At 47.0% G+C, this 286,919-nt stretch overlaps 7 protein-coding genes and 1 non-coding gene across 12 annotated transcripts; 5 read left to right on the forward strand and 3 right to left on the reverse strand.

Moving 5' to 3' along the window:
- Positions 1–2,287: 2,287 nt before the first annotated feature.
- Positions 2,288–6,127, reverse strand: BTG2 (BTG anti-proliferation factor 2). The gene is made up of 2 exons (XM_008154234.3): positions 5,893–6,127; positions 2,288–4,647 (listed from the first exon to the last, which is right to left on the reverse strand). Exons 1-2 carry the CDS (start codon positions 6,044–6,046, stop codon positions 4,313–4,315), a joined length of 489 nt encoding a protein of 162 aa, XP_008152456.1. The 5' UTR covers positions 6,047–6,127; the 3' UTR covers positions 2,288–4,312.
- Positions 6,128–40,602: 34,475 nt separating this feature from the next.
- SLAMF7 (SLAM family member 7) lies at positions 40,603–59,626 on the reverse strand. The gene is made up of 7 exons (XM_054711608.1): positions 59,509–59,626; positions 50,077–50,409; positions 47,456–47,728; positions 47,134–47,241; positions 46,614–46,714; positions 44,711–44,773; positions 40,603–43,687 (listed from the first exon to the last, which is right to left on the reverse strand). Exons 1-7 carry the CDS (start codon positions 59,561–59,563, stop codon positions 43,616–43,618), a joined length of 1,005 nt encoding a protein of 334 aa, XP_054567583.1. The 5' UTR covers positions 59,564–59,626; the 3' UTR covers positions 40,603–43,615.
- Positions 59,627–75,943: 16,317 nt separating this feature from the next.
- CD48 (CD48 molecule) lies at positions 75,944–90,217 on the forward strand. Its single transcript, XM_008154237.3, has 4 exons — positions 75,944–76,081; positions 78,878–79,186; positions 87,336–87,602; positions 89,749–90,217. Exons 1-4 carry the CDS (start codon positions 76,003–76,005, stop codon positions 89,826–89,828), a joined length of 735 nt encoding a protein of 244 aa, XP_008152459.2. The 5' UTR covers positions 75,944–76,002; the 3' UTR covers positions 89,829–90,217.
- A 32,504-nt stretch (positions 90,218–122,721) lies between these two features.
- SLAMF1 (signaling lymphocytic activation molecule family member 1) lies at positions 122,722–160,485 on the forward strand. Its single transcript, XM_054711891.1, has 8 exons — positions 122,722–122,889; positions 130,208–130,221; positions 132,355–132,678; positions 134,942–135,226; positions 146,902–147,000; positions 152,524–152,597; positions 158,491–158,583; positions 160,380–160,485. The coding sequence occupies exons 1-8, from the start codon at positions 122,810–122,812 to the stop codon at positions 160,428–160,430; spliced, it is 1,020 nt and encodes a 339-aa protein (XP_054567866.1). The 5' UTR covers positions 122,722–122,809; the 3' UTR covers positions 160,431–160,485.
- A 21,540-nt stretch (positions 160,486–182,025) lies between these two features.
- On the forward strand, positions 182,026–210,564 carry CD84 (CD84 molecule). Its single transcript, XM_054711890.1, has 8 exons — positions 182,026–182,077; positions 182,212–182,339; positions 198,198–198,542; positions 203,409–203,660; positions 204,008–204,121; positions 204,766–204,804; positions 206,787–206,884; positions 209,505–210,564. The coding sequence occupies exons 2-8, from the start codon at positions 182,294–182,296 to the stop codon at positions 209,571–209,573; spliced, it is 963 nt and encodes a 320-aa protein (XP_054567865.1). The 5' UTR covers positions 182,026–182,077; positions 182,212–182,293; the 3' UTR covers positions 209,574–210,564.
- Positions 210,565–221,398: 10,834 nt separating this feature from the next.
- On the forward strand, positions 221,399–254,112 carry SLAMF6 (SLAM family member 6). Of its 5 annotated transcripts, none has more exons than XM_054711729.1 (8): positions 221,399–221,485; positions 242,931–243,257; positions 248,467–248,730; positions 249,181–249,288; positions 249,622–249,660; positions 251,376–251,455; positions 253,167–253,241; positions 253,801–254,112. In XM_054711729.1, the coding sequence occupies exons 1-8, from the start codon at positions 221,437–221,439 to the stop codon at positions 253,801–253,803; spliced, it is 945 nt and encodes a 314-aa protein (XP_054567704.1). In that variant the 5' UTR covers positions 221,399–221,436; the 3' UTR covers positions 253,804–254,112. The 5 variants fall into 5 exon arrangements, with proteins under 5 accessions (XP_054567704.1, XP_027985158.2, XP_054567703.1 ...); XM_028129357.2 differs by having other exon boundaries at positions 253,819–254,112; XM_054711728.1 differs by having other exon boundaries at positions 251,379–251,455; positions 253,819–254,112.
- Positions 233,769–233,875, forward strand: LOC129148044 (U6 spliceosomal RNA). Its single transcript, XR_008555234.1, has one exon. It is a non-coding gene; the product is annotated as a U6 spliceosomal RNA (small nuclear RNA).
- A 13,302-nt stretch (positions 254,113–267,414) lies between the features above and the next one.
- On the reverse strand, positions 267,415–277,819 carry VANGL2 (VANGL planar cell polarity protein 2). Its single transcript, XM_008154241.3, has 7 exons — positions 277,652–277,819; positions 277,398–277,518; positions 274,884–275,491; positions 273,950–274,086; positions 273,307–273,442; positions 268,564–268,795; positions 267,415–267,703 (listed from the first exon to the last, which is right to left on the reverse strand). The coding sequence occupies exons 1-7, from the start codon at positions 277,720–277,722 to the stop codon at positions 267,443–267,445; spliced, it is 1,566 nt and encodes a 521-aa protein (XP_008152463.1). The 5' UTR covers positions 277,723–277,819; the 3' UTR covers positions 267,415–267,442.
- Positions 277,820–286,919: the final 9,100 nt, after the last annotated feature.

Below are 286,919 nucleotides of genomic sequence, written 5' to 3' on the forward strand. Positions count from 1 at the left end.
TCGATGTTTCTCTCTCATCCATATTTCTGTCTCTCTATACCCCTCCCTTTCTCTCTCAAAAAATCAATAAAAACATTTTTTAAAACATGTGAAATGCTTTTTTTTAAAGTACATACATTCATAGGCCCTCATTTACCTATGATGCACCTGGGACCACCTGGGTGTGGGGATGTGGGGGTTTACAACCCGCCCGCCCCGCCCCCCCCCATACGAGGAGTGAGGCTCTGCATCCAGCACATCAACAGCAGGCTGTGGCCATGGCCACGGTCTCAGGAAGGAGCACCCAGCATGTTCCTGATAGGACCAAGGGCACGCGTGGGATCCTGCAAGGATTCAGCTGGAGGCAGCTCTCCCCACCCTCACTCAACTGGTGTCCACTACTCTGTGCCTGGGACTGCAGCCTCTGGGCCTTTGCTCAAGGAATTCCCTGCCCCCTTCACCCACCCACTTTTTCCTGGTTAACTCGTCTCTCAGACCATCTCGCCCAGGCACCTGTCCAGTGGCATCTCCCCCTTCCCCCTACATGTGCTGCCATGATGCTCAGTTCTTCCCTCTGTCCTTGTCCTTGTCCGTTTCCAGTGAGCCAGGCTTGGTTGGGTGGGGTGCTGACACTGGCCTGGAAGCCTGGAGGCCCGTGTTGCTTCCCAAAGGCTATACATGATCAGATGTCAGGCTCACAGCAATGGGTCTCTTCCTGGAGCTTGTTTGTTGCAGCCTCATAGACGACCCCACCCAAACCTCCTTATCAGGAGCCGGGACCGGCTCTTAATCTGCAGCTCCCAGGGCCTTGTCTACACTCTCTGGGAGGTGCATTATCATCCAGAAACAGCTGACTGAGCGAGCACAGGTCTCCCAGGGCTCAGTCAGACTGCAGCTGTTTACCAACTGGGGAAGCTGGGAGCAGAATGACCGACTGCTGCTCAGTCCTCGACACAGCTACCACCTGCAGCTCTGTAGGCAGCTCCTGTCCACAGCCCCTGCACCCCAGCTGGCCAGGGGCACTCTCCACGCCTCCTGAACTTGGTCAGATCTAAAGCAAAGAACACATCGCTTGGTCACAGACCCTTTCATGAAAATTGAGGGACTGTTAGTCTGCCCCGAGCCAAGAGCAGCCCCGTGATGAACCTGCCATCCTGCAGTTTCCGTGGCGTGGAGACGGGGGTTTGGGATGATGTCCCCTGAACTTCTAGACAAGCTCCCCTGAACTTCAGGTTTTCTACTAAATGAAATACCCATCATGAGTGGGGTCTATTGGGAAACTAGATAGATGCTGACTTTGTACCAAACAAGAGAAGAGCACTCTTGGATGGGAGAACATTCAACCTTAACACTGGGTCCTTACACCCAAAAAAGTAGGTCCTTATAAATGAGTGGATAAGACACTTGTATTAGGAGTTACAAATGAACCTGGGACCTTCCTTTAAGTCACATTTTGACACAAGTGGGTCCCCATAACCAATTATATTTATGACACAAGTGAGTGGGCTTCCCCCATCCCCGTATTCCGGCTCACCTACCCTCCCAGCCTATCCCACAGTCTCCAGGTCCCACCTGCTACCTAGCACACCTAGGTCAAACTACATGTTTCTTGATGAGGGTCATGGAGGAAACGAAGTGTGTGTGTGTGTGTGTGTGTGTGTGTGTGTGTGTGTGTGTATGAGGGGATCCCATAGTTCATGAGTCAACATGTTTAAATTTTAAAGACAGCACCGATGGCCAAGAAAAACAAAACAAAAAACTAGCTCAGGTCAAAAATGCACTTGCGTCTTCAATAGCAACAACTGAAGTCCCACCATTCTGTCTAATGAGACAAGAACAGTGGGCAGCAGATGGTAGTTCCAGAGAGCTCAGGAGAGCCTGCACCAGGAATTTCTAACAATTCTGCCCCAACCTGAGAAGGGGTGAGGGGTTCCCTGCTCACCACCCCGTCTGTGAGAAGAGAGGCTGTGTCTAAGCACCTTTGATGTTTCCAGCGTCCAGAACTTACTGACAATACATTCTTGCTGAATGGAAGGAGTGCATACAGCTGAGGCCTAGCAAGGATACATCAGATGAATCCTCTCACATCTAGCATTTTCGCAGAATATGCATCAGAGGAAGTCAATATGGAGCTACTTCCTGGAGAAGAGGAGATGCTTGGAAATGCCCTCACCACACAACTTAAGATTTTCCTTTTATCCGGCCACATGCTATAGGTTTTCTGAGTGCAACTGAAGACACAGAGGATGTGGATCTGAAAGACCCAAATGAACGATGTGGGAATTTTACCTTCTCTACGCCACACAACTTCATCTGCTACAGTTTTATTAAAGTAACAAAACAGTGTACATTTGTCCATAAAGCTGTACATTCTTCCATATAAAAACACTATTATACAATTAGTAACCTTTGTCTTTTCTTTCAGAATAGCTTACAAATGCACTACTATTTATTTTTACCTAATAGGAGAGACAGGCCTGCTCAACAGTCCAGCTCTGGGCATTTAGTTTTTAAAGTGAACGTCAAAAAGAAGAGAGAAAAGATTGAGCATGAGACCATGAGGCTGCTTCTGAAAAGGCAGGACCTGTTTGCAACAACGCAATCTTCAGGGATTCACAGCTTCGTTTCACCCCACAGGCCAGGATATACGCTCCTGGGTCTGTGGGGCCCCGAGTCCCCTTTAAAGCAATTAAGACTGGAAACAGGGTCTGGGAAAAACAGCTTGGATCTGGAGAGTTGCAAAGGAGGAGGCAGGATAGGCAGGAATGGGTTGGGAGAGTGTTTGGTAAATAGCACCTCTGAGTCAGAATTGAGTAGTTAAGAAACCCAGGAGAGGGGGGTGCAGTGGGGAGGGGACTTTGGGGGTTGGGGCAGAAGGTTCCTTACTAAGGGTCAATAGCAGGAGGGTAGCCAGGTTGACCAGATGGCCCAGCTATGTCCTTTTTAAGGTGATTCAGGTTTGAGAAACTCAAGGCCTTCCGAGAACCCCTCACTAATGTCACTGAGAAACCAAAGGTAGTTTTCCATTTTTCTCCAACCCAAAACAGTAAATATTGCACACGTCTACAGACAAATTTGGATTGCACTGAGAGAGACAGCAACCTCTCCCAGCGGCGCTCTGAGCACCAGGGAGAAAAAGCAATGCCCAATGTTTGGTGTTTAGTGTCAGCCCTACAAGAATACCCAGTAATCCTCCAGAACTTGGGCTTCCCGGGGTCAGCCAAGGACACCTGCCAGGCTGAGCAGCCAGCCAGTTCGGAGGACAGAGGGAGTGAGGCTCCCCTACCCCGCTAGAGCGCCAGGAGGGTCTGAGGGCCCGTTCTCCACATCCTCCTGGGACTGGGAGGCCATATTGCACAGTGACTGAGAAAACAGGATCGCTCCATGGCCCAACCAGAGGGGAGGGGAGCGGGGAGAGTGAGAGAGGAGTGTTGTGCTTTTAAAAAGAAGGCAGTCATAAAGGACTTGGAGTTCCCTGTAGCTTTTGAGCCACCTCTCAAAGGGATAATGGCAGCAGCATTAGCACTTTCACGTGGATCCAGAAAGAAGGGTTTTGTAAATACCCAGCGGACACTCTTTGGGTCTTAAAAGTCCATTGCAAATCACCCCCGAGTTATTCAGCACTTACGCACGGAGCAGCACATTGCAAAGCGAAGGTTTTGTGCAGAGTACCCTGCCACCCCAGCCCCCGACACCTCCAACCCTGCCCCACTCCCGTGACTCCCACAAAAAGCTTTCGATTCCTGGCTGGGAAGCAATACCTACAGGCCCCTGAGGATAGAATTAGAAACGAGCGATGATTTTAAGGAAAGCGGTGTGGGACAAAAGGAATCACTCTCTGCCCAGGATCTCATCAGAAAAATAAAAGTGAAGATTAGGCAACATGAGTTACGTCCAGGCTTGAAGGGCCCTGAGGTCAGGGATGCGGGTGTCCGGGTGGGGAGAGGGCGAGGTCCCATCTCATTCACAGCTGCTAACCACGCTTGTTCCCTCTCACATCTTGAGGTGCTGGCCCAGCTTCTCCCACCTCCCCACCTTGGTCAGGCCCACCCCTAGCGGCTCCCCCTCCCACAGGCAGACACTGGCCCCCCAGACTGAAGCCACCACAGTTCTCTCCAAAGGCACCTGGGGAGGCCGCTTCCAAGCAGCACCCTTTAAGGATTTTTTTTCTTTAAAAAAATCTTTACGGTTTTTTTTTTTCTCCCCTTTTCTTAAAAAAATAATATATATAAATAGCTCTTCATTTAAAATGCAGTTCCCCAGGTTGAGGTATGCTGTGGCCTGTGGTCCCCGCAGGCTGAGTACAGTGGAGTGCGGAGCGGGGGCAGGGGAGCTAACTGGAGACGGCCATCACGTAGTTCTTGGGGGGGCTGCGCCTGCCCAGCATCATTTGGTTCTTGCAGGTGAGGAGCCCGTAGGAGGCGACCAGCGGGGCCTCCTCATACAGGACGCAGATGGAGCCGTCCTCCCCGATCCGGTAGGACACCTCGTAGGGATCCACCCACAGGGTGAGCTCTCGGGGCAGCAGCCGGTGCAGCTGGGGCTGGCTGAGTCCGATCTGGCTGGCCACCTTGCTGATGATGGGGTCCATCTTGTGGTTGATGCGGATGCAGCGGTAGCCGGAGCCCTTGGAAGGCTTCTCGGGGAACCAGTGGTGTTTGTAGTGCTCTGTGGAGACAGGACAAAGGGGAGACCCCTTGGTTAGAGCCGCTGGGCCAGGGGTGCCACGCCTGCAAGGGGGGGAGGAAGGGGTAAAGGAGGGGAAGCCACTCAGCGGTTTTAAGTCAGCAAGGTGCTTTGCCATGACGTCCAGTTTCAAACCCAGGAAGACAAGCGTCGTGGTTGGATCCTCAGCAAACTACTGCGCCTCCCACTCCCACGCTGGGCCCCAGAGGTTCCCTCTACCTCCTTCAAAAGTCAGAGACCCTCGGCCACGGGCTGGCTCGGGAGTCCCATAGGGTTGCTTCACTGAAACATGATGTTCCCCAGCAGGCGGGACCTGCGTGGGCACAGTCAGGGCCGGCCGGACGCCGCTGGCCAGGGGCCTGAACAGCTGGGAGACAGGTCTCCCCCGGCCGGCCAGCAGCTGCTTATCTCTCGTCCACCTCCCCATATCGCGCAGCACCCGCCCCCATCACACACTCCCGGGGAGCGCAGTTGCTTTCTACAAGGCTCGGTCGGCCCCCTGGTAGGTGGCAGGGGGCTCCGGGGACTGGAGAAACACAAAAGGAGCCCGATTCCAACTTGGAGCGAGTCAACAACCCGCCCAGAGCCAGGCGCGCACAGCCGGAAGCAGGGCGCTGGGACTCGGGCAGCTGAGAAGGCTCAAGTGCGCCTCCTCTCCCGAAGGGCTCCCTCCCCAAAGGGTCCTCTCCCGAAGGGCTCCCTCCCCAAAGGGTCCTCTCCCGAAGGGCTCCCTCCCCAAAGGGTCCTCTCCCGAAGGGCTCCCTCCCCAAAGGGTCCTCTCCCAAAGGGTCCTCTCCCGAAGGGCTCCCTCCCCAAAGGGTCCTCTCCCGAAGGGCTCCCTCCCCAAAGGGTCCTCTCCCGAAGGGCTCCCTCCCCGGAGGCCGGATGGGTCCCCGCAGAGTCCGGGGCGTCTCGGAGTCCAGGGAGGGAGATCGGCCCGCACTCGGACCAGCAGGCACCCCTCTTTTCGGGCAAGAGCCGGGGTCAGACTCGCACTCCAGGACTAAGAATCTGCGCCCGCTCCGTCCCCAAGAACCACCAGGGACCGAGACCTGCGCGCAGGGCCGGGAAGGGAGACGTGGCCCGGGGAACGGGAGCCTGTGGACCGCCCCGGGCTGGAGGGAAGCCGAGTCCCGAGCGGCTCCCCTGGCCGAGGAGGAGGAAGGACGCCAGGCGGGGAGGCTGAGCCCGGTGGCGGGGTGGCGGCCCGGACCCCGGCGCGCTCACCTGTGAGCGCCTCCTGGAGCGCCCCGCTGAACACCTTCAGCCGCTGCTCGCTCACGCAGCCCCGCGTCCGCAGGAGCCCGGAGAGGAAGCCCACGGCGGCGGCGATCTCGGGGAGCATGTGTGTCCTCTTCCCGGCCCAGCTGTTATGGCTCATGTGCGCGGCTCCCGTGCGGCGGCGGGGGGCTGAGAGAGGGTTCGGGGGTCCCGTAGCTCCTGGGGTGCTCGCTCGTCCGCGGCGGGGGCTCTGCCCGACGGCACCCGGAGGCGCCTTTCATACCCTGCGGAGAGGCGGGGCAGCCACGGCCTCGCCCATTGGCCGCCGCCAGCGGATGGGGGCGGGGCCGGAGCCGCCCGCCCCGCCCCCACCGCCCCCTCCGCGCTGAGGTCACTGCCCGCTGACGTCAGTGCTGGGAACCCGAGCCCCGCGCCAAGGCCGGGGCGGCGGGAGGAGAACTGGGAGACCTGGAGGGGCCGGAGGAGAGCGCCCCAGGGAGCGGAGCCCAGCATGCGCCCGGCCGGGGATTCCCCGACCTTTCCTCTCCGCCCTTCCTGACAGGCTAGAGCCACCTCCTCCAGGAAGCCCTCGCTGATACCATCTCTCCCAGTGGATCCCCCTTTCGGACGCCCACATTTCCCAACCACTCACTGACAGAATCACTCACCCAGACTGTCACCATTTACAGCGGCCTTTTCTCCAGCCTGGAAATAGCCAGGCTCGCCTGTGGGTGGGTGGGTGGGTGGGTGGTGTGGGGGAAGCTGGCAAGGCTTTTCTGTCCCCTCGAGTTATTTTTCTAGTTCTGGTTTTCCTTTAAATGCCAACATTTTTTAATAAGGAGTCTGCTCTCAACGGTATGCATTTTGCCATCCACTCCCCCTTTCTCCTCTCCCCCTTCCCCACCCCTGGTCCTTCCTCGTTGTGGACAGAAGCTTTTGTAAACAGGGCTCCTCAGGGGACAGAATCCAGCCTCAGGATCTCCCTCTTCCACACACAGGACCGTGCGCAGGGCCTGGCTCTCCTGGACGTCGGCGGTGACTTCTTACCAGCATCCCAGGGGCCGGCATGCATATATGTTAAATGAGGCAAACCCAGTGGTCTCTGTAAATTCTTGTCCTTGAACTCTGGGCCCTGCTGACCACCTTTCCTGGGGGAAGTCCCCCTTCCTTTTCCTTGATAGGTATGCGGGCTTCTCTGCCAAGGTCCGCGGCTGGCCATGTCTGCCCTGGATATCTTCCTGCCCCTGTCCCCTCACCTTGCACGGTGTCCACCCCTCGTCCCTTTCCTCTCATTTTCTTTCCTCAGAGAGATCTTATTGATGCGGCCCGTGTTGATGTTTATTGTTTTTACAACTGACTTTCACATCTGCACAGTCCAACCTGGTGCCCCTTCACGCTGCTCCTCCTCCTACCCGGGCGGTCCCTCCCCCTGGATGTCCGGCCACCAGCTCAGGTCAGCCTCAGCCCACTTCTCTTCTCCAGAACCAGCTCTTCCTGATCTCCATTGTGTCCGAGATACCATCATTTATCCAGTTACTCCACCCACAAAACACAATCTATTTTTGGCTTTTCCTCGTACCTTGCTCCTCAGACCCAGTCCCTAGACGTGTTGCTTCTTCATAACTAGAGGATTGCAGTGGAACCTGTCAGATCATCGGTCCCACGGTTAGTCGAGTCCTGCATTCACTTTCTCTTCCTATGCTCAGATCGTCTGAGGTACCTCCACCCCTTTATCGACTGCATTAAGTCTGGACTCCTTTGCCTCATAGTTAAGATCTTTCATAACTTGGCCCCATCTGCCTTTTTAGGTTTTTCGTCACTTTATACTCCAGGGTCACTCTCCTTACTGTTCTCTAAGCATCACACCAGCTCTGCAGCCCAAAGGCCTCAACGTTTTGCCCATGATCCCCATCCCTGCCCTGTATCCTGGTACCCAATCCCTGCATGCCTGAACATGCCTGCCCTGCTGTGCTATAGCTCATGTCTTAACCTCTTAGATTCCTCACTGCCCCCTTCCCACCCCCCTCCCAGTCCTCCACACTCCTGAAGGCACAGTGAAGCTTGGTCTCCCACCTTGAAAACCTGCCCTGACCATTTTCCCACTGCAGAATTCATGTTAGTCGTACCACCCACACTTGGCATTTATAATCTATTGTTTGGTATTGTCGGTGATCATTTGAGAAGTTGACATCTTGTCTCCACAGTTTGCAAGCTGCTTGAAAACAGGTTCCTATGCTCATGTACCCTCCATTTCCAGGACAGTTCAGGCTTCAGATGCCCTGCTCCACTGCCGCATGCACTCCTGGAATTCTCGTGTTTGCCCTTGAACACATTTCCTAGTTGTCCTCTTTGCTGGCTCCTTCCCAGAGCTGGATCAGGCCAGGTGAGACTCTTACCTCTGCCCATTGAGGGGGAAACAACTTGTTGCAGGAAACAGGGCTGGAACTGGATATAAGACGACCAAGAGAGCATCAAACCAAAGAGACCAGGTGTCAGCAAGACCAGAACTGACCAAGGTCAAACACCAAGGAAGTCAGGAAAGCAGCTATAGACAGGTGTACAGTATCATTCAGCACCTAAATCTGAAGACACTTAATCTCTTCCTGGGTGTGCTGTTGACAGGGATCTGGTGTCCGGGCCTTGCTTTAGTACAGAATTGATGAAAAAAGTATTTTGACAGGCCATCCCCTGACTGTTTGTTTTTTGCCTGAGGAAATAGAACTGAGTCCTTATATAGGTTTTTGTGTCACGCACCAGGTCACACAGCTGGTTCTCAAAAAGCCAGAACTAGGACCATATCTGCTGACTTCAAATCAGACCAGGGAGCCCTTGTGCTGTTGTTACAATGGCCCAGGGTCCCACATGGTCCTACAGAGCTGTTATTCCAGATGATGATGATGCGATGACCCAGGGGAGATAGTGTGCATTTTTGCGACAGGAACAGGAGAACTTATCCCCACCTTGCCCATTACCCAGGGTGTGATAGCTGCATCGCTGGTGGCTAGTTCCTGAATTCTGTGGAGAGCATAGATTATCAATAAGAACCAGAAGGCACACCCCCTACTTTCTCAGCCTCTTTTCTTTCTTCACACAAACCTAGGAAGAGGAAGCTTAATTTATCTTACAGTCAAAGTCCCCAAGTCACTAACAGTGTAATTGTACACAGCTCCCAACTCGGGATTTGGGTCTCAAATAAGTTTCTTATAAGGTCAAATACATTATCGTACAAATTCCTTTTGAAATTTCCTGAAACTGCCCTTAAATTGCTAGGACCAAGATGCTTAAAAGCTCAAAGGTCCAGATTTCACTTCTTTTTGCCTTTGTGTGTTACCTGCTGCCTCCCTCTCCCTGGCACAGCCAAGAAGTAGCTTGAGCATCAGGATAAGGACAGTGGGTCCTTCCCCTCCTCCTCTTCCGGCGTTTCTTCCTCCCCTTCCTCCTCACTCATCTCTTCCCCTTCCCCCAAGGGCCTTGAGTTGAATTTTGAACCTGAAATGTCCTGGCACACTGCACTGACCCGTGACTCCGCCCATTGCCAGAGGGCAGATAGTGGCGGAGGTGGGGTTGGACATAAGTGTATGCCTCACCTGGACCAGAAACTTCTGTGCCTGTGACCCCGACCCACCAGCTCCCCTGGTCCTGGAGGCCCACCTGTATGGCCCACTCTAGAGTGACCCAAAGCATCCCAACTGCCCCCCTCAGACCAAATCCCCATCCAGACGGGTTCTCTCTCCTGAGGAATCAGCTCTGGCCCTGTCTGTAGGGTCATCACACATGCCTTGCTCTCTTCTCCCGGTCAGGAGCAACAAGAGGCTGTATGTTACCCTTGTCTTCCCAGCGTCCTGTTGGGCCTGCAGGGCCTTGGCTTGGTTGCCAAGGTTACCTCCCACTCTCCTGACCTTGTGTAGAAACCTGAGGTGGAGTAAAGCCCATGTGCAGGCAGGGGCTGGGCTGAGATATTCTAGGAGGATGACATCAGCTCACTCCTACACGGCACAGTGTGTAGTTTTGTAGGTGTGTGTGTGTGTGTGTGTGTGTGTGTGAGTGTGAGTGAGAGAGAGAGAGAGAGAGAGAGAGAGAGAGAGAGAAAGAGAGAAAGAAAGAGAGAGAGAGAGAGAGAGAGAGAGAGAAAGAGAGAGAGAGAGAGAGAGAGAGGTAAATACATGAACAAGCATACATACTTAAATGTGCCTGCTTGCTCTGATATTTGTGGGTAGGAGTGATTGCGAATGTGTGTTTGCAGATGTTAACATGCACTATTATATATCGAAGAGCATCATTGTCAAGGGTGGGTATTTGGATGCGTGTGTATTTTGGCGGGGAGAGGACGTTTTGGCAGAGTATGTCTGAGTGTGGCTGGTGTAGATGCTAATTTGACCTTCTTTTCAGACCTTGTTGGTGACAGCCTTGCTGGGCTGCCCAGCGCTGATAAGAAGCATCACCCAGGGAGGACCAGACACCTCTTCTGCCCTTCCTAACCAGGGTGGGAAGACGGCGAGATATACTCGTACCTCTTTGCCAGCCTTGCTGGGCAATGGACTGGGCATCTTTCAGGTTCTCTATCATCTTTGCACAAAATTGTGCTTTTCCAGGTTGGCTGTAGGCCAGCCAGTCTAGGACATTTTCTTTAGAATGAGGAGCAGGAATCAAGGACAGAAGAAAATGACATTGTTCCTCAAATCTGTTAATGAAGAGTGTGAGAAAGTAGGGGTATTAGTTATATTACAAATTTCCGTCTTTAAGCCCCTTGCCCCACTCCGAAGTGAACTGAGACAGGGACAGAAATAGATAGTGCCAAGGTGATTGGGGTTAAGGGAAGTGGAACACCATACACCTGGACGAAGGAAGACTTGGTAAAATATGAATATGCAAAGGCCTTTCTAATCTGCAGGTTATGATAATTTTTAAGTCCCAAGGAACCAGTTCTGGGAACCTGTCCAGGGCGGGAGAAAAATCTGAAAGCTAAAAAGTAATTCACTCCTTCAGCTGCTCTGAAGATAGAAGCGGAAAGGAGATTCAGTTATACAAAAAGCACCTAAGCAACGAACACCCTGATTGGAAAGGGAGCATCCAGAATGTGCTAAACGCAACACCTGCTCCAGCCGGACTGTGACTCTCTGAGGTGCTGGGCCAATTCACGTGGGGATGAAAATGACCGTGGAGGGGTTGGAGTGAAGGCTGCAGGCTCCTGCCCACGGTGCATCCAACCTGGAGAGTAGCAGAACCCCAGTGGCTGCTTACACAGTTTCCAGGTGATGAGCCGATAGAGCTATGAGAGATGCAGGTTCCATTTGCTGCCACCAGCATGGAAGGCCATCAGATAGCCAGTGGCTAAAAAAATCAGGGCCTAAGCCCTGTTTTTACCCAGAGGCAAGCTTGGGAACCTGGGGGGATCCTAGTTCTCCATGGCATAGTCCCTGGATTTCTTTTTAATTTGCTCAACTCTCTCCTGAATCCCATCTGTGTGGGTCTGATGTCACAAACTGGGAGCCTGTGGGCAGAGCTGACTCAGTCACAGATATATATGGTTTGATCTGGATGATGTTTCAACAGTTTAAAAATTAGTTGTCAATGTTTATGAAGTGTCATATTTTAAAAACATAGAATTATGATTTCTCTTTAAAACCAGGATGTCTATTAACACTGGTCCCTTATGTCTGTCTAGCAATGACTGACACCTGAGACAGGAGTGTGTCCTCCAGTTTGCCACAGTCCCCACCACTCTCTATCGATCCTGATAAGACCAAGTGGCATTACTGTTTACCGTGGACATAGGTTGGGTTTTTTAAATTATACTTAATCCTTGTTTTCATTACCTGTCTTGACCCTGGAGGTATTTGAATTTGCAACTCCTGATATGCAATAAATCTCAAACCATTGTCTCTCTCTCTCTCTCTATCTCTTATATATATATATATATATATATATATATATATATATATATATATGTATATATATAGATTTCAGAGAGGAAGGAAGAGGGAGAGAGAGACATAGAAACATCCATGATGAGAGAGAATCATGGATCGGCTGCCTCCTGCAAGTCCCCCATTGGGGATCGAGCCCACAACCCGTGCATGTGCCCTTGACCAGAATCAAACCTGGAACCTTTCAGTTCACAGGCTGATGCTCTATCCACTGAGCCAAACCAGCTAGGGCTCAAACCGTTGTCTCTAACCCCCACATCACTACTGAGCTCCCAACTATTTTTTTTCCCCAATTGAGAACTGGACATCTGTAAAATATTTTTTCTGGTATTTTAATCTCAACATACAACACATCAAGATACTTTTCTCCCTTCTTCCCCACGTGTGATTTCTTTCTCTCTCTCAATAGCACCCCCATTCTTTCTCTAGTCACCAGGCTCGCACCCTGGCAGACATCTTTAAACACCCCCCCCCCCCCGCCCCGATAATCAGTTGTCAAGGCCTAGAGAGTCCGTATTTGCAATGTCTTTCCTGTGTTTGCCTCTTGCCATGAGCACTGCCTTCCTGGCTCTGATCCTTCTCTCCCCTCTAGACTATTGCCATAGTACTGGCTGGTATTCTGCCCTCCCGTCTCTCTTCACTTCACTCCATGCTGAGAACTGGTTGCCAGAGTAATTTTTCCTTAATTAATAATCTAATTGTGTTACTTTTGGCATGTGAAAACCTCCAGTGGCTTCCCATGGCCGACATTCAGCATTAATTAAAATCTCTCACCCAGCACTCAAGTCCCTATCCCATAAGACTGCTCAGGACAGTGATTCAAATCACCTGGGGAATTTGGTAAACATTCAGATTAAAGAGCTCCCCCGGAAACTGTGATTCAGTGAGGTGGGGTCCGGGGCATCTGTATTTGTAATGAGAACCCAAGCCAGTCTGATGCAGGGACCTGGGGACCCCACTCAGCACACCCTGTCCTAGAGGCGGTCTTAGAGCTCCAAGCCCACAGTTGCCAGGCATAGCTGCCCAGACACCAGGAGCTGTCCCATCCCCATTGTATCCCCTACAATGATCCCCACCCCCCACCCAGCCTCTCCTGCCAGCAGCAGCAGCACCTGATTCACAATGCTGGCTGAACTGAATGGTGGGGAGCAGGCCCACAGAAAGGGTGGGATAAGCAGGGCCTTGACCCCTAGCCAGATTTCTGAAGGCAGCCCCCCGCCCTCTCCGAGAGACCTTCAATAACCAGAAGAGCATACAGCAGTCCCTCTGAACACAAGACCTCTTGGACCTTAAGACATGGGTCGTTTAGACATACTTGCTCTTGTTAACTGACCTGGATTCTAATCCTGAACCTGCCACCTATTATCCTATGACGAGGCAAATCATTAATCTCTCTTATTCTTATCTTTAAGATGGGACAATATGTTCTTCACAGCTCCTGGGTAGGTGAGTAATAACATACAGAGAGTGCCTAGCACAAGGCCTAAATATCACAGATGCTCAATGAACTATAGCTCTTATTATTGTCAACTGTCAGAGGTGAGCTTTTCAGAAATCATCTACACAGAATTTCTAATTTTCCAGATGAAGAAAAGGAGGCCGTGAGATGGGAATTGATGCCCAAAGTCACACGGCTACTTAGTGGCAGGCTGAGGAGTAGAAGGTAATCTCGCCCCCAGTCTCGTGCTTTTTCCGTTATGCCAGACTCCTGTCTCGTGACACTCCATTCACTTGCTCAGGAAATACTAACCAAGTTCCCCTGGGCGGCTGGCTCTAGAGATACAGTGGGGTTTTAGAGCACCTGCCTGGGGTGGGTATGAGGCTGAGAGCAGAAAGGTCACTTGGCAACAAGGACTTAGGAGACTGAGTGTCCAGGAGGCAGTACGAGCTCCTCGGCTCACACAGCTGTGGGTGTTTCCCTGGGGGGTGGCGGGAGTTAGGGGTGGAGAGGCACGCTGTGAGCCGTGCAGAGGCAAGATCTTGGGTCAACGAGAAGGCGTGACCAGGAGGGTCAAAGATGATGGTAACTGGGACAAAATGAACTTCAGAGAAGGCGCTGGGGAGTGATGGTTGGAATAGGCCATACAGAGCAGGGAAGACTCTGCCCTCCACGTGAACCTGAGGGATGTGGGGTGACTGAGTAGCAAGCTCTCCCTGAGAGACCCCCAGGGAACAGGCTGTTTCAGTAAGTGAGGAGGTGGAGAAGTGCTGGGAGGAGGGAGGATGCAGGGGGCTTTGCTGGATCCAAAGGAGGCTGAGGAAAGGGTTTGGAGGGAGGTGGCAGGAGTCAGATGAGCGGAGCTCGTACACAACGTGTGGGGATAAGAGCATTCGCCCCTCAGACAGTGGCCAGTGTCAGGAGGAGGAGGCAGGATTTAGTTCTGGCTGGGCCTTGGGGACAACTGAATGCGGGGCCCCAGGAGAGAGACTCGGCCACAGAGACGGGGCACTCCGAGTGTTGGGGTGTGGGGGGCAGATGCTGCCACTTTTGCTCTCAGGGACCAGCCAGGAGACCGCAGGGTGACCTCTGTGACTTGAACAGTCGAGGCCCCCAGGTTCCTGGACTCATACAGACTAACTCTCCTTCCACCGGGAGGAGAACTGGAAGTGTCACTAACTCATTAGGCTTGTCCCTGAGGCTGACTGCCTACCAGGCCCCATCCAGGGAGGGAATCTGCCCGCCCCCCCGCCCCACCCCGCCAAGACAGCTATTCCCTGAGGGTTGCTTCTCGGCTTCTGTGCCCTGTTGACCCACTACTGTCCACAGACAGAGAACATCTGGTTTCCCTCCCCTCCTTTGCCAGCCTGGCCCTGCAATAAAGGCAGAGCAAAGGCAGGCTAGAGGGCCTAGGCGGTGAGAGAGAGAAAGAGAGACAGAGAGAGAGAGAGAGAGAGAGAGAGAGAGAGAGAGAGAGAGAGAGAGGGAGATGAGGGAGGAACTGGGGGAGGGGAGAGATGTGGACAGATGGCCAGACCAGTATTTGGCTACAAAGGTCCCCAGTGCTGTGTTGTGTGACTCCCTAGGTGTATCTCAGGATGGAAACTATCTGTTAAGGTCTATTATCCGGGAGGCCTCCCAAGAATGTGACCTCCCACACCTGCACTCTCCAGGCCTCTCTGGTGGTACCAGGAGGTGTGACTGAAAGTGCCAGAAACTCAACAGGGGACACATGGCCTTGGGGCAGTAGCAGATCTGAAGCCGAATTTATTGCCTCTTTCCCAAATTTAGAGGACAGACATGTTGTAAACCCTCCTCATCCTCACTCCCGGGGGGCACAGGATAAACCCCTTCATCTCCAGACAGAAAACAAGAGAAGAGGCCCTGAGACTGTGGGAGTTCCCCCAGATGTTGTTTCCGCAGAGCCATAATGGGGCCGGGCCTCCTGGGCCGAGTGTCTGGGGCTGGCAGGAAGCTGGTGTCACAGCTGTGACAGCCAGAGACGACCCTGGTGTTGGGGCCAAGGTGTGGAGAAAGACAAACCCAAGAAAGAGGGAAGAACCTGAAGAAGAGGTCCTCCCGTTTCCCATCACCTCTGGCCTCCTGGCTCCGGGCTCAAGGTATTGTTCAACGGCACCACGGCTCAGACCAGGAAGGCCAAGCCTCTGCTGCGTACGGTTGAGAGGAAGGAGCCTGGTGGCCAGCCTGGGAGTCAGCCACCTCCCTGAGCCTCAGTTTGCTTATCTGTAACCAGAGAGTGGTCCACCCTGTCTCGTCCTTAATCTGCCATCCATGGTCCACACTGATGACTTTGCTCATATTCTTTGCTCTGTGTAGAGTTCGGAGAGTCCACTTCTTTGCCCATCCAAAAGCCTACTCACCCCTCAAGACCTGGCTTCTGTGTTGCCTCCTGGGTGAAGCCTTCCTGCATCCACCCTCCCCGACTCCCCAAATCCCCATGGCGATTAGTCCCTTTCTCCTTTGTTTGTAACTCTATTAGCGCATATCCTGGTATTAACGTTCCCTGTGTAGACCTGTGAGGTTGGGATTCCGCGAAGGCACAGACCAGGTTACAGATTTGTACTTCACTGCCTCGCACATCCCTTGGCCCTGAGCACAGAGTAGGTGTTCAGTGACCCTTTACTGAATTTGCTTAAGTCAATTATCTCCATGATAGAATGATGGGCATGTAAGAAAAGACACTGACAGGGCCGGGGTGGGGAGGGGTTGGGGAAAGGTGGCAACGATTCTAAATCTTACTGTCTCCAACCTTCCCATTAAGAATAAGGTTGGTGGGGAGGAATGTTTCTGTAGATGAAGAATGGGTGCTCTGAGCTGCTTTTATCAGCCTTGTTCTGAGGATGACTGACCCAGATGACTCATAAGCTTTTGAACTAGTTTGTAATTTACTTATTCTAGTGTGAAGGTTAGAGCACGTGCGTTAAAGCCATACTGCCCAGGTTCAAATACTAGCTGCGTTATATTAAGCAAGTCATTAAACACGCTGTACTTAGTTTCTTTCTTAGAAACATCAATGATGAGAGAGAATCATTGATCAGCTGCCTCCTGCATGCCCCACACTGGGGACCCAGCCCCGAAACCTGGGCATGTGTCCTGACTGGGAATGGAACGGTGACCTCCTAGTTCATAGGTCAATGCTCAACCACAGAGCCACACCAGCCTGGCTGTATTTTGTTTCTTTATCTATAAGGTGAGGCTAATAGTAGTTCTCACCCCATAGAGTTGTTGGTAAATGAGTCTACAGTACTTAGATTAGCACCCAGCACATTAATAGTGGTCAGTACTTGCTAACTATTATTACTTATATACTTTGATTCCTTCCAAGAGGAATTTGAGACAGCTTAAAATTTTAAACCACATAGAAAAGAGGATAAACATATGTGTGTGTTTATGTTTTATTAAAGATCAGAAATCAATGAGTAGTAGAGACAAAAGTAGGTATTTGGTAATGTGTTTGGATTAGTTACTTCATTGACACCTAAATTTATCTCTGGGCTTCCAGGAAGACCTGGCAAAAAAAGGAACACAAGCATTGCATAATTTTCATTGTGAAATGTAAGCAAGTATTCAAATCAGCTTGTCAAAATAACACCCCCCAACACACACACACACACACACACACACACTGAACTCAAGGAGAAATTTATGATGTGAAACACTACGTTGGATCATTGGAGACAGTGATATTCTCAGCTGGCATTTAGTATCATACTCAGGTTTTAATGAGAGGTCATAATGACACTGGGAGCGATCAGGGTCAGGATGATAGCTGAGAAAATAACAATCAACATCCTTTCCATGTTTCTTTCTTTTAAAAAAAATCCTCACTCAAGGATGTTTTTATTGATTTGAGAGAGAGAGGAAGGGAGAGAGAGAGAGGCATCGATCAGTTGCCTCCCGTATGCACCCCAACCGGGGATCAAACCTCAACCCAGGCATGTGCCCTGACCAGGAATCAAAGCCGAAACCTTTTGGTGCATGGGACGATGCTCCAACCAACTGAGCCACCCGGCCAGGGCATGTTTCTTTCTGTGCTCAGCTCAGGGCTTCCTTCCCTCCTTCTTGGCTCAGGAAACTCCCTGGAGGTCAGTCCTGCTGAGTCAGGCACAGGGTCAGGTGGCCCCAGGGGTTTTCAGCTACCCCAACTCCTGCAGTAGAGTTGTGTGGAAGCCAGGTGGGGTCCATGTCAAAGCTCCTGAGGTGAGTGGAGAGATGAATGTTATGAGATAGAGTTAAGGGTTTGGGGAAGGTGGAGCCCCCAAATTAGATCAGAATGATGACTTAAGTGGCAATGAGGAAGCTCCTAGAAAGATACTCCCTGCTCCTTCTGAATTTAAGAAGAGTTTGTTTAAAGTAAATTTTCTTATGTAAAAAACCGCTGTATAAGTCCAGGGAGACCAACACCCCCTCCAGCCTGGCCTGGCTTAGGAGGAGGGATTGTGCCCAAGAACTCACACACAGGAGCTTTGGACCCATCTCAGAAGGGTCGTGAGGGTTAGAAAGAGCTGAATTACTCTGCACGAGAAAACAGAAGGAACCTGCATTTTTGCTATTGGAGAGAGCAGCAAAGAGAGGGGAAGCGGTAGAAGAGAGAGCTAAGAGCTTGAGTAACGTTAAAGTGGTGTGGGACCAGCGCTGGAGCCAGGGTTACAGAGGAAACAGGAAATTTTTAAAAAAATGTTTTTATTGATTTTAGAAAGAGAGGAAGGAAAAGAGAGAGAGAGAGAGAGAGAGAGAGAGAGAGAGAGAGAGAGAGAGAGAAACATCGATGAGAGAGAAGTATTGATCTGCTGCTCCTGCATGACCCCTCTCCCCACTCCGGGGATCCCGGGCATGTACCTGACCTTTGATCTCTTGGTGTATGGGTCAACACTCATCCACTGAGCCACACCGGCTGGGCCAGAGGGGATTTTTAAGAACAGAGAAGTCCATTTTGAAGCTATTTGCGTTTTGCAGTATTAACCTCTTCATAGACACCAGCCATTGGTAAGCCTTTGATGCATGTAAAGGTTGTATGGAGTTCACCGTATGGAGTCAGGAAAAGGGCTGAGATCCAGAGCTCACAACAGCGGGAGCACTCATGGATCAGCAGGAGGATTCCTAAACTGATCGGACTTGAGACACACAGGAGCTCAAAGCCAGAGGCAACGATGAGAAGGAAGTCCTCCCCTCCCTCCATCCCCACACCCAGAGGAATCGTGAAGTTTTGAGGACTAGCATTCGATCTCCCATAGGTCTTACACTGAATCTTTTAAAAAATATATATTTTTATTGATTTCAGAGAAGAAGGGAGAGGGAGAGATAGAAACATCAATGAGAGAGAATATTTGATCGGTTGCCTCCTGCACACCCCCTACTGGGGATCAAGCCAGCCACCCTGGGCATGTGCCCTTGACCAGAATCAAACCCGGGACCCTTCAGTCCGAAAATTGACGCTCTATCCACTGAGCCAAACCGGCTAGGGCTTACACTGAATCTCTGAACCAGTTTTAGCCAGCGCGTCAGGAGCAGCTGACCTCAGCTGACTGATCAGCCATTGGCAGTGTGGCCTAGGTGTCACCCTCAAGTGCCTTGCCTGTAATGAGGACAGCCGCCTCCAAAGGGAGGGTGCCTGCAACCCCCCAGCGGATCCTCCCTGGCAGGGGGCGAGGGGGGTTCTGTGGGGACCACCGAAGGCCAAGCCGGGGAATGGGGAGGAAGAGTGGGAGAGTGAGCGCTGCCATTTATATATGGGTTATAAATCAATCACTTGGCCTCAGGATGTGAACACCGTTTGTCCTCCTTGTTTCTGAGAGATCAAAAGAAGGGGACTTGGTGCCTACACTCAGGGTGGAGGGTGGGGCTCTTCTGTCTGGTTTGGAGAGAAATGGCCCCTGCCCTCAGGAAACTCCAAGCGCAGGAGGAGGAGGAAGAGGAGGAGGAGGTGGGGGGAGGAGAAGAGGGAGGAGGAGAGGCAGGCACACAGACGACAGACATGCAAAGCAGCTGGCACACAAAGACATGTGAGCAGGTGAGCCTTGGGCAAACTCAGTGGAAATCAATGGAGGGGCTGAGGGAGACCCCAGACAGCTGGGGTCCAGCAGGAGGCAGCTTGTTGGGGCTGGGAGTCGTCAGCCTGGACTGGATTTGGGAGGATGGAGGTCCGATTAGAGGGGCAGCAGACAGACAGGGTTTGCACAGCATCTGCTGCCGGAGGAGAGGCACACAGGACCGCTGTCCCCCCACCCCCTCAAACCCCCCCCACCCACACACACACACACACACCCTGGCTTTGAGCAATTCTGTTTCCTCCCTGGCTTCACTGGAAGGGTCATGGCGAGCAGGCTCACCACGTGCTCACTAACCCAGGCCCCAAACAGCTGCCCACAGTCAGGGGAACAGGAGGAGGCAAACCCCAGATGACTTTGCTGACAAAGCTTAAGCTGTTCACCCGGCTCAGAGGGCGTTCCCAGAGCAGCTGGGAAGCCCCGGACAGGCAGGTTCTGGGAGCCTGGGCACCTGCCCCCGCTGCTCCTGTCCTGGGAAGGGGCACCTGGGCAGGCTCCTCCAGGGCACCGAGTGACCCCCCCCCTACCCTCTCCCCCATAATTCTGCGCAGCACTTCACGCTCACAAAGCTGTTTTACACCAACAAGTGGGAGGCTCCTCTGACCCGCGCCCCCACCCCTGGCAGGTGTCCCCTATCACGTATGGGTAAGGAAACGGAGGCCTGTTGACGGTCAGGGGCGGAGGCCTGGCCTCTGGCCTGGAGCGTTAGGGGCCCCCACGCATTAAGGGGCCCAGTGCATCCACTCCAGGCCCATTAGTCATCTGTCTTTCCGTCCAGCTCTGATCGTTTGCTGAGAAGCCCGAAGAGGCGGGAGAGGACATCTGAGCAGGCTGCCTACGTGGCCTCCAGCTCCCAGGGAGACCGGAAGGCCACCTCCTCTCCCCACCCCGGCTCACCTTGGCCCGAGCTGAGCCGAGCCGGGGCGGTTTGGCAGCCCAGGACCTGGCAGGGCAGCCCGGCCGCCCCGCCCCGCCCCGCGCGTCTGCGCCCAAATAAGGGCAGCGCTTCCCGCCGCGGCCGTGACGTCCCGAGGGCCACGTCAGCGGCGGCAGGAGGGCGGGGGCTCCCCGCGTAAACAAGTGACCTCGGCGGCGGGGCGGGCGGGGAGGGGAGAGCGCGGGAGAACGGAGGTGGGCGGGAGGGAGGAGGCTAGGAGGCAGCGAGGGAGGGTTGGGATGGGGGGGAAGAAGGGAGGAGGGCGGGGCCCGCGGGTGTCCCCCACCCCCACCCCCACCCTTACCCCCGCAGCACCTGGCCCACCCAGAGCCTCTGTTTTTCCACCGATGAGGGGTCTGCCTGGGGCCGGCCTTGTCTTTGGACACCCAAGTGTTGGCGGTCTGTCTGTCTCCAGGCGTGGAGGGTGCGTGTTCCCCCTCCCAGCCAGGACCTGTGTTCACTGTGGAGGCTGGCAAGTTACTTGGCGATGGGTGTTTAAAGGCGCCCACATCTCCCCACCTTTTTCTCTTAAACAAACAGACAAGAAGACCCGTTGGCCCTGTGCTTCCGGAGACCCCCAGAGCGCCTCCCTGCAGGACTGGCTCCCCTTCTTACCCAGCGCCTCCCTCCGCTGCCCCAGCCCAGGGAGAGAGGAGATCTGGCTCCGCTGTCAGGGCCTGGAGCAGAGAGGAGCAGAGGAGAGGAGCTCAGGCTCACATTTCAGTCGGGGTTCTCCCTGCAGCCTTGGTGGTGGTAGTGGGGGGTGGAGGGGTGGTAGTGGGGGATGGAGGGGCGGGAGGGGGAGTCCAGCTTCGCTCAGGTGCCGCCTGTTGAGTGGAGCCCTGGTGGCCCGCCTGTCACCTGACATTGTGAGGGAGCCCCTGGGGAAGGGAGCTGCGAGGAGCACCAGGACTCCAAGATCTAGGGAGAGGGATGCACTGCCAGGGTGTGAGAGAAATGAACTAGATGGGAAGAGTCAGAAACCCAACCTGAGCGCCTGGTTGGGTTTCTGACTCTTCCCATCTAGTTCATTCCCCGCACAGGGCCATTTCTGTGCTGTGTTGGGGAACTGGGCTGCCCTGTCTGGGGGAGGAGCTCAGACTTGGGGAAAGTCCCCGGGGCCTCCCAAACTGTCCCTCACACCCACGGTGCTCACTTCTTCCTCCTCCCTCCTCCCTCCTCCCTCCCCTATCTGACCCACTTCCTCTCTCTACTTCCCCTGGTAGATAATTGGGTGAAAACCTCACCCACCCCAAGCTCTGGGCACAGTGAGAGGGGGGAGGGGGGGGTCCAGGTCTTGGAAAGGGGCGGGGCTCTCCTTGGGAGGGGTCTGCCCAGGATGTGGCCAGTTTGCCTTGGCGATGGGCACCTCCCTCAGGCCCAGGCCCAGGGCAGTTGGTCAGAATGGTTGTGAGATTGGGAATGTAAGGGGCTGCAGAAGAGAGGCCTCCTCCTGGGAGCCAGCGCCCTGGGGCTGACGGTGGTGCCCACGGTATTGAATGAAAACCAGGGGGCAGCATTGTGGTGCCACCTGGCAGGGCTCTGCCAGGGGCTGAATGGGGGCTCGGAGTCTTCGCTCTGCCTTTGCTGTGAGGTCTCAGGCAAGTTCCCAGCCTCTGAGTCTCCGTCTCCCCGTCTGAAAGTTGAACCAAAAGTTGGGTAGTAGCAGTGATCAGAAAAGTGCCCTCCAGGGCCCACGGGGGAAGTGAGCCAGAGCCATCAGGTTTGCCTTTGGGGGCTCCCTAGCCCCCAGCTTCTCCCTCTGAGGTACCTCATCACCTCAGCCACCTCCTTCTCCACCCCCCTCCCAGCCTGCCTTGAAGAAAGAGCGGCAAGCATGGGAATATCCATAGGTGTGTGCATCACAGCCGCCCCTCATGGAAGCGGGGAAAATACTCTGGCTGGCTTCCTGATTGTGGGAACGGAGGGAATAAACTGTGTGAGACTTTGAAAACTGCCCCCTCCCCGCCCCCCGAGTTCATCACTTGGGGAATTCTTCCTTCCTAGCCTCACCACCTCCTTTTACTTTTTCTCCTCAAGCAATTCTCCCCGCTGTGCGTTTTCACAGCCTCCGGCATTTTGTCCACAGCTCGTTTACCTGGAGGACAACTCAGGGCAGGAAATGTCAAGTTCACTGCGTGACCACGGTGCCAGGCCCAGGGCAGGGCACACAGTAGGGGCTCAGGGAAAGCCAGTTGTCAGTTGTCTATCAGCAAATCCTAGTGATCGGCCAGAAGGAGGCGGTTCCAACAGAATCGGGGAAGCAGGCAGAAGGAAGGAAGGAGGGAGGGGAGCCTGTTCAGGCTCAAGGATTCCTGCTGTTTTCACCTCACAAAACCAAGATCACCCCCACCTCCCCAGGGCGACATTGTGCCGACTGGCTTCAGGGCTGAAAGCAACCTCTAGCCCCTGCCACTCCACTGAAGGAAGTCCTTCTGGCCGAAACCGTTTGGCTCAGTGGATAGAGCTTCGGCCTGCGGACTGAGAGGTCCCAGGTTCGATTCCGGTCAGGGGCATGTACGTTGGTTGCGGGCACATCCCCAGTGGGGAGTGTGCAGGAGGCGGCTGATCGATGTTTCTCTCTCATTGATGTTTCTAGCTCTCTATCTCTCTCCCTTCCTCTCTGTGAAAAATCAATAAAATATATTAAAAAAAATACTTCTGAGTTGGTTTAAAAAAAAAAAAAAGAAGTCCTTCTGCAACAGGTTCCACTTCCTCCCAGTCCGAGCTCTAACTCCACCCCCATCCCCCCTCCCCCACCCCCGTCACAGGCAGCCCGGTTTCCTCTTCTGCTGGCTCATGGAAACAAAGAACAGCTGTCCTGCCTTTGGTTGGTTTAAAAATGAGAGACAGGCTTATCTCATCCTCACCTCTGGTGACTGAAGATCTGGGCACACAGCTATGTCCACCAGCTCCTGGGCACAGCCCCGAGGCCTGCCCTTCTCGCTGGGACTCGTTGCTAACCACTGAGCCACACCTGTCCTCCGCTGGAGATCTGCACCCGACTCGGCCCCTGAGTGCCCCTGGGTGCTCTTGCTACTCCGGCCACCAGCTCCCACCCAGCGGCCCCTGCGCGCTCACTCTTTACCACCAGGACTGAGTCTGCAGTGGGCCTTGCACAGGCTGGGAGGGAGCTGGGTCTGTGACAGCGAGGTTCTCCCTGGCTGAGGCTGACCCTCCGGGAGAGAGTGTCCTGGCTCCCTCAGGCAGACTGCCCTGGAGGGAAAGGGTATATGTGAGTCACCAGCCCTGAGTCACAAGCCCTGAGTTCAGGGCCTCTCACAAGCCTCTCTGAGCCTCAGGTTCCTCACCTGCGAGGCGGGGGGGGGGGGGGAGGGAGGCGAAGCCTGCATGCAGGGTGGCAGCAGGACAAACGGCACTGGCAGTAGGGCCACCACACCTGTTACTTCCGCCTGCCACCCCCACAGGCCGCCAGCTGCCATCTCCTCAACGGCCCTGCCTTTCTTAAACCCAAATCCAGTCTCCCCTCCTCGGCAGCTAAGTGCACCCCAGTCTGCCTCCTCAGCGCTCACTTATTCCAATTGTGCCCCTGTGCTTGGGGGTGTGGGAAGGCACAGCGTGTCTTCAGAGGGTGTGTGCTCACCTGCTCCTGCCCCTTCCTGGCATCAGGAGGGAATGAGCTTGTGCCCTGTTGATCCTTGGCTGGTACCTCTTTGTTCCCCACAGCGCAGGGGAGCAGTGAATGTACCGAATCGTGGTGTGTACCTGGGAGAGAGCACACAGCCAGACAGCTTCTTGGGGCAAAACTTTAATGTTACCACACAGGACTTTGTAGACAGAGTCCTAGATGGTTTTGTGTATTTTCCTCTGGGGAAGCAAGCTCATTTTGGATTCACTGGGCATTCAAAAGGCAGCTGCCTGCAGGAGGAGCCAGGGAACGGAGCGGAGAGCCCAGCCCCCAGGAGAGGGGCTGGGGACAGCCCTCCTTCCAGAGCCGGACAAAGGGCGCAGGTTTCCAGCTCTTGGCAGGCCGTCCTTGCCGGGCCAGCTGGCCTCTCAGAGGGCAGGCGTGCCAGGCAGCGTTCCGTCGGAAAACTGCCTGGCCTTGCCCACCGTCACTGGGCAGATGAACTCTTGAGGTGGGAAGCCCCGGCCAGATAAATGCCCTGCTACTCCAGGGAACAGAACGTTCTGGAAGACACCAGAGAGCGCTAGTTCTGGCTGATGGAGCAGGCCTAGACCTGAAATGAAGCGGGGCTGTGAGTCTCCCTCTGCAGGGCAGGGCCAGGGAAATGTCCTTGCTGTTGATCATGGTAACAAGGGTTACTCACCCCGGCAAGCTCCGGGTGCTCGCCTCCAGGGTAAAGAGGGGCCAGGGGTCCCGGCTGCTGTGCCCAAGGGCTTGGGTTCAAGCCTCAGCTTCAACAAACGGCCTGATCGCCTCTGTGCCTCTGGTCCCTCATCGGTCAAGTGGGAATTAGCAGAGTGTCTGTAATGTTGGTGCCTAGTGAGTTATCGCGAGAAAGCCCGTACTTAAGGGGCCGTCTGGTCTATTTCTCTACCGCGATGGAAGGCTCTGCCCCTGGTTCTGGCACCTTTGGTCAGGCCAGTGTATCCTATCTAATAAAGAGGGAATATGCTAATTGACCCTCATGCCGTCACAAATATGGCGGTGCCCACAGCCAATAAGGAGGGAATATGCTAATTGACTGTCCCCACCCTCAAAGATGGTGGCGCCTACAGCCAATAAGGAGGGGATATGCTAATTGACTGCCCTGCCCTCAAAGTTGGCAGCGCCCACAGCCACAAGATGGCAGTGCCCAGTCCCCTCAGCCCCCCAGCTGCTCAGGGCTGGCCCAAGGCACAGGCAAGCTTCAGATGGCAGCCGCCCAGGGCCACCCGAGTCTCAGGTAACCAGGGCCAGGCCGAGGCTTGTGCTGCCAGCAGTGGCAGCAGCAGAGGTGTGATGGGGCATCACCTTCCCCTGATTGCTGGGTCGCCTCCTGCCTCTGAGGGCTCCCAGACTGTGAGAGGGTGCAGGCCGGGCTGAGGGACACCCCCCCTCCAGTGCATGACTTTTCATGCACCGGGCCTCTAGTATATAAATATGTGTGTATGTTTCCTCTGGCCACTGAGCTCCCGTGTGGCAAGAGGAGAAGACTCCGCTCCTTCCTGGGGGAGAGGCCCCCATGGGATCCCACCAGCTGTTCTCCACCGGCGCTGGGGGGCCAGCAGCCAGGCGGGGGACAGGCAGTGGGCACCCTGAGAGGCGTCTTAGTGTAAGGAACCTGCCTGGGCCAGTGCCCCTGACTTCAGTCAGTCAAGTGCCTCACCTGCCCAATGTTGTTTATAACAATAGAGTTTATCTCCCAGCACTTTCACATTTATTGCTATTTAACCTCACATCGACCCCGCAGAAGAGGCTGTAAAGATCTTATCAGAGGGGCCAGCTGGACCTTCCCTCTCCCCACCCCTGCTCTGGCAGGCTAGTCCCCAGTGAGGTGGGGGTGGCTCCCCGGGGGCAGAGTTCAGGCCTCACGGTGATAGGGTGGCCTAATGACAGGTTGATTCAGTGGGTTATTTGGGGAAGACACGCTTCAAACATTCCCACCTGGAGTCTAGGAAGTCCAGGACACTGTGGCTGGGAGAGCCGAGCGCCCTTCTAGCCCGCAGACAGGAAACTCCAGGTGCCTCGGTGGCACGGCTGGCCTGGGCGTCCAGAGAGCCACCTGGGCCCAGGTTCACCCTGAGCTGACTGTGTGACTAGGGGTCACTCACACAACTCTCCAGGCACCCGGGCAGGGAGCAGGTCCTGCGCGCTTACAGGGACGGGGCAGAACCTGTGGTCCCTGCCCCAGCTCTCCAGCATGAACAGGAGTGGGGGAGTTGGGGGGGAAAGGAGCTCTGCCATCGACTTGCTGGGCCTCAGTCCCCCTCGATCACGGGGTGAGGGCGTTGGCTCAACTGTACCCAAGTTCCCTGTGAGTTTGGACCAGGCTGTGATGGCCTCTGTGCAAAATGATATCAATTCCTTCCCCATTTTGCCATTTGTCTTCAGTTTGTTGACCTCATTTACAGCCTCTTACAGGAATTTTTTCCCCCAGTTGAGTTCATTTCAACATTCTCTAAGCAACTAGTACACGCCAGACAGTGAGGTGGGTGCTGGGAAGTCAGTGGGCTCCGGCTACTGTTTTCCAGGTGCTTCCGGTCCAGTGGCGGACAAGCAAGCCGGTAATGACGCCAGGGTCTCCGGAAGCCCCAGGTGACAGAGAGGATCTCCCTGAGGAGGCTGAAACCTGGGAAGAAACTCACCCCCTTCTGGGACGAAGGGGAGGGAGGCCTACCCTCCAGAAATCACCTCTCTTGGCCAAATTACCGTGCTAGATAACATAGATGCTATCTTATTCACTTCACCCTTACAGGAACCTAGAGTAAGTATGAAGCCCATTTCACAGGCTGAGAAACTAAGATACAGGTGCCGTACTCTGGGGTCCAGCTGAGACTCACATTCAAGTCCGCCTGACTCCAGAGCCCATGCTCTTTTCCGCCCAGCGGGCAGACTGTGAGGGGCCCGAGCAGTTGACCCTGAACACTGCTCGGGGTCTGAGCCCTGCTGGCCTCTTCTGAGTCCTTCTGGTCCCTCCCTGTGGCCAGCGGGAGAACTGCCGCTTTAAGAGACACAGCCCCTTCTCAGAGGGCTTGGTTTCCATTCATTTTTAATGGCCCAGCTGCTGCGGTCTCCCTGCCTCCGTGCTACCAGCCAGGGAGTTCCTCTGCAACTGAGCACCGCGCTCCGGCCCGTCCATGCTTAATGGCACCAAGAATCTTATCTGTCACTCTAGTCGTTTAGATTACCCTGGCACAGAGACCGGGGCCCGGGAGGCAGCAGATGGCAGACTCACCAGGCACCTTGTGCTTGCTGAGGGAGGAGAGATTATTGGAGCAAAAGGGTGAGGGGGTGGACGACATGAGGGGGGAGGGCTGGGATGGGGGCATATAACGGGGACAGAGCACCCAGCCACATGTCCCTGTGGTTCGGGCCATGGTCCCCTCCACTCTGCCTCTTCTCGGTGACCTCCAGGGGCGAGCACTCAAGGGCTGCTCATGGCCCCCTCTCAGAGCCTTCCTGGGAGACCCAAAACACAGGAGGGGGATGAGTGGGTGCATTTTGGTAGGGCTTAAACACAGAGTTCCTTTGGGCCCACTCTGCTGTCCCCTGAACATCTGATTCTCTGCTTATTTTCAGGGAGAAAACAGCTGTATGTGTCACCCTTTTTTTAAAAAAATATATTTTATTGATTTTCTACAGAGAGCAAGGGAGAGGGATAGAGAGTTAGAAACATCGATGAGAGAGAAACATCGATCCTACTGGGGATGTGCCCACAACCAAGGTACATGCCCTTGACTGGAATCGAACCTGGGACCCTTCAGTCTGCAGGCTGACGCTCCATCCACTGAGCCAAACCAGTTAGTAGTATGTGCCACTCTTATGAACTGCTGCAAACAGGGACCTTGAGTGTTCCAGGGACACAGGCACGTGGCAAAGGTCACAGTGCCCACACCTTCAGCCAACACCCCCATGTGCCTGTGAGCTGGGGGTGCTCATGCCCGGGGTCCTGACTCCACAGTCCCTGGACGGGGAGGGACAGGTTCCAGCCCCTCCCCTAGGGGGCCATGCGATGCTGGAGCAGACCGTCAATGCCTATTTGGGGAGCAGAATGTCATGGTTCAAGCGCAGCTCCGAGGCCACTCAGATGTTATTTACAGACCTTGCCTAATGACCCAGCCTCTGAGCGAGGAGGCGGGGACTGTACCTGTGGCCAGGTCCAATTTCTCCTGCTCGCTGACTTTCTTACACCCTGTCACAACCCCTCGATGTCCCACCCTCTTTCTTTCTTTTTTTATTTATAATATATTTTATTGATTTTTTTACAGAGAGGAAGAGAGAGGGATAGAGAGTTAGAAACATCGATGAGAGAGAAACATCGATCAGCTGCCTCTTGCACACCCCCTACTGGGGATGTGCCCGCAACCAAGGTACATGCCCTTGACCGGAATCGAACCCGGGACCCCTGAGTCCGCAGGCCGATGCTCTATCCACTGAGCCAAACCGGTTTCGGCAGTCCCACCCTCTTTCTACCCAGGATCACCGGGTTCCCCTGTATGGGAGGTGCCACTCCCAGCTGGGAGCCTGGATAGTGTTCTTAAGACAGAGGGAGGGGCTTGGGAGTGGGGCAGAGGGCCCACCTGAGGACCAAGAGGGGTTCCTCGTCATGAGGGTAGGGGGGCAGGAAGGGGCAGACAGGTCCCCTTGAGTGGAATAGACATGGCCCTGCCCTGTAGGGGCTCCTGGAGCTGGGGTGGGGGTGGGCAACAGGACAGGTAATGGCGATTTCATAATTATTTCCCTCCTCATTCAAATGGGAGGAAAGCTGGGTGGATGGATAGAAAATGGCCAGCATATCAGACAAATGTTCACAAAGCCTGGACCCTTGACTCCTAGGTTGGTTTTTTGACGGTTGAACTTCTGGAGACTGGAATCTGAAGGGCATTCCTGCGACCCCCTGGCATCAGGGCTGCAGGCGTGGTAGGGATGAAACTGGTCTCTGCTCTCTACGTCGGTGTCCCTGGGGTTTCGTGCTGATGAAGCCCTTCTATTTACCCCTCGGCATGTGCCCTATGGCCTCCCCGTCAACCACTTCATAGCCTTTTACCCCCAATGCAAGTGCTCTGTATAAAAACAGTCCCTGTCTCGAAATGTGATGACAATTAAATGAGAAAATCCTTGTGGAATGTTTGCAACAACAGCATTAGCACCCAGTAGGCACTCATCAATGTCGCTATGGTTACCAGAGGTCATGGTACGAGGACAAAGGTGGCCAATGCAGCTCCAACATCAAGGCACTCATGTAGTTCCTCAGTCCACGTGCCGGCTTCCCAGGAAAGACCATCCAAGAAGGCGGCACTGATTCCCCCGGGAAGGCCCTGTGGGAAGCCCCAGACAACTGGGCACAGGGCAGCTAAGGGCATTGTCACTCCTTCTAGCTGTAGGGCATCACATGCCACTCCCTCTTCCCCGGCCTCAGCCTGTGCCCAGTCTGTCCGGAGAAAAGGAGGAACTTGAAGTCCCCAGCCCCACCCTCCACCAGAGGCCTCGGGTTGGGCTGGAAGAGGGGAAAATCCAGGCTGAGACAGAAGCGTGGTTTGGGGTTTTGCCTCCTGAATCACAGTGCTGACGGCCCAGGGGCAGTGAGGACTGGCCCGCGCCTGGCCCTGAGGCTGCGGTCCCGGTATTTCACAGCCCTCTAAGCTCTCCCCTACTCTCATCACTGCGGTCACGGCTCCGAGCTCTTATAGCCGCGGGGAAGTGGACTCTAGCAAAACCTCCCAGGATGATCTGTTTCTTCCACAGAATACGTGCTGAGCATGTACTTCGTGCCAGACAACGTTGTGGATGCCGGGGAGCAGCAGTGAGCAAAACCGGCAGAATCCCTGCTCTCTAGGAGCTCATGTTCTATGGGGGAGAGGGGTGAACAGGAAAGTAAATTTGAAAATGTAAGTTTCTATTAATGATAAAGGCGAATAAAGACGGGAGCGGGATAGAAAGTGTCAATGGTGAGCGTGTTATTGAGATGGAATGGCCAGTGAGGGCCTCGTGGAGAAGGTGACTTCTTTTTTTTTTTTTTTTGTATAAGACGACCTTTTAACCCAGGAAAATCTCAAAAGTCGGGGGTCTTATACGCCAGAAAATACGGTAATCCACCCATCATTTGGCAATAACTCACTTTAATTCTAAATTGTAAATACCGTATTTTCTGGTGTATAAGACCCCCGACTTTTGAGAAGATTTTCCTGGGTTAAAAGGTCGTCATATATGCTGGAAAATACGGTATTTCTTTATTGATTTCAGAGAGTTAGGAAGGAGAGAGAGATAGAAACATCAATGATGAGAGAGAATCATTGACTGGCTGCCTCCTGCATGCCCCCCAATGGGGATCAAGCCTGCAACCCAGGCAATGTGCCCCTGGGCGGAATCGAACCTGGGACCCTTCAGTCCGGAGGCTGACGCTCTATCCACTGAGCCAAGCCGGCTAGGGCAGAAGGTGACTTCTGAGTGAAGCCTTTAAGTAAGCAAGGGAGGTCCGAGGACTTCCGAGGGAATAGAATGCCAGGGCCAGGAAATGGCAAGTGCCAAGGTCCTGGGCCAGGTGGGGTGGCGCAGGTCTGAGTTACAGCACCCTGGCCAGTGGGGTGCCGCCGGGAGGGCGCTGGGACGTGAGGAGATGGAATCAGAGGCCGCAGGGACTGATTGCATCGGCCCCGAAGGCCATGGTGAGGACGTGGGCTTTTACTCTCGGGGGGGGGGGGTAGGGGAGGGGAAGCCAACGGAGACTTTTTGGCGGAGGAGTAACCTGATTTGACTTGCATGCTGAAGGGATGGCCTGCGGAAGCAGTGCTGAAAATACAAGTGGACAAGGGTGGAGGCGGGGAGACCCGGTAGAAGGCCATTGACACACGTCTCGGGATGAATAGTGGTTTGGACTGGGCTGTGAGCAGTCAGACGGTAAGAAATGGTTGGATGTTTTAAAGGAAGAGCCTACAAGATTTGCTGATAGACAAAAATGAGGGCTGTGAGAAAAAAGTATATGTGCCTATGCCCGGTACAATGTAAAATCCTTTCTAGAATAGCACAATATCACAATAATCATATAAATGAGGTTCCATTGTAATTTGCCATGTTACAGATTAGGGAAATGGCACGGAGAGAGGCTAAGTAGCTCGGAAAATCATGTGGCTGGGAAGTGCTAGAGCTGGTCTCCATCAGAACCCCGCAGCAGCCACAGGGCAAGTCTCATCCATTTATTTAACGTGCTTCATTGCGTAGCTACTCCGCAGCAGACACTGGACTAGAGGTGAGGGATGCAAAGATGAGTGAGGGACATCTTGACCTTGAAGAACATGTGGTTTGGAGGAGGAGGCAGATATGTATAGACATAACAACGGCGAGGTAGGTGTGTAGAATCCTAGCCCTCAGAGGGCTGGGTGACTAAGTGTGCCCGGGGATGGGGTGGGGAGGGGGAGAGAAAGCACCTCAGAGGGGGTGATGTGTAGGGAGATGGCGCAGGGCTGAGTAGGGTTCTGGCCGAGGAAAGTGTGCCAAGGCCAGGAGGTAGACAGCGGTCTGTGCACTCCGAGGACCGCGTGCAAAGGCTCTGGTTCGGGAGGTGTGGAAGGAGGCCTGGGAAGGCAGAGGTGAGCTGCCGTCGTCAGGCAGGCCCGGGAAAGAGCTTGCCCGAGGGCAGGGGACATCACTGCAGGTTTCCAAGGGCGAGAGAAGCCATCAGATCTATTTTCCAGAGATCTCATGTAGTGGGTAGATGCCAGGAGAAGAGGACATAGTTTTCCCTGTTTTAGGATGACGCTACCCGGGGAATCTGAGAACAGACGTGGGAACGTGTATACACTTCCAGGAAACAGTACTTTCTGGGTGTGCGTGTCTATAAATATACTCGTACACAGTGCCTGGCTTGAGTCTCACTTGAATCAATGACAGCACTTGCCACACTCCCTGAGCTGCTGCTGCTGCCCCCTCCTGGCGAGGAGCCCTTAAAGCACCCGATTTCACCACCTAGTGGACAGGGCCGGCTTCTGACCTCTGTCTTACCATCATTCCCTAGGGTACCAAGGCGCGTCTCTACAGGGCAACACAAATGATGTGCGTTTGGCCAAAGGAGGAACTATGGAGACTGCAGATCCAAGCTGGGCATGAACTGACTACGCAGTGGAGTGAGAAGTGGGATTTTACTTGAAAACCTGACCCACATCTAATGGTTCAAGGACCATCCTGGTCAGAGGTAGTGAATGGATGAGATAGATGACCCTTATCCCATCCAGCTCCATGATCCTTCAAGTCAGAATAGTGGCGAGAGATGGAGACAGAGAAAGACAGAAATGTATATCTGCACATATATTCTCTCTCCATGTATATATGAATGTATATACTAGTACATGTAGATACACACACACGTGTGTGTGTGTGTGTGTGTGTGTGTGTGTGTGTGTGGAGAGAGACAAAGGCAGACAAGAAACAGGGACAGAGACAGACAGTTAGGGACAGAGAGACAGGGCAGCCAAATTTGGGTTTTAACATGATAATCTTCAAGGCCCCAGCGGGAGCAGACCTACTAAAAATAGGATATAATGTTGGTATGCAGTGGAGCCCAGCCCAGCTCCCCTTCCACATCCCCAGCTCAGGAATTTGTACCAGCGTTTCCCCTTGTCAGCCCTGGAGGCAAACAGAAAGACAGAGGGACGTGGAGCAGGAAAAACCCAGACTCCCAGGGATTCAAACAGAGGACAGCCTCCCCCCCCCCCGCCCCTGCCCTGCCCCGAGGGCTTCCTCACTCCTCTGTGCCCGTGGAGGGGAACCCAGGTTGCTGGCAGCTCTTTCTGAGGCTGAGTCCCATTCCAGGGCCTGAGGGGGGCAGGGCCCTGGGCGCCCAGCTGCCCTCCGGAGTATGAGGAGTTGGCCTGTCTCACAGGGCAGCTAAGCTGAGCCAGCACATCAGCCAGCTGCCTCCTTCGCCATCCGGCTCAGCAAGGGAGACAGCTGAATCCTGTTCTCCACAGGACTTGAGAGTCAGGGAAATGGTCCCTTCCCTCCTGGGCCCCAGTCTCCTCATCTGTAAAAAGAGAATAAAAACCTCTGCTACTGCCCTGGCCCATGGCTCAGAGAGTTGGAGCATTGTCCCATACATCAAAAGGTTATGAGTTCGATCCCAGTGGGCGCATATGGGAGGCAACAGATCGATGTTTCTTTCCCACACTGATGTCTCTCTGTCTCTTTGTCTGTCTCCCTTCCTCTCTCTAAAAATCAATAAACATATCCTCAGGTGAGGATTTAAAAAAAAAACAAGAAACATCTCCTACTGTGTGATCTCACTTATATGTGGAATCTAAAAGGAAAACAAAAAATCAAGCTCACAGGTAGAGAACTGGTTGCCAGAGATGGGGGTGGGGGTGGACAAAATGGGTGAAGGTGGTAAAAAGGGACACTTCCGGTTATAAAATATGTAAGTCCTAGGGATAAAATTATGTAAGCATGGTGTCTATAGTATATAATACTGTGTTACATATTTGAAAATCATTGAGAGTACAGTAAACCCTCGCTTTTGTGGACTCAATTTAACGGACTTTGGGTTTAACAGACAAAATTTCTGGTCCATGTATCATATGTGAAAATTAATGCCCTGTTAATTTTAAAATGCTTTTAACCAAGATTCAGTTATAATTAAATTAACAGGTTATTTTGTTGTTGTTAATTCACTGTTATTTTGAACAAATTTTAGCAAACAGGCCATATGTTGGAAAAAACACTATAGTAATAATGCAAATAGAAATAAATATTGCATATCTACAACTATAGTCTACATATTTAAATCCAGAGTCACCGCTCATAAACAATGTAAATGATTAGCAGGTGATCACATCGCACAGTGAGCCATAATTAGCTCTGTTGTCACGTGGCATGACTTTCTGCAGCAGTTTTAACAGATGCCTCGCTGTTCCCAGGGGCGCCGAGCCACGCCCAGCCGTGTACATTCGTTTACTCAGGTGACTGGTGAGTGCACGCATTTACCAGATCTATTCAGTATAAACTTAAAATTACAGTAATGCATATGGAAAATGTTTCTGTGCAATTAAACTTTCCATACAATTACACAAACATGTCTACATAAGTAAAAACAGGGAAACTAATTAGTCAATTTTGTAACATACACGTTCAGAAAACCTACTTTATTATAGAAAGGACTTTCGGCTTTAATGCCTGAATTAGTCCGTTACATCGGGGTTTTACTGCTGATCTTAAAAGTCTTCATCACGAGAAAGAAATAGTTTTGTCACTATGTATGGTGATGGATGTTAACTAGACTTACTGTGGTGATCATTTCACAATGTATGCCAATACTATACACTTCAATAAAAACATCAACAAGTCTCCCGTGTTACAGCTGAGGAAGCTGAGGCACCGAGCAGTGAGGGGGCTGGCCCCGGTCACTGTCCTGCCCAGGATTTGGACCAGGCAGCCTGCCTCTGGGCCGTGCTTTCACCACGCTTCTCGGCTGCCTCTCCGGCGTCGGCGAAGGGCTCTGCGGTGTGGTGAGAGCTTTTGCTCAGGATGGGAGACTCCAGGACTGAATAGAGTCATTCACTTTGACTCTAAGCTTAAATTCCTATTCCTTCATTTGCAAAGACAGTGGCCTCCATGTTGAGCTTGGTGCAAATCTTTGTTGCCCAAATGTTCAAATACAGAGTCTGTACCCCTTCCCCAAGTCAGAGCACTGCCCCTGTGAGAATGAGGAAGCCAGCAAAACTCACAGCATTAGGCAAGTGAGATGGTTAATACAATCTAGAATTTGGTAGACTTTTAATTAAATGCTCAAGACATTAAGTCATTATCCTTTCAGCACTTTTCAGAAAACCCCTTCGACTCTTGTGGTGTAAGAACTATTAACAAGCCCAGCCGGTGTGGCTCATGGTTGAGTGTCGACCCACGGACCAGGAGATCATGGTTCAATTCCAGGTCAGGGCACATGCCTGGGTTGTGGGCTCAATCCTCAGTAAGGGGTGTGGGGGAGGCAGCCAACCAGTGATTCTCTCTCATCACTGATGCTTCAATCCCTCTCTCCCTCTCCCTTCCTCTCTCTGAAATCAATAAAAACATATTTTTAAAAACGTTTCTGAAATGCAAAAAAACCCCACCCTCATGAAAACAAACAAACAGAAACAAAACATCTGTTGTGCTTACCCCCCACGAGTGAGCAGGGATTGGGGGGACAGTCTGAGGGGACTGTAAGCTTTCTTGGGCACCACAGCACAAGGGGCCGTGGTTGTGTGTCTGCCCGGGGCTGTGCCTGCTTCCGGGCCCCGGCGGCTCCAGGTCGCAGCGGTGGGGAGCAGGCTGTGTGCTTTCTTAGAGCTGTGCCTGAACTGGGGGTCCCGGGGAAGACCTGCTTGGGACTTCCCGACTCTCAGGGGATTGTGTAGAGAGTGTATGGGGGAGGGGGGGGATAAAGGCTGGGAGGGTGCCACTGGGGAGAAGAAAGGCCCTTCAGAAAGGCCTCTTCTCCATTCACCCGCCCCCAAATCTCCCGGCTCCTCGGGACCCCTGAGGCCTCCAGGCTAGAAACACTGTGGGGTGCCGGGGGCAGACCACTCTGCAGGGTGTCCTCCCTTTCCCCTTTCCTCAGCCTCCACGCTCTGCCCAGAGTGGACACTTGGAAAGGGGATCAGCGGGATCTGGGACACTGACCTGAGGGCGGGCCCGGGAGGGAGGGACACAGCAGGCCTGGTTCAGATGTCCGCAGGAAACCGCCCCTGTCACCCTGCTTGTGAAGTTCACCCCCAGCGCCATGGGCTCTGATGGTAATCCATGTAGAACGTCTCACATCAGCCCAGCCGGCCTGTCTCCGTGGGTGAGCATCAGCCTATGAACCAGGAGGTCACGGCTCCATTCCGGTCAGGGCCCAGGCCCAGGGTGCGGGCGCCATCCCCAGTGTGGGGTGTGCAGGGGGCAGCCTATCAGTGATTCTCTCTCATCATTGATGTTTCTATCTCTCTCTCCCTTCCTCTCTGAAATCAATAAAAATATAGTTAAAAAAAACAAAACAAAAAACAAAGTCTTGTCATTAGTCAGCCCTGGTCACACCACAGTTACAGAGACGAGATCTTTAAATTGAAGCTTATGAAACCCGCCTCACTCTCATGATAGCAAACGTTGCAGTTTACCGAGTCCCCCCGCATGCTGGGCAAGGCGGCAGACATCTTACACATTTCAAGTCTAATCCTCCCAACCGCCTAGGGGTGGCCGTGCCCCAACTGACAGGTGTGGAAACTGAGGTCCTACGAGGGGAAGTCACGTGGCTGATGTCACTACAGGAAACATGGGGACAGGTTGGCACCCAGGTCCCGAACTGGAAGCCGGGGGGGGGGGGGGCGTGTGGGTGAGGAGAGTGAGGTGCAGTGTCCTCCAATCCTGAAGAACAGAGAGTCTCCGTGAAGTTGAGTGGTGAACACCCTCGGGAGAAGAATGTCACCAAATACAGTGGCAGCCCCGTGGCTTATTTGGGCATCTGGCTCTCAGGAGAAACTCTGTGTAAGAGAAGGGCTCAGAGGAATGGCAAGAATTCGTGGCAGATCCAGCGCAGCCCGGCCAGGAAGCTCTGTTTGCAGAGGCAGCTGTTGTGAATGCCCCTGGCTAAGGACGGGGCGCTGCCACCGCCCCAGATGCAAGGGCTCCTCGTGATTGCACGTTGTCATGCGCGCATGGTGTCTTACACTCCTCCCAGCGCTTCTGGGTTGTTCTGTGATCAGCTCAGGTGGCCGATGAAGAAGCTGAGGCGAGAGGACTCTGCCAGGGACACTGTCAGCCCAGAACGCCTTTCCCTGAGGCTCGCTGGCAGGTCACCACCTCCTGTCCACTCTGACAGATGCGCGTCCTCCCGGCTGGGCTCGCTCCCTTCGCCGGGGGCCGCCTGGGTGAGCCGGGTGGCTCCAGCAGAACCCCACCACAGCCTTAGTGACAAGTCCCAGTCCCTCTAAACAAATATGCTGGCATTCTGCTTGCCCATCTGCCTGCTGGGTGTTTGGTTCCTGCGAGCCAGGCCTCCAGATGCCACCAACTCTGGTGACCTGAGAAATAAAAACAACAAGTCCCAGACCCGTTGAGCAAAGACAGGCTGTTATTGTCACCAGTGTTCTGCCTGGGGGAGTTGGGCGGTGAGGGGCACAGGCTCCCTAAAGACCCAGTGCAGCCTTGGGCTGTAGAATCCGAGATCCTTGCTGTGTGTCCTGGGGTAAGTTACTTAACTTCTCTGAGCTTCGTTGTTCTTTTACCTCACAGAATAAAGGTATGTGAAATCACTGTAAGTTAAAGTGCTCTGTGGTCTTTTCCTGAATAGGCTCAGCCACTATTGCTGCCACGGTGCGTGCCTGCCTGCCTGGCCCAGGGGTCCTGAGTCACTTTGGGGCAGGAAGTAGAGGGAAGCCTTGCTCCTGTCATCTGCCAGGCAGTTCCTCTGCTTCCTTCAGTCTCTGGAAGGCAGGCCCTGCATCCAGCCAGCCCTCTGGACACCTGTCCCCAGGCAGGAGGCTTCTGCAGGGCTTGTCACTCCTAAGCTCCTTGTCTGTACCCCCAAGTTGGGAAGGATGGTCACATGGTGGCCCTTCAGTAAATGTTTAAAAGGGGGGCTCTGGGCTGTCAGGAAGCAAGAGGAGAGCCACCGACTGGGTGGGAGGAAGGGCCCCACACTTGGTCTGCCTCCCAGTTTGAGTTCATCCTCTGCCAGTATGGCTGCAGGCCCCTCTCCACCAGCCTGAACCATCCTGGTTGCAATAGCATCTCTGTTGTGGTTCCCCAAGGGGAGGTCAGCATCCCCTCACCCCCCACCCCCAACCCCGCACTAGACCAGGGACTCGGGTAGAAGCCATGCTTTCCTACCTGCCCCCATCAGATTGACCCCCAGCTGGGCAGGATCCATTCTTGGGGCTCAGCCGGCGACAGAGCCCAGGCTGGTTGATCCGATGAGCAATTACTTGCCTCTGGCTAAGACAGTGATCTCGCTGAGCTCTTGTTTTGCCTTCTTGTCTAAGAACCTAAAGGCTGTTTTGCAACCTTCTGGCCCCTTTCCTCTAGCCAGAGAAGTGAGCGAGACTTCCCCTGCCCCTGACCCCTCTGACCTGGAGGACAGGGGCACAGGGAGGGGTCGCTGCAGGACATGGGGCAGGGCTGACTCCAGGGGCCATCTCGGGAGACCACCCAGGCGGATCCTCCCCATGGCAGGGCCTACAGAGCAACTCCTTCCGGGGCTAAACACGGGTGAGTGGTTCTGGACCCTCCCCAGCCCCAGCAGCACCCTCTGCAAGCACAGGCCAGGCCAGGCTGCTGCAGGAGAAGCCCTCCACCACTGCGGACAAAGCCCAGAGACAGACACAGGCGTTCCCGCACAGAGAGAGCTCCTTTGGCCCAGGTACTTCCACCTCCCCCCTATCCCCCTGCCCCCCCTGCCCCCCCCCCCCTGCCCGGAGGAAGTCAGATGGTGAGAAATGGTCACTGGCTTTAAATAATCACAACCGGCTATTTTAGGCCTCTGGGGACCGGGTATATTTTCTGAGCTGCAAGAAACACACCTTGCAAGAAGCAACACCTGTTGAGGCCTGACTTCCTCAACCGCCAGCCCTGCTCCCAGGCGGGGCAGCTGGAAGATAAGACGGAGGCCTGCCTCCCCCTGCTGGCGAGCCTGAGGACCACACCACCTCTACACTGGATCCTCTGGAGCAGGCGTCCTCAAACTACGGCCCTCGGGCCACATGCGGGTGTTTCTGCCGTTTTGTTTTTTTACTTCAAAATAAGACATGTGCAGTGTGCATAGGAATTTGTTCATAGTTTTTTTTTTTAAACTATAGTCCGGCCCTCCAACGGTCTGAGGGACAGTGAACTGGCCCCTGTTTAAAAAGTTTGAGGACCCCTGCTGGAGAGACAGAGATGAGCAGTAACACTGCCTGTCTCCCTCCCTCTCCCTTCTCCCACCCAGGGAACCAGAGAGCTTTTTTTTTTTTTTTTTTTTTTTTTATATATTTTTTTTTATTGATTTTAGAGAGGAAGGGAGAGGGAGAGAGAGACAGAAACATCAATGATGAGAGAGAATCATTGATCGGCTGCCTCCTGCACATTCCCTACTGGGGATTGAGCCCACAACCCCAGGCATGTGCCCTTGGCGGGAATCGAACCTAGGACCCTTCAATCCGCAGGCTGACGCTCTATCCACTGAGCCAAACCAGCTAGGGCGGGAACCAGAGAGCTTTACTGCAGCGAGAAAGAGATTTCTGTCTCCCAGAGGCAGGATTTCCCACCCTGCGGGGCGGAAGGAAAGATGAGGCTCAGTAAGTGTGTGACTCCCCCAGGAAGTTGGAGCCTCCTTCTCTGCAGAACCCAGGAAGAGGCAGGCGTGCCCTCTGACTCCCCAGGAGCACCGCCCCCACAGGGCCCTCCTGTGTCCTCTTACCTCCACGGGCCACGGCCTCCTCCTTACCGTGTTCCCCATCTCTGTCTGCCCGGCCACTCCATGAGCATCTGGGCTAAACGAATGGCCGACGTTCAACAGATCTGCAGCCAGAGAGACGCAGCGGGGCAAGGTGGTCTACGTGCCTCGTGGGTTGGGGGTCCTGGTGCTGGAACCAGGGGTCCACGAGAAGGGTCCTGCAATGCCTCTCCCATGGCGGTTCCCACTCACGGGGGAGACAAGCCAGATGACTTTACCAAGAAGTCACATTGCTGCCCCAAGCAGGGAGCAGCGCTGAGTGTACAGCTGGAGGGTAAGTGGCCCCACGGGTGAAGGTTGGAGGACTCCCGGAGCTGAGGCCACGCTGGGGAGCTCTGTCGGGGAGCAGGTGCCCTGGCCTAGATCATGGCTTCCTTATGAGGAAGCTCCTGTGTCACGCTTCCCTCCATGCTCAGCATCTTCTGGATTACAGGGGGCGCTTGCCTGTGCTTCTCGGAGGGCCCCTCTTCCTCTCTCCTGGAGAACATGTGGGTTGAAACAGTGTCCATGTTCGGCTTTCCTCGGACCCTGACCACCTGGGACACCCCTGGGCTCCAGCCGAAGCGAGTCCTGGGGACTGACTGCAGCTCACATAGGAGCTATTTCTTCCCAGAGTTGTTGGCCAGGGAGGTCTCCCCACCCCCACTTGGCCCAGGCTCTCTGCCCTCCCGGCCAGGGCAATAGGAGAAGGAATGTGTGGGGAAGTCCCATGCCCGCTGTCCTGCGCTAGTCATAGCAGCTCTCCACCCTCTAGGCATCTTGCTGGCTGATTTGGTGGTAACTGCTGGAGTCAGTGGCCCTCGGTCCCCAAAGCTGCGTCTCCTCACCGAGGAGAGGGCTTCCTTCATGGTGCCCCTCCTTGCTAATTCCCCCGTGTCAGCAAGATCCCTTAGCAACAAGTGCCATCGCTGGGCAGTGGGTAAATACCTCCTAAAGGGAAACCCCTACTTACCGAAAAATGATGATTCTAGGACAAGGATCTGGAGCCAGATGGACCAGGATCTGAATCTCAGTTCAACCCATTACTGTCTGTGTTGCCTTGGGCAATCAGAATAAGCTCTCTGAGTCTGTTTTCGAATCTGCCAGTGGGATCATGGTTTGTATGGCATGGGGTTGTGCATGGGGACTGAAAGGAGATACTACAGTGACTTCAAGTGGTTTAAATATTGGGTCAAGGACAAGTGGAGCTAAACGCAGCATAGTATATCTTACTGGAAATTTAATACTACTAGAAAATTTTAGGGAAATGTATTTTGAGGTAGACTACCAAAATGTGAACTCTGAATTTTATTTTATTTTTAAAATAAATATTTTTATTGATTTCTGAGAGGAAAGGAGAGGAAGAGAGTTAGGAACATCAATGATGAGAGAGAATCATTGATTGGCTGCCTCCTGCACACCCCCCTTACTGGGGATCGAACCCGCAACCTGGGCATGTGCCCTGACCAGGAATCGAACCCTGACCTCCCGGTTCATAGGTCGATGCTCAAACACTGAGCCACGCTGACCTAGCATGGGTTTAAATTTAAAAAGATGAAATAAAAAACTGAAAGGAATGTTTTTACTTGCTTTGGGTTATGCTCTAAACTAGAGGGTCAGGGGTTACCTGGTTAAGAGTCTGCCTTTGGGAGTATTTCCATGGAAGAGTCTGCAAGTGATGTGTGTGAGCAGCCAGCTCCTGCCGGATGCACAGTGGGGTGGTCAGGACTCATCTGTAAACGTTCCCTGATGAGTCCTGGCTCTCCTGGGCTTCAACCACCGGCACCAGGATGAGAATCAGGCCTGGCACGCCAGTGAGGGGCCAGGGCAGGGGTCCCCTCTTGCAAAATTACTAGGAGCATCAGAAAGGTGGGCGGGAAGAGTCTCTTTTCACATTCCAGGGTGATAGGCCTGGGGGAAGATAAGTCAGTCTGTTCCATGCTTCAGTGCCTCTGTTTGCATGTTGTGCATCCATTTATTTTGCCTATTAGATTCCACTGATAAATGAGATCATACGGTCTTTCTCTTTCTCTGACTGGCTTATTGCCCTTAGCATAATAATCCAGGCCCATCCCTGCTGTTGCAAAAGGTCAGATCTCCCTTTTTTATGGTCGAATAGTACTCCATTATGTAAATGTACCGATCATCTACTTTTTTATCCACTCATCTACTAATGGGCACTTGGGCTGTTTTCAAATCTTGGCTATTGTAAATAATGCTGCTGTGAACATAGGAGTGCATATATTCTGTCAGCATAAGAAACATTCAAAACTGTAGAGAATTTTGATGAGTTTATTTGAGCCAAGCTGACAATGATTGCTGGAAAGCAAAGCCTCGACAGACCGAGAAAATGCTCCAGAAAATGGCAGTTCAGCACTCTGCTTTATCCATCACCACCAAAAAAGCAAACCGAAGCGGGTTGCTGGTGATCTCTGGCTCTGTCTGCGGTGCCTGAGCTTTGAGGGGTCCGGACAAAGGGAAATTACTTTGTTTCTGCGAAGGGATGTTTATCAGGTATGTTATTCCAGATGCAAAAAGACAACAGTCTTCGTTAAGGTGAAGACTGGCCTTTGTCAGGGGAGAGTCTAGCGTTAGGGCATGGCCACCTGCCATAAACTGCTTTCAGTCCAAAAGTTTTAATTTGAGACCATCCTCTGTGGTTACTCTCGGTCTCTGAGGCCTCCCCAGAGCTTGTCAAGTTTAGCACGTGGCCCTTTTTGTCCATAATGTTTCGCATTAGTGTTTTGTGAAACACTATATTCCCAGAAGTGGGATCATTGGGTCAAAAGGCAGTTCCATTTTTTACTTTTTGAGGAAACTTGGCACCGTTCTCCACAGTGGCTGCACCAGTCTGCATTCCCGCCAGCAGTGCACGAGGGTTCCCTTTTCTCCGCCTCCTCCGGGCACGCTTCTGAGTTTCCATCCAGTGAAACCTGGCTTCTCTGTCCTTGTGCACTTTGACCCCCACGTCCTGTGGACCCGGGGCTGACGTCCTGGGTGTTGGGAATCGGTGGCCAGGCCTCCTGGGACTGCCACCAAAATAGTTCATGAGGGGCCAATTGCAAGAGAGAAGAGGGCATGACTGGCCAAAACCAGTGTAAGCTCAGCACAGCGCCAGGCACGCAGTTAAGGAGTTAGTTAATGAATCTGTTTCCGGCTGCTATGTCTGCTTCTGCTCTTCGTACATGTTTGCCTCTTGACAACCAGACCCTTGAACTATTCCCAACCTCCAAGCCCTGGGGTGAAGCCATTATTCCTTTGTGTGACACTGCACTTGTATTTCAGCAGAGACACTTCAAGCTCCTTGCTTGGGTTTGGCTGACAAATTCACAGTCACATATCCAGGAAGACATAATTACATCTTCTGGGTTTGAGGAGACTTCCCTGGGCTTCTGAGGTCCCCCTCCCTTCCTCGAGGACGTGTAGCTGGAGTTTCAGTGAAGCTAAATCAGAACTGGGGTGCAGGGTTTCTGTCCATATTGCAGCTGGGTCCCGCTCAGCATCAGGCTAGTGACAGTCCATTAGTCCATTGTGTGTGGGGTCCACATGGCCATGGCAAATGCAGGAAGCAGGAGCGAGGGAGCCCCACAAGCCAGGAGTCAAGAGCAACCAAGAGAGCGAACGTCTTTGTTCAGGGGAATAAATATCCCAAGTTTCAAGCCCTTGCAGTGGCCACACCTATTCTGGCCAGTGGTCTAGTCTGAGGTGTGACTGACAGCAAGCATTTTCCTTTTGTCACTCTCAGTTGACTGGGCATGTGTCTATTCTCCTCTCTGTCCAATCTGCGGGAATAGACCGGTGGCTCCCTAGAGAGTGCAAAGCTTTAGCGTTCTGGTGAAACTGCCCAAATGACATTCCCGTAATATTTGGCCTCCCCTTTGCTCCTTTCCTGTTATTAACAACTAGAGGCCCGGTGCACAAAATTTGTGCACGGGGGGTGGGAGGGAGGGGCCCCTCAGCCCGGCCTGCACCCTTTCACAATCTGGGATCGCTGGCTCCTAACCGCTCGCCTGCATACCTGCCTCATCACCCCTAACCACTCTTCCTGTCTGCCTGATCACCCTTAACTACTCGCCTGCATGCCCGATCGCCCCTAACCTTCTCTGCCTCAGCCCTTGCTGCCACGGCTTTGTCCAGAAGGTCGTTGGGCTGTCCGGTCTAATTAACATATTATGCCTTATTATTATAGATTAGCTAATTCAAAAGGATAGTTTTCCAGGAAGGAACTCAGTGTTCTTTGTTCTTCCTCAGTCTTTCTGGTTGTGTCAGTGAATTCGTTTGCTTTCTTTGTGATGACACAGGAGGGAGCGCAGTGCTGTTTAGATGACTTTCTCATAGATAAAGAGCGTTGATTTGTCTGGCGACGTGGGCAGTGAGTGAGGTTTCTCCATCTGCCAGGCAAACACAAGAATGCAGAGCGCTGAAGGTAGGCAGGCCTCCGTATCCCTCACAGGTGAGCCCTCCACCCCAGATACTCTTTACTGCCAAGATTAACCCAAGCCTCCCAACTGCGCCTGCTCCACCATGTGATCACTCTGACCTTAGAGAAACCATGCTTTGAGGTTAACCCACATTTATCTTGTTGAATGCTTAAGGCAGTGGTTGGCAAGCTCATTAGTCAACAGAGCCAAATAGCAACAGTACAACGATTGAAATTTCTTTTGAGAGCCAAATTTTTTCAACTTAAACTATATAGGTAGGTACATTGTTATTAACTTAATTAGGGTACTCCTAAACTGGCCTTTGCTAAAAACTCAAGGGGCCAAAGAGCCGCATGTGGCTCGCGAGCCGCAGTTTGCCGACCACTGGCTTAAGGAGCTGAACTTTTCTTCCGATAATCCACCAGAACCAACCTTTCCTTTTACTAAGTAAACTGCTTTCCCCATTCTCATCTTTTCTGATCTGGTCCCAAGGGGAGACAGAAGGCCTCACTGTGTCTGCCAAGTGTGATCTGTGAAGGAATAAACTTTAAAGCTTACTCCCTTCGCAGTTAGACTCAGGGGAGTGTGCAGACCAGATGCATCGTAGGTAGAATACGGAAAAGCAAAGCACATCTCTCCTGCTTCCAGCTTACTGGTGGCTCAGAAGCAAGCTGGTACATAGCCTTGCCACGGCCTTTTACCTTATCCGTGTCCCCAGTCAGGGTCCTGCTGAATTTTCTATCATTCTTACGTAGAAGCTCTCTCCTACTCTGTTTTGTTCCACATTACCCCCATTTGATTCCTAAGCATAATTCTCTTCTAGTCTCTATATTCTATGTAATTGTAAGCAAAGGGAATGGGGACATCCTGGGGAGCTTCTAATTCCAGACCAGGAAACATGAAATCACTGGGGCCCAAGAAATTTTAAGCTAAGCCTGAACTAGCAAAAGTGATAGAACAACTAAGATGAAATTTGGCTCTCATGATTCTTACCTTTTGGGGTATTTGCACTGTGGAATAAAGAGAATTTATTGAATTTTCCTCTGGAATAGTTGTCTGTTAAAAAAGAAGAAGAAGAAGAAATCATCATCCATCCTTGGGTCACATAAACAAGGCCAAAGAGATGCCGAGAATCCAAAGGAAAGAAAGCAGAGAAGAGAGGAGAAAGCAGGAGGGACAGAGGGTTCGGGAACAGGAATGGGTAGTGGGAAGTGCTCTTGTTGATGACTGTAATTATAATTATTAATAATTTGTTTACAAAATAATTAGATTATTTTAAAACTGTGTTGTGTTTAAGTGAACTTAAAATATATAAGATATAGCACTAGCCAGTTTGGCTCAGTGGATAGAGTGTTGGCCTACGGACTAAATGGTCCTGGGTTCGATTCTGGTCAAGGGCACATGCCCGGGTTGTGAGCTCGATTCCCAGCAGGAGGCAGCTGATTGGTGATTCTCTCTCATCATTGATGTTTCTCTCTCTCTTTCTCCTTCTTCCTTCCTCTCTGAAATCAATAAAAATATATATTTTAAAAATATATATTTATGTAAGCTATATAAGTCCCATGAGCTATGAGCCTCCAAGGTGATTAAAGGATAATTTTTGAAGTAATATTTGCAAATAAACCTTGTCATCAGTCAAAAGGGCCTTTGGAACCAGTCCGTAAAGATGACTGACGGAACAGAACGAAACAAAACAATAACGGCAATAACAAAAGCTCCTTCTAGGCTGGTGAAAAGTCTCCTGGATCAATGAAGTTTATTCCTGAACATCCAGGACATCCAGTCCTGTGGTCTCCTGGGAACGTGTCTCCAGCATGGAGGATGCACCAGAAAGTGATCAATTCTGACAGAAGCCAGGCTGAGTGCAGCACAGAGCAGTCTCTCTACAGGAAGAAAAGCTCTCGGGACACTAACACCTTCAGAGAGGACATGTAGGGTCTCCTCTTGGAAAAGCTGTAGGTAAGAGTAGGAGGCTGGAGTGAAAGTGGCATCCGGAGGCTCTAAGGCAGGGGTCCTCAAACTTTTTAAACAGGGGGCCAGTTCACTGTCCCTCAGACCGTTGGAGGGCTGGACTATAGTTAAAAAAAAAACTATGAACAAATTCCTATGCACACTGCACATATCTTATTTTGAAGTAAAAAATCAAAATGGCAAAAACACCCGCATGTGGCCCGCGGGCCGTAGTTTGAGGACGCCGGCTCTAAGGTGTTCATTTTATTACATGGGCCTCTGGGGAAAAGCCCCCCATGACCACGGAGGAGCCAGTTCAGCCTGGACTGCAGTGATTGTTCTTGGCAGGGGGAAGGGAGACTTTCAAAGTTCTCTACTTCACGTCTCCAGATTGCCTCTGTTTATCTAGCTTTTGCCAAACGTTATCTTCATACTCTTCTTTTCAACGAGTTTCCTTTGGATTAACCTTGTGTTCATTTACTGTAGTTTGGTGACCCACACTTGGGAAGCCTTGAGTGTGGCCCAGAGCCACCAGGGGCCTTCTGAGTCCTTTTCTGATGGCTTCTTGAGAAAAAGGCCAGTCTGCTGGCCTCACAACGCAAACGTCATGTCAAAACCACACTACTCTGCCTGGTGTCCTATGCAAACGGAAGCAGGCCTGCTGAGGAGCTGTTGAGTAGCTATTGTGAACTGTGGGGAGAAGGGGTAATTCCACAGATCACAGTGTGAGCATTACTGGTTGGATCGGAACCAGGTGACCCAGAGGTCACCAGCTTCTGCATAAGAAAGAATCCACAAAGACTCGGGGGAGACACGGTGCGTTGGGTTTCAAGGATTGTATATCCTCATCTCCCATGTTGTCCAAATCTATGGGAAAATCTCAAGTAAAACAAGAAGGGCCTCAGAGAGGAGGATAAGGCCCCCAAAAATATAGGAATGGACTCACATTTGGGTTAGAGATTGTATCATACTCTGAGGTCTCTCCAGAAGGGGGATAGCAGTTAAGAATTTCCGGATGAGTGTCCATTCTCTTCTCTTCAATGGACTCTACAACCAAGTTGGAAGAGAATCAGAGTTGGCCCCTCCTTCCACTCACTACCCCCATTGGCTCACCACTCCATCTGACAACCTACTTAGAGTAACCACCTATACTGGTTTCCCTGTAACTAAAGGGTTATTCCAGGGCATGGGACTTTAAGTGCTAACCCCAGGAAAATCCCAGGATTTTCTGGTTACCCTCATTACTTCCCAGGCTCTGAAAGGGGTAGGTACTGGAGAGAGAACTGGAAGGACCTTGGCCTTAGGAGAGAAGCCAGAACTAAGGGATGCCGGCTGATGGTGTTCTCCCTGAGGCAGAGAGTAGGGCCTCTTCATTTCTGTATCCTTAGGCCTACCACCAGTTTGTTGAATTAATGAGAGAGAAAGTGCATGAATGAAGGAAAAGACAAAAATGGTACATGCTCTACCTTTTCCTCTTTGTCTCCATATCGTCAAAATAATTAACACCAGTACGAGGACAATGAGCAGCAAGGGAATCCACAGGTACATGGTGACATCTAGGTTACCAGCAACACCTTCAAAGAGAGAATGGGTGGAGGCCCAGGGAAGGAATCAGTCAGCTAAGGAAAATGACCCAACTTTTAGAACAACTGCTACTTTTCTCCCAGTCTGGTGACTTCCCACGGGCCCCCCGTTTTGACACAGGGCCCATTCCCATGGGGACCAAGAGCTAAAGAAGGCAGAGCTCCTGAGACTTTAGGCTTCTAGAGAAAGGGGAGAGACAGTCACCTTCACAGAGCTTCCGGGCAAAGACGGGGTTTGAAGAGTTGCTGCTAACGGGGTTCCTGGCCACGCAGATGAAGCTCATGTCCTTTTCCTCCAGCATCCAGGTTATGGGGAGGATGGAACCATTATGGGACTCATTGGAGGTCTTCCCCAAGGACTTCCAGCTGTAAGTCACATCCTCTCCTCCCCGTTCCACGAAGCATGTCAGATTGGTCACACAGGTGCCATTTTTATTGTTCTGCAGACCCGAGGTGATTTTGGGCTTTGATAGGTGCTCTATAAAAGAGAAATGGACAACCAAGGTGGAAACTATGCCTATAGCACTCTTTTCCTAAATTATTCTATAAGCTCTGGACCTGAACCTCTTCGAGGTGCTGCAGAGTGGAGCAGAAGTGGCAATTTAGAGCAGAATTCTCATTCTTATCTGGAAAAGAGAACTATCTAGGTCTGCTTGTCCATAGCTATACAGCAGCAACAACAATAGTAATATCTATAATAATAAAAGCATAATATGCTAATTAGACCTAACAACTGAACGACCTTCCAGACATCATTCCGGACATCCTTCCAGAGGAAGCCACATGGCAGGGGCCAAGGCAGAGGCAGTTAGAGGTGATCATGCAGGCAGGCGAGCAGTTAGAGGTGATCAGGCAGGCAGGCGAGCAGTTAGGGGTAATCAGGCAGGGAAGCAGAGTGGTTAGGGGCAATCAGACAGGCAGGTGACTGGTTAGGGGCAATCAGGCAGGCAGAGGTGGTTAGGGGTGATCAGGCAGGCAGGCAAACAGTTAGGGGCGATCAGGCAGGCAAGCAGAGGGGTTAGGGTCGATCAGGCAGGCAGGCAAGTGGCTAGGGGCAATGAGTCAGGCAGGCGAGTGGTTAGGGGTGATAAGGCAGGCAGGTGAGTGGTTAGGGGCAATCAGGCAGTCAGGCAAGCAGTTAGGGATGATCAGGCAGGCAGGCGAATAGTTAGGGGCGATCAGGCAGGCAGAATGGTTAGGGGTGGTCAGGTAGGCAGGCGAGTGGTTAGGGGTGATCAGGCAGGCATGCAGAGTTGTTAGGAGCAATCAGGCAGGCAGGCAGAGTGGTTAGAGGCGATCAGGCAGGCAGGCATGCCAGCAGCTAGGAGCCAGCAATCCCGGATTGCAAGAGAGATGTCCGACTGCCAGTTTAGGCCCAATCCCTAAACTGGCAGTCAGACATCCCCCAAGGTGTCCTGGATTGTGAGAGAGTGCAGGCCGGGCTGTGCCCCCTCACCGCCTCGCATGAATTTCATGTACCGAGCCTCTTGTAAATAATAAGTCAACAAGAATGCAGCTGCCAGTTACTAAGCCCAGCCATATGGCAAGCGTTGTGTTAAATGTATTTTAGATGTAAGCTAATTTTATCTTTTTTAGAGGCTCTCCATTTCTTTGTCCTTAGACTTCCTTGGAGAGACTTTGCCTGAACTCTTCTGGATGAACAACACTTCTGAGGCCCCTTCCTACTTGGTGCTCACTCCTCTCCCTCAGAGGATGAGCAATTGGTTCATTGCTGAGATGGTCTATCATCCGCATTTCTGTACTTGTGGGTTGAACTGTGAAGATTGCTGCTAAATGTGGTTTGCCCTTTTCCCCCTCCCCCTAGCTAGTGTGCCTGCAGAATGCATTCTTCTGTTCCCTTCAGCTGTGTATGTATGGAAGACACACCTGGATCAAGGTGAATGGCCTACCTCCTACAAGTAAACCTGGAGAGCCATCTCCTGGTGTCTGTGATATTGCATCTCAGTGAGTGAGGCAACTATTCTTGTAGCTAGTGGTTGAATAATTGTTTTATAAATTCATCTTTCTTGAATGGGCTCCAAGGTCTAGACTTGGGGGGAAATATTTCTCCTAGATTGCTTTAAAAGAAAAAAATAATGCTTTTTTAAAATTTGTTTTTTATAATCCTCACCCAAGGATATGTTTTTATTAATTTTTAGAGAGGGAGGAAGAGAAGAAAAAGAGATAGAGATAGAGATAGAGATAGGGAGAGAGAGAGAGAGAGAGAGAGAGAGAGAGAGAGAGAGAGAGAGAGAGAGATCAATCGGTTGCCTCAAGTATTTGCTCCCACCGGGGATCAAATCAATCTACGTATGAGTCCTGACTGGGAATCCAACCTACAATCTTTCAGTGTGAGCGAAGATGCCCAACCAGTTGAGCCACCTAGACAAGGCAAGCTAGAGCTATTTTTGTCTTTCTAAATTCTTATGTCTATTTCTCAATTGATTGGAATCTGAGGAGGAAGAGGTGTGATTGACGTTTATACCCAATAATCTTTCTACCACAGGTATCACTTTCCTCCCTATTACAATTATGGAAACTAAGTTTCAGAGAGATTAAGTAACTTGGCTAAGACCATGCAACTAGTAAATAGAGAAGCCAGCATTTGACCTGTGTGATTGCACTTCCCATTTCACCCACCTGTTGCACCACACCGCCTCTTACAGAACCTCTGAGCGGAAGGGGATTTCAGAAGTCAGCTACACCTACTTCAACCATGCAGGAGTTCCATCTTCCACATTCGTGCCAGGTGTTTATCCTGCCTTTGCTTAGACATCTCCAATATCAGGGAGTTTACCACATTACCTGGGCAGTCATTGTACTCACCATAGACCCGCAGCCCGTACTCCTGGGTGATGGGCTCCTGGAGGGACGAGCTGTGTATTTGGACTGAGTAGGCACCCGAGTCATTCTTGCTCAGTTCGCTGAGCTTCAGGGAGTAGTTCCCGGGCAAGAAGTATACCCTTTTCTTGTTATGACCTTTAGTCACTATGACAGTGTCTGGATTGTTTGTCGTTGTTGGCTGTACGGTGCCAAGAGTAATACCTTCAAAGAACCAGATAACGCTGTCAATCCGATCTTGTGAGTGTGTCAGAGGGAAAATCACACACCCACCAACGGCACCAACCAGCTCCTTCTGGGCTCCAGAGGCTGCGGGTCCTGCAGACACAGAGAACCATAAAATAAATGCGAGTCCCTGCTCTTTCCAGCAATTACTCGGCCCCTTTGGGCTCTAGAAAGGTCCCCAGAAAGCCTCTCCGTCCAACCCACCCGGCCCCTGGGAAACCTTTTGGAACCTCATTCACCTGAAGGCATTGAGGCCAGAACTCCTCCTGAAAGGAGTGGCCCGGTGAACCACCCCACTCCCAGAGGCCTCTGGCTGAAGACAAAGCTCTGAGGTAGAGCACGAGACCCAGCTCCATCCCTGACACGCTCCTGGAGGAGAAGACCTGGGAGGTTACAGTCCAAGTCTCTGCCCACTGCTCCTGGGGGAGAGTCTCCACTCCAAACCTCTGCCCCAAGTCAGGAAGGCTCTCCTTCCTCACCCGCATCTAGTTCAGCTCCCCCAGGAGCAGTGGGCGGAGACTTGGACTGTAACCTCCCAGGTCTTCTCCTCCAGGAGCGTGTCAGGGATGGAGCTGGGTCTCGTGCTCTACCTCAGAGCTTTGTCTTCAGCCAGAGGCCTCTGGGAGTGGGGTGGTTCACCGGGCCACTCCTTTCAGGAGGAGTTCTGGCCTCAATGCCTTCAGGTGAATGAGGTTCCAAAAGGTTTCCCAGATCAAGGGACTAGGTTAACATTTGGTAGCATCAGATTCTCTCTCTCTCTCTCTCCCCCCACCCCCCATTGATTTTTAGAGAGAATGGATAGGAGAGAGGGAGGGGGAGAGAGAGAAACATTAATGTGAGAGAGACACATCAATCAGTTGCCTCCCACACATGCCTCAACCCGGGCGGGGATTCTGCAACCCAGGTATGGTCTGGGATCTTGACCAACATTTTTGCTAAATTTATTTTCAAAAGAACTGGTTCCTCTCCCTGGGTAAATAAATGCCTTTTAGGAGGCAATTCCTGTTTTCAAACATTATTCTCCTGGATGGGGGGAGAGGGGAAGGAGGGGGAAGGGGATAGGGAAGGCTGTGCGTGTGGGGGGAGGGTGTCAATGGGGGGCGGGAAAGGGAGTCATCTGTAATACTTTCAATAATAAAGATAAGTTAAAAATAAATAAATAAATAAATAAATAAATAAATAAATGCAATGTGGAGTATTTTCGAAAAGCAGAACACACACACACATACACAAAACACACACATTATTCTCCCTATAATTTATCGGTCAGTGGATATATTCTTTGAGTCCCTCAGGCCTTTATCAAATCATCCTGTTAAGAAATCTGATTTTTCAAACAACTGCTCTCCCTGCCTCCTTAATGCTAAGGTAGGATGGTTTTTCAGTTACTCTCTGATCATCTCAAGGGTACCAAAGTAGTTACAGATGAAATAAATTTTATTTTTAATTACTGATGGATCAGTTAATGCATTTATTCTTTCACTTCAACAACAGAGATGAAGGAATTAATATTTTACAGTCAAATAAAGGTTGGGTATCACTTGCCTTCAAGTAGGTGTAATTCCTGCATTTAGGGCAACTGTGAGTAACTTTTTCTTCACCTGAGGTTTTAGGGAGATGTTTAAGTTAAGGAGGTGGCAAAACTGCAAGTATGTGTGGCTTTCCTGCTGTAGCACACAAGCTGTATTCTCAGGGTAAATGCCAAAAAGTGTAAATTATGCGGTGATATAAGAAAACTAGAGGCCCCCCTCGAAATCCCCGCTGCTGTTTGCAGCCCCACCCACCTGCCCACCGCCTGTCCGCCAAAAACCTTGCAGCTCGGAGCCTGTGGGATGTGGGGGAGGGAACGAGAGATGCTCAATACACCTCATGGTGACCAGTCATTTGGTTGTCCTGGTTGTCATGGACACTGGCTTTATATATATAAATGTAGATAGATAGATACATAAATAGATAGATAGATAGATAGATAGATAGATAGATAGATAGATAGATAGATAGATAGGTAGATAGATGTCTCCACATTCATAATTCAAATGAAACTGGAGGATGACAGTACAAATTGCCAACACGAGTCTAGATAGAGTATATTGTTCTATCTTAATTGTATCTTCAGGAGGGAAGAGGGGTCATGAAAGAAGAAAGTAGCCCCATGCCAGTCCCTAAACATGAGTTTAGAGAATAAGGGGGTGAGTCCCAACAAGTTTTGTGTCCCCTTCCCAATTTACTGTGAAAAGTGATGTAGAAATAAAAGACTTCTCAAAGCTGTCCCAAACTCGACTGCATTTCCCCTTTCTGTGATGGCTCCTCTACCTGCCAGTGTGACCCTATAGAGTTTACCATGACTAGGTAGGTCATGCTTTTTTCATTCAGTCATTTCTCTCTTTAACAAGAATTTTTTTGGTTCCATATTTATGCCAGGCACTGTTTAGGAGCTGAGGATCTAACTGGGGGGCAAGCCAGCCATGGGGTTGGGAGATTATCATCTGATAACTATGTGTTATAAAAAGGAGAGTATAACCAGTGCTTGGGGAAAATACAATGGGGGGACTTAACATGACTGTGGGATCAGCTGACTCTCGAGCAGTGGTTCTCAAGCTTTCTAATGCCTCGACCCTTTAATATAGTTCCTCATGTTGTGGTGACCCCCAACCATAAAATTATTTTCATTGCTACTTCATAACTGTCATTTTGCTACTGTTATGAATTGTAATGTAAATATCTGTGTTTTCCGATGGTCTTAGGTGACCCTGCTAGTGGTTCTCAATCTGTGGGTCCCAACAGGTTGAGAACCATTGCTGTCGCAACCCACAGGTTGAGAACCACTTTTGTAGAGCCTAAAACCATCGGAAAACACAGATATTTACATTATGATTCATAACAGTAGCAAAAATGACAGTTATGAAGTAGCAACGAAAATAATTTTATGGTTGGGGGTCACCACAACACGAGGAACTGTATTAAAGGGTCACGGCGTTAGAAAGCTTGAGAACCACTGCCTAGACCATGAGTGGCTACTAACGCCTACAAGACCTGGGAAGATTTGGCCCCATGACACTCATCTGACCCTCACACTGCGTCAGTGCAGTGAGTGGTGTAACTTGCCTCATTTGCATCCATTTCACCCCTTCCTCGTGGTGTGGCCTCCCGGGTGGTTGGGTAAGAACGGCAGGCTCCCAGCTCGGGTGGCAGCCTTCCTTGGGCATGGTAATTAACCCAGGGCAATCACATAACCTGGGTGGATTGTCTCTGAGAGAAGCCCAGACTTTGGCTCTAAGGCCAGGATGACCACAGGATGCTGTGAGAAGATAGGAAGCCCAGAACTGCCACCCACCTGCTACCAACAGACAAGCAGCCAGTCCTCTCTCCTCACTGGATCCCATTTACCTCCCACCTCACAAGCTTGTGTTTGTGCTGTGTCATTCTCTCGGCCTCTCCAACTGCATTCAAGACCCACAATGCCCAGCTCAAAGCCCTTCCCCGAGGAAGTCTCCAGCTCTTTCTCACACCCACCCAGTAAGAATCCACCAGTCATTTATTTTTTACTTTAAATTCTTCAGAAGGAGGTGTTCCTCAGGGTGGCTATTGGACAGAGCCTTTTGCTGTGAATTAGCCAAAGTCTATAGGCACTTGGTTCCAGATCACCCAGGAGGGTGGGAGCTGGCTTCCTCTCCCAGGCACGTGGAGTGCTGTGAACGCTTTAGAGCTCTGGGTCAACCGGAAGTCAGGAGAGCCGGGTTTCCTTCTGGTTCCTTCATAATAATAACTCCAGCAACAAACACTAGTGTAATGGGCATTATCTTTCTTGATCCCCAAAGCAATTCCATGAGATGGAGGTGAAGCTGCACGTTATAGTTGAGGACACTGGGGCTACAAGATGCTAAGTAACGTTCCCAAGTCCCCAGACTTGAAAATGAGAGAAGTGGGATCTGAAGTTAGTTAATTCCTCTGTCTCAGAGGTCTGCGTTCTGTCCACTACCGCCTCACCGCTTACCACTTGGAGTTTCGGTGTTCTCAACTTTCATAGGAGAAAGAGAACAACCTTTATTTATTGGCCAGGACTTGGGGGAGGATGAAGTGTGCATACGGTTTTGGGGAAGTACAGAGCAGTCTGCAACAAAGTGGAAGCAGGAGAAGGGGCGGGGAAGGTGTTTATAAGGAACACACCTTAAAACTACTTCTTTTTTATTTGTCTCATTTTCGTAAGGAAGGCTGAGACTGAAACACAAAAACAAAAACCCACAGATTTTAGTTTTGGCATAGCTTCTTGGCAAAGTAAGCTTCTCAGGAGGCTGGTCTGGAACCTGATGCCTGCAGACCAGTCACTGATTACTTCACACCATGCAGGGAGCAGTCACTAATAGTCCTGCCTTCAGAGGTGAAGGGAGCCGGGGCAGGAGACACTTTGCCTTCTCTTCTGCTCTAGCCAAGACACTGATACTTTTGGTATCAGAAGAGTCCGCTTTCAGATGCCCTCCAATGTAGAAAGAGCTCCCTCCCTTTGCCACTTGCCTTTACTTCGGGTTATCACCTCCACCCCTTAACCTGCTCCCCCAAGTCTGCCCACAGTTCAGGTTTTAGGTGAGTACCCGCCATGTCCTCCCCCACGTCCCCTTCTCTAAGTTTCATATTAATCACTATTTCTGTTCAGGGAAAAAGTTTATAAGGTGAGAACCTATTTTAGGATCAACTGCTTAGAACCGGGGGCTTCCTAAATAAACTTCTAATGAACTCAAGGAGGGCGCGTGTCTGCTCATGCTGAACAGCTGGTGAGGCCAGGTGGTGGGGAGGAAAGGACTGGGCGTGCTGGCTGTGTGGTCTTGGCCAGATCATTTCACGCAGGCCTGGGGCACGTGTAAACAAATCAGCTCTGTCAGATTCAGAGAGACATCTGCTGGAGGTATCCCCGGAGTCTGATGACCGGAGGCGTACTCCTAACTTATATGGAGCTCCTGATCTGTTCTGAGATCCCTGAGGGTAGTAAAATGTTCAGACCTGAGTACTGTGACAGGCAGAGGAAGTTTCCAGTCCTTCATGGCCTTAAACATAAAGTACCTACAATATGTTATTTTTTTTAACATATTTTATTGTTTTTTTTTTGTTTGTTTGTTTTTACAGAAAGGAAGGGAGAAGGATAGAGAGTTAGAAACATCGAATGAGAGAGAAACATCGATCAGTTTCCTCCTGCACACCCTCTACTGGGGATGTGCCCGCAACCAAGGTACATGCCCTTGACCGGAATCGAACCTGGGACCCTTCAGTCTGCAGACCGACACTCTATCCACTGAGCCAAACCAGTTAGGGCAATATGAGTTTTTATTCCCCCCCCCCCCGCCTCCTTTTTTTTTTTTGGTTAATCTTTACCCTAGGATATTTTTCCTTTTTTTTTTTTTTTTTTTAAGGGAGAGTGGAAGAGAGAAGGAATGACAGAGAGAAACATTGATGTGAGAGAAGCACATCAATTGGCTGCCTCCTATATGAGCAATGGCCAGGGCCAGAGCCGGGGGAAAGCCTGCAACCAAGGCATGTGCCCTTGACCAGAATCAAACTTGGGACACTTTGGTCTGCAGGCTATTGTTCTATCCACTAAGCCAAACTGAGTTTGTTTTGTAGGACCAATATGAGTTTGTTTTCTACAAAGGGACTAATTAAACTCTGGGTTAAGCCCTGGCCAGTGTGCTCAGTGGTTAAAGCGTGGGCCTGTGCACTGAAGAGTTAGGGGTTTGATTCCCAGCCAAGGGCACGTACCTGGTTCACAAGTGCGAGAAGCCACCAATAGATCTCACACTGATTTTTTTTTCTCGCTCTCCACACCCCTCCCTTCCACTCTCTCTCTTAGAAACAAACAACAACAACAACAACAACAAAAAAAACACATTTCTCAGATGAGAATTAATGAAACAAACAAAAATGCTTGGTTTAAGAGATAAAATTAGAGAACCAAGATGGTGGCCTAGGTAAATGCTGCCTCCCACAACCACATCAAAATTACAGCTAAAATACAGAACAACCATCATTCAGAACTGCCTGAAATCTGGCTGAATGGAAGTCCTACACCTAGAGAAGTAAAGAAGAAAGCTCATTGAGACTGAAAGAAATAGACTTACAAGTCCAAGAAGCATGGAGAGTCCCAACCAAGATGAACTCAAAGAGGCCCACACCAAGATACATCATAATTAAAATGCCAAGGGTTAAAGACAATGAGAGATCCTCAAAAGCAGCAAGAGAAAAGCAGTTAGTTTCCTACAGGGAGTGCCCATATGACTGTCAGCTGATTTCTCAACAGAAACTTTGCAGGCCAGAAAGGAGTGCCAAGAAATATTCAAAGTGATGAGAAGCAAGAACCTACAATCAAGATTACTTTACCCAGCAAAGCTATCATTTAGAATTGAAGTTCAGATAAAGAGCTTCACAGACAAGAAAAAGTGAAAGGAGTTGATCACCACAAAAGTAGTATTACATGAAATGTTGAAGGGTATTCTTTAAGAGAGGAAGAAGAAGAAAAAAATAAAAAATATGAACAATAAGATGGCAGTAAATACATATCTATCAACAATTGTATCTAAAAATCAAAATAAACAAAGAAGAAATGTAATGAACAAAATACACTGATGAATAAAATAGTGTCAGAGGCATGGAAACATGAAACAGACTGATGGATCTCTGAGGGAAGGGGTGTGTGGAGGGGAAGGAAGAGGTTAACCAAAGATCTTATATGTACACTAGGGGTCCAGTGCACGAATTTGTGCACCTTGAAAGGAACTGTGGGAGGCAAGGCTGCAGTAGGCACAGGGGCGGGTTTCAGCCTGGCCCTCCCACCCTCGGCCCCCAGTCTCTTGTCTGCTGGAAGCCCTGCTCCCGCTGCCACTGCTCCCATGCGAGGACAGTGCTAGCCCCACTTGCACCCACTGACTGTGCAGAGCGATTGGGGCTAACACCAGCAGAGGGTGCGAGTGGTGCCGGCACTGTCAGTGGGTGCAAGCAGCGGCTGCTGCCCTGATTGCCCCTCAGGAGCAGGGGGAGGTGGAGAAGCCCTGAGGGGTGATCGGGGCCAGCAGCCGCCACTCGCACCCACTGACGGCACTGAGCGATCGGCGCTGGCTCCAGGTGCCAGCAGCGGGTGCAATAAGTAGCTCCAGCAGCAGCAGTGAGTGTGAGCGGGGCCAGCGCCAGCAGGTGTGAGCTCTAGGTAGCTATATACCGTGGCACATGGGAGCGAAGAATTTTCAGTTACCACAAGAGGCTTGCCCCGATGACGGTGGGTTGGTGGAGCAGGTGAGCTGGGGGTGCCAGACCCGCACCCCACCTTGGTCTGGCACCCCCTGCTCACCTGCTCCACCAACCCACCGTGGCCAACACCTGCCATGTTCTGCACATGCCCCCTGGTGGTCAGCGCATGTCAAAGTGACCAGTTGTTCGGTTGTTCCACTGTTTGGTCTATTTGCATATTAGGGTTATATATATATATATATATATATATATATATATATATATATATAGACTAGAGGCCCAGTGCATGAAATTCTTGCAGAGGGGGAGGGGGGGTCCCTCAGCCCGGCTGCACCCTCTCCAATCTGGGACCCCTTGGGAGATGTCTGACTGCTGGTTTAGGCCCGATCCCTGTGGGATGGAGCCTAAACCAGCAGTGGAACAGCCCTCTTGCAATACGGGACTGCTGGCTCCTCGCCACTCACCTGCCTGCCTGATCACCCCAACCACTCTACCTGCCTGCCTGATTGCCCCTAACTGCTCCCCTGCCACCTAGCCACCCCCTAACTGGCCCCCTGCTGACCTGGTCACCCCCTAACTGCTCCCCTGCCAGCCTGTCTGCCCCTAACTGCCCCCCTGCTGAATTTGTTGCCCCCTAACTGGTCCCCTGCCAGCCTGCCTGATCACCCCTAACTACTTTATCTGCCTGCCTGGTCACCCCCTAACTGCCCCCCCCCACTGCCGACCTGGCCACACCCTAACTGGCCCCTGCCCTTGCCAGCCTGGCCGTCCCCTAACTGCCCCCCTGTCCCTGGCGGCCTGGCCTCCCCCTAACTGCTCCCCTGCTGGCCTGGCCACCCCCTATCTGCCCCCCTGCCAGCCTGGCCATCCCCTAACTGCTCACCTGCTGGCCTGATCGCCCCCTATCTTCTCCCCTATTAGCCTGATCTCCCTAACCACCTCTGCTTTGACCCCTGCCAATGTGACTTTGTCTGGAAGGAAGTCGGACATGGTCTAATTAGCATATTACCCTTTATTAGTATAGATATGTATTATCAATGGGAACAGAAAATAGGGTGGTAAAGGCCTGGAGTGGAGGGGGAACTGGATGGAGGGGAGCAATGAGGTGGGAAGGACCTGTAATACTCTCAACAATAAAGAGAGATAAAATTAAAATATTTCCTTTCACCAATATAATTGTTTTATATATCATTTAAAAATATATTTCTAAACATAAAATATATAAGTATCTTATAAATGTATTTAAAGGAAATATCTTAAATATATATATATATATATTATAATCCTCACCTAAAGATATTTTTTCCATTGATTTTTAGAGAGAGTGGAAGGGAAGGAGGGGGAGAGAGAGAGAGAAAAAAAAAAAGAAGAAGAGAGAAACATTGATGTGAGAGAGACATATTAATTGGTTACCAACCCCATGGGCCCCGAGCAGGGCCAAGGATCAGGGATTGAAACTGTAACCCAAGTGTGTGCCCTTGACTGGGAATCTAACCTGTGACCCTTTGCAAACTAACACTCTAACCACTTAGCAACATAGGCCAGGGCTAAATATATATATTTATGAAAAAATAAACATACACCCGTATAATATTATTTTCTTTTTAAAGATGTCCTCCAAGGGAGAGAGGGCTGATGTCCAGGGAAGATGACATTCTTCATCTAATCCGTGGCAGAAATTGTGAGTAGAACACAGGTCCTCCTGATCCCCAACACCACTCCTTCTAGCCCTTCCTTCCCTGGACGCTCAGAAGGGGAGCCGGTCCCCGGAGTCCGTTCTTTTCCTCTCTCTTCAGCCTCTTTCTGCCCTCTGATTCAGAGACAGGAGGATGTGAAAGGCAATATTAGGTCAGGGAGCAGGGCCTCCGGAGTGGAGTCACAGCCCCAGCGTGGACCCAGGACCTAGAGCTACGCCTCTCGGGGGAAGGCAGTCAGGAGAGCAGGAGGATCTGCTGGACTCACCTGTGAGCTGGCAGAGGAGAAAGATGAGGAGGAAGCTAGCTGGGGAAGCAGGCATACTGCTCTCTGGAGGGCAGCCGTTCAAATGGGCGACTTCCCTCCTGAGGCGTTCAGGTTTCTCTCCAAGGGGGTCTACAGAAAGGAGGAGGGTCATGAGATTGACAAATGAGAATGAGTCATGTCTAATTTTTTCTTTCCTTTTCGGTGGCTAGTTAGTACATGAAGGGAAAAAGAAATTGAAACCCAAAGGTGATGAAAGAAACCGCAGGCTCAGAGAAGTTAGGCAAGCCACATGGTGGGCAAAGATATTTGTAATACATTATTCCACAAGAATCTTGTATCCCTAATATATAAAGAAGTCGTATTCATCATTAAGAATTAGGCAGACAAGAGGCTCCAATCGGTACTTCATAAAAAACAATATTGAAGTGGGAAATCAAGAGAAACCACGAAGAAAATAAAGCAAATAGGAATAAAAGGTCAACAGAGACATTACAGTGATTTGTGTGTGTGTGTGTGTGTTAATGTTTACCAGAGGATTTTTTTTCCATTGATTTTTTTTTTTTTTTTTTTTTTTTTTTTTTAGAGAGAGAGTGGAAAGGAAGGGGAGGGACACACAGAGAGTAAGAGAATCATCTATGTGAGAGACACATCGATTGGTTGCCTCTCACATGTACCCCGACCAGGGCCTGGAATTGAACATGAGACCCTTCAGTCCGAAGGCCCAAGCTCTACTCACTGAGCCAACCAGCTAGGGCTAAAGTGAATTTTTTAAAAGAAGGAAGCAGAAGTGGTAGACCTAAAGCCAATCAAACACAAGAAAAAACATTGCAGTCTGCCCTAACTGGTTTGGCTCAGTGGATAGAGCATCAGCTGCGGACTGAAGGGTCCCAGGTTTAATTCTGGTCCAGGGCATGTACCTTGGTTGCTGTCACATCCCCAGTAGGGTGTGTGCAGGAGGCAGCTGATAGATGTTTCTCTATCATGGATGTTTCTAACTATCCCTCTCCCTTCCTCTCTGTAAAAAAATCAATAAAACATATTTTTTAAAAATAATGCAGTCAAAACAGGCAGTAAAAACAATGTATGAGGCTGCTGCTGCTGCTGGCTTAACATGGCATACAGTTAGACAGCGAACTTTTTTTTTTTTTTTTGCAAAAGTAGAAAAAGTACATCCTATATAATAAAAGGGTAATATGCCAATTGACCCAAATAGTGGAATAACCAGAATGACCGCTCCAGTCACTATGAGGCGCAATGGCCACCTCTCGGTCCCTTTCCCTGGCTGGCAGGCTCTGATTGCCCAAAGGTGAACGGGGAACCAAGGATGGTGGTGGGGGAAGCAGGTGGTGCCAGGCCAAAGCCCCCACCCCACCAGTCGCTCCACACACAGAGGGGCGGGGCCGATGAGCCGGCAAAATGGCAGACCTTTTGGTTTCTCCCCCCAGCCGGCAGGCTCCAATTACCTGATGGCGATTGGAGAACTGGGGGTGGGTGGCAGTGGGGGGCACAGCTGGGGAAGATGGCCCTCATCACAGGCCAGGCCTAGGGACTGTACCAGAGCATGAATTTTGTGCACTGGGCCTCTAGTTCTGTAATAACAGTATAGTAAATACTAAGATTGTTAGGGGTAGAAATAGAATAATAGGGAATAGCTATAGTTATAAGAATAGTTATAGTTATATTAATAGCTATAGTTATGTTAATCATGCTCTGTTAACTGTGATTGTTCTATTCTGATTAGAGAAGGCACATTCTAACCTGGCTGAGAGCTGTACACCCTGGGACATGAAATGCTAACACTGGAATGCAGTTCATTCTCCTGAACCGAGAACTTCCCATCATTATGGAAGAATTTACCACCTCCTGGCTGAAACAATCTATTCCTGGAGGTACACACATTTCCTGTAACCTGTAACCACTGCCAACTTCCTCATGCCTGTAATTTCTACTTTCCCATGTAATCTTTGTCCTTCTACCCACCCTTTACTCCCCTACCCCCCACAATCACCACACTGTGAACATAGGGGTGCATAGATTCTTTGAAATTAGTGTTTCTGATTTCTTCAAATAAATTCCCAGAAGTGGAATTGCTGGGTCAGAAGCTTGTCAGTTTCTTTAAAAACTAAACATATATTTACCATATAACCCAGCAATCACACTTCTGAACATTGATCTCAAATAAATTTTTTGCCTTTTGTATTTTGAAGATCTGTTATTACTAGTAATGCACATTTATGATTGTTATGCCTTCCAAATAAATTGATCCCTTTATCATTATGAAATGCCCCTCATTATCACTTTGTCTTAAAGTCTACCTCAGTTTCAGGCTCGACCCCTGGCCCTGGTCAGGGTACATGTGGAAGGCAACCAATCGATGTGTCTCTTTCACATTGATGTTTCTCTCTGTATCTTCTACTCTCTCTGAAAATCAATGGAAAAATATCCTTGGGTGAGGATTAACAACAACAACCAAGTAATCTATACTAATAAAAGGGCAATATGCTAATTAAACCAGACGTCTTCCAGACATCCTTCCGGACAAAGCCATGGTGGCAGGGGCTGAGGCAGAGGCCGTTAGGGGTGATCAGGCTGGCAGGGAGCAGTTATGGGGCAGCCCGGTCAGTAGGGGAGCAGTTAGGGGGCAGCCAGGCTGGCAGGAGGGCAGTTAGGAGGCGACCAGGCACCGGGCCTCTAGTAAGTAAATAAGTGAATAAGTAAATAAATAGATTAGAAAATGAGAGTCAAATCCATCAATTTAAGATCAAATCCATCAATTTAAGATCAAATCCATCAATTTTTTAAAATCTGCAGATAAATTGCAAGAACCAATAAAAGAACGAGCAAGGACTCCAGCAAACAACTGATATTTTTCTAACTTCAAATCCAGTGATTTTTCCATTATGAGGTACTGTCCATTTGTAAATCATACTTGTACAAATGTGGCAATGGTAGAAATAGCAGTTTTGAAATGTGATTTTAAAAATATATATATTTTTATTGATTTCAGAGAGGAAGGGAGAGGGAGAAAGAGATAGAAACATCAATGATGAGAGGGAATCATTGATTGGCTGCCTTCTGCATGCCTCCTACTAGGGATCGAGTCTGCAACCCAGGCATGTGCCCTTGACCAGAATTTAATTCAGGACCTTCTAGTCCACAGGCCAATGCTCTATCCACTGAGTCAAACTGGCTAGGGCTTGACATGTGATTTTGATTTCTGATATTCTTAGCAAACAGAATAAAGTTGGAAAAGAGGTCTTTTGTAAAAACGGGCTCAGTGGTAGATTGGAGAATATGTTTCATTTTATTTCAAACAATTTCACTTTTGTGTTTCATGTAATGGCTTTCCTTGTCCCAGAAATGATTAAGCCAAGTCTTTTGGGAAAATATGGAGTGAAGCTGTCTTAAGACGGGAAAAGGCCCGAATAGGGTGGAATGAGATCAGTAAAAAAATCCTCAAGCTACCCCACCAAGGCATTTAGAAAGAGAAACAACAACCACAAACAAAGTCTCTGCAAAAACAAATTGCCTTTGAAAAATAAAATGTATCAGCAGCATTTGTTAATTATTTCTTTTTTCTTGAGACATTTTGGGCCCACAGGACTCCATTCTCTCTTTGTTCTCTCCTACCCAAGGCTTCTCACGCTCCTATGCTCAATGTTGGGAATCTCTCCCATCTATAAACGTTGAAAAGTTTCTGGGTTTGGTTCTTAAACTTACTCATTTTCTATCCCTATATTTTAATCAATTTCATGCAGTCTCTTGATTTGAAATACCCAGTTTTATTTCTAACTCTGATCTCCTTCTTAAATTCCAGTCATGTATATCCAACCACCTATTCATCATCTCCATTTGAATACTCAACAAGCATCTAAAGCTTCACATGTGCCAGATCAAGCTCTTGCTTCCCTGCCCTCTACTTTCTCCACCTGTCTTCTTCATCACAGTAAATTCTTGCTCTAGTCATTAAGTTTTTCATGCCAGAAAATTATAATTATCTTTGACTCCACTTTCTCATATGCCATATCCATTCATCCACAAATTCTATTGTCTCTTCCTTGGAAAATGCCTGGAACCCAACCTCTTTTCATCACCTTTACCAACCTTTGCCACTACCATCCCTTGCCAGCACGATTACAACAGCTATCTTACTAGTCTCCTTGCTTCCACCTTGGTCCCTTATACTCTGTTCTTCACAGGCCACTACAATGATGCTTTTAAAATATATATATATTTTTTATTGATTTCAGAGAGGGAGAGAGAGATAGAAACATCAATGATGAGAGAGAATCACTGACGGGCTGCCTTCTGCATGCCCCACACTGGGGATCCAGCCCGCAACCAGGGCATGTGGCCTTGACCAGAATCGAACCCGGGACCCTTCAGTCCACAGGCTGACAGTCTATCCACTCACTCAAAGCAGCTAGGGCTAGAGCAATACTTTTAACACATAAATCAGATCAAGTTATTTCTTTGCTTGCCATTCATTTCCCATTATCTCTGAGGATAAAATGCAAAGTCCTTGCCAAGGCCTCCAAGACCCTACATGATGGCTCTTGGCTACCTTATTGGTGTCCTCTCCTACTTCTCTCCTCCTAGCCTCTCCACATCTGTCACATTAACCTCCTCACTGCTCTGAACATGGCAAGCACACTCCCACCTCGAGGCCTTTGCACTAGAGAAAAGCTCTTCCCCCAGATATCCACACAGCTATCTCTGCCTTAAGATTTACTCTTTTACCTATTAGAGATGACGTCCTTGTCCTCTCAACAAACCATTACTCTCTGAAATTTCTCTCTATCCCCTCCCCCTGCTTTATTATTGTGGACCAAGGGAACGAACAGAGAACCCAGAAATAGACCCAAGCCATTATGCTTAATTAATATTTGACAAAAGAGGCAAGAGCATACGATAAAGTCAAGACAGTCTCTTCAATAAATGGTGCTGGGAAAGTTGGTCAGATACATGCAAAAAAAAATGAAACTAGATCACCAACTTACACCATACACAAACTCAAAATGGTTAAAGGACTTCAATGTAAGATGGGAAATTATAAAAATCTTAGAAGACGCCATAGGCAGCAAAATATCAGACATATGTTGCAGCAATATCTTTACCAGTACAGCTCCTAGGGCGATGGAAACGAAGGACAAAATAAACAAATGGGACTACATCAAAATAAAAAGCTTCTGCACAGCAAAAGAAACCATCAACAAAACAAGAAAGCCCACTGCATGGGAGAACATATTTGCCAATGTTATCTCCAACAAGGGTTTAATCTCCAATGTTTACAGGGAACTCATACAACTTAACAAAAGGAAGAGAAACAATCCAATAAAAAAAAAAATGGGCAAAGGACCTAAGTAGACACTTTTTAAAAGAGGACATGCAGAAGGCTAAGAGACATATGAAAACATGCTCAAAGTCACTAAACATCCAAGAGATGCAAATCAAAAAGACAATGAGGTACCATCTCACACCTGTCAGATGGCTATCATCAACAAATCAACAACAAGTGCCGGTGAGGATGTGGAGAAAAAGGAACCCTCGTGCACTGCTGGTGGGAATGCAGACCGGTGCAGCCACTGTGGAGAACAGTATGGAGATTGCTCAAAAATTGAAAAATGGGACTGCCATTTGACCCAGTAATCACACTTCTAGGACTTTATCCCAAGAAACCAGAAACACCAATCAGAAAGGATATATGCACCCCTGTGTTCATAGCAGCACAATTTACAATAGCTAAGATTTGGAAACATAATAGTACTGTTACAACTACCTGGTTTTAAAATAGCTTGTTCAATAGTTATTTCTTTTTCAAAGGAACTATAATTAAGGTATGTTGTTCGGAAGTGGGTATATAGCAAGCACAGCAGTCCTTTTTCTTATGTTATTTTTGCACTCAATCATCATTTAAATTTTTCTTCATAAATTAACCAAGTATGATATTAAAGTATGAAATAGAGAACTTTAAATTTGAAGCTAACAAACTATGAGAACATTTTGATCCCTTTCTCCCTAATACATTTTAAGCAAAATTTGACAAAATTTTTGGACAACTTCAGGAGAATGTTGTACATCTTCTTTCAACTTATTCTGAAATACTCATATTAATGTAAAAAAGGCCCCTGGGACCACCTGCTGTGTCTCAGTGGTTGAGCGCTGAGCAATGAACCAGGAGATTATGGTTCTATTCCTGGTCAGGGCACAAAACTGGGTGGGGCACAGAGTAGTTTTAATGTAGGATCTGCTACTGCTAGTCATCTCACTGCTGCACGCTCCACCCTGGATCCGGGTGAGGCCTCTCGCACCTGGGTCTGGGAGAGGCCACGCGCCCCTGGGTCCGGGTGAAGCTGGATCCTGGGTCCAGGTGAGGCCACGTGCCCCTGGTTCTGGGTGAAGCTGGGTCCCGGGCCCGGGTGAGGCCACGCGCCCCTGGGTCTGGGAGAGGCCATGCGCCCCTGGGCCCGGGTGAGGCTGGGAACTGGGTCGCGGTGGGGCTGGGTCCCGGGTCCGGGCGAGGCCACATGCCCCTGGATCTGGGTGAGGCCGCACGCCCCTGGGTCCGGGTGAAGCTGGGTCCCTGGTCCTGGTGCCTCACCCGGACCCAGGATCCAGCTTCACCCGGACCCAGGGGTGCGTGGCCTCACCCGGACTCAACTCCTAAGTGAGTTGACTTAGTTGCAGGCCCGACCCCATAAGTTGCAGGCCCGACCCCAGGGTGGAGCGTGCAGCAGAAAGCCTATAAATGATTCTCTCTCATCATTTCTGTTTCTGTTTGTTTGTTTGTTTGTTTGTTAAAGAAAAAAAAATGTCCCTGGAAAGGCCCAGAACTGCTTAGTCATCTTGCCTATTCGCACTGGTGGTCATTTTCCGTTACTTTATTTGACTATGAGTAATTGGCTAGGGTGTTCTATAACATTTTCTTCTACTGTTATTAGACCTCACATCTCTAATGTACTTTCCAGTTTCTATGCCCTTCTCTCACATCCTCTCTCTCTCAGTCTCACCAATCATGCTCCATGTCTTTGGGGAAAGGGGACTCTGGATAGGAAGGTTACCCTTTTGCTAAGCCCAAAACAGTGCCTGATGTGACTATACCCAACACACTGACCCAAACACCCAAAGATCTACCTCAAATACAGTGGTGGAGATCCCAGAACCAGAACCTGCTGCTCCTCATTTGTCATAAACACAACTTGCATCATCCACTGTGTGTGTGTGTTATGGATTTCAGAGAGGAAGGGAGAGGGAGAGAGAGATAGAAACATCAATGATGAGAGAGAATCATTGATTAGCTGCCTCCTGCATGCCCTCTACTGGGCATGTGCCCTGACAGGAATTGAACCTGAGACCCTCTATCCACTGAGCCAAAACTGGGTAGGGCACAGAGTAGTTTTAAAGTAGGATCTGCTACTGCAAGTCATCTCACTCCTATGGTTCATAATTTCTTCCCGTGTAAATTTAGAATAAAACTGCCTTCTCATGCCTATGTCATGGGTTATTGTGGGAGCAAAACTATCAATGGGTATGAAAGCAGGTTGTAATTCTAAAGGGCTATACTAGAGTGACTACAAAGCATATAGAGTGGCAGAGAAGGGCTTAGTTTTGTGTGGGAGTTTTGCAGGTTGCATTGAGTTTGGGCATTTAGCCAGATGTCTAGTGCTCAAAGCCTATCCTAGCCCAGTTTCACAAGTTCTGAAATGTAAAAAGCAGGACAGACAGAGGAGAGCAGAGGAGTCCCAAGCACCCCAGGTCTTGTACCCATAACTGTGGAACCTCCACCAATCCCAATGGACTGGAAAATTTGGCCTTGGGCAAGGTGACTTTAATGTTCCATGCCTCAGTTTCCTCATCTGGGAAATGGAGATAATCATAGTTATTAGTCTGGGTGATTGTAAGTATTAAATGAGATAATCCATATTAAAATAGCATAAGGACTACCTCCTAGTAAGCCCAAGTAAAATTAGCTAATACATAAATATATTAAAATCCTCCCTCAAGGATATGTTTTTTTTAAATATGTTTTTATTGATTTCAGAGAGTAAGGGAGAGGAAGAGAGAGATAGAAACAGCAACGATGAGAATCATTGATCAACTGCCTCACGCATGCCCCACACCGGGGATCAAGCCCACAATCCCGGGCATATGTCCTGACTGGGAATCGAACCGTGACCTTCTGGGAGAGGGAATCCAGGGTTGCAAGTACCCAGAATACTTTTTTAAAAAGACATATAGGATCTGACTGCTTCCCATTTACCTGCCTTTTATTTTTAATAATAATAATTCAGCCTTGAATGCCATCTAAAGCTATGGTCTTGCCCCATCCCCAGTGGTCCACCTGTTCAGCAAGACATGCTGACACTGAGACTTCCTAGGAATGAGCCTTCCTAGCATCATGGGACTCCATTATCCAACCAAAGTTTGGTCATCAATTCATCCTTTGGGTTGATTTATGATCAAAAGGGGGATGTGTGGGTGAAAAAGGGTCACATGCTAACCTGACTAACTCAGGAAGGCCTGCATACTCCAGAGACCTCAAATAACCACAAAGTGTTAGCAGGAAACCCCATGGTGCCCCCCCCCCCCCCCACCACCACCAGTTGGGTTTGGGCTGCTTGTTGCTGTGTTCAATAAGGAAGGCAGAGTTGAACCATATTAGGTATTTATTGAGAAGACTGCCAGGTGTGGTTGCTAGTGAACACCCACAAACAGAAACAGAAGTCCAGGATGTGGCCCAAAAGGCTGCCTATAATTGTGCACTGATTAAACGGAAAAGAAGACATGGGATGTGGCTCAACCAAGAAGACAGGGCACTTACAAGCATTAAATCCTGCCTCCCAGCAAGGTACAGGGGACAGGATTATAAAGGGGAAGGGGCTAGGGTGAGGAATGCAGCTACATGCAGGCCTGGGGGTCCACAGATGCCAGCTATGGACCCCCAGGCGATGAGATGATGTTGATGAGATGATGTTTTGACTCCTGGTGGGTTGGCCTGACTATGCTTGTCAGTTCTGCTTGCTGGATTCACAGCTGAGTCACCTCTCCAATTGCTTTACACAGGCCTTGAAAAGGAAACTTTAAGGAAAACTTAACCCCCTATTCACATGAGTGTTCTAAGATTTAAAATAATTTGATTATTTTTCAGATTAATTCAGCTGCTCTATCTATCCTATATAATACAAGGCTAATATGCAAATTGTCCCCTGGGCAGGAGTTCAACCAACCAGGAACTCAACTGGGAGCTCAACCACTTGCTATGACGTGCGCTGACCACCAAGTGGCAGCGCAGAAGGAAGGGAGACCCAGGCCGGTGGCCTGAAGCCCCTAGGGTCCCTACCCATGCACAAATTTTGTGCATTGGGCCTCCAGTTAGATTATAAATCCATTCTATCAAAAGGATGAACTAAAATTAAAACCGCCATCGTGTTCTCAGATATAAAGAATAAGGTGACCAGATTTTAACATTGGTAAAGCAGGATACCATTAACCGGAGGGGGGGGGGGGGTGTTCTTGATTAAAAATTTGGTCTATGTGGAGCAACAAAAATTTTCATAGAACACAAAAATAGTATTGTAATATATTTTTTTAAATTTCAACATAAGTACAACTTACAAATATAATAAATAAAAAATATGTATAGTATTTTATTCTTTGGCATATTTCTCATTTGAGTGAATTTTTTTTAGTAGATTGCTGTCGTTGTTTAAAAGGTCATGAAATTTTTCACAAGAATTTGTTAAATTATATTTCACACATAAAATGGCTTTCAAAGTCTCAACACTTAATTGTGATTTTTCCAATGTCTACACTTTATTTACCGTAGGAAAAACGCGTTCAGTCGCAGCATTAGTTCCTGGTAAGGACAGCGCGTATTCCACAATTTTTAGTGCATTATTGTATGGAACATGGTTTGTTTCAAAATGATGAAATATTTCTAACCATTTGTTCTCTATTGTGATTTTTGCTGATGCCCAAGATGTAACCTTTTCCTTATCAATATATTTTTTTAATAATGATACCTCATTAAAAAGATCATTTTTGGAAATATTACTATACTAGAGGCCCAGTGCATGATTGAATCATGCACGTGTAGGGTCCCCTACACACTTTCGCTTTCTATCACAGTGGAGCTGGGTGCCTGTCTGCTGGTGCACCAGGCTTCCAGAAGCCTCTGGCAGGGCGGACAGGCACCCAGCTCCCCCACTTTTGATGGTCTGCGGTGGGACGTGAGCTCGCTGCCCCAGAGGCCCCTTCTGTTCCACAGCACAGCCATGGCGCAGACCCTGAGCTCGCGCCACCACTGGCGAAGCGAGCTCAGCGTCCCGCTGGCCCAATCGGCTACCCCAGCCACCCCAAGTCCCGCCCCCTGCGCCTCCCTCTGGCCCAATCCTGGGTGTAGCGGAGTGATGGTAATTTATATATTACCATTTTATTAGGTAGGATTGAGGCCTGGTACAGGGGTGGGGGCCAGCTGGTTTGCCCTGAAGGGTGTCCCTAATCAGGGTGGGGTTCCCTTGGGGCGTGGGGCAACCCAAGCGGAGGCCCTGGTATCTGAAATTTATTTTCCTTCTACAATTGAAACTTTGTAGCCTGGAGCAGAGCCAAGCCTGGGGCTCCCTCCGTGGCAGCAGCCATTTCTGTTGGGGTTATAATTGAAACTTTGTTGCCTTAAGCGGGTGAGCCCGGCCAGGGTGTGCGGAAAGCTTTGCTTCCCCTGTTGCCTGTGGCAACCCTGGCCTACTCTCTCAAGCTCTATTATGACGCCATTTCTGTTTAAATTTGTTTACCTTCTATAATTGAAACTTTGTAGCTTGAGTGGAGGCTTAGGCCTGCAACGGCTGGCGGAAAGCTTATTTCCCTCTGTTGCCTGGGAAACCTTGCTCTCTGTGGCTGTAGCCATCTTGGATGGGTTAATTTGCATACTCGCTCTGATTGGATGGTGGGTGTGGCTTGTGGGTGTGTTGGAGGTATGGTCAATTTGCATATTTGTCTATTATTAGGTAGGATGGGAAATTTTGAGTTATATGATCGAATGATTTTTGCACATCATTCCAATTAAGTTTTTGTTTTAATGTAACCCAATGAAAATGTTCAATATCATTGTAATGTACCGTCCACTCTTCAAAATAATCTATGCAGTTACTATAGAACTTTTTGACATGATTCATGATATCTGCACGATTTATTGCACCTTGTTCTTCTAGCTGGCTTATACTATTATGGATAGTTAATGAAAGAAAATTATTTTCTAACTGCTCTTGACACTGAAATTTTAAATTATTAACTTCATTTGCTACTTCGATTACCGAAATTTTGTCACCTTCAATAAGTTTTATAGCATTTTGAAAAAGAGCTGCTTGATTGTGTACAAACTCTAGCCAAATTTTTGAAGATTCTTTTTCAAAAAACTCTTCTAAAATTCTAGGACATTTATCCTGTGATAGAAAGTAGGATTTCAAAGGACCGTATATTTTCAAAATTCTTTCAACAGCTGGCAAAAGAGCTAACCAGCATGTTTTACTGTATCCAAGTATTTTCTGATATTCGACTTCCACAGTTGCACAAAATTCTTTAAGCATTTCAACACTCACAGTGTATATATAGAAATAAGAATATATTTTAATAACAATATTTTCTGCATCTACGGGCAACAAGTCAGCAGCTGTTTGAATGGCGTTATGTATTATGTGCGCTGCACAACCAACACCAATAATGTTTTGATTAAGGTTTTTGTTTAATTTATAAAAAATATTATTTGTACCTCTTCTCGCTTTTCCTCCAAAATTTGCATTCGTGCTGTCTGCACAATATGCAATCATTTTATGTTTTAAATTGTTTTTTCCAAAATATTAATAATGGAACTGAAAATTATTCCAGAAGTTTCGCCGGGCAAAGAAACGAAATCTAAATTTCTAATTTTTATTCCAGTTTCCGAATCAAAAAATCTAATAATGGTTGGAAATAACTTTATATCCTTATGATTAGATGCGTCAGAATGTATGGATATAAAATTAATTTTTCTAGATTTTTGTTTAATTCTGAAAATGCATATGGGGAAAGCACATTACACACAATTGCCTCGGATTTTGTTCTAGCACAGGCAAATTTTTTGTTGAATAAGTTTTTGACAACTTGTGATGTACAGTCCATAGATCTGAAGGAATGATTGTGATTAATAGCATGAAAAGACATAAGTCCTTCTGCTAATGCTAATTTCTTCTCTTCGTCTCCATAAGTTGTTTTCCAAAAAAATCCCTGTATTTTGGAGGAAGATGCAGTGTATTTAAATATCTTTTATGTTTCTGTGTCTCCAAGTGCTTTGAAATATCATTCTTCCCTCCGTGCGAAATAGAAAATTCACCATTTCATTTCTCACATTTTACCATGTAATCACTTTTGGTTTTTTTAATAAAAGGAAATTCACTTCTTAGATCATCGTTGAATTTGTATCCTCTTTTCTTACTCATTATGTTAAAAATCTAAAAAAATAATTTAAAATTATATTATAAATTATTATATACATATTGCTTAAAAACACAGTAAGTAGGTACATAATTACATGAACATATTTTATTGTTAGTTTATAAATTAAATTAATTTGATTGCTATAAAGTAACTATATTTTAAAAATTTATTTTAATTTTAATCCTATATTTCTTTCTAAATAATAACAATACTAACTTGCATTATTTTTCCTCTGAATTTGCCGTAACGTAAGTCGTAAGTGTCACTTTCAAGGCCAGGGCTAGACTTTTTGCCGCCACTATAAGATATAAATAATACGAGTACTGTCTGCTAAATTCAAGAACATTTATGTATTTATGCAATAAATAAATAAATTACTTACCTAAATTATCTGAATAGCTGATTTGTAATGACATCACTTGTTTAACTAGTTTACTAGCACGCAGTACGATGTGTATCGTCTGAGAGACAGTTACAAAATGTTTTCGTTGTTGCCAATCCCAAAAAATGCCATTGTTCATTAAGTCCAAACAATGGTGGTAGAATTCTAACAACGGATCAACAATGCGAACTTTGATAAGCAGTTCTCGATAATCAGTTCTCAACCATTATTTGTTTTTGTGTTTTTTTTAGTATTATATGAATATTTATTAGTTCTATTCTTTTTTTTTAATTTCTTTATTGATTAAGGTGTCACATATTTGTCCTCATCCCCCCATTCCCATCCCACACCCCTCCCCACAGATGCCCCAACCCCCTGTTGAACTTAACCATTGGTTAGGCTCATATGCATGCACACAAGTCCTTTGGTTGATCTCTCCCCCCTTCCCCCACCCTCCCCTATCCTCCCTCTGAGGCCCGATAGTCCTATCGATGCCTCCTTGTTTCTCGTTCTGTTCTTGTTCATCAGTCTATGTTGTTCATCATTTCCCCTAGATGAGCGAGATCATGTGTCACTAAAGATATACTTATAAGAACTGAATGTGAGACGAGCAATAATAGTTATGCTGACCGGCAAATGAATCAGTCTGTAATGAGTTTCTTTCTGGACCAACAGTTCTTTTGAGACCCAATATCAATGTCCACCAGTTCCTTATGTGTACATGTCGGCACTGACTTTTCAGCTCTGGATGGTAGACAAATGGTGGTAATGCAGGTCCGACTCCCTCTGGTTTGGTCTTGGCTGGACCCAGGGGCACGGCCTCACCCGGACCCAGGGGGTGTGTGGCCTCACCTGGACCCAGGTGCGCGCGGCCTCACCCGGACCCAGGACCCAGCCTCACCCGGATCCAGGGGCACACGGCCTCACCCGGACCCGGGATCCAGCTTCACCCAGACCCAGGGGCGTGTGGCCTCACCCAGACCCAGGGGCGCGTGGCCTCTCCCAGACCCAGGGTTGCGCGGCCCCACCTGGATCCAGGGGCACACGGCCCCACCCGGACCCAGGATCCAGCCCCACCCGGACCCAGGGGGGCGGCCCCACCTGGACCCGGGACCCAGCCTCACCTGGACCCAGGGGCGTGCGGCCTCACCTGGATCCAGGGGCATGTGGCCTCGCCTGGACCTGGGACCCAGCCCCACCCCGACCCAGTTTCCAGCCTCACCCGGACCCAGGGGCACGCAGCCCCACCCGGACCCGGGACCCAGCGGGGTTTCGTCTTCTTGATCCCAATTCCTGTTGGTCAGCAATTCCCTCGGCAATTCCCTCGGCCATCCCCTCAGAGCTCCAGGGCGGCTGCCGCAGAACTTGCTGGGTGGCGGGCTTGGCGAAGCTCCGGTGTGCCCGGTGCGCGGCGGCGGGCCGGCCAGGGGTCGCTGCGTCGGCCCTTGGGTCTGCAGCGGTGGCCGGTCGCCGAGTGTGCGCACCTGGCTGCTTCCGGGGCGTTGAGATTCTTGAAGGACTCAGAGGTCAGCAAGTGCGGAGTCTCCCACCCCATGTCTCCCAGGGGCTCGTCTGTCCGTGCTCAGCAGCGAGTGGAGCTGTCCCCTCAGCCGGAGACCGCCAGGGGAACTACGCCGAGCACGTTCCAGGCTGCCATTGTGTCACCTGAGCCGTAGATCTTAAAGTGTGATCTTTGGGTCACCGGCATCAGCATCATCCCGCGTACCCCTCTCTTTTATTCTAGTTGTATAGCATCTGCTCAGCCAGCCCTCTGGTGGTTCTGGATGGTGTCTGCTCTGCTCTCCCGTCGAAGTATCAAAATTGTTGTGGCAGGCAACAATCAGGCTTCCGCCCTATGCCTCCATCTTGGTCCTCCTTTGTGTAGTTAAGTCTTGATTGTTGTTGGTGTCACTGGGAGGAATTGTCCTCCAGGCCAATTGGCCATGAGGACCCTCTGTGTCTATAAAGGAAGAGTTGCTGTGCAGGAGACACATTTATGGGCCGGGTCTTGTTGCAGCAAGGCTTTGGCGCTCACTGAGTCTGCCTCTTGAATGTGTCCCTTATGCGAGTGGTTGAAATCTGGTGTCATCTCACACCGACCACTAGATGCCCTCGTTTCTGGGTCTCCAATGGAGTGTAGGTCAGCTACTGCCTGAGGCCACTCAGCAGGAATTACAGCAAAAACTGAGCAGCCCTGGAGCAGTCCGACTAGAACCGCAGTTCATCTGGTCAAGCTGCCACAGGGCAGGCCACCCACATGCAAAAGCCGCTGCTTGGAGCCCAGGTGGGCCTGCAAAACATGCGGGGTGGGTCTGCAAAATGTGCGGGGCGGGTCCCAGGGCAGGGCAAGCCTCAGGGCGGGGCGGGGTCTCAGGGTGCCACCAGGCCATGGCGTGGCGAACTGCAATGGCTGCAAGTCTGCTTTTTCTGCTTTCCACATTTCTAAGCCCCCTCGTTCCACACTCCAGCGCAGCAAACACTGATTGCTGGGCGCACCTCCGCAAGGAAGTTACTCCCACTCTCCGACACGAAGGCCGAGAGTCCAGCCTCTCCCCGCAGGCGTCTGGGTCTCCCGCGAGTCCCCAGAAGCTGGATTTCAGGGTTTGGGAGCTAATCTCCCCTAGGGTTGGAACAAAAGCCGCACAACCCTTCCCCCGCCACCAGCCCGACCCACTCGCCTCCGCACCTTTTCTCTTCCGAGTTCGCTCTTTCCTCTTCCCTCTTAGCTGTAAATCTACCATTCAGCCAGCTCTCCTGTGGTTCTGGGTGGCAGACGCTCTGTCCTCCAGTTGTATTTTTGAAATTGCTGTGCGCGGTGCAGTTCATTTGTTTAACTTTGCCGCCTTCTTGGTTCTCCTCTCTCAAAATGGCTAAAGGACTTGAATGTAAGACGGGAAATCCTAAAAATCCTCCAAGTTGGTGTCGGCGGCCTCCGGGGCCCCGAGGATCTCACTGGGCAGCTCGGCCAGGTCGGTGACGCGGATGGGCCCGTCCTGCAGAAAGATGGTCTCTTCCTTCACCGAGAGCCACTGCACCGAGTCCACGGCCGCCGCCACAGCAGCTGCCGAGGCACCCACGAGCCCATGGCCCCGGCTGCGGTGCTGACTGAGAGGAGCAGCCGCCCGGCCTGGGGAGACGTGAGCAGGAGTCGCCGCACTCACCAGTCCATCTTTTAGTTGTATTTCCGAAACTGCCATGCGAGGCAACAGATCAGCCTTTCACCTCCACCGCCATCTTGGCTCCTCCTCATCAACCATTATTTGTTATTATTAAAGTTTCACATTATAAAATTAACAAAAATAATATAAAACTCATATCCTGGCTAAATAGTCACATGGCCACTGAAAACCGTATATTCCCTTCCTGTTCTCCTGCCATTCCCTAGCTTGTCGTGCATTCTTTCCAAAAATCGGGACTTTTTTAAAATGCCACGGGACGCGGGACAAATTGTTAAAAATCGGGACTGTCCCACCAAAAGCGGGACGTCTGGTCACCTTAATAAAGAAGCTAAACCTATGGGACTTCCTGTTTCTCAAGCCCTTACCCATAAGCTACTGCGAAGGGAAGTCGTTGTTTTTTTCTAACCCCAGGCAGAACACTGAAGACTCCCTGGCTGCAGCGTTCAGGAAGCTCTGGAGAGAAGCATGTACTCCGAAGGGTTGAAGTGGTGTCTGGCTCTACAGCTTCTACTGCCTCATTGCTTCTTGGAGACCAGGATTCAAGGTATTTTCCACAGATTGTCTGCCTATAGTTGTGCACTGGTTGGACGGGAAAGAGGACATGGGGTGTGACTCAACCTGAGTTCCATCTCTTTCCCCCAGGGGACCATAAGAAAGTAGGCCCCCTCTTAGTCACCTGGTTTTCGTCCTGTGAAGTACTGGTAGTTTCCAAATTTTGAATAAAAGGAAGTGTTGGCAGCAGTGGGAGGGAACGAGCTGGTGTTAGATAGGTGGGGTCAGACCAGACCTGCACAGGGTTCAGCGACCTCGGCACTTGAGTTCTGGCTGGGAAAGGATTCAGAGCCAAGACCCAAGTTATAAGAGAACGTTTATTTAGAAAATCACAGAGGTAGGAAAAATAATTCGTAGAAGAAATGGGCTGAGGAAACATGTTAAAGAGGTAAAGGAAGGGCCCTTGGGAGGAGGAGAGAGGGAAGGGAAAGGTGAGGGTATGCTTCTTGGAGGAGAGGGTACTGGGTCCTCCATCCTAAGGGTTTTAAGGGTGGAGATTTTAGGGGAGGTTTCAGGGGATGATTGATTGATTGATTGATTGATCTTTATTGTTCAGATGATTACAGATGTCCCTCTTCTCCCCCCGCCCTCAGCTCCTCTCCAACTGGTTCCCACCCCACCCCAGGCCCTCGCCACCCCACTGTCCAAGTCCATAGATACTGCATACATGCATATAAGATCTTTGTCCAATCTCTTCCCGCACCCCCCTCCCCCACACACACATCCCCTTTCCCCCCAAGAATTGTCAGTCTTCTCCATTTCCATGCCCCTGATTCTATTACATTCACCAATTCATTCTGTTCATCAGATTTTTTATTCATTTGATTTTTAGATTCACTTGTTGATAGATATGAATTTGTTGTCACTTTGTTGTTCATAATTTTTTATCTTTACCTTTTTCTTCTTCCTCTTCTTAAAGAATACCCTTCAGCATCAATAGTAAAAATCATCTTATTTAATTATCTGTACCCACTGGAATGCAAGTTCCTTAAGGGAAGGAGCTATATCTCTCATGTCTCCCTGTCCACTGGCTCCTTCCCTTGACCTATCACAGCTTAGGTTTATTTATTTATTTATTTATTTATTTATTTATTTATTGTTAGTCCTCACCTGAGGACACTTTTTCCATTGATTTTAGAGAGAGTAGAAGGGAGAGAGGCAGAGAGAAACACGGATATGAGAGAGACACAGAAATTGGTTGGCTCCCTCACACACCCTAACTGGGGCTGGGGAATTGAACCTTCAACCCAGGTATGTGTCCTGGACTGGGAATTAAACCAAGACCCTCTGGTGTGCAGGCCAAAGCTCTAACCACTTAGCTTTGCAAGCCAGGGTTCCTCTTTAAATAAGATTAAAAACTAACAATCAAAAACTCTCTTTACCTTTCATGCTCCTTTACATAATGCTCTACCATTTTCCTTCCCATTCACATTAATATGTCTTAAAAGAGTTGTTTAGGCCTTGACCCATGGTAATCTGACTTACTGAATTCATTCGACTTCCCATCTCAGGAAATGGTACTCGGTTTATCTTGTCACTCATGACACAAATCTTCAGTCTTGAGATCTACTGCCAAATAACTTCCCAAAAAAGTTTGTAGAGGTTTGTAAATAGTTGATCTCACCAGAGAGTCTCAATTTCATAACAATATTTTAAACATGCACCTCTTTAAAAATAAGTCACATGATCTCTAGTAATACTGAGTATTACTAGAGATCATGTGACTTATTTTTAGAGTAATCAGAACTTCCTATTTAGAATATCTTTCTTTTTCCTGAATAGATGCTTTGGCATAAAATTATGACTTCCCTTCATCTAATTCCCCCATTTAAATTTTTTTATGAACAAGAATCATGGATAAGCACAGAAAATATCTGCTTTATTTTCTATTGTAAAGGTAGGGTCCCTAGCAGCTGCCGGCTGCCAACCAGGGCCTTCCTTCGTTCCACACATCATAGCATTGGTTGAACTCCCGCCTGAGGGGACAATTTGCATATTAGGCTTTTATATATGTAGATGGGACCACTGCTGTATATGCAGTCCTTCATTGACTAAACTCAATTAATGTATATATGTACAGCATTTACTTCTCCCAACCTACAAAAAGAGTCAACAGACCTCCTTTTACCTTGCATCTTGTAGGTATCATTTTTTCTTTCTCCAACTTAACCAAACCTGAGTTTTTACAGCTGAGGCTTATACAATTTGGGGTACCCTCATGAAAGAAAGAACAAAACTGTATGTAAAAATAAGAATAAAAATAAATTTAGTTAGAATAAGAAAAGAAATCCCAGTGTATCACAAGTTTTAAAAAGCTTACAAACACTACCAGTATCACTAAAGCCAGCAAAGTAGCATAAAATATTGGTACTGAAATGTGTTCATGCTTTTATTATGCTTTGCCACTAATTAGCTCTGTCTCCCATCCACTTTAAACCTTGTTTCTCTCCACACCTACTGCTGGGAAACTAATCGAACCAGCAGGGAACACAAGCCCAGAGAGGAGATGGCTTGTCATTATTTTATTTTGAAAAATCTACTGGGCCAACCTCATTGTCCTTTTTCTTTATCATCTGAGGCAGAACTGGATGGATTATAAGCAACATTTCCTGTCCTCAAGCCCACTTCCCAATCTCCAACTTTTATTGAATTCCTGATCATGGGTCCAGGCCCTCTGATAAAGACCATAGTCATGGCTGCAAGCAGAAATTCCTTCTTTCTTCCCTGACCTACCAGCCCAGGCATCTCTGCCTTCTCTATGTTGGGTCTCACTCTGTCTCATTGGCAGGTCAATTAGCAAATCCAAAATTCGCGATCTCTGGCAGCAATGTGAGACTTCAAATCCCCAATTTGCCTAAGAGCTACCTACGTCTCGTCTGGTTTTACACTGCCGACCAGAAAATTTTAGAATGGGAGACCAACCAGCCTACTCCTGACTACTTCAAAACTAAGTTTAAGGACAGAGTCACACTTGATCTTCAAAATGGCACACTCTACATCTATAACGTCCAGGAAGAAGACAGCAGCATCTACACGCTGAAAGTGGTGTTGAAGTCTGGGTTTGAAGAGGGATGGAGCATCCCATTGAAAGTGTTTGGTGAGTTTGGGGAACCCAAGGGCAAGTCCCCACTCTGGGACCCTGGATGGACCAGTGGGAGGCTTCCTGGTAATCATGGGGGCTCTCTTGGGATGAGGAGAGAAAAACCTCAGGACAGGCTTAATTTATTTCTCCTGAAGCCATTTCTTCTTGGGAATGAGCCTGGGCTGGCAGAGTCCAAATTGATAGTCTTGGGACATTTAACACCTCTTCTGATGTTAATGAGTCTAAGATTTGAAGAGAAGAAAAACAATAGAGGTGGTTTCCTCTCTATTCTCTTGATTTTCTCCTGAGATAAGTTCTGAGCTCATCTTAACAATATATTTGAACAAAGACTTTATCAGACTTAAGGAAAAAGATAGAAGAGATAAAGGATGGAGCAGGATTTAAGGAGAATTTTTAGTTTTTCCAAATGTATAGGCCAACAACTTCTCACAGCTCCAGCTTAACCAGTATACTTGGAATAAAGACCAGGACATTATACATGGAATCAGACATTCCTGGGTTTAAAACTCTGGCCACTTACTAATTATGTGACCTTGGAGCAAGATTTTAACATTGCTGTGCCCTTTATTAGGTAAATTTCTTTTGATGGTGTTAATGTAAAAAAAGCATTCAGACCTGTAAAGAATTTTTGTGAGTTTATTTGAGCCAAATTGTCGACAATTGCCAGGAAGCAGAATCTCAAGGTACTGAGATAATAATCTAGAGAATGGCAGTTTTTCACCTTGTTTTATACATTACAATCAAAGGAGGAGACGTAAGTGGGTTACGTGAACTCCATTGGTGATAGATTAGCGGGGTAGGAGAAAGCACAGCGGGGAAGCCTCTCGGATTGGATAAAAAGTAAAATGATAGACACATGCTTCTTTTTCTTAGGTGGGTGCAGGATAGTGAACAGTCAACAATTAACTCAATGACAATGAGGGGATTTGTGATCTCCGAAGAGTGGTGCCTGTGCTTTGAGGGGTCTGGAAAAAGGGAAATTACTTTGACATTCCCATGATATGTTATCATAGATGCAAAAAGACAATAGACTCAGTTATGGTAAATATTGACCTTTATCAGAATGTGACTATCCACCATAAACTGCTTTTAGTTAAAGTTTTAATTTCAGACCATCGTTTGTGGTTCCCTTAGGTCTTTGGGTTTGCAAAACCCCCCTACAGGCCTCCTCTGAGCTAATCAGGTTAGCATGTGGTCTTTTTTTCGTCCACAATGGCAAGTAAGAGAAACCAATTTGACGTACCTTTAGCAAAAAAAAATGAGAAATTATTTAAGGAACAAGGATTATTTAAATTAATTGAAGGACTTTGGAAGATTCAAGAAGGGCTGAAGGGGAGGAAGACTGAGAACTAGGGCCAGTCTAGAGTCCCCAGCCGCAGGAATCTGTGGACTAGGCCTGTGGATTCCTGCCATTTACATGACTTATCTCTCAAAGTCTAGACTTCTGTATCTTTCCGTTTCAATCTCAAGGGAGAAAAACTGGTTGTGCTGGGGAAGATGTAGCAGCCTCTTCTCCAAACCACCTCTCTGCCTTTGGACTTCTCTGGGGCCAGCAGCTCCCTCACCTGACAGGCCCAGGAACTCGGGCGTAGCCAACTACCATGGGCTCTGTGCTGAACCAGCAGTTTGCAGAATAAGCTGCACGTGGAGGGCTTTTGGAGCATGAAGGAGGGTGAGGCCGTGGAGTTCACCTTTAAGAAGTCCACCAAAGGCTCTGGCCAGTGTGGCTCAGCTGGTTGGAGTGTCATCCTGTACACCATGTGGTGGCAGGTTCGATTCCCCATCGGGGCACATACCTAGGTTAAGGGTCCGGGGTGCATATATGAGGCAACTAGTTGATGTTCTCTCTCACATCAATGTTTCGCCTTCTCTCTTCCTTCCTCTCTCTAAAAATATTTATTTTTTAAAAAATAATAAAAAAGGAAGTCCACCAACTTACTTCTGCCTGGAATCTGAGTCACCAGCTCTGGAGGGCTGTCCTGTATTGGGAGTGAGAGGAGGCCAAGAGGGCAGAACATGCAGAAGTGCAGGTCAAAGGGACAGGTGCTCCAACTGTGCAGGTCTAGACCGTCATGCCAAGGAATGCAAGCTGCCACCCCAGCACCATTGGGCCACTTCTGCCAGAGCATTGGCCATATGGCGGCCTCCTGTCCACTGAAGGCCCAGCAGGCCCCCAGCTCACAGGGAAAGCCAGCCTACGTACAGGAGGAAGAGAAAGAGATCCGTAGCTCTGATCCGTTCCCAGAGGCCCAGCATTGAGCCCACGGTGTGCGTGGGGTATCCTTTTGTGATCAGGAAGTGTCAAAGAGCAGGTGGGATGGAGAAAGTGGAAACAGGGTGGGAAGGGGGCAGCTGGCACTGCTATGTATCTCAGTCTGGAGTCCACAGCATCACCCCCTCTTCCCTCTTGGAGGGTAGGCAGGGAGGGGTGGGGGCAAAGGAACTCCAACCACTCTCTATCCAAATGCATGGGCGGGCTTTGGGGGACACCCCTCCCTATATGCTCTGTCTGAGTCTTCAGCCCCAGAAGTTCCAGCTTGGAAAGTGATCCGGATAGGGAAGTAGTTTTTTCTTTTAAAGAAGGATATGTAATAATACTATTTCTTGCGCCAGAGTGAGACAGATTAAGCATGAGACCAGACTGATAGACCCAACCCACAAAGTACTACATCCTGTGGGAGGGCATCTCAGGCAAGGCAGGGTTTCTCCTTTCTCTTCATAACCCACTCTTGGGATAGGGTTCTGAGAACTGTCCCAGGCAATGGGTTGTGATGATAGGCAAAGGGGTGGTTGGGAAACCAGTTGCAGACCAGCTACTCCTAAGCTCACTCCCATCCCCATTCTGGGCCAATACCATTGTATTTACTTGGTCCCTTGGAAAACTGCTCCTTGTGCCACTTCTCCAGGTTGCCAACTGCACAAGCTGTGTGTGGATGACCTATCTGTCTTATGCACTTCAGCTTTTTTTTTCTACTTTTTAAACTTTCAGGGTTTTTTTTGTTTGTTTGTTTTGGTTTTTTTTTATACAGAGAGAGAGAGAAACATTGATGTGAGAGAGAAACATTGACTGGACTCCCTCCTACATGTGCCTCCATTGGGAATCCAACCAGTGACCTTTGGTGCATGGGACTACGCTCAATCAATTGAGCCACACCAGCCAGGGCCACTTTCAGGTTCCTTCTCCAATATTTGTTTATTTATTCTAACCTCAGGATATTTTTTTCATTGATTTTTAGTGAGTGAAAAGGAGAGAGAGAGAGAGAGAGAGAGAGAGAGAGAGAGAGAGAGAGAGAGAGATGTGATTGAGACACATCGATTGGTTGCCTCCCGCATGCACCTTGATGGTGGCAGGGGATCAAACCTCCAACCCAAGTATGTGCCTTTGACTGGGAATCTAACCCAAGACCCTTTGGTATGCGGGCTGATGTTCTAACCACAGAGAAACACAGGCCAGGGCTTAATTATATTTTATTGATTTTTTACAGAGAGGAAGGGAGAGGGATAGAGAGTTAGAATCATCGATGAGAGAGAAACATCCATCAGCTGCCTCCAGCACAACCCCTACTGGGAATGTGCCCACAACCAAGGTACATGCCATTGACTAGAATCGAACCTGGGACCCTTGAGTTAGCAGGACAACGCTCTATCCACTGAGCCAAACCAGTTAGGGCTTTAAGCTCCTCTTTGTAAGCTTCCTTTATTTTATTATTACTTTTTTATTTTTTAAATATATTTTTATTGATTTGGGAGAGGGAGAGAGAGATAGAAACATCAATGAAGAGAGAGAATCACTGACTGGCTGCCTCCTGCACACCCCTTACTGGGGATGGAGCCCGAAATCCGGGCATATGCCCTTGACCGACATCGAACCCGGGACCCTCCAGTCTACAGGCCAACGCTCTATCCACTGAGCCAAACCGGCCAGGGATTACATTTTATTTTTTGATTACGGTTTGCATTCAACACCTTCTTGTGTTAATTTCAGTTACGGCCCAGCGGATAGATATTCATATAGGTTAGTAAGTGATCCCTCTGATAATTCAAGTGCTCACCTGGCACCATATGTAGTTATTAACTATATTCCCTATGTTGTAACTACCAATTAGTACTTCTTAATCCATCACCTATTGTCCGCATCCCCAACATCCCTCCCTTCTAGCCTCTATCAGTTTGTTCTCTGTATCTATAAGTGTGTTTCTATTTCATTTGCCCATTTGTTTTGTTCTTTAGATTCCACAAATGTGATATCATATGGCATTTGTCTTTCTCTGACTGATTTATTTCACTGAGCATCCTACCCTCTAGATCTATCCATGCTGTCACAAATGGTAAGATTTCATTCTACTTTATGGCCGAGTAATATTCCATCACATATATGTACTACAAATTTTTTATCCACTCATCTATTGATAGACATGGGTTGCTTCCATATCTTGGCTATTGTAAATAATGCTGCAATAAACATAGGAGTGGATATATTCTTTCAAATTAGTGTTTTGGGTTTCTTTGGATATATATCTAGAAGTGGAATTGCTGGGCCATAGTTGCATTTGTAATTTTTTGAGGAACCTCCATACTGTTTTCTATAGTGGTCGCATTGGTCTGCATTCCTACCAATAGTGCATGAAGGTTCTCTTTACTCTAGATCCTCACCAACACTTGTTGTTTGTTGATATTTGATGATAGCTTTTCTGACAGGTGTGAGGTGGTATGTCATTGTGGTTTTGGTTTGTATTTCTCTGACAATTAGTGATGTTGAGCATCTTTTCATATGTCTATTGGCCATCTATATATCCTTTTTGGAGAAGTGTCTATTCAGATCTCCTGCCCATGTTTTAATTGGATTGTTTTTCTGGTGTTAAATTGTATGAGTTCTTTAGAAATTTTGAATATTTACCCATTATCAGATGTACCATGGGTGAATTTCTTCTCCCATTCAGTAAGTTGTCTTGTCATTTTGTTGATAGTTTCCCTTGCTTTGAAAAACTTTTTAGTTTGATATAGTCCCACTTTTTAATTTTTTTAATGTTATTCCCCTTATCTGAGGAGATATGTCAGAAAAATATTGCTAGAGAAATGTTTGAAATCTTGTCTATGTTTTCTTCTAAGAGTTTTATGGTTTTGAATCTTACATTTAAGTCTTTAATCCATTTTGAAGTTATTCTTAGGTATGATGTAAGAAGGTGATCTAATTTCAGTTCTTTTGCATGTCTGTCCAGTTTTTTAAACACCAGTTATTGAATAAACTATCCTCTCTTTTTATTCTCCTTCCCCTGTTTCCTATTTTGGACCAGATCTTCTGTCCTAAAAACTTGACTCCTCTTTTATCCACCCCCACAAAAGAGCTTCCCCCATTTAATGTCTCCCCAACTCTTTTTAAAATATATATTTTTTTTATTGCTTTTAGAGAGGAAGGGAGAGGGAGAGAGAGATAGAAACATCAATGATAGAAGAGAATCACTGATTGGCTGCCTCCTGCACACCCACTCTGGGGATCGAGCCCACAACCCGGGCTTGTGCCCTGACCAGGAATGGACCCGTGACCTCCTGGTTCATAAATCAACACTCAACCACGGAGCCACACCGGCTGGGCTCCCCAGCTCTTAAGTGATATGTATGCAAAAAGCCTGAAGAAGCTAAGAAGACTCCATTCCTTGATCCCAAACTCCTGAGTCAAGACCATTTCTTGATATGTGATTAATGCCAAACACTTAGATTGCTGCATGTAGATGGATCAAGAGTACTTTAATCTCTAATGTTCAAGTAGAGAGGAGCAATGAGGGGGCCTTCCATTTTGAAAGTGGGGTTGGGAGACCAAGAAAGGGAAGACGAACGTATATCCAAGTCACTCGGGAATTTTATGCAGGCTCAAGAAACTTATGTCAAAGTAGCCACACGATAGTTTAGAAGGAGACAGATGAGTGTAACTCCATCTTTACTGCTGGAAACCAAAGCTTTGTGTGAAATCTTAAATTTATGGGGAGGGAGGGCAAGAAAGCCTGTACCTATCTGTTCTCTCCCTGATCCCTCCCCCACATCTTTGTCTGCAGGAGACTGAGCCTCCTGGGGCTTTGGTGACCCCCATCATTGGGGGCTGCTTATTTGATGGCTGATTTTGCTATGCATTAGTCATTTGCAATCTGTCATTTCTAATACACACACTGACCCTTTCCCTTCTTTTTTCCCCTGAGAAAATAAAATGGATAAATAAAGAACAGAAGAGAGAGAAAGAGAGAGGCTAATTAACCCAACTTGGTTCAGGTATGTGTACCTGATCTAAACATTAACGGCCAAAAGGGTTAGGTGATAAGGCAGAAGCATGGTCCCTTCTGGGGTAAGAAGTTAGAGAAAAGAGTTTGGGCAAACATCCAAGAGAAGTGTGCACCTCAGAGCCTTGAGTTCCTCATCATAGTATAAGGATAACTATATCTACCTTTTAGGATGCTATAAAAATCCAAGTGGGTAATTTTTAAATGCTAAAATAGTGCAAATAAAACGCGTTGTATGTATTTAGGTCCCACCAGCCAGATGGTCCCAGTTCTAAGAGGCTAGGTTCCTCTTCTTGCTCACTTCTTCCATGTCACATGGCCTACAAATTCAGGAGGTCCTGAGAACAGGAAATGTTCAAAGTCTCTTATAGTGGTGTTTAGAAAAAACAACTCCAAATTTGTGTCCTTTACCAATCTGTGTGGTAAATACTCCCATCACAGCCAATTCTAAGTTACTAATGGTTTCGCAACCAGCTTGCAAAATTTCTGAATATTTTAAAATCCACCATCTAGTTTGGCTTCAGTCCATCTGCCTGAAGATAAGACCCTCAGGATGTGTTTAGAAGAAGAATTGTCCTTTAGTCCAGCCCAGGAATTTCTGGTAGCTCAAAGGGGGCATCTTGGAACCAGATTACCCCAATTGATTCAATAAATCCCACCCACAAAGCGCCTAGGGCTGAGCTGCTCACCATGAGAAATGAGGAAGGAAGTCTAGACATGAAGCTAGGAAGTGGCGGAAGAATTGCATAAAAATTGCTCAGTTAAAGCATGCAGGGTGAGTTGAGTAATCTGAGAGATGATGAGTCTAGGGTTCAGGGCACCAGCCTGGTAGAGCTCCCTCTGCCCCTCCACACACATACAACCCAGAGGCAAACTCTGACCTGGTCAATTCTCTGTCACATTTAAATCCTGTGACATCTGACTCTGCAGATGGTTGACCCTTGACCAGAATAAAAAACCCCAAGAGAATTTCAAGTGAAGTGACCCTAGCACAGGAAGGAGCAGATGCTGGGATTACGTTTTCGCCTGTCTGGCAGCAGGACGATAGCTGTGGTGATGACGTGACCTTCAGCATGCTTATAACACAGTCTGCAGAAAACCCCTTCCCATGGACAATGTCATTTTGCAAATGAGGAGGAAATTCAAGGCATCCATTATCTTGCCTAATGTCACTCCACCAGAGCCAAGTACAGGATCCAGGCTGGTCTCAGTTCAAGGCTAGTGTTTTGTCCTTTCTATCTCACAACTGCTCCATCCATCTACTCATTAGATACTTCTAGAATACCTGCTATGTGGCAGGCACTGCACTAGACACTGAGATACCAAAGTGAACATACACAGTGCTGCTGGTCACTGCTGACAGGTGCTGGGGATTACATGAGGTTCTTCTCCGTAGCTCCGCCAGAGTCCAGAAAAGAGCTTTGCCGTGTGCAGGGCAGAATCTCTTACCCCAGGACTCCTGCTGAATCTGAATCCAAAAGTCTTTGAAGGACAGACAGAACAAGGTATCAACTAAGGGCCATTGCTAGAGAAGGGGCCCTGAGCAGTTCAAATAGTTGGGATACCAACTCTGACCCTAGCAGATCTCTCTGCCAACCCTCTGCTGTTCTTTCTGGCCCACAGACTGTCATAAACCCATTTTGTTTCTGAGTGCATAGCTCCTCCTCCTAAACCTCTCCCAGGCTGAAGCTTCCCAGAGGGCCAAGCTGCTTACTAGTTCCCTCTAGAGGGGCTTCTGCTCTATGACTTCAATTCCCACAGCACTTGTCACTCCTAGCTTCCTTTGTACATTGTTGGCTAAACCTTCACAGCATAAATGCCCCACAAATGCATAAATCCAATGTCTCATCTTATAACACCCTCCTCATTTTCAGATCCTGTACCTAAGCCTGACATAACAATCGAGAAGACACAGGAAATGAACAACAGCTGTCATCTGATCCTGTCATGTATGGCCCGAAGTCCGTCTGTCAACTACACCTGGTATGGGGACTCAGGACCCATTTCAGAACGGCTCCAGAGTGGTGTGCTTAATATCACCGTTATACCTCAGAACTCCTCCAAGTTTTACAGATGCGAAGTCAGCAATCCTGTGAGCCAAAACAATGATACAGTCTACTTCATTTCACCCTGCGAACTGGGTAAGAAATATTCCCAAGGGAGCTGAGATGGGTTCAGGGTCACTAGTTTTCTCTTGAATGAAGAAAGGTGTGGGGACCCTTTCAAATTCTTCTGGCACAGAATTTGATGGAGAATCCCAAAGGCATCTGGGAGACTCAGGTTCTACTCATGGCTCTGCTAACACCTCCCAGTGAACTCACCTCATTTTGTGGAGATCAGTGTCCTTATCTGCAAAGGGCAGTTGCACAGGATGTCACCTCCTCGCCTGCTCTAACAATGCATGGTCCTGGAATCTGAGGCCAGGGTAACTGTAGGACGATCTGAGATATCAGGGTGACCAGAGAGAACAGGGCAAGTGGGAGGGTAGGCCACACACTGTGGAGCAGGCGCATTGAGAGGTTTCTGGTAGATAGTCTAAATCAACAACAGAAGAAGGGCCAAAGAGATGAGCATGAGGGAGAACAAGTAGTGAACAGAAGTGAGAGCTTTATCCTAAGGTAGAGACTCTGCTCTCCCCAGCTGTGTTCTTGGTGAATTTAGGCAGACAAATTCTGGGTTTAATGGTTCAGATTCCTCCATCTCCTGGGAGAATCTATTCACTCACTTGAGCATCACTCCTAAATCTCTATCAGGTCTACACAGAACCCATAGTGGGGAGCTAACATTGGGTAGTAAGTCTGTGGGTTTTGGAGTCAGACACCTGGGAATTAATTCTGGGAATGTCACTTACTAACTAAGCAAGTTACATAGCTTCTCTAAGTCATGTTCCTCTTAAATACAGACAAAATAATAGTTCTTATCTCGTGTTGTTGTAAGGATTGAATGAGACAATATAAATGACCTAGCACAGTGGTCGGCAAACTGCGGCTCGCGAGCCACATGCAGCTCGCGAGCTGCGGTTTGCCGCTCTGTTGACTAATGAGTTTTCTGACCACTGACCTAGCACAGTGCCTGACAAGTCTTCAGTGAATGGTAGCTAAATTAGGCAGTCCCTTCAAGTTGGGAGACACTAGGGGTTTTCGGGGTCCCCTTAATAAACATGAATTGCTATCACCAGCATTCAGCTCTCTCTTACTCTCTACACCCCTGAAATCACATCCCTGAACCCTGGTGTACACATCCTTCTAGAATAACTCATCCCTGTGATGTCAACATTTACCTGAGATCCCTGTCATGCCAAGTCATCAGGGACCATGGCCCCCAAGGACATTGCTCTTTCATGGTCTTCTTGGACCCAGTCTACTTTCCCCCTATCTGTGCTGATTTCTTTATCTCTATTGCTACAGGTGGACTATGGAAACTGTATGTTCTTCTTTATTCTTCCCAACCAACTGGTCATATCTCTTCTAGCATCCTTGTATTTGCTGCTTTTCTGTCACCTCAGACTCAATGTGAAGTTTGGTGTCTGACCTTAAGACCACAAGTTGACTGGGCAGTTCCAGCATCACCTTTACGTCAACACCTTATCCTGAGATCCAGGAAAAGGAAGACACACAGTCTCTGTCCTTTATAAAAAGAGGGTGACTGCTCAATGGCAGCAAGGATGAAAACAATAATACTTAAATTTTTTGGAAGAGTTAAACCTATCTTGTCACTTTTTAGCTGCCCAAATTATCCTAGAAAAGCATTCCTAATCTCCCTTCCCTATTTTATCACTCATTGTCTTTCCCTTATTATTTTTTACTTCCTTCCTTCTCCTCCTGGCTGTCTCCTCTCCTCCTCTGTTTTTATTCCCTTCCCTCCCTGTTTCTCCCTTCCCCCCTTTTTTCCTTCTAGTTGGTACAAATGGTTAATGAGATGGAGAAACAGGAAGTAGTCCTTCCTTTCCTAAGGTCATCTGTGCATAGCATTAAATAGTCATCTGTCTATACCTGGAGCTCTGCCCTACTCAATGCTGTCTGGTGAAGGAGAGTGATTCTTTCCCAGGCCCACAGACATGCAAGCACAGCACTCAGCTGAGCCAGTAATAGTTAATCAGTTTCTGCACTCTTTATACTTTAATCTGGGGAGACTGAGCTAGTCTGGGGTGAGGATATCTCAGGCACAATGAGACTGGATTCAGGGAGGAAATACACTTTCCTGCTCCCATGACAATGTCCACACCACCACCCTTTCTCAATGTAGTAATCATACACCTAAGTATTTGGGATTTTCTTGCCTTTTCAGCCCAATCCTCTGGAGTAGCTTGGATTCCAATGTGGCTCATGGTCATTGTACCCACCATTCTTGGCCTCCTACTGATCTGAGACAAGCTCTTCTAACTCAAGGGTGAAAGTAGAAGACTACAGGATCTTGTCTTCAACAGCAACCATGCTCTTAACCCGAGTAGAAGCTCCAGTTCTATGGGATGGAGAAAGTGTTTTGAAGCACCTATAAAGAGTTTCAAATTAAACTTTTAAAAATCACGACTACAACCCAGCTGGCATGGCTCAGTTGTTGAACATTGACCTATGAACCAGGAAGTCATGGTTTGATTCCTGGTCAAGGCGCATGCCCAGGTTGCAGGCTCCATCCCCAGTAGGGGGGCATGCAGAAGGCAGCTGATCAGTGATTCTCTTTCATCATTGATGTTTCTATCTCTCTCTCCGTCTCCCTTCCTCTCTGAAATCAATCAAAATATATTTTTTAAAAATCATGACTACAGTATGGTGATTACCAGAGGGAAAGAGTGGGGGAGGTAAAAGAGGGTAAAAGAGGGGTAAAAATGGTGATGGAAGGAGACTTGACTTGAAGTGGTGAACACATCCTCTCTAATAAAAGAGAAACATGCAAATTGACCGTACCTTCGCTACACCCACAAGCCACGCCCACCAGCCAATCAGGGCAAGTGTGCAAATTAACCCAACCAAGATGGTGGTTAATTTGCATATCCAGGCCAGAGCAAAGACTGAAGACAGCGTAGAAAGAAGCCAAGCGCTGCAGAAGGGAGCGAAGCTGCGGAGAAGAATGCAAGTGGGATGGCGGAGAAGGAAGGGAAGCAGGCAGGGCAGCGGAGACCGCAGCAGGAAGCCCTATTGCAGGAATCTTCCTGAAAGGGGCCTCTAGTGATACAATATAGAGATGATGTATTATAGAATTGTTCACTTGAAACCTATATACCTTTATTAACCAATGCCACCCCAATAAGTTCTAACAAAATAGATCCAGAGACATAGAGCCATGGAACAAACTGATGAATTTCAGAGGGAAGGTGGGGGAGGGGTACTTATATGCATATATGCACAGCCCATGGACACAGACAATAGTGTGGTAAAGGCTTGGGAGAGGCAGGTGTTGGGAAGAGGGGGGTTAATGGGGGGAAAAACACACTCACAAAGGCAACATCTGTAATGCTTTCAATAATAAAGATACATTTTTTAAAAGTAATAAATAAATAATAAAAAAGAGAAAAAATAAGTTGAATTTCACAATTCCATTTTTTAGACCTTCCATAATGGTATGTTGAAGTGGTCTATTTACATCTACAGAATAATAAATAAATACTTGCAAGAAGAAGCACATCAAGACTGGTAGGAGGGGCAGAGACATGGGATAGAATTGTAGAACCAGCTGGTCCCACTCCCACGTGTGGCGGTTTAAAATCAGAGGGATATCTTGGCTATGGAGGTTTCCCTGAGTAACAAGGGGTCCCTGCCCCATGCCAGGCCCCCAGTCCAGGATTCCAGTGTTGGGAAGAGAAGCCCCCACAACTTCTGGGTGTAAAAACCAGTGGGGATTGTGGCTGAGGAACACAGAGGCTGGGGGAATCCCAGGCCATTCCTCTTAAAAGGACTTACTCATATTCACTCCCTCTTAGCTCCAGTGCTAGGCCAACTTGAAAGGACCTTGGGACATTTAGGGAGGAACTGCTTTGTCTGGAATCAGGGCAAGAGCTGGGGGGGCAGGCTTCTCCCAGACAGAAGTGCTGGCAGAGGCTAGTGTTCCTTTGTTGAGCCCTCTCTGCCACTGAGCTGTCAGGCTGCATCATATCTGAATCTCCATCAACCTGGTTCACCCTTTCCCTCTACCCTGGTGATTCCCTGAGACCCTGCCCCTCCCTACTAGCAGGCTTATCACATCATTTCCAGTGGCTTTTCCATACAACTGGCCTGTGTTGCCTCATTTGGACTTTCCTAAAATCTCTCAAACAACTATCAACTGGCCTCAGCAAGTCTCATAACTCTCAATAAGTGGCCCCAGGCCTGGAACTAGCAGCAGCCCATCCTGGTTCACAGCTTGGCCTCTCCTGGGCACCTCTGAGCTCAACACAAGTAACAGTCATCTACAGATTGCTTTGTAGCTCATCCTGGGTGGCCCTGGGAAGGGCACAGGGAGAGGCTGACTCTGAACCTCCTGGGAGGCCCCAGAGCCAGTGCATCCAGTGGTCAGCTTCGACCATGCTGGATTACACCCCACCACCTCCACAAGTGACATACTCAAGGGTTGGACTCGGTGAGCACCAGAGCTCCACTAAAAGAAGTCCTGTTCCATAGGGTGGGCTCCTGCACAACAGCAATACTTCAGTTGTAGTCATAGCCAATCCTTACAACCAATTGGCCTGGGGGCGTCTATCCTTCCCAGTGATGCCAACATAAATCAAGACTCAACTATAATAGGACTGTGCACACAGCTCACACAGAGGTGCAACTGGAGTGCCCAGCTCAGGTAACTGGGGAAGCTGAGACACTGGGCCCTTCAGGACACCTACTACACGAGGTGACTCTACCAAGTCTGGGAGACATAGCAGATCTACCTAATACATAGAAACAAACACAGGAAAGCAGCCAAAATGGGGAGACAAAGAAACATGTCACAAATGAAAAAACAGGAGAAATCTCCAGAAAAAGAACTGAATAAAATGGAAGGAAGGAAACTACTGGATACAGAGTTTAAAACCATGGTTACAAGGATGATTAAGGAACTGAATGAGAACTTCAAGGAACTTAGTAAGAATTTCAAGAAAATTAGTGAGAATATCAATGACATAAATAGGATCAGTCAGAAATGGAACATACATTATCTGAAATAAAGAATAATTTACAGTGTCCCAGCTGGTGTTGGTCAGTAGTTGAGTGTTGACTCATGAACCAGGAAGTCATGGTTCAATTCCTGGTCAGGGCACATGCCCAAATTGCAGGCTTGGTCTCCAGTGGGGGTATGCAGGAGGCAGCTGATCAATGATTATCTCTCATCATTGATGTTTCTATCCCTCTCTCCACCTCCCGTCCTCTCTTCAAAATAAATAAAAACTTTTTTTAAAAGAAAATATTTATAGGGGATCAACAGTAGAGTAGAGGATGCTGAATTTGAAGGAATCAAGAATTTGGAATATAAAGATGCAAAAAACACCCAATCAGAACACAAAAAGAAAAAAGAATCCAAAAACATGAAGATAGTGTAAGGAGCTTCTGGGTTGACTTTTGCATCATGGGAGTACTGGAAGGAGAAGAGAGGCATGAAAACCTATTTGAAAAAATAATTACAGAAAACTCCCCTTACCTAGTGAAAGAAATAGACATACAAGTTCAGGAAGCACAGTAAGTCCCAAACAAGAGGAACCCAAAGGGGCCCACACCAAGATACATCATAATTAAAATGCAAAAGGTTAAAGACAAAGAGAGAATCTTAAAAACAGCAAGAGAAAAACAGTTGGTTACCTATAAGAGAGATCCTCTGAGACTATCAGCTGACTTATCAACAGAAACTTTGCAGGCCAAAAGGGAGTGCCAAGAAATATTCAAAGTGATGAAAAGCAAGGACCTATAATCAAGATTACTCTACCCTCAAAGTTATCATTTAGAATTGAAGGTCAGATAAAGAACTTGCTAGACAAGGAAAAGCTAAGAAGTTCATCACCACCAAACCAGTATTACATGAAATGATAAAGGGTCTTCTTTAAGAAGAAGAAGAACTAGTCCTAGCTGGTTTGGCTTAGCGGATAGAGCATTGATCTGTGAACTGAAGGGTCCTGGGTTCAATTCTGGTCAAGGGCACATGCCCAGGTTGTGGGCTTGATCCCCAGTGGGGGGTGTGCAATCTCTCTCTCTCTCTCCCCCCCTCTTTCTTCCTCTCTAAATTAATTTATATATATATATATATATATATATATATATATATATATATATATAATGCCTATCTATCAACAGTTGAACCTAAAAATCAAATAGGTGAACAAGGAATCTAATGAACAGAATAAACTGATGAATAAAATAGAACCAGAGGCATGGAAATATGGAACAGATTGACAAATCTCAGAGGGAAGGGAGGAGGGGGAATGGGAAGAGATTAATCAAAGATTTTATATGCATACTAGAGGCCTGTTGCACAAAATTCATGGCAAGGGGAGGGGGTCCCTCAGCCCAGCCTGTGCCATCTCACAATCCAGGACCTAACTTCCCACCTGCTTGCTCCTTACAGCTTGGCTCACCGCTCCTTAACACTGCTGTGGAGGCAAGAGAGGCTCCAGTCACTACCGCTGCGCTCACCAGCCATGAATCCGGCTTCTGGCTGAGCAGCCCACCAGCTGTGGGAGCGCACTGACCACCAGAGGGCAGCTCCTGCATTGAGTGTCTGCCCCCTGGTGGTCAGTGCGCATCATAGCGACTGGTCATTCTGCTGTAATGGTCACTGGGCTTTTATTATATAGATATGCATTACCTATGGACACAGACAATAGGGTGGTGAAGGCCTAGGGCAGGGCAGGAACCAGTGGAGGGCAGCATGGGGGCGGAAATGGGGGCATCTGTAATACTCTCAAAAATAAAGGTTTTGGGGAGAAACCAGGATGACGGCCTAGGTAAGCACCTAAACTGCTGCCTTGCACAATGATTTCAAAACAACAACCAAAAGACAGAACGGACATCATCCAGAACCACAGGAAAGCTGGCTGAGTGGAAATTCTACAACTAGAAAGAAAGAGAAAAGTCACGGATCAGAGGAGCTGCAAAGCGCTGAGGTACGGAGACGCACGCAGAGAGGAAGGGCGGCTGAGTGCCTGGCTGGCGGGAGGGGAAAAGAAGCCCCCAACTGCACTGAACCCCAGTTCCGACTGCACTGAACCCCAGCTCTGGCCGAAACCCCGTGGACCCAGGCTCATACGGGTGGAGTCTGGACTGTAGAGAAAGGCACATGGAGACTCAGAGACTCGGGGGAGCCGCAGTGGGCAGGGGTCTGGAGGCACGCACGCACATGAGTGAGCTCAGAGAGGTCTGACTGCGGAGGTTGCTGCAGGCTTTCCATAGCGGAAGGAGTCGGAAGCTCCTGACTGCACTGAAACCCAGTTCCAGGCGAGCCCCTGGGGGACCCACGCTCTTACAGGGGGAATCTGGACTGTCAGGTGGAAACTCAGGGGATCCGTGGAAGGCAGAGGTCTGGAGGCACGTGCACTAGGGCAGGGATGACAGGAAGCCAAGACTGTCTGCTCAGCCCTGAGACTCTGCCCCATCCAAGCTGAGCACAGAGGCTTTTGCAATTTTGCAAGTCTGGTCCTACAACAAGGCTGTACACACAGTCCACAAAGGGGAGCACCAAGAGTGTCCACCTCAGGTAACTGGGGAGGCTGACCCACCGGCCATATAGGAAACCTAGCACACAAAGCTATCCTACCAACTCAGGGAAGCAGTGAAAATGTGGAGTCAAAGAAACAGACCACAAATGAAAGAAATGGAGAACAAACGACTGGATATAGAATTCAAAACCACAGTTATATGGTTTTTCAAGAATTTCCTAGAAAAGGCCTATAAATTTAACAAGACCCTCGAGGATATGAAAAAGGACCAACTAGAAATTAAACATACACTGACTGAAATAAAAAATATTATACAGAGACCCAACAGCAGACTAGAGGAATGCAAGAATCAAGTCAAAGATTTGAAATACAAAGAAGCAAAAAATACTCAACCAGAAAAGCAAAAAGAAAAAAGAATCCAAAAAGTTGAAGATAGTGTAAGAAGCCTCTGGGACAACTTCAAGCATACCAACATCAGAATTATGAGGGTGCCAGAAGAAGAAAGAGAGCAAGATACTGGAAATCTATTTGAAGAAATAATGACTGAAAACTTCCCCCACCTGGTGGAAGAAATAGACTTACAAGTACAGGAAGCACACAGAACCCCAAACAAAAGGAATCCAAAGAGGACCACACCAAGATACATCATAATAAAAATGCCAAGGGCAAAAGACAAAGAGAGAATCTTAAAAGCAGAAAGAGAAAAACAGTTAATTACCTACAAGGGAGCACCCATATGATTGTCAGCTGATTTCTCAACAGAAACTATGCAGGCCAGACGAGAGTGGCAAGAAATATTCAAAGTGATGAACAGCAAGAACCTACAACCAAGATTACTCTACCCAGCAAAGTTATCATTCAGAATGGAAGCTCAGATAAAGAGCTTCACAGATAAGAAAAAGCTAAAGGAGTTCATCACCATCAAACCAATATTATATGAAATACTGAAAGGTATTCTTTAAGAAGAGGAAGAAGAAAAAAGTAAAGATAAAAATTATGAACAACAAATACATATCTATCAACAAGTGAATCTAAAAATCAAGTGAATAAAAAATCTGAGCAACAGAATAAACTGGTGAATATAATAGAATCAGGGACAAAGAAAGGGAGTGGACTGATAATTATCAGGGGGAAAGAGGTGTGGGGGGGTGCAGGAAGAGACTGGACTAAAATCATACACTTATGGATGAGGACAATGAGGGGGAGGTAAGGGCAGAGGGTGGGATGGGAACCGGGTGGAGGGGAGCTATGGGGGGGGGAGGAGAAACAATTGTAATAATCTGAACAATAAAGATTTATTAAATTTTTAAAAATAATAAAAAATAAAGGTTTTCAAAAAAATAAATACTTAACAATACATGGGTAATATAGCCATAATTATGCTATTTAGTCAAATGCTGGGTGTGAATAGTCTTCTTTCTCAAATATGAAGGATTTCTTTTTGACATGCCATTCTATATATCAATTTAGAATCACTAATAAAAATGATCATAAATCACTCTGTAGTAATAAAACTGCTAAGCATGAAAATAAAAATAAAAAATCATGTCTAACATTGTATTTTATATCCACTAGTTACTTTCCAACATACATATATAAATACACATGAATCTTTTTCCACCAAAAGAAAAAGATGTGATCATACTATGCAACATTGTCTTGCTTAAATCAATATTTGATGTTATTGTCAAAGTGGATTCCCAAAATTGTCCCAAATCTGTCAGACAATGCCAGCTCCATCAGCCTGGGCAAACTGAAACATTAAGACACACAGGGGAAGCGCCTGGGACCATCAGCTCCTCCGTGTCAGCTCCTGTGCGACTAAGGAGTGAACTTGGGCTATTTCTGACTCTTGCTCCCACATCCATGCCAGACCTCCTTGGGTCCCAGCACTCCCAAACTCCCCCCTCACCAAGTTCTCCTTCCTGGTAGTCGGCTTTCTTCTGGGTCCTCTGAGGAACATATGTATTAGGTTTCCTGGGAATATGGAGTCAGGATTGCTTCCCCAGAACTGAGTGTGCAGCTTTCCACATACAAGGGTCCCTCCCAAGCCTTTCATAGGGCGTTGAGTTCTCCTTCCTCCTTCATCATCGTTGCTGTGCGGGCAACTCTCCAAGTTCTAGCTGTCATGAGGTCCAATAAAGCCATCAAATCAACACAATATTCTCACCAGGGTCTTCCGTTATATAAAGACAAGTAGTGCCCAGGCCCAGCACTGACAAATAACTGGAATTTTTGCTGTATGTTTTTCTCCTCTAAGGCATCCCATAGGCTTGGAGCTAAGAGGGTCACTCAAGGGTAGGCCCCCCTTTCAGGACTGCTTCACCACACACAACGTTCCCTTGACACGAAACGGTCCTTCCCCACATCCAGTCCTCTGTGGCAGATGCTGTGTCTTCACCAAACTTTTCTTTTTCCTCCTGGTCTGTGATGGGGTTAATTTTAAGTGTCAACTTGACTGGGCCATAGGGATGCCCAGGCATATGGTCAAATATCATCCTGGGTGTGTCTGTGAGGGCACCTTGTGTGAGGTTAACATTTGGATCAGTAGAGTCAATAAAGCAGGTTACCCTCGCCAATGGCGATGGGCCTCAGCCAATCAGTAGTGGGCCTGAATAGAATAAAAAGACTCCTCTGCCTCCAAGTATGGGAAACTCCTCCTGCCTGGCTGCCTTCAAGCTGGGACATTTGTGGGGGTTTTTTCCTGCCTTGGGACTTGGCCTGGAACTACACCGTGGGCTCTCCTGGGTCCCCAGCTTTCCCACTCAGATATTAGGACTTGTGAGCCTCCATAAATGCATGAGCCAGTTCCTTACGATAAGTGAGTGTGTGTGTGTGTGTGTGTGTGTGTGTGTGTGTGTGTGTGTGTGTGTGTGATTGTCTGTTTGGAGAACCCTGACTAATACATAGGCCAATAGAAAACCTCCTTTTCCTAGTCTCCTTTCGTCTAGCTGGAGTCATGTGCCTGGATTTAGCCAATAGAAGGTGAGTGGAATTGCAGGGACAGAAAGTGAGGGCCTCAGAAGTGGAGCCACAGAATGCAAGGAGCCTGGATCCAAGCCATCACTTAGAAGGCAGCTGCTGGTCTGCATTGAACATGCATGATAAGAATGTTTGGGGTTTTTCATATCACAAGATAGCCTGGGCTTCCTAAGATACCCACTCTCTCCCTCGGGCTAACCTGCAATTCCACCCCAAACTCACCTCTTATCAGCTCTCATCACTCAATCAGACCGTCTAGGATTTCTTTCTGTACAGTGTCCTTCCCTTTTCCCTCACTTTCTTGGCAGAAGAGGAGGTTTTCTTGGGGAAAACACACACACACACACACACACACACACACACACACACACACGAGTGTAATGAAAGAGGATTCCTGGAGGAGGCAGTAAGAGGGAGGAAATGCCCTTGTGTATCTCAAATCAGCATGTTCCTCAGCTGCTGAGAAATGGGCACGCCTTGCCAGGCATTATATTTCTATTGGTTCTAGTTACTTGGAAACCTGAGGCCAGTCCCACCGTAGAAGGCCTGGGTCACAAGCAACAGTTGTTCCCTGCCTCTCCAATCCCTCTAAGGAGTGCTAGATACATAATTTGGGGGGCTCAGTGCAAAATGAAAATGTGGAACCCCTTGTTCAAAAAGCAGGGGAAAAGTGCCATGAAAGGTGTTAAAACAAAGCTTTTCCCTTTCTTCCCCAGCCTCTCTCTACTTAGGATGGTTTGTGTGTGTTTTTAATTTGCTGTTTAATGTTTTAAGTAAAAAAAAAAGAAAATGAAAATTCTAAATCATTATGAATTTTACTTTTTAAGTTGTGCCATGTCAGTTTTGAATGAAATGCAAGAACACTTAATTTGTATGTGGAATCATTGGAAGTACTCAATTCATATTTTGTTCGTATATGCATATGTGTTTTGTTCTGACCAGAACAGTGGAAATATTGTAAAACAATAACTTAACTGTTTTCGTTTTACTTCTTGATGCACATACATTCTACCAACAACTCTATGGAAGACAGTGGCTTCCATAACACACTTCCTTCGTACTCACTTTGAGTCTCTGTGAACTTCCATGCTTCATGGGTTCACTGGGCTCTGTACGTATGGGGTACCATGGAGGCTATATATGAATGGAGCAACAGAGAACAGTGACTGACGTTCACACAGCACACATCTCCTCTGCTCATGTGCATCGCCATGGTCTCAATAGAGTTCACAAAAAGCACACGTGGAAAGATGAAATTGTTAAGAATTTCAAGATCTTGACAGCAGAGGACCAAACCAAGGGCCACGCCCTTCTGAGCATAGGAACGTGTAGAGAGCGGCTACAGGGTTTGGACAGGTTCAAGCCTCGGACTAATGAGAGGGCACAGTCCTCTCGTGGCCACGTGCAAGTCCCAGCTTGGAGGGCAGAGCCCTCCCAGCACAATGATAGCCAAAGGCTATAGTTGTAAGCTTGAACCTATGGTCCGAATATGTGGTCCCACATGCCTGAGTGATGTGGGCTTGATAGAGTTCAGGTGCATGTAATTGAGTAGGATTGAAACCCACGAGAAGGTTATAAACATCTTGACCACGCCCTCACTTTGCCTCGTGGCATCTGCTATAAAAATAAAGACACGGCTTGTAGTCCGTGGCACTGTCGCTAGCTCTCCATCAGAGAGGACAGTGTCCCACCACGACCCAGCTTTCATTCTCTTGTCTGTCTTTTCTCAATCCTTCACCACCCCCTCTCAGGGTCACCCTTGGCCATGCTGGCGCGGCACAGGAATGGCTTGATTGTACAGGTCACATGCCCATGAGTCCAGGGATGCTTAAGGACATCTGGTACCCCAAGCTTGTCTGGGAATTCTAGTACAGGAACCAAGCCTTAGTCTCATGTGTTCCCAGGCCCCACATTGGTTTTCCTATACATCAAAGCTTAATGGGGTGATTCAGTGAGCTCGAGCCATTTGTCGTTGTGCAGAGAAGATAGTCCAACCTTGGCCCAAAGTTCTCTGAAGTCTGAGGGCAAGTTTTCCCTGCAGTTGCTCAGCGAGCACTGCCCTCTGCTGGCTCCACTGGAGCATGTTTAAGTAAAACCAAATGCCTTGGATATTTCATTGCTTCTTAAACTTTCCATCAAACCACAGAAAATCACCTGGTGGTCTTGTTAAAATGCAGACTTTAAGTCAGTAGGTCCTGGGGGAGAATTGAGATTCTGCATTTCTAATGAATTACCAGGAGACGCAGATACTGCTGCCCACACACCACTGTTTTTTGTTTTAAGATTTTTATTGATTTCAGAGAGGAAGGGAGAGGGGGAGAGAGATAGAAACATCCATGATGAGAGAGACTCATTGATTGGCTGTCTCCTGCATGTCCCTACTGGGGATCAAGTCCACAACCCAGGCATGTGCCCTGACTGGGAATCAAAGGGCAGTTGACCTATGAACAAGGAGGTCACAGTTCAATTCCCGGTCAGGGCACATGGGACGAGGCTCAATCCACTGAGCCACCACAGCCGGGCCCACACACCACTGTTTGAACAGCACGGCATAAGATGCCTCCAGGCTTTCTGCTGTTCTGACCATTAGTTTTGTGTTTCTAGGCCTGTCCATGGGACTTGGTTCTCTCCTCCACTTACTACCCTGCTCAGCTCCTGGGTCCCACACTCATTCCCTTCTCAAGTTAAAATTCCCAGTGGTCCTTCCTAGGTTCCCGTGGTCCCCAAGTGCATTGGCTACACTGCCAGGGACCAGCTTGTCCCAACAGCAGCACTAGGTGACACATGGAAGTTTGCAAGGCCAGGAGCTCCTGGGAACTCAGAGAATGCAGACTTCATAGATGGCTCTGCCCAAAGAAACAGCTTGATTGGGCCTGGGTGGTGGGACCGACTACAGGCACACATAAATGAGGCCTGGGCCTTCAAATCAATGAGTTCATTTATTGCCCACCCATACTTACCACATGCCTGGTCATGCTGGGGGGCTGAGACCCTATGTTGGGAACTGCTTAATGAGACCCCATGTTGATTGTGCCTGACTCTGTGCCACACTTTTTACCCAAAAGCTCCCGTCTAAGGAATGGGTCTGGGTATTGGGAGAGAAAGTCTTTCCAAAGTTCTTCATTGCAGGTTTTAATTTTAAGTGGCTTCCTTGACCATGTTTATGCTACACAACTCTTGCGGAGACCAAAGCAGTCTTAAAGAGGTTGCATCTTGCCCTAACCAGTTTTGCTCAATGGATAGAGCGTCAGCCTGCAGACTGAAGGGTCCCGGGTTCGATTCCAATCAAGGGCACATGCCTGGATTGCAGGCTCGGTTTCCAGTAGGGGGCGTGCAGGAGGCAGCCGATCAATGATTCTCTCTCATCATTGATATTTCCCTCTCCCTTTCCGTTCCTCTCTGAAATCAATAAAAATATATTTTTTAAAAAGGTTCCATCTTTTATTCTCACTTCTTGTCCAGGAATAATAGGATCCACCACCTGCAGTGCCTTTGGGCTAGCGTGTTTGTTAAAGTGGCAGCTCCTGCCCAGCCATGTTGCGCCATGTTTGAGCGGTTGACCCATGAATAAGGAGGTCACAGTTCGATTCCAGTCAGGGCACATGCCCCGGTTATGGGCTCCATCCCCAGAAGGGGGCTTGCAGGAGGCAGCTAATCCATGATTGTCTCATCATTGATGTCTCTCTCTCTCTCCCCCACCCTTCCTCTCTTAAATCAATAAAAATATATTTTAAAAAATTAAAGTGGCAGCTCCTGCACCACACTTCCCCCCACTTCCTCCTCTCTCCTCGGAATCACCTCAGGAGACAGCATGGTAGAAGAGGGGCGGATTCAGCCCAGAGCCACCTGCACAGCTGCAAAGCCGGAAGCACAGGCCCTCGTTCTCTCTCATCAGCGGCTCTGCCCATCTCCCTGTGCTCCAGCTGGGCAAGCTGTAGCCCAGTCCCTTCGCCCAGTTCCCTCCCCTTGACCTCAGCCTCTTAGTCTTTCCCCCTCTTCCTGCACCATCTTTTCTCTTTCCAAATTTTTGTCCCCCCTCATCATCTTCCTGTCTCTTACATTTTCTTTCCTCTGTTCCACCTCATCCTGCTGGTACATTTCCCTCAACATTTCTGCTTTGTACCAAGCTCTCACTGTGCTCTATTCTGCCCTGAATGTTCCATCTGCCCACGAGGGTCTCGCAGGCCATGAGAGCTAGTGCCTTGTCTGGTTTGTTTCCTTCCTGAGTGAAATAGGAACTCACTGCTTCCCAGCCCAGTGACCCTGTGTCTGGGAGCCCAGCTTGGGCAAAGGCTCTCTGTGGAGCAGACAGCACAACAAACACATTGGCTCATTCTCTCAATACCAGTAGATATCTATAATGCGATTCCTGATGGACTTTTCCCAATGGCCTGAACTTAGAGCTAAGACAAGGAGACTTCACGCTCCCCAAAGAGCTATACGTGAGTCAGGAATGGCATCACCTCTAAGTTAAGTAAGGGGTGATCGAATTGATTTTGCTCCCCCAGCAATCACCCCAGCACTCTTCACCCCCACTCTGTATAAATAGAAGAATGGGGAGAGAGGAGAAAAACATCAGGATCAACATGGTTGGATCTGGGAGAGACCTGTGGCTTTTCCCTCTCTTCTGCATGAATAAGGCCACCTTGCCTTAATGTCAACTGAAAGGGGCTCTAAAAGCACTACACGAGAGAGTCAAGAAATATAAGAAAGTGAAGTTGCTCTCCGTGGTGGGGCAGTGGATTTGTTGACCTTCCCAAAGACAGAAACACGGAATGTGAGTGAGATGGGGAGCAGTCTGCACACTCACTGCTTGGCCTGGCGAGGATGTAGGGTTTCCACAGAGGACACTGCAGACGGTAGCCAGGCTTCAATTGTCTTGCCATCTGGCCACCAGGTAGGCAGATGCCAGCAGCGGGGTTGGATGGTATGCCCTCGGAGGGAGCTGAGTGGGAGGAGGGCCAGGAGAGCCACGCCAGAGAACATCTCCCACATCAGCACTCTTCAGTGGAGCGCTCCCATTCCCACCAACCTGTGGCCCCCAAACACTCACACCTGTGCTCCACAAATGAGCCAACGTTCAGATGTCTGTCAGAGCAGGCATCCACAGTGGATCAGTTTTAGTCAGAGAAACAGAGAAAACTAGCAGCAGCCAGGTAACTGAGAACTAGTTTGGCCTCTCTGCCATGCCCTCACCACTAGAGAAGCTGAAACTAGATGAGGCAAAATAGAGGGGAGAAGTGTTAGACCATATCTCCCTTCCCATTATAGATTTTTGGACCATGAGACAAGCCTTAGTTGGAGTGACAGGAAGAGGTTAAAGGGGAGTTTTACATTGAACTGCACTGTTAAGTTACTAGAAGTGATAAAAACAGAACTGAGGGATTTTCCCAACGCATCCTTAACCCTACCAGACCTGAGGCCCTGAACCTAACTGTCCCCTATACCTGGGATCCTGAGCATTAAAGAGAAAAAAATCAACATGATATAGAAAAATGGATGGAAGGCAGATTTTACATAGTCCTGATGTGAATGGGGCAGGCAGGGGGGGGGGGGGGGGGAGTAATGTTAGCTACCAACCAACCAAGTTCAGACTATTCAAAAATTGTTTATATGCATTTATTAAGCAACACCACTCTGGATTTAGCACTGAGAAAGACAAACACAGTTCTTGCCTTCATGAAGTTTATATTCTAGGCTGGAGGACCACCCCAAGGAAAATTAGTAATTTAATTTCATTCATGACAATGGTACAGGTGTCATCAAATATGACAACTGCTAGATAAAAGAGCTGGTGAGGGCGGAGCAAATGTAAACTAGGAAGATCAGATCTAGTTTTGAGGATCAGAGAGAACTTCCCTTTGGAATCAGAGTCTGAAAAATGGAATGTCAGGAGTGTGTGTGGAGAAGCCTTCAAGAAAGAGGAAAGGGCCTGGCCGGTGTTGCTCAATGGTTGGAGTGTCGGCCCATGCACTGAAGGGTCACAGATTAGATTCACCGTCAAGGGTCCGTACCTAGGTTGCAGATTCTATCCCCAGCCTCTGTCAGGGCGCATGTGGGAGGCAACCAATGGATGTGTCTCTCTCACATCCATGTTTCTCTCTCTCCCTCTCTCTCTCTCCCTCTCTTCCATTCTCTTTTTAAAAATCAATGGAAAATAAAAAGAAAAAAAGAGGAAAGGCCCTGGCCAGGTGACCCAGTTGTTTGGAACATCATCTCTTACACCAAAAACATTGCGGATTCGATTCCATCAGGGCACATACCCAGGTTGCGGGTTTGATTCCCTGAGTGCGTACAGGAGGCAACCAGTTGATGTTTCCCTCTCACATCGATGTTTCTCTCTTTCTCTCCTTACCTCTTTCTCTAAAAAAAATCAATGAGAAGCATATCCACGGGAGAAGATTAGAAGGAAGGAAGGAAGAAAGGAAGGAAGGAAGGAAGAAAGGAAGGAAGAGGGAGGGAGGGAGGGAGGGAGGGAGGGAGGGAGGGAGGGAGGGAGGGAAGGAAGGAGGGAGGATGAGGCGAGGTGCTCTGGGAGAAACAACAACCACCTGGTTGCTGGAGAGGTGTGAGTAAAAAAGTACCTAAGGAAAACTATTGCTACATTTCTAGATGGCAAATAGAGAGTCATCTTGGGTGGCGGTGCTTGAAAAATAAGCCAGTCCTCAAATAATAATTCTTAGCATGATAATTCTGGGGCTTTAATTTCACAAGAGTCAGGATCAGATCAATGAGAAAAATCTGTTTTTCCTAATACGACTGAGGTCTACGTGTTTCTTAGGAAAACTAGTGAGAAATTCAGCTGTAAGAGGGAGATTCAATGACAATGAAGTGGACCCATTTTCTCTCTCACCCTTTAGACTAGAGTTTAGCTTTCCTGACTCCAAAATCAACTTTGAGCACAGGAGAATTTCACTCAGCATCAGGCCAGAGCCAGGACATTTGTATTTGAAAAACACGAAAAAGGATTGAAAGGTAGAAACTGCCCTGGGCATCTGGTTGTGTGCAAGATCCCTCAACAAAAAAATGTGGCGGAGAATTTCACTGAAGAGTTTGGGAGTAACTTGAAGAATCAAGAGAGAAACTGAACATTGGCACTGAGGTAATGAGATTTAATAGGCAAATTGTTAGGGTGATCAAGATGAATCATTTCTAATTTTTCTTCAGACTTGTGTCACCCTGCCTCATATGCAAATTCCTCTGACCACTGTTCTTCCTAAAGTTCCCTGGGCTTTTGAGATCTACTGGACAATTCAATAAAGAATTTTATGTAGATTCATGGCAGAGTTGGGTGTTCTTTTTCTGAGAAAATCTGCGAAAAACTAGAAAGGCAGAGGTTACTCTGAAACGGGGCAGTAACCCCTCTCCAATCCCTTGCGTGGGCTCTGGAGACTCCGGTGAGGCTAGAGAAGATTCAGCCCAAGTAAAGCCAAAGATAGTGGTAGCATTGGAAAGATATCTAGGTCAGCACTACAGAGACACTGACCTAATTCCCACCTCCCACTCCTCCTGCCTTGCACCATCACCAAAGACACAAAACTAAATCCAGGAATCCCTACTTTAGGAAAAAGGAAAAGCTTGCCATTCCTGAGATTCGGACTGAGAGACCAGTGTGTCTGAAAGAGCTAGAGAAAGCATGGCAAGAGATGAGACCGGTAGGGTCATGGGGGTCATGTAAGGCAGGATAGTAAGAATTTTGTCCTGAGGACACTAGCCAGCCATTGGTGGACTTTCAGCAAGGGAGGAGCATGGTAGGTTTGTGTTGTGAAAGATTGCTCTCACTGACGTATCAAAAGTTCCAAGGAAGTTCCAGATGTTCGTAAAAGCAGTTCTATGTGAACTTTCTGCAGAATGAGGAGGGGAATTAGCAAATTGTAAAATTTGAAATATCTCTTTTAAAAAATCCAGATATTAAGTTAGCATTATTTTATGAGTTTTTTTCATAAAAATTTTTTTCTAGATATGGGATAACTAATGTAATGCAACATTGAGAGTTTATATGTAGAACCATGGACCTCAGAAATGATGGTAAATGTATATACTTATATAAATTTTATTATGTGTTTATATACGATAATATCAATATAAATATATTTATATACTGAAAATTGTATATTTTTTTACAAAGGAGAGAAAATAGGTTCAAAGTGTGGCTAAAATGGAAAAAAAGCTAGAGAAGAATTTGAAACAAAACCTTAAATGCCAGTATTTTCCCAAGCCACCCTTTATCATTATATTTTTTTATTGGAATATTTCCTATGGAATGTCCTGAAAAATGCATGTTAAACTACAAAGTAAATATATCTCTATAATTAGCACTCAGATAAAGAAACTTATTAACTCTTAATATATTCGAGGAATGCAAAGATGCCATAACTTTTTAAAAAATCTATATATGTATTAATTAGGCCAATTAAAGGGGGGAAGACGTAAAAAAAATTTGACAATGATTTTAATCAACCTAGAAGATGAGAATTCACTTAACCTGACAAAGAGAATTCACATTCTCTCCCCCGCCGCCTCTCTCTCTCTCTCTCTCTCTCTCTCTCTCTCTCTCTCACACACACACACACACACACACACACACACACACACAGTAGATGGTAGCAAAAATGGCAGAGTAAGGATCTCCAAAAGTTCTCTCATTCATAAAAGCAATGAGAAAACTATCAAAACAAATCATCAGAACCAACTTTTCCGGAGTTCTAGAAATTAATTAAAATAACTAAACGTTTATAACAATTCAGGGAGTGTTTATTCAAGAAAAATGTCTAAATTCCAGTAAGAATAGTTACCTCTGTGGCATTTTATCTTGTCCTACTCTTCATCCTCTCTCTTGCCTTATAACCAACACCCCACAATCATGATGAAAAACAATAGGCTTGTAGCCACTGTAGGAGCAGAAAGGGGTTGGAGAGCTTTCAAAACCTCATTCCCAGAGAGCTGTCATTATTTGATTTATCCGGTTGTTCCTTGAAGAACCCCACTTGCAAGGCTGGCTTTATTGGATCTGACTGGAAATCACACAGCGTGAAAGCCTTTTCCCTCGGGGTGCTTGTAAAAAACAATTAGATGCACTTCTGAGGTGGTGGATAACAGTTCTGTTCTTATACTGTTGAATCAATCAAGAACAGAAGAAAGCTTCCATGAATCTATAATTTTTAAAAAAATCATAATATGCAAATTGGCTGAACAGCCAAACAGCGGAACGACCATCGGACATCCTTCCGGACGACTGTGAAGGCCTACTCTTGCACGAATTTTGTGCATAGGGCCTCTAGTAACAGATAAGAGGTTCTGCCCCACAAATGTCTTTTCATTCCAGTTTCTAGGCAACAGCAGCACATCCTTTCTCTGTTGTGCCATTCTCTGGCAGAGGGCAGAAATACAGAGTAGAAGGCTCTTTTCCAAACACAAATTTGTGGTATTTCCATGCTGAGAATCTTTCACTGATAGGCTCTTTCGAAGGCTGAAAGGCTACTACTGATCACTACGTGACTTGGCTTCTATGAATTTCTCCTGCCTAATTTCTAGTCTGGCTCCTCCCTTTCTGCAAATGCTACAGCCTTCCTGGATTACTTGCAGTTCCCCAAACTCATTCTGGGCCTTTGCTCAAGTTTTTGCCCTTCTTGGAATCTCCCTTCCCCTCCTAGTTTCCTAACAAACTCCTACTCATTTGTTAAGATTCAAACCAAATTGTTGCTTCTCCAGGGCCTCAAAACCATTTCTTTGGGATGAGACTCTCTTCCTCCCCCATACATCACTTCTTCCCATCCCCTACGTGCTAGAGAGAGTAATACATAAAAGATTGGGAAATCATCAGCAGGGCCGCCCACGAAAATCTGCATTTCCTGGTATTTTCTTTAACCTTAGAAGACGAAGAGAGGAGAGTAACGTGCCCAAGGCCACATAACAAATTAGCAGCAGAGTTGAACTCGGAAGTCAAAGACACCTACTTCCTTTGGGATCTGCTAATAATCACTGGGCTTGACCCATTACCCCCTTATGTTCATAAGGGTCTCCTGGATTCTCTCAAATTTCAGACCATTAAATTTTGCAGGGTCTGCTATGATGGCAACATTGAAGAGCTTGTTGACACGTAGAGAAAGCACTGGAATGAACATATTCGGTCTAAAGCCTTATACCTCACACCTGGAACCACAATGGAAGCCTCTGGGAGGCTTCATAGTGTAAAGGAAGCAGCATAACCTTTGCAGGCAGTCTTGGATTTGAGTTCCAAACCCACCAATTACCAGTTTTAGACCCTCAGGAAAGTAAACTTTCTAGTCTCAGTTTCCCCATCTGAAAAAACATGGGTGATTTTTTCATCAAGATTAAATAAGATAGACTCAGTAAATCATCCAGCACAAAGTCTGGCATACCTTAAGTATTCAATAGCCTTAGTTGCCTTCTTCTTCTCATGCTGCTCCCTCTTCTCTCCCAGGCTCAGGACTTTAATTTGACTGAATCAAGACAAGTTCTCTTAGCCTAAACTTTTCCAAATCCCATATAATAAAAGTGTAGTATGCAAATTATCCATTCTACTGGGAGCTTGACCAGGGGGCGGGCCAGCCGGGGGAAGGGAGGGAGGCCTCGGCCGGCAGCCGGCAGCCACTAGGAACCCTACCAATGCTAAATTTCATGCATTGGGCCTCTAGTCTAAAATAAGAGGGAATTGATTACATGCTCTGTGTGCCAAAACCTGTACCTTCTTTTTATTCTTCTGCCTTTATTAATCATGCCATTCAAGTCTATAGACTCGGCACAAAGCTTGTCCTTGGTTGCAACCTGTACAACAGAGGTTTGCTTTTAGAGGAAGTAGAGAGGGGTTGAAAGATATCTGGGGAAATACAAATTTGGTGGCTAAATAGGACTTCCCTGGGTCTGATAATTTCCAAAATGCTGCTGAGATATAATTTCTGTGATGATGAAGGGAAGGCCAGCTCTACCTCAAAGAATGGTTGTAATTAGTATGTTCATTCCATAAATATTTTTAGCACCTACTGTATGTCAGGTATTGTTAGATAGGGAAAGCACGAATATAGAGAAAAAGGAAAGTCAGTCAGGGGGAAGGTATACTGACCTAGACCCAAGAGACCTGCTTTTTGGTCCCAGCGTCTCAAAAACTAGTCATATGACCTCTGGCAAGTCCTTCAGAGGTGTTAACCTCTTAGTTTCAGCTTTCTGAGGGTGAGATGAGAGATGTAGCTTTTAAGGTTTTTTTTGTTGTTCTTTGTTTCTCCAGATTATACTTTTCGTCTGAAATTCAGTCCTATATATTCAAATACCCCTTAGAAATCTCCATCTGGATGTCCCATAAATATGCCAACTGAACATATCCACGCCAAAAAAACTAATCTTCTGTTCTTGCTCCCAATTTTATCTCAAAGTTATCTCTACCTCTTATACTTCCTATCTCAGAGAATGGCATTGCTATATGCCTGGATTTTAGCATCTTTGTTCTTCAGGGACAGTGGCGTATAATTCTCTTTCTTTGTAGTGTCCTTATTTAGTTTTGGAATTAGGATAATGCTAGCCTCATAAAAAGAGCTTGGAAGTGTTCCTTCCTCTTGGAATTTTTGGAATAGTTTGAGGATGATAGATGTTAATCCTTCTTTGAATGTTTGGTAAAACTCCCCCGTGAAGCTGTTTTGAACCTGGGCTTTTGTTTGCTAGTAGTTTTTTTTATTACTATTACTGCTTCTATTTCCTCAGTTGTTTTTTGGCCTGTTCAGGTTTTCTGATTCTTCCTGATTCAGTTTTGGGAGATTGTATTTTTCTAAGAATTTGTTCATTCCGTCCACATTGTCCAGCTTGTTGGCCTATAGTTAGTTGTCCATAGTATTTTTATACAATCACTAGTAGCCCGTTTGCACGAAGATTCGTGCAATAGACCTTCATTCACCTGGCTGCCTGCACCAGTTTTCTGCTGGCACCGGGGACCCAGGCCTTGGCTGTGGCCACTGCCCTCTACCTTCTTTCAGGGTCCGGGCTTGGCCCTGGGCGGTGGCCTTGGGCTCAGCTGCACCCAGCGTCCCTGCGACCCGATTGCAGGAGCAGACCCCCAGGGCTCAGCCGCACCGCACCCCAGCCGGGACCCTGCTCCGATGGCAGCAGGCACCCGGCTGGCGCCCAAGGCCCGGAAAGCCCCTGCCAGCTTTCCGGTTCTTGGGCTCGGCCGCACCGCACCCCAGCCGGGTCCCTGCTCGGATCGGAGCAGGCACCCGGCTGGCGCCCAAGGCCCGGAAAGCCCCGGGCGGCTTTCCGGTCCTTGGGCTCGGCTGCACCGCACCCCAGCCGGGACCCTGCTCCGATCGAGCACGCACCCGGCTGGCGCTTGGGCGGCTTTCCGGTCCTTGGGCTCGGCCGCACCGCACCCCAGCCGGGTCCCAGCAGGCACCCGGCTGGCGCCCCCGGCCCGGAAAGCCCCTGCCGGCTTTCCGGTCCTTGGGCTCGGCCGCACCGCACCCCCGCCGGGTCCCTGCTCCGATCGCAGCAGGCACCCGGCTGGCGCCCAAGGCCCGGAAAGCCCCGGGCGGCTTTCCGGTCCTTGGGCTCCGCCGCACCGCACCCCAGCCGGGTCCCAGCAGGCACCCGGCTGGCGCCCAAGGCCCGGAAAGCCCCGGGCGGCTTTCCGGTCCTTGGGATCGGCCGCACCGCACCCCAGCCGGGTCCCTGCTCCGATCGGAGCACGCACCCGGCTGGCGCCCAAGGCCCGGAAAGCCCCGGGCGGCTTTCCGGTCCTTGGGCTCGGCCGCACCGCACCCCAGCCGGGTCCCAGCAGGCACCCGGCTGGCGCCCAAGGCCCGGAAAGCCCCGGGCGGCTTTCCGGTCCTTGGGCTCGGCCGCACCGCACCCCAGCCGGGTCCCTGCTCCGATCGGAGCACGCACCCGGCTGGCGCTTGGGCGGCTTTCCGGTCCTTGGGCTCGGCCGCACCGCACCCCAGCCGGGTCCCAGCAGGCACCCGGCTGGCGCCCAAGGCCCGGAAAGCCCCGGGCGGCTTTCCGGTCCTTGGGCTCGGCTGCACCGCACCCCAGCCGGGTCCCTGCTCCGATCGGAGCACGCACCCGGCTGGCGCCCAAGGCCCGGAAAGCCCCGGGCGGCTTTCCGGTCCTTGGGCTCGGCCGCACCGCACCCCAGCCGGGTCCCTGCTCCGATCGCACCCGGCTGGCGCCCAAGGCCCGGAAAGCCCCTGGCGGCTTTCCGGTCCTTGGGCTCGGCCGCACCGCACCCCAGCCGGGTCCCTGCTCCGATCGGAGCACGCACCCGGCTGGCGCCCAAGGCCCGGAAAGCCCCGGGCGGCTTTCCGGTCCTTGGGCTCCATCGCACCGCACCCCAGCCGGTCCCTGCTCCGATCGCAGCAGGCGCCCGGAAAGCCACCGGCCCCAGCGTCCCTGTAACGGTTTCCTGGTGGGCGTGGTTGATGGGCGTGGCTTGGTTGGTGGGCGTGGCTTGGGCGTAGCGAAGGTGCGGTCAATTTGCATATTTGTCTATTATAAGGTAAGATTTGTATTTCTGTGTTATTTCTCCGCTTTTGTTTCTGATTGTATTTATTTGGGTCCTCTGTCTTTGTTTCTTGATGAGTCTGGCTAATGGGTTATCAATCTTGTTTATTCTTTCAATAAACCAGTTCTTGGTTTCATTGATTTTTGGGGGGTTTTTTGTTTGTTTGTTTTTTAGTCTCTATGTCATTTATTTCTCCTCTCATCTTTATTATTTCCTTCCTTCTACTTACTCTGGGCTTTTGTTGCTCTCTTTCTAATTCTTTAAGTTACAAGATTAAATAGTTTATTATTAATTTTTCTTGTTTTTGAGGTAGGCCTGTAATGCTATGAACTTCCCTCTCAGGACTGCTTTTGCTATATCCCAGAGATTTGGGGTTTTAGTATGTTCATTTTCATTTGTTTCCTGGGATTTTTTTATTTCTTTCTTGATCTCATTGGTAACTCATTCATTATTTATTAACATGCTATTTAGCCTGCATGTGTTGGATCAACCCCTTTAGTATTATATAGTGACTTTTTTTTTAGTGTTTTTACTGTAGTTGAATTCTAATTTTATTTTATTGTGGTCTGAGAAGATAATTGATATGATTTCAATCTTCTTGAACTTGTAGAGACTTGTGTGTCCTAACAAGTAGTCTATCTTTGAGAATGACCCATGTGCACTTGAGAAGAATGTGTATTCTGCAACTTTGGGGTGAAATGTTCTTTAAATGTCAATTAAATCTATCTGATCCAGTGAGTCCTTCAGAATCACTGTTTCCTTGTTAATATTTTGTCTGGAAGATCTATCCAGTGAAGTCAGCAGGGTGTTAAAGTCACCTACTATGACTATATTGCTGTCGATCTCTCCCTTAAAGTCCTCTAGAAGTTTTCTTTTAAATATTTAGGTACTCCTATATTGGGTGCATATACAGTATGTTTACCAGGCTTATATCCTCTTGTTGGATCAAGCCCTTTAGTATTATGTAGTGACCTTTGTTGTCTCATGATTGCCTTCATTTTGAAGCCTATTTTGTCAGATATGAGTATAGGTACCCCAGCTTTTTTTTTTTTTTTTTCATTTGCCTGGGAAATGTTTTTCCATCCCTTCACTCTTCACTTTCATACTGTGTGAGTCTTTTATTCTGAAGTGGGTCTCTTGTAGACAGCATATAATTAGGTCATGTTTTTGTATCCATTCAACTACCCTATGTCTTTTGATTGGAGCATTTAATCCATTTACATTTAATATTATTATTAATAGTTATTTATTGCCATTTTAATTCTGTATGCCTCTGTTTCTCTCTCTCTCTCTCTCTCTCTCTCTCTCTCTCTCTCTCTCTCTTCTTCTCATTACAGCAGTCCCTTTAGTATTTCTTGCAGTGTTTTTTTGGTGGTGATAAATTCCTTTATGCTTTTTTTTTTTTTTTTTTTTACTGGGATGCTTTTTATTTCACCATCTATTTTGAATGATACCTTTGCTGGATATAGTAATATTGGTTTCAGATCCTTGCTTTTCATTACCTTGAGTACTTCATGACATTCCTTTCTGGCCTGTAGAGTTTCTGATGAGAAATCAGCTGACAGCCTTATAGAAGCTCCTTTGTAAGTAACAAATTGCTTCTCTCTTGCTGCCTTTAAGATTCTCTCTTTGTCTTTAATTTTTGGCATTTTAATTATGATATGTCTGGATGTGGGCCTGTTTGGGTTTTTCTTGTTTGGGACTCTCTGTGTATCTTGAACTTATTTGACTTTTTCCTTCACCAGGTTAAAGATGTTTTCTGCCATTATTTCTTCAAACACATTTTCTATCCCTTGCTCATTTTCTTCCCCTTTGTGTAAATAAAATTTTCTTTTTTTACACGAATATTATTACATTTTATGTTGTCCCACAGCTCCCTTAAGCTGTCCTCCTGTTTTTTAATTGTGTTTTTCCTTTTGGTTCTCTGATTGAGTGATCTTTTCTACCCTGTCTTAAAATTCACTGATCCAACCCTCAGCTTGCCCTAATCTGCTATGTATTCCTTCCAATGTGTTCTTTATTAGTGCTATGTCATTCTTTATTTCTGACTGTTCTTTTTAAATAATTACTCTATCTTTTCTCATGCTGTTAAGCATCTTTACCATCATTATTCTGAACTCTATGTCAGATAAATTTCTTATCTTCATTTGATTTATCTCTTCTTCTGGAGAATTCTCTTGTTCCTTCATTTGGGGGTTATGTGTTTGTTTGTTTTTTGTCTCCCCATTTTTTGGGTTTGTGTTTACACTGAGTGGCCAGATTATTATGATCTCTGAACGCATAATAATCTGGACACTCAGTGTATTTGTATCTCAAATTGGGTACCAAAATTATTCTAGACTTTTGCTGGAGATCAACCATCTATTTGCCCTGAGCTTTCTATCAGCCAGTGCAAAGGGGAAAGCTGATCAGGTGCACGATTTATAGTATCTTTGATATCAAATAAATGAGGTTCTCAAGAGAAGTACACTGAGTGGCCAGATTATTATGTGTTCAGAGATCATAATAATCTGGCCACTCAGTGTATGTATTAGGTAGATCTGCTACAACTCCCAATCTCTAATGCAGGACGTTAGAGATTGTTTCTGATTGACTCTGAGTCCCCTGTTTGGGGCTATCAGCAATCCACAGCTTGTGGCTCCCTCTGCTGGGGCTGGATGCCTTTGGAAAGGACAAGATGTACACCAGGGTCTTCTTTTCCTAGCTCTAGGCTCAGAAGATCAGACAAAGACTCAAAGCCTCCAAAGGCTCAGAAGATCAGACAAAGACTCAAAGCCTCTGCCTGAACTCTGATTGTTATCAGCCTTGATTGGCCTTAGGCCATGGGCCACAGGGTAGGGGAAGAGTTCTTCCAATAGGGTGTGGTAACTGCCTTTCCCCCAGGCCAAAACCGCCTGGACAGCAAAGGTCCATAGGAGAAAGATGTTCTCTGCAGCATGAGGGAATGACTCAGCGCAGGAAACCCAGGTAGCTGCCCTCCAAGCTCCAACCCTAGAGCCCCCAACCCTGGACTCTCCTCACACAGCTGCAGTACACTCTGCCCTTTCTCTGCCGGAGCCCAAGGTGAGTGGCTGCACATGAAATTTTGTGCATTGGCCCTTTAAAAGGGTACCTGCATTTCTAGTTGTCTCTGGCTGGCAGACAGCAACCCTGCTGCTTTTCACAGCCAGCTGTCATGTGAGCTTCTTTCTCACTTCTGGTGCTCTGGGTTGGGGTTTAGACCCCAGAGTTCCCAGTGGGAACCCCCCACAGCTGAGATATCTCTCCGGACTGTCAGCTGCTGTCCGTGGGAGCTCAGCCACCCCTTTCAAGTCTCCACACTTCCTACCAGTCTCTACGCAGTTTCCACTTTCGTCCTTGGTTATCAGCTTCTCCCCAGCTAGTCTTCAGTTGATTTTTCAGTGTGGTTTCTCTGTATTTTCATTGTATTTCCGGTTTGGTCCTGGGAGAGTGTCAGTGTAGCTTCCACTCACTCTGCCACCATTTTTAATCTGAGGTTCATTATTTTAATTACTCATGCCCACCTCCAGAAAATCGTGAGCACGATAGACACCAAATGAAAAAGTGACTACCACATGCCAGGCACTGCTTGCATTAATATCATTTGTTCTCCCAGCAGCTCTATGAGGTGGTTCCTCATCTGAACTATGTTACTGCTGAGAAAAGGCTCAGAGATTACATAACTTGTCCAAGGTTGGATGACTTATAAATAACAGACCAGGGATTTGAACCCAGGTCTCTCCAATCACAGATCCAGAGTTCTGAATCAGTCTATTCTAGTGCCTTGAAAACGAAGATTTGCAGGAGATTTGCAAGCTTGAAAGCAGTTGTGACAAGGTTAGAAAACTATGGAATTTTTTCTTTACTTAAAAAAGAATTTTTCAATGTTGTATTACATTTGCAATTTTAAAAAGAGGCAACAAAATTCTGCTTAAAAATCCCTTTTTCTTAATATGCTGCTCTTAATTAGAAATGATGCTAAAAAGTCATTCAAGTGGTTTATAATTAAGTGTCTTAGTCCTTATATAATTACATCACTAAAAGATGTTAAGAGTCACTTTTTAACCCAATGGAATGGTTTTCTCATGGTTAGTGCCAGGGTGGGCAAATGGATGGATGGATGAATGGATGGATGGATAGATGGATAAGAGGAAGCTATTGGACTTCCTCCATGTGCTTTATTTGGGACCATTGCCACAATTCATTGCTTTCTCTAGTGATTCCAGCTAGAATTTTTCACTAAAGCTTTCTAATCTATAAGCTTGGTTTTACAAACTACCCAATTATCTCAGCTTTTCCCTCTTTCCTGGACTGGCTTCAGATCAGCCTGCTTCACTGGTGTGACAACACAGGACTCCCTGTTCTTGTCTCCATACATGATCTCATGCAGCATGCAGCTCCACTTCCCCAGATGTCTCTGTGTCTCAGGGAATCACCTGGTGGTTAGGAACCATAACTATTCAGAGAGAAAGGAATTAATCTCGCTCCTTGTCAGCTTTTGCAGGAAGAGTGCTCAGTAGACTTGCCAAAGAGCCTTCTAGAACTGTTAAAGAGAAGAGCTTCATTTGAGTTTTGTTTAGAGGGAGGAGCCAGCTGACAGTGGTTTCCCAGGATTTCTAAGCTACTTTGGAAATTATTGCTGTATTTATCACTAAGACAATTGGTCAGTGCTATGGGAGGCAACGTTTGGTGCATAGAAAAGGTCAGAAGCTGACCTTAACCCTGTTCCTTCCTAGAAGGAGTGGCATGGTGTGGGGATTTCCCTTTCTCTAGCAGCGTATGCCAATAGAAAGCAGGCTAGCAAACTTCATGGCTGCCATGTAGGATCATTTGAGGAATACTAGGAAGCACCCCTAACCTTACCAAGGATGCTTCTCAAAGAGCTATGGAGACTGCAGGGACATGAGAAGTTCAGAGGCAGTCTAGGGAAGACCCCAGAAGGGGAGAGATCCCCACATATGGGCATTGGGGTCTGGAAGGATGGCAGGAGCATCAGTGGAACTGACAAGAATTTGGGGAGGAAATCTTCAGATTATCCTCCAGACTCCAGTGCCCTGAACTGGATTTGAATTCTGGAGAAGACAGTGAGGTGGGAACCTTGGTGAAGACCTTGGAGTGGGCAGTCTCAGCACCACAGACCCGGTAAGGGCCAGAAGGCACTTCCAGGGGGCGTCTGTCTTCATAGGCCACCCTGAGCCATGTCCCCAGCTCACCCCTCTGGGCCTAGGTCACACAGCACATTCATCAGCTCAGGAAGGTGACTGGTTGGCATGAATTCTTAGGGTAAAAATACTGGATAAAACCTGGGCCCGGGTCTGAGCTAGAGCCATCTCATAGCCTCGTTTCCTTTTGTCCCCCCTCAACCCCCTATAACCCCAACTCACAACAGAGCTGTCTGGTCGACTGGTTTGCTCAGTCTCCATATCAGACACCTGTCCCTGTGGGTTCCTCATCTCACCCAACAGGGTGTTTTTCCCAGTGCTTTCCCCAGACCAATTTTAGACTCTGTGATCAGGTCTCCTAGGAGATGTTTCAGAGTTGGGGGAAATTTTGTATTTTCATTTTATTTTTGTGGAGTTCGTTTTCTTCTTCTTCTTCTTATTCTTCTTCAGATAAATGTGCTTATGATGGCTCCAAGTGGCCAAGTGATCTGGCCTGCCCTTCAGTAACCTTACCCTGTAGGTCTGTCTCATGTTATAAGGACCTCTGGTCAGAGGCCGTGATGAGGATGACAACTGGCTGAGAAGTCAGAAGGCTTGGGCACCCCAGCACCAGGCACCTTCAGGCAGGTCACTTTGCCACATCTTGCCAAAAAGTGTCAGGAGAGTAGCAAGTCTTAGGGGCACATTACCCGTTCCATTACACTTCCCATGAAACATTGCCTCTGGGATAGACAAAGGCAAGGGCAACAGGAGAATCCTGGGTGACCACCATTTCCTTCCCCTCACCCCCATCCTCTGTGACAAGCAGCACTCTCTTCCCGGTGGCGATGTGGAGCCCACCCTGAGACTGAGAAGGACCACAGGCTCCTGGGAAACAGCTCTCCCCAATCTCAGGTTGGCTGCACAATGAGACCATCTCCCACTCTTACATAGGAGGGTGTAACGTGCCGAATATTCGTAATTTGTGTCCTTCGTCTTTTTCTCTAATTTAGGTTTGTCAATTTTGCTGATCTCTCATATATCATTGATTTTTCTCTATAGATTTTGTGTTTTCAATTTCATTGCTTTCTGATCTTTATTTCTTAAATATATTTTATTGATTTTTTACAGAGAGGAAGGGAGAGGGATAGAGAGTTAGAAACACCGATGAGAGAGAAACATCGGTCAGCCACCTCCTGCACACCCCCTACTGGGTATGTGCCTGCAACCACGGTACACGCCCTTGACCAGAATCGAGCCTGGGACCCTTCAGTCCGCAGGCCGACGCTCTATCCACTGAGCCAAACCGGTTTCGGCTGATCTTTTTTACTGCTTACTTTGAATTTAATTTGCTCTTCTTTTTCTAGTTTTTTTTTAAATTATTGTTTAAAGTGTTACATAGAGCAGTGGTCGGCAAACTGCAGCTCGCAAGCCACATGCGGCTCACGAGCCGCAGTTTGCTGCTCTGTTGACTAATGAGTTTGCCGACCACTGACATAGAGTATTACATATGTCTCCTTTTTCCCCCATTGACCTCTTTCCGGCCCCACACCCCACATGCCCTCAACCCCCTAGTCTCTGTGTCCATTGGTTATGCTTATATGCATGCATATAAGTCCTTTGGTTGATCTCTTACCCCCCCAACCCCGCGCCCCCCCCCCCCCCACCTTCCCTCTGAAGTTTGATGGTCTGTTCCATGCTTCTCTGTCTCTGGATCTGTTTTTGTTCATCAGTTTAGATTATTGATTTTTAGGTATTTCTTTTCTAATATATGCATTCAATGCTACAAATTTCTTTGTAAATACTACTTTGCTGCATTCTACAAATTTTGATAATTTGTGTTTTCATTTTCATTTTGTTCAAATATTTTAAAAATTGTGTTGGGATTTCTTTCTTTAACCCATTTGTTATTTAGAAGTGTGTTGTTTAATCTCCATTGGAGTCTCTGGTTATTTCTCTTTTATTGATTTCTAGTTTAATTCCACTGTGGTCTGAGAGCAGATATTGTATGACTCCTATTATTTTAAATATGTTAATGTGTGTTTTATGGCCAGGAAGATGCTCTGTTTTGGTGAATGCTCCTTGTGAACTTGAGAAAAAATGTGTATGCTGCTATTGTTAGATGATGTACTCTATAGATGTTCATTATACCCAGTTGATTGGTGGTGCTGTTGAGCTCCACTCTGTCCTTTTTTAAAAAAAATTTTTTTTAATTGATTTTTTACAGAGAGTAAGGGAGAGAGATAGAGAGGCAGAAACATCGATGAGAGAGAAACATCGATCAGCTGCCTCCTGCACACCCCCTACTGGGGATATGCCCACAACCAAGGTACATGCCCTTGACTGGAATTGAACCCGAGACCCTTCAGTCCACAGGCCGATGCTCTATCCACTGAGCCAAACCAGTCAGGGCCACTCTGTCCTTACTGATTTCCTGCCTATTGGATCTGTCCATTTCTGATACAGGGGTGTTGAAATTTTGAATTATAATAGATTTATCTATTTCTCCTTACAGTTCTATCAGGTTTTGCCCCACATATTCGAAGCTCTGTTGTTAGGCACATACATGTTAAGGATTGTTATGTCTTCTTAGAGAATTGATCCCTTTGTTATTATGTAATGTTCCTCTTTTTCTCTGATAGCTTCCCTTGCTTTGATGTCTGTTCTGTCTGAAATTAATATAGCTAATTTGTGTGTGTTTTTTATTAGTGCTAGCATGTTCTTTCTTTCTCCATCCATTTACTTTTAATCTACATATGTCTTTATACCGTATTTTCCGGCGTATAAGATGACCTTTTCACCCAGGAAAATCTTCTCAAAAGTCGGGGGTCTTATACGCCGGAAAATACGGTATTTACAATTTAGAATTAAAGTGAGTTATTGCCAAATGATGGGTGGGTTACTGTATTTTCCGGCGTATAAGACCCCTGACTTGAGAGAAGATTTTCCTGGGTTAAAAGGTCGTCTTATACGCCAGAAAATATGGTACTTAAAGTAGGTTTCTTGTTGATAACATGTTGTTGAGTCTTGTTCTTTTAAAATATATTTTTATTGATTTTGGAGAGGGAGAGAGAGAGAGAAACATTAATGATGAGAGAGAATCATTGACTGGCTGCCCCTCACATGCGCCCCACTGGGGATGGAGCGTGCAACCCAAGCATAAGCCCTGACTGGGAATTGAACAGTGACCTCCTGGTTCATAGATTAATGCTCAACCACTGAGCCATGCCAGTCAGGCTGTTGAGTCTTGTTGTTAATCCACTCTAACAATCTCTGTCTTTCAGTTGGTTCATTTAGACCATTGATAGTCAGCGTGATTATTGATGTAGTTGAATTAATATTTGTCATATTTCTTACTATTTTCTATTTGTTATCCTTGCTCTTTGTTGCTATTATTGCCTTACACTCTTTTTCTGCCTTTAGTAGTTTTTTATTTTCCCTCCCTTTTTAGTATATTAGTTGTACTTTTTTATTTTATTTTATTTTTTTAGTGGTTGCCTTAGATTTTGCAATATACATTTACAACCAATCCAAGCTCACTTACTGCTTCGTGGGTAGTGTGCGTACTTTATAATAATAATAAAAAAAATCCTAATTCCTCCCTCTTTTCCCTTATATCATTACTGTCATACATTTCACTTATATACAAGCACAAATGAGCATACACACACACACACACACACACACACACACACACACACACATATATATATTAGAGGCCTAGTGCATGAATTCGTGCACCAGTGGGGTCCTTTGGCCTGGCCTGTAGGATTGGGCCAAAACCAGCTCTCTGACATCCCCCAAGGGGTCCAGGATTGTGAGAGGACACAGGCCAGGCCAAGAGACCCCACCAGTGCACAACTGGGGCCAGGGAGGGATGCAGGAGGTTGGCCAGCTGGGAAGGGACCATGGGAGGGCTCCAGGGCATGTCCAGCCCATCTCCCTCAGTCCTGATTGGCCGGACCTTAGCAGTAAGCTAACCTACCAGTCAGAGCGTCTGCCCCCTGGTGGTCAGTGCACATCATAGCACGCGGTTGAGCAGCCTGAGCATATCATTAGCATATTACGCTTTGGTTGAACTGCCGACCAGACGACCAGACACTTAGCTTATTAAGCTTTTATTATATAGGATATATATACATACATACATATATATGATATATACATAAGCACACATAATTGAATACATCATTGCTATTCTTTTAAATAATGTGCTATCTGTTAGAACAATGATGAGTAAGATAAATAATTTTTTATTTTACCTTTATTTATTTCTTTTCTGATGCTTTTTCTTTGTTTATATAGATCTGAGTTTCTGATCTATATTACTAGTATTTTCCTTCTTCCTAAAAAAATTTCTTTTAACATTTCTTGCATATCAGAACTACTGGCACTGAATTCCCTTAATTTTTGCTTATCTAAGAAAGTCTTTATTTCTCTTATTATCCTGATCTTATGGAGGCCCATTTGGAGAGTGAGTTTGAGCTGTTAAAATGGACTTTAAAAGCATTAGCTTGGTGCCCTAGCTGGTTTGACTCAGTGAATAGAGCATCAGCCTGTGGACTGAAGGGTCCCGGGTTTGATTGCAATCAAGGGCACATGCCCACGTTGGAGGCTCAGTCCCCAGTGGGGGATGTGCAGGAGGCAGCTGATCAATGATTCTCTCTCATCACTGATCTTTCTATCTCTCTCTCCCTCTCCCTTCCTCTCTGAAATCCTATATAATAAAAGCCTAATATGCAAATTGTCCCCTCAGGTGGTCATTTGACCAGGACTTTGACCAGGAGACCATGAGTTCGACCATTCATTATGACGTGCGCTGACCACAAGGGGGTGGCATGGAATATGACAGGTATCAGTGATGCGGCAGTGGTGGTGCTGCCAGCCCCCATGGGCCCCGATGAGAGCAGGACCGTGGCAGGATGGTGGAGCAGGTGAGCGGGTGGCACCAGGCCAAGGTGGGTGCAGACAGGGGCCTGATTGCCTCGCCAATCACCCTGCAGATGGTGACCAGCAGCAGCAGGGGGCAGGGCTGCTGTCTGGCTCCCAGGTGCTAAGGGAGCCCTGAGGGGGTCCCGGCCCCTACTGATTGCCCCAGAGGCGGGATGGTGGAGCAGGTGAGGGGGGGTGGTGCCAGGCCAAGGCGATGTGCCAGGCGGGGCTACAGGGCTATGAGGCTGGGGCGCAAGCTGGGGCCCGGTCTCCGCAGGCTACCCCAAGGGACCCCACCCATGCACGAATTCTTGCACCAGGCCTCTAGTAAATAATATATTTTATTAAAAACAAACAAACAAAACAAAAAAAAAAAAAAACGCTAGCCTGGTCTTTTAAAGACTCCTTGTGAGCACCGTAATAACACCTTTCCAAGGTTTAATTCCAATAGCATAACTCATGGAAAAGCACATCATCTTTTTTTCTGTTACATCTCCTCCACAAAAATTTAGACACAAGCTCAAAAATAAAGGCGGTCCCTCCAAACAACCACAGAGCTCACTAAATTCTACCACATTGTATCCAGCAGGGAAGTTGGGTTTCTGACAACTGATCTGCCCTTGCCCACCCACCTCTCTATGACTTTGACACCCGGACCTGCCTGCACGTAAGGGGTGTTCTCTGAAATTATGGAACAAATCAGAAATAAGAGGTCCATTCACTCAATAAAGTTCAGTCATCAAGTTTCACTTTGACCTACCTTACCCAAATTGGGGAGTGACCTGACAAATCTTCCTTTTTTTTGAACTCTAGGAAGAGCTGCCGGTTAGAACTGCCCAGAAAACTTTGTGCCCCTTTGCTGGAGTCAGCTAATAAGGGGAGCACATTTCTGCGGTTGCACCCGGGTTTGACCAAAGTGCCCACACAGCTCCTTCCCGGCTTTATGGTCTAAGCACCTGACTCGAAGTTCTTGGGAACAGCAAAGTGATTTAAGGCCTGACGGGAATGAGCAATTCACAAGACACAGAAAGTCCCGTTAAGACAGGAAGCCTGTTGGTTCCTGATGCCTGATCTAGTCTGCAGAGGCAGGACTGCCTGGCAGAGTTCGCTTCTGCCGTGCCGTTTACAAGCAGCTGCCGCCGGGGCTCCTCTCATCAAGCTCCTTCCTTCTCTCCACTGATGGATCCCAAGGGGCTTCTCTCCTTGAACGTCCTGCTGTTTCTCTCCCTGGCTGTTGAACGGAGCTGTGGAACAGGTGAGTGTCCATGCGTGTGAGGGTTGGGGTCCTGCTATTACTTGCCATGGAGTCAGCCAGCCCCGGGGATTGACAGGAGACGCGGTGGCCAGGGGCTGTGGTTCAGCTGCCTCTTCCTTAGGGACCGGCTGGGAGTTTCAACAGCCTCTTTCAAACAGGAAGGAACGTGGTGAGTTCCTGCGCCCCTGGGTTCCGAGGAAAACGGGAGCTCTGAGCCAAAGGCGGTCACCTTCTAGACCAGCCTCTCCGGTGACAGGCTCTGGTCAGTCCTGGTTGAGTGGGTGGTTTTGTGTGGATGTCCTTCTGGCTAAGAGCTTGAGATGGGGAGATGGGGCTCTGGGAGAAAATGGCTCCCACACCCTTGCCCTGCCAGGGGTCAGAAACACGGTCCTACAACAAGGGAGGACTGTAGTGGGAAGAGAGGGTAGAAGTGAAAATCCCAGGCATTTGGTTGAGAACAGAGTGGCCACAGTGTGGTTGTACTGGTGGCTACTTTCCTGGAAGAGAAGGTTCCAAGGCAGCAAGAGGGGAGAGGCCAGGAGTTCTGGTTTTCTGGTTACAGTAAGTGGTCAGGGCAGCGTCAGCTCAGGCCAGTCACACGGCAGAGCACTTGGACTTGGCTCGGCTCCTGTCTTTCTTGCCTTCTGAAGGCTAGCTGATGTTCTCTGTTTGGTAGCATCAGGGCTGTGGGAAAAGGTATTTGAGAAAGAAAAAGCCAAGCAAAAAGTGAGCTTTGGGTTCACTGGGTATTGGGCTGAGAGTCTCATTTCAGCTTCAAGGCCTTGCGACTTTGATTAGAGTGTGGGAGGCAGCCTGAAGTGTGTGTCGGGGGATGGGGACGGGGTGTGAGGAGGGGAATCCGGAGGCTCCGTGTGCTTTGTGCGTGGGGTTTTCAAGACTGTAAATCCATTATGGACTTTTCCAGGAGAATCCCAGAGACATGCCTGGGAGACCAGAGGGGCCGCACAATGAGATCTACCCGACTCCCAGGTTGAAAGACCTTCCTGGCCCCACTTTTCCTCAGAATCAGGCAGACCCGTGGCTCTTGCTGCCCGATGTCTGGGAGAGGAATAACTGAGCTTAAGGCCCAGAAAGCCAAACTGAGCCAAGTTTAGCCATCACAGGAAGGGCCAGGCCTTCCTGGGTGCACCCTATTTTTAACTTCTACATTTTAGAACACCTCTTAGTGACTGTGAGGAGTGGAGGGGTTGAACAGGGTGCTGGGCTTTTTCATCTCCACGCTTGCTTGCCTCCTGGCCCATGACGTCTCAGGTGCTGCTGACAGCTGTTCCACTGAAGACTGTGGAGGTCACTGGTTAGTGAGTAACAGCCCAGCCCCCATAGGGTGTGTCTACCCAATCGGCAGTGGCTCCCTTCCTTCCATTGTCTTCTCTGAAATAGGCACAAGACTTTTACAGTGTTTTTATTTTTAAGTACACACCCTTCTGTGAAACCCCATAAAACCCAGGCAGAAATGTTTTGCAAGTGGGACAAATCAGCCATGACAGAGTCACCCAACCAAAAAGCCCAATTCTTCTAAAATCAGTACCCTTTCCCCTTCCCATCTCTATTCAGCTCACCTTCCAATTCCCAGTTAGAATTGTAAAAATCGAAAAGTTCACGTGGCTCAGTGGTTGAGCATCGACCTATGAACCAGGAGGTCACGGTTTAATTCCCGGTCAGGACACATGCCCAGGTTGTGGACTTGGTCCCCAGTAGGAGGTGGGCAGGAGGCAGCTGATCAATGATTCTCTCTCATCATTGATGTGTCTTTCTCTTCCTCTCCTTTCCTCTCTGAAATCAATATATATATAGTTTGTGAGTGTGTGTGTGTGTCTTTAAGTTCACATCCCTTCCCTCAATAAAGTGAATTTTCCATTCCCCCTATGGTACTTTAAAAAAATAGACTTTATTTTTAGAGTAGTTTTGGATTCACAGAAAAATTGAGGTGGAAGTACAGAGATTTCCCCCTACCCCCACCCCCCACACCACACATGTGCAGCCTCCTTTATTATCAGCATACCCCACCAGAGTGGCACATTTGTTACAATTGTTGAATCTACCCCAATAGCATTTTTCATTCCTTCATGCACGTCCTCTCCACCTCTTCTCCACACATGGGGGGCGGGAGGGGGGAGGGACAAGTAAATGTGGGTTCTAGACTTGGTCCAGCCCTGTGTATATCACAGGCTTGGGCCCATTTTATCTCAAGATGTAGATCTGGGCACTTTTATTTCTCAAAAGCTTTAATAATGCCACCACCATCTCTGTCTCCAGCACTGGACTGGAAACCAAAACATCAGGGCTATTTGTTTTATCGTAGCTTGACCTTGGGCCATCCCATTCAGCAGCTATGTAATTAGGATGCATGATGTAGCAGGCATGGTGAGAGGTGGGGGGAGGGGGCAGCAAAATGAGCAAACACAGCCTCTGCCAGCGCCTGACACAGAGTCTGGTCCATGAGAGCTCTTCCACACGTGTCTGTGGACTGAGAAAGGATAGCATGTGCAGCATGCTGACCACCTACCAGGCACTGTTCTAAGCGCCTCATGTGTATCATTCATCTCTCAGGCCAACCCTAAGAGATATGTTTTCATTGCGGCTACCATTATACTTTTATAAAAGAGGAAAGAGAGGCACAGAGTAGTCTAGTAATTTCTCTGAGGTCACACAGCCTGACTCCAGAGGCCTCAATGAATAAAACTGGATGAACTTGTATTTAGGGAGGGGAAGAAATGCTAAAATTTGTATCCAGGTCCCATGGTAAAAACTAGAATGTGCTATCTATAATTGAAGGATAGGAGTTGACTTGAATTGAATTGAAATGAATCAAAGTTAAAAAAAATTCAAAAGATGAGGAAAGTGGATAAAACCATAGAAGGAAGTAGAGGGCATATGGAAGTATTTGATCTAGAATTTGGAAAGTGGGTAGAAACTTCTTTCATCATGTAAGTTTTTATTTAATAACTTGGTTAACTGGTTTGTCTATTGCAAGAGTATCACATGTACGTCTAAAAAACCTTGACAATACAATGGGGTATAAAATGGACACAAATCTCCCTTCCATATCCCTCTTACCAATTTCTTTTGTGTCCTTCCAAATATACTAGTACTAGAGGCCCAGTGCATGAAATTCATGCATGGGGGGGTGTCCCTCAGCCCAGCCTGCACCCTCTCCAATATGGGATCCCTTTCACAATTCAGGATTGCTGGCTCCCAATTGCTTGCCTGCCTGCCTGCCTGCCTGCCTGCCTGCCTGATTACCCCTAACCGCTTCTGCCTGCCAGCCTGATCACCCCCTAACTACTCCCCTGCCAGCCTGATTGATGCCTAACTGCTTCCCTGCCAGCCCAATTGCCCCTAACTGTCCTCCCCTGCCAGCCTGGTCACCCCTAATTGCCCTCCACTGCCGGCCTGGTCACCCCTAACTGTCCTTCCCTGCAGGCCTGGTTGCCCCCAAATGCCCTCCCCTACTGGCTTGGTCACCCCTAACTGTCCTCTCCTGCAGGCCTGGTCCCCCCCACTGTCCTCCCCTGCAGGCCTGGTCACCCCCAATTGCCCTCCCCTGCCAGCCCAGTCACCTCTAACTGCCCTCCCCTGCAGGCCTGATTGCTCCCAACTGCCCTCCCTTTCAGGCCTGGTCCCTCCCAACTGCGCTCCCCTGCTGACCTGATGGCCCACAACTGCCCTCCCCTGCTGGCCATCTTGTGGTGGCCATCTTGTGTCCACATGGGGGTGGCCATCTTTGACCACATGGGGGTGGCCATCTTGTGTGTTGGAGTGACGGTCAATTTGCATATCACCTCTTTATTGTATAGGATTATTATATAGGATATGTCTGGTAGGTTGGATTGTTATAGGACTTGAGAAGAGTGCTCTAGGTGAGGGCACTAATGTAGAAGTGAGGTGTGTGAGTGTTCAGAGAAAACAGTCAATGTTCTGTTGTCCCCGAAACCTAAGGTTCCTAGCTAAGGCACTTCCATCTCCTCACCTGGCAAGTGGGGAGAAGGGTCCCCATCATTTCTCTCCATTTTACATCTCTCAGGGATGTTCTAAAGATGAAGAGAGTATATTCTTATTTTGGAGAGAGGAGAACTTAAACTCTTGTCATTTGTTCATTTATTCGTTCATTTAGCTCATTCAGCTGTTTCATTCTCAGGCTGCAAGGATTTATTGAGCTCCTACTATGTCCCAGGTGAGTTAGAATTACAGCAGTGAACACGACCGTCACAGTCCCTATTCTTAGAAGCTTCTAACGAAGTCAAGATGATGGGCCTTGAACCAGAGTTAAAAGCATGATGAGTGACATGAAGGAGAGGGCAGAGGGCACAGGAAGCACAGGGCAGGGGTCAGAGGCAGAGGCAGGGTGGAAGGTGCTCGCCAGGCAAACCTAGGGCAGTACCAGGCTTTCCGGCTGGGGAGTGGCAAGTACAGATTCTCCAGGACAGAAAGACCCAGCAGCACCAAGGACTGGGAACGTGAGGACGGCTGGTGGGACTGGAGTTGAAAAAGGAGCCTTGGGCACGTTAACCTTTCCTTCTGGCCCTAGATTTGCCGTAGGAACTGTGAGTCTCTGTATGTCCTGCCTCTTCTCTACCTGAAAGAAGTGCTGTAGCAAGATGCTACCAGCGCGTGTGAACGTACTGGGTGGGGGTGGGGTGGGGGTGGGGTGCTGGTCTCATTAGGCAGAACCCCGTCTGGTGAAAGGGTTGTTTCAATGCTACTGATTCCAGGAAACTATCCATGGCCCCTGTGAATCACTCTACTTTCTGAGTAGAGTGACCCTGGAAGGAAAGTGAGTTGGTGCTAACAGCTACACGTGTTCCTTCCAGACCCTCTTAGTCAACAGGAATGACTGAATCACAGACCCCCCGGAAAACACCCATCAGGCAGCAGCTTCGGGAGCGGGGACTCCGCCGAAGGCCTGTGTCACCCTCTTTAAAGCCCCCACTTGTTTTCCACTCATGCTCAGGTAGTGAGGATTTCAAGGCTCCCCGTCACTCACACGCACAGCGTTGTTACCTCATCGTTCTTTTGTGGTTGTGGGCTGTGAGGGTCTCTTCCTTAACCAAGTTTTGATTCCACTTCCCATGACTGAGTGTGCACAAACCACTCAGCCTGTTTTTCTCATCTGCCCCCTCTTTTCTTTTCCACTTTCCCCTCCTACTTTCTTTCCTTGATTTTTTTTTCTACTCCCTCTCTCCTCCTCGGTTCCCTCCTCCCCACTCTCCACCAATTCTGAGTTTTTACTGTAACCATGGTGCAGGGGGGGTGGGTTAGGTGGGGGTAGGAGCACAGGGGAGATGTATGGGACGGGGGAGGGTTATGGTGTGAGAAGAGGAATTATTTTCATTTCTTTTCTCTTCATAGCCAAATCAGTCTAAACATATAGACAGTATGGTAGTGACTTTTAATCTTGTTTCGAAGATCAAGATTAAAAGTCACTCCCTTTGAGAGATGACATTTATGGATGTGTTCCCAGAAAAATGTCCATATGCTGATCTGCCCAACATTTTGTACATAATTTCAGGAGACTCCACAGGGTATTTCTTCTTGCACATATGGTTCTGGTTTTCTATCCTCCCTTCATCTGAAGCAGTTTAAGTTTAGGATGCAAGAGGTTACTTTCTTGGGTTCTGTACCTGCCACGTTATCTGGACGGTCAGGCATTCGTTAGGGTGTTTGCAACATGCTTCACAAATTATCTTTGTAAAAATGTCAACACCGACACCAGCATTCCTCATCAGCATTCCTCAGTTAAACAACCAGGAGAGCATTCTGTTTTTGGAGTTAATAAATTAGTAACATATTTTTTAAAAAATGCCTAACTGCCTTTCTCACTTTTCATTAATAAGTATGAGTCTCAGCCACTCTAATCCTGATGCTGGCCCAGGTAGACTGCTTTCTTTCCCTCCTCTCCCCCTGCCCCCCAATCTCTAATCTCTAGTCTGATGTTATCTGGGCCCTCACAGCATTAGGATTTCAGGATAGTTTGGTATCAAGAACATTTTGGCCAGTTTGTCCAATGTCCCAACCACCCATCTTAGTCACAAGTTAATTGTGTCTTTTCTAGGTGGCTATATCACTTAAGCAAACCGTTTTATTTTTCTTTTCTGACTTTTCTTATCAACTAGAACAATCTGTGTCCTCTCTGAGTCATGGGCTCCTTCTTTTATGAACATTAGCTATGGTTACGTTATTGAGATCAGTTATATATTGGGCAAAGCTGAATAAGAGAAATTTTAGTCAGATAACATGGCTTTCGGCGTTCATAAATTGAACAGGCATTTATTAAAAGCCTACTGTGTGCCGACCACTGTTGTAGGTCCTAGGGACAAAGCAATGAACAAAATAAGATTCTTCCTCTTGAGGAGTTTGCATCCTAGCGGGAAAGACAGTAATAAAATAAACAAATATACAATCTAACATCAATTAAGCAACAAGGAGAGCATTCTGTTTTCAAAGTTAATATACTAGCAATATTTAAAACAGTGATAAGTACAACAAGAAGGGGGACGCTATTTTGTTTATTTTTTGGGGGGTGCTATTTTAGACAGGGAGGTCAGAGTACGTCTCACAGAAAAGATCATGTTTTAGCAGAGACCTACAATAAAGTGAGGGAATGAGCTATCCATATATATAAAAGAAGCACTGAAAGAGAGAAAGAGACAGAGACAGAGCGAGATGCAAAAGTTCCAAACTAGAAATGTTCTTGAGTAAAGAAACAGTCAGAGTCAGGATGTCCATAGTGCAGAGAGCACACAGCAGAGAGAGAGGGAAGGAGATGGAGTTGGAGCAGCATCAAGGGCTGGGTTATTCGGAGTCTTTGAAGCCAGAACAAGGACTGTGGATTTTTATTCGATGGGTGCTAGAAAGCCCTGGAAGTTGAAAAGCAGTAGAAACAACATTGGACATAGTTTTAAAAGATTACCCAGTCCATCGTATGGATGTAGGAGATTAGTTGGAAGACAGTGGCGGGGCCCAGGCCAATGATGATGGTGGTAGAAGCGAATGAGTTTTGAAGAGCTGGGATGCCACACGTATTTTGAGGGCACAGCCAACAGAATTGCTGAGAGACTGAAAGTGGGGTACGAGAAAGAAAGGAGTCAAGGAGGATGCCAGTATCTTTGCCTGAGAATTTGCGGGGAATTGTGAAGTAGTTTGAAGAAGGGGCTTTGGAATTAAGTTCATTTGTTAAGTTAGAGATGCCTTTAGACCTCTAACTACTGAGGAGTAAAGTGAAGGGTGAGAGATATATCTCTAAGCATTCCAGAAATACGTTGAACTGTGTAACTGGATGAGTGTGGCTGGGGAAAAAGAAGAGGTCTGAGTGTGAGTCCTGAGATGCTTCAATACTTAGAGGTTTTTAAGAGCAGAAGGTTCCAGTCAAGAAGACTGAGAAGGAGCAGCCAATAAAATAGAAAATCAGGCGAGTGTGGTGTTCCAGAGGCCAAGGAAAGATGGCGCTTCAACGAGGGAGTGATGTCCTGTGTCAGGAGCTCCTGAGAAAGCAAGACGGGGATGGAAGTGGCCTGGTGTCATGGAATGTACAGTCGCCTTGACAAGAGTGATTCCAGTGAGCAGTAGGGAAGAACGCCTGTTCGGAGTGGGTACAGGAAAAAAAAAATGGGTCCGGAAATGGAGACAGAAAATAGATTACACACTTAAAAGGACTTTGTGATCATGAAAAATAGAGAAATGGGGAAATGGATGGGAATAGACCTGGGTTCAGGGGATTTTTTTTTTAAGATTAATAAAATTACATGTAGGTCTGTTGTGTTAATGGAAATAACCCACGTATATCAAATCATAATAAAACCCATGATGCGAGGGGTGGGGCAATTGTAGGAACAAAGCCTTGAAGTAGCTGAGTGCTCCACGAAGAAGGAAGCTAGCCTTCCCTGGGGGCACAGGCAATCCACCCAGGTAGGTAGGCTAACTTGGTGGTGCTAATTAATGGAGGTTCTCTTTTTATTTCTTCTATTCTTCGGTGAAATCGGAAGCAGGTCGTCACCTGAGGTTGTGGGTTTGAGGAGAGAAGATGTGCTGAATAGTCAACAGTGGGATCCCTTACATTGGTTTGAAAGGTTTGGGGTTTTCACAGCTGTTGTTGGTTCTGCTTTTTGTTGTTGTGAATCCTCACCCGAGAGTATTTTTTTCCACTGATTTTTTATTTTTTAAAATTCTTTATTGTTTAAAGTATTACATGAGTCTCCTTTTCCCCCCTTGACCTCTCCCTGGCTGCTCCCACCCCCCATCCATTGAGATTTTTTAGAGAAAGTGGAAGGGGGGAGGGGAGAGAGAAGCATCAATGTGAGAGAGACACATCAATTGGTTGCCTCCCCACATCTGCCATGAACAGGCCGGGAATCGAACCTGAAACTCAGGCACATGCCTTTGACTAGGAATTGAGCCACACTGGCCAGGACAGCTCCACTTTTTTTGAAAAATAAAATAATGTCTTACCCTCAACGTGATTAACTATCTTGAGGGGTTTTGGAGGGCTAGGAAACCACAGTGTCAACACTGGGCTGCAAACCTCCCTGACTCCACCTTCCTCAGACTTTTCTCATTTCCATTGTCTGAAATGACACTCCTGTAACCTTAGTCTCCTGGGCTCACGAGCTCAGAATCACTTCCAGTTGCTCTCCATCCGTCAGAGTACATAGTGGTGAGAAGTCTGGTGGAGGAATGACCAGACCTGGACTCTAGTCCAGTTACCAGTTATGTGATTTTCAGGAAGTCATTTAACTTCTCTATGCCTTAGGTGCCTTAACTATAAATCTCAATTGACAGAATTCCCTCCCAGGTCAAAGAAACCCAGTGTCCTAGTTAGTCTATACAGCTCTATAATCAGTAACTTTAAAATTTCCACTGCATGGGGATAAGGGTGAGAGATCAACCAAAGCACTTACATGCATGCATATAAGCCTAATCAATGGACACAGACAACAGGGGGGTGGGGGCATGAATGAGAAGCGGGGGGGGGGGGCGTAATGGGGGAATAAGGACACATATGTAATACCTTAATCAATAAAGAAAATTTAAAAATAAAAGAAGATAAATAAATTTTCCACTGCAATATTACAAGTACAGCAGGACCCTCATGACAGTCGTTATAGACCACTAAGGCCTGGAGAGCCTAGTCTGTCATTCCTGACCCACGCATCACTCGCCAAGCCCCAGGCCCTGGCATAGCATTGTATCTTCCTGGGGGAAGAGGCAGCTTTTTCTCATTTAAACAAAGGCTCTGGATATAAAGTCACTTCCTTGCAGAATTAAAGTAGAGTCTAGTTCTTCTGAATCCATCCAGTGCTTTACTGAGCCTTTCTTATCCCAGCCCCTCTTACAGGCACCCAGTTTGTATCTCTTAGGTTCCGAGGTTCCCTTGAATTCCCAGGGATCCTGACCACCATGTGATTCTCAAAGGCCCCCATAATAAGGGACTGTCTTCTCCTTCCTGCCACAGGTTGCCCCACAATCTTTGGGCGGTTGGGAAGCAGCGTGCTGCTGCCCCTGATATCGGAAGAAATAAGTAAGAGCATGAACAAGAGCATCCACATGTTCATCACAAAGGCAAAATCACCAGGAAACAGGTCCAATAAGAAAGTTGTGTCTCTTGATCTGACAAAAGGAGGCTCTTCACCCTACCTGGAAGACGGCTATGCATTTTACCGGGAAAACTTGAACCTGGAGATCCTGGAAAGCAAAAAGGAGCATGAGGGCTGGTACACTATGACCCTGGAGGAAAAAGATTCAGTCCAGCACGTTTGCCTGCATCTGAAGCTCTATGGTAATAATGGTTGCTTCTCCACACTGGAGGGCCAAGAGGGTCCCTTGCCTAAGAACTAAGGCCTCTCTCAGAGGCAAAGAATAGTCAGAATAGAGAGCACGTGAAAGATCACCTAGTCTGGGGGTATTTAAACTGTGTTTTGGAAGGAAGTGCTAGGTTCGAAAATCTTTCTTGTCCAAATTGTACATTGGCGGTAGCTGATTAGCATAGTCACCCTTACCCCACTTTCCCAAAGTGCCGGGGCTGACCAGCAGACCCTGAGCGGTGGATGAATGATTACTCTGACACACGTTTCTGGGAAAGAGAGGGCTAAGGGACTGTCTGGCTAAAGGAACCAGACAGCCTCATTCACCTGACTCAGACTTTTATTGTAGCAACAGCTTGAACTAAAATTAACTTCTAGGTACTATCAGCAGGGTAAGTATCCTTGAGAAAACACGTGCATCTGCAGTGTTTAAGCAAGGATGTCTGAAGTCTAAACACAGATTCCAGTAAAACACCCGAGGGCTCAGACTTGTTTGGAAAAGTCAAGGCGGGGTCTGCCACTTTCGGCAAGGTTCTGCCAACCTTTCGGAGAATCCTCCTTACAGACTTTCCAACCAAGTCCCTTCCTTCCCAACACCAAAGGAAAAGAGCACAGCTACCCCTGGGCCAGAGGGCCTGGAGCCCCGAGAGTCTCAATTTGCAAGTAAGATTTCGTTTTTTTTAAAAAGGTGGCTTTTTCCCGCCCTGATTTTTAAAAGTTTGAATACCACCAAATCAAGCTCCACCTCTCTCTCAGAGATGAGGACTGAGATCCAGAGAAGTGGTTTGTGCAAGCTTTCACACATCTGTGTGGGTGGTGGGAGAAGGAGAGCTGAAACTCAGCCCACGCACCGTCCTCCAAGCCCTGTGCCCTGGCCACGCATTGCATTTTCCTGGGGGAAGAGGCAACTTTTTCTCATTTACACAAAAGCTCCGGTTATAAAGTCACTTAACGGCAGAATTAAACTAGAACCTAGGTTCATCTGAATCTGAGGCCGGCGCTTCATTGAGCCTTTTTAGTCCCAGCCCCTCTTGAAGGCACCCAGTTTGTATCACAGGCTCAGAAGTGTCCTTGAATTCCCATGGGTCCTACCACCGTAGGGGCCATCCTGCATCTTTGCCGTGGCTGCCTTATCTTTGAGGAGGGGACGGGAAGCCCCACCTACTCCTCAGCATTTCTTTGAAATCCTCAGGGACCTCCAGGAGAGACAGAAATACCCTCCTCACCCTTTCCCTGCCCTACAATTCATTTTCCTCCAAACGCTGTATGCAGAATTCCTACAGCCCTCCAGCCAGTACCAGGGAGTCCTGATCAGTCACATGGTGGCCCTGGCGCAGGCTGCTGTGAGCATGGAGACTATACGTCATGCATATTCCAGAACAGTCCACCCTGCCTTGGTGACATCTTGTCACATTTTGTGATCAAATTCTTACCTTGGAAAATATGGACTCTGCAACCATGATATTCTCAAATCAAAGGAGGAGGCTGGATTTTTTAGTCAGACAGACCTAGGTTCAGATCTCAGCTTGGCTGCCTATAAGCTGAGTAGCATTGTAAAGGTACTCCACTTCTCTGAGACTTAGTTTCCTCATCTGTAAAATGGGAATAAGTATAACTAGGGTTGTAATTTTAAGGAAGCTTTTAAGAAGATTAAAGAATGTGATGAATGTAAATTGTCAGCATTGTGCCTGTCCTATAGTAGTGGCTAAATAAATAAAACATTTTCCTTTCCCTTGCCGATTGCATGACATCAGGGTGAGATAGATCAATGAGGCCTCTACTGCAGACATTCTGAATCTAAAGCACTGGACACACACACACACACACACACACACACACACACACACACTAAAATTCTACCATTGAAAAGTCATTCTTTTAGGTCTTAGAGGTGATACTTTAGCCGATGACAATTAAACCTGTAGGGGATTTATTAACAGCAAACTCCACAGATAGAATACAGAGCAACCTAGATCAGGAACATCAGGGAAGGCCAGGGGATCCACTGAAAGACAGTTTTTTTTTCTTCTCTATTTTATCCCAAGGTGGTCCAGGCAAGGAGTATGTGGGGAGAGAGGGATGGTGCAGAGCTGTAGATCCCTACTAGAAATAAGTCACACTTACAGACCCACTGGGAGGGAACATGGCACAAGGCTGAATTTTCTTCTAATGAAAAGTTCAAGTCAGAATTTCAGGGGGTTCATGACAGTGACGACTCCCTTTCTCCCCTCATGACAGAGCAGGTCTCCACTCCGGAAATTACAGTGCTGAACTGGACCCTGGAGAATGGAAACTGCAGCTTGATGCTGGCGTGCACGGTGGAAAAGGGGGACCACGTGGTTTACAGCTGGAGCACGGAGGCAGGCACCCACCCGCTGAGTGTAGCAAATGGCTCCCACCCTCTGTACCTCACCCTCGGCCCTCAGCATGCTGATGATAACTACACCTGCACCGCGAGCAACCCCATCAGCAACCGTTCCCAGACCTTCATCCCGTGGTCCAGCTGCAGCTCCTATTCCCCAGGTGAGTGGTGGCTAGTGTGCCACCTGAATGCTATGGGCTCAGTCCCACCTGGACCAATCACTCTGCTTCTATAGCCACGGCCTTTACTTACACTACATTTTCTCTCTAGTTTATAAAAGCCTCCCATGTGTACTCAGGGCGTGCTCTCTGCCCATCATGACCAGGGTGGCATGATTACACTCAGTTCATGGTTCAGGAAACCAATGAGAAATGATGGCGGCAGACCCAGAGCCCCGGTCTCCGAGTCATGATTCTTCTTCTCTCCTCTCGCGTTGGCTCCAGTCAGCAGGGGTGGCTGGGTGAGGGGGTGCAGGTGGCAGGTCCTGACTCCCACATCCCTGCTCCACCAATGGTGGGACAGTTCTATACCATCAGTAAGTCCTTATCGATCACCTAGGCTGTAGGAAATCGGGAATACATATGACATGTGATTTGCTCTCCAGCAACGTGTTATAAAGATAAGATATAAAACATTTGCTCAATAATGAAAAGCAGGAAGTAATGAAGGACCACTTTTACAGAGTTGACTGTGGATCCCATAGCAGGTGAGAAGATTCAGGGAGTCAGCTCTCTGAGGAAGACCTGGACTGGGAAGTGTGGGAATAATGATAAATGGTCTAGCACTGCATCATTGCAAAGGTATTTCCATGGTCTCTTTTGATCCTCACAAGAACCTTGCCAGCAGTTCATGTGGGAATACCCAGGTGAGTCTCTAACTGGAGATGCTATAATGAAGTGCATAAACTGGCTGGCTTTCCCTGTCTCTCCATCCCTGGTCATTTGGAAATCCTTCCACATAAACTCCAAACCTACTGTGGTGGCTAGTGTGCCACCTTAATGCTATGGGCTCAGTCCCACCTGGACCAATCATCCTCATTTGGCAGACGAGGAACTTGAAGCTCACGGTATTTAACTACCTTTCTCACGTTTCTTCAACTTATAAGTGGCAGAGTCAGCACCTAAACCTAGATCTTCTGATTGCTCTCCACTTAGAAGGAAAGGCACTATTATTCTGTTTTCGAAAGGAATGAAGGGCTGATGAAGCAAGACCACCTGAGCACTGGGAGCTGGAAAGAAGATAAGCACCGATTCTTGTCACCAAGATACGTTGTGTCCCTGTCTCGGGGACAGAGAACCAGGGTGCTGGCCTGGCAAGGCATTACGGATGCCCTCTGGGCATCCCCTGGGAGTCTCCAAGGAGACTCCTCCCACAGTAGGTTTAGAGTTTATGTGGAAGGATTTCCAAATGACCAGGGATGGAGAGACAGGGAAAGCCAGCCAGTTTATGCACTTCATTACAGCATCTCCAGTTAGAGACTCACCTGGGTATTCCCACATGAACTGCTGGGAAAATCCCACCTGGCCTCCAGTCCGGTGCCTTGGTGAACTGAACCCACCGCGTGTTGCCTCCCCAGCCATTCATGGCAAGTCAGTCACCTGCCCTAGAAATGTGTCTGGCTGCTAGCCCATCTGGCCCACCAACTACATTCAGAGGCTGTCTCCCAGTTCAGGCCCCTCTCCCTGGCCACAGTCATTCAGAATGTGCCGCTGGGACCAAGACAGTGGAGTTCACAAGACACGGCCCCAGAGCCCCAGATCCAACCCTGCCTGCCCTTTTTGCTTATAAAGACAAGTCACTTAACCAAGACTTGGATTCTTTTCCTGAAGTAATAACTGACAGGTCTTCACTGTTTACTATATGCCACTTATGTAGCATCCTACTTCATCCTCACAGCAGCCAAGTTGTGTTAGTATCCCCAATTTACAGACGAGGAAATGAACGTATAAAAAGATCACACAGAGCAAGTGACAGAGCTGAGCTGTCTGACCCTGGAACCCTCATAGGTGCTAGTGGAAGAAGTCGTACACTTAAAATGCCTGTAAATCACAGTAAAATGTGTTGCTATTTTTCCTTGGGGCTGAGGAAGCAGCGGCTCTGAACCCTGCCCAGCCCTCTCTGATCACAACAGCCCTCTTTGGCCCATCTCAGAAAAGGGGAAGAACTCTTTCACGCTTCTCGATGTGGTTGAATAGGAATTTTAGTGCATTCCAAAGTAATGGCAGGCCATAGAGCTTTCACTCGGGCACTTGACCCGGGACGGTCCAAAAGAACGTAAAGATGCTCTTACCCATCTAAGCTAGTTTGAGGACCAAGTATGCACTGGCCTGAACCAGATTTATCGAGTATGAAGCAGATTCCTGGAAGCGGTGGAGAGGCAGGCGAAGCAGAAGTAAGGCGCCATGGGAAAAGCCCTGTCAGGATCGCAGCTCAATCCGAGAGAACTACCCTGCACGGGGCAGCCATTTCACTTTCTTGGGGCTCTGTTTTATCATCTTTAAAATGCAAAGGGTGAGCTAGTGAACGTCATTCTAGAGTTGATATTCTAATTCAGTTGGTATGTACATTAATAAGAAATGCGCATACGGGTTACAAAGGTGAAGGTGTATTAGTTTGCTAGGGCTGCTGTAACAATGTACCACAATCTGGTAGCTTAACCAGTAGGAATGTATGGTCTCACCGTTCTGGAGGCTGCAAGTCCAAGATCAAGGTGTTGGCACAGTTGGTCTCTTCTGAGGCCGTTAGGGAAGGATCTGTTGCAGAGCTCCCGCCTGAGCTAATAGCTGGCTGTCTTCTGATTTCTCTTTACATTGTCTTCCCTCCATGCATATCTCTGTTCTAATTTCCCCTTCTTATAAGGATTCTAGAGGCCCGGTGCATGAAATTCATGCACAGGTAGGGTCCCTAGGCCTGGATGGCGATCAGGGCCGATCGGGGCCTTCTGGCTGCCTGCTTGGGCCTTCCCCTCCTTGGCTTCCAGACGGCCACCTTCTTGATATGTCTTCACATGGTCTTTCCTCTGTGCATGCACATCCCAGGTCTCTCTTTGGGTGTCCAGATTCCTCTTCTTATAAGAACACTAGTACAATTGGCTTTGGGCCCACCCTACTGGCCTCATTTGAACATAATCACCTCTTTTAAGACCCTATCTCCAAATACAGTCACATTCTGAGGTACTGGGGGGCTAGTGCTTCAACATACACAATTCAGCCCATAACACCACCCCAGTCACCTCATTTTAACTTGATTAATTCTGTAAAGACTATGTCTCCAAATAAAGTCACATTTTAAGGACTTCACCATGTGCACTTTTGGGGAAACACAATTCAATCCATAACACAAGTAGGGATTCCCCTTCCCCGCCTGTAGGGACAGGGAACTACAGTATGTCAGAACCATCTCCCACATGCTGTTCCCAATGCCCCAGGTTGACTAAATATGGACACAAAAAAAGTTTTATTAATTTATTGATTTGCATTTGCAAATAAATCCTGCTAATTCTTAAAATACTGTGCTTAGTTTGACAAAACATTTATTGAGGCTCTACTATGTTCCAGCATTGTGCCAGGTCCTTAAGGAGGGACAAAGCTCTGTAGGTAACTAATTATCCTAATCTGTGCAGGGTGATGGGTGCAAAAAGAGGTATGGGCAAGGTAGTAAAGAGGAGGGAATGATTATTGCTGTCTCAGGGAAATGAAAGGAGCACTGCAGAAGATGTGACAACGTGGGTTTGAAAAATAAATAGAAATTACCCACGCAGATTTTTTTTAAAAAGATGTTGGCAGAGGGAAAAGCAGATACAGCTGCGTCTTGTTCTGAATTATCCTGTAAGCAAAGGGAACTAATAAAGAGTTAGGTAGAGAAGAATAATATGATCAGGTTTGCATTTCAGAGAGAAAATTCGGTGGTGTGGAGAATAGACTGGGGCAGGGAAGAGGAGGAAGAAAGAAATTAGTTAGTGGGGAGGGGCCATTATTGCAGCAACCCATCAAGACATGGTGAGGCCAGAACCAAAGCAGCGGCAATTTACCAGACTTCAGACTTGGGATGAAGTGATGGGGTATGAGGGTCCCTTCAGCATCTGTAATGAATACAGTAATTTTAAGACATTTTTCACTTTCATTATGGAAAAATTCAAAATGGTTAATAGTGTGAGGAGACCAAGCGTGATGTAAAATCAGCACTGAAGCTAAACGGCAGAGAACATATTTGTCCCTCGGATCTTTTTTTCTAGTGACTTTTGTCCAGGTGCCCAGTGATATATTCATCCTTATTCCAATTACCATCTCAGTGTTTTACGGTAAGAAACTTCTTTTTTTTTTTTTTTAATATATTTTTTATTGATTTTTTACAGAGAGGAAGAGAGAGGGATAGAGAGTTAGAAACATTGATGAGAGAGAAACATCGATCAGCTGCCTCTTGCACACCCCCTACTGGGGATGTGCCCGCAACCAAGGTACATGCCCTTGACCAGAATCGAACCTGGGACCCTTGAGTCCGCAGGCTGACGCTCTATCCACTGAGCCAAACCGGTTTCGGCAAGAAACTTCTTAATACCTCTCATTCTGAGGGGCCTTTGTTGCAAAGTCCAAGTCCTGGTGTGCTATCAAGCACTCTGACTGTGTCACACAAAGCATGTTGATGTGGGTCAACATTGAACAGTGTGACTTGCTGTCATCCTTCAGTACTGTGCTCTGACATAGTTGTGTCTATGCTGCCATGAATAACAAAACTTACATAATTCAGCTAAAGGAAATGCTCATCTGGAAAAGAAGACTCTTCGGTAGATTGGCGAAGAGCTGGCTCAGCAAGTCTATGTTAGTTCGGCAGCAGAAAAAAGTTGACACCTGCCAGTGAGCTCCCAGGGCTCTCCCTTTCTACCAGGGCCATTTCTTCCAACAGAGAGCTCCCATTGTCACGGTCACCTAGATGTTTCACACACAGGGCAGGACCCTCACGTTCCTACCAGTCCAGCCACCATGGCAACAATGGTGGAAGGGTGGAGCACCTCTCATGGACCAGAGCCTTGGCACATGGCCACACCTGCTAGAAAGGAAGCTGAGAAACATAGTTCTTACCTGGGCAGTCAAATGACAAGACAAGACTTGTCCATGGGACGGGGGCGGGGAAATGGCACTGGGGGCACAACTGAAGCCTCGGAAACACGATGCCGGGTGGGACAGGCAGTTGTAAGGAATTTTTTGGGAAGCTGTGAACTCCGTAAAAATTTTGATTTGGATGGTCTCAGATCTTAGTATATGGCCTGTAAGCACCCTCCCCCTACCCCCAGTTCTGAGTGGAAACTGCCACTGACAAGAAGGCACCTCTTGAAGATGGTTGACTTCTTTGAGTAGATGTACACGGTGCAGGCAGCCTTGCTGACAGAACCACATGAAAGGCAGGAAGGAGAGCTGGCATCCTCAGACCGTTACATTAGCATCGCAGCAGCTCCTGGGGTGAACTACAAGCCACCTTTGTTTCTTGGCTTCGTTTTTGTTTTCTTGTTTATCTCCCTTAAAGATTATGGTGTGGGGACCTGAGGAGAGAGAGGAGCTTTTGTGTTTCTGTGGCAGCTTTTGTGTTTCTTCCCACCCCCAGAGTTTGGGGGGAAGGCCCTCCAGCATTTTCTCGGAGGCATGGCTGCAGGCCAACTACTCGTGTCAGCCACAGCCAATAGGGTAGAGGACCAAAATGTGGAGACTCGTGCAAAGTACTCTTCATAAGTCCTTCATGGCTCAGGGGTTCTAGATCAGCCTGCTCAGCTCTCTCTAAGAGGCTCCGGGGAGGGTGTGTGCAGGGAATGTACCAAACCTGCTGTTTAAGAATTCTGAATCCGGTTCCTTTGTGAGTGAAGAATAGGCCTGTGGACCCTGAACAACCTGGGTCTGATTTCTGAGCATCAACATCCTGAGAGGCCTCGCTCCATTTCTGAGCAAAAAAAAGAGGGAGAGCTGGAGTTTCTGCCACCGGAAACGGTGGTTTGAAAATGGGAACGCAGGTGATGCTGACAACATAGACACACAGCTTCCTCCTGGTTCCATGTGGTTATGGTCACGCCCGTCCCAAGTAGGTCAGTGCTCGTTCCCTTCTAGCTCTACCCTGGGCCATTCAGGAGGTGACACTCCATTCTTCCAGAGGCTGTCTGATAGTTTTTAATAAAAGGCACCTGCCAGGCTTCTCCCAGCTTTTTTCTGTGGCCTCTAATTTCATTTAGTTCATCACATGTATATTGAGTGCCCCCCCCCTCCGCCCTACATTATATCAGATGGAATGGAGGATGTCAATAAACCAGAAGGTACAGGGTCTACTTTCCAGTCATTGGCAATCTGGGTGGGACTTCTGCAGCTTACTAGGTAGAAGAATATTATCATAGTAAAGAAATGGCTACTAGAATTCCTCTTTGGAAGAGAACAGTGATTGTTTAGGATAGTGCCTTCATAAATGCTAGGTGAGACACACACACACACACACACACACACACACACACACACACACACACACATGCCCCCAAAGAATATGGTAGTTGATTAGATGGTTTGGTATGAGAGAGGGGGAAGACATTGCTGATGTAGATGAAGGAAGAGGAAGAAAAGGTCTGAGCCTGTCCAATGGGGGAAGGCTGCCTGGTTCATAATGGAGTCTGCTCCCTGTGACCTTCAAGTCTGCAGTAGAAGGATCAACCCCACAAAATTCTTAGTGCAGGGTTTCGGTTTTGGTTTGGAGTGTGTGTGTGTGTGTGTGTGTGTGTGTGTGTGTGTGTAAACAGATGAAGGCATCCAGAATAGCTTAGACTAGAGCACATGGAGTTGCAGAAGTAAAGACATGGAACCACAAGGAAGTTTTTGCCAGAAATAACAGAAACTTTGGGAAGCCTGACCATAAGCCATAAAAATAGCATTTTGTCTATCTTCACCCAAATTCCCGAGGGCATAGAGTCCCTGACATTTAGTTTCCATATAAATTTCATAATTAGATAATCGTATCAAATAGAGGAGCAGCAAGTGAAGTATACCTGGGCCTGCTAGACAGATCGGGAATTGAAGGCATCAGCAAACAGCTGGGTGGGGCTGGAGCATCTCTGGATAGCAGCGAAGGAACGCCTCTGACTTGAAATCAAACCTCCCTCCTTGTTCTCTGATCGACCAGCAGGAAGTTCCCGAGGACCTACTAGTGTATGTGCCAAGTGCTGAGAGAGTTGCAAAAGAAGTACAGTAAACCCTCGAGTTTGGGGACCTAGATTTAATACACTTCAGATTTATTGGACAAAATTTTCCAATCTGTATGTCTTATAGGAAAAGAAACACACTGTTAATTTTTAAATGCTTTTAGCCAAGATTTGCTTACAATGAAATTACAGGAGTTTTTTGTTATGAATGCAGTTATTTTTAACAAATTTTCGAGATTAGGCCATATGTTAGGAAAAAGACCACTGTAGTCATTACACCAACAGAAAGAAATATTACATATCTACAGCTATCAGCTACCTATTTAAATCCAAGAGTCACCCCTCAGAAACAGCGTGCTGCGAATGCTTAGCACAAGATCACACCGCATCCGCTAGGGAATTGGTTCTGTGTCAGTGGCATGACTCTCTGCAGCAGTTTTAACGCTGCCTGCAGATGTTCCCACATGCAAGAAGCCACGCTCTAGCCTGTGGATTTGTTTACTTGGGTGAATGGTGAACGCACGCATTTACTAGACCTATTCAGTGTAAATTTAACATTACAGTAATACATATAGAAAACTCTTCTGTGAAATTAAACTTTTCATACATACTTAATTTGAATTACACAAATGTGTCTACCTAAGTAAAAATAGGTAAATTAATTAATTTGTTAATTTTTTAATATACACATTTGGAAAACCTACTTTATTACCCAAATTAGTCCATTATATCGAGGTTTCAGTCTAAAGAGTGGTCTCTGGCCCCCAAGAACCTAGCCCAGTGGCCGGCAAACTCAGTCAACAGAGCCAAATATCAACAGTACAATGATTGAAATTTCTTTTGAGAGCCAAATTTTTTAAACTTAAACTATATAGGTAGGTACATTGTTATTAACTTAATTAGGGGACTCCTAAGCTGGCCTTTGCTAAAAACTCAAGGGGCCAAAGAGCCGCATGTGGCTAGAAAGCCGCAGTTTGCCGACCACTGACCTAGTTGGGGAATTGAGGCGAGTGGAAGAGTTAACGTTTATCACCACATGCTGAATCCCAGTCATTGCTCTGGGTTTATCAGAACAAGGCTGTGCGGTTTGCAGATGAGGAACGTGAGGCCCCAGAGGTGTGAGCAGCCTCGATGGGGCCACAGAGCTATGAAGTGGTAGACCTAGAATTTGAATTCATCTGTCTGGCTCCAACCGCCTTCACTGAAAATGGTCTCCACAGCAAAGATCACGTCACAACTCAGGTTCTAAGATGCATGACATAAACCCAGGTGCTGCCGAGTTCCAGGTAAAGGGGGAATTGGGAAGTAGAATGGCCAGGCAATGGGACACGGAGGCAGTAAGATTGGCCTGGAAGTCAAGGCTGGGCAGGCCAGGTAGACAGCTGAAGGCACAGCAGGGGAAGAGGAGGGAAGAGGGCACCAGGGGTAGGAATGGGCAGGTGTTGGTTAGAAGATGGTGAAGGGATGAGTTGGCACCTCAGAGTGCTTTTGCCTCAGGAGGTCTCCCAGGCATTCCAGCCTGCTGCTGCTAAAACACAAACCATAAACTCTCATCCAGCTCTGCCATCCACTTTTTCTTAAATATATGTTTTAGTTTTTTTTATTGATTTCAGAGAGAAAGGAAGAGGGAGAGAGATATAGAAACATCAGTGATGAGAATCGTTGGTTGGCTGTCTCCTGCACGGCCCCTACTGGGGATTGAACCTGCAACTCAGGCATGTGCCCTGACTGGGAATCAAACCATGACATCCTGGTTCATAGGTCAATGCTCAACCACTGAGCCACACCAACCAAGCTACCATCAGCTTCTTCTGTGACTCTAGGTACACTTGTCTGAGTTTCCGTTTTCTCAACACAAAATTAGAGGGTCGGATGAGATAAGCACGATTGTTTTTTTTTAGTTAAAAAAGTCTATGGTTCTGTACCTTAAATACTCCAGCAGATTCATATCACTTCGTATCTAAAGACTAAGAGAAAAATGAAGACCTATGAAATCTCTTTCAGGACTATGGCCAGGTTGCCTCTCACATCTGGCTAGACTGGCAGAAGCTGGTCATTTATGTCATAGGACAAGGGGTAGCAGGTAACTTTCATCCTCCTAAGACCCTGAAAAGGAAAGAGAGGAGAGGGGTTTGGGGGACTGGGTGAAAGAGGTGAAGAGATTAAGAGGCACAAATTGGCAGTTACAAACTAGTCATGGGGATGTAAAGTACAGGATAGGGAATATAGTCACTAATCCTATGTAATAAAAGGCTAATATGCAAATCATCTCCTCGACCTACCGGGAGTTCGACCAGGGGGCAGGGCCGGCCAGCCAACCGCCTGAGGGAGGACCCTCCCCCCTCCCCCCAGCCTGCCTGGCCCTCTCTGAGGTAACCCTTTGTAAAGTATGTGATCATCTAACCATGATGCTGCACACCTGAAACCAATAGAAAATAGTATTGAAAGTAAACTAATTTAAATTTTTTTAAATTTAGAAATCCAAAAAAAGAAAAAGGAGAAGAAAGAGCAGGCTGGAGTATTATGTCCTCTGGGCCTCAGTAATGCGCCCCGGTCACTGTTAGCTTACAGGAGTGGATGGGGGGGGGGGGGGGCCAGCGGCCGCCCCAGGAGAAAGGCTCAGTTGGCAGGTGTTACTGATGCAGTTTTGTCATCCGCTATTTTCTCGTTTGAGAGACACCACTTTGTTTGTTTTATTTATTTTTATCTCAAATGAAATTTGAGAGACATATTCTCTTTTAACATGATTTAAATGGTTAGTGTTTGTTCTTAACTATAGTTTTAGAAGGTCCCCAAATATATGAGGGAAATCAAAAGAGGAAATAGTCTCAAAATAGGAAGGGCTACTATAACAATTCTCTGGTCAGCTCCGCGGGCTCAGGAGGCATGGTGGTGCGTAGGCTGCTGCCTCTGCTTCTTATCATAGGATTTAGGAGGTTTCTCCACAGGTCCCCGGTGTTGGCAACATAAGCCCTGAATAATCAATCTCCCACTCATTCACACACACCCCTCCATGCATAGAGGGTTCTCAGTAACCGTAAGCCATTCAGAGTAGTCCTTCAGAGTAGAGCCGCTCACAGAGCAACTCCAGCCTCAGAAGTGAGTCCACGCTCAAATTTCATGCTTTACATAAAGTCAGGCGTCTTACTGCAACTTTCTGTTTGTCCCCTAGCTTTTTTATCAACTCATCTGACTGTGCTAACGTTGGTATCTGGAAGGGCTAAAACGTTATTTAATTTGGGGAAGAGAATCTATAATCAAGATGTTTTCAAAGCCAGTTCAATGAGATTCCTTGGGATGACTTGCTGTCTGAAAGGCCTAGGAAGAAAAGGAGAGAATCTTTTTAAAACCAGGAGGCAGCTTTTGGTTAGCTGTCAGGTGGGAGGGCCACGTGGATCTCAGTGGGATGCCTTTTCTCAACTCATTGCGACTTCAGTCTGTATCTATAATCAACTCTGTATACATCTGAGTTGTTCATTTGTTATCTATTCCTTCCTTTCGACTTCTTCCCAACAAATTCATCACAGGTTCCACAACAGGCTTATTCCACAATCCTCCTGAGAAGTTACGTTTGCACATTAATGTTAACACCTGGTAGTAGACTACTTAGAACCTTAACACTATTACTTTATGTAGAACCCCAGTGCTTCAAGTTGGCCCCCACTGTCCATGACCTTGGTGTAACTTACCCAAGTCCACAATTCTCTTTGACGCTCCAAGAGATCTCTCTTCAGTATGCTGCCATGTTTCTACTCCTGGACCAAGCTCTAGTTCTTGAGGATCTCCACATCGGCTTTCTTACCCACAAGATGGGAGTAATGAGAGTAGGATTGTTGTGAGGATTAAATACATTAATACAGATGGTTCACTAAAAGAAGTGCCTGGCCTGTTGTAAATGCTCAGAATCTTCTGTTATCTAATTGAGCTAAATGTCTTGTTGACTGAGGCAACGGGTCTCAATCACTATTTTCCAAAATGCTGCTTCCGGTTCAGAAGGATTTGATAACAGGGGTAAAGGAGAAAAAGCAATAAAACTTGGCTCTGTGATTTTGAACCTGTGTGATAGGTATTCTAGAGAAAATATTAAACATGGGGATGATGGAGAGGAAAAGTACTTGCTTTCCTTCCAGTTCAGGTCTAGTGGGTTCAATACAGTTATTTGCATGGACGGACAATCAAAGCACTAGTATGTTTCTTTAAAAAAAAAAAAAAAAGTCTTTCTCCTCTCAGCATTCTCATGAGAATGGTGTGGTAGTATGGGGACAGCACATGGAGCCATCATGTTCTCTTTACCAAAATGGATACAGCCACATTCAAGATTTTAAAATAGAGAAACTGGGCAGAAAGGTTGACTTAAGAGAAATGAAGATAAGTTTGATTTTAGACATGGGATGTGGAAATTGAAGTAGAAATAATGCATTTGAGTGGGAAAAAAATCTTTACAGAAATCAGGACTATGAAAGCCAAATATGGTAAGAGAAATGAGGATAAGAAGACCGATGTGGAAATCTTCCATGGTCTAAAGCTGATCTCTAAAACGCAGAAAACATGTCTTCCTTGAGAGAAAATGTAGGAAGAGAACATGAGGCTCGTGTTCATCCTCCCCATATCTGCGTAGGATGTTCTCACACTCGCAGTACATTTGAGATTGCCCTTTGCCTTTTTTTTCAGTACCAAGACAATGGGGACTGTATGCTGGGCTGCTCTTAGGAGGCATCATTGGTGTTACAATGATTGGCCAAGTGGCAATACTTCTGTTCAGGAGAAGAGGTAGGTGTCTAACAATAAAGAGATGCTTATCATAGTCTCTGTGGTAAGCGAGGGACCTCTCACCACAAGCACCAACTTGCTATCTTCTATTTAGCTTTCCTCAGTGAGTACCTTTGCGAAAACACTGAGCAAACATATCCTGGGACCTTGTTCAGTTCAGTCTAATTCAAAATGTCTCAATCCCCTATACTAGCCTATGGGGATAAAAAGAGGCATGAGCTTGAGGTAGCTAACATGGGAGACATTATACACCGTTAGTTTTAATTCAATATGACAAATTCTGCTGAAGGAGTCCTGACCAGAGTTTTAATAGGAGCAGAATTCAGAGGACTCTTGGATCTCATTCAAGAAAATTGTAATTATTGACCGATAAAAGGACATTATAATACCTTTTTGCTCAAAGGTCGAAATCCTATCTAATAAAAGAGTAATATGCAAATTAACCATCACTCCACTACACCCATGAGCCATGCCCACAAGCCACGCCCACAGGCTAATCAGGAGCCAATATGGAAATAAACCCAACCAAGATGGCTACGGCCACAGAGAGCAGGAGGGAAGCTTGGGTTTCCGCCTGCCCTTGCCGGCCTAGGCCTCCACTCAAGGCTACAAAGTTTCAATGATAGAAAATACATAAATCTAAACAGAAATGGTGGCAGCCATGGAGTTGGAAAGAGCAGGAGGCTAGGGTTGCCACCAGCGATGGAGGAAGCCGAGCTTTCAGCACACCCTGGCCAGCCCGGCCTCCGCTTAAGGATAAAAAGTTTCAATTATAGAAGATACATAAATCCCAACAGAAATGGCTGCCACCACGGAGCAAGCAGAAGGCTTGGCTCTGCTCCAGGCTACAAAGTTTCAATTGTAGAAGATAAATAAACCCCAGATACCAGGGCCTCCGCTTGGGTCGCCAGGGGGCATGGCCGGCCTGCAAACCACCACAGGCCCCTCGCCCAGGCCACCCCACACCCCAAGGGAATACCCACCCTGATCCGGGACACCCTTCAGGGCAAACCAGCCAGCCCCCACCCATGTACCAGGCCTCTATCCTATCTAATAAAAGAGTAATATGCAGATTGACCATCACTCCAACACACAAGATGGCTGCCCCCATGTGGTCAAATATGGCTGCCCCCATATGGACACAAGATGGCTGCCACAAGATGGCCAGCAGGGAAGGGCAGTTGGGAGGGACCAGGCCTGCAAGGGAGGGCAGTTGGGGGTGATCAAGCCTGCAGGGGAGGGCAGTTAGGGGTGACCAGGCTGGCAGAGGAGGGAAGTTGGGGGCAAACAGGCTGGCAGGGGAGCAGTTAGGCATCAATCAGGCTGGCAGGGGAGTGGTTAGGGGGTGATCAGGCTGGCAGGCAGAAGCGGTTAGGGGCAATCAGGAAGGCAGGCAGGTGAGCAGTTGGGAGCCAGCAGTCCTGGATTGTGAGAGGGATGTCCCAGATTGGAGAGGGTGCAGGCTGGGCTGAGGGACACCTTCCCTCCCCCCCCCCATGCACGAATTTCGTGCACCGGGCCTCCAGTCTATGATATCCCTCTGAGAGAAGTAGGATGAATGTTTCTATGTGACTTAGCAATGGGCTAACAGAGGCACAGAGAGGCCAAGTGACTTGTCCAAGGTCACCCGGCTGGTTGGCAAGGAAATGAGAACTGTAACTATGTCTCCCAGCTACCAGGGTGCATTCCACTGGGAAGGCCCACAGGTCATCAGAAAACAGCAGAGGGATCACTCTTTACTAAGATTTTTGCACAAATCCCGACTCACCTTGGGAAAGCGTGCAATTTGTGAGGTTGCTTAATACCAAGCTAAATAATATAGAAAGTCACCCAGAGTAGACTAACACCATTAAGGCCCAATGATTTTCTTGCAGTTTAAGTGCCTAGAAGTAGTTTCTCCTGCCTTCTCCTCCAAACGGTCGTATGATTCAGTGTCTCAGGGCAGTGTGCTCCCCTCCACCACACTTTCCTCACCCACCCACACGAGGGCCCCAAGACCCGCCCGGCCTTCTCATGGTGAGGAGAGAACATATCTTTATGCCATCAAGTTGACGGCTGAGCTCATTCGCAAGTAGATCTATCTTGCCCACATGTTACCTTTTCGGAAAAGCCCTTACCTCAGCACTCTGGTGTTGGTTTTGCTTATATAAGAAAATCTAGATCACCACACAGCCACCTACTTTGTCTCATTTCCTCCATCTAAGAGTTCGCTGGGGAGGGGGTTGGGGGGAGGGGTGATTCAGACAGAGCTCATGAGGACAGACTATGAGCATGGGGCAGGGCAACCACACTTGGCTTGGATAATAAGGAAACAGTGAGATACCATGGTTGAGAAAACAAATTAACACACCCACGTTATAACCTCGTTAGTGGAAGGTGCTGGGAGTCTCACCCACATTCTTTCCTCAACTACATCCTACTCCTCATATAGTTGTGCTCTGAAGGGACTAGTACTCTTCATCCCACAACAATTTCCTACCACCATCCCCAACACACACATCCGTCCTCCTAGCCAGTCACCATGTATTCCTTGTCAATCAGGAACACAAAAACCCTGTCTCAAACCTGTGGGAAAACCTGTTCTTAATATCTGTCCCCTCCAGAGGCTCTGCTCAAGAGATCCTGTTGGCAGTTTCTAATGCTGCCATCTGCAGGATGCAGCTGGACGCTGAAGGTTTCCCAATGGACTCTGCCAACTTCATATCCAGAATACACTGATTGAGAACATGGGCTTTGACGTTAGACAAACTTACATTCGAATGCAGACATTGCCACTGACCGAACAAATGACTTAACCTCCCCTCTGGAAAATGAGAATAATATTATGTACTTCATGTTATTGTCATGGGGATGCATGAGTTCATACACAGAAATCATAGGATACCGTGGCTTCTGTGGATAGATGTCAGAGATATAGATAGATGATGATAGATAGATATAGATAGATAGATAGATAGATAGATGATAGATAGATAGATAGATAGATAGATAGATAGATAGATAGATAGACATGGCACTTAATGTAGTGAGTTAAAACATCAATATTGAAGTCTATGGCCAGCAGACGGCAGCACAGGAAGCATCTGGGAACAGCACCTTGTTTTAAAGATTTAAAGACTTGAAGACATGGTAGCTTTATGCTTCAGGTGAGAGCTGAAAAGGACATTAGACAGCTTACATCTTCATTTTAAAGGCATGGTAACAGAAGAGACCCAGTTAGCTGACATGTTTTGTTCAATGCCACGTAGTTGATGAGGGCTAGAATGTAGATGCCCTAATTCTAAGACCTTTTTCGTGAGACCCGAAGGCTTCACTGACTTTGAGCAGAGTCAAGCTGGCTCCTGGAAACTTGTTCTTACACTGGGAACAAACTAGGAGACTGAATGATCTTGGTCCAGTGGTCTTTTTGAGAAGCAGCATTCAACCTTACTTCTTCCATCTGACCATTTAGGACTGTCCCCCACAACGCTAAATTTCAGCCTGAGCTGAGCTGTAAGACTGAAAGTCCTTAAACACTGGGGTCTGTTCTTTATTTGTTCTCCTACAGCACCTAGGACAGTGCTAGGCGGGCACTTCTAACTTTGCAAACATTCATAGATTTGAACTGAAAGGATATATTAGAACTAACTTGCACCTCTTCTGTTACTGCCTCTGATCACCTCAACCCGTATCCTCCATTCTACATACATGCGCGCACACGCACACACACATACACACACACACACACACACACACACACACACACACACACACACACGGTCCTCAGCCACTATCAACCCTGACCAAAAAAGTGAAGCTGGAACCACCAAGCACTCCATGCCCATACCCACACGAGAAAATCGGACATTGACACTCCTTTAATTCTTTGAGCTTCTCCAGTTGGCTGCCCATCATTTCCTCCCCAAGGATCACACCCTCTTTCCCTTCCAAAGAAAAGTATACCTCTCCTAAGTGGAGTTCCCTCAGAGACACGCTCCTAGTTCTTTCAGACAATAGATTCGTTGGTGTTCAAATGAGGGTACCCTAAAAATTAAGTGTACCCTAAAGACTTTGTGTCATTTCCTCTGGGTCAGGTCTCCATAGCCTCTGCCAAATAGGCCTCCACGTTTTAGTGTGTTACTTTCCCTCCATCCCTCTCACTGCTACATGATGAAATATTAGAAAGAATGAGGTAGATGGGAAATATCCTCAACACATTGTAAGTGAAAAGGTTAAGAAAAGTGTGTATGGAATGACCCCATTTGCACACAAAATATCTATATAAATACAGCAAATGTCTAGAACTGCACTGTCACATATGGTAGTCACTAGCCACATGTGGCTTTTTAAATTTAAATTAATTAGAATAAAATTGAATTTATAATTCAGTCCCTGGGTTGCATTAATCACGGTTCAATTGCTCAGTAGCCACTTGTGGCTTGTGGCTACCATATTAGACTGCAGACATGAAACATTTTCATCATCACAGGAAATTCTATTGCACAGGGCTGGTCCTGAAGGATATAAATGTAACTGTTAAAAGCGATGATTTCTGAGAATGAAATTGCACAGCTTAATGGGGTAGAGGGATATAATTTTTACTCTATACCATTTTTAAAATATATTTTTATTGCTTTCGGAGAGGAAAGGAGAAGGAGGGAGAGAGAGAGATAGGAACATCAATGATGAGAGAGAATCATTGATCAGCTGCCTCCCGCATGCCCCCTACTGGAGATCGACCCTGCAACCCAGGCATGTGCCCTGACTGGGAATCCAACTGAGACCACCTGGTTTATAGGTCGACATTCAACCACTGAGGCACACCGGCAGGCTTACTATATACAATTTTTATTTTTGTAATGAGAATGGATTGTTTCTATAATTTTAAAAAGTTGTAAAATTGGTTAAAAATTAAAATGTTTTGCAACATTACTTTCCAGAAACCCTGGACTCTGAACAAAATTTCCTATTGGTGGGCAATAGAATGACATTATCACTTTATTATCTAAGTAATCTCAGGTGGACTATCCTTCTTAGTGTCCCTCCCCTTCACATACACATCAAGTCCCACTGAAACAGGGAGGCAAGAAAGCTGTGAGTGAAGCAGAAGGTTATGAGCTGAAAAATACAAAAAAAAAAGGCATAAATAACTCACCCTGCCCTTTAAAAACTTAGAATCCTATTAAAAAACCAGATACACACATCAAAAAATAAAGATTAAAATAATTTATGACACTTAACGTGAATTGGGGATTTACTATTTGCCAGGCACTATTCTAAACCCTTCACAAGTCATGTCTCATGTTATCATCACAACAGCCCTGTGAGGCAGGTGTTTCAACCCATTTCACAGATAGGAAAATAGGCCCAGGGAGTTCAAGTAACTAACCTAATGCCAAATGTCAGATGTGCAGGGAGTTGGGGGGGCGGGGGGACTCAGTGCTTTGTTCCTATGATGCTCTTGGGAAAATTGGTACACAATGCGGGGAGGAGGGTTCATGCTGGCGACCAGAGGGAGATAACTCTATGGTTTCTTTTCTCCAGGTCACACAGACCATTACGAGCCAACAGTGGAAGCAAAAAACCTTACTATCTATTCCCAAGTCCAGAAATCAGGTGTAAGTTCTACACTTTCTTTTTCGGGGGTGTTTCCTATGGCTTCCTGCCAGTTCGCCATGCATTTCTGACATTCACAGTTCTCTGTGGGTTCTGAAGCAGGGGAAGTTAAGGGAGCAGAAGTCAAGAGCAAGAGCCCTCTGAAAGGATATTAGCTTCAGTGTCAGACGGGACTATTTGTTAGCGAAATAACAGAAAATACCGGGTAATCTTCTGGTCATCTGTTTCTCCATAGGGGAAAAAAAAAAGGAAGTTAGAAAGACATGATGTGTGACTCCTTCCAGCTCACACGTATTCTAGGAGTCTACCATTCCAGGCTATGAAACTCTCTCCTTCTCTAGGGGAAAAGGTTTAGGAAAGTAATTGTGTGACAGGTTGGTCTGGTCCACGTTTAGAAGTTTGCAAAGTGCCAAGGAAGGGAGATCTTGAGGATTCTGGCTTGACAGTGGTGAAGAGATAGAAGATGATACGTAGGCAAAACTGTCACGGTTGGACTGAGACAGCAAAGACGGATAAAGAAATTAGAGTTATGATGACACTGAGCGGATGTCAAGAGGGGGATTAAAGGGATTATGATTAGCTATTATGATATTACAGTTTTTCAGACATGAAAACAGTTCTAGGAGATAGGCCAGTATCTGGCCATTCAGAGTTTGCCGGAAAGCAAATTCTGGAGTAAGGGATATAAAGGCAAAGAGATCTTTGATTAGTATGTTTGGAAATTGCATCAGATGACAATAAATGCATTTCTGATAACCAGAGATGAACTTTTGGACAAAGCTCTTGTTTCTGCTGTCCTCTAGTGGCCCGGAGGGTTAATTACACAAGCCATGACAACCACTGAGAACCATCCTCCACCTACCTAATCTACCCAATAAAAGAGTAACACGCTCATTGACCGTACCTTTGCGACACCCATCAGCCAATCAGGAGTTAGTATGCAAATTAACCCAACAAAGATGGCGGGTTAATTTGCACACACAGGCACCGAGCGACCAGGGGCGGGACGGGACACTTGCATCATGGCCATGGCAATGACACAGGTGTTCCACACTACTCCAGCCACTTCGGGCCTCTGGGCAGCGTGGGAAGGCGGAAAAGTGGCTCCAGGCCAGAGCGGAAAGGTGGCTCTGGGCTGGAGCGAAAAGGCAGCTTCGGCCAGAGCAAAGGCGGTGCCGGAAGCCAGGGGAAGGAGGGCCCATTGCACGAATCTTCTTGCATTGGGCCTCTAGTATAAGTATATTAGGGTCCCAAGAGTAACCTTCACTCTTGCATTTACATATTTACATAACCAGGTTCAGCTTTATCATGGTCCTTTCCTATCTATTCGATGCAGTAAGCACCCCTCTTTTTACTGTATAAAGTATGGCATAGATACCAAAAGTGCACAATGTATGTGTCAGCTCAATGAGTTACTCCATCTCAATATCTAGTAAAGCAAATCTTTGTATCTTGTTTTTCTTTAAGAGTTTTTGACCATTTATATGTATTTTAGAATCAACTTCTCAAGTATCACAAAAAGGAAAAAAAAATTCCTACCAGGATTGCATTGAATCTACAGATCTATTTGAGGAGAAATTATATCTTGCAGTATTAAGTCTCCCTAATACCATAAAACTATTATTTAGATAAAGGAACAGAACATTGGCAGCAAGACCCAGCCCTCCTGGGCCCCTCCCAATCATTAACTTCTCACTCCTCCCCTAAGACAGCACTATCCTGACTTCTAAAACTATTATTGAGTTTTCTCTTTTTTCTTGATTTTATAAAAATGGAATCCTACAGTATCTTTCCTCTTGTTTGATTTCTTTTGCTCAACATTACCTTTATGATATTCATACATGTCTTTGAGCTTAGATATAATACATTCACTTTCCTTGTTTTATAGATGTCAATGCATGACTATACTAGTTTATTTATCTAGTTGACTATTGATGAACATTTGGATTATTTCCAGTGTGAGGCTACTATAAAAATGGCACTATGAACACTCATACATATGTCCCTCTCTTGGTAGACATGTGCACATATTGTTGTATGGCATATACCTAGAAGTAGAATTGCTGAATCATAGAGTATGCATATCTTCAAATTTACTAGATAAGGCCAAACTTTTTTTTTTCAAAGTGGGTGTAACAACTTACTTTTCTATCAGATACATTGAGCAGATGTTAAGAGGGCGGCCAAAGGGATTATGATTAGCTATTATGATATTACTAGAGACCTGGTGCATGGATTCATGCACGGGGGGTGGGGGGGTGGAGGGGTGTCCCTTGGCCTGACCTGCAAGAATAGAGTCAAAACCAGCTCTCAGACATCCCCTGAGAGGTCCTGGATTGCTAGAGGGCACAAGCCAGGCCGAGGGACCCTACCAGTGCACGATCAGGGCTGGGAGGGAGGGCTCCAGGGTGTGTCCAGCCCATCTTGCCCAGTCTCGATCAGCTGGACCCCAGCAGCAAGCTAACCTACTGGTCAGAGCATCTGCCCCCTGTGGTCAGTGCACATCATAGCGACTGGTCAAACGGTCGAATGAACTGTTGGGCACTTAGCATATTAGGCTTTTATTATATAGGATAGTTAGTTATGATAATTTCAGTTGCTACACATTCTAATCAAAGCTTGGTATTATTAGTCTTTCAAATTTTAGTTATTCTGTTGGATGTGGATTTTTATAGTTTTATTTTGCATTCCCCTCATTATAGGATGTATTTTCTTTTTGTTATTCTCTGGAAATGTTTGGGTACAATTTATGTTATTTTTCTCCTTAAATATTTGGCAGGATTCATAAGTGAAGCCAGGGGTGTCTTTGAGAGGATATTTAAATTATATTTTTATTATTTAATTTGCCTATTAAATTAGTAATTAAACAAATTGGTTACCCTAGAAATAAAGAAATGCATCCTCGACTTATCAAAGTCTAATATTTATTTCCTTCCTGGGCAATACTTTAACTCCACCTTTATTTTCTTTTTAACTCCATCTTTAATTTCACCTCTTGATTTATATGCCTTTTTGGTCATTATTTTAATTTAATATATGTTTTAAACATACAAGACAATTATTATTGTTTTCAATATGCATTTAGACTTATCCACATCTTTATATTTTTTTTTGTTCATATCTACAATGCCTATGTGATATTACATAAAGACTGTGACACCATGGACAATTATCCACATTTACTAATATTTTCTTTGTTCTTATTTTTAATGGCTATTTAATACCTTCATAAAGGCTATAATAACATAGAAAATTCTTTACCAAATAAATGTCTGCTGTCTGGTAGGGACTCTTATAGGTCTTATCAGGGCTAGCACCTTGCACAGTTCCAGGGGATAGCATTCATAAAGAATGAGGGTATGATGCACCTGGATTTTCTTGTAAATAATGCTTCGTGGAGTTGTGCCCTAACTGAAGGCTTCAAGATACAAAAAGGTACTAAGTTATTACACCCATGTTTAAAAGAATTCCTTAAGCCTAGATAAAAATCCTTACATGGAATCTAACAACCTGCTAACCATATTGTGTTGAAGTGATAAAGCTATGTGTGTTTCCACTATACTTTTTTCTTCTCTCTAAACTTTTTAATGAGATGTGAAAAGCAACTCATTGGCCTTCCCCCTCCCCCCCAAAGTCAGGTCACAGAAACGCCCTCCCAGGCAGTCAGAACGGCAGGGGCTGCTTCTGTTGACAAAGGTCTCTAAAATAGTTTTACATTCTTCTTGTGCATCTCATTATTGCAAGTAATTCTTCCTTAAATTCAAAACTTCTCCAAAATGTAGTATCTACAAATTGTATGGGATCTTGAAAGTCATCTGTTGGAACCAGGCAATTACTGCTTGAATTACTTTCTACAACATTACTTTCAAAGTGTTGGCTATCTTCTTTTTACTAAAATATAGTCTCAGACCAAGCATTAGCAGCATCACCTGGGACCTTATTAGAAATGCAGAATCCCAGGACCCACCCCAGACCTTCTGAAATAGAACCAGCCTCCTAAGAAAAATCCCTAAGTAGCCGTAGCCAGTTTTGCTCAGTGGATAGAGTGTCTGCCTGCAGACTGCAGGGTCCCAGGTTCTATTCTAGTCAAAGGCACATGCCTAGGTTGTGGGCTCGATCCCCAATAGAGGGTGTGCAGGAGGCAGCCATTCAATGATTCTCTCTCATCATCGATGTTTCTATCTCTCTCTCTCGCTCTCCCTTCCTCTCTGAAATCAATTTTAAAAAAGAAAGAAAAGAAAGAAAATCCCCAAGTAAATCATAGATACATTGAAGTATGAGAAGCCCTGAGCCACCAAGCATTCTCAGTAGTGAGGGACTCACTGCCTCCCAATGCAATTCATCCCACATTTGAGCACCTTTTATTTTAGAAAAACCTGTATTACATTGCACAAAAGATTTCCCTAAAATTCCAACCTGGGTTTAAACCTGAAGGACTCCACATTACAAACCCAATTTCTCTTCTACATGGCAACTCATCAAAATACATGAAGAGAAAGATCATGTTCCACCTGGAAGCTTTTCTCCTTCAAGTAACCTCTTCCAATTCCTTACCGCTCCCTTAAGGTGACAAGAGTCTAAGTTCTCTCCCATTAGAAACCATGTGCTTCAGTTTTGAGTCTTGCTCTATATCAGGAAAAGTGGAGAGTAGCATTGCTCTACACCAGACTACCCTACATCCTTGTTGAAAGGATGGATTCCCTGGCATAAAATACGTCATCTCCATCTTACAGGGTTGTGGTCACAATGTACCCCCACACTGACTTCATCCTGGTATTATAGATTGTAATTCATTCAAAGTGACACCAGCACTATTTTGTGGGGAATGCAAAGAAATCTAGCTGATTTCTCAAGGAATTGATGGTCTATTTGGAGAAACAATATTTACATAGGAGTGTGTTAAATTCAGCATACAGTTAAGTGCCATCGTGTGTGGATTAGATTTTAAATAACCGAGGAATTGCCCTGACCGGTTTGGCTTGGTGGCTGGAGCATCAGCCTGCAGACTGAAAGGTCCCAGGTTCGATTCCGGTCAAGGGCATGTACCTGGGTTGCAGGCACATCCCCAGTAGGGAGTGTGCAGGAGGCAGCTGATTGATGTTTCTCTCTCATCGATGTTTCTAACTCTCTATCCCTCTCCCTTCCTCTCTGTAAAAAAAAAAACAACAATAAAATATATTTTTTAATAAATAAATAACCGAGGAATTTAGGTCAAGGAGAGGTCAGTAGAAGGTGGGCGACCAGAGGAGAAGGGTCTGGTGGAAATAGCAGACATTTTACAAGTGCTCGGTGGGACTCCTGGCTTCAGTGCTTCTTGCATTGTTCCTCTGTAAAATGTCCGTGACAACAGTATTTAGCCTGCAGAGTGCTTGTGAGACTAATGAAAAGACATGTGAAGAACTTTGTAAACTTTAACACACATGTAGGTGGTTATTACGAAGTTCCATAGTTCATACGGGAAACAGAAGTAAGGAAAAGCCATGTTGGGAGTGTGGGGATGGCATGAAGTCTGCATGCAGTGGATGATATGAGCCAGGCTCAGATACCATGAGATGGCCTTCTCTTCAGGTGTCCCAGGAAGGGCCACACCGATTTTGGTTCACTGTAAGGAAGGCCTTTCACACATCTGGGCAGCACAAACGACAAGTTATGCTGACGCATGAGGTTGTGAGCGCTAAGGTGTCACTGAGGAGTCCAAGCAAAGCCCCAAGAATTGAGTTCCTGGGAATTTGGGAGAGAATTTCCACCTGGGAAGGAGGCTGGACCAAATTATTCTCAGGAGTTTTCTAACTCAAAGCTTTTTGATTCTGTGCTTCTCAGTGGGGAATAACTCAATGGTAACTCCATGGATGAGAAATATTCAACTAACTTCCTACTTTATTTGCTTCTCACTAGTCTGTTCAGAAGAAACCTGATCCCCTGTCCGCTCAGGACCCCTGCACCACCATTTACGTGGCTGCCACAGAGCCTGCCCCAGAGCCTGTTCAGGTGAGGCATCTCTGTAGAGAGGGAAGCGGAGGAGAGGAAAGGGTGGGAACCTCTCACGGCTGTTCACGTGGGTCACAGCTTCCTCTGCTCACTAGTGTTTCTCAGAATCCGCTGGTAGCTTTGTTAAAAATGAAGATTCCTGGAGTTTTCCACCCAGGATTCAGTTTGATCAGAATGCCTATGGCAAGCAACCAGGCAGCTACACACCAAAAACAACATTCCCCGGGGATCCAGATGCACCTTTAAGTTTGGGGATTGCGCCCTTGCCAGTTTGGCTCAGTGGATAGAGCATCTGCCTGTGGACTGAAGGGTTCCAGGTTTGATTCTGGCCAAGGGCACATGCCTGGGTTGCGGGCTTGATCCCTAGTGGGGGGCATGCAGGAGACAGCCGATCAATGATTCTCTCTCATCATTGATGTTCCTATCTCTCTCTACCTTTTCCTTCCTCTCTGAAATCAATAAAGAAATATATATTTTTTTAAAAAAGTTTGGGGATTGCAGTTTGAGTCCAGGAGTTCTCAAGTCCAGCTGCGTAACAGAATAATTTGTAAAATGCCTGTGTCTAGGCTCCGTCCCGCCCTATTTAATCAGAATGTTTAGGGGTTGAGCGCTGCGTAGGTATGAAGCCTAGAAGAGAATGTGACGGGCAGCCCAGAATGAGCCTCACCCGTTCTACCCCATCGCAGAATCAGCCTTGGATTCATTCCACTTGACAGCAATCTCTCCTTTTACTAAATGGACAGAAATAAATTCTGGGCTGGAATCTTGGCTCTGGCTGTGCTCTCTTCAATAAAGCACTTTAGGAGACGGTTGAGGGTTAGAAGGCCACAGGAAGGCCTACATTTACCCCTCTTCCTCGAAGCTCTCACTGTACACATGCTCTGACTTCAAAATCTTTACAAAATCGTGTAAATTTATAATGAAGTTTTCTGGGGAAAGAAAAACAGTGTATTTCATAGAAAAACCTCCTGATTTTTCCCACTTCTCTCTCTTTCTTTCTCAGATGCTTGAATCTCCTCTCTGTAAAAGGTCTTTGCCCCAAATCCTCACCTCCTCTCTCTCTGTCTCTCCTGCCTGAACCACTAACCCTTTGTAAAGCTCAGAAATTTGGAATTCTCTTAGCTTCTCCAAACTGTGCCCCATGAGAGCAAAACAAATGGTTTTCCTTATACACTGAGTGGCCAGATTATTATAATCTCTGAACGCATAATAATCTGGCCACTCAGTGTGTGTGTGTGTGTGTGTGTGTGTGTGTGTGTGTGTGTGTGTATTAGAGGCCCAGTGCATGAATTCGTGCATGGGTGGGGTCCGGCCAGCCTAGCCAGAGGGAGGGGACATGGGTGGTTGGCTGGCCTGCCTGCTGGTCAAACTCCTGGTCAAGGGGATAACTTGCATATTAGCCTTTTATTATATAGGATATACACTGAGTGGCCAGATTATTATATATTCAGAGATCATAATAATCTGGCCACTCAGTGTATGTCAGGAGAAGGGAAGAGAACAAGGAGGGGAGAGCACCGGGTTCTGGTCCTCAGATCACAGGTTTCCCCGTCTCCTGTCTCCTGAAGGCAGGCATCCGCTTGGAAGGAGCCATAGTCCACCTTGCAGGCAGCTGGGGCTGAGTGGCACCTCAGCCAGTGGTGCCTGACTTTGACAGACAGGCCCTGAGCAAGTATCTGTACTATAAGATTTCTGAGGCCCCTCCCTTATCCTAAGCAGCGCTGTCCCTACCTATTCTTTCCTATGAAGCTAGAACCCGTCCCCCCACTCACAGACGCCCTCTGTTTTGCCCCCAGGAACCAAGCTCCATCACTGTCTATGCCAGTGTCACACTTCCAGAGAGCTGACACCACAGACCCCGGGTAGGGACTGGCGGAAGGAGCATGGAGGAGCCAAAAGAAACACTGAACTTGGCCCCAGGTCTCAAGTTCTCACGATACTCTACAGACCGGCACTCCTCGGGTCAACTCCCTGGGGATGTCGCTTCCACACCCACCAGTGACAGGAACAAGAAAGGGAAGTTTCCCACGCACTTAGTCTGCTCTGCGGGGCACGGGCCCAGGACAGTTTTCCGTCTCTGTGGTGCAGCAGACGGAATGGACAATGCAAACCCACGAGTCTAGACCTTCGGTGTCTTGCTCTTCGCCGGGAGTGGATAAGGAAAGCCACAGGCAGAAAGCCAGCACGTAGAGCTCCGAGCTCAGGCACTGGCCACCAGCAGAGCCTGGAACCCTTTCCACTCTGGCTGCCTGTGCTTGGTTCTGGTAGCTGCTGCGGGTCACCACGCAGGCCTGGTCGAGGCCCAGTGCCTCAGGCTCTCTCTCTGGATGGGCAATGAAGGATGAGTTCCTTATTATATGTAAAACACTGTGACAAAAGGAGCTGAAGAGTCAATAAACTGAAAACATGGCTTTGAGGTCTCCGAGCTTTGAATAATGGAATGAAAATCACCTAAGATTCTTAAAAGTATAGTCTTAAGAATGTACAGATGGTGCTCAGATTTAAAGAAAAGTGGCAAGTATTTGGTGATGCTGTTACAAAGAAATCTGCGATCATCAGAACTTATTTTAGGGTGATTTTTCACTTCCCCAAATTATTTTTAAATTCTAGTTCTCTCTCTGCTCCGTTGAGCAACAAACCTGGAACTTCAGCTAAGACTCGTCAACCTCATTCTGAACTCGTTTTACATCCGCGGCCTCCCATGGCCAGGGTCTCCAGCAGGAACTTCCTAACCCCTGGCGCTGAATCTATCCTGAAGGAGAAGAAAATTAACATATTTTAGCCCCACAGTTTCAAGGAATTGAATGCTAAATAAATTGCAGGCTGCAGACAGAGAGAGCTTCTTTTCATAAAGTCCTATTTTCTTCCTATTCTCTTGCTTTCAGACAGACCTTCCTCAATGGAAGCTCTTCCTCTTTCTGGTAGGTCCTTGTATGACACTAAGAAAGCACCAGCTGTCTTCCAACCATGGAGCGAGGATCACACCTTCCCAGCTCAGAACTCTGAGGTCCTATCTCCGGGGACCTCCTCTGTTCAGTCCATTCATACTTTAGTTCTGTTGCTTGGTGTAGCTCATTCCCCAGTAACGATTTTGGTAATAGTGTTCTTAGCTGTAATCAACAGAAACGGGACTGGATTTTGTTTTAATATATTTTTATTAATGTCAGAGAGGAATGGAGAGGGAGAGAGAGATAGAAACATCAATGATGAGAGAGAATCACTGATTGGCTGCCTTCCGGGCATGTGCCCTTGACCGGAATCAAACCTGGGACCCTTCAGTCCACAGGCCGACGCTCTACCCACTAAGCCAAACCGGCTAGGACTGGATTTTATATATATATATTTTTTTTATTTTTTTTTTTTTTTAATGTAGAAAAGGATTCTAGTGAAAAGATATTGCTAGGGGCTTCTGTAAAACCATGCTTTGAAAATGAGCAGGAAACAGGAAGACATAGGCTGTGGCCAGGACCACAGCCCAAATCACAAACCCAGCTCAGCGATGGCAACGCTGAGCACCAGTTGCTCTGCCATTGTCCTCCGGCACTCGATCTGGGCTCCACCACCCCCTCCCTACCTCCTACCTCCGCTGGATTGGAAACTCATTCTGCTGTTGGCACTGTCTGCACCAAAGTGGCTGCTCCAGGGTCCTTATTCATCTCTGCATCTCTATTTCCTAACCCAGAGTCTGAGACTGAGTGGCCCTTCATAGGCCACTCACCCATGTTCTCTCCAGGGAGGCTGGGAATTGAATACCTGCCATTTTCTCCTGGCACAGTGGTAGGTGGGATCTGCCTCTTATGAGTCAGCAAATTCCCAAACATAAGCAGTGGAATTCAATGTTGGGCGGGCAAAAAAAAATGTCCACTACATCACCTTTGTCTAACCTTGGGCGGTCTGAGCACTCTCTCCTTTACAACTCAGATCGCCCCAGCAGCTCAGTTTTCAGCACTTGGTTTTTCCTGTGGCTGAATCCCACACGCAAAGGGGAAAAGAAGGGGCTAATCCCTCAGAGTTTCCTGTCTCGGATCAAGACCTCACTGGGGAGGGTGGCCGTGTCTTGGAGTCTTTTGTGCCATCCTCCCCATGACCGGGAAAGCAGGGAGTCCCTCCGTGAGCGAGCTGGAGCATTCCTTTGCCTTGGGCTTAAAAAAATAAAAGTAAAACTGATACTTTAGAGTCTGATTTCCCCATGTTTCTTCTCTAATGTTGTTTTCTGAATGAGCACATCTGAATTCTGGAGAACTCAGGAGGAAAAGACTCATTTTCCGTCTTAAGGGACTGCTGTTCGGCAGTACAACCGGGCATGCTCTCAAGCCTCTTTCGGACACTTTCTCTAGTCAAACCACCCGGATGTGATTGGTAAAGGGTGCATACGCTGACTGAGAAACCGCCCGTTACAGTAAGTGGCTTCTCTTCCTGCAGTTTCTGTTCCTACCTCCAGGAAACGAATTAAACACAGACAGTTCGTCAAGGAACTTGGACCCGTGTCTTGTGATACCGACAGGATTCATGGCACAGTAGGATGGCAACACCTGCTTCGTGGCCTGTGTCTCTATAGCTGTAGCTGTGTAGCACCGAAGGTGGCTGCTTTGAATGGAGGAGCCGTGAGATGGTTCCTTTCCTAGGGGAGGTGCCCTCTCCACCAAAGTCAGGAGCCCCCTTCCACAGGGAGAAGAGAACTGTGTTGAAAGGATTGTTTCATTTTTGTCACTGCCAGTGTAATTGCCTTGACCAAACTTCTCCAAATTCCCCCCTGTGGAATTTCTAAACTGTAGCAATGTGGCCCTAACCGGTTTGGCTCAGTGGATAGAGCATCGGTCTGCAGACTGAAGGTTCCCAGGTTCGATTCCGGTCAAGGGCCTGTACCTTGGTTGTGGGCACATCCCCAGTGGGGAGTGTGCAGGAGGCAGCTGATGGATGTTTCTCTCTCATCGATGTTTCTAACTCTCTATGCCTCTCCCTTCCTCTCTGTAAAACATCAATAAAATGTGTGGGGGAAAAACTGTAGCCGTGTGGACATTTTGGTCCAGATCATTGTTTTCATGGCTGCCCCGTGCAGTGCATGATGTTTAGCAGATGCCAGTAGCACATCCCCTGTCCCTGATCACGACAATCAAAAATGTCTCCAGCCATTGCGAAATGCTTTCTGGTGAGGAAAATCTCCCCACTGACTGAGACTCACGAATCTAAAACCATACTGACTACCTAGTGATCTTTGTGTAGACTAACTATATTTCTATATACCAAGAAGTAGAGCTCTCAAAAATCACCTTTTTAAAAAATACATATTTTTATTGATTTCAGAGAGGAACGATGGGAGAGAGAGATAGAAACATCAATGATGAGAGAGAATCATTGATCAGCTGCTTTCTGCATGCTCCACACTGGGGATCAATCCCACAACCCAGCAGGTGCTCTGACCAGGAATCAAACCGTGACTTCTTGTTTCATAGGTCAATGCTCAACCACTGAGCCATGCCCGCTGGGCCAAAAATAACATTTTTTAAATCCACACCCGAGGATATGTTTAGAGAGAGGAAGGGGAAAGGGAGAGTGAAAGAGACATAGGTATGAGAGAGACGATGTTCCAACCATCTGAGCCACCTGCCAATATTCCCAAGGTTATCTAAATATTAGAGTTGCCAGATAACTTTTTAAAAATATTGATGCCCAAACCCTACCTCAAACCCAAATGAAATCTTGGTTGAGATCTATACAGAACCACCAACTTAGAGGCCCCCCACTTTCTCTAACTCCCTGGTTAAGCATCCTGCAAGCCTCCCCTGAAATTCTCTCCCACAGCAGTTCCGCATGTTCCATTGTGAAAAAGTTCCAAGTGGAAAGTTACCGCCCATTCTTCACAGAAAGGATTTTGTGAAGAATTCCATACAGCAACCACAAGAGGGAGATGTGGCAATGCTACAGTCCACCCCCAACATGCATCCACAGCACCACTTCTCTAGCATCTAAGAGATGGGAACTTAGTCACAGACTTACTGAGCCTGCCTGGATGCTCCTTAGTTCACAACACTTACAGGCTGGAGGGAGAGTGGAGCCCTCCCCTTAGACATAAGGAGATCCAGTGTGGGTCGATGACAGATTCTAATCAAAGTTAACTGCCATAAATTTATTTCACAGAGGATGCCTAGTTCGACTCAATGTTTCACCCATTCAACAAATAGTTACCACGTTCCTACTACGTGTTACAGCGTGCCATCCAGTGGGAGATACAAGGAATACAAGCAATTAAAATGTTACATAATAGGTAGACAACCACATGATCTACTGGGGCTTAAATAACATTCCTAGCGGGTCCCGACACCCCATCCCTCACTCACTCTACCTCATGAGGAAGAAAGAGTGTATGAGCTGTTTTGTGAATTTGGGAAGATGAGCTGAACAAGCCCAACTCAGTCCCTTCTGAGCTCTCTTTCTTGGGACCAGTCTGTCTGTAAGATGCACACATTCTTGTCTACTCACTCCTGCTCACAAGGGCAGGGTGTCCTCTTATTGGGCACGTGTCCTGGGATTGTCAGCTGGTAGCTATGATGCACACTGACCACCAGGGGGCAGACGCTCAATGCAGGAGCTGCCCCCTGGTAGTCAGTGCGCTCCCACAGCCAACCTCCAGTGGCCCAACCTCCTGTGGTCCCTTCTCCCAGCCGGCTGGCCGCAATCAGCCACAATCGGGACTGGGCAAGGTGGCCCCGATGAGCCCTGATCACCAGCCAGGCCAAGGGACCCCACCTGTGCACGAATTCATGCACTGGGCCTCTAGTATGAAAATAACTGTCATTTCTATCTGACCTTTGATTGTGGACAAGTCACTTGACCTCCCAGTTCTCATGTCTTCACTAGTTTAACTGAAATGGTGGGAAAGTGAACAAGATGATTTCTAAGGTCTCCTTTACCTAAAATTGTATGGTTTCTAAGTCTCCTTTCCTTCAGTTATTTATCATATGATGTTCCCCTTATATGCCCCTCCACTGTCCTGACTGCTCTCCTCCGAACACAATAGGGTTTGCCAATTCCTTTTCAAAATTGACTTAAGAACAGTTGGTATACCATATTACATTAGTTTCAAGTACAATATAGTGATTCAACAAATATTAGTATACTAATGGCCTGGTGCACGAAATTCGTGCATGGGGGCTAGGGGGTGTCCCTCAGCCCGGCCTGCACTCTTTCCAATCTGGAACCCCTTGGGGGATGTCTGACTGCTGGTTTAGGCTCGATCCCTGGGATCAGGCCTAAACCAGCAGTCAGACATTCCTATTGCAATCCTGGACCTCTGGCTCCTAACTGCTCACCTGCCTGCCTGCCTGCCTGATCACCCCTAACCACTCTGCCTGCCAGCTTGCTTGCCCCCAAATGCCCCCTGCCAGCCCGCTCGCCCCCAACTGCTCCCCCTGCTGGCCTGCTTGCCCCCAACTGCCCCCCCCCTGCCAGCCTGATTGCCCACACCTCTCCCCCCCGCATGCCTGATCACCCCCTAACTGCTCCCCCTGCTGGCCTGATCGCCCCCAACTGCCCTCCCGTCCTGCTCGCCCCCAACTGTGCCCCCCTGCCGGCCTGGTCACCACCAACTGTTCCCCCCCCCCCCCGCTGGCCTGCTCACCTCCAACTGCCTTCCCCTGCTGGCCTGATCACCCCTAACCACCTCCGCCTTGGCCCCACCACCATGGCTTTGTCCGGAAGGTCTCCCGGTCTAATTAGCATATTACCCTTTTATTAGTATAGATGCCTTACAATGTAATCACTGCACGAAGTCTAGCAATCATCTGTCCCTGTGCTAAGTTATCACAATATTATTGACTATATCCCTCTTGACCTTTTTCACCTCCTCCCCACCCCTCCCCTCTGGCAAAGCCAGTTGAGAAAGATAAATACCATATGATTTCACTTATCTGTGGAATCTGTAAAACAAAAGTAGACTCATAGGAAGAGAGGTCAAATTGTTTGTGCTTTTTGAAATCTACTACTCAAGACAGACTTCTGCTTCAGATGTTAAATACACCAATGAAGACCAGGGTAGAATTCTATTCCATGATATGAGAAATACACAATCATTTTTGTTTGTTTGTTTGTTTGTTTGTTTTAATATATTTTATTAATTTTTTACAGAGAAGAAGAGAGAGGGATAGAGAGTTAAAAACATCTATGAGAGAGAAACATCAATCAGCTGCCTCCTGCACGCCCCCTAACTGGGGAGGTGCCTGCAACCAAGGTACATGCCCTTGACTGGAATCGAACCTGAGACCCTTCAGTCTGCAGGCCGACACTCTATCCACTGAGCCAAAGCGGTTAGGGCTCATTTTTGTTTTTAAGTTGGACTTCAGGTCCACAAAAATAGATTGATACAATTAACAGCATTCCCCTTGATCCATGTTTCATTTTTATTTTATTCTTCTATTTTTCCCCTTCACAACACATCCCTATTCTCTGCTTCCCACTACCATGTCCTTGAATAGAGACATTCTCATCTATTTCATGTGTGCCCTTTTAGTCCATTGCCTATATATTTATTGTGTGTGTGTGTGTGGGGGGGGGGTATGTTTAAAGGTACCTATGGATGTCTAGAATTATTTTCAAGTTATATATAGAGACATTCTGCTTCTCTGTTTTTTTTTGTGTTTGTTGCTCAATATTGTATTTTTTATATCTTTCCAGGTTGATACTTGTAGCTTTAATTCAATTTTTCTGGCTACTCCGTAGTATTACATCATATAGATATGCTACATTTTAATTTATCAATTTTCTTGTTGATAGATATTGAACTTTGCAAACAATGCTATGATGGACAACATTTTATCTGTCTTTTTATACTTCTTTTGCTACCCATATAAGGGATTCTCTGAGTAGTTTTCAGGTTGGAATTTGCTGGAGTCATAAATTATGCAAATACTCAACTCTGTAAAAGTATGTAACTGTTCTGAAAAATTTATACTCCCACTGACAATACATTAGAGTTTCTTTTTTACCCCCTTCCTCTACAGCACTTGATATTACCTGATATTTTTGTCCACTCAAGTATGTGACATAGCACAGTTGTTTTAATTTTTATTTCTCTTATTCCTGGAGGGATAGTGCATCTCTCCAGATGTTTATTTGCAGTTCCAGTTTCCACTTTTATGAATTGCTTATGCACATTATTGACTCATTTTCCCACTAGATAATCTGTTTGTTCTTGATAATATTCAGTTTTTTTCCTGTATATTTGTGATATTAAGTCTTAGTTGGTTATGTATAACTCTTTTTAAAAAATATATTTTTTTATTGATTTCAGAGAGGAAGGGAGAGAGAGCTAAAAACACCAATGGTGAGAGAAACATCCATCATTGATTGGCTGCTTCCTGCATGCCTCCTTCTGGGGATCAAGCCCGCAACCCGGGCATATGTCCTGACCAGGAATCGAACCATGAACTCCTGGTTCATAGGTTGATGCTCAACCACTGAGCCACGCCGGCCGGGGAACATATATCTCTCTTTTAACAGTGGGCACAGTGTCTTTTACTAAGCAGAAAACTTAATTTGATGTAGTCATCATTTCTTCCCTTTATTATTTGTAGGGATTTTATATCTTGGTTTAAAAAGTTTTCTTACTCTCAAGGTTATAAAGATATCCTTCTATATCATTATCTAATAGTTTTAGTATATTCAATTTATTTTTTTCACTTTACATTACATCTTGCAAATCTTTATTTTTTTGCCATTTAAATATTTTTTATTTTTCACTTACAGTTGACATACATTATTATATCAGTTTCAGGTGTACACCCCAGTAATTCAACATTATATAACTTACTAAGTGATCATCCCGATAAACCTCACACCCATATGACACCATACATAGTTATTATAATAATATTGACTATATTCCCCATGTTGTACTTTACATCCCATAACTATTCTATAACAACTAATTTGTATTTCTTAATCCCTTCACCTTTTTCACACAACCCCCTAATCCCTCCCATCTGGCAACCATCAAAATGTTCTCTGTATGTATCTACAAGTCTGTTTCTGTTGTGCTTGTTAGTTCATTTTGTTTTTTAGATTCAATTGTTGATAGATATGTATTTATTGTTCATATTTTTTATCTTTTTTGTTTCTTCTTTTTAAAGAAGGCCCTTTCACATTTCATAAACTACTGGTTTGGTGGTGATGAACTTTTTAGCTGTTTCTTGTCTGGGAAGCTCTTTATCTGTCCTACCATTCTAAACTAGAGGCCCAGTGCATGAATTCATGCACCAGTGGAGTCCCTTGGCCTGGCCTGTGGGATAGAGCCAAAACGGGCTTTCTGACATCCCCAGGGGTTCTGGATTGTGAGAGGGTGCAGGCCAGACCGAGGGACCCCACCGGTGCACGATTGGGGCCAGCGAGGGATGCAGGAGGTTGGCCAGGCAGGGAGGGATTATAGGAGAGCCCCAAGGTGTGTCTGGCCCATTTTGTTTAATCCTGATGGGCCAGATGCCAGCAGCAAGCTAACCTACTGGTTGAAGTGTCTGCCCCCTGGTGGTCAGTGCACATCATAGCAAACGGTTGAGTGGCCTTAGCATATCCTTAGCATATTATGCTTTGATTGGTTTAATGGCCAACCAGACAACCAGACACTTAGCACATTAGGCTTTTATTATATAGGATGATAGATTTGGTGGGTAGAGTAATCTTGGTTATAGGTCCTTGCTTTTCACCCCTTTGAATATTTCTTGCCAATCCCTTCTGTTGAGAAATCAACCGACAGTTATGGGTTTTCCCTTGTAGGTAACTAACTACTTTTCTCTTGCTGCTTTTAAGAATATCTCTTTTGCCGAAACCGGTTTGGCTCAGTGTATAGAGCGTTGGCCTGCAGACTGAAAGGTCCCAGGTTCGATTCCGGTCAAGGGCATGTACCTTGGTTGAGGGCACATCCCCAGTAGGGAGTGTGCAGGAGGCAGCTGATCGATGTTTCTCTCTCATCAATGTTTCTGACTCTCTGTCCCTCTCTCTTCCTTGCTGTAAAAAATCAATAAAATATTTTTTTTAAAAAAAGAATTTGGCTTTGCTTCTAAAGCAAAACAGGAGTGCTTTAAAAAAAAAAAAAAGAATATCTCTTTGTCTTTAACCTTTTGCATTTGAATTATGATGTTTCTTAGTGTGGGTCTCTTTGGGTTCATCTTGTTTGGGACTTTCTGCCCTTCCTGGAATTGTATGTCTATTTCTTTCACCAGGTAAGGGAAGTTTTCTGTCCAGTCCCTTCCTAGTGCCACTTTCTCAGCAAAATTCTGGAAAGAATGGACATTATTGGGCAAACAATTTGTTTTTGCTTCAGAAGCTCTTCTAGATTCCAGCCTGTCTTATCAGCCCATACTATCATGTATATTTCATCAACTTTGTCCTTCTTCTCAAGGTCTCTGTTTACAGCAGGCTCTCTCTTCTATTGGTCTGTACCCAGACCAGCCTCCTGCCCTAGGTCTTTTTTTTTTTTTTTTTAATTTTTATCGTTAAAAGTATTACAGATGCCCTTTTGTTTCATTTTGTTTTTTCATTGACCCCCTTCATTGCACACCTGTCCCTCCCAGGCCTTCACCACACAATTGTTTGTGTCCATGGGCTACACATCGTTGATTTGTGGATGATCACCGTTATGACAGGTTTGAGGAGATACCTCATTGTCATTTTAATTTGCATCTCTTAGATGATTAGTGATTTTGAGCATTTTTTTCATGTCTCTTTACCTTCTGTGAATGCACTTTGCAGAAGTGACTCTTTAGTTCCTTTCCCCATTTTTAAATTGGATTCTTTGTCTTCCTTTCATTAAGCTGTATGAGTTCCTTATATATATGGAAAATTAACCACTTATCAGATATATCATTGGCAAATATGTCCTCCCTTGCAGTGGGCTCTCTTTTCATTTTGTTGATGGTTTCTTTTGCTGTGCAGGAGCTTTTTATTTTTATGCAGTCCCATTTATTTATTTTCTCCTTAGTTTCCTTTGTTCTAGGAGATGTATCTGTAAACATATTGCTATGAAAGATGTCTGAGATTTTTCTGCCTATGGTTTCTTCTAAGATTCTTAGAAGAATGTGAACAACTTACATTTAAGTCTTTTATCTATTTTGAGTTTATTCTTGTGTATGGTGTAAGTTGGTGATCTAGTTTTATTTTTTCACATGTACCTGTCCAGTTTTCCCAACACCGTTTATTGAACAGGCTGTCTTGACTCCATTGTATGCTCTTGCCTCCTTTGTCAAATATCAATTGAGTGTAATGGCTTGGGTCAATTTCTTGGGTATCTGTTCTGTTCCATTGATCTATACACCTGTTCTTTTGCTTGTACCAAGCTGTTTTGATTACAGGGGTAATCAAAAAAAACAAAAACAAAAACAAAACATTGAAACCTGTAAAGAATTTTTGTGAGTTTATTTGAGCCAAACTGTCGACATATGCTGGGAAGCAGAACCTCAACGAATTGAGATAATTTTCTGGAGAATGGCGGGTTACATTTGTATTTATACATTGCAATCAAAGGAGGGATGTAGGTGGGTTACATGAAATCCATTGGTGATAGATTAGAGAGGTGGAATTGGATAAAAAGTAAAATGATGGACAAATACTTAGATGGGTGCAGGAACAATTAACATGATAATGAAGGAATTTGTGGTATCTGTCCTGGCGCCCAGCACATTTGTTTGTGCCCCAGGGGCTCCAGAAAAAGGGAAGTTACAAGTTACCCAGGCATTTCAAGGGTAAGTTATCATAGATGCAAAAAGACACATAGACTCAGTTAAGGTAAAGGTTGACCTTGTCAGCAAAGATACCGGCCTAGGACATAACTGCCCACCATAACTGCTTTTAAAGTTTAATTTCAGACCATCCTTTGTGGTGACTTTAGGTCTCTGAGTTTGCAAGACTGCCATGCAGGCCTCCCCTGAGTTTGTCAGGTCAGCATGTGGTCCCTTTCGCCCACAGGGGCTTTGTGGTGTAACTTGATATCTGGTATTGTGATTGCACCAACATTGTTGTTCTTTCTCAAGATTGCTGTAGCTATTCAGGGCCTTTTTTGGTTCCATATAAATTTTTGGAGTATTGGTTCTAGATCTGTGAAATATGCCATTGGTATTTTAATAGGGATTGCATTGAATCTATAGATTGCTTTGGGTAGTATGGATGAAGCATCCACCTTATATAAAAACTGCTGTTTGAAATTTTAATCCTGCTATTTGGCTTCTGTAAATTCTTGCTTGCTTGCTTAAATAGTAAGGAAAATAAGACTATTCCCACTTCAGAGAGGCCATTAAATCTTCCCCGGATGAAATTATCAGTGCTGGCACCAGGCCAAGCCTTTGGTTGAGGTCTTAAGGCCCCAGCACATAGGGGCTCTTTAAGAACTTTCAAAAGGGGCCAGAAACACCCCATATTTGGGAGACAAAGAAGGTAAAAACATATACCGTATTTTCTAGCGTATAAGACGACTGGGCGTATAAGACGACCCCCAACTTTTCCAGTTAAAATATAGAGTTTGGGATATACCCACCCTATAAGATGACACCCGGCGTATAAGATGACCCCCGACTTTTGAGAAGATTTTTCTGGGTTAAAAAGTCGTCTTATACACCGGAAAATACAGTAAATAGGGAATATTCCTCCATGTTGGGGCCCAGAATTTGAGAGACATTTTCCACTGGACCCACGCGTAATAAATGTAACTCCATCTAAGTATTGCTTGGTTCTTCTCCGGTTTTCTGTAACATGGACATTTTAATGATGTTGATTCTACCAATCCATGAACAGAGTATATTCGTCCACTTGTTTATATCTTCCTCTATCTACTTTTTCAACGTCCTATAGTTTGTTGATTTTTTTTTTTTAGTCTCTATATCATTTATTTCCATTCTGATCTTTATTGTTTTCTTCCTTCTACTTACTCTGGGCTTTTATTTTTGTTCTCTTTCTAATTCTTTAAGTTGTAGAGTTAGTAGTTGTTATAATAATGTAACCCTTCTAATGTATGAAATAATTATTGTATGAAATGTTTTTGCTGTATGGAAACTCCCAATACTCTGTGACTTCCAAAATTAATGAACACCCCAATATCTTGATGTAAAAGCTCTGAGCCCTCACAGTGTAAACGCCCTGCTCCTAGCATAAGGCACACCGTCTGGCCCACACTGATAAGGATATAACTTGATTACTGCGGTCTATATAACCCCGGGATCATCTTCAGTTGTGGTCTCCTGCCCGATAAGAGGAGGACTCCACGTCGCTCCGAGAGACAAGTCCCTGATTGCTCTGCTGTGTGAGCCTGAACCAACTGCGGCCGCCTGCCTGTCTCTGTTTTCCTCGTCTGTCCTTCAGTGTGCATCGCTGGGTGGCCTTTGCTGGAGCCTAGGACCCAGAAGGAATAGGTAAATAAACCCTGTGTGATTGCATACTCATTCTGTCTTGTGTGTCATGTATTCTGGTTCGGCTCAGCTGTCTAGACATTAAAAGTACCAGGGGATAGGCCGTTATTGCTGACTCCTGGTCACCTGCGTTTGTCCCACTAAGTCTAGACAGATAATCAATTAATTGGGGCCTAATTGGGACAGTAGTTTATTAGAAGTTTTTCTTGTTTTTTGAGGTAGGCCTGTTGTGCTATGAACTTCCCTCTCAGGACTGCTTTTGTTGTGTCCTAGAGATTTGGGGTTGTTGTGTGACCATTTTCATTTGTTCCCAGGAAGTTCTTTTCTTTCTTGATCTCATTGATAACCTACTCATTTAACATGCTACTTAGCCTCCATGTGTTTGAAGGTTTTTGAGTGTTTTTACTGTAGTTGATTTCTAATTTCATTCCATTGTGATCTGAGAAGATACTTGATATGATTCCAATCTTCTTGAACTTGTAGGGACTTGACTTGTGTCCTAACATGTGGTCTATCTTTGAGAATGACCCAGGTGCACTTGAGAAGAATGTATATTATGCAGCTTTGGGGTGAAATGTTCTATAAATGTCAATTAAATCCATCTGTCAATCTTAATCACTCAAAAGTCTTTTAGGCAGGGAAGGGGCTGTTCAGATTTCAGGAAATGTGATTGGTGTGTTTCCCTGTCCCAGAGCTACTCCTCTGCGATTGGCCCAAAGTATTTCTCTGTCCTTGGCTGGGCAGAGATCCTTGTATGCAATCCAGTGGGATCAGCTGGAAACCCTGAGTTTCTATCTGCTCTCCCATGCAGGGAAAGTACCAGACTAGACTGGTGCCCAGGATAGTAGGGTGGAAGGCACCTTTCCCAATCCAGTCACTGGTGTGCCCTGAGACTGTTGAAACCCTCAACCCCCCCCCCCCAAAAAAAAAAAAAAAAGAAACCCTCAAACCCATAGGGTTGGCCTCTGCTTCTGTTTCCTCTAAAAATGGACAACATTTAAGCCAGTGGTTGGCAAATCGCAGCTCTCGAGTCACACGCGGCTCTTTGGCCCCTTGAGTGTGGCTCTTCCACAAAATACCACGGCCTGGGCGAGTCTATTTTGAAGAAGTGGCGTTAGAAGAAGTTTAAGTCTAAAAAATTTGGCTCTCAAAAGAAATTTCAATCGCTGTCCTGTTGATATTTGGCTCTGTTGACGAATGAGTCTGCCGACCACTGATTTAGGAGGTGGTGGGCATGGCTCCTGAGGGTAGAGTGGGCTGTATCACCTAGGGCGGGCTTTGGTTTCTCTGACCTGCCCTGTGGCTACTGGGAGGGGTTAGTTCCTCTTAAGGCCATTTTGGTTCCGGTGTGTGTGACCGAGGACAGGACTCCCGGCTGCTGCTTTGCCGCGTCTCCCCGGAACGCTTCCCACCCCAGCCTCTGCGAAGGCACCTGAAGTCCGCACTCTCTCCCTGCACCAAAGCCTCAGGTGAGCAGCTGCAAATGAAAACTTCTGTGCTCTGGGTTTAGGAAAAAGAAAGAGAAAAAAACCACTAACCTGTCGCCTTCTCTCTGACCGGCTCCAGGCACCACAGTGGCCAGCAGCCCTGTCACCTTTCAAGGTGGGATGTTACCTGGGCCTCTGGTCTCGGCTCTGGTGCTCCAGGCTATGGAGCCCATCTGGGTCCGGGCCTCTAGCTTCTGAGGGAACAGCCTCCCTTAGCCAGGAGCTCCCTCCTCACTCTCGGCCTGCCGCTCCGGGGCGCTGGGTCATTTCCTCTCCTCACCGCACCCTTCCTGTCGGGCTCCAGGTGTTGTCTGTCCTTTCTTGATAAAAGTCTCCTCCTTAACTGGACCTCAGTGGGTAATTATAGGTGCATGTTCCCCATTTTAGTTTTATTTTTATTCTGGCCCTGGGAGGAGGTGCAAGAAACGTCTGCCTACTCGCCACCACTTCCCCCTGCTCCCTGCCCCAGCTTTTTTTTTTTTAATATATTTTATTGATTTATCACAGTGAGGAAGAGAGAGGGATAGAGAGTCAGAAACATCGATGAGAGAGAAACATCGACGAGCCGCCTCCTGCACACCCCCCACTGGGGATGTGCCCGCAACCAAGGCACATGCCCTTGACCGGAATCGAACCCGGGACCTTTGAGCCTGCCCCAGCTTTTGAGCTATTTGGCTTTCGGCTCATCTACAAAGGACACATTTCTCTCTGGAATTCAGTTCATCAAGGGTTTTTTGCATATTCCACAGATAAATATGATTTTAATTTTAGTTTTCTTATTGTTACCATGGAATAGAAGAACTTTCGTACCCTTCCATATCAGATCAAAATACATCTCAAAACCTAGTATTTTTTTTATATGCAGTATAAGGCTGAAAGATAGAGGTAAGACACGGGTCTAGGAATATGATGAAAACTAAAGGTCTTATCCAGGATAGGATATATCAAAAGTTGAACATCAAAAAAATAATCTTCGACTAACAAGAGTTCGTTCATAATAGGTGACCAAAGTACTTCAGTGAAGTCAGATTTAACCACTGTCCGACCTGACATTTTAGCCTATGGACATTAGCTATTTTTCTGTCTAATCTACAACTTGATGTGTGCAGTGTACTGGACTTACTGGTTTTTCGAGTCATCATTTTGAAGTGTCTGCCCTCCAACACATAACCATTCACTTGATACTATTTTTATATATAATCTTGATCTTCATTTTAATACTGAAAACAAAACTCAACTTGTAAAGAAAAAGAGCTTGTTTTTTTCCAGGCATAATTAACTTTTATGATATCTTTACTTGGGTGCTTTCCTTTTGTAAACTGTAGAACTGATGCAGGCCCTTAAGTTTTTGGAATTTAAAAGCAACCAAACCAAAATATGTAAGTATAAATTTTTGGATTGTATTTCTCCAAAAGAGAGAGAGAGAGAGAGAGAGAGAGAGAGAGAGAGAGAGAGAGATTGGTCTAGGCTCAACAGGACTAAGATACTGTTGTTAGGGTCGCCGAAGGAGGAACGCATGACACTAAAAGGGGTAAAGAATTATAAATGTACAAGAGGCCCAATGCACGAAATTCATGCCAGGGGCTTGGTCCTTGCAGCCTCAGCTTCGTCCGGAAGGTCATCTGGAAGGTCGTTTGGCTGTCCAATCTAATTAGCATATTACGCTTTTATTATTATAGACTATTACATCTGCTAGCAGAAGGGCTGAGACCAAAATGGCATCAGTGGGGCAGAGTAGAGGGAACAGGATATTTAAGTCACTTGTCAGGATCAGTCAGAGTAATGGGTCAGACCAAGTGCAGCGGGGGATGAGGTGTAGGCTGTCCACTGGAAACTGGGTGAGGCGGTTTACTGGAAGCCGAAGGCCGTTAATCATGAAACCTACAAGGAGAATAACAGAAAATCGCCAGGAGGGACAAGAGCCCCTTGCAAGGCATAATGAGCCTAACAGATACCGTCTAAGAATGTGCCGAACAGTTACCATCTAAGATTTCTTAAGGCCATGACATGAGACCAAGCAAGGGTTTCAAATAACAGGGGAAGAAAGAACATTCCTACAGAGAAAGAGGAAGGAAGAAAGAAATACAAAGTTAAGTTTTCAACAGCTCTTGGCAACTTTATATTCTTTCTTCATTTTTCCTTCTCTGATGAATGTGTGTGTTTTTCACATGTAGTAATCACATATTTTAGGAAGACATGCTAAAAAAGTGAAAGTAATACGGTTTAACCTTGTGAAATGAAATAATTAATTTGGGAAATTCTATTTTCATTTTCAGTCCTTCTTTGGTCCCAAAAAGTTGCCTGGTTCACTATACCTACATAAAGGCACTCACCGGTGCTCTACTGAAAAATTGTTATATTTAGAGAATGATGAGCAGGATGATACAGTAAATGACCTCAGAGGCTCAGGTTGCCTAGAAATGAAGGACTCCTCTCAGAGGCAAAGGCTATACATAATCTTATTTCCTCCAGGTCTCAGGTGCTGAGTCCTCAGACTCCCCCAAACAGGGGGGTTCCAGTTAAAAATGCTTAGCTTTGGGGCTCAAGTATTTATACCTATTATTTTAACTGGACAACCAAGGGGTCTGAGCTGCCTGCCAATACTTGAGCCAATTAAGCAGAGACAGGGTTGAATCATGTATAGTGTTTATTCCAATACTGCCGACAGTACAGGAGAGCAGCAGGTCATCCATAAAAATCTGCTCTGCAACTAACCACTGCTTATATTGGATAGGACAAAAATTACAAGGGGAAGTAGGCAATGCAGGCTGAAGTGGGACTCCATTGTTTGGGCAACAAGGTTAAGTCTTTCCATAATAATAGGCAGTTCTTGAATGAGAATGGACTGCCTTCCAATATTGACTCCCAGGCCCAAGTTTGATTCCCAGGTCCCAGCCGTGTACAACTCCCAGACAGATTAGTATGTCCTTTCTTTCATCAGAACAAGGCAATCACAGTTAACAGAGCATGATTCATATTTCTTATAACTATAGCTAGTCCCAAATATTCTGCTTTTGCCCCTAACATTATTACCCCTGACACCCTACATACATACAAGACCCCTGTTATCTTCTAACAGGGAGTGGTAAGCCTCAACAAAAGAATAGTCCTGTGTTGCATTTATCTCACTCATAATATAATTATATTAATTACTAGAGGCCCGGTGCACGAAATTCGTGCACTGGGGGAGGGTGTCCCTCAGCCCAACCTGCACCCTCTCCAATCTAGGACCCCTCGGGGGGTGTCTGACTGCCCACAGGGATCGGGTCTAAAGAGGCAGTCAGCCGAAACCAGTTTGGCTCAGTGGATAGAGCGTCGGTCTGCGGACTGAAGAGTCCCAGGTTCAATTCCGGTCAAAGGCATGTACATTAGTTGTGGGCACATCCCCGGTGGGGGGTGTGCAGGAGGCAGCTGGTCGATGTTTCTCTCTCATCGATGTTTCTAGCTCTCTATCCCTCTCCCTTCCTCTCTGTAAAAAATCAATAAAATATATTTTTTTAAAAAAAAGAGGCAGTCAGACATCCCTTTCACAATCCGGGACTGCTGGCTCCCAACTGCTCACCTGCCTGCCTGATTGCCCCTAACCACGTCTGCCTGCCAGCCTGATCACTCCCTAGCCACTCCCCTGCTAGCCTGGTCGACGCCTAACTGCTCCCCTGCCAGCCAGATCATCTCCAACTGTTCTCCCCTGACAGCCCGGTCACCCCCAAATGCCCTCCCCTGCATATTCCCTCTTTATTAGATTGGGTTTTTTCTTTAACATATTGGACAGCTCTAACTGGTTTGGCTCAGTGGATGGAGTGTCGGCCTGCAGACTCAAGGGTCCCGGGTTCGATTTTGGTCAAGGACATGTACCTTGGTTGGGGGAACATACTGCAGGAGGCAGCTGATGGATGTTTCTCTCTCATAGATGTTTCTAGCTCTCTATCCTTTTCCCTTCCTCTCTGTAAAAAATCAATAAAATGTATTTTAAAAAAAATATATTGGTCAGTGTACCTGCTGTGGTCTTAACAAAACAGTAAAAATGTAAACCCAAACTAAAAGTGTCATAAAATAAACTCCTTAAACAGGAATTTCATGAGACTTGGAAAGGTGATATCATGTGGTTGTTTCTTCCTTTTTTTCTTCTCTTTCTTTTTCTTGATGTTTCATCTTTTGTCCTTTCTCTCTTTTCTCCTTGTATTCCTTTTCTGTCCTCTCTTTCTCTAAACTTTTCCTTTGGTAGAATCATCAGTACTTGAACCGCTCCCTGGGGGCGTGGGTTGCCTCCCAGCCAGACACCAAGGGCTGCCTCTGGGAGGGGATGGCAGCGTGGGGTCACGGGTACCTCCCATCAAGACTCCTGGGGCTGCCTCTGGGAGGGGATGGTGGTGTGGTGTCGCGGGCGCCTCCCAGCCGGACACCATGGGCTGCCTCTGGGAGGGGATGGTGGTGTGGGGTCGCAGATGCCTCCCAGCTGGACACCCCGGGCTGCCTCTGGGAGGGGATGGTGGGCATGGGCTCATGGGCACCTCCCATCCAGACACCCAGGGCTGCCTCTGGGAGGTGTTTGCGGCGTGGGGTCGGGGGCGCCTCCCAGCCAGACACCCCGGGCTGCCTCTGGGAGGGGATGGTGGTGTGGGGTCGTGGATGCCTCCCAGCCACACACCTGGGGCTGCCTCTGGGAGGGGTTGGCGGCATGGGGTAGCGGGTGCCTCCCAGCCGGACACTATGGGCTGCCTCTGGGAGGGGATGGTGGCGGGTCGCGGACGCCTCCCAGCCGGACACCCGGGCTGCCTGGCTCTCAGTGGCAGCCCTCCCTGGGACTGGGGGACTCCAGTGGGGCTGAGTGGACTGGGCGCCGCCATCTTGTGGCTATGAGCGTCGCCATTTTGTCGCGGAGGTACGGTTAATTTGCATATTACTCTATTATTAGATAGGATATTATATACACTGAGTGGCCAGATTATTATGATCTCTGAATGCATAATAATCTGGCCACTCAGTGTATATCCTATCTAATAAAAGAGTAATATGCAAATTAACCATCACTCCACAACAAAAAATGGCGGCGCCCATAGCCACAAGATGGCGGCGCCCAGTCCTCTCAGCCCTGCCAGAGTCCCCCAGTCTCAGGGAGGGATGCTGCTGACAGCCTGCAGAGTAAGTGGCCTGGCGGAATGCTGCCCAGAGGCCTTCTTGACTCTTTATAAAAAACTAAAACAAATTCACTCCCCACGGCCAATCCCCTGCCAGCGCCTGCAGCCTGGGCTGGGGTCTCAGCCTGGCAGGTGCACACACCCCCACAGTGTGATCACCTGCCAGCTGTGGCAGCCTGGGGTCTCAACCACTGAGTCACACCAGCCAAGCAGATATGGAGGAATCTTAAATGTTTCTTTTTAAAAAATATATTTTATTGATTTTTTTTTACAGAGATGAAAGAAAAGGGATAGAGAGCTAGAAACATCTATGAGAGAGAAACATTGATCAGCTGCCTCCTGCACACTCCCCACTGGGTATGTGCCCCCAACCAAGGTACATGCACTTGACCAGAATTGAACCTGGGACCCTTGATTCTGCAGGTTGATGCTCCATCCACCTAGCCAAACCAGTTATGGCTGTCCTATATGTTAAAGAAAAAACCCTATCTAATAAAGAGCGAATATGCAGGGGAGGGCATTTGGGGTGACCGGGTTGTCAGGGGAGGGCAGTTGGGGATGATCAGGCTGGCAGGGGAACAGTTAGGCATCTATCGGGCTGGCAGGGGAGTGGTTAGGGGGTAATCAGGCTGGTAGGCAGAAGCAATTAGGGGCAATCAGGCAGGCAGGCGAGCAGTTGGGAGCCAACAGTCCTGGATTGTGAAAGGGATGTCTGACTGCCTCTTTAGTCCCGATCCCACAGGGATCGGGACTAAAGAGGCAGTTGGACATCCCCCAAGGGGTCCCAGATTGGAGAGGGTGCAGGTTGGCCTGAGGGACATCCCCCACACCCCCAGTGCACGAATTTCATGCACCGGGCCTCTAGTCCTATATAATAAAAGGCTAATATGCAAATTGTCCCCTCGGCCAGGAGTTCGACCAGCAGGCAGGCCGGCCAACTGCCCATGTCCCCTCCCCCTGGTCAGGCTGGCCGGACCCCACCCATGCACGAATTCATGCACCGGGCCTCTAATATATATACATATACATATATATGAATATATATATATATATATATATATATATATATAGAGAGAGAGAGAGAGAGAGAGAGAGAGAGAGAGAGAGTGTGAGTGGCCAGATTATTATGCATTCAGAGATCATAATAATCTGGCCACTCAGTGTATATGATATACATAATTTATATAACATAATTATATATCATATGAAATATATAATAACATATAGAATATCATCTAAAATAATAAAAGCATAATATGCTAATTAGACTGGAATCCTTCCGGACAACCTTCTGGACGAAGCTGGGGCTGCGAGGGAAGCCCGGGTCCTGGGTGCGGAGGGAAGCTGGTGCCAGGAGCGGGGGGAAGGAAGCCTACTCTTACATGAATTTTATGCATTGGGCCTCTAGTTATTATATAAAACCAGAGGCCTGGTGCACAAAATTTGTGCACAGAGGGGGGCTGTCCCTCAGCCCGGCCTGCACCCTCTCCAATCTGGAACATCCTTCTCACAATACCGGACTGCTGGCTCCTAACCGCTCGCCTGCCTGTCTGCCTGATTGCCCCTAATCGCTTCTGTCTGCCAGCCTGATTGCCCCCTAACCACTCCCCTGCCGTCCTGATTGACATCTAACTGCTCCCCTGCTGGCCCGATCGCCCCCAACTGCCCTCCCCTGCTGGCCGATTACCCCAACTGCCCTCCCCTGCAAGCCTGGTCACCCCCAACTGCCCTCCCCTGCAGGCCTGGTTGCCCCCAACAGCTCTCCCCCACAGGCCTGTTTGCACCCAACTGCCCTCCCCTGCTGGCCATCTTGTGGCGGCCATCTTGTGATGATGTTGTGCATGATGCCACCTAGGCTTTTGTTATATAGGATAATTTGGAAAATTATTAAATTTGTATAAAATAGCCCTAGCCAGTTTGGCTCAGTGGATAGAGCGTCGACCTGTGGACTAAAGGGTCCCAGGTTCAATTCCGGTCAAGGGCACATGCCCAGGTTGCGGGCTCGATCCCCAGGGGGGAGCGTGCAGGAGGCAGCTAGTCAATGATTCTCTCTCATCAATGTTTCTATCTCTCCCTCTTCCTTCCTCTCTTAAATTAATAAAAAATATATTTAAATAAATTTGTATAAAATATGTTTTATTAATTACATATAATTGTATTATATATTAACATATAACTGTAGCTATATGGTATTTATTAGTTGCTACCATTTATTAAATTCCTATCATGTGAACACATTCTTCCTATTCTCTATCCCCCACCGCCTTTTGCCTAATAATGTTAACTTACTTTTCAGATCCGTCTCAGCGTGGTCGTCAGTTCCTACAGAAAGCCTCCCCACATTCTCCTAGCCTGGGCCCTCCCCGTCCTCCGTAATTTTCTCTGTTAGAACACTGTTTAATTGTTGCTCTCCCCAATAAGGGGAGAGATCAATTGCTTTGTTGGTCTTTATACTGCCAGCACCCAGAATCGTGCCTGACACATAGTAGGTATTCAATAAATATTTGCAAAATAAATAATGAATTAATGCTAGACACTTTATGTGATAATATAGGAGAGAAAAACAGCCAAAGACCATTGTTTCCGAAATCGTTGTCATACTTCCTTTCTTAAACGCAGCTATAAATAGCAAGAAAATTCGAGTACAACGCTGTCTGCTAGAAGAGTGCCTTTCTTCTCACAATCAACGATCCTCCAGAAGATGGCCCAGCACTATTTATGGATCTTGCTCCTTTGCCTACAAACCTGTAAGTTCTGACCCTTGTTGGTCCCTTCCTAGTTTTCTATTATGTTTGGGTTTTTTTAGAGATTGCCCTGAAGGAAGACATGGAAATGCCCTTCAACACAGATCCCCTTGGTCTACAAGGAAAACAACCAGTAAGAGTCAAACCTGTTTTTCAGCTTTAGAGTTTGAATTTTTGTTGGTGGTGAGTCTCCAAAGAGCTGAGAAAAACCCTTCTGCTCAGGACGGCCAGAAAGCCCAGAAAGAGGAGAAATAATCCAAAATCTTGAATAACTTAAAAGCTATTTCTTTTTGGGTATTATAATGTGTCCTATGGTTTTTGACAGAGATATACTTTTCTCCATTTTATTTCATTGCCTTATCAGATTGGAGTTCATGACCATAATTTTCACTGTAAAAACTTGATCTCTGGACGCTTGCTTCATTTTCAAAGCACATTCATAGCTATTACTCAGCTTCCCAAAACTCCCTAAAATAAATGAGAAGTGGCTATTATTCCTATTTTACATTACTTTCAAAGAATGAAGAACTGGAACTAAGAACATTACTTTCAAAAAATGAAGAACTGACTCTAAAAACTCTGTTTTTCTTACTTATGCTCAACAGTAAATTATAAAGGGCATATGCATACTGTTTATTGTCGGTACAAAGAAAACTATGTAACATTAACCTAGCTCTGGATGTGTCTTGTCATTGCATATGTTATTTAATTAAATCCAAATAATTGCCTTGGTTATATAAAAATTGACTCTGTTTGCCATTTTAAATCTATTTATAGAATCTCTTACCAGCTCTAAAAATGCACTATCAAATTCCTGACATGAATGACTGGGTTAGGATTTTCTGGAAAGGTAGAATAAATGCACCATGGTCTCTCTGGTTCCCTTGACCATTTAATATTGGGGCTCCTTCAATTTGAGCTTCATGGAGATTGCACCCTAAATTCCTCCTGCTGCTGTTCCCGGCAAAAGTGGTCCCTTACGTTTACCATTGGACTGTGTGAATCAACTGCTTTCCTGCTCTTTCCTGGAACTCAGATTATGGAAGCAGCTGAGAAGCAGTGGAAAAGGAAGTTAGAAATCCCCTTTTTTTTCTCTTGAAATCACTGAAATAAGTCTGAGTGTGTGAACTCATGACTCTTCCATTTCGGAAAGTTTTTCCCTGCGAGCCAAGACTCACAGGCTTATGTTCTGATCTCAGCTCTCTCATCATGACTTGGGAACCCTATGACTCTGACCATCCCTCCAAATACCCTACCAACCAGCCACCCTCTGTGGTGGAAGACAGGAGAGTCCAACGCGTTTGCTCCATGTCCATTTCTCCCTACATGTTTTTTCCATGGAATTTTAATTCTTCCTTGTCTCTACACCTTTCTTGTTTCAGTTTCTTTACCCCTTCCCCTTGCTCCCTTCTCCTCTCTCTCATCAATAATAGTAATTACTGACTATGGAGCAACCACTATGTGTCTGGCATTATGCTAAGTAGCCTACATTTATCATTTTATTTAATCTTCACAATACCCTATGAGATGAGTACTATTAATATCTCAAGTTTACAGGTGAAAGCATTGGCACAGAATTCTGGAGGTCATTTAGCCAAAAAGTGGAGAAAGTAGGATTTGACTTCCAAAGTCTTTAGATTTAACCACTGAGCAATGCTGCCTTCATCCACTTTGCTGCTGAAGTGGAATAAAATACTTTCCCTCCTCTTAATTGTTATCACGTTTCGGGATTTGTCAGTGAAGAGCAGTGATTTATTTCCAGCAAGACAGGATTATTTAGGGAGAGACTGGGCCTCGATCCCTAGTTCAGGGCACTTTTACTAGCCACTCTGAGAAGCCCCGTCCTGTGGAACAATGCCGAAAAAAAAATTGTTTGCAAACATCACGAGGATATTGGAGTGAAAAGAAGGTACCGTTAGCCAACTGCTCCTTCTTGTGTATCAGTTTATACCCTCTGAGGCTTCCACACCAAGACACGGCGACCAGTGAAGAGTTCTCTCTTGCCCTCCCTCTTTCTCTTGCTCTGAGTTTTTCTACCTTGCTTTATGTTGCTGGAAAAGGGGTGGTTGGGTCAGCAGTCTAAAATTATCCATTCTCTCAACAAAAATGTGAGAGTCACCCACTAGGTGGTAGGGAAACAGTGGTGACCAAAACAGACAAGGACTCTGCATTCATGGTAATTACATCCTAATGGAGCTGGGGCGTTGCGTAGAGATAGCTGCTATGAAGAAAACGAAAGTAAGGCAAGGCAATGGAGAGTGATGGAGGGAACTGCTGCTTTAAGCATGGTGGTCAGGAAAGCTCTCTGACGAGGTGACCTTGGAGCAGAGTTCCACAGTGACAGAGGGCTGCAGCGTGTTGTAGGAGAGGGAGTCAGCAAGCATGCCCGGCCTGTTTGAAGGAGGAAGCCAGTGCTGAGGGAGGAAAAGAAGGGTTGGAGATGAGGAAGGAGGAGGGGCCAGAGCAAGTAGAGCTTAGGAGATATAACAGACTAGGGAGCCTCCTACCCCCCCAATTGTACATCATCTTTGTTTTTATTAGACTCTGTGAGGAACTATGAAGTTTTAGGTCTAAGTGCCCTCTGCATTGTCATAAATATTTTATGTGTCGAACCCCCTTTGGATTCCATCCCGCACTTCTTTAGTACGTTTCTCTTGCTCAGCTCTGAAGAATTTCCCTCTAGCCAGTTAAAGTCCTCCTACCCCATCAATATTTCTAACCAGAATAAGTTTCTGATTTTTTAAAAAAATATCTTTCTTTTTCTCATAATCTCTATTGCCTTCCTCCAGTCAGTGGTTTTCGGCAGCTACTTTATCATGAACTGCACGTGTGTATAGTCCACCTATCCACATGGATTCACTCAGTGAAACAGGAGTTACCACCTAAAGCACAGAAGGGTATATTAGGAGGGGAAAGATGCCCACCTTTCCTCCCAGGAGGGGAAGGCCACCTCCAATAAACAGCCTGTTTATAGTGCTCTGTCCTAGCTGGAGTCAACTTTCCCCTCGGGTTCCCTCTCACCTGAACTACCGTATTGGGCACAATGAATGTAAGCCCACACTTCAGGGTTCCGGCCTTTTCCTGCCTTTGCTTCTCCTTGAGAAGTCCTGCCTTTCTCTTCCCTTCTGTGGCCTGGCCTATGACAGTCAGGAAACCATCCTCACTGGGCGATGTTATACTAGTAAATGTGGGTCACCTCTCCCCTGGGCTCTCAAGGATGCTCAGCGACCTTTTCATCCCCTTCATAAATCTTGGGTAGACTCCCAGGGTGTTCCCTATAGTGGCATTTTCTCAAAATTTTTACATTCATCAAAACAATAATACAACTACGATTAGTAGGTACCAAGCATTGTGCTAAGTTCTTTATCTTCATAACTAGAGGCCCGGTGCACAAAATTCGTGCACGGAGGGGGGTTGTCCCTCAGCCCAGCCTGTACCCTCTCCAATCTGGGACCCCTCAAGGGATGTCCAACTGCCCGTTTAGGCCCGATCCCACCGGGCAGTCGGGCAGTCGGACATCCCTCTCACAATCCAGGACTGCTGGCTCCCAACTGCTTGCCTGCCTGCCTTCCTGATTGCCCCTAACCGCTTCTGCCTGCCAGCCTGATCACCCCCTAACCACTCCCATGCCAGCCTGTTTGCCCCCAACTTCCCTCCTCTGCCGGCCTGGTCACCCCTAACTGCCCTCTCCTGCAGGGTTGATCACCTCCAACTGCCCTCCCTTGCAGGCTTGGTCCCTCTCAACTGCCCTCCCTTGCAGGCCGGGTGCCTCCCAACTGCCCTCTCCTGCTGGCCATCTTGTGGTGGCCATCTTGTGTCCACATGGGAGCAGGATCTTTGACCACATGGGGGCAGCTATATTGTGTGTTGCAGTGATGATCAATCTGCATATTACTCTTTTATTAGATAGGATAGAAGGCCGAAACCGGTTTGGCTCAGTGGATAGAGCGTCGGCCTGCGGACTCAAGGGTCCCAGGTTCGATTCCGGTCAAGGTCATGTACCTTGGTTGCGGGCACATCCCCAGTAGGGGGTGTGCAAGAGGCAGCTGATCGATGTTTCTCTCTCATCGATGTTTCTAACTCTCTATCCCTCTCTCTTCCTCTCTGTAAAAAATCAATAAAAAAAAAAAAAGATAGGATAGAGGCCTGGTACAGGGGTGGGGGCCAGCTGGTTTGCCCTGAAGGGTGTCCTGGATGAGGGTGGGGTACCCTGGGGGGGTGGGGCGGCCTGAGAGAGGGGCCTGTGGTGGTTTGCAGGCCGGCCACGCCCCCTGGCAACACAAGCAGAGGCCTTGGTATCTGGAATTTATTTTCCTTCTACAGTTGAAACTTTGTAGCCTGGAGCAGAGCCAAGCCTGGGGCTCCCTCTGAGGCCCAAAGCCATTTGTGTTGGGGTTATAATTGAAACTTTGTTGCCTTAAGCGGGTGGGCCTGGCCAGGGTGTGTGGAAAGCTTTGCTTCCCCTGTTGCCGGCGGCAACCCTGGCCTGCTCTCTCAAGCTCCATTCTGCCGCCATTTGTTTGAATTTGTTTATCTTCTATAATTGAAACTTTGTAGCTTGTGTGGAGGCTTAGGCCTGCAACGGCTGGCAGAAAGCTTGGCTTCCTCTGTTACCTAGGAAACCTTGCTCTCTGTGGCTGTAGCCATCTTGGTTTGGGTTAATTTGCATACTCGCTCTGATTGGATGGTAGGCGTGGCTTGTGGGTGTGTCAGAGGTATGGTCAATTTGCATATTTGTCTATTATTAGATTAGATTGTATCTAACAGTTATCCACATTATAGAGGTAAGGAAACTGGGGATCAGATCATTTCAAAAATGTTCTCATGGTGACACAGCTAGGATTCAAAATTTGTGCCCCTAATCTTTTTACTTTCTAGCTGGTCCTATCCTTGCCTCTTCACTCTTACCAGATGGTCTCACCTCCTACATTACTAAAGAGGTGAAGGTCAACAAGCATGACTCTCTTCACTTTCACCCACACTACTCCAGAATGCCTGCTCACAACCACCTATGAGGCAGGCGTTATTATATCCCATCTTGTAGCCTCAGTAAGATAAGGGCCGCAATAAATGTTAGACACTGAACCTGGCTCAGACCTGTGTTCCCTTTCTTCTATCCCCACCCCCAAAAGCACCTCAAAATAACCTGATCCTTTCACTCATCCTTTGACTCACCCCCCCCCAAAAGCACCCCAAAATAACCTGAACCTTTCACTCACCCTTCCCTTGATTGAAAACCATATCGCTTCCATCTTTAGGGTCACAAGTATTAGAGGCCTTGGTATCCTGCATTGTGCTTGGTCGGAGGATTTGAAGGCAAGGTCCCTGGACTCAAGTCATTCAAGTCATTGAAAGGGGTGGTCCGAGTAATCTTGTGATAGCCCTTCACAGACAACTGTTTCCCACCCAGCCTTGGGGTAAGAGTCGGAAAGCATCTGTTTCAGGGTTTAGAGAGACTGTATTTTGTGTTTGCTTGAGGGATAATCCATAAACTTTAGAAATGTTAGACTGCCTTGGAGAGTGAAGGACTGGCAGGCAGATTCAGGGATTTTTTTCAGGAAACAGTTGTAATAAACATCCTCTTTAAAAAAGCAGAGTTGGCAGTTCCATTTGGTAGAATAGTTCCTACCAATCAGGGGTCCACACTTTTTCAATCTTCCTGCTTCACCATTCTTAGTACTCAGCTTCATCTTCTTGATCCCAAATGTCCATCTGAGATCCAGCTGTCCCAGCATTCCACCTGCAAGAAGCAAGAAAGAAATGAAGAAAGCAAAGTGCCCTCTTCTTTTTTTAAAATTTTTAAAAAAATATATTTCTTGCTGAAACCGGTTTGGCTCTGGATAGAGCGTCGGCCTGTGGACTGAAAGGTCCCAGGTTAGATTCTGGTCAAGGGCATGTACCTTGGTTGCGGGCACATCCCCAGTAGGGGGTGTGCAAGAGGCAGCTGATTGATGTTTCTCTATCATCGATGTTTCTAACTCTCTATCCCTCTCTCTTCCTCTCTGTAAAAAATCAATAAAATATATTAAATATATATATATATATATATATATATATATATATATATATATATATATTTTAGTGATTTCAGAGAGGAAGGGAGAAGGAGAGAGAGACAGAAACATCAATGAAGAGAGAGAATCACAATCGGCCACCTCCCACACACGCCCAACTCTGGGATCGAGCCTGCAACCCAGGCATGTGCCCTTGGCCAGAATCTAACCTGGGACCCTTCAGTTCGCAGGCTGATGGTCTATCCACTGAGCCAAGCCGGCTAGGGCCAAAGTGCCCTCTTCTTAAAGACACCGAAGTCATATACAACACTACCACTTTCATCCTATTGGCCTGAACTTAGTCATATGACCAAACTTAGCTAGCAGAAAACAAATTAAGGATTCTGTTACTATGAATGAAGCTCTTAGAGAACAAATATAGGGAAACAACTAGAAGATTCTACCACAGCCCCCCACAAATAATATTTAAGCCCATTCTCTCTCCTCATTTTCCATTTTCACACTTCGTACTTAGATGGTCCACCTTCATCTCAACTTCAATATTTCTAAACCTGAACTTGTCTTCTGCTTTGATTTCCTTCCAAAATAAAATGAATTGGTTTTCCACTGACATAAAGTAGACACTAAAAATGTATTGTTGCCCTGGCCAGTATGGCTCAGTTGTTTGCAATGTCATCACATGCACGAGAAGGTCTCTGGTTCAATTCCCAGTCAGGGCACAAGCCTAAGATGTGTGTTGGATCCCCAGTTGGGACTCCATGCAGGAGGCAATAATAGATGTATGTCTCCCACATTGATGTTTCTCTCTCCCTCCCCCCTCTCTGAGATCAATTATGTATACATTTAATTGATTGGCAAAAGAAGGTTTATATAATACAAATAAATAGTACAATGATTAATGAATAAATAGTAATACAAGAATAAACTCTGTTTTGCATACTCACAACTGTAAACCTACTTTTGCCTAGCCGTGTGTGTGTGTTTGTATGTGTGTGTGTGTGTGTTTGAACAACTGAATTATATTAGACGTCCTTATTCTTTGTCCTTGTACTATCTCTCAAATTTAGCCCTTCCTTTCTATTCCCCCATCATCCTCTGGTTAATGCCCAGAAGGCTATAATAGTCTCCAAAATGGTCTCTCAAGGCCAGCTTCTCTTTCTTCTTACTTTTTCTATGCATCATTACTATATTACTATGGCCTTAAAACATCATTTTAATCTTCATCCTCAAAAACTTTAATAGCTCCCCTTTGTGGTGTAGGTATTAAACTCAAGGCTGTCCCAAATCTAAGCCATATCTCTCTATCTCCTGCCTTACCTCTCTCTACTGTTATTCCAATCTAAACTCATTTAAACTACATTACACATTCTCCTGCTTCTAAACTTTTATGAAGGACCCCTTTGAGGGGTCCCGCCTAAAGCACCCCTCCTGGGGATCAGTCACAGAAGGAAAAAGTGATTCTGCTGCACCAGCTCTTGGATTACAGATTACCAACTCCAATGGCAACAGGAGGTGAGTCTTGGCAGTCCAAGCAGCAGCAGGGCTCTGTGGCTTCGCTTCTCTGTCTGAAACAGATATGGAGATTCTTTAAAAAACAAACAAACACTGAAGTTTGTTGTTTTTTTTTATTGTTTAAAGTATTACATGTCTCCTTTTCCCCCTCATTAACACCCCCCGGCCACTCCCACCCCCGAGGGCAAGGCCCCACCGCCCCAGTGTCTGTGTCCATTGGTCATGCTAATATGCATGCATACAAGTCCTTTGGATGATCTCTAACCTTCCCCCCCAAAAAAAAATTGTCTCTGGATCTATTCTTGTTCATCAAATTATGTTGATCATTATATCCCACATATGAGTGAGATCATGTGATATTTATCTTTCTCCGACTGGCTTATTTCGCTTAGCATAATGCTCTCCAGATCCACCCATGCTGTTGCAAATGGCAAAAGTTCCTTCTTTTTTATAGCAGCATAGTATTCCATTGTGTAGATGTACCACGGTTTTCTAATCCACTCTTCTGCTGATGGGCACTTAGGCTGTTTCCAAATCTTAGCTATTGTAAATTATGCTCCTATGAACATAGGGGTGCATATATCCTTTCTGGTTGGTGTTTCTGGTTTCTTAGGATATGGTCCTAGAAGTGTGATTACTGGATCAAATGGCAGTTCCATTTTAAAATTTTTGAGGAAACTCCATACTGTTCTCCACAGTGGCTGCACCAGTCTGCATTCCCACCAGCAGTGCACGAGGGTTCCTTTTTCTCCACATCCTCAGCAGCACTTATTGTTTGTTGATTTGTTGATGATAGCCATTCTGACAAGTGTGAGATGGTACCTCATTGTCTTTTTGATTTGCATCTCTCAGATGATTAGCGACTTTGAGCATGTTTTCATATGTCTCTTAGCCTTCTGTATATCCTCTTTCGAAAAGTATCTATCTAGGTCCCTTGACCATTTTTTGATTGGATTGTTTCTCTTCCTTTTGTTAAGTTGTATGAGTTCCCTGTAAATTTTGGAGGTTAAACCCTTATCTGAAATAGCATTGGCAAATATGTTCTCCCATGCAGTGGGCTTTCTTGTTGTTTTGTTGATGGTTTCTTTTGCTGTGCAGAAGCTTTTTATTTTGATGTAGTCCCATTTGTTTATTTTCTCTTTAGTTTCCATTGCCCTAAGGAGGTGTATCGGTAAAGATATTGCTACGACATATGTCTGATATTTTGCTGCCTATGGCGTCTTCTAAGATTTTTATGGTTTCCCATCTTACATTTAAGTCCTTTAACCATTTTGAGTTTGTTTATTGTGTATGGTGTAAGTTGGTGATCTAGTTTCTTTTTTTTTTTTTGTATGTATCTGACCAAATTTCCCAGCACCATTTATTGAAGAGACTGTCTTGATTCCATTGTATGCTCTTACCTCCTCTATCAAATATTAATTGAGTATAATGGCTTGAGTCTATTTCTGGGTTCTCTGTTCTGTTCCATTGGTCTGTCTGTTCTTGTGCCAGTACCTGGCAGTTTTGAGAACCATGGCTTTGTAACATAGCTTGATATCTGGTATTGTGATCCCTCCAACTTTGTTCTTCTTTCTCAGGATTGCTGTGGCTATTCAGGGTCTTTTTTTTATTACAGATGAATTTTTGGAGAGTTTGTTCTAAGTCTGTGAAATATGCCATTGGTTTTTAATGGGGATTGCATTAAATCTATAAATTGCTTTGGATAGTATGAACATTTTCATGATGTTGATTCTACCAATCCATGAACACAGTATGTTCTTCCATTTGTTTATGTCTTCCTCTACCTATTTTTTCAATGTCCTTTAGTTTTCCGAGTATAGGTCTTTTACCTCCTTAGTTAAGTTTATTCCTAGGTATCTTAATTTTTTTGGTGCAATGGTAAAAGGGATTGTTTTAACACTGAAGTTTTTAAGAGAAAAATAAAGTTCACCAAGTAAAGTGGTACCTAAAACAACCCCAGGGATTTACTTGAATTAGCCCTTAATAATGACTCTTTATACATTCTTCAGTATGGGCCTGGTGTCACCGTGGCCATCATAGGGATAGACGAGGGAAGCCTTCAAGGGCATGTACCAATTATTAAGATGATAATAAAGAAGATGATGGCCCGGCCAGAGTGGCTCAGTTGTTATCAGCTTATGAACCAGGAGGTCACGGTTTAATTCCCGGTCAGGGCACGTGCCCAGGTTGGGGCCTCGATCCTCAGTGTGTGGCACGCAGAAGGCCGCCAATCGATGATTCTCTCATCATTGATGTTTTTACCTCTTCCTCCCAATCCATCCCTCTCTGAAATCAATGTTTGTAATTAATTAACTAGTTAATTACTTAATAAAAAAGAAGATGAGGAGGAGGATTCTCATCCTCATTGTCTTTATTAACCTCAGAAATTACTAACATGTATTTGCCTTGATGGTCAGTGAAGCATTTTCATTCATATTGTATGATTTGCTGACCACTAACTAGGTAGGGCAATTTTATAGCTATTATTTCCATTCTATGAATGAAGAAACTGAGACTCAGAAAGGTTTTGTGATTTTATGAGGTTGCCCAGCTCATACATGTAAGTGCTAGCACCTAGATCTTCAGCTTCCCTATCTTTCCACTACATGCTAAGGTTTTGCAGCTGCCTCTCTCACATCACGGTAGGAACATTTGAAGGTGGCAGAATCTTTATGCCTGTACAAACCCTATGCCATTTCTCAGCAAGCCCATAATTCTCACCACACCAGAGCACAAATAGCAGCAGGACTTCCCCCAGCTCCTTCTATCTACCACCCAGCCTGCACCACTTCCTGATGACTTGCCATGGAAGATAAGACATAACTACAAAAGCAGACCCCACATCAACCATGTTGTGGCTGCCCTACTGCTCTAACACTAAGAAGGACTCCACCTTCGCAAACCGCCTACACACTTCCTGGAGTTTGATGAAAGAACCCACCAAAATGATGAGGTAAATGGCATCCATTACCTCATCATTTTGGTGGGTTCTTTCATCAAACTTCATTTCATCCATCTTCTCACACCTGATCTGAATCCAACGAGCAGAATGGCCATTAGGTACTAGGGGCCTTATGTAAAAAAATAAAATAAACAAAAAAATAAAGCCTTAAGATCTGGCACTGGGACCAGTTGTATAATTTGTAGAACCCAGTACAGAATGAAGTACACTGAGTGGCCAGATTATGATAATCTCTGAACGCATAATAATCTGGCCACTCAGTGTATACCCTATATAATAAAAGGCTAATATGCAAATTATCCCCTCGTTCAGGAGTTTGACTAGCAGGCAGGCCAGCCAACCGCCCATGTCCCCTCCCCCTGGCCAGGCTGGCCAGACTCCACTTGTGCACGAATTCATGCACCCAGACCTCTAATACACACACACACACACACACACACACACACACACACACATCCTCTCTCATCGATGTTTCTAACTCTCTATCCCTCTCTCTTCATCTCTGTAAAAAATCAATAAAATATATTTTAAAAATAAAATAAAATAAAAATATTTTTTTTAAAAAGAAATATAGGGCTCCTTGTTCAAATACTATGAAGAATTTCAAGGTAGCACAGCATCATTAAACCAAATTCAGGGTCTCTCTGAGCTCAAGGCTCTGTGTGACTGCACAAGTCACAAACTATATCTGGGACATCCAGAGATTCAGGCTGGGACCCTCCGCATGTCCCTCTACCTGATGTCATTAGCCCAATGGAACAGTTTACCTGGAGAGAATTCATGTTCAAGAGAATGAATTTTGGTAAACTATGACTCCTGCCTCTGAAAGCAACCTTACTTTCTGCTTGGTCCCCCAATGGTGTGTTCCTTGTGTGTTTTGTTTTTTTGTTGTTGTTGTTTTTAAAATATATTTTATTGATTTTTTACAGAGAGGAAGGGAGAGGGATATAGAGCTAGAAACATCGATGAGAGAGGAACATCAATCAGCTGCCTCCTGCACACCTTCAACTGGGGATGTGCCCGCAACCAAGGTACATGCCCTTGACCGGAATCGAACCTGGGACCCTTCAATCTGCAGGCCGACGCTCTATCCACTGAGCCAAACCGATCAGGAATGTTTTTTTGTTTTGTTTTTTTATTATTGATTTTTTTACAGAGAGGAAGGGAGAGGGAGAGAGAGTTAGAAACACCGATGAGAGAGAAACATCAATCAGCTGCCTCCTGCACACCTCCAACTGGGGATGTGCCGGCAACCAAGGTACATGCCCTTGACTGGAATCGAACCTGGGACCCTTGAGTCTGCAGGCCAACACTCTATCCACTGAGCCAAACCAGCTAGGTCTGTTCCTTGTGCTCTTACCACACATCACATTGAATGCAATACTTGTCTACACGTCTGTCTTTACCAGGACTGCAGCCATGTCCTTTTCATCCTTGCATCTCTAACAAAGCATCTGGCACATAGATAGCACTTCATGTTTATAAATGAGGGTCCTTCTCTCTTGCGCCCCCCAAGGCCCTGTTTCATATCCTACCCTAACTAAGTCATCAGGCCTTGCCTGCAGTGGTCTTCCTCAGAGGAAATGTTGGTTGGTCTGAAAGAAAAGAGGTTTACGTTTGCAGGCCCCGGGTTCATTCAGGAACTGCTTACTGGCTGAGGACAAAGGCGGCCTTAGTGAGACAGGTTAAAAATCCCTTTGCTTTTTAAAAAAAAAATATATATATATACATTTTTTTAATTGATTTCAGAGAGGATGGGAGAAGGAGAGAGAGAGATAGGAACATCAATGATGAGAGAGAATCATTGATTGGCTGCCTCCTGCAGGCCCTCTACTGGGGATCAAGCTTGCAACCGGGCATGTGCCCTTACCAGGAATCGAACCGTGATCTCCTGGTTCATAGGTAGATGCTCAACCACTGAGCACATTGGCCGGGCCCTTTGCTTTTATGACACTTCAAAATGACCTGTATTCTCAATGACCCTTATTCTTGCACTCTTTATGCCAAGCCCTGGGTAAATTTTTGGATCAGCCTGAACCCACGTATGTAGAAAACTTACGTGCTGCTCTTTGGGGCTCACATGCAGCCAATATTCCTCAGAGGAGCACTGTTCTTGTTTGTGGCTGATACTCTTACTGATGGGTCAGTGCCTGTGTCTGTTGGTTTTTTAAACATTTGTAGTATAATCTGTGGTGGCTCAAAACACTATTTACTACTAAATAGAGCTCAGTGAGAATAAGAAAGTAATGAGAGAAAAGGAAAAGGTGAGAAAAATAACATCCTATAATTATATTGCTTTTCATTTCACAAATTATGTATTAAATCAATTTATTTTATTAGGTGATGGAGGGAAAGAAAAATAAACCTTTAATTCTTTTTTTTGCTTTTTTTGAAAAAAAATTTTTTTATTGATTTTAGAGAGGGAGAAGAGAGAGAGGTTGAAACATCAATGATGAGAGAGAGGTTGAAACATCAATGATGAGAGAGAATCATTGATCGGCTGCCTCCTTCACGCCCCCTACCAAGGATCAAGCCTGCAACCCAGACATGTGTCCTTGACTGGAATTGAATCCAGGACTCTTCAGTCCATAGGCCGATGCGCTATCCACTGAGCCAAACCGGCTAGGGCTCAATTTACATTATTTTTATTTATTTATTTATTTATTTATTTATTTATTTATTTATTTTTAAATTTCTTTATTGATTAAGGTATCACATATTTGTCCTCATCCCCCCATTCCCATCCCACACCCCTCCCCCCGCATGCCCCCACCCCCCTGTTGTCCTTAACCACTGGTTAGGCTCATATGCATGCACATAAGTCCTTTGGTTGATCTCTCCCCTTTACCCCCATCCTCCCCTACCCTCCCTCTGAGGCCCGACAGTCTGATCCATGCCTCCTTGTTTCTGGGTCTGTTCTTGTTCATCAGTCTATGTTGTTCATTATTTCTCCTAGATGAGTGAGATCATGTGCTATTAGAAATACACTTATAAGAACCAAAAATGAGAAAAGCAATAATGGTTATGCTGACAGGCAAATGAATCAGTCTGTAGTGAGTTTCTTTCTGGGCCAACAGTTCTTTTGAGACCCAATTTCAATGTCACACAGTTCCTTATGTGTACATGTCAGCAATGACATTTCAGTTCTGGATGGTGGACAAATGGTGGTAATGCAGGTCCGACTCCCTCTGGTTTGGTCCTGGGCAACCTGCAGTGACGTACAGCTGCTGACTGCTAGTATGGCAAGGCGACATCGGCGTCTTCCATCTCTGGACTGCTTCTCTTCTGTCTTCATGGCTGGAGTTCTTTTTCTTTCCTCATGTTAGATTTTAAAAATATTCATTCTTGCTCTGACTGGTTTGGCTCAGTGGATAGAGCATCAGCCTGTAGACCGAAAGGTCCCAGGTTGAAATCTGATCAAGGGCACGTACTTCAGTTGCAGGCTCCTCCCTGACCCAGGCCCTGATCGGAGCTCATACAGGAGGCAACAAATCAATGTGTTTTTCTCACATTGATATTGCTCTCTGTCTTTCCCTCTGTCTTCCACTCTCTCTAAAAATCAATGAAAAAAATATCCTCAGGTGAGGAATAAATAAATACATAAATAAATACACTCATCCTTCAGCTTTTACTAGAAAGTGTTCCTGAATTCCCAAAACAGAACAAGTCCCTCTTGCTATTCTCTCTCAACCACCATAATATTTATTTGTTTTATATTTAACCTTTTGTGGTTACCTCGTCCACATTGGTCTCTTTATTTAACTGTTACATTCTGGAGAGTAGGAAGTATATCTATTTTTGTTCACCATTGTATCCCCAACTCCTTATTACATTATTCTGTAATCTTCCATCAACAGTTTGTCTCCTGGCCTTGGTGTGTTTTTCCTAATGCTTAAAAGAGTAGTTTGCTCAACAAACATTCATATTCCAGATTACACTGGAGGCCCAGTGCACAAAATTTGTGCACGGGGGTGTGTGTCCCTCAGCCCAGCCTGCACCCTCTCCAATCTGGGATCCCTCGAGGGATGTCCAACTGCCCATTTAGGCCTGATCCCAGTAGGATTGGGCCTAAACAGGCATTCGGACAACCCTCTCACAATCCAGGACTGCTGGCTCCCAACTGCTTGCCTGCCTGCCTTCCTGATTGCCCCTAACCACTTCTGCCTGCTAGCCTGATCACCACCTAACCACTCCCCTGTCAGCCTGATTGATGCCTAACTGCTCCCCTGCCAACCTGATTGCCCCTAACTGCCCTCCCCTGCAGGCCTGGTCACCCCTAACTTCCTTCCTCTGCCGGCCTGGACCCTCCCAACTGCCCTCCCCTGCTCGCCATCTTGTGGTGACCATCTTGTGTCCACATGGGGACAGCCATCTTGTGTGTTGGAATGGCGGTCAATTTGCATATTACTCTTTTATTATATAGGATAATAAATACCTGCCACAGTATCTGAAACAAAGCTGACCTTAAATAAATATATGCATTCATTCATAAATGTATGAATGAATAAATGAACTTTACTTCAGAAGTTGTTCCAAAACATTCTAGGCAACCTATAAGTGAAATCCATTTATCACTTTATCCCAGAAGTATTTACTAACCACCCACTGTGTGTTAGGTACTCTTCCTGGGACTGAAGGTAACAATAGTTAATAAAAAAGATCCCCCAGCCCTGACCAGTTTGGCTCAGTGGATAGAGCGTCAGCCTGTGGACTAAAAGGTCCCAGATTCAATTCCAATCAAGGGCATGTACCTTGGTTGCGGGCACATCCCCAGTAGGAGGTGTGCAGGAGGCAGCTTATCGGTGTTTCTCTCTCATCGATGTTTCTAACTCTCTATCCCTCTCCCTTCCTCTCTGTAAAAAATCAATAAAATATATTTTTTTAATGATCCCCCAAATAGTCAACTTAGGGAGTATTTACTCCAGAACACTGTACCTGTCAGGAATAAAGGCATAAATGTAACTTACTTTTTGCAAAGACCACAGGAGCCATCCCAGGCTCTTGCCCCAACCCTTCCACTTCTTGGACATCTGATATTGGGAAAGAAAGACATTCGATATCTCAGACCTCATGGAGGCTTATGTTCCTTCTAGCTCTCAGAGTCTGTAAGTCTAGATAAACATGTTTTTAATTAAATGGATCCCTGGAAATTCCCTGGGAAACTTCATTTTTGAATGATAATCCTTTAGAAAATGTATCCATCATAACATATTACATATTTCTAGGGTAGAATGCCAAAACAAAAAGGCACCCTCAAGAAACAGGATGATCTGCATCCAGGGGAGCTCCTAAGGAAGACTCCAGCCTGGGGAGACAGGGAGCTCTGAATGGTGGAACAGCCAAGTGGCTACAATTTTCTATTTATGTCCTCAGGTCTGGAAGCAGCTGAAAGCAACACAGACATCCTCACGGTGAATGGGATTCTGGGGGAGACAGTTACTTTCCCTTTAAATATCCAAGATGTACAGCAAGTTACCACCATTAATTGGATGAGTTCCAAAACAACCGTTGCTGTTGTAGTGGCCCGCTCAGGCGCATACCCCGAAGTCATTGTGACCAACCAAAATTATAAACAACGAATAAACGTCTCGAGTCAGAACTACAACCTGGAGATCAGCAATCTGAGGATGGAAGATGCAGCAATTTACAAAGCTGACATAAATACAGACAACTCTGAAAAGGAGACACTCACCAGGACCTACAAACTTCAAGTTTATCGTAAGTCGTGGGAAAGTAAAGGGCTTGTTTTTTATTTTTACTTTGCAAATTTACTATTACAGAACAACTGTATTTCTGACTACTGGGCTCCCTAAATCATTTTATGCTTATAAATAAGCATAACTATATTAATACTTTTCAAGAGGGTGTGGCTTTGCTTGTTTTTAGCAATGTAACCTTCTATCAGCAGTTTGTCCCATGGCCTTGTTTTTCTTTTCTATAAAATGTGAATAATCATACTATTCACTTCCCATAGTTATTGTGAGGACCCCACGTGAGATAGTGTGTGCAAAGTACTTTAGAAAACTTTTCATTTTGAAATAGTTACAGGAGCATAGAAAGGTGTAAAGACATGTACAGGGAGGTTCTGTGTCCACTGTACCCAGTCTCCCCCAATGGTAACATCTTATATAACTACTAGAGGCCCAGTGCACGAAAATCATGCATGGGGGGAGTGGGGGATCCCCTCAGCCCAGCCTGCACCTTCTCCAATCTGGGACCCCTCAGCGGATGTCCGACTGCCGGTTTAGGCCCAATCCCTAGGATCGGGCCAAAACTGGCAGTCAGACATCCCTCTCACACTCCAGGACCACTGGCTCCTAACTGCTCACCTGCCTGCCTGCCTGATAGCCCCCAATTTCCCCCCATGCTGGCCTAGTCACCCCCAACTGCCCTCCCCAGCCAACCTGGTTGCCCCTAACTGCCCCTCCCCGGCCTGGTCACCCCCAATTGCCCCCCTGCGGGCCTGGTTGCCCCACGCAGCCTGCTGCTCAGTCATTTGGTTGCCCCTCACTAACCCCCCTGCCGGCCTAGTCACCCCATGCAGCCTGTTCAGTCATCCGTTCAGTTGCGATGGTCACTTAGGCTTTTATTATTATAGACTAGAAGGCCGGTGCACAAACTTTGTGCATGGGGGAGGCATGGGGTCCCTCAGCCTGGCCTATACCCTCTCCATCCTACAGGATTGGGCCTAAATGGGCAGTCAGACATCCCTCTCACAATCTGGGACCGCTGGCTCCTAATTGCTCACCTGTCTGCCTTCTTGATTGCCCCTAGCCACCTCTGCCTGCTGACCTGATCACCCCCTAACTGCTCCCCTGCCAGCCTGATCACCCCAACTTCTTCTGCCTCAGCCTAAGCCACTGTGTCTTTGTCCAGAGGATGTCCAGAAGATGTTCAGTCTAATTAGCATATTACCCTTTTATTAGTATAGACTAGAGGCCCAGTGCAAGAAATCTGTGCATCGATAGGGTCCCTAGTGGCTGCCAGCCAGGGCCTTCCTTCGTTCTGAGCCACCCCCTGGTGGTCAGTGCTCATCATAGCGAGCGATGGAACTCCCAGTCATTTGAACTCCCAAGAGGACACTTTGCATATTAGGTTTTTATATAGAGAGATAGTTTTAATATCAAAACCAGGAAATTGGCATCAGTGCAACAAATAGAGCTTACTTTATATTTCACCACTTACACAGGCACTGATTTATGTGTGAGTATACGTGTCGCTCTGTGCAATTTATTTACATACTAGAGGCCCAGTGCATGGATTCATGTGCCAGTGGAGTCCCTTGGCCTGGCCTGTGCCCTCTCGCAATCCAGGATCCCTCAGGGGATATCAGACTGCCGGTTTCAGCCCAATCCCCGTAGGCCAGGCAGAGTGACCCCACCAGTGCAGAAATCCATGCACCGGGCCTCTAGTATGCATATAAGATCTATGGTTAATCTCTTCTTGCCCTCCCCTGCCCCCCTTCTCTCTGAGATTCATCAGTCTGTTCCATGTTTCCATGGTTGTGTGTTGAGTATCTGCCCCCTAGTGGTCAATGCACATCATAGCTACTGGTCGAATGGTCACTTAGGCTTTTATATATACTAGAGGCCCGGGGCACAAATTCATGGACGGGTGGAGTCCCTCAGGGTGGCCTGCAGGGATTGGGATGAAACCCACAATCCAATGCCCCCTGCCTCTCCTGCCTGCTGCTCCCACTCATCCCAGTCCCACTGCACTTGCTGCGGGCTTGCACCCAGTCAGTCCCTGTCGGGAGAGGCTCGTGCCAATGCAGCAGCTCTCACCAGCCATGAGCCCTGCATCTGGCACCCATCCCTAGGGAGGGGGATCGGTATGCAATCGGCCCTCCAGGCAGGCGGTGGGACGCCCTTGCCAGCCTGGGATCCAGATCTGTCCCGCAGCCACTTTTATATCGTTTCTTCTTGCGGAGAATCTAAGGAGGGGAAGCGGCCACGGTCCCTGAGGCCGGCAGCACTGTTGGGATCGTGCCAGCGACACCGGTTCATCAGTGCCTGGCCCATTCTCCAGAGATTGGACCTGCAGGACTACTGAGGGAGGGAGTGGCTGCCCCAGGCTGGTGAGCCACAGGGACGGGTAGGTCAGCTGAGCGGCGCTCCTGCTGTAGGAGTGCACTGACCACCAGGGGGCAGCTCCTGCGTTGAGTGTCTACCCCCTGGTGATCAGTGCGCATCATAGCAATCTGTCGTTCAGTCGTTTGGTTGCTCAGTAGCTTAAGGCTTTGATATATATAGATAGTTTAGGCCCACTGGGATTGGGCCTAAACAGGCAGTCGGACATCCCTCTCACAGTCCAGGACTGCTGGCTCCCAACCACTTACCTGCCTGCCTGCCTGATTTCCCCTAACCACTTCTGCCTGCCAGCCTAATCATCCCCTAACCACTCCCCTGCCAGCCTAATCAACGCCTAACTTCTCCCATGCCAGCCTGATTGCCCCTAACTGCCCTCCTCTGCCAGCCTGGTTGCCCCTAACTGTCCTCCCCTGCAGGCCTGGTCCCCCCCTACTGCCCTCCCCTGCCGGCCCAGTCACCACTAACTGCCCTCCCCTGCTGACCTGGTTGCCCCCAACTGCCCTCCCCCGCTGGCCATCTTGTAGTGGCCATCTTGTGTGTTAGAGTGATGGTCAATTTGCATATTACCATATCTGTGTTTTCCGATGGTCTTAGGCAATCCTGCAAGCGGTTCTCAACCTGTGGGTCACAACCCACAGGTTGAGAACCGCTGCTGTAGAGCCTAAGACCATCGGAAAACACAGATATTTATATTACGATTCATTAACAGTAGCAAAATTACAGTTATGAAGTAGCAAGGAAAATAATTTTATGGTTGGGGGTCACCACAACATGAGGAACTCTATTAAAGGGTCGCGGCATTAGAAAGGTTGAGAACCACTGCTCTAAATGCTGGTGAGGATGTGGAGAAACTAGAACACTCATACATTACTGGTGGGAATTTAAATAGATTGGCAAATTTTTTAATGAAAAATTATTCTTAGAAGTTCTGAGATCTGGAGAGAGCTAAAAAGTCATGAACAGGCATGGAGGTAACTTAAACCATGGAGAGAGTAAAGGATCGGTGGTTGCCAGGGGTTTGGGGGAGGGAGGGATAAATAAGCAGAGCACAGAGGGTTTTTAGGGCAGTGAAACTCTACTGTATGATATATAATGCTGAATACATGTCACTACATATTTGTCAAAACTCATAGAATATACAGCACCAAGAGTGTATATCACCTGTGAACTTTGGGTGATCATGATATGCGTCAATATACATTATCTATTGTATGTACCACTCTGGTGGGGATGTTGATAATGGAGGAGGCTGTGAGTGAATGGGGGCAGGGTACATATGGTAACCCCCTGTACTATCTACTCAGTTTTTCTAAGAACCTTAAACTGCTCTAAAAGATAGAATCTATTTTAAAGGGGGGAGGGTAGAGGGAGAGAAGTTCTCAGATGAATAGTGGTGATGTTTGCACAACAATGTGAGTGTACTTAACTGTACAATTAAAAATGGTTAAAATACTAAATGTTATGCCATGTATATTTTATCACAATACACTTTTTTAAAATAAAAAATGGTTTTACATATGATTTCATTCTTGGGCATTTATCTCAGAGAAACAAAATCTTATTTCAGGCAGAAACTTGTATACAAATATTCAGAGCAGCTTACTGCAATAACTTTAAGATGTTTGTTTTCATCCCTTTATACATTTAGTTGCAACTTTTTCAAATACTGGAAGAATATTTTCTAATTTTTTAAATTTTATTTTGTTCTTTTTTTCTATTCACAATGAAATGGCAATAGACACTTTTAAGTTTAATCTTCTTTAGTAGTAACCTTTCCTCCTTTGCTTTCTTAAACCTAGAGCAACTATCAACAAGGCAATAAATCAAGTCCAAGTTTGTAGCATTTGCCAATTCCTGTGGTATAAATAATCCCACTGTGGCTGATTTTTTAAATTAAATTTATTCAGGTGACATTGGTTAATAACATTATATAAATTTCAGGTGCACAACATTTGTATACAATATTGTGTGTTCACATCCCAAAGTCTTGTTTTCTTCCATAATATATTTGACCCCCTTTTCCCTGTCTTCCCCTTTGATAACCTCCATTCTGATGTCTGTGTCTAAGTTTTTGTTTTGTTTTGATAGTTTGTTTGTTACTTTTTGTTTTATATTTCACATATGAGTAAAGTCATATGGTTTTGTCCTTTTTCATCTGATTTATTAACATTATACCTTCAAGATCCACCCATGGTGTCACAGGTAGATCATTTTAAGACATGCAGAGTTAGAAAGACTTTGCACATCATTACAAGAGACAGATACATAGATATAAGTAACTTTTAGAGCATAAATAATGGTGAATTGTCAAAAAATTAGAAAGTGATGAGTTTTGAGTATTTATTCGGTTTATTTTTAATATGGTTTATTTTATTGTAAGATTTTATACTTTGCTTTTACATGATGGCTGTGTTTAATAAACATTTGAAAAAAATTGAAATATAGCAATTGGCCCTTATAAGCTGGTATAGGCTAATATGTTTCTCCCTCATAGGTAGGCTTGGGAAGCTGAAAATTACTCAGAGTTTAATGACATCTGCGAACAGTACCTGTAATGTCACACTGACATGCTCCGCGGAGAAAGAAGAAAACAATGTGACATACAGGTGGAGTCCCATGGGGACAGAGGGCAGTGTTCTTCAAGTCTTCCAGACTCCTAACAACCAAGAGCTGACCTACACCTGTACAGCCTGGAACCCCGTCAGCAACAATTCTGACTCCATCTCTGCCCAGCAGCTCTGTGCAGGTAACCAGCTCTGTCCATCTTCCCTGGAGTCCTACACATCACTCTGGAGAGCTGTAAGGCCTGATTGAGGGCCTCATTCTCCAGGGCAAAGTGCCTCCCTTATGCTAGGCCTGGTCCCCAGGGGCATCTCCTCCCAGGAAGCCCTGGACACCAGTCCAAATCAGAGGGATGATCCCTGGTTCCGTTTCTAACCCTGACTTTCCATAGCAGAAAGTATAATCCCTCAAAGCTCTGGTACTCTCCTGGAGGGTCCCCGGTTTGGACCGTGCCCCTGGAATGTGGACAGGCCTGCCCAGCATCTGGGGCCCATTTTCTGAGAGCTGTCTCACTGCCTCTTCCATTTCCAGATAGCGCCATGGGCCTCCATATGCGCCATCCTGGGTGGCTGAGCGGACTGGCTGTGCTCTTTCTGGTTATACTCATCCTACCTGCAGTGCTTGTGTTCCTGTTTTACAAGAGAGGTAGGATTTCCCCGGTGTGGAAATGCACCTTCCTTCTCCCTAGGACGGGAGTCCTTTATCCAAGGTGGTGTGGAGAGGCTTTTGTTCCAGGGAATCAGCATTTCTACAATCCCCACCCCACCACCACACAATCTCCCAGACTGATGGCCCTGACTGTATGGTATCACTCTGAATGCTCTTCAGAATATGTTCATGGGATCACCAGTATCTAGTGGGCCCAGAGCTTGGGTTGAAGTTTCGCACCCCCATTAACAAGCTGTGCTTCATGAGACATGTATCTTTACCTCTCCCGCTCAGTGTTCTTACCTGTGAAATAAGGCTTGGATTAGAAGGTCTTCAGGGTCACTTTCAATTCCATCATATTTTTTACTTTGGAGAGTCACTGAGGAACATGTACTAATTTGGTATTCCATGGCTGTCACTAGATTCTTCCAGATCCCTCTGGACTCTTCTGTATTTGTGCTATTTTTAACTCAGAAAACCTGACCTTAGCACCCTAGGGGGAAATTACACCATCCTATTCCTCATAACCCCATAGCCACCCAAAATCTCCCCTTCGCTCAAATCATAAGAAGAAGCCTGGATGTAGAAAGGCTCTCCCTCTGCTTCCAGGTTCTTGACTCTCCTTTGGTCTGATTCCTCAGGTTCCTCCTTCAAGACCCTCAAGGATAAGAAGAAACCTGGTAAGTTTTCAGCCACAAGTTTCTCTGGATGACTATTGGGAGAGACGATTCACAGCAGAGTGGTTAAGGCTAAGCTTGTGCTTTGCAGACAGTCGGGGGCAAGCATGTCAAATTCGCAGCCCGCGGGCCGCATGCCTTGTTTATTTGGCCCATGTTAGCCTTTGAGTTTGACATGCTTGGTCTGGGGTGAACATCCCAGCTTGACCACTTATCAGCTACCAGTTATTTTATCATTGTGAGTCTCCGATTTCTCAATCATAAAATATGCATAGTAATGGGTTAAATGGAATTCCACATATAAAACACTTGTCTGGTATCTGGCACATAGTAAGTACTCTGTCAGTGTTAGCTACCATACTTATCATTGATAAGCCCTGGCTTGGCCTCATGATGAGAAGTCACACAACCCGCACAGGCCATAGGTGAGCTTCAGGGTTCCTCAAAAAAAGACATCTGTCTTCAATACCTTACAGCAAGCATGTCAAACTCACAGCCCGTGGGCCACATGTCTCGTTTATTTGGCCCATGTTAGCCTTTGAGTTTGACATGCTTGTCTTACAGCCTCTTGGGAAGGAAGAAGGGCTGCTTTTTGTATCTATAAGTGAGACAAGAGAACACTCAAGTCTAGCTCACTCACCAAGTCTGAGGCAGGGGCTGGACAGGACTAAATTCTGAAATGTTGGATCCTTCTGAGATTGCTCAAGATCTCAGATCTGTTACGTGTGGCTATATTAGTGCCCTTGAACGTGAAGACTCTAAATTCTAGCTGTATCTTTTCAACTTGATCCTAAAATGTTCCATGTTAGGAGCAAAGAAAAGTGGTACACTGGAATGAGTGCTTCCACCAGCCCATAATTGATTAAAAGTAGAGACATGTCTCTCCTGTCTTTGCTTCTCTATAGCTTCACACAGAGTCTGGCACATAGAGGGAGCTTAGTAACTGTTTGGCTGTGTGAGCCAATAAAGCAAGCCACAAATGTTTGTGGAGCATCGGCTATGTGCTCAACATTGAGGCAGTAACAGTAATGTATGTACCACACGATTCCAACACAGTATGTAACTAGAGAGTCTCAATCTAGTAGAAAAACCAAGACCTTCTCATTAAAAAAAAACAACTAGCCATGCAAGGCAGTCAATGCTAAATGCCAGAAACACTAAGAAGACCCTGGGTAGGAGAGCTACTTTGACTGCCCACGCAGAGATTGAAGAGAGTCTCTTTAGCCTAATGTGGACTCTAGAATAGAAAAGAATTCCCGCTGAGCTCTGGGTGAGGCTTGAGCCGGGTGCCTCCCATAGCACATGTAATCCCTAGAAGAGGGAAAGACAGTCCAAACACCCAAGCATCCATCTCAAGAGGATGGGAGCCATTTAACCTCTTAGGCTTCATTTCTTCATCTTAAAAAGAAAACTTTAGAGTAGACCATCTCTAAAAAAGTCAGCCACCTTTTGGTTTTGTGTGTGCGTGTTTGTTGTTGTTGTTTTTTTAATCCTCACCCAAGGATATTTTTCCATTGATTTTTTTTTTTTTTTTTTTTTTTTTTTAGAGAGAGTGGAGAAAGAGGGAAAGAGAGAGAAATATCAATGTGAGAGAAACAGATCGATTGGTTGCCTCCTGCATGAGCCCCAACCAGGGTTCGGGCAGGGGAGGAGCCTGCAACTGAAGTACATGCCCTTGACCGGATTCCAACCTGGGACCCTTCGGTCTACAAGCCAATGCTCTATTCACTGAGCTAGGGCAGTGGTCGGCAAACTCGCGAGCCGCGGTTTGCTGCTCTGTTGACTAATGAGTTTGCCGACCACTGGGATAGGGACTTAATCACAAGGAACAACAACAGCCTGTAATTATTGGAATCGAGAGTCTAGGTCAGTGGTCGGCAAACTCATTAGTCAACAGAGCGGTAAACTGCGGCTCGCGAGCCACTGGGCTAGGGCAAGTCATCCACCTTTTGCGTACTGTGTTTCTATCTTTATGTCTGACACAGATGCTGTCTCAAAGAACACAATATACACATGTGTCACGGCCCCAAGAGCTCCTCAGCCAGCAGAGCTCAGAATCTACGATGAAATCTCGCTGTCCAAGGTGAGCTGATGCGACTCATGGATCTTCACCAGCACTCCCAGGACAGGGAGTCACTGGTGGTAGGCCTCTCTTTACTACTGCCTAGCCAGAAGCCACAGGCAAGAATCTGGAAATACCATATCAGGGGAATACCATATCAGGGAAATGACGCCAGGATTCTCTCTACGAGGACAGGAATGTGGTCACTTGTCGCACCATGGCAGCCTCCAGGGTGAGGCCCTAAATTTTCATGTGGGGGTGTGGCTCAAGGTTAGGTGAGAATCATGATTAAGAGTGAAGCACCCTCTATAGGAGACAAGCTACAAGAGAGCCCCTGGTGTGAGGTGAGGGCTGTTCCATGTGAACAGGTTGCGAAGGGGGCTCCAAGGTCACAGAGCTGAGAGAGGTGCCCTTGAACTCAATTAACTTGCCTGGCTGCAGCAGCAACTTACCTTCCTCAGGCTCAGAGTCACTCTGTCCCACACCGGCTAACTCCCACCTGCCTTTTACCTGCCTGCCCCTCCCTCAACCTCCACCCTGAATCAGTATTTTACCTGGTATCACCTTTCTCTGTGCCTCTGCCAGGCTGCTCCCCTGAAGGGGGAAACTGAGTCTTCCTGGTGAATCTAGCAATGTGTTTGAACTGATAGGGCAGCTGGGTCCATAAAGCCCATGGAAAGCTAATACCCTGACTAAGCAAAACTCAGTCTCCACCATGCAAACCCTTCTTCTCGATTTTTGTGCCCAAATGCTACCCACCCTCCCACCGCACCCTCGTCGCACCCTGAACTTCTCCAAAGCTGGGTGGAAGCAGAGCTGAGGCCTGGAGAGAAGTCCACCTGATGAAAATGCTACCAGGGAGGAGTGATGGGCAGGGGTAGAAGTAGGAAGGGGGACACACAACATTGTGCTGGGGTCCCCTGACTAAGTGAATGACAGGTGTTTTACAGGTGCCCCCCACCTAGGAGAAGCCAGGAAACACAATGTATTCCACAGTGCAGTACTCTGATAATGCCAATCCTTTCTAACGTTTTATCCCTGTTGTCATATCTGTTCCAACAACTCTGCTATTACACCCTGTTCATTCAACAAGGGGCCAGCTGGTTTCCTTGGGACTCCTCTCTAGACTTCTCAGGACTACTGGCTGGGGGCTTTGGCCTGAGGTACTTCCACACAGGCACAGAGCCCTACTCCCCAGGTCAATGGTTATCCACAGGCTGGTCTGTTTGGGGTGCTGATCCCACCCTTTAAGTGCAGCATCCCCTGAGCCCCTGGTTCTAGCGTGGAAACCCCAGCCTCTGCAATACCCAGGGCCTCTGCTCGCTCATGGTGTGAAAATAAGAAAGCAGGTGCCTCCTGGAGGCCCACACCAGGTACACAGACGGGCAAGTAGAACACAGGGTCATTTCCATTCCCATTTGCTCCCTCAGCTGAGTTTTACAGTAGGCAACCTGCACAACCATTTGTAGTGGTCTAGTGACAGTCACAAGTCCCTGTGCCTCAGTGTCCTTCTCTGGGATATGCAGAGGAACAGTAAACCCTGTCCTTTAACAGAGCTTTCCATTTGGGGGATCTGCTGAGGGGCGGTCACTATCTGAGGGTCCTCATTTCTGCTACTGTCAGCAGGACAGCTTTGGGGTCTCTTAGTGAATCAAATGTTTTGAAAGTGTTCCTGTTTAATAGCTGAGCTAATATGCAGGAAGCTAATCACGAAAGATAAATTTGAACCCAGGAATCTAGAAAAATGGGAAAATGATGATAATAAATGAATGGTGGGAGGATATATTGGGAACTTGGAATGGAATGGAAATGAATCCATAAGTAAAAATCAAGAGCTGATTCTTTAAGGCATCTGTGAGCGGGACAAGTAGGAAAGTTGTAGAGGTAAGCCGAGCGCCCTGGAGAAAGAGACAGAGGACCCTTTTTCCTCAGTGATCACGAAAGGGAAGGAAGGAGAAGGAAATGAAGGAGGTGAGTGAGGCAAGAAGAGAAGAAGAGAAAGGAGAAAGGAGAAGCAAGAAGTGAGGGGCAAGGTGCTCACGTGTTTGAACCAGGATCTGAAGGAGAGTGGGAGGACACAGGAGGAGCTGGCAGTGTAAAGAACTGGATTTGAGGAGTTCATCGGGGAGTCCTGAATTGAGATATCGCAAAGTAAATCCTCTAGACAAGTTGAATGACAATTATTCATTGGTCAGTAGGTGATTTAAGATCAAAGGCTCCTCAAGCCAGTGGGAAGGTTGTCTGCAGTGTTCTCAACTGGAGCATGAGAGATGCTAGCAGAGGTGACTTGCCACTGTGAATAGGGGAAGGTACAGAAGGAACTGGGGCTCAACGCGGAACAAGGAAGGCAAGTGGCTTGAGCCTGGATGTTGCCTCAAGCCTATAATCAAAAACCAATGCAAGTACCCCCATTCCCTCCTGCTTTTTTCTGGGTGAAAAAGTTGATGAGTCAAAAGGCTTCCAAATGGGGCGGCTGGAGCAGAGTTGAAAGACTCAGCAAAGGGCAAGGCCCTGCGACCCCAGATTTCCTCAGGGCATCTCCCTGCCCATTTGCACAACTCCCCTGGGTTCTTCATGGGACCTGGGATTCCCCAGCAGTGCCTTTATGTTAACATGTCCTCTCTCTCCCTCTTGGGCACAGATGGACAAAACCATCAGCACTCAGGACAGCAAATCTCCTGGGATTCCAAGCTATGAATCTGTGATCTAGGCTGCCAGACAGCATTCTCTCCATGGAAACTAAACTATAACCACAGATAACGGCAGACACCCTGGATCCAGACTTTCTCTGCCCAGATCTTTCCTGAAGATTGCAGATCGCCACCCCCCTATATGAAGAACAGGAAGCCCTCTGCTGCTGGACATAGCTTGTGCTTAGATAAACAGATGGACATGTGCCCTTTCTGAAATGGGTGAATTGCCTTCTGGATAAATAAGGCAAGTCCCTCAGCACAGTGCTCTCCAATCTTCTTTACATCACAGCACCTCTAGAAAATATTTTTATGGCACAATGACGTAAACAATCAAGATTGCTCATGTCTGGAGGCTGCCTGCGTCTAGATGCCTCTTGTGATTACAGGTGACGAGCCTTCCCAGCAACTCCAAACATAGAGAGGACCTGTATTGTTTGGAGGAACTGTAATATGCCGTGGCACACCAGCCAGGATGCTCTGCTTACACTCAATATGCGTGAGGAGACCTGGTTCATGGCTTGGGAAAATCAGGCAAAGGCCCCCTTTTTCCTTAAGGCAGATGCAGCCCCTCACCCAAGTGCATGGCTTGGTAAGTAGAGTGTGAGCTGCATGCATTTCAGCCTCTACTTGCCCCCTTTACCCAGGAACCTTTGTTCATGTACAACTGTGGACCATACATGACCGTACAGCGTGAGAAGTCCTCAGAGTCTGGCTCTCAGCAGTGCAGACACGCTCCCCAAACATTGTGTTGGAAAATGCACTTTCTGTGGGGTTCTAGCGTGCTGGGGCATTTTTCTTCAGGCCCTACTTCAAAAGTTTCCTAAGACTTTCTTTCCAGCCAAGCTTTCCTTCTGTATCACTCTGTGATGGTTAACTTCATGTGTCAACTTGGCGGGGCCAGGGGTACACAGATATTTGGGTTAAACTTTACTCAAATGCATCCGTGAGGGTGTTTCCAGATGAGATTAACATTTGATTTTTGTAGACTAAGTAAAGCAGATTAATCCTGTTTTCCTGGTTGGGTATCACTAAATCCACTGAAAGCTTGAATAGAACAAAAAGGTGATGTAAGGGAGAATTTATTCTCTCTCTCTCTCTCTCTCTCTCTCTCTCTCTCTCTCTCTCTGTCTGTCTTTGAGCTGGTACATCGGTCTTCTTCTGCCTTTATACTTGGACTTGGACTGGAACTTACACCGTTAGCTCTCCTGGCTCTCAGGCCTTCAGACTCAGACTCAGACTGGAACTATATACCATCACCGCTCCAGCTTGCCGACCACAGATCTTGGGATTTCTCAATCTCCGTATCTACATGAGCCGATTCCTTACTATAACTAGTTCTCATTGTCTGCAGAACCACACAAACACACAATGCAAGCAGCCTCAGCACCAAGAAGCCATGCCCTGTACCCCATTCTCCAAAAGGGAATGACAAGTTATATTTCTGGCACTTAAGTGCAACCCAACCATCAAAACAAGAGAGACTTGAAAGAAGCAAAGTCATTCTCAAGCAGGAACTTGAGAGATGATGTTACAGATTATGCAACTAGGCCCACCCCAGTTCCCAAGGCTCTACCCAGAGAGTCACAGAGTTCAGCTCAAGGTTAGGTGCCCCCTCCCTTTCCCCTTCCGCGTCTGAGCGGAACTCTCAAGTGAGTATTTGAAACATTGCTCCCCTATGAACTAACAAATATAACCTGCTAAATCCTAAATGCCCACAAACAACCCCAGACTGCACAGCAAAAATAAACTGCATTTAGGCAGGATGAGGACGTTAGTCCTAGTGAATGGACCCATAAAACCCCCTAGCCCTGACTATCTTTTGCACTTTGTTGGGGCTGCAAGGACCCCAAAGTATGAGATGAGTGTAATGTCTGCCCTGGGCTAACTGAGAAACCAATTCCAGCACAAACGCTGCAACTAAATCCTGAACTACATAGTACCTGGAGTGGCACCAGCTAGCACAGTCAGAAAAGACCTTATGGGGGAGGCAGAATGGAAACTGGGCCTTGAAGGATGAATGGGATTTGGCAGAGAGTGCAGAAGACAGAGGGCGTGCACATGAGGAAAGCATAAGCAAACAAACAAAACCAGCCCTGGATCTGCATGATGTATTTTGGGCACCTCCCCAGACACCATGCATGGTCACAGTCCCTTGCCTGTGTGTGGCTTAGAGCCTCAGCGAGAATGTGTACTCCACCTCCTATCCCTCCACACATAGTGTAATGCCCAGTCCTCTACGAAGCGTTTCCTGGTATGACTAGTGAAGTAAATTATGGCTTTTTTTTTGCACTCCTTTCTTTCAGTCATTATAACTCATTCCATTCTGCCTTACAGTATAGATGATTATCTGTTTCCCTCTACATCATACATCACTCAAGGACAAGATCCATGACTTCCTGATCATGAAGAGGCACACATAAGAGAGGTGATGGTTGTATTCATTTCTGCATCCACCACCAGGCAACAGTGCCTTGTACCCTGCTTGTGAGCAATCAATACTGTTGAAGAGAAGGGACTTATTGGAAGTATTCACATACAACAGCCAATAAACACAGTGGAATCAAATTATGACATATATTAAATATCAGGATGCCAATGGCAGAGGCTGTTTTGGAGGTAGACGACTTTCAAAGTTAGGCCTACCCAAACACAGAGCCTTGTCTTCTTTCCGAAGTGATTTGGCCTTGCAGTTGATATTGATGGTTGACCTGGATCAACCCATGATTTTGTGCATTTGGGATTCTCAAAACAAATCCACTTTTCATCGCCAGTCACAGTTTGATGCAAAAAAAACCCTTTCTTTTGTGCCGTTGAAGCAACATTTTACTGATGACTTTTCGGTTTTCCAGTTGTCTCATTCAGTTGATGTGGCACCCTTTTTCCTTCCTTTAAAAACTTTCCCATTGTGCCGAAACCGGTTTGGCTCAGTGGATAGAGCGTTGGTCTGCGGACTAAAAGGTCCCAGGTTCGATTCCGGTCAAGGCCATGTACATTGATTGCAGGCAGGGGGTGTGCAGGAGGCAGCTGGTCGATGTGTCTCTCTCATCAATGTTTCTAGCTCTCTGTCCCTCTCCCTTCTTCTCTGTAAAAAATCAATAAAGTATATTTTAAAAATAAAATAAAATAAAATCTTTCCCATTGCTTGTAAATGATCAGAAATTGTTTGCTGAGCAATGTTTAATCTTTCTGCAAGTTGTTTTTGAGTTTGATACACATTTCATCCAATAATGCTTATAATTGTTGGTCTTCAAACTTTTTCGGTTGACCTGGATGTTCTTTGTCTTTCATATCAAAATCATCACTTTTATTTATTTTTATTTATTTTTTGAAATCATCACTTTTAAAGCATTTAAACCAGCGTTCACAAGTATCTTGAGATGGAGCATGTTCACCATAAACTTCTGAAGTATACAATAACTTTCGGCAGCACTTTTCTTCAAAATAAAGTAATGAATTAAAACTTCCCTCAAATGCTCTTTTTTTGGCACGAAATTTGACATTTTTAAGCGTAAAAATATATACGTTAACACCTTCAGAAAATTTGACATATGAAGTTTTGAAGCTTGTTGTCAATACAACAAAATAGCATACATATCAAATCACATATATATACCAACATATGTGAAACTCCACCTATTGAAAAAAATCTGCATTATTAACAGGTACACCTGGTAATCCCCAGCCCAAGTCAGGAAATGTGTAGGAGGCAACCAATTGATATGTCATGTCTCTCTCACATCTATTCTCTCTTTCTCTCTTCCCCCCTCCCTTCCACTCTCTTCAAAAATCAATGGGAAAAATATTCTCAGATGAGGATTAACAGGGGGGGAAATAATTAAAAACCATTCTTTCAATAGAACAGGATTTTGTGTCAGACCAAAACTGTGTCATTTTTACACGTGAAGTTGAAATCTCAGGGGAGGAGTCCTCTAGCGGAAAGCACCGGTAAGCCAGGGTTGTAAAGCATGGGCTTTACCAGGGAACTGAGAAAATGAGAAAACGTTGCAGCTCATGCTTCTTAGAAAAAGAAAGTGAAGTTGATTTAAAATGTGTTTTTTCCATTGGCAGCAAAATCTCTGCATTTCTCTTAGCAATATTTTTTTCTCATATATCTTTTCGGGCAGTGGAAACAAAAGAAAATATAAACAAATAGGATTACGTGAAACTAAAGAGTTTTTGCACAGCAAAGGAAACCATCAACAAAAGGAAAAGACAACCCACTGAATATTTGCCAATGATACACCTGATAAGGGGTTAATATCCAAAATTTATAAAGAAGTCACACCACTCAACACCAAAGAAAGCAAACAATCCAATTTTTAAAAAGGGGAAAAAGACCTGAATAGACACTTCTCAAAAGAGGACACACAGATGGCCAATAGACATATGAAAACATGCTCAGCATCACTAGTCATCAGAGAAATGCAAATTAAACCACAATGAGATATCACCTCACACCTGTCAGAATGGCTATCACCAATAAATCAACACGTGCTGGTGAGGATGTGAAGAAAAAGGAACACTAGCCCTTCCCTTTGGATATCCCATCTCCCATCCCCTTTCCTTAAATAAATTCAATTCTTCTTTTTAAATTTTTATAAGAATTTATTTGAGCCAAACTCATGACATAAGCTGTGGAACAAGATCTCAGATGCTCCTGAAAATAATAACAGTTCTGCAGCTTCTTTTATGCATTTGAAATTAAGGAGGGGGTGTAAGAAAGATTGGGGAGCACATAATCTTGTTAACTATCCTATAATTATAGTTAACTAGAGTATGTGCTCTCTTGAGGGTTTGAAGGGGAATATAAGACAATTGGGGGCTAGCAATCTGAATCTGTGCCAGTAACCAGTATCCTAATGCACATTCTTGTTAGCCTATAAAGTCACTTCCCCTTCCTTAGGCAATCATCTGTTTCCCTTAATACTCCCAATTTACAAGGGCCATAAACCAAGAATGTAACAGTTTAGCCAGAGTGAAGGTCACTGGCACCACCCAGGCCAGGCCTTTGGGTGAAATCTCACTTTTCCCACCCCCAACCCACAGAGGGACTGCAAAGCCCGAGAAAAGTCTGGAAGCCTGGTCCACATATGGGGAGACAGAGAAACCAAGGGGATACATGGGAGAGACCCTCCACATTTGGTGCTCAGGCTTTGGAAACCGACTCCCCTGAGTCACCGTCCTCGTACGTCTGCAAATAAAGGGTTTTTCCTGAATCTTCTGAGCATCCGTTGTGTGTTATCCGGTCGCCTGGTAAATTCTGCAACAGGTTAACACCCCACTTCTGGCATTTCAAAGGTTGGAGTGTGTCTTTTATTAGTTGTCCTTTCTAATAAAGAAAATCTCCAGCCGAAACCGGTTTGGCTCAGTGGATAGAGCGTCGGCCTGCGGACTCAAGGGTCCCGGGTTCGATTCTGATCAAGGCATGTACCTTGGTTGTGGGCACATCCCCAGTAGGGGGTGTGCAAGAGGCAGCCGATCGATGTTTCTCTCTCATCGATGTTTCTGGCTCTCTATCCCTCTCTCTTCCTCTCTGTAAAAAATCAATAAAATATATTTTTAAAAAATAAAAAATAAATTAAAAAAAAAAAAAGAAAAGAAAAAAAGAAAATCTCCAGCTGATGGTTGGTAGGCACATTCTTGTGCTCCATTATGTTCTGCTGGGGCTCTTGGTCCTCCCGGCGATTTTCCTGTTATTCTCCTTGTAGGTTTCATGATGAACAGCCTTTGGATTCCAGTAACCGACTCACCCAGTTTCCAGTGGACCGCCTACACGTGGCCCCCACCTGCATCTGGTCTGACCAATTTCTCTGACTGATCCTGACAAGAGACATAAATATCCCACTCCCTCTACTCTGCCCCGCTGATGCCAGTTTGGTCTCAGCCCTTCTAGCAGATGTAATAATACATTTAAAATTCTCTACCCCTTTTGGACCCATGGGTTCCTCCTTCAGCGACCCTAACAGCAGTCGGTGTTCTTTTATATATATTTTTTTTAATTGATTTTTTACAGAGAGGAAGGGAGAGGGAGAGAGAGTTAGAAACATCGATGAGAGAGAAACATCGATCAGCTGCCTCCTGCATACCCCCTACTGGGGATGTGCCCGCAACCAAGGTACATGCCCTTGACCGGAATCGAACCTGGGAGCTTTCAGTCCGCAGGCCGATGCTCTATCCACTGAGCCAAACCAGTTTTGGCAGCAGTCGGTGTTCTTTAAAGTCTCTATCTTCTGGGAGCTTCCTGATGGAAAGCAAGGAGCCGGTGGGTACAATGGAACCTTGCTTGTACCTAGCACTGGGTCCAGGTCCATAAGGTGGTCCTGGTTGGGCTTCTTTGGATTCCTACCAGCTACCAAGTAAATGTTGAAGCCAAACCATTTCCTGACTTCTGAAATCCCCTGGCATCGTCCCTGTGGCTTCCCCAGCCAGTACATGTCACCTCTATTTTTCTTTATCCACCATCTGAGATGGCTATTTAGCCTTCCCAGCACCATCATGTTAACCTTTCACTTCCCGTGCCTTACAAAGAGGCCCAGATGAGAGGCAGCAAATGCTTCTTGTGTCATACAAACGTGTTAGATTCAACTTAGGTCTTAGGTGAGACAACAGGAGTGCTGAGGCTGTGGCTGGGACTCAAAACAAGAAAATTCCTGACAGCACTGTGAATAAAAGAGTCCAGGCCTCATGCTCAGGAACCCCCAGTCCAGGCAGCAAGCAGGATCTCCGGTACTACCCCAGAGGTGTCCCCCACTTATTCAATCCTACCAGAGTCACCAGTTAACGAAACCGGACAACCATTGGATCCAGCCTGCCTGTCACTACTTGAGCCAATTAAGCAGAATCAGGGTTGAATCATATATGAGCCAACCCTGTATTATTCCAATAATGCCGGCAGTATGGGAGAGCAGCAGGTCATCCACGAAAATCTGCTCTGCCCCATCCTCTAGCCCCCATAACGAGCTGCTTATATTGGGTAGAAGGACAAAAGCACATGGGAAGTAGGCAAAAGGAATAAGAACTGGTATAATGGTGACAGGTTATAAGCAATGCAGGCTGGGGCAGGCACCTCTGGGACACTATTGTTTTAGCAACAAGGTTGTTAATGTTTCCATTATAATGGGCAGGTCTCAGGTAAGGAGAATAGACTTCATTCCAGGTTTACTCCTATGTCTTGGGCGTACAACTCTCAGCCAGGTTAGAATGTGCTTTCTCTAATCAAGAACAGAACAATCATGGTTAGCAGAGCATGATTAATATTCCTTTTTTAAAAAATATTTTTTTATTAATTTCAGAGATGAAGGGTGAGAGAGAGATAGAAACATCAATGATGAGAGAGAAGCATTGACCAGCTGCCTCCTGCATGCCCTTACTGGGGATTAAGTCCACAACCCGGGCATGTGCCCCTGACCAGAATCAAACCTGGGTCCCTCCAGTCCACAGGCTGATGCTCTATCCATTGAGCAAAACTGGCCAGGGCCATAATTAATATTTCTTATAACTATAGCTAACAATCATAGTTAACAGAGCATGATTATTATTTCTGCCCCTAACATTAAGAAGTTAGGGTTGAGAGATCGAAGATGGCTGCTGATGGGAAGGCAGGCTGCAGGATAGTGTGTCCACTCACAAATGGACACTGTCACCATTATACCAGTCCACACAAAAGGAGAGTGTGTGGACTGGTATAATGGTGACAGGTTATGACTGGTATAATGGTGACAGTGTCCATTTGTGAGTGAGTGAGGGACCGCTATATTCCAAGGGACTGTTGGGGACTGCTGGACCGGGCTCCCCTGACCAGGCAGCCTCCACTGCTGCTGAAATCTCTCCCAGAGCGACCGGCTCTGCCACAGAGACCGCGCCATCTTGAAAGGGAGAGTGGCTGTGATCGGAAGCCCAGCCTTACCTTCAATCGGGAAGAATCGGATACCTCAGGGGACCCTACAACCACAACACCCAGGGACCAGCAGTGAACCCACAAACACCGGGTCTCAAGCAGCAGGAATATGCGGACTCGGGTGAGCTCTTCACCTTCTCACAGAAAGGTCAGATTTCTCCCAGAGAAAGGTGAGGTCTGTGATCCAGGCTGAAGGAAGAAATGCGAGCAGTGAGAATGAGAGGTTCAGAGGAAGTCTGCGCCCCACAAAATCCGCAGACGTTGGAGCCAGTGTAGTCCGCGAATGTGGAAGGGGGTCCACAGGGCTGTTGACAGAAGGGAACTCTAGAAATCAACCCATAGCTGGGCTTGGCACAAAAAGGCAGCCTGAAGCTTTACCAGTAAACGGGCTGCACTGTGCCAGGGGGGAAATACGTGCACAGAGACTTGAGCAGAGTTGTGTGCAGTGCCGGGGTGAAAAAGTCGAGAGTTTGCGCACTTACTCTGGCTCTTTTTTCTCTTTAAATCCTTGCTTTTGATTACTAAGCCCAGTACATAGGATCACCCAATTAAAAACACTCTCAGAGACTGCAGGGAAAAGATGTTTTTGTGGAACCTGGGGATCAGAGTGGGGAGAAATGATCAGAAAACCCAAATACTCCAAACCAGTATTCAGTGCAGCAGGGAAAACAAATTCTAAATACTGGATAGAGAGGACTTATAGCCCCGGATGTCAATACAGAAACACTGCCACCCAGGGGTTGAATCACAAACTGAATCTTGTGTAAATACAACCATAGTTAGGCTGAGAAACAAATACAGCCTGCTTGAAAATATGATTGTGGCCCTAACTGGTTTGGCTTAGTGGATAGAGCGTCAGCCTGCAGACTGAAGCGTCCCGGGTTTGATTCTGGCCAAGGGCACAGGCCCGGGTTTCGGGCTTGATCCTCAGTATGGGGCATGCAAGAGGCAGCCGTTCAATGATTCTCTCTTATCATTGATGTTTCCATCTCTCTCTACCTCTCCCTTCCTCTTTGAAATCAATAAAAATATATTTAAAAAAAAAAAAGAAAGAAAACATGATTGTGGCTTATGACACAGAGGAGCTGTGGAATACAGGGAACTTCAATACTGTCCTGACTACCTGACAGGAAACAGGTGTGCCAAACAGAACAGTAGAGGAAGTGAATGACCTTCACTACTGTACTTTTTTTTTACCTTTTACTTAAGAAACTTTTTTCTTATTTTCTCACTTGATTTTATCTTTTTAATCATTATATTTTTATTTTTAATCAGTATTATTACTACTATTTTACCTTTTTTAAAGTTTCATTTTATTTTCTCTTCATTTTATTTTGGGATTAGTGTTCTACATTCTATTTTCATTTTTCCTTTAGCATCATTTTACTCTATCTCAACTTTACCTTTATGCCAACACTCTCTTCCTCACTTTTTCCCTTTTGTTGTCCTGTTTCTCTTACCCTTTTCCTGCTTTAGATTTTCCCTATTCCTTCTTTTACCCCCTGTTAAAAATTCACCCAACTTATATATGTAATTTCTGATCCCCTGCTCCAAGTCCATACACACTTCTCTCTTCACTTTCTTCACTCTCCAAATGTTTTTCTCCCCTTTTTTTGTTTTGTTGTTGTTGTTGTTGTTTTTATTTAAGTTTTTTCTTTTCTTTTGTTTTGTTTTGCCCTTCTTTCTCTCTGTCCTATTGCTGTTGTTAGTTTGATTGTTGATTAGATTGGTTTGTTTGTGTGATTGTTTCTCTCTTTTTTTTTTTTGCTTCTGTTTTTCCTCTCCTCACTTGTTATTAGTTGTTGTATGTACTTTGCACTCATATCTGGGTGTTAGTTGTTTGCATTTTTTTGATTAGTTGTTGTTCTATTGGAGTTTTCTTCCCATATAAATAGTTTTTCTCCTTTTTTATTCTCTTTCTTTTCTCTTAATTTTTTTTCCTTTTCTAAATATAATTTTTTTAAAATATATCTTCTTGATTTTTTACACAGAGAAAGGGAGAGGGATAAAGAGTTAGAAACATCAATGAGAGAGATGCCTCCTGCACACCTCCTACTGGGGATGTGCTCACAACCCAGGTACATGCCCTTGACAGGAATCAAACCTGGGACCTTGCAGTCTGCAGGCAACTGAGCCAAACCATTTAAATATCATTGATATCTAAATATCATTTTTGCGCTCTTTTTTTTTAATCCCCTAATATTCTTTTCTCTGGTGGTCACCTTTTTTGGGGGTTATTAGTATCGTGAATACATTTGTGTTCAGTGCCTTGTGCATTGTGCCTTGTTGTGTTGTATTTTGTACATTTAAGTCAATGCAGGAGAGAGAGATACATAACCAGACACCCAGAGAGGAGAGATCATGGGGAGACAAAGAAACAGCCCACATATGAAAGAAAAGGAGGCATCACCAGAAAATGAAGTAAACAAAATGGAGGCAAGCAATATGTCAGAGAAAAGGTCATAAGGTCGCTGAAAAGGTTGAAAGACAAATTCAACAATATGTGTAAGAACCAAGAGAAAATGAAGAAGAACCAAGAAGAAATGAAAAATGACATCACTGCAATAAAGAACTCAATAGAAGATATCAATAGTAGACTAGAAGAAGCAGAGGACTGCATCAGTGAGCTAGAAGACAAGGTAGGAAAAATACCCAAGCAGAGCAGCATCTAGAAAAAAAGCTTAAAAAAACAAGAGGAGAGCCTAAGGGAACTTTGGGACAACACGAAATGAAACAACATCCACATAATAGGGGTTCCAGAAGGAGAGGAAACTGAGCAAGGAATAGAAAACCTGTTTGAAGAAATGACAGAAAACTTCCCTGATATAGGGAAGAAAAAACTCACACAAATGCAAGAAGCTCACAGAGTCCCAAACAAAATGAACCCCAAAAGACCAATGAAAGGAAGAGGGTGCTGGTGTTATGGAATATAGAATTTATGGAATTGGCGCAGAAGAGACAGTTGGACACTCTGAGGTTTCAGGAAAAGCCTTTATTCAAAGCCGCGCTGCTGGTTCAGGGGACTCTAAGATCCAGATCCTGAACAACTTAGACAATGAGATTTTCTCCTTATATATTTCTGAGTTTCTTTGTTTCCTAACTACCAAGCTTCAGTAGGGGACTCTCACAGTCCCCTCCTCCCCTCCACCCCCACTCCCTCACCCACACCCCTGAGAATCAGTTAGAATGATTAACTTAGATTGTAGCTAATGTCCATCCTGGATGGCACCAGTGACCTCCCTCTAGTTAAGCTGTTTCATCCTTGGTTTATGGCCCTTGTCAATTGGGAGTATTTAGGTAAATAGCTCTTGTGAGACCAGATCATTAAGGAAGGGGCAGTGACCACAGGAATGTGCATTAGCGACATTGATTAACTAGGTGCAGAGTCCGGCTGCTCGTCTCCTACATTCTTTCACAAATGGAGTTACTGGCTAGCAAGAGAGTGCAGTAGAAAGCAGGTTACTGGGACAAATTCAGATTGCTAGCCCCCAAAATACCTTACACTCCTCATCACTAGGTCTTCCATCCTAAGGGTTTTAAGGGTGGCGATTTTAGGGAAGATCCCAGGGGAAGACTTCAATAGAATATTCAGCAGTTTCTAGGTGTGTGCTTTCAGGGCTGGAAATGAGTCAGCACCAGGGCACGGGCTCCTTCCTCAGTGCAGCTTCTCTTGACATCAGCCATCGCAATGCTTGTCTGGTTTTCCTGCCTTTCTGGGCCTGAAATGCCATTGAGGCCTGAATGTTATCTCTAAAGAGGAAAGGTCACCTGGAGGGTGAGACCCCATCCTACAATTGTCCTTTGCTAGGCACCCAGGGCTTTGGGTCCTGGGTCCTTTGCTCTGCTCACCGCTGTCTACTTATGCCACTCCTATAAGAGGAAACGGAAGTTTCGCATGAGAAGGAAGTTTCGCGTAAGAAGCACTTGCAGATACGCTAAATGATTTTGACTAGTGTGAAATCTCCAGCACCAATGCTAAGAGCATGATCTGGTTGCTTCAGTTTCTCGAGCTTCTCTCCAGCCTTGGCTCAGGTAAATGCCTGTACAAACCCATGTCGTCACGGAGTGACTCCCTGGTTTTGTGCTGCTTGCTCGGGCTAAATCCCCTATATATAGGTGTCTGTCTGTCTCTCTGCCAAGGCTCTGGGTAGGGCTCACAATGCTATCTGATAAGCTGCTACCTCCTCTCAATGTTAAATGGTTCGGTGGCTAACTAAAGTTGTGTCTGCATCTAAGGCAGTGGTGGTTCTTAACCCTTCTAATGCCACGACCCTTTAATACAGTTTCTCATGTTGTGGTGACTTCCAACCATAAAATTATTTTCGTTGCTACTTCATAATGTAATTTTGCTACTGTTAATGAATTGTAATGTAAATATCTGTGTTTTCTGATGGTCTTAGGCTCGACAGCAGCGGTTCTCAACCTGTGGGTTGCTACTGTTATGAATCGTATTTACATTACAATTCATAACAGTAGCAAAATTACAGTTATATTACCCTGGCTGGTTTGGCTCAGTGGATGGAGTATTGTTCTGTGGACTGAAGGGTCCCAGGTTCGATTCCGGCCAGGGGTACGTGCCTGGGTTGTGGGCTCGATCCCCAGTGCGGGGCATGCAGGAGGCAGCCAATCAGTGATTCTCTCTCATCACTGATGTTTCTATCTCTCTCTCCCTCTCCCTTCCTCTCTGAAATCAATAAAAATATTTTTTAAAAATTACAGTTATGAAGTAGCAATGAAAATAATTTTATGGTTGGGAGTCACCACAACATGAGGAAGTGTATTAAAGGGTCGCGGCATTAGAAAGGTTGAGAACCACTGGTCTAAGGGAATTGGCTCTGGGGACACGGGAAATGAGCTTTTCTAAAACAAGACTCACCAGCATGTTGAAGAAGGAGAAGCACTAAGATTAGGAAAAGATATCCTTTTGCCCAATTAGCTTCTGTCTTGCTGCATAACATCAGCTGCATTACTTATTCTTCCAGATTTTCACTGTTCTCATCTAAAATATTGAAAACCTATGAGTCGGTTTAGCCAAAATTTCTAGGCCCAACAAAAAACACTAGACGTAGTCCTCTTAGTTTCTGTTTGCTATAAAAATGAAAAATAAAAGGCTTTCTCCAGCTCGTTCTTCCTTTGATGCAAACCAGAGGCTATGCATGTGGTTCAGCAGTACCTTATAAGGCAGAGAGAAAGAAATTAGCGCATCCTGCCTGCTTCTTGTTTCCTGCTGTTGGTTACCTGTAAAACAAAGTTGTATGTGATGTTTGGGCAACCACAAGAGGTCCATTGGAGCCAAAGTATAGGGTTAAGGGACATATGGGGCAGGAGACAAGGCAGGAGAGCTAAGCCAGAACTAGCCACGAGCTAATATTCGCTGAGTGTCTATTCTGTTTTACAGGCATGGGACCAGGCACTTCCATGCATTATACACTGAGTGGCCAGATTATTATGATCTCTGAACGCATAATAATCTGGCCACTCAGTGTATATCCTATATAATAAAAGGCTAATATGCAAATTGTCCCCTCGACCAGCAGGCAGGCCAGCCAACCGCCCATGTCTCCTCCCCCTGGCCAGGCTGGCTGGACCCCACCCATGCATGAATTCATGCACCAGGCCTCATATATATATATATATATATATATATATATATATATACACACACACACACACACACACACACACACACACACACACACACACTGAGTGGCCAGATTATTATGCATTCAGAGATCATAATAATCTGGCCACTCAGTGTATATGTACATAAGCCTGTGACGGTTTTATGAGTCTGTACCATTCCCATTTTTACATGTGGAATTATGATAATTTCAATAACTTGCCGAATTTCATTAGCTAGCAGGTGGCAGCCTCTTGTGATAGTTCTGAGAAATAATGACAGTTAAACAAACAGGGAAGCAGCAGCACAAGAGAAAAAAGGACAGAAGCAAGAGTCACCACAGATACAGAATTAACTGGCCGTGGGAATGAGGGGAAAGGTGAATTTATTATGTCATTCAATAAATATTGAGTACTTACTGGATGCCTGACCCTATTCTAGTTTCTGGAGATCGATCATGAACAAAGCCACAACCATTTCTGCCCTCTGGGAGTTAACTTTTTTTTAAAAATATATTTTTATTGATTTCAGAGAGGAAGGGAAAGGGAGAGAGAAAGAAACATCAGTGATCAGTGATGAGAGAGAATCATTGATCGGCTGCCTCCTGCATGCCCACCACTGGGGACTGAACCCACAACCCCAACCCCAACCAAGGCCTGTGCCCTGACTGGGAATCAAATAGTAACCTCCTGGTTCATAGGTCGCAGCTCAACCACTGAGCCATGCCCACCAGACAGAATAAACATTTTAGCAGGGGAGACAAACTATAAACAAGATAAATAAGTGAAATAGTACAGTGTACAGGAAGGAAGATGATGCAGAGTGGGGGCTGTGACATTTCAGGCTCGGTAGCCAAAAAAGGTGACAGTTTCAGGGACAGGAAGCAGCCACAGAGAGGAAAATTAAATAAACCAACCTTGAAAACAAGCTTGAAGGAAGATGATGCATGCCAGCCCATATTCTCTCGAGTAGGTGGAACACCATAACTTGATTCCTTTAGGAAATTTAGCTGGAAAGATAAACCGTGTTGAGAGATCATCCTAATAGGTTTAACTGGAATCAGGCATCAGCATGCCCTTGGGGAAAAATGAGTCTCCTGTGTCTCTCTGTTATTCTTTCTAGATGGGGGGCTTATCAAGTGTTAGTTAATATGCATACAAATTATGAGGGAATCTTATTATAATATGGATTCTGGGATGGAGGCTAAGATTTAGCTTCCAGGTAACCCTTCCTATTCCAAGGACCACACTTTGAGTAGCAAGGTCTAGATTTCATGGGACCTAAGTCACACTGGGACTAGAGGGAGGGAAACATGGGAACTAATTCTCTGAATGTGTTTGCAAGAAGCAGATACAGACAGGTGTCTGCTGCCCAGGGGAGAACAGTGGTTGGAAATGGAGGCAGAGCCAATCCATGTGGGCTAGCCAAATGATTCTGTGGTTTTGAGTCAAAAACTTGCTGGCTCTTTCTTTGGCTAGGCTAGGAGATTGTAATCCAATGACTCTCCTTCCCCTGAGCATCGTCATCTACTTACCAACTATCCATGCTTTCTCATGTTTATTCTTTTTTTTTTTATTATTGATTTGAGAGAGAGAGAGAGAGAGAGAGAGAGAGAGAGAGAGAGAGCAACATGGATGTGAGAAACATTGATTAGTTACGTCCCTCCCGCATGCACCCGAACCAGGGATCAAACCCACAGCCTGGGTATGTGCCCTGACCTGGAATTGAACCCACACCTTTTTGGTATATGGGACGATGCTCCAACCAACTGAGCCACATCGGTCAGGGCCTCTAATGTTTATTCTTGCTCACTACAGGCTGTGTTGTTTTCCCTCTTGTCATTGTCCTCAAGGACAGCTGTGTCTTTCCACCTCTCAGGATCTGCCGTCTGTACCCCTGTGACCTCCTGCTTTCCATGCCTTTCCATTTTCCATCCACATCTAGCGTCAGGTGTGTCTCTATCCAAAGGCAGGCTTTTTTCCTTTCTTTGTTTTTCATTAACGTGAAATATAAAAGACAAAACAATAATTTTAAAATGTACAATTTAGTGGCATTTTGTAAATTCACATTGTTGTTCCTCCACCACTTAACTTATGTCACTCCAAAACGTTTTCATTACCCCAGAAAGGAAACCCTGTACTCATTATGCAATCACTCCACATTTCCCCTTCCCCCCAGGACCCCAAAAATACCAGTCTGCTTTCCATTTCTATGGGTTTAGGTATTCTGGATATTTCATATAAGTGAAATCATATCGTATGTGACCTTTTGTAGCTGACTTCTTTCACTTAGTGCAGTGTCTGCAGGGTTTGTTCATGCTGTATCATCTATCAGTAATTCCTTTTTATTGCTGAATAATATTCAATTGTGTGTATTACTACATTTTATTTATCCATTCTTCTATTGATGGACATTTGTATTGTTTTCACCTTTTTACTTATGTGAATAACGCTGCTATGAAGATTTGTGTACAAGTATTTGTTTGACATCTGTTTTCAATCCTTCTGGGTATATACCTAGGAATGGAATTACCGGGCCATACTATGTTTAATATTTTTGAGGAATCACTAAATACTTTTCTACATTGGCTGTACCAGTGTGTATTTCCACCAGCAATGTACAAGGGTTCTGATTTCTCCATATTCTAGCAAAAATTTTTTTTCTGATTATCATTACTACCATTTTAGTAGATATAAAGGTATCTCATTGTGTTTTTGATTTGCATTTCTCTAATGACTAATAATGTTGAGCATCTTTGCATGGGTTTATTGGCCACTTAAATTTATATCTTCTTTGGAGAAATATCTATTCAAGGTCTTCACTCATTTTTAATTGTATTTTTTGTCTTTTTATTGTTAGCTTATAAGTGTTCTTTAAATAATCTGAAAACTAAAACCTTTTTAGATATATGATTTATAAATATCTTCTCCCATTCTGTAGATTGTCTTTTCATGTTCTTGATAATATCCTTTGATGAACAGAAGTTTTTAATTTTGATGAAGTCCAATTTATCTATTTTTTTCTTTTGTTGCTTGTGCTTTTGGTATCATATCTAAAAATCTATTGCTAAAGCTAAGGACAGGGAAATTTAAACTTATGTTTTCTTCTAAGAGTTTTATAATTTTAGCTCTCATGTTTAGGTCATTGAAACACGTTGAGTTAATTTTTATATAGATCTGAGTTAGAGGGTCCAACCACATTTTTTTGCATGTAGGTAATCTAGTTGTCCCAGTGCCATTTGTTGAAGCAACTTCTTTCCCCATAGAATGATCTTGCTACTATTGTCAAAAATTAATTGTCTGTAGCTTTGGCTGTTTTGCTTAGTAGTTAGAGTCTTGGCCCTTAGTAGTTAGAGTCTTGAAGGGTCATGTGTTAAATTCTGATCAAGGGCACATACCTCAATTGCAGGCTCGATCCCCGGCCCGGGTTGGGGCATGTGTGGGAGGCCACCAATCGATGTGTCTCTCTCACATTGATGTTTCTCTCTCTTTATCCTCCGCTTCCACTCTCTCTAAAAATTAATAGAAAAAATTACCCTCGGGTGAAGATTAACAAAAAAATTTAATTGTCCATAAACATATGGGTTAATTTATGGACTCTCAATTCAATTTGATGTTGACATCTATATATCTACCTTTATAGTCAGCACCACACTATTTGGATTACTGTAGCTGTGTAAATTTTGAAGTTGGGAAGTGTGAGTTCTCCAATTTTAATTTTATTTTTCAGTATTGCTTTTGCTATTTGGGACCCCTTGAAATTCCATATGAATTTGAGAATTGACTTCTCCATTTCTGAAAATAAATCAATGACTCATTGGAATTTTGTTAGACATTGAATTGCATGTGTAGATTGTTTTTGTAGATTGGTTTGGGTGGTATTGCTATCTTAATATTAAGTCCTCTGATCCATAAACATAGGATGTCTTTACATCTATTTTTTTCTTTAATTTCTTTTAGCAATGTTTTATAGTTTTCAGGGTAAAATCTTGCATCTCCTTGGTTAAATTATTCCTAGATATTTTATTATCTTGGATGCTATTGTAAATGGAATTGTTTTAATTTCCTTTCACATGTTCATTGTTAGTGTGTAGGACTATAACTGATTTTTGTATATTGATCTTCTATTCTTCAATTTGGGTAAATTAATTGATTAGCTCTGATGATATTTTGTGTGTGGGTTCTTTAGGATTTTCTATCTAAAAGATAAGAATAGCTTCATTTCTTCCTTTTCAATTGAGATATCTTTTATTTCTTTTTCTTGCCTAATTGCTCTAGCTAGAACTTCCAGTACAGTGTTGAATAGAAGTGGTGAAAGCAGGTACTGTTATCTTAGCCCTGGTTTTGGTGGAAGGCTTTCGGCCTTTCATCCTGAAGTAGAATGTTAGCTGTGGGTTTTCAAGATGACTTTTATCAAAGTAAAAACGTTTCCTACTAATCCTAGATTCTTAAATGTGAGATGGTTTTGGATTTTGTTACGTACTTTTTCTATATTGATTAAGATAATGGCGTGTCTCTTTTCTTTAGTTTTTTTAATGTGATATATTGCATTAATATTCATATATTAAACCACTCTTGCATTTCTGAGATAAATTCCACTAAGTCATGATGTATCATCCTTTTAAAATGCTCCTGGATTGAGTTTGTTAGTACTTTGTTGAGGATTTTTACATCAATATTCATAAGAGATATTAATTGGTAATTTTATTTGGGGGAGGGAAATGTCTTTGGCTTTGGTAATGCTGCCCTCATAGGATGAATTAGAAAGTGCTTTCTCCTCTTCTATTTTTTTGGGAAGGATTGGTGTTAATTATCTACATATATAAAAGGCTAATATGCCAAGTGTCCCCTCAGGAGTTTGACCAGGAGACTGGGAGTTAGATCACTTGCTATGACATGCACTGACCATTATGGGGCAGTGTGGAAGGAAGGAAGGCCCCGGCCAGTGGCCAGAATGCCCTGATCGGCCCTGATCACTGGCCAGGCCTAGGGACCCTACTTGTGCATGAATTTCATGTACCAGGCCTCTAGTTCCTTAAATAATAGGTCGAATTCACCAGTGAAGCCATTTTGTCCTGGGCTTAGTATATCTTTGATTACTGATTCAATCTCTCTACTTGTTACCGGTCCTCTCAGATTTTATATTTATTCTTAAGTTAGTTTTGTAATTTGCTTGTTTCTAGGAATTTGTCTGTTTCATAGTATTCTCTTATAATTCCTTTTTATTTCTATAAGGTCTGCAGTAATGTCCACTCTTTCATTTCTAATTTAGTAATTTTAGTATTCTCCATTATTTTCCTAATTAATCTAGCTAAATGTGTGTCAAATCTGTTTATCTTTTAAAAGAACCAAATTTTGGTTTTGTTGATTTTCTCTGTTGGTTTTACATTCTCTATTTTGGTTATTTCTGCTCCAATCTTTAGTGTTTCCTTTCTGTTAGGCTTTGGGTTATTTTGTTCTTTTTCTAGATCCTTATGGTGCAAAGTTAGGTTATTGAGTTGAGATGTTTTTCTTTTTTAATATCAATATAGCTATAAACATAGCTATAAATTTCCCTTCAAGTATTGTTTTCGTTGCTTCCTTTAACCTTGGGTTATTCTACTTTCATTTCACTTGTCATTTTTAAGATCCTGTCCTATGTTTCTCTTCTCTATTAAATCTCTTGAGAAATCAGCCCCAACTCTCCTTCTAAACTTGTTTCATGCTGAGCTAAAATAGCATATTATATCCCTCTTTCCTGTAGACAGGCCTAAGCCAATCCCCTAGGTTAGAAACCCCAAAGTTTCTCTGTTTTTCTTTTTTTTTTTTTAAGTTAAATTTATTTGAGTGACATTGGTCAATATGAACATGTAGGTTTCAGGTGTGTTTCTATGTTTCTCTGCTTTTTTTTTTTTTTTTAATCAACTCAGTCCTTCCTCTCCTTTCCAAAACACTTTTCTTTATACTTTCCCAATTCTAAAAATTACTCCATATTTCTTGATATCTTTCAAAATATTATTCAGTAACCATTTAAGACACTTCACATTCTAATCTCAGTCTACTTAGATTCACTGAGTTCCCTGGGTCAAGTATTGGGACCATAAAGAGCTGAGTAAGACATTATTCATGTTCCCAGAAGCACATCATCCAATGAATAAAACATGTCAACAAACATACCCCACATGTCTGCTGATTTGACATCCTCGCCAGAAAATTGGCAGGACCTCTGCATCACCTCCACGCTCCAAGTGATCCCTCAGTGACTTCTAAGGGTCCCCAAAGGGATGCTTCCCATGGGCCACCTAAGCAGCCTTCAGTTGCAGTCATAAGGTATCTTTCCAATTCTCAACCTTCTCTTCTGCTTCTAGTCCTTCATACCTGCTGCCAGCAGAGCCACTTAGAGTACACTTCATTGTCCTGCTTACTCCAAGAACATCAATATCCATGACAAGGATCCTGGCCCAGGACATTCCCAAAGCATCAGTGCTGGTTACCGGCAGAGTAAAGGGCCTCCTTGTGCCCTCTGGGACACACCACATCACCTGTACCCCACCCCAAAGCAGCTATACTTATGGCTAAAGTCTCACAGAGGACCTTTTGAACATTTGCAGTAACTTCTAACCTTTACCTTCTCTAAGCATAGTGGCTCAAATCTTTTTTTTTCCCTTTATACCTACAGAGAACTATTCTACCATCTTCTCCTTCTACCCCCTTCTTCTATTCTCCCACCACAAACTCTTTTCTTCTCACCCTGTACCAAACTTCCCACAAATATAAGCTGAGGGAAAGAGATATTTGAGCTCATCCTTGAAGGATCAATAGGAGCTCACTTCCTGGAAAAGGTGGGAAAGAGTGTTTCAGGCAAAGAAAACAAAAGAACAAAGAAGAAACAGGGCATTCTTGGAAGAATCACAAATGATCAAACCATGGAGAACCTCTTGTTTTTATTCAAAACCCTGTTACAAAAGTACCTCCTCTGTGGAATGTTTCCTGGCACAACCCAACTCTTCCTGATCATCATTCTCATTATGTGTGCTCGCATGGAGCACATACCTCTATCAGATCAATATTAACTGAGCTAGAGCCCAGACAGCATCGCTCAGAGGTTGAGCGTTGACCTATGAACCATGGTCATGGTACAATTTCTGGTCAGGGAATATGCCTGGGTTTTGGGCTCAATCTCCAGATGGGGGCATGCAGGAGGCAGCCAATCAATGATTTGCCCTCGTCATTGATGTTTCTCTCTCTCTCTCTCTCTCTCTCCCCCCCCCCTTACTCTTTCTGGAATAAATAATATATTTTTATTGAGCTAGAAATTGTGCTAAATGCTAAGAATATAGAAATAACAAACATAATTTTTACTTCGAAATTATGGAATAGAAAGGGGGAAAACAGGAGAACCAAGATGGCAGTGTAGGTAAACACCAGTTCTTGCTGCCTCCCACAATCACATCAAAATTACAACTAAAATACAGAACAACCATCATTCAAATCATAAATCTGGCTGATGGAAGTCCTACAACTACAGAAGTAAAGATGAAAGTATATCGATGCTGATAGAAGGGGCAGAGGCACAGACTGGGCTGGTCCAACAGCTGCATGTGGCATTTTTTTCAATCAGTAAGGTATCTCAGATGCAAGGGCCTCCCATGAGAAGCAAGGGGTCCCAGTCCCACACCAGACCCCCCCCCTCCCAGGGTTCCAGAGCTGGGAAGAGAAGTCTCTATAACTTTGGGCTGTGAAAAACAGTGGGGATTGTGGCTAAGTGATACGGAGGCTGCTGGAGCCCCAGGCAATTCCTCTTAAAAGGCCAACGCATGAACATGGTACCGTTTCCTCTAAGTTCCAGCACCAGGTGGTGGCTTTGGGGGATCCAGGGACATATGGGCAGGAACTGAATTGTCTGGCATTGGGGCAAGAAAACTGAGGTGGCTTTCTTCCAGACAAGGGTGCTCACAGGGGTCATTGTTCCTATGCTGAGACTTACCCCATCACAGTGCTGACTGGCAGCCAAATATGAGCTTCCATTAGCCTGGCTCACACTGTTTACTCTACCCTGGTGATTCCCTGAAACCCTGCCCCATTCAATTTGCAACCCCACCTAAGCTGTTTGTAGCAGCTTTTCCATATGATTGGCCTGTCCTAGCTCAGACTTCAGACTTCCCTAAAATCCCTCAAACAAGCAACAACTGGCATCAGCATTCCCCAAACCTATCAATAAGAGGCCCAAGACCCAACACTAGCACCAACCTGCTTTGCTTTACAGCTGGGCCTCCTCTGGGCACTTCCAAGCCCAATACAAATAGCAGCCATCTGCACATCTCTCTGTAGCCCCAGGCAATGGCTGACTTTGCACCTCCCAGGAGGCCCCAGAGCCAGTGTATCTGGTGGAGAGCTTCAGACCATACCAGATTACAACTCTACACATTCACAAGTGACACACTCAAGGAGCAGACTCAGTGAGCACCAAAGCCCGACTGAAGCAAGTACTGCTCTGTAGGGATGTTTCCTGCACAGCAGGTCTTCTGCTATAGTCACAGCTGGTCCTCACAGCCAATTGGCCTGAAGGTCAATTCCTCCCAGTGATACCAAGAGCAATCAAGGCTAACTAAAATAAGACTGTGCACACAGCCCACACAGGGGTGCACCTAGAGGGGCCAGCTCAGGTGACTGGAGGCTGAGACACTGGACCCTACAGGACACCTACTACACAAGGCCACTCTTCCAAGTCCAGGAGACATGGCAGATCTACCTAATACAGAAAAACAAGCACAAGGAAGCAGCTCAAAGAAACATATCACAAATGAAAGAAATGGAAGCAAGCAAACTATTAAATACAAAGTTCAAAACAATTGTTATAAGGTTGCTCAAGGATCTTAATTCAAACTTCAGGGGATTTAATGACAGCTTCAAGGGACTAAGTGAGACTTTCAAGAATCTTTGTGAGAATTTCAAAGACATGAAAAAGGACCAGTCAGAAATTAAGCATACACTAACTGAAATAAAGAATAATCTACAGGGATTCAACAGTAGAGTAGATGATTTTGAGAATCAAATCAATGATTTGGAATATGAGAAAGCAAAAAACACCCAATCAGAACAGCAAAAAGAAAAAAGAATCCAAAAATATGAGAGTGTGTCAGGGCCAGCCTGACAGGTGAACTGGGATGAGGTAGGGAGGTGGGAATTAAGAAAAGAAAGACAAGAAAGCGGGATCAGGAGGGCTGCAAGCCATTTTTCAGATTGCAGCAGCTTTATTAACTGTGTAATGCCTTTTATACACAAACACTTAAATAGGAAGTCAGTCAAGAGGAATGTACTCTTTGTTCCTCTTAATCTCTGAGGCAAAAATGCAAATCTCTAGAGCAGAAAGGCAAATTCTCAGTACAGCAAATCTCAGTAAACAGTTACAGACTTCTTGGTAAGCCATGAAAGGTTGCTCTTATTCTACTGATAATTGGAAATCACCATCCAAACAAGCCTGGGAACACTGTGTGGGTAGGGGACTGAATCTTATCAGTAAGGACTCTGTCAGCTTACACCCGGTCTCCAACAAGAGTGTAAGGAACCTCTGGGACAACTTCAAGAATACCAACATTCACATTATGGGGTGCCAGAAGGAGAAGCTCTAGGGAGTGCAGGGTATTTGAAGAAATAATGACAGAAAACTTCCCCTACTTGGTGAAGGAAATAGACTTACAAGTCCAGGAAGCACAGAGAGTCCCAAATAAGAGGAACCCAAAGAGGCTCACACCAAGACACATCATAATTAAAATTCCAAGGGTTAAAGGCAAAGAGAGAATCTTAAAAGCAGCAAGAGAAAAGCAGTTAGTTACCTATAAGGGAGAGCCCATGAGACTGTCAGCTGATTTCTCAACAGAAACTTTGCAGGCCAGAAGGAAGTGGCAAGAAATATTCAAAGTGATGAATAGCAAGGACCTATAAACAAGATTACTTTACCCTCAAAGCTATCATTTAGAATTGAAGGTCAGATAAAGAGCTTCCCAGATAAGAAAAAGCTAAAAGAGTCATCACCACCAAACCAGTTTTACATGAAATGTTGAAGGGTATTCTTTTTTTAAAATATATATTTTTTTACTGATTTTAGAGAGGAAGGGAGAGGGAGAGCAAAATAGGAACATCAATTGATTGGCTGCTTCCTGCACGACCCCCACTGGGGTTGAGTCTGAAACCCAGGCATGTACCCTTGACCAGAATCGAACCTGGGATCCTTCAGTTTACAGGTCAACTCTCTAACCACTAAGCAAAACCAGCTAGGGCTGAAGGGTATTCTTTAAATAAATAAATATATATATATCAAAGAGGAAAGGAGAGAGAAATAGAAACATCAATGATGAGAATCATTGATCAGCTGCCTCCTGCACACCCCCTACTAGAGATTGAGCCCACAACCCCGGGCATGTGCCCTTGACTGGAATCAAATCCAGGACCCTTTAGGCCGCAGGCCAATGCTCTATCCCAGGCATCCTCAAACTACGGCCCGCAGGTGTTTTTGCTGTTTTGTTTTTTTACTTCAAAATAAGATATGTGGAGTGTGCATAGGAATTTGTTCATAGTTTTTTTTCAAACTATAGTCTGGCCTTCCAACGGTCTGAGGGACAGTGAACTGGCCCCCTGTTTAAAAAGTTTGAGGACCCCTGTTCTATCCACTGAACCAAACCAGCTAGGGCAAAAGGGTATTCTTTAAGAAGCAGAAGTGCTCGCTAAGGCAGCACATATACTAAAATTGGAACAATGCAGAGAAAATTAGCATGGCCCCTGCTCAAGGATGACAAGCAAATTCATGAAGCATTTTATATTTTGCACTGAGCTCTGATGGGCTGCCGGATTTTGGGCTTTGGAGACCCGCTCCAGGCCTGTGCCTAGGCCTTCCAGGACTCCCACCTAATCTTTAAAAAAAAAAAATAGTGGAAGAAGGAGAAAATAAAAAGATAAAAAATATGAACAATAAAAAGGCAATAAATATATATCCATTAACAATTGAATCTAAAAGTCAAAATAAATGAACAAGAAATCTAATGAATAAAATTAACTGATGAATAAAATAGAATCAGAGGCATGGAAACATGGAACAGACTGATGAATCTCAGAGGGAAGGAGGAAGGGGGAAGTGGAGGCGGGAAGAGATTAACCTAACATCTTATATGCACACTAGAGGCCCGGTGCATGAAATTCGTGCACGGAGGGGGGTTGTCCCTCAGCCCAGCCTGTACCCTCTCCAATATGGGACCCCTTGAGGGATGTCCGACTGCCCAGTGGGATCAGGCCTAAACGGGCAGTCGGACATCCTTCTCACAATCCAGGACTGCTGGCTCCCAACTGCTTGCCTGCCTCCCTTCCTGATTGCCCCTAACTGCTTCTGCCTGCCAGCCTGATCACCCCCTAACCACTCTGCTGCCAGCCTGTTTGCCCCCAACTTCCCTCCTCTGTCGGCCTGGTCACCCCTAACTGCACTCTCCTGCAGGGTTGATCACCTCCAACTGCCCTCCCTTGCAGGCCTGGTCCCTCTCAACTGCCCTCCCTTGCAGGCAGGGTGCCTCCCAATTGCCCTCTCCTGCTGGCCATCTTGTGGTGGCCATCTTGTGTCCACATGGGGGTAGGATCTTTGACCACATGGGGGCAGCTATATTGTGTGTTACAGTGATGATCAATCTGCATATTACTCTTTTATTAGATAGGATAGAGGCCTGGTACAGGGGTGGGGGCCAGCTGGTTTGCCCTGAAGGGCGTCCTGGATCAGGTGGGGGTTCCCTTGGGGTGTGGGGTGGCCTGAGTGAGGGGCCTGTGGTGGTTTGCAGGCTGGTCACGCCCCCTGACTACCCAAGCAGAGGCCCTGGTATCTGGAATTTATTTTCCTTCTACAATTGAAACTTTGTAGCCTGGAGCGGAGCCAAGCCTGGGGCTCCCTCCGAGGCCGGCAGTCATTTGTGTTGGGGTTATAATTGAAACTTTGTTGCCTTAAGCGGGTGGGCCCGGCCAGGGTGTTCGGAAAGCTTTGCTTCCCCTGTTGCCGGCGGCAACCCTGGCCTGCTCTCTCAAGCTCCATTCTGCTGCCATTTGTTTGAATTTGTTTACCTTCTATAATTGAAACTTTGTAGCTTGAGTGGAGGCTTAGGCCTGGCAAGAGCAGGCAGAAAGCTTGGCTTCCTCTGTTACTTAGGAAACCTTGCTCTCTGTGGCTGTAGCCATATTGGTTTGGGCTAATTTGCATACTCGCTCTGATTGGATGGTGGGCATGGTTTGTGGGCGTGGCTTGTGGGTGTGTCAGAGGTATGGTCAATTTGCATATTTGTCTATTATTAGATAGGACTAGAGGCCCAGTGCACGAAATTCATGCACGGGGGCAGGTGTGTGTGTGTCCCTCAGCCCAGCTTGTACCTTCTCCAATCTGGGACCCCTCAAGGGATGTCCGACTGCCCGTTTAGGCCCGATCCCACTGGCACTCAGACATCCCTCTCACAATCCAGGACTGATGGCTCCCAACTGCTCACCTGCCTGCCTTCCTGATTTCCCCTAACCGCTTCTGCCTGCCAGCCTGATCACCCCCTAACCACTCCCATGCCAGCCTGATTGATGTCTAACTGCTCCCCTGCCAGCCTGTTTGCCCCCAAATTCCCTCCTCTGCCGGCCTGGTCACCCCTAACTGCCCTCCTCTGCAGGGTTGATTGCCTCCAACTGCCCTCCCTTGCAGGCCTGGTCCCTCTCAACTGCCTTTCCTTGCAGGCCTGGTCCCTCCCAACAGCCCTCCCCTGCTGGCCATCTTGTGGTGGCCATCTTGTGTCCACATGGGGGCAGGATCTTTGAACACATAGGGGCAGCTATCTTGATCTTGTGTGTTGGAGTGGTGGTCAGTCTGCATATTACTCTTTTATTACATAGGATAGAGGCCTGGTGCACGGGTGGGGACCAGCTGGTTTGCCCTGAAGCGTGTCCTGGATCAGGGTGGGGTTCCCTTGGGGTGTGGAGAGGCCTGGGCGAGGGGCCTGTAGTGGTTTGCAGGCCGGCCACGCCCCTGACAACCCAAGCAGAGGCCTTGGTATCTGGAATTTATTTACCTTCTACAATTGAAACTTTGTAGCTTGGAGTGGAGCCAAGCCTCCTGCTTACTCCCATGGCCGGCAGCCATTTCTCTTGAGATTGATGTATCTTCTATAATTGAAACTTTGTATCCTTGAGTGGAGGCCTAGGCCCGCCAGAGTGTGTGGAAAGCTTGGCTTCCTCTGTTACCGGGGAAACCCAAGCCTCCTTTCTGGTAGTCTTGGTTGAGGTTAATTTGCATACTCGCCCTGATTGGCTGGTGGGCGTGGCTTGGCTGGTGGGCGTGGCTTATGTAGCGGAGTGATGGTTACTTTGCATATTACTTATTTATTAGAGAGGATATGCTAGTTGAATAAGGCTGTCTCCCGGCAGAGACACAGCTGATCCTCACAGCCAATTGGACTGGAGGTCAAATCCTCCCAGTGTACCAACAGCAATCAAGGCTTAACAACACCAAGACTTTGCACTCAGCCCACAAAGGGGGGTATCAAGAGCGACCACCTAGGGAGATTGGGGAAGCTGAGTTATAGGGAGGCAGCCAAAAGGTGAAGACACCGAAGCAGGTCACGAATAGAAGGGATGAAGGAAGTAAACTAATGGACGACACAGTGTTCAGAACCACATTTATAAGGTTTCTTAAGATTCTTCTGGAGGACCAAGATGGCGGCATAGGGCAGACGCCTGATTGTTGCCTACCACAACAATTTTGAAACTACAACTGGAAAACAGAGCAGACACCATCCAGAACAATGGCCAGAGGAATTGCTGAGAGGGAATTGACCGATGGGAGTTGGGATCAGGAAGACGAGGCCCCGCTGGGTCCCGGATACAGGTGCGCTGGCCCGGCGACTGGTCACCGCTGCAGACCTGAGTGCCAACGCAGCGACCTCGGACCAGCCCGCCGCCATGCACCGGGCGCACTGGAGCTTCGCTGAGCCCGCCGCCCAGCAAGTTCCGTGGCAGCCGCCACGGAGCTTTGAGAAAATGGCCGAAGGAATTGCTGAGAGGAAATTGACCAACAGGAATTGGGATCAAGAAGACGAAGCCCAGCTGGGTCCCGGGTTTGGGTGAGGCCGCGCCCCTGGGTCTGGGCGAGGCCACGTGCCCCTGGGTCCAGGAGAGGCCACACGCCCCGGGGTCCGGGTGAAGCTGGATCCCGGGTTCGGGTGAGGCCATGCGCCTCTGGATCCGGGTGAGGCTGGGTCCCGGGTCTGGGTGAGGCCACGCGCCCCCGGGTCCAGGTAAGGCCATGCTCCCCTGGGTCCGGGAGAGGCCACGCCTCTGGGTCAGGGTGTGGCTGGATCCCGGGTCCGGGTGAGGCCGTGCGCCCCTGGATCCGGGTGAGGCTGGGGCTTGGGTCCGGGCGAGGCCGTGCACCCCTGGGTCCGGGTGAAGCTGGATCCCGGGTCCGGGTGAGGCCGTGCGCCCCTGGGTCCGGGAGAGGCCATGTGCCCCTGGGTCCAGGTGAGGCCGTGCGCCCCTGGATCCGGGTGAGGCTGGGTCCCGGGACCGGTTGAGGCCGTGCGCCCCTGGGTCTGGGAGAGGCCACGTGCCCCAGGGTCCGAGTGAGGCCACGCGCCCCTGGGTCAGGGTGAAGCTGGATCCCGGGTCCGGGTGAGGCCGTGCGCCCCTGGATCCAGGTGAGGCTGGGTCCTGGGTCCGGGTGAGGCCACGCGCCCCTGGATCTGGGTGAGGCTGGGTCCCGGGTCCAGGTGAGGCCGCGCCCCTGGGTCCGGGAGAGGCCACGCGCCCCTGGGTCCGGGAGAGGCCACACGCCCCTGGGTCCAGGTGAAGCTGGATTCCGGGTCCGGGTGAGGCCGTGCGCCCCTGGATCTGGGTGAGGCTGGGTCCTGGGTCTGGGTGAAGCTGGATCCCGGGTCCGGGTGAGGCCATGCGCCCCTGGATCCGGGTGAGGCTGTGTCCCGGTACCGGTTGAGGCCGCGCCCCTGGGTCCAGGAGAGGCCACGCGCCCCAGGGTCCGGGTGAGGCCATGCGCCCCTGGGTCTGGGTGAGGCCAAGTGCCCCTGAGTCCGGGTGAAGCCGCGCCCCTGCGTCCGGGCGAGACCAAACCAGAGGGAGTCGGACCTGCATTACCACCTTTTGTCCACCATCCAGAGCTGAAAAGTCAGTGCCGACATGTACACATAAGGAACTGGTGGACATTGAAATTGGGTCTCAAAAGAACTGTTGGTCCAGAAAGAAACTTACTACAGACTGATTCATTTGCCTGTTAGCATAACTATTATTGCTCGTCTCACATTCAGTTCTTATAAGTATATTTCTAGTAACACATGATCTCACTCATCTAGGGGAAATGATGAACAACATAGACTGATGAACAAGAACAGACCCAGAAACAAGGAGGCGTCGATCGGACTATTGGGCCTCAGAGGGAGGGTAGGGGAGGGTGGGGGTAGAGGGGAGAGATCAACCAAAGGACTTGTGTGCATGCATACAAGCCTAACCAATGGATAAGGACAACAGGGGGGTGGGGGCATCCGTGGGGAGGGGTGGGGGATGGGAATGGGGGGGATGAGGACAAATATGTGACACCTTAATCAATAAAGAAATAAAGCCGAAACCGGTTTGGCTCAGTGGATAGAGCGTCGGCCTGCGGAATGAAGGGTCCCAGGTTCGATTCCGGTCAAGGGCATGTACCTTGGTTGCGGGCACATCCCCAGTAGGGGGTGTGCAGGATGCGGCTGATCGATGTTTCTCTCCCATCGATGTTTCTAACTCTCTATCCCTCTCCCTTCCTCTCTGTGAAAAATCAATAAAAATATATTTTTAAAAAAATAAAAATAAATAAATAAATAATAAATAAATAAATTTATTAGAGAGAATATGCATTATATATGGACACTGACAATAGGGTGGTGAAAGCCTGGAGGAGGTTATGCGGGCAGCAGGGGATGGGGGGCGGGGAGAAGGAGGGACATCTGTAATACCCTCAACAATAAAGATTTTTTTAAAAGAAAGAAAGAAAGGGGGTGAACAATCTCATAATTATAACAACTAGAAAGAAGTATCTGATATTGAGTGCTCAGGGTGCAATCAGTGGTTTGAGGACAATGTGGAGGCAAGCTCTATCCTAGGTCAAGGTCTAACTCACTGCACCATAACTACTGTCTACCAGTCAGGTTCCTCTACCACATGCACAGCCCAGAGGACCAATATGTCTTACTCATATTTGTATTCCCAGTCGTTAGCCCAGAAACTGGTACATAAAAGGAATCTAATAAATATGGTCTGAATTTCATAATTTCTGAGGCTTTACTCACTAAATTGGCATGGAACTGAGTAAATACAAGAATGAACAATTTGTTAAATAAATGAATAATTGCTATCTATAAAAACAAAGGAACCTTAAAGAATGTGTTAGGTGAGGGAGGAACAGTTCCTGGGGAGTCTTTCGGCCACAGGGTATGCCCAGACTCCTTACAAAAAGGAATTGGTCTTTCATATCCTAGACCAGTGGTCGGCAAACTCATTAGTCAACAGAGCCAAATATCAACAGACATGATTGAAATTTCTTTTGAGAGCCAAATTTTTTAAACTTAACCTATATAGGTAGGTACATTGTTATTAACTTAATTAGGGTACTCCTAAGCTGGCCTTTGCTAAAAACTCAAGGGGCCAAAGAGCCGCATGTGGCTCGTGCGCCGCAGTTTGCCGACCACTGTGAACCTTCAGAAGAAGGGATGAAGATGTGTCCTTTTACTCAACAAATATGCATTGAATACCTATTGTGTACCAAGCACTGTTCATAGGTGTTCACAGCAATGGACAAGACAAAGAGAAATTCTTGCTTTCATGGAGCTTACTCTCTAGTGCAGTGGTTCTCAACCTTCCTAATGCCGCGACCCTTTAATACAGTTCCTCATGTTGTGGTGACCCCCAACCATAAAATTATTTTCGTTGCTACTTCATAACTGTAATCTTGCTACTGTTATGAATCGTAATGTAAATATCTGTGTTTTCCGATGGTCTTAGGCGGCCCCTGTGAAAGGGTCATTCGACCGACCCCCAAAGGGGTCGCAACCCACAGGTTGAGAACTGCTGCTCTAGTGGAAGGAAAAAAAGAATTTAAAAAACTAAATACACAAATTATAAAGTATGCTAGATAGTAAGTATGAAGGAGAAAATGAAATTCAAAGGCAGCTGAGTGTATAGGGTAAGGGCTAGTGATGAGGAAAGAGTGGCCACAGAAGGTCTCTGAGAGGGAATATTGGCATGAAAGACCTATGAAGACAAAGAGTGAGACACATGGACACCAGGAAGAAGCTCATTCCAGGCAAAGACAATTGCAAGTGAACCAGGCCTGACCATCTCAAGGAATAGCCAAGCCAGCGTAGTCTGAGCAAAGTGAACACAGGGAACAGTTATGGGACATTAGGTAGAAGAGAGAAAAATAACCAGAGCATTTTGGTCTGTATAGGTCATTGTCATTATTTTGTGTGTCTTTTTGTTGTTGTTGTTGTTGTTGTTGTTGTTGTTGTTGTTGTTTTTTAATATATTTTACTAAAATTTAACATACAGAGAGAAAACTGTACAAATCCTAAGTATCATCTCAATGTATAAAATGAATACATTTGACCCAGTAATCCCACTCCTGGGAATATATCCTAAGAAACTGGAAACACCAATAAGAAAAGATATATGCACCCCTATGTTCATAGCAGCACAATTTACAATAGTTAAGATTTGGAAACAGCCTAGGTACCTGTCAGCAGATGACTGGATCAGAAAACTATGGTACATCTACACAATGGAATACTATGCTGCCATAAAAAAGAAAGGAATTCTTACCATTTGCAGCAACCTGGATGGAATTGGAGAACATTATGCTAAGTGAAATAAGCCAGTCAATAAAAAAAAATACCACATGATCTCACTCATTTATGGATAATAAAGAAAATTATAAACTGTTGAACAAAAAGATAGAAACAGAGACAGTAAAGCATCAAACAGACTGTCAAATTACAGCGGGAAGGTTAGGGAGAGGTGGGGGAGATAAGAGATCAACCGAAGGACTTGTGTGCATGCATATAAGCATAACCAATGGACACAAAACTCTGGGGGGTGAGGGCATGTATGGGAGTGGGGGGAGGGGGCAATGGTAAGATATGTACACATATAATACCTTAATAAAAAAATGAAAAAATAAAATAAAATAAATAAATAAATAAAATGAATACATTTACGTATACAGACACAGGCCAAGAAATAGAACATTATCAGCTCCCCTCCCCCCAATTCTCCCTTTTGCTCCCTCCTACTTGTCATCCCTCCCACCTCCTCAAAGGTAACCACCATCTTGACTTCAAACAGCATAGATTTGCTTTGCCTGCTTTTTAACTTTAAAATAAATGGAATCATATCATGTATTCTGTTTATATCTGGGGGGTTTTTCTCTCAAGATTTTTCCTTGTGATGTTTTCTCATATGGTTTCAAGAGGGAAGAGTTAAGATGACAAACAAGAGCATGTTAAAGTGCTGATGGGAAAGGTATGGTAGGCAGGTAGTACTGATGATGGCAGTGTTCATGTGCCTGGCATCCACAAGACAATTTAGGAAAAAAAGAGCTCACCCAGGAGATGAGTGTCAGGGTTCCTCCCCTACTCAGATCCTCTCCTGAGAATAAAGAGATCTCAAGAATGTTAAGGTCGTGGTTATAGTTACTGATTGTTTGATTCGTTCAAACAGATACTACTTTGTATCAGGCACAGTGCTGAAATGCAAAGATAATTAAAGTATGATTGGTTAGGCAAACAAGTAAACAGAGGGCTACAAAAGAGTGTAATAATTGTTTAAGTATTTATCTAAGTATTCGGCAAAGGATGCTATGGAAGCATCTTCTTTAAGAATCTCTGTGCCTGGCTGGTGGGGTTCAGTGGTTGAGAATTAACCTATGAACAAGGAGGTCACAGTTCGATTCCCGGGCAGGGCACATGCCCAGGTTGCAGGCTCAATCCCCAGGAGGGGGCATGCAAGAGACAGCTGATCAATGATTCTTTCTCTTCATTGATGTTTCTACCTCTCTCTCCCTCTCCCTTCTTTGCTGAAATTAGTAAAATAAATATATTTTTAAAAAGAATCTTTGTGACTATTTCACCTTTTTTTGCTCAAACATTAATGGTTCTGAGATAAGCTCATTAGAATACGGCCATTATACATTCCTTTTAAATGATATTTATTACTTTTATGTGTCTCTCTCCTACTAAGTATAATCTTTTTGAGAGGAGAAAAGATGACTTCTAGTATCCTGAAAAGAGCACAAAGTAGTTGGGAGTCAAAGTAGTTGAGTTTGAATCCTGACTCATTCTTTAGCTATGCAACCCTGGGAAAATTACTAGTGAACTACTCTATGCCTCAGTTTTGTTATAAATTGAGATAATAGCATCCATCTACCTACCTCACAGAAATTGTTGTCAGCATCAAATGAAGTAATGTATAAGAAGAACTGTAAATTCTGATTACTCGTCCTCTAAATCTCACAAGCCCACTATGTTGGGCACATAGCAGGTCATCAGTAAATGTTGATTTTAATTATAAATTATCAGCAAACACTTATGGTTTTGGAATCTGTGGCAGGGAGTGGATGCAGTTCCTTGTCCCCCTCTACCTTATGCCCAGAGAAAGAACTCAGAGGCTGGAGTCAGATAGTGTGCATGGCCGTGGATAACCAGCCAGTGTGGGAGAGTAAACTGAGCCAGGATCATCTGGGCTAACAGCCCATTAACCAAGAGTGCCGTACATTTTGTTTGGGGTGGAGCCTTTTTGATAGTCCATTTCAACAGTTTCCCTTCTGTGTTTACAGGGAACACAGTTTCACAAACCGGAGCACCCCCATTGCTGGTGAACGGGGTGCTGGGGGAGTCGGTAACTCTTCCCCTGAAGTTTTCTGCAGAAGAAGAGATCCAGTCCATCACCTGGCTTCATAATCGAACCGTAGTAGCTATCATCTTCACACAGACAAAGCCACCACAGATCCAGGTGACTGATCCAGAACGGAAAGATCGACTGAAAGTCACCCAGTCCTCCTCCTTGCAGATCAACAACCTGACAATAGCGGACAGCGGATCCTATCGTGCCCAGATAACCACAGCAACCTCCAAGTTTTATGATTACAATCTGTCGATCTTCAGTGAGTCAAAGAATGGAGTTTAATTTTGTATAGACTAAGAAATATTACATATTTTAATTCTGTGTTACTGACCACTGACCAAATATATGCTAGAGCCTAGTAGTAAAGAATATGGCACTAGGAGCCAGATTGAGGTCCAGTGGCAAAGCAATTCAAGAGCATTGCACATGGCCAGTTAGTTGACAGAACTGAGAACAGAACCTAAGTCTTGTGACTCCCAACCCAAAATCACCTCACTTCCCCTCACACCATAAAATGGTTCCTTTCAAACTACAAGTGTAGAGGAAGTGATGGAAGTGAAATATCTAGGATTTTGTTGCCATGTGCATTACATGTATGTATTTGTCATGTAATCCTCACAAAAGCTCTATGAGGGAGGTACTATTTTTACCCCTGAGGCACAGTGTCAGTTACAACAATACCCTACAATCACAGAGATAGTCAGTGGGAGAGCTTCCCATAGAACTAGCGGTTGTGATGCCTCCCTTTATATAAAGGTTCATCTGACCCAGTGGTCAGTGTACAGAAGAGTAGTCTATGTAGAAAATGTTCTATAAGGATGAGTTGAAAAAGAGAAATGTATTTTCTAGCAAGGTTGTCTAATTAACAACAATATTTTCACAGACAGCTCGGGTCCTCAACATAAACTTATGGAAACTATAATGACATAGTTTATGAGTCAATGTCAGGAAAAGAAAGTTCTAGCAATCAGTGATGCCATGAATGATAGGAATGCGTATCTTCCTTGGGGAACTATAGTCTCATTACCTCTTCCTTGTGTTTTCTCCTCTTCTGTCTGTCTCAAATATCTCTGCTTTTCTCTTATAAGGACACTTACTGGATTTAGGGCCCACCTAGGTAGATAATCCAGGATCATCTCATCCATCTGCAAAAGACCTTTTTTCCAAATAAGATTCTTAGAATTAGAATATCTATGAGTGTGTGGTGGAGGATGGGAAGAGGGGGTCATCATTCAACCAACTCTGGGTAATCACTGATCATTAAGGCAGAGCTAGGGCCCTAGAGAGAGGAGACACATCCATTGGAAAGTCTGGGAACAATTCCCATATCAGGCTCCATCACACCTGTAGAGACAACATTCTTCTGCCACTACTCAGAAGACCAAGCATGACTTCTGCACTAACCACACTCCTGAGGCTCAATGTCCATCCCTTCTCAGGGTCTTTTAAAGTACCTCTCCTTCAAAGGCACATACACAAAGAGATGTGTAAGCTACACCAACATGTCTTACAATAGTGCAAAGGAATTTCGGGGTATGAACTATATAGTGTTTTAAAACACTGACCAGCCCTAGCTGGTTTGGCTCAGTCGGCCTATGGACTGAAGGGACCCAGGTTTGATTCCAGTCAAGGGCACATGCCTGGGTTGTGGACTCAATCCCCCGTGGGGGGCGTGCAGGAGGCAGCCGATCAATGATTCTCTCTCATCATTGATGTTTCTATCTCTCCTTCTCCCTTCCTCTCTGAAATTAATAAAAATATATTTTAAAAAAATAAAATAAAACATTAACCAATTACTTCGTATACCAGGCTAGGGATAGCAAAAATTTTATCTTACAGGCCATGATCAACTAATTGGGACTAACTTCTTAGAATTCATTGTTTTTGTTTGTTTAAATATGTTTTTATTTATTTATTTATTTATTTTTAGAGAGGAAGCGAGAGGTATAGAGAGATAGAAACAGCAATGAGAGAGAAATATCATCGATCAGCTGCCTCCTGCATGCCCCCCACAGGAGATCAAGCCCACAACCCCGGCATGTGCCCAGACCAGGAATCAAACCAGTGACCTGTTGGTTCCTGGGTCAATGCTCAACTGCTGAGCTACACCAGCTGGGCTAGAGTTCACTGTTAAAAAAGACGTTGAGGCCATGTTAAGTTTATTCATTGAGTTAACAATATTTGTTGACTATGGACAATGTACAAGAAACTGTTTTAGGCACTTGAAATGTATCAATGAGCAAAACAGACAAAGATCCCTGCCTTCATGGAGCTGATATTCTGGGTGGAGAGTAAGAGGAGGTAATAAACAATACATGTAATGTATAAACAAATGACACAGTATGTGAGAAAGCCATGAGTGCTGTGGAGAAAAAAAAGAGATTAGAGTAGCATAAGAGCATCAGGAGTGCCGACAGAGAGTAGGGAGTAATTTTAATTAGAGGGTCATACTAAGCCTCATTGGGAAGACGACATTTGAGCCCAGACCTATTGGAGGTGAGGGAGTAAGCCATGAAGATATCTGGATGAAGAACATCCAGTACATGTATTCTCTTGTGGCTTGCATGTTCGAGGAACATCAAGAAGCAAAGTGAGGAGAGAGTAATAGGAAACAAGGTTCAGTAAGAAAATTGAGGGCCACATCATGTAAGGCTCCAAGAGCCAACATAAGGACTTTTTTTTTTTTTTTTTTCAGTATAATGCTTGGCATACAGAATGCATTTAACAAATATCAGTTACTAGAGGCCCGGTGCACGAAATTCGTGCATGAGGGGTGCGGGGGGGGGGGGTGTCCCTCAGCCCTGTCTTGGCCTGCAAAGACGCCAGCATCCCTCACCCCGGCCTCTAGCCAGAGGTTCCTCCTCTCCTTCTGCACAGCCTCTGGGAAGATGCTTGTCCTGGGGCCTCCTCAGGGCCCTGGCCCATGATGCCCTGCAGTTCGGGTACTCGGGGGCTTGGGCTTTCAGGTCTGGCTTCCTCACCTGGCATGGTGAGCATCAGCTGCCATGGGAGCCTTGCCTTAGGAGTCACCCCCTTGGACCATACTACTTGTGAGTGTGTGTGTGGGGGTGGCCTCGGTGGCAGTGATTTGATGTCTGTAGCATGCCCGCTGACACCCACCACCGCGGCGCCACACTGATCCCGTCTGGACTGCTGGCAGGGGGCTTCCAGTCTGTGACTGGGGCTGATGGGCTGCGACTGGGGGCTGCAGGTGGAGGACCCCGGCACCCATAGGGCTGTCAGCATCAGGAACTGGAAAGATCCATTTTTCTGGTTCCTCCCCTGCCGCGCGGATGCTGAGCTCCGGGCCCCACAGGCCCGTTCACTCCCGCAGCACGGCCGGCCGGGGCGGGGACATGGGCTCACTGCCCCAGAGGCCCCTTCTGTGCCGCAGCACAGCCATGGCACAGACGCTGAGCTCGCACCGCCGCTGGCAACGTGAGCTCAGCATCCCGCTGGCCCCATTCAGTCCCCGCTCAGCGGCGCAGAGGCCGATGGCGTCGGCGGGAGGCACGGGGGGCAGGGACTCGTGAGTCCCCGCCCCCCGTGCCTCCCGCCAGCCCAATCGGCCACCCTGAGTCCCGCACCCCCACGCCTCCCACCCAATCGTGGGCATAGCGAAGGTACGGTCAATTTCCATATTACCCTTTTATTATGTAGGATTATATTGCCCATGAATATAAGGACTTTTGATTAAGTTGTTATTGAGTAAGACGGAGAAAGGCTGCAGATGGAATAGGTTTTAGAGAGAAAAACGGGAGTTCTTTTGAACATGTTGAATTGGAAATACACGTTATGTCCAAGTGGAAATGTCAAGTACTTGGTTACAAATTCATCAAGTGGAAAAAGGTAATAATATAGCGTTTTGGTCAGCCATGAACAAAGGCTGAGGGAGATGTGACATTTATGCAAAGTATTTGCCATTGCTGTGCTAGGCTCTGTCTTATTTAACCCTCATAATGACCTAAGCAGTAAGTATTATTGCCCAGTTTTACAGATGCTTGAAACAATTAACAATGTAGTCATGGTCGAGTAGCCATTAAATAACTAAGTAATGATTCTAATCCAAGTCTTAACTCCAAATCCAACATACTTGCTGCCACATAAAAGCTCCATTCTGGCAAGATAGATTCCACTAGTCCTACTCAGTTAACTAAACGTAAAGCATTACTCGGTCTCTTCTAATCAGACAGTTGGAGTCATTCTGTTCTTTGCTGGGTCATCTTAGGCCAAGTCTAGGTCAGTGACCTTTTCTGTACTGTGCCCATGTCCCCACTGATCCATAGCTACTGATATCTCACCAGTCAATATTTCTGGTCTCTGCTCTCATAAATTTCTGCAGTAAATGCTTTCTCAAATGCCTGAATAGGTTGTACTTCTTTGCTGCCCAGAATAACGTGCTTGCTCTCTCAGTTTCTTCACTTCTTTCTTCCCTAAAGTTTTGGTTCTCAATGTGTCCTTTTCTGTCCTGCTGACATTCTTCGTCAGGGTCTCTTGGTCACCGCTGGAGCCAGCATCGTATGCAATGAGGACCAGAATTCCTGTAGACTTGTGGGAAGTATAGTTCCCCCGGGAAGATCAGCTTCCATCTTCCGCCCCAGCTAGGGATTTCTGATTATGGATGAAACAGGGCTCTTGTGCCTGGCTCTGTTTTCTAACCTGGCTAAGGTAGGGCTGACCCTCAGCTTACTCTCCAAATTGTTTTTACATAAGGGGTAAAAAAATAAAGGCTGTAAAGGACTCCCGGAATAAACTGAAGTGCAGAAAAGTAAGGTGATCAGCCTCAAATGACCCAACTAGTAGTGGCAAACTCAGTCTTTCACTTGTCATTTCTCACACTGGCTTTTATGTCTCATACTAATGTCCCTCGTCATTTGGTCACCCCACACCTTGATCCCATCAGTTAGACAACATAAACAACGTTATCTACAGAGTATCTTACCTTATAATAGACAAATATGCAAATTGACCGCACCTTCGCTACACCCAAGCCACGCCCACCCACCAATCACGCCCACCAGGAAACCGTTGCAGGGACGTTGGGGTGTGGCGGAGCCCAAGGCCGGGAAAGCCTCGGGCGGAGGCTTTCCCGGCCTTGGGCACCAGCGGGGAGCCTGCACAGATCGCAGGAAACCACTGGGGGTCGGCTCCTGCGATCCTTAGCAGGGATGTTGGGTGCGGCCGAGCCCAAGGCCACCGCCCGAGGCCAAGCCCCGACCCTGAAAGAAGGCAGAAGGCAGTGGCCACAGCCAAGGCCTGGGTCCCCGGTGCTGGCAGAAAACTGGTGCAGGCATCCAGGTGAATGAAGGTCTATTGCACGAATCTTCGTGCAAACGGGCTACTAGTATAGATCATAACATACAGCAGAGTGTCGGGGAGAATACAGAAACATTGAGGAGAAGGACATTTTTAACAGAGGGCTGAGCCAAACCATTTGTCCTTAATCTGGGTCTTTTCTCTGCACACAGGACGACTGAGGAATTTACAAGTTGCTAATGACACTCAACTCTTTGAGAATGGGACCTGTGAGATCCAACTGACCTGCTCTGTGGAGAATCCAGATGACCATGTCTCATTCAGGTGGCAGGTCGCAGGAAACACGGTTCTGGAGGAAGCAAATCTCACTATCTCTTGGGACCCCAAGAATTCCAATGAAGAGACATACACTTGCATAGCTAAGAATCCTGTCAGCGATTTATCCTTCCCTTTCTCTGTCCAAAGTGTCTGCAAAGGTAACAGTCTGTCGCAGGTCTCTCTGAAAGCCTTGAGCAGCTGTAGGGTGTGGCATGACCACATGACTGGCATGATTCCCAAAACAATAGCCCAATAGGAGGCAGCCAAAGATGCCGGGAGAAGACAGACACTCAATGTCTACCCCCAGAGGTCTCACCTTCCTCCCTCACCCCCACCCCACCCCCAACCCTCCTGCAACACACTCAGAGCCCAAGAGCAAAGTCCTTAGGGAGGGAGAATTGTTGCCTTCTGCTGGCTCTACCAGGCTCTGCCCTGCCCTGTCTCCCACCCCCAGAAATCCTGCCCAGAGCCCCAGAGCTTCTGGGTATAGATGAACCCACCCTGCCCCCAAAAGTGGCCTAGAAGAGGTTAAGTGTAGGCTCTGAGAAGAATACGGAGCCTTACTCAATTGTCCTAAGTGCAACTTCTTTTTTTTTTTTTCTTTTCAGGTGTTTTTAACGAAAAAAATCAACACGGGGTTATCATATGGAGTATACTAGTGCCTTCTTTGATCTGTATCGTTGTGTCCTTAATTGTTTGGAGGAAAAAAGTATCAGGTTTTCTTTCTTCTTGCTTGTCTCTTCTCCAAGGTTTCAGAGACTTCGAGTCTGGGGTTCCTTTTACCTATCTTTTGGAAGAGAGGGAAAAAGAGGGAGGATGCAAATACTGGTTCAGCTAGTCCACTAGGACAACACCTGGGGTGTAACCCCACACCTGCTAATTTCCTGAAACGTTGTCCTCTGGGAAGTGTAGGTCCTCAGGTCTGGCCTGCCCTTCCCTTTCTGGTCTCCTCCCACCACATATTCTAGAGAGACACCTATGGGGCTAAAGGGTGGAAGATCTCTCTCGTTACAGTCACAAGTTTCTATTTATTTGATTTTATTTTTCAGGTTCCTTATGCTGTTCTACTCAGCAAACCCAGAGTCCTGGTGAGCTTCTAGACTCTTAACTCCCAACCATAAAACAGCTGGGAATAGCCAAACTGAAGAAGAAGGGGGCCAGGCAGAGGGCTGGATCATTGGAGAGGATGGAGTCAGAATGTCATTACTCAGATGGACCAGATGGCACAAGGGGAGAACCTGTCATTGTGCACGTTTGCCCCTGTGGGACCGACGGGGTCCTTTACAAGCATGTGGACCAGTCACTGACACAATTTCTTGGAGTGGGATTAGGGCCCTTCCCTGCCCCTCCCCCCTCCCCCCACCCCCACCCCCCCACCTCCGCTGATAGAAAACTAAGTGCCAGTGAACGGGCTCATGGCCTGTCCACTATCACCCAGCAAGTCCAGGGCAAGTGTAGGATGAGAGCATCAAAGGCCCAAAGACAAACTGCCTGACCCCATCACTCTGTTCATCCAGGGTGTGGGAATTGAGTAAAAACAATCAAAAGAGAAAATGTGATAGAGACACTGGAATGCAGATTCTGAACTCAGATTAGCACTGAGTCTCATTTCCTGGGGGAGAGATATAGGATGTCATGTGTAGAGGACATGGCATGAGATTTGGCATCAGAAGGTATGCACTTAAGTTCCTTATTCAGTCACTTCCTGAATAATTTTGTGCCAAGTCAATTGAATTTTCTGAGCCTACAGTTCCTTATCTATACTAATAAAAGGGTAATATGCTAATTAGACCAGGAGACCGGCCAGGGAGGGCAGTTGGGGGCCATGAGGCCGGCCAGGGAGAGCAGTTGGAAGCCATGAGGCTGGCCGGGGAGAGCAGTTGGAAGCCATGAGGCCAGTAGGGGAGCGGCAGTTGGGGGCGATCAGGCCAGCAGGGTGGGATCAGGCTGGTAAGGGGGAGCATCTGGGGGTGAGAAGGCCAGTGGGGGGGGGGGGCAGTTGGGGGCAAGCAGGCAGGCAGGCAGAGTGGTTAGGGGCAATCAGGCAGACAGGCAGGTGAGCAATTAGGAGCCAGTGGTCCCAGATTGCGGGGGATGTTCGACTGCGGGTTTAGGATTGGGCCTAAACCCACAGTCGAACATCCCCCGAGGGGTCCCAGATTGGAGAGGGTACAGGCCGGGCTGAGGGATGCCCCCCCGTCCCCCGCACGAATTTCGTGCATTGGGCCACTAGTTTATAATAATGAAAGCATAATATGCTAATTAGACCAGATGTCCTTCCGGATGAAGCTGGGGCTGCAAGGGAAGCCTAGGTCCTGGGTGCCCGAGGGAAGCCGGTGCCAGCAGTCAAGGGAAGGAAGGCCTACTCTTGCACAAATTTCGTGCATCGGGCCTCTAGTCTCTAGTATAATCAAACCCAACATAAGGACCCCTGAAAGGTTTAATCACAGGTATGTGAAATAATCCAGCTCCATTACCCTGGCCAGTGAGGTTCGCTAGCTCCTAAGTACATGGTACTATTTGGTCCTGGGCGCTTCCTTGCTCACATGTGAATTCAACGGGAGGCTGAATCTTTAGGGTACCTCAAGACTATGTGCCCCCCAAGAGATGAGGTCAAAAACAGATCACATGATTGAGAAGTTTCTGGTTCAACCCAGAATGTCAAAGACTGTCAAAAATGAATGAACCTTAAGGAATGGCAATGCCTTGAACAACTGCACCTTCAGGGCCAGAAAGTGCCCCAGGGTAGGCAAGGTCCTGGGAGAGCGCTTCTGCAACTGACTGGGCCGCTCTGTGTTTTCAGCAGAGACCCCGAGGGACTCAGGGAATGAGCCAACCTGTGCAGAGAACACTGTGTACGCTCGGGTCACTCATCCAAACACGGTGAGTCCTTTCGGCTTTGTACTCCATCATTAGCATTATTTTTATAGTCATTATTCAAAAACTTGTCACCACAATCATTTGACTAATCCAAATGATGTACACCATTGAGGAGAGGAGAAGGCTACACATAGCTACAAGGTTCTACGCAGGACCATTCCAGCCCCAACCGCTCTCACCCCAAAGGAATGTTGACTCATACCCTTCGCTACACTGCTCTCTCACTGCTTAATGCACCAGGAAGTCTGGTCCCGCCAGCTTAATTACAAGCTGCCTGCAAGTAAAAATTATGTCTTCCTCTCTCTTCCCCTATGTCTTAGCATGATGATCAGTAAATATTTGCTGAGTGGATCAAAGTTCCATTAAGTGTGAGAGTTTCCAGAGGAGACAGATCAGTAGCAGGGAAAATAGCAGTGCTCAGAAGCAGTCTCTCAAGAGAAGAGGGACAGGAATTTGCAACCCCTTCACAGTAGAGGGCAATAAAGACATGAGCAGCCCTCAATCCTCCCCACCCCTCTAACAACATAACCGGAAGGCCTTGGTCAGGCATCAACAATTCCCCACCACCTGCAAGCGGTACAATTCTAAAGAACACATCCTGGCAGGCCAGTTTCTATGTCATCTGAAAACAAGTCCAGAGACTCATTCTCCAACTGACGGAAGCAATAGTCTAGCTAGAAACCTTTGATCCCCTCATACAGCCCCTCACAGGTATTTGTAAAGCAGGCTCCTTGAAGAAAGGGAACATGAAGGGAAACTCTTATTCAGATATTTCTTGTTGGTTTTGGTTTTTTTTTCCTAATCCTCACCTGAGGATATTTTTGCATTGTTTTTTAGAGAGAGTGGAAGAGAGAGGGAAAGACAGAGAGAAATATCGATGTGAGAGAAACACATCAATTGCTTGCCTCCTGCATGAGTCCTGACCAGGGCCTGGGCCGGGAGGAGCCTGCAACCGAGGTACATGCCTTTGACGGGAATCCAACCCAGGACCCTTCGATCTGCAGGCTGGCATTCTATCCAGTGAGCCAAACCAGCGAGGGCTTGTTCAGATATTTCTATTGTCCTTCCCATTGCCTCTTGAAGACAAGATGAATCACTCTCAAGAAACTAATCTGCAAATTTAACTTTTTCTCTCATGTAAAATTGTACTTTGGAGAGTTTTGGAGGTCTTGAAAACACCCTATACATTTCTTAATTAATTTTAAATGTCAAAACCTCTGAGCACAGGGGACTTCTGTTATTGCTATATTTTGTGTTCCAAGCAGAGCCACTCTTAATACCAGATGTTTCTCCTACCGGTTCCCCCTGAGAACCCAATGACTTGATGACCAGGCAATTAGAACCACAGGGATAAAATAGAGCAGGCAGCACCTTCCAGGTACAGCCAGTAGAGATCTGAGACAAAAGACAGTGGAGTTGGGTTCAGGACAAGAATGTTTCCTTTCTTCACAACACTTGCTAAGAAAGTCACCCTTCTGTCTTTGGTTCTTGATCCTACTGGTTTGCTGGGGTGTGCTTCTATTTGGGGGTCAGAAAATGCCACTAAACTCACAGAGTTGAGAGCTGGTGGTGTTTGGTCTCTAGCTCCCCTTGCTAAGCACTCCCTAGCCTTCCTCCTGGAGAACTCTGTCACACTGCCTTTCTCTGGGAATATATCTTTGCATGAGTATCTCTTTGTCTGTGTGAGCCAAATGAGTATGATTCCTTTTTTTAGAAAACGGGAATCCCAATACCTATGAAAAATAATGATTCCTCTACAATTTACTCCGTAATTTGTCAACCCAAACAGGTAAGCCCATGATTGCCCCATGTTCTTACATTCTTACCTCTCTCATCAGACCTATGACTTTGCAAAGAAAGAAAAAGTTAAGGAGCCATTTTTGCCCTTGCTGGTTTGGCTCAGTGGATAGAGCATCGGTCTGCAGACTGAAGGGTCCCAAGTTTGATTCCAAAGGCACATGCCCTGGTTGTGGGCTCCATCCCCAGTCGGGGGCGTGCAAGAGGCAGCCAACCAATGATTCTCATCATTGAAGTTTCTATCTTTCCCTCTCCCTTTTTCTCTGAATTCAATATATATATAAATTTTTTTTTAAAGTTAAGGAGCCATTTTATAGATGAATAATGCCAGCAGAATATAAAAAGCCTCAGGACATCACCAAAACATATCTGAAAAGTTTTGTTGTATTAGGATCACCATGCATATCTACGCTTTCAGCCTACTTGTGTTTTAATTCTGCTTATGCTACCTGCCTTCTGGTGCTCTGCAGACCTCCTCTGTAGCCATGGGGTCTGGCCTGGGGCTCTGGTCCTTATTAACCTACTTCATTTTTCTCTTTTTCCCATTAAAGTAAGCCCATTCCTTCCAGGGCAACTGTTCTTGACAACATCATCTAAGTTGCTGAAATGTCTCAAAGGAATTCAGGAATGACACATCTTCTCCTGATCCCATGGGAGACACCAGAGCAGGATTTCTGCCGGAAAACAGAAGTTGAATATCTAGGATTATCACTTCCAGTTCTTCAGACTTGAACCTTCTTACCTAGGTCAAACACCAGTGAACTGCCACGTGTCCAAATTTGCAATGGATATTATAAAAAAATATATATTGATGCATATTAGAGAATACAATGGACACAGACACTGGGGCGGTGGGGGCTTGGCTGGGGTAAGAATGGCTGGGGAGAGGGGGTAAATTGGAGAAAAGGAAGACATGTAAAACTTTAGACAATAAAAACATAATAATAAAATTATATATATATATATCACAATTCGGGTGTTCTTGAATATTTTCAGCTGAAAATTCTCACAAAAAATAATTTTGAAGTTGGTCAGGGCTGCCACTTAGGGAAAACATTTTTTTCTTTATAGATGCACATGGCATGTGGGGAAGGTCCACCGCTTGCATCTACCCTTATGACATACAATGGGTTAAGGAATAACATCATTTGCAGCCTGTAATCAAAATAACAATTTCTAATCTGCTCCAGGACAAAACATGCTTCAGATAACATGCCTGGATATTGACTTTCCCTTTGGTAACTAAGCAAATGGAGTTACGGTTGATGGAGAGACTCTAATCCAGAAGACAACCACTTCTCTCCTTTTAGAAAGCAGCAGAATTGCCCTGGCCGGTTTGGCTCAGTGGATAGAGCGTCGGCCTGCGGACCGAAAGGTCCCAGGTTCGATTCCGATCAAGGGCATGTACCTTGATTGCGGGCACATCCCCAGTAGGGGGCGTGCAGGAGGCAGCTGATCGGTGTTTCTAACTCTCTATCCCTTTCCCTTCCTCTCTGTGAAAAATCAGTAAAATATATTTAAAAAAAAAAAAAGAAAGAAAGCAGCAGAATTGTGACACATGAGGATCGCTTTGTCTGTGTGAGCCAAATGAGTATGGTTACTTTGGGAGAGAATACAGTGTGTTGATTACGTGTGTTGTCTTTGGAATTGGATAGACTCATGCTCAAGTCATGTACTAGACATATCTCCTGGAACATGCTACCTAAGCTCTTGGAGCTTTGGTCTCCTAGACTGAAAAAGGAGGGTGGTGATACATCAGCCCTATTGCTCAAACCGGGAGCCTGAGTTATCTTTGACTCCAGCTTCTCTATCACCAGGCCCTATGGACTCTACCTCCAAATATATCTCTGAACCTTATCCACCTCTTTACAAATCTTCAACCAGCATCCCACATCCAATCATTATCATCTTTCACCTGGAATGCTACAGTAAACTCTGAACAACTCTCCCAGGTTTTGCTCTTACCTCCCTCTACCCCATTTTCCAAAAGACAGCCAGAGCAGTATTTTTAATATAAATCAGATCTTTCACTTGTCTGCTTAAAACTCTGCAGTATTTCTCCATGCACTCAGAACGAAATTGCATCTCCATGACCCTGGATGGTCTCTGGCCCATCTCCAGCCTCAGCTATTATCACTCTCCCACCGCTATCTCTGTTTATCCTCCCTGATCGTCTTTCAGCTCCTCCATTAAAGGAAAGAGTTCTTTAATAAGGTAGAATTATTCACATCTGCCTTAAGGCTCTTCCGCTGCCTGCTCGGCTCCTCCTCATTCTTTAGGTCTCAGCCTATATATGTCGCCTTCTAAAAGAACCTTCTCAGCCCTGACTGGTTTGGCTCAGTGGATAGAGCATCCACCTGCGGAGTGAAGGGTCCCAGGTTCGAGTCCGGTCAAGGGCATGTACCTTGCTTTCGGGCACATCCCCAGTAGGGGGTGTGCAGGAGGCGGCTAATCAATGTTTCTCTCTCATCGATGTTTCTAACTCTCTATGCCTCTCCCTTCCTCTCTGTAAGAAATCAATAAAATATACATTTAAAAAAATAAATAAAAATAAAAGAACCTTCTCAGACCTCTCTATCCGGATGCTCTCCCCATTTTTCTGTCACACGGCCATGTCATTTATCATATGGCAAAACATATTTATTTACATTGGTTTACTAGTAATGTGAGTTTCTCCTACTATACCATAAACTTTCCAGGAATAGGGACCATAATAATTTTATTTACCACTGTTTCCCTAGCACCTAACACAGTATATAGCACATAGAAAATGTTCAACAATTATTTTAAATGAATGAATGAATGTGTTATAAAATTGGGTGAGAATTAAATAAGATAATGTACTGAAGTCTTCAGCATAGTGCTGAGCTCATAAAAGTGCTCAATAAGTGTTAGCTGCTGTTGTTGCTGTTGTTAGTAAATTACATTTTCCTGAACCGACAGATTTTCCTCACAAATCTTCAAAAAATACAAAAGAAGAGAAGATACATTGTCTGAGCCCTGCTTTCTTATCATTCCCTGCCTTTTCTCTGCTCAAATTCCCATATTCCCTTCTTTTACCCCATTTGATAAATAATGCTCTTCTTCCCCTAGGAAGAATTTCATGACATTTTGTGGGTTCAATATATTTTAATGTCTTTTTTTTTAAAGAAACAATTTATTGAGGTATAATTAACATGCCAAAATTACACACTTAATGCATATAACTGATGCGTTTTTAGATAAGTATACATCCGTGAAACCACAACCACAATCAATACTGTAAACATATCCATGCCTTCCGAAAGTTTCCTCTACACTTTTTTTCAATTTGTAATTTTTGTGTGTGTGCTAAGAATACTTAAACCTAAGATCTGCCCTCCTAGCAAATTTTTAAGTATACGATACAATATTGTTAACTATAGACACTATGCTGTACAATAGATCTCTGGGACTTACTCCTCTTACATAACTGAAATTTTATATCCTTTGACCAAGACCATCTGCATTCTACCCCCGCCCTCACTTATCCCCTGGTAACCCCTATTCACTCTCTGCTTCTATAAGTTTAACTTTTAGATTTCTCATATAAGTAGGATCATATATTATTTGGTGTGTGTGTGTGTGTGTGTGTGTGTGTGTGTGTGTGTGTGTGTGGCTTATTTTACTTAGTATAATGTCCTCCAGGTTCATCCATGAATTTTATTTTTTTATTGACTTCAGAGTGGAAGGGAGAGGGAGAGAGCCCACCCACCAACAGTGTACAGGGGTTCCCTTTCCTCCACATCCTCACCAATGCTTGTTATTTTTTTACTAGAGGCCCAGTGCATGAAATTCGTGCACTGGGGGGAGGTGGGGTCCCTCAGCCCGGTCTGCGCCCTCTCGCAGCCCAGGACCCCTTGGGAGATGTCTACCTGCCGGCTTGGGATCGGGCCTAAGCCAGCAGTCGGATATCCCTCTCACAGTGTGGGTCCCTCTTGCAGTCCTGGATCCCTCGCTCCTTACCACCTGCCTGCTCACTGCTCCTTACTGCTTGGCTGGCTGGTCCTTAGCGCTGCGGCGGAGGCGGGAGAGGCTCCTGCTACCACCACTGCGCTCACCAGCCATGAGCTTGGCTTTTGGCTGAGCAGTGCTCCCCCTGAGGGAGCACACTGACCACCAGGGGGCAGTTCCTACATTGAATGTCTGCCCCCTGGTGGTCAGTGCACATCATAGCGACTGGTCATTCCACTGTTCAGTCAATTTGCATATTAGGGTTTTATTATATAGGATTTGTGTTTTTGTATAGCCAGGTGTGAGATGATACCTCGTTGTGGGTTTGATTTGCATTACCCTAATGAGTAGTGATGTTGAGCACCTTTTCATATATTTATTGGCCATTTACATGCCTTATTTAAATGAATGTCTATTCTGATCCTTTACCCATTTTAAATTTGGGTTATTTGGTTTCTTACTATTGAGTTTTGGGAATTTTTCATATATTTAAAAAAAAAAAAAAACAGGGAGAAAGAGAGGAAGAGAGAGAAAAACACTAATGTGAGAGAGATACATCATCTGTTGCCTCCTGTTCATACCCCAACTGGGGATTGAATCCACAACCTGGACAAGTGACCTGACTGGGAATAGAACTGGTGACCTTTCAGTGCATGGGATGATGCTCAACCAACTGAGCCACACCAGCAGGGCTATATTTTGGATATTAATCCTTTATCAGGTGGAGGGTTTGCAAATGTTTCCCCCCGTTCCATAGGTTGCCTTTTCATTTTACTGTTTTCTTTGCTATGCAGAAACTTTTTAGTGTGATGTAATTCCATTTCTCTTTTTCTGCTTTTGTTGCCTTTGCTTTCGGTGTCAAATTCAATAGATCATTGCCAAGACCAATGTCAAGAGGCTTTTCGCCTATGTTTTCTTCTAGAAGTTTTACAATTTCAACTTTTACAAAAAAAGCTAGGAAATACACTTGAAGCTGTTAGTGAATGTCTTATCCTTTATTAGAAGTCTCTTAGCCCAGGCCAATTGTGGCTCAGTGGTAGATCACTGGCCCTGTGCACCACAGAGTTGAGGGTTCCATCCTGGTCAAGGGCATGCACCCAAGTTGTGAATTTGTTTCCCAGCTGCAGTCAGGGTATGTGCAGGAGGCAGTCAATGGATGTGTCTCTCTCACATCTCTCTCTCTCTCTCTCTCTCTCTCTCTCTCTCTCTCTCTCTCTCTCTCTTTCCTCTCTCTCTCTCTCTTTTCTCTCTCTCTTTCCCTACCCAGCCCTCCTTCCATTCTCTCTGGAAAAATAAAAAGTCTTAGAAGTATGAGTGTTTGCCAATAGAGGAGCCTATTTCAAGAAGTGATGAAATGTTCTTGCCAATCAAGATGATGTCAATTTTTCTGTTCGGGTCAAAGTTCGTTGTCTCACAAAATCGAAGAATGAGTTCATGAACAAAGAGATGGTAAAGTAACAAAGCTCTCTGCTGCAGAGAGGGTCACAAGCAGGTTGCCATGGAAACTTCCTTGTCTAGGGGTTCACATGTGCCCTGCTAACTTCCCATTGGTAGGTTTGAAGAATTCTGCCCTAACATCCATACATTTTAATCCAGGATTCCCACTTAAGACTCCCACCTGGTGATTTCAGCCCAGGACCAGGGCCCTTTGTTCCTGTGATTCCACATGGGACAGGGTGTGGCTGAGGCACTGGTCTCTGCTCCCACCCACAGGAGTCAGTCTCCTCTCCTTTATTCTCCTCTCACCCTAGTCCTGCCCCTAACTGCCTAGCTGCTTCTATCTCCTCATAAAAGATGCTAATTACTTACCTTTCAGTTGTCACTAAAAAAAAATCAAGGTTTCTAAGAGTTAAGAATTCTAATTAATTGGAAAGGAATTGTATAGTTTTGGTGAGTGTAAGTATAAGGTATGGAGCTATTTTTCGAAGGAAAAGGAAAAAGTAAGTTGTTCTAAAGCCAATTATTTCTGAATGGGTAAGAAGGTTTGTGAAAGTTGTAGAAAGGTTTGTGAAAGTTACAGACGTGTTGTGAAGAGAAACCTGGAAAGGGAATTATAGGTTAGTTGAATAATGAATTTAATTAATGAAATAAACTTAAAGATCAAAAGTAAGCTAACACGAAGTTGGAGTTTGGTTCTTTTCCACTTCGTTAAAAGGACAAAGATTTTCCTCTTGCTTTACAGATATAAGAAGACATTTTTTAAAGCAATTTGGTAAATTAGATATTTTTCTACTTACCTAATCCCTTCAGAATTTGGTAATTCTTAATCAGTGAGTCATGGCAATATGTTTCTTTGCATGAATTGAGTAAGACCAGTTTCCAATTGAGATTTTATTAACCAAGGCTTTAACTGGAATGTCATGTCTGAGAGAGACATGGATTCTAGATGTCATCAAAAAGCCTTAAGGAATGAAAACTGACTTAGTTGTTGCTGTTAATCCTCACCCAAAGATATTTTTCCATTGATTTTTAGGGAGAGTAGAAGAGAGAGGGAAAGACAGAGAGAAACATCGATGTGAGAGAAACACATTGATTGGCTGCCTCCTGTGTGATCCCCGACCGAGGCCAAGGCCAGGGAGGAGCCTGCAACCAAGGTACATGCCCTTGACCAGAATCGAACCCAGGACCCTGTGATCCACAGGCCAATGCTCTATCCAGTGAGCCAAACCAGCTAGGGCTGAAGACTGACTTTAAAGCTAATAAGAAGCCTGTGGAGAAATGGCCTGGTACCTTATTTATTTACTAGAGGCCCAGTGCACGAAGTTCATGAATGGGTAGCGTCCCTAGTGGCTGCGGGCTGCCAGCTGGGGCCTCCCTTCCCTTGCTGCCAGCTGCCAGCTAGGGCCTTCCTTCATTCCACGCCACCCCCTGGTGGTCAGCACACATTATAGTGAGTGATCGAACTCCCGGCAGATTTTTATATATATAGATATGGTTCATGGCAGTCTTTCCAGGTAAGGAATGAAGGGTGTGTTCCTGAGAGATGGCAAGGAAGAAACCTCAAGATATTTTGAGAACCTCAAGAACTTGAGGAATTCACCCAAGTCTATAGGTATTTAGCAACCAGGTGGCTTAGCTTATTTGCCCTGAGGGACTAATTAAAGCTTAATCATGAGATTCCAGCAAAGCAAATTTAAAAGGGCAATTGCTATTATAGTGTTTATACAAATAATCAGGCCAAATTGGAACTGGGTTTAATACAGTAACTAAGTTGGTTTTGATTTGGCTCTCTAATAAAAATGAGATTAATTTAGGGGGAAATTAATGAACAGCCTTTAATACACAGTTATAAATGAAATAAATCAACAGCCTTTAATACACAGTTACAAATATTAGACTCTAGTTCAATTACAAGCTTGTTTTTTCCGCCTATAAACAAATCTGAATCCTGAATTTTTCTAATTTTCTTAAATATTTGACTACAACTCTTGAAACTAATGTTTCATTTTTCTCCCATCCTTTGACTTGAAATTAAAACATTTTTTCTTTTATCAGACCATTTGTCATAATTCTTGTCATTCTAACTTTTGCTCCAATAATACTGAAATTTGTAACAAGTCCTACTCAAGAAATACAACCCTAGACACCATGACAGCCTCCTTCTATGCCCAGGCCTCCTCATCCCTCTGATAGAAAGCAAGGATCTCTTGGCTCTGAAGGAAAATATCATCCCTCTTCAGCAGGAAGCAGCTACAGAAGAGAACCTGTGCCCTTTTTCTCGGACAGAATTCAGAGCCAAGATCCTTGAGGGGGGAATGTGGTAGACAGTTAGACATGAGCAGAGCAAGGATGATGCGCCAGGTACAGAAAGTCACCAGAGTGGGCAGCTCTGGGTGCCTAGCAATGAACAATTTAGGGTAGGTCCTTCCTCCCCTAGCATATCACTAGTCATGTGGTTTGGACACCCTCACCTTTTCCTTCCTAGAGATAACATCTAGGCCTCAGTTGTATTTCAGCTCCAGGCCCAGAGAAGCAGCAAAACCAGACAAGCAACACCGAGGCTGACCTCAGGACCAGCTGTGTTGACTAATGACCCCCTGCCCTGGCACAGACCAATCAATCAGTGGAGACCTAGACCCTGAAAGGACACACCTGGAAAACTGCTAAATATTCTATTGAGATCTTTTCCTGAGACTTCCCCTAAAATCTCCACCCTAAAACCCCTAGAATGGAAGACCCAGCTTGCTTACTCTCCTGGGAGCATGACTGCCTGCGATTTTCCCTTCCCCATTCCCCGTGATATATTACCATTAGCTTCCTCACTCCCAAGCTTTATGGGCCCTTCCTTTGCCTCTGTAACTTACACTGAGTGGCCAGATTATTATGATCTCTGAACGCATAATAATCTGGCCACTCAGTGTACATCCTATATAATAAAAGGCTAATATGCAAATTGTCCCCCCGACCAGGAGTTCGACCAGCAGGCAGGCCAGCCAACCGCCCAGGTCTCCTCCCCCTGGGAAGGCTGGCCAGACCCCACCCATGCACGAATTCATACACCAGGCCACTAAAAAAAAATACACACACACACTAGAGGCCCATTGCAGGAAGATTCCTGCAATAGGGCTTCCTGTAGTGGTCTCCGCCGCCCCGCCTGCTTCCCTCCCTTCTCCCCTGTCCCTCCTGCTTCCCTCCCATCTCCACCGCCCGCTTGCTTGCTTCTCTGCAGCTTCGCTCCCTTCTGCAGAGCTTGGCTTCCTTCTACACGGTCTTCAGTCTTCGCTCTGACCCTTGATATACAAATTAACCACCATCTTGGTTTGGGTTAATTTGCATACTTGCTCCTGATTGGCTGGCAGGCGTGGCTAGTGAGCATAGCGGAGGTATGGTCAATTTGCATGTTTCTCTTTTATTAGATAGGATATATATATATATGCGTGTGTGTTTGTGTGTGTGTGTGTGTGTGTATATATATATTATACTGCACCTTCATGCGTTCAGAGATCATAATAATCTGGGCACTCAGTGTATTTCCTAAGCCCATTTCTTCTATGAATTACTTCTTTATCTCTGATTTTATAGAGGCCTGGTGCATGAAATTCATGCACTTGGAAGGGCGGGGGGGGAGGGAGCGGGTGTCTCTCAGCCCGGCCTGCACCCTCTAGCGATCTAGGAGCCCTGCGATCAATCACCCCATAGAGGGAGGCCCCGCCCACCTGTCAATGGCCTGGGCCTCCTTCTTTGGTGCGATCGTGGGGCAATGGCAGGACCCCCCGACCAATCACATCCCACCAACCTGGGCTGGCCTGGCGCCAGTGGGTGTCATAGCATGGTTGTCCGGATGGTCCTTCCACTGTTCGGCCATTCAGCCGATTTGCATACTACACTTTTATTATTATAGATGTTCACCTATAGTTTGAATCTTGGCTCTGAATTCTTTCCTAGCCGGAACCCAAGTACCAAGGGTTGTTGAAGTACCCAGATCTGGTCTGACTCCACCTGGTGCCATTCCTGCTGCCGCCAGGTGTCAGGCTGGAACATCCTAGGCACTGAATAAAGACTTGCTAAACTAAAAGCAGTTATTTTATTTGCCCGTAAAGAGACAGAATAATTTGAGAGGCATGCTAGAAATTTGGTCACAGTAACTCAAAAGCTGGATTTGAGGTAAACTGAAAACAGTAAGTGAAACTATAAGCCTCGTTACAAAAAGAAAAGAGTCATAAGAATGGGGGTTGTGGTTTCAAGGGAAGTTGAAATAATTTTATTTGTTTTCATATGAGGAAGACTTGAGTACAATTGTAAAGGAAGAAGTGTATGATCCCTTTTACACGTCCCTATTGTATTGTTCGTTTTTTTTAAATTCATTATTCATCCAACAATTTTCTTATTGAGCACCAACTGTATGTGGGGAACTGGTACAAATGCTAGGAAGACCTAGGTAAATAAAACAAATAAATCCCCTCCCTTCAAGGAAACTGTGTTGCCCCCTCTTGATTCTAAAATTCCTTAAATTTCTTGAAGAAAGGCTCCCTGAGCTCCTTGCCATCCAGCCAGGGCTCCTCTGTGCTCTGCCTGTGACCAGGCCACGGGCCTCACCTTAGGTCACTGGGCCTGTTGCATCCTATAGGCTGGATCTTTCTCCAGGACAAGGACCTCATCTCTTGTCCCTGCATCCTCAAAGAGGTGGGAAGAGGAAGACTGAATCTAGGAAGCAGGTCAACTCCACACAGGAAAGTTTATGTTTGCTTACTTGTTTTAACCTTAAGAAGTTGTTTATGTGCTAAGTATTTTTCTCAAAGTCACAGAGAAGCTTGGGTCTTGGTGGAGCTGAAAGGCCCTGACCTCTTGCTGATTCTGATACGTGATTATAAACGCAATGCCAACTGAATATTTTCATCTATACTAATAAAAGGGTAATGTGCTAATTAGACCAGACATCCTTCCAAAGCCACAGTGGTGGGGGCTGAGGCAAAGGTGGTTAGGGGCAATCAGGCCGGAAGAAGAGAGCAGTTAGGGGGATCAGGCTGGCAGGGGAGAGCAGTTAGGGCGATCAGGCTGGCAGGCAGAGGCAGTTAGGGGCGATCAGGTAGGCAGGGTTCCAGATAGGAGGGTGCAGGCCGGGCTGAGGGACCCCCTCTCCTATGCATGAATTTCATGCACCAGGCCTCTAGTTTTAATTAATGACTATTGCTATACTTTCTTTCGTGCAGTGCCTGAAAGACTGAAGAGATAATGGTAGAAATAAGATATTTAGAAATAAGACATATACTTCAGGGATTTTTCGTCACTGTTGACTAAAATAAATTATTCCCTGAAATTCTTATGGATCTTTCCTTCCTCCTTATGTTAACAACCATCCACCCATCCCCATCTGTCTCTTCTCAGAATAGGCAATTTCCTGTTCCTTCATCTGAAGAACAATGGAGTGACAATGAACTCACAATGCCCCCTCCTGGCCTACCCGTTCCCTAACAAGGAGCACATATATCCACTCTTGCCTGACCCTCTTTGCTCTCTATAAAAAAAGAAAAACAACAAAATGCCCCCACAAAAGTCAAATGTCTTTATTTTATATTTTTAAAAAAAGTTTGTACAGTTTTAGTTCCTATGTTAAGAAAAAAAAAAAATCCCTAAAACTGCCATAATGTTTAGATTCACTGCAAACTGTAAAAACAAGCATTTTATATATTAAAAAAAATTTACATTTTACAATTTTCTACATGCATGCACAAGGTCTCAGTTCTGTAACCCTCCCACGCCCACCCACCCACCCAAAAAAAAAAGGAAAAAAGAAAAAAATCTAGATCCAACAGTAGAAAATTCTACATTTACAATCTCACTTGGAAGGGATTCAAAAAGCCCCCTTCCTTCGCGCACAGAACGAATCACAACAATCACACACCAGGACCAAGTCCATCAGCAGATGCTGCCCGTGGGGAGAGCCGAGGAATGAGAAGACAGACTGACAGACAGAGAAGAAGCCCAAACTCTGGGAAATGGATGTTTGAGCTGAGACGGTCAGGGACCTAATGTCTCCGATGCTTGATGACAAGCACAATGCAGGGTTTGTAAAAGGAATCTGACCTGGGGGGTGGTGGGGGGGAGAAATGAAGGGCTGAAATGATGGGGGATGGGAAGAAACATGAGAGATTACAGGGAAATAAACAGATCACGAAGAGTAAGGAAAGGGACCGATGGGGACAGCTGCAGAGTGGCGAGGTAGGTGAAGGAGTGAGGCACAGTGTCCTGGTGTGGAGGGACGGGGGAGGGTATGTGCTCCAAAGTGATGGAAAGGAACGCCTAGGAGGTGTGAAGGGGCTGCACCAGGATGCCATGAAGTCGCAGAAAGAAAGACCCAGCCACGGCATCCCCTGGGGGTGGGGGCAGAGGTGGGCACGCCCCCACAGGGAAGAATGAGTGACAGGACAGGAGACTGACGGGAAGGACGCTGCTCAGAGGGACTTAGTCAGCTGCACGCCCCACAGCAATTCACAGCATGAAGACAGCCTCCCACAGAGGAGAAGAAAGGACACACAGCCACACACTTGACAATTCATCCTGACATTTTAAAAAATAATAATAATAATCAAAGAAGATAAAGATACCACAGTTCTGACGCAAAGGACCAAAACACTATCATTCTCAGTCGCGGCCCTTAGTGCTTATACGGAGAGCTGGGGGCGGGGGGGGGGGGGGGGGGTTCTTTTTGCTTTAGGAAAAAGGAATGAAGAAATCACAGTGATTCAACACATGGCAGGTTCTTAAAATAAACACTCCCTGCCCCTAACCCAGGGCAGCAACGAAGACCCCCAATCGTCTCCCTCTCCAACTCAATCCTCAAACCACGTGTCCCACTCCTGCCCACAGCGGCAATGACCCCGGTCACCATCCAGGCCCCGTTTCCCAGGATAGCGAGGTATTTAGAAATGTGACCCAGAGGGGCTCCTCCAAAACCGGAAGGAAAGACACCTTCCCAGTACCCCCAGGAGAGGATGTCCTTCCCTCAGGTCTATCCACAAACCCACAGCCCCAGCGGGAGGCGGACTTCCGGGCCCTGCCTAAGGTCACCCTGGCTGAAGAGCCCTTGCTTAGTAAGTGGTGGCGGGTGGGGGGGGGTGGGGGAGGGCAGATGTGCTTTTCCAGAAAGGACGGCAGGAGAAACACCAGTCGCTAGGCTCCACCAAGCCCAGGACTGCCAGAGAGGATGCCTCCCTGCTGAGACATCCCTGGGGGATCTGACCCCAAGCTGCTCTCTGCAAGGCAACAGCCAGTGAGTTTTCCGGGGAAAGATGGGCCTGTAAGGGACACTGTGATTTATTTAGAGGGTAGACCCAGAGGCACCCTCCAGCCCAGCCACCTTACAGGTCTGCCACGTGGGTCCTGGCTGGAGGTATCCGGATGCGTCCCAGTTCTACCCTCCCCCCACCCCACCCCCTGGCTAAAACTACATGGTTTCAAGGCTCAGATTTACACTGAATCTATGTATTAGAGGGCCAGCACATTTTGCTCAAAATGAGATGGAAATTCTCAAGAATTCAGATTGGGTGCAAAGACGGTAAGAGCTAAATGGGGTAAGGGGCTACATACCCACAAAAGGCAGCGATCCTGGTCCTTCACCCCAATACAGAGGGAGACCAGAGCCCAGAGAACCAGGCAGAGGGAGGAGGGGACCCTGGCCAGCCAAGGAAGAGAGACCCCTGAGACAAAGAGGTGGACTTAAGGCAGGGGACAAGGAGGAGCTGCTGGCTCCCCCCCAAGAAAGAGATGAGACAACAGGTCTCTGGAGCTGAAGGAAGAGACATGGAAACTGGAGGTGGCTGGTGAAAGGAAGAACAATGTTTGCCTAAGACCACCGGGGTGGGGTTGGGGCCCACAGGCAACTGATTCTGTGCAGGAGTCTCCATGTCATCCTGTGCTGGGAAGGGGAACCTGGCCCACTGAGATGTTCACAGTGGAGGGGGGGGCAGGGATCTCTCCTGCCCTTCCCTCAGGGGCTACCCAGGAAAGACCCATAAGAAGAGGGGACCCAGGAAAGGAGGTCACAGATGGTTTCTGTCTCAGTTTGCCCGTGGTCACGTGTGACCACACAGGTCAGATGCAGACGGTGGAGACTTCAGGGTAAAGACGGGATCTTCCCTTGCCCTGAATACGTATGGCTGGATGCGGGAGGCTCTAACAGCTGGAAGCAAATCCCTCTGGCGGGGGGCCCCTAACTTTGGGGCGCTGGGGGAGGACACAGGCATGCCCTTGCCCCAAGAACTCAGGATCTGTTGCAGGTGAGTGAGCAGCAGGAGGGGCAGATCGCCTGCCATCTGGAGGTCTCAGGAAGCTGCTGCCCTGGAGGAGCTTGGCACCGGGGTTCTCTGCCGTCATGTCTGTGTCCCCCAGAGGCACCTTGTCAGGAGCCGCTGAAAAGAACAGCCACGAGAACCTGGGTTCTAGAGTGGGGGCTCAGGAGAGCCCTGTGCACTTTCAGAAAAGACAGTCATCCGGGGAGAGGAGATGGCGGGGGAGAGGCACTGACTCCTGCAGGGCCTGGGAAGGTACCAAAGTGAGGGGGGCAGAGAAGAGGGCACTTCCCAGGTCCTGATGACAGCAGGATTCACCTGGGGTGAATGAGGAAGAGGGGAGGGGACAGGGTAGGGGTAAGTTAATTCAAGTAAAAAAAAAAAAAAACACACACATGAGAGGGCGAGGGCTGCAGGAAAGGGGCTGGGCCTGGGCGCCCAACCCTCCCCAGCGCCCAGGAGCCTGTCTCCCGCGCCCACTGCCGTGACACAGTCACACCGAGGTCTCAGACTGCAGCCTCATGACAAACTTGTGCGACTTGGGGTCCACAAATTCCTCGGAGAGTTTGAAGAATGGAACCTTCTTGGTGCTGACCACCAGGCTGAAGTCCTGGCGTTTTAAGAGGAAAACAATGCCATCCTTAAGCCCATTGGTCACCGGCTCCTCGCTCACCAGAGTCCACTGTTTGGCCAGCCAGCGTTCCTTGTGGTACTGGATGGTCGGTCCGGCTGCCAGGTACCGCTCCAGGAAGGCCTGAGAAGGGGAGAAGGAGCCGCGTCAGAAGCCCTGCCACCCTACATACCCTGGGGCTCCACTTCCAAAGACGGCCAGCAGGCCCCGCTCACTGGGCACTTGGTCTCAGAATGTCATAGCGGCAGGAAGGCTGAGATTGTCTGTGTCAGACCCTTGCTTTATAAACGAGGAAGTGGGAGCCCACAGAGGTGATGTGGCTCAGCAGGGTCGGGACTGGACCTCAGCTCTCCTAACACCGTGCTCTGCTCTTCCCGCTTACACCATGGGATGACCCGGGCAAGCCTTCCCGCATTCCTCCTTCCTCTCCACCCAGCTGCCATGGTTAGTGACGAGCAGGTCTGCACCAGCAGAAAGCTGGAGGTGTCCTGGTTAAAGTGCAGTGTCTTTCGTCACCCATGCACCAAGGATGGCTCAGGGGAAGCAAGACTAGGAAGTGGGCAAAGAGGGGAAGGGTGGGTAATGGCTCAAAATGGTTCAAAGAGAACAACAACAACAAAAATAAATCGGCTGGAAGTGAAGGGGTGAACGTGGGATTTTTAGATCTGGAAATTTCAGCGCTTTTCTTGAGATGAGAAACAGGTCTCAGCCTTTCCCCAAATAGTCCCAAAGCTCTCCCTTCTCCTCACCACTAAGAACTTTAGCCCATGCAGAGATGGGTGGATGGGGTAGAAATGAGAGAAGAGACTATAAGAAGGTTGGGGGAAGGAGAGAGAGAGAGAGAGAGAGAGAGAGAGAGAGAGAGAGAGAGAGAGAGAGAGAGATGTAAAGTAAAGAAAGAAGTGAGAGAATATGGGAAAGGGAGCTGGAAAGAAGGGGCCAGCACTAGAGGAAGCAGAGGATGCTGGGCGGAGCAGGCCCACCTTGGGCGTCATGTCGTGTGTGATGCAGAATTCCAGGTGCTGCAGGATGCTCTCCATGGTGTGGTAAGGCTGCTGCTTGGTGGTCCGGAGGTACTTCTGCATGGCTCGGGCCATGGATGCGAAGATGGCCTGGGCTGCCTCCCGGGGGTCCATCACCTCCCTGGGGTTCTTCTGCTCCTCTTCCTGCAGCCGCTTAATGTGAGTGAAGGCCTCCTCCACCGCCACCACAAGCCTGGGGGACAGGAGGGGTCTGGAGCAGACGTCCACCTCTCTTCCCCCCCGGCCCCAGCCCTCCAGCAGCCACAACAAGCTCAGGCCTCGGTGCTCTTGAGGAAGCAATAGGAACCCTTGTGCAGCCTAGGGCTGGGCTTTGGGGACTATGTGTATTTGCATAAGCATATGCTGTTGAGGGAGGGGGAGGGATTTTCCCCACTGGGAACAGGAAACAGCCGTAGAGCTCAGTGAGCACAGCCCAGGGACTCAGAGAGCATTCGAATGTCAAACCCAGAGAGACAACTGAGAACTGTGCTATGGGAAAGACCAGCATTGCAGCCAACGCTAAGAAAAGCCTTCTTAAATGAGATGCTCAAGTCACACTTCATGGGGGAAGGGGGAGCGGGTTTATAGATACAACTACACCAAAATGACAGATTTCTATTCAACCACGACAGCATGGACAACATTAATGAACATCTCCTGGGGCAGAGGATGGGGGGAATGCAAAGAATTTGCTACAAATCAAGAAGAAAAAGGCCAAACACTACAGAAAAATGGGCAAAGGAGATGAACAAACAATTCACAAGAGGCCTAAAAGGCTAAAAAAAATCTATGAATTAATCACTTGCTAGTAATTAGAGATATTTAAAATGTAAATAAGATATTACTTATCCGACAAAATGAAAAAAATTAGGAAGATGACTATAATCCAAATATTGGTTAGGATGTTGTGTGTATTCAATGAACTACTCTGCAAAGAGAGAGGATGGCACACGTTGCATATTGTAGGCAACATCAGTGAATCTCAGAAACACAGTGTTGCCTGGCTGGTGTGGCTCAGTGGTTGAGCATCGACCTATGAACCAGGAGGTCAGGGGTTCGATTCCCAGTCAGGGCACATGCCCAGGTTGTGGGCTTGATCCCCAGTATGGGGCAGGCAGGAGGCAGCCAATCAATAATGTTTCTTGCTCATCATTGATGTTTCTATCTTTCTCCCTTCCTTTCTGAAATCAATAAAAATATTAAAAAAAAAAAAAAAAAAGGAAAGAAACAGTGTTAAAGGGGAACAGGAAAAATAAGCCAATTTACATTAAAAGCAGAGAGAGACACACACCAACACCAACATTCGGAAGCCCTTCAAATAGCTTAGAACGGGATCTTGGGCTAAGTAAACCTGTGCACCCAGACAGGTTCTCTGTGTACATCCGACAGTCCCTCTGTTTATTCTTTCGCTTCTCCTAATTGTCTCAGTCAAGTTCCTTTGGAAATGATCCTCTTGTCTCAGGTGAACCAAGGGGAAAAGTTCTCCTCTGCTTACACCCCAGGTAATGGGGAAGGAAAGGGTCCCTTTGCTGGTGGCCGTGGAGAAGACCCAAAGACCTTAGGCGAGGCAGAAGGTAAGGGAGCAGGGGACATCTCTGGTTTCCTTCCATGACAGCGCCTTCTACGACAACTGGAAGCACACTGGGCTGCTGCAGAAATGGGGCTGCTGATCTCTGATCTAGTGCAGAGGACACCAGGTTTGTGGGAGGACAGGCTAAGCGCTACCTTCCTCCCTTGAGACCTGGAGATCGCGTGGGAGGAGGGGCCTGAGACCTTCTGCTCCTCCCTATAGAAATCCCGACAGACCCAGAGGAGCAGAAGGTCTCAGGCCCTATAGAAATCCCGACAATCCCAACTGACAGCAGTTGGCAGCAGGAAAGATTCTTCAGGTGTGACTTAAATTCACACAATAAGCCTAACCGGTTTGGCTCAGTGGATAGAGTGTCGGCCTGCGGCCTGAAGGGTCCCCAGTTTGATTCCGGTCAAGGGCATGCACCTTGGTTGTGGGCACATCCCCAGTAGGGGGTGTGCAAGAGGCAGCTGATCGATGTTTCTCTCTCATCGATGTTTCTAACTCTCTATCCCTCTCCCTTCCTCTCTGTAAAAAATTAATAAATACATATATTTTTTAAAAAGTAATTCACATAATAATGTGAATGGGAAAAAGGAAGCAGTGAGGACAGCCTTTATGAATTTACCAAGATTTGGCACTAGACCCTCATTTTTGCAGGTAAAAATGTACCATCTGCTGAGCAAGCTTTCAAGATCTGCTGGTAGGAGATCTCATCAGCCTCAGTCCCTGCTGTTGCAGGGGAGGTTCACATCCTTTCACTGGGTCCCTGGCCCACTGTGGTAGGTGGAATTCAAAGACGTCTCCATCCACCTCTGCCAGGTTCCCACTCCCGATGATTCAATAACATCAGCACATTTTGAGGATAAAATTAAAGTGCCAAATCAGCTGACTTTAAAATACAACATTGGGTCCAGCGGGTGTGGTTCAGTGGTTGAGCATCGACCCATGAACCAAGAGGTCACCGGTTTGATTCCCAGTCAGGGCACATGCTCAGTTGTGGGCTTGATCCTCCATATGGGGCATGCAGAAGGCAGCCAATCAATGATGTTTCTCTCTCATCCATGTTTTTATCTCTCTATCTATCCCTCTCCTTCCTCTCTTTCTAAAAAAATCAATAGACAATATTTTAAAAAATAATAATACGAGATTGGACTGATGATCAGTCAATATGGAAACACAGATAAACAGGATACTCACTGCCACATCAAAATTACAACTAAAATACAGAACAACCATCATTCAGAACCACCTGAAATCTAGCTGAATGGAAATCCCACAACTAGGGAATTAAAGAAGAAGCACATCAAGACTGGTAGAAGGGACGGAGACTCGCTGCAGAATCAAGGAACCGGCTGGTGCCACACTCACATGTGGTGGTTTACTATCAGGAGGGAGCCCAGCCAGTGTGGCTCAGAATTTGAGCATTGACCCATGAACCAGGAGGTCTCAGTTTGATTCCCGGTCAGAGCAAATGCCCAGGTTGCAGGCTCGATCCCCAGTGAGGAGTATGCAGGAGGCAGCCAATTGATGATTCTCTCTCATCATTGATGTTTTTATCTCTCTCTTCCTCTCTGAAATCAATAAAAACATATTTTTAAAAAAAGAACAGCAAAAAGAAAAAAAAATCCAAAAATATAAAGATAGTGTAAGGAGCCTCTGGGACAACTTCAAGTGTATCAGCATTCGCATCATGGGGGTGCCAGAAGGAGAAGAGAGGGAGCAAGAAATTGAAACCTATTTGAAAAAACAATGACAGAAAACTTCTCTAACCTGATGAAGGAAACAGACATACAAGTCCAGGAAGTGCAGAAAGTCCCAAACAAGATGAACCCAAAGAGGCCCACACCAAGACACATCATAATTAAAATGCCAAATATTAAAGACAAAGAGAATCATAAAAGCAGCAAGAGAAAAGCAGTAAGTTACCTACAAGGGAGCACCCATAAGACTGTCAGTTGATTTCTCAACAGAAACTTTGCAAGGCAGAAGGAGAGGCAAGAAATATTCAAAGTGATAAAAAGCAAGGCCCTACAATCAAGATTACTCTACCCAGCAAAGTTATCATTTAGACTTGAAGGTCAGATAAAGAGCTTCCCAGACAAGAAAAAGTTAAAGGAATTCATCACCACCAAACCAGGATTACATGAAATATTAAAGGGTCTTTTTTAAGAAGAAGAAGAAAAAAAAGATAAACTTTGAAAATAAAATGGTAATAAATACATATCTATCAACAATTGAATCTAAAAATCAAAATAAACAGCCCTAGCTGGGTTTGCTCAGTGGATAGAGCATTGATCTGCAGACTGAAGGGTCCCAGGTTCGATTCCGGTCAAGGGCACATGCCCAGGTTGCAGGCTCAATTCCCAGTAGGGGGCGGGCAGCCGATCAATGATTCTCTCTCATCATTGATGTTTCTCTCTCTCTCTCCCTCTCCCTTCCTCTTTGAAATCAATAAAAATAAAATTCAAAAATAAAAAATAAACAAACAAGCAGAACAGAAACAGACTCACAGATACAGAGAACATTCTGAAGGTTGCCAAGTGGGAGGCAGTTGGGAGAATGAGTGAAAAAGGTGAAGGGATTGAGAAGTACAAATTAGTCGTAGCCCATGGACACAGACAATAAACAGGTGAAGGCCTGGGATGGGTGAGAGATGGGGAATACTCTCAATAATAAAATAAATTTAAAAAGAGATTCACCTATCATCTGAAAATAAATAAGTAAAATACGAGATTGTTATGATGGACCTGATCTTATGTGAGCCCTTTCAAAGCAGTTTTTTTCGGGCTAGAGAGCCCCTCAAGAAGACAGCAAACTGCATGTTGTGAGTTGCCAGGTGACAAGGTTCTGCCAGCAACCAGTGAGCCTGGCAGACAACCCAGGCTCAAATTTCAGCCTGTGAGACCTGAATGGAGGTCCAATGAACCCCACCTGACACAGGGACCATGAGGGAATAGATGTGTGTTGTTTTACTGAGCTGCCTTCATAGTGATTGGCTCTGGCAACAACAGAACACGAACATAACACCCTCACCCTCATCATTGCTCACTTGTCTATTTCCAACAGTTACAGAAACCTGACGGTCTTCCTCTCCTGAGCCCACCCACACCTACTGCCCCCCAGGGACCTACCTGGCCCTCCGCTTGCGCACCCTCCGCTCGTGCTCTGCCTCCTCGTAGTAGTACTCATTGTGGCTGTTGTCCCGCCTCCGGGCTGCCGCGGCGATCACAGCCCGGGACTGGCCCGTGGAATTGTTGGTGCTGTTTTCTGCACAGGAGCAGGAGAGAAAGGGGATGGTCACGTGGGAGCATGGCCTTGCTTCTCGCTGCAGGAAGTCTGGAGACAGCAATCTGACACATCTGAGGAAGCTGTGACCACCCCCAACAATACTTCCTGTTCCCAACCCTTGTGGCCACTTCTGGGAGAGACCCACAGGAAACAAGGTGGCACTGGAGGCAGAAGCTCTGCACATGTTCCTCGCCAGTGCAGGAGGTTCTGGAGCTCAGAGAGCCGAGGGCTTAGGACCAGGGCAGATGAGCAGACGCAGAGGAGCCAGACTGGGGGGTACACCATGGCATAAAGGGACAGCAAGTAGGATCAGCAGCTAAGACCAGCCACCTGGAGTCAAGGCAAAGGACAGAACAGAAGAGTCTGGGACAAGGGCCGAGGAAAGGAGGAAGCAAGGGAAGGAGGGGGGCGAGAGAAACAGGGCGGAGGTGGTTTGGAGTCCTGCTTGGGAGGAGACGAGGAGGGCTGAGGAGCAGGGCCGCTCACCCTCTCCGAGGGAATACACCTTGAAGCCAGACACTTTCTTGGCCAGGACGGACTTGGGCAGGTTGAGAAGGGCAGGGTTGTAGACGGGAAAGTCATGGTAATACTTCTCCAGGATCCACACTGCCACGCGTTGGATGCTGTGGGGGAGACACAGGAGGGGAAGGGAGCAGGGACAGACAAGGGGCGTAGGGGAAGGGAGACATCAGGGCAGGTTGGTAGGGCAGGAAAGGACACGGGACAGGGACAAGCTGCTTCCGAGAAGCCTGGCTCAGGGCCTGAGGTCTACTTACCGGGTTCCCACGCCTTCCCCAGGGCTGGGCCTCCTAGTCCTTCCCTGCCGTACTGAAGCCCAGGGGAGAAAGGGCATTGGGCCTGGGTCCCCAGCCAAGGGTCACTCATCCCTTTCAGGATCTCCCCCCCCCAAGATTCCCTAGAGGATCAGGAAGTGCTCCTGACACTGCATGGTCTGGGAGCGTCCTGCCCACAGCGTGGGTGGGGAGGGCTGAAGAGCTTTCCTCCTTATCTTTGGCTCTGAGGGTCCCTCCTCTGGCCACCTCATCTCAGTGACCACTCACCCCGTGATCACAAGAGGCTGTGCCTCCAAGAAAGAAATAGTACAGTGACTCCCCCAAAGCCTGTTTGTGCCACAGCTTTCGCCTCTTGGGCCCACCCCGCTCCAAGATCTCTGATTGTCTGTTCATCCGTTCACCCCATCCTGTCTCAGGACCCTGCGCATCAAGCCGCAGACACTGTCACACACACACACACACACACACACACACACACACACACACACGCTGCGTGCAAAGTACTGAACTTCTCCCCACACGGCCCTCCCGGCCCAGCATCTCCAGCCCCATCGTCGCACCACCCTGCCCCTCGGTCCCCGCAGCCTCCCCCGCAGGCCCCGCTGCCTGCTCCCAGGCGCTCGTACCTGAGATGGCCCACGTTGTAGAAGCGGCTGGCCCCGTCGGTGGAGCGCACGACCTTGAGCGTGAACTGAGGCTGCAGCTGGCGCAGCTCCAGCAGGACCACCGCCAGGTAGTGCACGAAGAGCAGGGCGTCCACCAGCGACACGGCGAACTGCACCACGCCCTGGTAGCTGCGCTCCCGCGCGTCCAGGATGCGCACCCCGTAGAAGAGCCAGTAGGACACCACGAGCAGGAAGACGAGCACCATGAGCAGGGCACGCAGCACGAAGACGCGGGGCAGCGAGGCCTTGGGGCGGCGGAAGAACAGGGCCCAGCTGCCCAGCAGCAGGATGAGCAGCTTGAAGGCCACGGAGATGAAGAGGCCCTCGCAGGCGGTCCCACAGGGCTCCAGCTCCTCCCGCCACAGCAGGGGGGGCAGCAGCAGGAAGGCCAGCGGCGTGAGGAAGGAGAGCAGCGCCAGCGTGGTGCCAGCAGCCACCCCCAGGTGGCGGGAGCAGTCCAGTGGGACGCTGTCCTCCATGTCCTTGGCGATCCGCGTGAGGTCATCGTGGGAGATGCTGTGCTCTGAAGTCCCTGTGACTACCGTGGTCGTTTCCCCCCAGTTGTCATCCTGCGGCCATGGGGGCGAGGAGCACGGGAGAGGGGGCGCGGGGAGGAGGACGGAGGGAAGCGTGGGAGAGGAGAGGGAGGAAGAAGAGAGGGTAGTCAGCCAGGATGAAGCCGTCAGAGGGACCGAGCGCCCTGCGTCCACGCCGGGCCTCTGCAAGAAGAGGACGCCTGAGACCTGGGCCTGGGGGCTCTTCACACTGGCCAGCAGGGCAGCAAAAACTGCACATGCACAGAGGACCCTCGGAGCAGAGGGCACAAGAGAGATGCCAAGGGAGCTGCTCGACAGCGACTGGGACCTGAGGTCACACTCATCGGACAAAGCAGACAGGAGACCCGCAATGCCAGGCGAAGCAGGTAACGCCTATTCTCCGGGCACTGAGAGCCACTCGAGGCTTCTGACTAAGGGAGTGACTGACAAAAGCAGTGTGGTGAGGAAAAGGGGACACTGCGGGGAGGGGGAGGGGGAGGGGGGTGATTAGTGCAGGTGTGGGGACATGGTCAGACTAGGACCGCTCTGGCTCTGTGCTCTGCCCAGCCAGCTCTGCTGGGCCAGCTCCATGCCCACAGCACAGGGGCTGCCTCTTCCTGGAGGCAAGGGGGTGGACAGGCTGGGGCCCCCAGTGCCTTCCTGAGGGGGGTCCACTCAAGCTGCTTCTCTGAAGAGGCTACATGCCATCTCACAGAGGAGCCCAAGACTATAAGTGGAGCAGTGTTCATGCTCTCCACGCCTGGACAGCCCGGGGTACGGAGTCACATCCTCCACCGGGGATTTAGGTGACACAACGGAGACCCGGGGCCTGCCTGGCAGAGTCCGTGACTAAGAGACTGAGGAGGCTCCTCTCCCACGGACAAGAGAAGAGTCCGACCTGAAAGGAGGAAGTGGATGCACTGACCACTTTCAGCTCAAGAGACAGGGTCCACTCCTCACCCAGACACATGGCCTGCCCTTCCCAAGGACCAAGGCGTGGGAACTGCTCCCCACAGCAGGTGAGCCCACATCTCAGGGTCACTTCAAGAACTCAGGAGGCCAAGTCTCGGGGAGAAGACAGGATTGCGGAAGAGGAAGAAAAAGCATTTGCATCTGGTATTGCTCTGTCCCCAAGATCCAGGAATTCTCAATGTCAGTCACAACAAGTTCTTATGAGAGAAAAAAAGGGGGGGGGGGGGGGGGCTGGGAATCCTCTGCCCCATAAGATGCTCTCAAGAAGAAAGAGGAGGAATGAGACATGGGCATCCTAGTCATCTCACGTCCTAGCTCTGCCCTATTCTCGCCCTGTGTTCTGCCACTGACCTCCCTAGCAGGTGAGCACAGCGGGCCACAGGGGTTAGAGCAGGAGTATCTGTGTCCTGGAGAACTCTTCCCAGCCTCGGCTCCACACCCCGGCCTCACTGCTCCTCCCTCCCCTTTCTCCATCCACTCCTCCCACATCTCATTTACCCAACACCCAGGCGATGCTGTTCTACAGGCCGACACCAGAGGGTGCCAGAGGGCCCGCGCCTTAAGGCTTCAAAGAAAACTCAGGGCTGCCCATACCCCAGGCCCCATCCAGCAGCCACCCTCCTATTCTAGATTCCCAGGAGCCAGACTGGCCAGCATTGGCCAGAGGAACCAGGGAATCCCCTACACAGCCTAGGTCACCCCCCACCTCTCTGAGGATGAGGCATAAAGAGACTGCTGCTTCCAGCGGGATTTCTACTGAAATTCCCTCAATTCCACTGAAACAGTGTCTGACCCTGGGACGGACACACACACACACACACGCACACACACACACACACACACACACACGCACACGCCTTTCCAGAGCTGGGTCAGCCTTCCAGCCCCTCCCCTCTGGTGGGCCTCCAGCTTCGCCAAGGGTCAGTCTGGAAACACCCAACCTGCACCTCAGCGCCCTGACACTCACCCGCTCATCCCCGCGAGTGGACTCGTTGTCCAGCAGGGGCTCCCCTGGAGCCTGGATTGTCACCGACTTATCCCCGCGGCTCCCATCTCGGCTCTTAGAGCGGTGTCGGTCCCGGCGGTCCCTGCAGCAGAGGCCAGGGGAACAGGCACCGAAGGTCAAGGGGAGGACCTGGGTCTCCTCACAGCCACCCCCCCACCACCACCCGCGCGTACCCGCCGCTGGAGCCTCCCAACCGCCCTCCGCGCCTGTGTCACCTGTGCTTTCGGGAGCTGCGGGAGTGGCCCGACTTGTAGGAATAGCCCGAGTACTGGGACTCGGTGTCCATGGCGTCGGAACGCCGCGCCTTGTAGCGCTCCAGGGCCACAGGCTGGGGCCTCTGGGGGGGCCCCACAGCCACCTCCTTCAGCACCGGCTTCTTCAGGCCGAAGGGCACCTTCAGGAAATCAACCGTCACCCTGAGGGACTCTATCTTGCTGGACGGGTGGGCTTGTCTCAGAGAAAATCAAGCGACGGCCCCTAGGGAGAGAAAGCAGCGAGTTAGGGGCAGGGGGTCCCGTGGGGGGGGTCAGCACAAAGGAAGACCACCCCGAAGGGCAGCCGCAGCAAGCTGAGAGCCCGGCCACTGCCTGAGACTCGAACATCCAGGGCCCTGCTCTATCCAGGCGCCCAGGGCCTCCCGCCCCGCATCCTGGAAAGAGCCCCTCCCCAGATTGCGCCGCGGGCTCAGGGTGGAGGAAGATGCCAGCAGAGGCCTCCCAGAGTGACCCAACCCTGCAGGGGAGACCCAGGGCAATGTTTCCCTATTCTCAGCCGGGGAAACTGAGGCTCAGAGAGGGTAGTGCTGGCCAGGCCAACAGGCTGGACCAACGGAGACCAACCCGAGATCAGGAAGGAACTGGCTTCAGTCCAGGAACTATCCCAGGCCTCTCCTCCGCCTGCAGTCACGGCCCCGCCTCACAGCTCCTGAGTCTGCCCACAGGGGGCTGTCTATGGCTATTCTCTTGACACCATCTCCCGGCATCTACATCAAACACGCCTATAGCTATGGTCCAGGTCAGGATGGCTGCTTCCCTGGAGGCTGAGTGTCTGTGTGTTTGTGCACGTATGTACTAGGCGGGGTGAGGGATGGCAAGCAGCGAGGGTTCAGGGAAGCCAAAGGCCAAACATCCTGAAGTGAGCAAGATGGTGCGTTTATCTGCCTCTCTGTGGGCTAAGGGGCAGCATCTTTCCCCTACACGTGCACATCCTAATCCTGCAGAGGACAATGGCCTCTCCTTCCCACCTTTTCCCAGCTCTCACCCAAATCCTGCTCCTTCTTCAGAGCTGCCCCCAGCCCTTCTCAGAAGCCCCGCCGCCCACCCCCACCTACTCTAGCACCCAATATTCTATCGTCGGACCCGACCCCACCAATCATCCTCATGCACTGAGGGCTGATGCCTGAGCTTCACTCGCTGAGTCATCAGCTCTTGCTTGGGCACCGACGAAGGACCATGCACAGTGGGCATCCAGGGGTGAACCAGGCCCCGCGTTTACAGTCTGGTGGGGCAGGTGTACCCTGAGCAGGAAAGCAGGTGAGTGTAAATGACTAACTGTAGACTGAGGAACGGAGAAGACCAGGAACCTAGGAGAGACAACTCTGGGGAGGAGGGGCTACTTTAAACTGGGTGGCTCTGGCCCTAACCGGTCTGGCTCAGTGGATAGAGCGTCGGCCTGAGGACTGAAGGGTCCCAGGTTCGATTCCAGTCAAGGGCATGTACCTTGGTTGCGGGCACATCCCCAGTAGAGGTGTGCAGGAGGCAGTTGATCGATGTTTCTCTCTCATCGATGTTTCTAACTCTCTATCCCTTTCCCTTCCTCCCTGTAAAAAATCAGTAAAATATATTTAAAAATAAAAAAATTAAAATAAAAAATTGGGTGGCTCTGGAAAGTCTTTCTGAGAAAATGACACCTATAGTAAGCCTGAAGGAGAGCAGGAGTTAACCAGGCAGCGCGGAAGGGGAGCCACGGAGCAGAGAATCACGTGGGGGGAGGCCAGCAGTGAGGAGCCAGCTGTAGTTTGTGTTTTAAGGAGCCGGAAAGACCAGCGGAGCTGAGGAGGGGAGAGGGCAGTGGAAATGGGAGCTGGAGAGGCAGGGGCCAGGTTATCACCGGCCCCGTGGCCCCGGCGAAGAGCTCCTGGGCTGTTTTAAACAGCGGGAAGGCTGCGAAGGACTTGAGCTATCAGACATGAACGGAAAGAGGGCAGAGCAGAAACAGGGAGGTTAGTATGGAAGCTCCTGCAGTCACGCTGGCTTGAATGGGCAGAGCGGCAAACGAGGTAAGAAATGGTCATGCTTGAGCCCAGTGTTGGTGGTAGCATCCACAGGACTAACGAGGACTGGCTGAGGGGGAGCAGGGACCTCTGGCCTGAGCAAGCGCTGGTGGCAGTGCCATTAGAGGGCAGGCAAGACTGTGGAGGAAGCAATCTGGCCGGGAAGACGCTGCGCTCCATTTCCAGCGTGCCGAGTGCATGGCCTTCGAGGCAGTGGAGTAGGCAGCTGGTATCAGAGGAGCTGGACTCAGAAGCTGGGGCTCCAAGATCATGGGAGTGAATGGGGTCACCTAGGGAATTATGTAAGAGGTCCCTGAGAACCCCAATATGTACATGTGTCCAGCGGAAAGGGAGCAGGCAAAGGGCTGAGAAGGTGAGCCCAGAGGAGTGGGCTTCCATGCAGCCAAGGTGGGGTAAACCAGCCAGCTCCGGTGCTGCTGAGAGGTTGATTCTAGAGGTTGTTCAGAACTAAAATGAGTTTGCTTTAGCCCTAACCGGTTTGGCTCAGTGGATAGAGCGTCGGCCTGCGGACTGCAAGGTCCCAGGTTCGGTTCCGGTCAAGGGCATGTACCTTGGTTGCAGCCACATCCCCAGTAGGAGGTGTGCAGGAGGCAGCTGATCCATGTTTCTCTCTCATCGATGTTCTAACTCTCTATCCCTCTCCCTTCCTCTATGTAAAAAAATCAATAAAATATATTAAAAAATACTTTGTGTTTTTAAAAAAAGAGAGACATGCTTTAAAAAAAAATGAGTTTGCTTTGTTTAGTTGCTACCTTTTCCCCAATGAAGTGAAACCATCGCCAACTTGCAAACGGGGACTGGAACAGTATCCACCGCCCTCCTGTGGGCACAGAGCAAGTCACTGGCACGTACCTAATAAACAATTATGCCTCTGACTCTCAGGGAAAGGGCAATGCATGCCGGAAGATGAAATCAATGCTAAGCCCATTCATTGATCCTAACCGAATTATCTGGAGGCACTCCGTGGTCTGGTGATGTTTGTCACATCCCCATGTCAAGGCAAGTGTGTGACACAGACACGCCTTGGAGACAGAGATGTAAGGCCTTAACCCAACCCGACCTTTCTAAACACCTTTACCACAAGCAGGGCCCTCCCTTGGTCATCGCTCTGCAGTTTCCATCTTGGGCTGTTCCACCTGCCTCCTGAGAACCCATTCTACTGGTTTAGTCCTCAACATACAGAGTGGAGCAAGAGTAGGTTTACAGTTGTGAGTACGCAAAACAGAGTTTATTCTTGTTTATTATCATTGTATTATTTTCCACATGAACAACTCTAAACCTACTTTTGCCCCACCCTGTAGTTTAGATGTCTCCCTTGCCTCTCTTTTGCTATGGTTAAGCCTATTCTTTAAAAAAAAAAAAATATATATATATATATATATACACACACACACACACACACACACACACACACACATATATATATATAATTTGTATTGATTTTTAGAGAGAGAGGAAGGGAGAGGGAGAGAGAGATAAACATTGATGTGAGAGAGAAACAGCAAAACATTGATGGGCTGCCTCCTACACGCCCCCTAACGGGAATCGAGGCCACAACTCGGGCATGTGCCTTTGACTTGGAATCGAACCCACAACCTTTTGATGCACGGGGCCACGCCCAACCAACAGCCTATTCTTTCTTGTCCTCCTCCTAAAAAAGGAATTTCACCAGGAGGTTCAAAGAGAGAAAGTGGGTTACAGACCAACGTGGGTGGAGACATTAAGGGGAAAAGGACTGTCATTGAGGTACAGAGCCTCCAGAAACCAGACTCTCCATCTCCTCATCCACATCCAGACACTCTCATCGGCCACAGCCATTGGCAAAAAAAAAGTTTGGAATTTGCACCCAAGGATCTGCCTTCAAAACCTAGCTCTGTGACCATGCGCAGAGCTCTGAGCTCTGTACGGCTCTGTGCTTTGTAGTCTGGCAGGCTCAGCAGACAGGGAAAATAATAATCCATACTGGATGGGGTGGCTGTGAGGATCCTGGGGGTGAGAGCAGTGCTTTTATAAGCTACTCAGCTAGTAATTAAGTAAGCAATTAATATGCTCTTGGCTCCAGGATCTCTCATACTCCAATCCCCAGACACTTCCTCTGAGACTTGGAAAATAGGTGGTATAAAGAAATCCCGGTGTGAGTGTGACTAAATAAAGAAGTCTCTCACACACACAAACACACACACACACACCCCTCTGACCAAAACCACCACTTCAAACACACCAGGAGGGACGCTAATGCCATTGTTTCCCCCACAGATAAATGTCAAACCAGACCCGAGTGCCAGCCCTTTGTTCTGAACGGCTCAGCCCAGAGCCCTACCCTTCGCCCAGCTACTTATTAAAGACCCTACGTACAACCGGCTCCCCTGGCCTGCTTCTCCCACCCCTCCCAGAGCAGGCTCCGCCATTCCCTTGCCTATCAGAAGGGCCAGAAAATGAACCAAGTGTCAGAGAACCATTTCTGTCCCCTCAAATACCCTCGAGTAATCCCAGCACTGGAGAGGCTGGGAGAGGGCTGGTGGGTGAGCAGCAGAAGGGCAGGAGTTTCCCTGGTATAATCAGTCTCAGGAACCGGAGGTTTGGAGGGTCTCCAGAGTGGGCAGCGTTCCCAGGAAGGAGAGTGGGGGAGGGACCGCTGGATGAGATCAACAAGTGGAAATGAAGGGAAGCGGGACTTGGTGTGGGGCAGGGAGGGCCTCGGGTGGGGGAAGGGGAGTGGCGGGCTGTAAAAGGGAATGTGTCCCATTGCTTCCCACCTTGTCCCCACCCCCAAGACACACAAACACACTCAACTCCGTCCTCCCGCTCAAACCAACCATGGATTATCTGGGGTTAAAAGGAGACCACGGAGGAGAGAGGGAGGGAGAGAGCGCCTGTCACAAAAAGGAGACCCCTCTCCCCTCCAAAGGCCTTTCAGAAATAAAATTAATGGAATGTGTCTCAGTATCATCTCAGGGGGATTGGGGGGAAGGTTGGGGCGGGGGGGGGGGGGGCTTTTGTCCCAGCTGCCCAGCTTCTCCCACATGGGTCACCATGGCAACCAAAGCCCCCTGTTGCCTAGGTGATGGCAGCCGGTCCAGGAACCCATACCCAGTATCCAAATCAGGGAGGTTATGGAGGTGGGGGTGTTCGGGACAAAGGGGGAGAGAATGGGGTTTCTTCTCTGGCGGCCCCAGCTTTTGTCTGAGCTCTGGGATCAGGTTTCTTTGGGAAACAATTGAAGGCCTCTGGAAAAAAATACACTCAGAACCTGGCAACAGGCAGAAGCGAGGCCTCAGGGGGAGGGGAGAGGGGGAGGCTGGTATGGGCCAAAATGCAGGCCAAGACTAGACCCTTCCCCACTGCCCCACTCGGAGGAGCAGCTCAGGGGGAAGCGGGCTTGGGCACAGATGCTGGCATCCCCATGTGGGGCACACGCGGAGGACCGGTGGCCAGGGGCAGGCAGCTGTGGTCACCGCCCGCTTCGGCTGCTCGAGTCCAGGGCCACCCTACTGCCCAGTCCCAGCTCCTTCAGACCTGGGATGGGGAAAGGAGGCAGGGCAGAGAGGACGACGGGGCTGGGGGAGGTGCTGTGGGGGCCAAAGAAGAAGAGGTGGGGAGGAGAGGGGAGGGGACAGGGCACAAACATGCCCCTGAAAGGGGTGCCGATTGCGATTGCCCCTCATCTGCGCCAAGGACGGGACTGCAGAGCAGGGGAGGCGCGGGGGCTGGTTTCAGAATGGACCACTGGGGCGGGTAGAGGAAGGGGAGGACAAGAAGCCCAAAGTGTTCCTCTCCAAGGGCCGGTCTCTGATAGGACCGCTCTCAACCGAGGCCCTCCTCAGTCCGGAGGAGGGGAGGGCGGTCCTGCCTGGATGCAGGAGGACGGCCGTGGCCCCCTCTTCTGATGCCACCCGCAGAGGAGTCTAGGGACCCCTGCCCCTGAAAGCCCTCTGCTTCCCACACAAGAGCCTGGGTCTTTGCCTGTGCCCTGCACTCCCTTCCCCACTGCAACCCTCGAGTGGTGTGGACATGTGGGTGCCCCTAGTCTTCCCCCACCACAGCCCCAACTTGCAAGAATACCAATGTGAGCTCCACCCCAAGTGCAGGATGCCCGCCCTCCTGGTGGCACCAGGAGCCCCGGAGCTAGATGTCTGTTCAGAGAGAAAGCACCCGAGACCAGAGTGAGGCACAGCAGAGACTCAAAGTCACACCTGTCCCCCCTCAGACCCCTTGTCTTTCCTCTTTGCCACACTTCTCCCTAAGTGGCATCCCTTCTCCGAGTCTCATCGGTGAGCTCAATCCAGGCCGCCCTGTAGACACCAGTGGGGAGCGGAAGGTGTCCAATGCGGGGGACCCTAACATGGCTCCCATGGAGGACAGAGAGGTACCCAAACCTCTGACTGTCATTCCCCTTGTCATTCCCCGGCTCCCCCTCAATCCCCTCCCTCAGGAGGAGACCCTGGACGGACCCAGTTCAGCAGGTGCCAGCACTCAGCTGGAAGAGGCCTTCGAGGTATCACCTGAGATTTACAGAGAAAAAGGGGGCCCAGAGAAAGAAGGTAGGTAGCCCGTGGCCATGACGTGTGAGCAGCCCGCTTCTGGCTCCCATTGTTTAGAAAGACCTCACCCGCTGTGACGAAGGTGTGTGTGCTCTTCTCAGAGCGAGTCCCGGTCCCTTCAGGAGCCTCCTTCTTGTTCTGGAAGCGCCAAGACTGTAGGGCCAGGACAGAGGAGAACTCACGGACTCCTGCCCTAACCCCTCTTCTCACCACACAAAGGGGCAGAGAGTAGACAGGCCAAAGGGGCAGAGAGTAGACAGGCCAAAGCCAAGACCTCCAAGACCAAAGAGCCCCTGCCCTTACAATTCACCACTCCCGACTGAGGGTCCAGATGTTCCTTCCTTCCTTCCTTCCCATCCAGCCTCAGGCCGTGGACAAGCCATCATTCCAAGAGGCCCATGCTGTGTCTCGGGCCACAAAAAGGACAAAGGCACAGAGGGGGCCCGGACCAGCCCCGACTCCTCCGTCCTGCCCCCTGAAAAAGGCCCCAGGGTCCCTGGGGACAGTGCCGCCCAGGAGGCCGGAGAGAACAGCTGGATCTCAGCGGGCTGAGGGGGAGGCAAGAGCCGGACCAGGGAGCCCAGGAGCTGGCACCGCGTGCCCGGCTCCGGGCCTGCTCACCAGGCGCTCTCCCAGGAGAGCCCCAGACATGAGCTCACCATCCTGACCGCCCCAGGCAAGAGGCAGAAACCTCCCCCTCACAGGCCTGGGTAGCAAGGGCGAGGCTGTGCTTGGGCCACCAGGCGGCTCTGTTTCTGGAGCTGCCCCCCACCGGACCCCAGTGCAGGGAGCCGGGGAGGCCCGCAGGCTGGGCTCCCGGCCAGGACACCTGAGCTCGCATTCTCACCAAGAAGGAGTCCGGGAAGCCAGAGCCAAGCCCGCTCCAGCTACTTCCTTAATCTCCCTCCATCTAAGGCTGGGTACCCTCCAAGGCCACAGACACACTTAAACCCAGACACACACTCACACCCACAGGCACATTCCCCCTCTGAAACCTGGAAGGGCTCCTCCGGCCCCGCCCAGCTCCACCTGCCCTGGCCAGGCAGGTTCTGTAGAGACCTGCTCTGCTTTCTCTGGCACCCCTACCCCCACCCCAGCTCTCAGAAAGCTTCTGCCCCCCAGAACACCACACGCAAGCACACACAAGGGCGTAGACACACACACACACACACACACACACACACACACACACACCCCTGAGCCCCATTCCCTAGCCTCCCCTACACCCATCCCCAGTCAGTCTGGAGCGGAAGGTGGGCAGGGGAAGAGTGTGCAGTAGCAAAGGTGAGTAATCCCTTTGGCACATGTCCCAGGGGGAGGCCGAGCTGGTGAGAAGGGAACCAGGGCTTCTAGATGCCTGGATGCTGTTTAATGTTCACCCATGGGCAGGTCTCACAATTCCCACCCACCAGGCTCCAAGATGCTTCCCCCCTCGGCTGGCCCCTACCTGCCCACCAGGTAAGCTACGGAAGAGCCAAGAAAAAAAAAACAGGGAGCTCGGATTGTCTGCAGGGACGAGAGAAGGTGGACCACGGAAGGTGAGCCAGCTGGGATGGCCCACAGGCCAACCTCCTATGCACACCACCCCCACCTCAGGGAAAACAGAAACCCTCCCTCCCTCTCTTCCTAAGACACTCGGTAGGCCCCAGCAGCCCCTGGCCCCGAGAGCCCCTGCCTCGCAGTAGGTGAGGGGGAGTCAGCCACCCCTCGGCCCGCATATGATGGAGACAGCCGCGACGTGGGGCCACTGGCAGTGAGGGCTGGTTTGTACGGCGAAAGCAGGAGGGTGGGCCTCAGGGTGGGAGACACAGTGCGACGGGGGTGCAGGTGGCACGCCCGAGTTTCCCGTTCTGAAAACCTTCTCCTCACACTGAGCCAGCTCTTATCTAGGAAAATCAAGCCAGCTGAAAGGCCCAGTACCAAGCAACCTCCACCACCCGACAAACCCATCGCCGGAGGTTTTCACTCTTCCTGAGGAGCCCAACATCCCCGCCCCTTCTATGTGCCACCTCCATTCTATGGATAAAGCAGGTGATTCAAAAACAAACAGCCCTGTCCTGTTTGGCTCAGTGGATAGAGCGTCGGCCTGCGGACTCAAGGGTCCCAGGTTCGATTCCGGTCAAGGGCATGTACCTTGATTGCAGGCATATCCCCAGTAGGAGGTGTGCAGGAGGCAGCTGATCGATGTTTCTAACTCTCTATCCCTCTCCCTTCCTCTCTGTAAAAAAAAAATCAATAAAATATATTTTTTTAAAAAAACAAGTGTCTCTGTTCACACGTGGTTGTGTTTTAAGTTACCGCATTCACACCTCAGGCTCAGCACCTGTTCCCTCCTAACCCCCACTTACCCTAAAAAGCCAGAGCCACGCACAAACACATCATCTCTCTTCTGTCCAGGGGCCTGGCCCTCTGCCTGCAGTTTTCCAGCAGCCTCCTACCAGTATCCTTTAGACCAGTGGTTCTCAACCTTTCTAATGCCGCGACCCTTCAATACAGTTCCTCATGTTGTGGTGACCCCCAACCATCAAATTATTTTCGTTGCTACTTCATATCTGTAATTTTGCTACTGTTAATGAATCGTAATGTAAATATCTGTGCTTTCCGATGGTCTTAGGCTCTACAGCAGCGGTTTTCAACCTGTGGGTCGCG

This window comes from Eptesicus fuscus, chromosome 22 (genome assembly GCF_027574615.1).
Source record: "Eptesicus fuscus isolate TK198812 chromosome 22, DD_ASM_mEF_20220401, whole genome shotgun sequence".
Taxonomy (NCBI): domain Eukaryota; kingdom Metazoa; phylum Chordata; class Mammalia; order Chiroptera; family Vespertilionidae; genus Eptesicus; species Eptesicus fuscus.

Coding starts and splice junctions, on each gene's coding strand:
- VANGL2 (XM_008154241.3), bottom strand. CDS start 277,722: ATGGACACCGAGTCCCAGTACTCGGGCTATTCCTACAAGTCGGGCCAC. Junction 277,519..277,651: donor CGCAGCTCCCGAAAGCACAG/GTGACACAGGCG, acceptor CCTCTGCTGCAG/GGACCGCCGGGACCGACACC. Junction 273,443..273,949: donor GGTGTATTCCCTCGGAGAGG/GTGAGCGGCCCT, acceptor GCTCCTGTGCAG/AAAACAGCACCAACAATTCC.
- SLAMF1 (XM_054711891.1), top strand. CDS start 122,810: ATGGATCCCAAGGGGCTTCTCTCCTTGAACGTCCTGCTGTTTCTCTCC. Junction 135,227..146,901: donor CTGCAGCTCCTATTCCCCAG/GTGAGTGGTGGC, acceptor CTTTTTTTTCAG/TACCAAGACAATGGGGACTG. Junction 147,001..152,523: donor ACTTCTGTTCAGGAGAAGAG/GTAGGTGTCTAA, acceptor TCTTTTCTCCAG/GTCACACAGACCATTACGAG.
- CD48 (XM_008154237.3), top strand. CDS start 76,003: ATGTACTCCGAAGGGTTGAAGTGGTGTCTGGCTCTACAGCTTCTACTG. Junction 76,082..78,877: donor CTTGGAGACCAGGATTCAAG/GTATTTTCCACA, acceptor TCTCATTGGCAG/GTCAATTAGCAAATCCAAAA. Junction 79,187..87,335: donor CATCCCATTGAAAGTGTTTG/GTGAGTTTGGGG, acceptor CCTCATTTTCAG/ATCCTGTACCTAAGCCTGAC.
- SLAMF6 (XM_028129357.2), top strand. CDS start 221,437: ATGATCTGGTTGCTTCAGTTTCTCGAGCTTCTCTCCAGCCTTGGCTCA. Junction 221,486..242,930: donor TCTCTCCAGCCTTGGCTCAG/GTAAATGCCTGT, acceptor CTGTGTTTACAG/GGAACACAGTTTCACAAACC. Junction 243,258..248,466: donor TTACAATCTGTCGATCTTCA/GTGAGTCAAAGA, acceptor CTCTGCACACAG/GACGACTGAGGAATTTACAA.
- BTG2 (XM_008154234.3), bottom strand. CDS start 6,046: ATGAGCCATAACAGCTGGGCCGGGAAGAGGACACACATGCTCCCCGAG. Junction 4,648..5,892: donor GCTCCAGGAGGCGCTCACAG/GTGAGCGCGCCG, acceptor CTGTCTCCACAG/AGCACTACAAACACCACTGG.
- CD84 (XM_054711890.1), top strand. CDS start 182,294: ATGGCCCAGCACTATTTATGGATCTTGCTCCTTTGCCTACAAACCT. Junction 204,122..204,765: donor GTTCCTGTTTTACAAGAGAG/GTAGGATTTCCC, acceptor CTGATTCCTCAG/GTTCCTCCTTCAAGACCCTC. Junction 206,885..209,504: donor ATGAAATCTCGCTGTCCAAG/GTGAGCTGATGC, acceptor TCTTGGGCACAG/ATGGACAAAACCATCAGCAC.
- SLAMF7 (XM_054711608.1), bottom strand. CDS start 59,563: ATGCCTGCTTCCCCAGCTAGCTTCCTCCTCATCTTTCTCCTCTGCCAG. Junction 46,715..47,133: donor ATGGAGACAAAGAGGAAAAG/GTAGAGCATGTA, acceptor ACTTGGTTGTAG/AGTCCATTGAAGAGAAGAGA. Junction 43,688..44,710: donor CAGTGCAAATACCCCAAAAG/GTAAGAATCATG, acceptor TTTGCCTGGCAG/ATGGAGAAACCTCACTCACT.